At 50.9% G+C, this 235994-nt stretch overlaps 12 protein-coding genes across 22 annotated transcripts; 5 read left to right on the forward strand and 7 right to left on the reverse strand.

The window, feature by feature from the left end:
• Window positions 1-3806: 3806 nt before the first annotated feature.
• On the reverse strand, window positions 3807-5301 carry LOC128898502 (laforin-like). Its single transcript, XM_054172851.1, has 2 exons — window positions 4600-5301; window positions 3807-3842 (listed from the first exon to the last, which is right to left on the reverse strand). The coding sequence occupies exons 1-2, from the start codon at window positions 5299-5301 to the stop codon at window positions 3807-3809; spliced, it is 738 nt and encodes a 245-aa protein (XP_054028826.1).
• On the forward strand, window positions 5211-23618 carry PATZ1 (POZ/BTB and AT hook containing zinc finger 1). Of its 4 annotated transcripts, XM_054173204.1 has the most exons (6): window positions 5211-6561; window positions 8983-9046; window positions 12196-12267; window positions 14597-14768; window positions 20385-20522; window positions 22345-23618. In XM_054173204.1, exons 1-6 carry the CDS (start codon window positions 5300-5302, stop codon window positions 22761-22763), a joined length of 2127 nt encoding a protein of 708 aa, XP_054029179.1. In that variant the 5' UTR covers window positions 5211-5299; the 3' UTR covers window positions 22764-23618. The 4 variants fall into 4 exon arrangements, with proteins under 4 accessions (XP_054029179.1, XP_054029176.1, XP_054029178.1 ...); XM_054173201.1 differs by lacking the exon at window positions 12196-12267; XM_054173203.1 differs by lacking the exon at window positions 12196-12267 and having other exon boundaries at window positions 20450-20522; window positions 22345-22489.
• Window positions 23619-35422: 11804 nt separating this feature from the next.
• Window positions 35423-54940, forward strand: PIK3IP1 (phosphoinositide-3-kinase interacting protein 1). 4 transcript variants are annotated; one of them, XM_054173316.1, is made up of 7 exons: window positions 35423-35666; window positions 35818-35934; window positions 36063-36182; window positions 38196-38381; window positions 38509-38587; window positions 40605-40795; window positions 54833-54940. In XM_054173316.1, exons 1-7 carry the CDS (start codon window positions 35579-35581, stop codon window positions 54907-54909), a joined length of 858 nt encoding a protein of 285 aa, XP_054029291.1. In that variant the 5' UTR covers window positions 35423-35578; the 3' UTR covers window positions 54910-54940. The 4 variants fall into 4 exon arrangements, with proteins under 4 accessions (XP_054029291.1, XP_054029290.1, XP_054029292.1 ...); XM_054173315.1 differs by having other exon boundaries at window positions 35425-35666; window positions 38193-38381; XM_054173317.1 differs by lacking the exon at window positions 54833-54940 and having other exon boundaries at window positions 35427-35666; window positions 40605-42170.
• Window positions 43515-76289, reverse strand: LIMK2 (LIM domain kinase 2). 3 transcript variants are annotated; one of them, XM_054173313.1, is made up of 16 exons: window positions 76139-76289; window positions 73306-73405; window positions 61649-61784; window positions 60332-60441; window positions 59951-60139; window positions 59464-59569; window positions 58047-58243; window positions 57163-57349; window positions 54924-55010; window positions 54064-54195; window positions 53756-53812; window positions 53512-53577; window positions 52402-52576; window positions 51031-51086; window positions 49096-49253; window positions 43515-44906 (listed from the first exon to the last, which is right to left on the reverse strand). In XM_054173313.1, the coding sequence occupies exons 1-16, from the start codon at window positions 76152-76154 to the stop codon at window positions 44750-44752; spliced, it is 1929 nt and encodes a 642-aa protein (XP_054029288.1). In that variant the 5' UTR covers window positions 76155-76289; the 3' UTR covers window positions 43515-44749. The 3 variants fall into 3 exon arrangements, with proteins under 3 accessions (XP_054029288.1, XP_054029289.1, XP_009909259.2); XM_054173314.1 differs by lacking the exons at window positions 73306-73405; window positions 76139-76289 and adding an exon at window positions 66461-66771; XM_009910957.2 differs by lacking the exons at window positions 43515-44906; window positions 49096-49253; window positions 51031-51086; window positions 73306-73405; window positions 76139-76289 and adding an exon at window positions 66461-66770 and having other exon boundaries at window positions 52199-52576.
• Window positions 76290-76693: 404 nt separating this feature from the next.
• RNF185 (ring finger protein 185) lies at window positions 76694-91338 on the reverse strand. Of its 2 annotated transcripts, XM_054172873.1 has the most exons (8): window positions 91257-91338; window positions 89557-89670; window positions 85946-86172; window positions 83909-83927; window positions 83186-83298; window positions 82599-82653; window positions 80564-80681; window positions 76694-79138 (listed from the first exon to the last, which is right to left on the reverse strand). In XM_054172873.1, exons 3-8 carry the CDS (start codon window positions 86119-86121, stop codon window positions 79041-79043), a joined length of 579 nt encoding a protein of 192 aa, XP_054028848.1. In that variant the 5' UTR covers window positions 86122-86172; window positions 89557-89670; window positions 91257-91338; the 3' UTR covers window positions 76694-79040. The 2 variants fall into 2 exon arrangements, with proteins under 2 accessions (XP_054028848.1, XP_054028849.1); XM_054172874.1 differs by lacking the exon at window positions 89557-89670 and having other exon boundaries at window positions 91257-91335.
• A 4261-nt stretch (window positions 91339-95599) lies between these two features.
• On the forward strand, window positions 95600-115181 carry C25H12orf43 (chromosome 25 C12orf43 homolog). Its single transcript, XM_054173237.1, has 7 exons — window positions 95600-95739; window positions 96168-96213; window positions 97027-97125; window positions 97893-97963; window positions 98278-98365; window positions 98727-99462; window positions 112574-115181. Exons 1-6 carry the CDS (start codon window positions 95607-95609, stop codon window positions 99076-99078), a joined length of 789 nt encoding a protein of 262 aa, XP_054029212.1. The 5' UTR covers window positions 95600-95606; the 3' UTR covers window positions 99079-99462; window positions 112574-115181.
• Window positions 100871-118380, reverse strand: HNF1A (HNF1 homeobox A). The gene is given in 10 exon segments (XM_054173236.1): window positions 100871-101867; window positions 102454-102603; window positions 102864-102998; window positions 103254-103445; window positions 104739-104940; window positions 106946-107103; window positions 107793-108031; window positions 108437-108623; window positions 109356-109555; window positions 116194-118380. Coding segments are annotated over 10 exon segments (1926 nt in total). The 5' UTR covers window positions 116529-118380; the 3' UTR covers window positions 100871-101739.
• Window positions 118381-124380: 6000 nt separating this feature from the next.
• Window positions 124381-184218, forward strand: SPPL3 (signal peptide peptidase like 3). Of its 2 annotated transcripts, none has more exons than XM_054173229.1 (11): window positions 124381-124768; window positions 160926-161003; window positions 166123-166217; window positions 168590-168709; window positions 172630-172708; window positions 173437-173549; window positions 179095-179201; window positions 180213-180376; window positions 181595-181794; window positions 182901-183010; window positions 183631-184218. In XM_054173229.1, the coding sequence occupies exons 1-11, from the start codon at window positions 124746-124748 to the stop codon at window positions 183700-183702; spliced, it is 1161 nt and encodes a 386-aa protein (XP_054029204.1). In that variant the 5' UTR covers window positions 124381-124745; the 3' UTR covers window positions 183703-184218. The 2 variants fall into 2 exon arrangements, with proteins under 2 accessions (XP_054029204.1, XP_054029206.1); XM_054173231.1 differs by having other exon boundaries at window positions 166123-166211.
• A 6869-nt stretch (window positions 184219-191087) lies between these two features.
• GSC2 (goosecoid homeobox 2) lies at window positions 191088-193139 on the reverse strand. Its single transcript, XM_054173234.1, has 3 exons — window positions 192833-193139; window positions 191687-191934; window positions 191088-191192 (listed from the first exon to the last, which is right to left on the reverse strand). The coding sequence occupies exons 1-3, from the start codon at window positions 193137-193139 to the stop codon at window positions 191088-191090; spliced, it is 660 nt and encodes a 219-aa protein (XP_054029209.1).
• Window positions 193140-197086: 3947 nt separating this feature from the next.
• On the forward strand, window positions 197087-214362 carry LOC128898534 (thyroid adenoma-associated protein homolog). Its single transcript, XM_054173235.1, has 31 exons — window positions 197087-197195; window positions 197872-198049; window positions 198273-198359; window positions 198644-198671; window positions 198955-199103; window positions 199296-199418; window positions 199649-199769; window positions 200040-200191; window positions 200676-200760; window positions 203326-203462; window positions 203865-204062; window positions 204425-205121; window positions 205214-205366; window positions 205459-205568; window positions 205669-205829; window positions 206065-206231; window positions 206519-206704; window positions 207258-207412; window positions 207976-208119; window positions 208438-208542; window positions 208758-208958; window positions 209751-209901; window positions 210004-210238; window positions 210369-210608; window positions 210710-210935; window positions 211052-211258; window positions 211445-211683; window positions 212572-212754; window positions 213198-213464; window positions 213553-213758; window positions 213851-214362. Exons 1-31 carry the CDS (start codon window positions 197092-197094, stop codon window positions 214117-214119), a joined length of 5664 nt encoding a protein of 1887 aa, XP_054029210.1. The 5' UTR covers window positions 197087-197091; the 3' UTR covers window positions 214120-214362.
• Window positions 214363-214564: 202 nt separating this feature from the next.
• LOC104309682 (somatomedin-B and thrombospondin type-1 domain-containing protein-like) lies at window positions 214565-218260 on the reverse strand. Its single transcript, XM_054172852.1, has 5 exons — window positions 218053-218260; window positions 217088-217270; window positions 216882-216972; window positions 216260-216393; window positions 214565-214764 (listed from the first exon to the last, which is right to left on the reverse strand). Exons 1-5 carry the CDS (start codon window positions 218258-218260, stop codon window positions 214565-214567), a joined length of 816 nt encoding a protein of 271 aa, XP_054028827.1.
• Window positions 218261-219776: 1516 nt separating this feature from the next.
• Window positions 219777-233655, reverse strand: SLC25A1 (solute carrier family 25 member 1). Its single transcript, XM_054173233.1, has 9 exons — window positions 233511-233655; window positions 222508-222615; window positions 222239-222338; window positions 221882-222020; window positions 221332-221416; window positions 221072-221176; window positions 220556-220671; window positions 220176-220249; window positions 219777-220070 (listed from the first exon to the last, which is right to left on the reverse strand). The coding sequence occupies exons 1-9, from the start codon at window positions 233599-233601 to the stop codon at window positions 219956-219958; spliced, it is 933 nt and encodes a 310-aa protein (XP_054029208.1). The 5' UTR covers window positions 233602-233655; the 3' UTR covers window positions 219777-219955.
• Window positions 233656-235994: the final 2339 nt, after the last annotated feature.

Here is a 235994-nt window from a genome sequence, read left to right on the forward strand (position 1 = left end):
GTTTGGGTTTTTTTTCTGTTGCAATTTTTACAAATTTACTTTTTTCCCCCTCTTTCTTATTTTTTTATTTTCTTTTTGTTTTCCCCACGATGAATTGCACTTTGATTTGAGAACTGGCTGCTAATTAACCCTATTATTGTACTTCAGGGAAGAATGGCTCATGCTGAAGAGGAGACACACCTTTTTAAGGTGGTTATCATGAGCTGACTCAGGGCCAGCCTCATACACACTTGGAGGAAGAAGATTTTGAGAACTCCCCATCAAAAGGTAAGATTTTTGAGATCTGTAGTACTGAAATTTCAGTGGGACCATGATACTCATTGCCTGAGGTGAAGTGACTCAGGAAGTTGTCACAATTAACATCTTAATTGACTCTTGAGGCAATACAAAGTTGTGCCTTTTGAGTGTTGTAAGAAATACAGATGAATCCATTCTTAGTTGTCTTCCTGGATTAACGTTTTAATGCCAGTTTACTTGGCATATCTGAAGTTGTCCTCAGGCCAGCACAGTAGTTTAGCTATTAATCTGTAAACAGCAACTATTCACTACTTGCATTGCATATTTAGGATTGTATTGTAAATGTATGTTTTACATAAGAAAGTTGTCTGTCAGGTTTGCTTAGCTAGGCATGGATGCCTAATTAATTAATTTCGATTAGATGGAATCCTAGGCTGTATTCCCATTTTGACCAGATTCTTAATGTGGCAATCTTGTTTTGAATGGCTCAGGTTGCTTTGGTTCCAGGCAGTCTAGAATTAAGTTAAACTGGGCAGAGTGAAGAAATGAAGGGAACAAAAGGGAGATTAAGTATCAAAGGTTGGCTTCCGAGACTCTGTTAAATTAGTTTAACAACAAAAAGTTCTGTAGTTTAGCATCAGCTCCCCAGAGTTTGTGCTGGACTGCCATGGAACAGAATGACTATACAGCACTGAAGAAAAGCAAACAGTGCAGTTTTTCCTTTCTAAAATCATTCTGTGCGCACTTTTTATAGCACGATATGTCGGGTTTGGGAGACTGCTAAGTAGTTTTAACCAAGAGTGCCGTTTGCCCGCTTCTGGAGGAGAAAGCTGCTAAATCACCCAACTCACACCTAGATTACAGAGGAAACTTCAGGTCTGAGAGTCCTTGTTGCTAGGGTTAGAATGCTCATGGGACGAATCCCAGTTAAAAAAAAAAAAAAAGAGCAAGCCTTTCAAAACTAAATTTAAGTAATAATCAACCTAACAAGTAATGAATGCTGAATTAATTGCTTGTTGGATCAGTCGCAGTTAATTAAAATTCCAGTGAAAGCTCAGAAGAACTGACAGCTACTCATGGAAACAGCAAGCGTGCCACGAAACGCAGCGTTACATACTTCTGTGGAACGCATGGAAAGGAAGCGGTTCATATGACTGAATTAGCTGGCACAAGCGCGATGCAGAAACCTCGCTGCTAATATTATAATCCCTCTGAAATAGTGACTGACCTGCTTAAAGGGTAGCCGAAAAAATTCAGTAGCCTCCCAACTTACACAGGCTCGTGAGCTGAGGAAGTCCAACAAATGAGTGTGACTCAAGTCTCGGAAACACGCGCCCAAATATACCTCTGAACAGATAGGGCTGCGATGCAGTCCTTTGTTACCTCCTGTATTTGCAGACCAGTGTAAGGTCTGCCCTTCTGAGTAAGGCCAGTAGCGACTGATCTGCAGTGAAGTGAGCAATGCAATCCCAAATGGTGCACACATGTTCAGAGCAAAAGAGGATTTTTAATACTATTGAAATACAATCAAAGTGCTTCAGCAGACACCAGGCAGCTGCAAAGCATTTAGGGACAGCTCAGGAATTCCCATGAGCAGAAGTGAGACAGGAAATAGTGAGAACCTGAATAAAATAGCCAAGGAAAATGTGTTTATTTAAAAGAGAGGTGAATTCAGAAGAGCTTCAGCAAATCCCAGGGCAGAAGATGTCAGAAAACATAAATTAAGGTCATCTGGAAAGGCGAGGAAATTATGTGTACTGAAAGTGTACAATGTAAAATTAAAATTTTAAACTCTCTTTCATATCATGGGGGACTTGCTTTCAAGACAGAAACTAGCCAGTTGTGATGATGCATGAGTTCACAGGTAACCACACCTGTGCATATACATAGTTAAGTACAGGGAAATGACATTTCGTGATCACATTACATTTAGGGAACTTCTTCCAAGCCAAATTTTGTCTCAGTATGGTACAAACTGCTTATTGCAAGGGGAAGGAATTTGTATGCGTTGTGGCAAACAGAAACTGAACAACTACTCTGATAGTCTCATTCTCTGAGACACGGTAGATTTGAGACCAGAAGAAGTTATAAGAAGAGATCCTTTAAGTATGTTGGTGAAGCCACAAGGTGGGGGAGGCCAGTATACTTAGAGTGGAAGTACTGAAAAGGAGAGATACAGTCCTTCCCACTTCAGAGCGCTGGGAAACTAAGGCACATGGCTGTGTTGGTCTCCTTGTGATTTCCTTGGGAGTGCAAGATACTGCTGGTCATCTTGACCGGTATCCAGCAATCGTTCAGAACATCAGCTCCCAGCATGCTGCTCTGGTATCCTCATGGCAAGGCTGAATGGATCACTTGCCAAGAAACATCCATGATTTGGGGTAAATACTTAGCTTTTACCTAAAGAAGCAGGCAGGGTGTGTTGGATGGTGCCTTTTAAACAGGAGGGCTGGAAGCTGAAACCAGAACATTCCATAGCAACTGGAGAAAGTTCTGAGGAAAGTGCAGTGGGAGCGGCAGGACCCCCCCTCCCCCTGCCTAGAGGAGAGACAAAGGCAAGGAGGGAACTGAAATGGGAAGCAGGAACCATGTCAGGAGGCTGAGGGATAAAGAAGCAAATTAATAAACCACCGAGGGGAAAGGTGCAGAACTGACCCAAGCCACTAGGAAAGATAATCAAATTCCAGATTCTTTAACTGCTCTGTGTGTGCGTGTGTGTGCGCAGCCTAGCTAGTGTGTTTAAGTTGAATCCTTTTACCTCACTGCAGCAAGTACAACTCCTGTGTCTGTGGCATACAGACCTACAGAATGTGAGTGCTGTATTATCTGTACAGTACAGTGTGTTTGAGCAGGGTTCATCAGCATTGCCACCACTCAACCAACTTCATATTGCTAAAAATACACATTCCTATCAGGGTGTGTGCATACACAACACAGCAACACAAAGTTGCTGCTGCTACTCTTCTGCCTGCAGTATAGACAAACAATTCCTACCCATAGCAGGAGAAATCTGATGTACGGGCTGAGGGCACTGCATGGCCTTAAGGGACAGTGTAACTTTGCGTTTTGGAAGCTGGAAGCTTGGTGCACTCATTTGCACACCAGTACCCAGCAAGTTTTTTCAGTTCCACCACTCTTCAATTCAAGTGCTGAGTTGGAGCTCTTGGAAGGCTTCTGTAGCTGGTGATGCCCTCCCATGTGCTGAGTTCAGTGTTTCCCACAGAATAGTTGAAGTGAGATATTGGATGGTGAATAGGTCATCCAAGGATTCTTAATTAGGCTTGATGTTACAAATCAAAAAAGTGCCCTCGAACACTTTGGAAAGTGTTGTCTTTCACAAAACAAAGACCCCTTTGGGGAGTGTGCCTGTGTATCAGGCATGGAGGGGGAATATTTCTTCAACAGTGGAGAAAAAAAAACCTTATCTGAGACAGAAAGCAAATTTCATCTGAAAGTGAGTAATGATGCTGCTGAAATAGAACCTCTTCATACAGAGATCTTGAGCACTCCGGGAAGATTCAGCACTAGGACAGTCCAAGCAGCCCTGCCAGCGTGTTGGAGCGGTGCAGTTAGGAGCGTTGAAACGAGGGCCTGGGGAAGGCTGACTGCGGGGAGCGGGAACCCGGCAGCGCTGGAGCAGGGGGTGCGCTGCGTGCCGTGGGAAAGCCCGGGCAGCGCGGGGATCAGCGGGGCAAAGTTTCCCCAACATGGAGGCTGGCAGTGGGGGTTGTGCAATTGCCCATGCCTCCCGCAGCCCCCGGCCCGCGGGCATCGTTTCTCTCAACTGCTCCCGCGGGGCGGGCGTTTTTGCACGGGAAGAATCCCGGCTGTACCCCTTCCCTCCCCCACAATGCCTGCGCCTCGCTCTTTCAGGCAGGCTGAGAGTTGATCCTAGTACGGCGGGGGGGGTGGGGGTGGGGGTGAGAAATGCAATGAAAGACCGGGGGGAGGCCGGTTTACTCTGCAGACCCTGGCCCCTCTGGGATGGGCTCTCCTCAGGCGAGGCGGAGAGGTGGGGGCCACTCTACTCCTCTGCAGCTCCGGGAGGGCTTTGCATTGGACAATTTGTGCCTGGGAAGGGGGGGGGTAGAAGGCCTGCAGCCCACCCCCACCCCCCCTCCGTCTCCCCCCCCGGCCCCTCCCCCTCTCTCCGACGGGAGGGGGACCTGGGGGGCGAGCTGCAGCCCGGATATTTGGGGGAGGGGGCAAGCACAGCCCGGCCACCCCCGTGTGCCGCGGGCGGGGGCCTTCGCTGCCGGCTCGGCATTGGAGGATCGGTGCTGGGGAAGGGGGAGACTGCAGCCCCCAGCCCCCGCGGGCGGGCGGGGTGGGGGCCGGCCTGCTGGCTCTGGCTGCTCTTGCATTGGCGGATGCGGGGAGGGAGGGGGGCAGGAAGCGGGGGGGCAGGGGGGAGCCCGAGTGGCTGAAGGGGGGGTCTCTATGAATAGGGTGGGGGTCTTCTCGCCCAAAGAAGAGAGGAAAGTTTGCGGTGCCGGTGGTGCGGGGTGCGGCGAAGCGGGCGGGGCTCGGACGGGAGCCGGCGGCGACGGCGGCGGCGCTTGGTCGGGGAGCAGCAGCCGGGGGGCCCCCGCTGGATTTTTGTAGGGGGGGTGGTATCGCCCCCCTCCTTCTCCTCCCCCCAGGGGTGAAAGTGCAAGAGGAAGTGCAGCCGCTGCCATCTTTCCTCCGCTCCAAACACACAGGGACGGACGGAGCCGGCAGCCCGGAGCCGCAGCCGCCGGAGCCGCCCCCTCTCCCTCCCGGCTCGCTGCAGCCGCGCCGCGCACGCCCCTGGCCTCCGGCGGCCGCAGCGCCTCGTGGCGGCCGGGCCCGGGCCGAGCTCGCGCGCCGGCGGCCGCGGCGGCCCCGCGCGGCGCGCGCCCCTCCGCCGCCCGAGCCTTTTGTCTCGCCCCCCCCCGCAATCCCCTCGCGCTGTGCAGGGAGCGCAGCGCGCGCCGCCGCCGTCGGCCCGGACAGGGGCGGGGAGGAGGAGGCGGCGCGCGCCGCCGGGCGGCCTGAGAGCGCGCGCCCCCTGCGGGCGCCAGCGGGGCGGCGCAGCCCCATGGAGCGGGTGAGCGAAGCCGCCGCCTGCGGCCCCTCGGCGGGCTGCTACACGTACCAGGTGAGCCGGCACAGCGCCGACATGCTGCACAGCCTCAACCAGCAGCGCAAGAACGGCGGCCGCTTCTGCGACGTACTCCTGCGCGTGGGCGACGAGAGCTTCCCGGCGCACCGGGCGGTGCTGGCCGCTTGCAGCGAGTACTTCGAGTCGGTGTTCAGCGCGCAGTTGGGCGACGGGGCAGGTGGCGGCGGCGGCGCGGAGGGGGGCGCGACGGAGGGGGCGGCCGGCGGTGCCCCCGGGGGCGGGCGGGAGCTGGAGATGCACACCATCAGCTCCAAGGTGTTCGGAGACATCCTGGACTTCGCCTACACGTCGCGCATCGTGGTGCGGCTGGAGAGCTTCCCGGAGCTCATGACGGCCGCCAAGTTCCTGCTGATGCGCTCCGTGATTGACATCTGCCAGGAGGTCATCAAGCAGTCCAACGTGCAGATCCTCGTGCCCCCTGCGCGCCCCGACATTATGCTCTTCCGTCCGGGGGCTGCTGACCTCGGCTTCCCTCTTGACATGACCAACGGTGCCACTTTGGCACCCAATGGCAATGGCATTGCTGGCATGCCTGAAGACGAGGCCACGCGGGCTGCGCTCACTGCTGCACAGTCCTCCCTGCCTGTGCTGCAGGGTGTGGACCGCCTACCTATGGTGGCAGGACCTCTGTCCCCACCACTGCTGGCCTCACCCTTCCAAAATGTCACTGCTAGTGCGCCTACTTTAAGCACCAAGAGGGGCAGAGGACGTCCACGTAAAGCCAATCTCTTGGACTCCATGATGTTTGGTGCCCCAGGAGGCCTCCGAGAGGCTGGTATCCTGCCTTGTGGCCTCTGCGGGAAAGTGTTTACAGATGCCAATCGTCTTCGTCAACATGAGGCTCAACATGGGGTGACGAGCCTACAGCTGGGCTACATAGACATCCCTCCCCCAAGACTGGGTGAAAATGGTATCCCTGGTCCGGATGACCCCGATGCACCCCGGAAAAGAAGCAGGACGAGGAAACAGGTGGCCTGTGAAATCTGTGGCAAGATTTTTCGGGATGTGTACCACCTGAATCGGCACAAGCTGTCGCACTCTGGCGAGAAGCCTTACTCTTGTCCAGTGTGTGGCTTACGGTTCAAGCGGAAGGACAGGATGTCCTATCATGTTCGATCTCACGACGGCTCTGTGGGAAAGCCCTACATCTGCCAGAGCTGTGGAAAAGGCTTTTCCAGGTAAGAGAATACCTGTAAGGACTGTAGGCACAAATGTAAACCTGGGAAGTTGTACTTCCTATCCCTTGGGAAATGTGCAATTTGTACTTGGGACAGTTTGACTGTTCCACTTAGAAATGTCCCGAGAAATGATACTTCCAGCATTTCCTCTGGGATGCTATTCTACAGTCTCTTGAAAGGGTTTAAAAGTAATTAAGGCACAGAACTGGGAGTCAGTTAGCTTCTGGGTAACATTCCTAGCTTTGTCCCAGGCTTGGTGTATGCGTGTCCTTATGCGAATCAGTTGGTCTCTCCCTCAAATGACTACTCTGTGAAATGGGTGCTGAAATAGTTACCTGCCTCACGTAGGTGTCTTGAGACTACTGATTTGTAGGTAGTTTGAAGGTGCTGTTGAAGTGCAAAATATTAATACATCTCAAGATTATTACTTTTTTGGTATCCATTTTAAATTTTCTTTTTCTTAACTTCCCTTCATTTCTCTTAGTTCGTAATGTTTTTTATCACCCAAATGTGAAGGAAGAGGTGAGATTTCAAAGGCTGCATCATCAAGTATCTTTTAATACATGATCTTTGTGTCCTTTGGGTTTACATCCTTCTGAAGGGGATCCTGTTTCTGCCCTGCAACATACGTAAGATCTGTGCATTTAATGTTGCTGATTTCTTGTTGTCACTGTTTGTGGGAGTTAATAAGTAGCTTGATACACGTAGTCGTGTTAGTGGTATCTTGCAGTCCCAGTTAATGCGTTTGAAGCGCCTTTGGAAGTTTGATGCTCGCTTTGAGACTAGAAGTAGTGGGGGGAGGGGGATGCGGACGCTCTGTGTTCGTTTTGTAGCAGCAGTCGGTTTTCTACCGCGGTTCATTTGCGCTAGCAGGAGGGAAGGAATTGGGGTCCAAAACCAAATCAAACCGCTGCGAGGGCTAGAAATGACACAGTTACATCGATGTAGAAATTGTGCCCCGCTGGCTCTCCTTTTGATAGAGGAACTTTCGGTTACTGACGTGAATCGCAAAATTCTAGACTCCTTTTTTTTTGTTGTTCCCTTCACTTCGTTTTGGTTTTGTTTAAATCGACATTAGGGGTGCACCTTCATAAGGACTGCACATTTAGTGATGGAAAGTCACAAAATGAAACATTTATCTGTAGCTAGCAGTGAAAGCGCTACCTAGGATCATCTGCCAGCTTTTATTATTTTCACTTACACTTACAAGATTCTCACTGTTGCTGTGTGAAAGGATTTTGTCATCAAGGGAAACTGGAAGGCAGATGTGGAGTTCTCCCTTTTTCCAGTTAGGCGGTGTGAACAGGCAGGAGTGCTGTTGCAAAAGTAAACACCACAAATGTCTGTCTGTCTTTGTAAACCCAAGTATGAATGGAGAGTGGAGACTCATTCGTGAAGTTTCAGTATTCAGCCCTAGGAGCAGCCAGAGGAGGTTGGAAACATGATGGCTAATTTTAGTATCCTTTCCTTCATTCAGTAGCACTGCACGTGAGGTTGCTAGGCTTGAGGTACCTAGAAGGACCACCCCCCCAACCAGTCTTTCCGGTTACACCGCTCCAGCCCATTTGCTGGAGCATCAGGTTTAACAGCCTGGCTGCAAAGTTCAGTCTATTTTCTTTCTTCAGTGCGTGAATTCCATCCCCAGCCCTCTCATTGGTGCAGCTGGAAAGTTGGGGGAGGAGAGGGAGGAGAACTTGTTTCCAAGCAGTTTTGGCTTAATACAATGAAAAGCTTTCTTCCCACTAGGAGAAACTCCCACCAGGAAAATCTGCAGCTATTCAGTCCTCACTTCTTCAAAATAGGCTTTACTGGTTTTGAAGAATTGTCTAACTTTCTCCAGTAATAATTTGCTCTTCCATTGCACCTTCTAGTGGGGACCTTCGGAGCTCTTTGTTTGTAGTAATGCAGTCTCCCCACCAAGTTGTGTTAGCACAGGATTTTTTCATCTTGCTGGTGGAAAATATGTCCCAGCAACAGAGTTTAGAGTCCTTCTATTTGCGCAGAGGTGCTTAAAGTTGGCTTCTTACATCTGTGTTCGGGACATGAACCAAAAGGGTCTGATTTTTCAAATATTCAGCAATTGTAAATCGAAGTGCCCTGACTGTCAGATCTAAATAGGATTTTGGAAGGGGATGTGCAGGCTTGAAAATTGTAGCTTGTGTTTCCTGTTTTCTCTGATCTTTGAGTTGCAGATTTTTTTCCAGAGAAAATGATGCCTTTTTAGCGAGTTGGAGAGGGTGCTTACCAAGGTAGAGTCCCAGCTGGTGACCTGGTTCCTAGAAAGTTAATTATCACTACTACTGTAGCAGATCCACCACTGGGTTCATACCTGAACTTTTTTGTTTGGTTGGTTTTTTGTTAAAGCGGTAAGTTTGTTTTGAGTATTTGTTTTAAGCGTGCTTACCTGTATTTTCTTTTAAGGCCGGACCACTTGAATGGACACATCAAACAGGTGCATACCTCAGAGAGACCTCACAAGTGTCAGGTAAGAGCTGGAGGGGTTTAGAATGATGTTTGGGTAATCTTTGCATTGCATTCGTGTGTGAAGACAGTTGTGAAGTGTCAGTGTGTGAACTGGGATGACTGTTGGTAAACAAGTGTTCAGTGTTCAGCTGCATTACATCCCTCCTGTCCCCCAGCCCCTTTTGTCAGCTACAGCTTTGGTCCTCCTGCCTCCCTCCCCTTTTACCAGATGTTATTCCCTGCTGCTCTATCCCAGTCTTACCCTGGATCTCATAAGCAGCCACCTTGTCCCTAGGCAAGTCAGTGGCATCAGTGATTCCCTCCACCCCATCCCATTCCCCCCGCTTTTTTTATTGCAGTTGTTTGTTGCCAACAGGAAGCTCTAATGCTGACTTCTTTTTTTTTTAGAGAATAATTTCAAATGGAATTGGTGAATTGTCATAACTTGCCAAGATACTTTTAATCACATAACTTTCAGAACATTGCACTGTGCAAAGTTGGAAGTTTGTTGTTTTTTTTTAATCTGGGGGAATATATAAATAACATCATTACAGTAGTCTTTGTAATACAATGTCTTGATGTTATATGTGGGGTTTACAGTTAATACATTATTCTTTAGGGTTTAAAGATCAAATCAAGAAAGATACTTTGTAATTCATTTGTAGAGAGACTTAAAAGGGGCCTCAAAGTTTTAATTAAAACCAAAGTTGAGAATTAGCTTCCACTATCACCCACTGCCTTCACCTAGTTGCTGGGCAAAGTTCTGAGCCATTTGTTAGGCTCACAGTGTCCATGCTTGGTCTCTGGAAAAAGATTTATTTAACTAGTTCTTTTCAAAAAGTTACTGTGAGGTAATTTTTGTTCTCGTTGAAGGCAGTGAAGGTTTGAGGGTTTTCTTTCTTCTAGATTTTTTAGCCACATTTTATAAACCTGGTCCATCCTGTGTCAGTGCTGCCTTCTGCTCTGCATTTGTTTCTTCTCTCCTGTGTGTCCTCCAAATAATGGGAGTTTTGAACTATTTTGCAACTTGACTAATCCAGTGAACATTTTTTTCAGAAACCATCTAAAAGTTTCTGTTGACCCCCATGTGGAAGCCCAGCACCTTTGAAAATCAGGCCATAGAGCCCTCACATTGATTTAACTGGATAGCCTATATGAAGCAGTAAATTGGTTTAAGCTTCTTAAGATGATTTAGGGGTTATAGATTTATATAAATGGAAAATTCTCTCTCAAAAAGACTTCACACTTTGGGGATAGCAAGGTGTCTGGGTGGATGAACTGAACATGACTACAATTTTTTTCCATAAGCAGGTATTTGTGTGCAACTGTGGAAATGAATGTTTAGGTCCTGACAAGAGCAGAAACTCCTCAGGCTTTTGCCAATTGATGTCAAAGTTACCCAACTAACACAGCTTATGAATAAGGTTCATAGAGGTGAATTGTCCTTTGCCAGCTAATGCCTGATAATTTCTTCCATATTTTTCTGACTGATTTAAGAATGTTAAATATAAACTCTGTAAGTGTGAATTAGAGGATACACTAAGAGCTAGAAAGTAAAGGACTACAGAAGCTTAAGATTGTAGAGCCAAGCTCTACTCTGTTTCCTTGCACACTTGTATTTTATGATAGCAGTTTCTAAGAATAGCCTCTCTCCTTGTGAGAATAATACTGTATGCATGGTGCTTTTCAGTAAAAAGGCATGGGGCTGTATATAACAAAGATCAGGGCAGAGTAGAGGTTGTCATTCAGGCTTGGTTTGTTCTTGATTTTTGACTGCTTAACCCTGCAAAGTTAATTTTTCATGACTCTTCAAGGTGTAGAACATCTGTTCAAGAAGCTGTTGTGTGTCTTTGCAACACTTGATAATACCCTGTCAGACTTCCAAAGTCTGTTTAAGTGTGCCCAGGTCTGGTGTAGATGGTACAAACCACAGAAGGGGTGCTGTCACACTGAAAATTTGTTTCAAAGCCGATGTATGAGCTGATGGAGTTCTCTTTGTGATTATCTCATAACCAGTGACACTTCTTTTCCGTTACATGTATCTAAACACAGAATCTGGCCACTGAGAAGGAAAATAGCTTAATATTGGTATGGTGTTTCTTCATTTTCCATTCTCTTTTCACTGATTTTGTTTGGCAGATTAGCTCCCCCATGAGAGTAGCCCGAACAGCTTTGAGTATCCTCTTTGAATCCATTCCTGCTGAAAACTCCCATTGTTTTCATGCTTTGATTATGTTTACTGCAAAAGAGAAATCCTGTCAGTTAAAAATCATTTAACCAAATCCGCTGGCTTTTTACTGGAGCTCTTGTATATCTTTGCAGACCAGTGGCTATCTAATGTGCATTTTGTACTACCAAAACAAAAGCATGAAGGTGTCAAACCAACTTCAGTATAAATATAAAGTGACACTGTGAGAAGCACGACATGTGTAAGCTGGACATTACAGTAATAGCTATAGTTTTCAGTGCTCAACATTGCATTCACCCCCCTAAAATAACAACTGTGCTTCACAGATCTGTGAACTACCCCTAAGTTCCAGCACCTGTAGCACCTGATGCCAGACAAAGACCTGAGCTTTTTCATTACTGCTGAGATAGACTCAGCATAGGAAAGGCCTCCACAGAGCCAAGGCAGCTGAGAAATCAAATCCAAGAAGCTGCTTTGGTATCCAGTCAAAACACAAAAAGGCTACTGGATTGTTGCACCGTGATTTATGTGTGTGTTTGTTTTTATTGATCTGACAGTGAGTTGAGGATGTAGGAGAAGGGGTAAGTCAGTTTTCTAGCCAGTTTGGGATATCTCAGTTTGCTGACTTGTTGTGGGAAGGGGTGAAGTTAGATTGTTGGCTTTGAGGGAAGGGTGTGAGAGTTAGGCTGCAGTTTGGGAAGAAACAGTGATCTGAATACATGTGGATCTGAAAGCACATGGGGAGAAAAAAGAAGTTTGCTCCTTCTCAGAAGCAAGAGACAGGTTACTCCTCTGGCAATTTAAATATAACTAAAAAACCAAAAACAAAGAGGTTGAATTAAAGTGTAACTTTTAACAGAGAAAAAGGTCTATTTGTTTAAGTAAACCTAAAATTGGCATTCCAAGTCCAGTGCTTTTCCCATTGATTTCAATGCAGAATGAGTTTCTTTCTGTCCTAATTTCTCTTACTTCCTGCCTATTAGCAGGAAAATGGCAGCCACCATGGAATAAGCTCAGAGACATCCACATCCATAGAAAAGTTGAACCTTCAAGAGGTATTTCTTAAACAATGTTTTTTAAACTTTATTATTCTTTTTGATCTATTTATATACCTGTGCAATGTTTGATAGGAAAGCACTGGAGAGTTTTCTTCTATGATTAACAATTAATTATAAATACTTAGCACTCATTTAGCACTTCACATCTTTTGTAAAGTAAAACTTTTTTTTTCTCTATACCTTTTATATATATTAACTATTGGAATATTAACTTTGGGGTTTTCTTTAAAGCTAGTCCTGTCTCCCATTGTTACAATTCAGCTAAAGTGGTTTTTGCTTTCTCCACTGGACTTAATTTTATCATTATTATTTTTAAGCTTCTTTGCAGATACATTTGCTATATAATTTATGCAAAGTTGAGCTTTGCACAACTCAGCAGCAAGAGTGAGAAACACAGAAATGATTATATTGCCTTTCCCAAAGCTTTCAACCTGATAAATTCAGTTTGGGACAGATAGAGTTTTTCCTTCTGGCATTCCTGTGTTTGTGATTTGTCTCTGATCTGCTTCATCAACTGATGCACTCCCAGTGCTTTGTGTGGACGCTTACTGGGGCTCAGTGTTTTTTAGACCCATTGATGAAAGATCTCTTGGCTGTCATCCTTGATTGCCTAGTTATACATCTTTAGCTGATAGCCAACAGATTGCTTAGTATCAGTGCTGGAATCCTGCCTTAAATAGGTGTTTACCTCTAAGGACATTTCAGTAAGTGAAAGCTGCACCTGTTTTGCTCAGCGCTGTGTACAGAAATTTCAAAGGAGGAGAAACGTTCACATTCAAGGATTTGCCTCCTTACTGCTTGTAATTTACAAATCTTTGTCTTGTGAGCTTAGTTAAACTCTGTGTGTCGCAGAAATCTAGATCATTTGACTGTTGTCTTTCTAAGTTCCTTAAGTCCTGATCCTCTGAGGTGCTAAGTCTCGTGCTTGCTGCAGAGTAGCCTCAGCTCTGCGGGAGTTTGCTGTACTTAAGCATCTCATAGGATTGGATGAGTGTAAAGCCTGCTGAAATTGATAGGTACTTTTCAGCTGCCTTCAATGTTTTGTTTTTATTCAGCTGTTGACTGACTAAATTATGTAAAATGACATAGTTTATCCTCCTCTGTATTATCAATTTCATTTATTTGAAGCTACAGTTTTAGAATTGTACTAGGACTGTTACTTAACAAGTCTGTCTTTGTTAAAGCAGTTGTTGAATTGCACACTGATACCTGAAAAGACAGAATATACCCAGTTCCCAGGTCTCATCACAGCCTAACATTATCTCCTGGGGGGTTCTGGTTATACAGCTTAAAACTGCCTCATTTTCTCTCAAGGTGGTATAAACAAAACACTGGTACATCCTGAATGCCACTGTTGCCTGCTTGCTCTGGTCAGTTCTAATGTGTGTATTCTTGGTTTTCCTCTTGCACTTGTGAGCAGTGGTTTCAGACTATATCTTTTAATACCTTGTACAGTGTATTGCTGGTGATTTATTTCCCTTCACCTGTTGGAGACAGAGCAAGCCTTTCAGAACTGGCAGGCTGTTGTAATGGGCTGCACACATAGCCTGTGTGCCTGCCAACTGCTGTGCTTGTAATAATGGGAGGGAGCCTTCCCTCATCATGTGGATTACGTATGGGAAGGGGGCAAGTAGCATCAATATTACCTATGCCACATCAAGCTTGTTGCCTGGTATGCCTTGGTCAGGGGTAAGTTGTAAGGCGATTACAATGTCATGCCATTATTTTGATACCTGCTCAGTTCTGAGGCTTCACTTCTATAATTTGTCTGCACTGCTAATGTGGATACCAGGATGGCTCTTCTACTGTCTGTCATCATGTTTTCAACCCAGCCAATTCTCTGATGCTTTGTTTGTATGTCTTCACACTCAAAGAGATTCTGTGTACCAGTTAGACTGATCAGAGAGAGAATAAAATTTAAGAAGAGGACAGGGAGGGCATTTTATGTGGTCTAAAGTGACTGTAATGGCTCAGTGAAATGGCAGAACTTACTGTAAAGGCAATGGTTTATGCTATTTCTTTTGTTAAATATTGCTTAAAGTTTTAGTACCTTCATTCTCAAATAGGAGCAAAGGCCTTACAATTCTATCCTGATTTAAGTTTTACTGCCTGTAGTATGTTAGAGCTGTTTTCTTGCCTTTTTAATTCTTTTGAGTTAGTAGCACATTTTGTGCACTGTGCTGGGCACCTGATTTTTTTTGTGGGAAAATGGCTTGTGCATCATGTCATCTGTGTGTTTGCACAGGATCTGAGGTATTTAAAGAATACTAAGCAGCAGTGCTTTCAGCAGAGTTGATCAGTCACATGGTTCTCATTATACCTGCAGACCTGTAACGCTTCCTTTGCCACTCGTGACCGACTGCGCTCACACCTAGCATGTCATGAAGACAAAGTTCCGTGCCAGGTGTGTGGGAAGTACTTGAGAGCAGCATACATGGCAGATCATTTGAAGAAGCATAGTGAAGGACCAAGCAATTTCTGCACTATCTGTAATCGAGGTAATGAAGAAACTCTTTTGTTGTTTCAGTAGGGTGGGACAATGCTTGAGGGAAGCTGTGAGGCTCTGGGGCTGTCTGCAGCAGGAGGTTACACCATATGCTTTGTTTTTCTTACTGAATGGTTAAAAATTTGAAACTGGTGGAGCTGCAGATCTGGCCTTTTTACATGGCTGAGAGTTCCTGAAGAAACTCAGCTTAGATCTGAACCAAATTGTTCCTAGACGGTTTTCAGAATTTGATTTGCTTAATAGCTGGAGCTCTATGCAGTAGCCATAGTACATTGCCTTGCTGTTGTTCACTGTACACCTCTTTTTCTTTCTGTAGCTGGTTAGATTTGAGTCCTTGTGATCCATTTGGAAGATGAATCTTTGAAATACACACCAAGCTGCAAATTCTACCCTGTACATTAAAAAAATAATCTACGTGATCAGTTTTGCTTAACCTCCTGGTGCAGCAGTAGAGTCAAGCCATTTCTCCCTCTAAACACAAGAAATTGCTTCCCATCAACATGTGTTTCTAAACCAGGGTCTGTAAAGAGCACTAGAAATGTGCTTTACCTGGATTTGTACCAAAGACAGCTTCTCATAGCTGCCTAGAGTATCTCAAGTGGGCATTGAGGCCAACTCCCTGCTCCTCACAGGGCTACCTAAAACTGAACGATATGACTAAGAGCTTTTGAGGCTTTCCCATCTGTTTATGGTACTCTTCAGGTGAAGAGAGATGTAAATTTAGGCTTTGTGGCATGTACAGCAAACTGGAAAAATAATTTGTACTTACTGGTGTCCTTTTTTTTGAATGATGAATACCCAAGTTCAAAGTATGTTGTTGGCTTACACACATGTAACCATAAGAGGCTGCTGTGGTGTTTTGGGACTTTTCTTTTTCTGATGAGTCATTCTTTTTATGATGTATGTTCCCTTTTGTAATTTAAGAGAGGTTAAATCTGAGAATGAAGCTGTTCTGCATTTAATGTGAGGACTTGCAGGACTTGGCCAGGAGTTGATGAGTAATGAGACATTAAATTACAAGGGTGATATTTCCACTAGTTGAACAGTCCCTTAGGTCCTGAAAGTGATGTTGATAGTTTGAGTTGAAAAGGCTGAAAATCTTCAGGTTCTGAAGATGCAGGTAGATGGTATGGAGTGAAGCTTGGCCTCATTTTCAGCTGAAGGCCTGTCTGCTGCAAAAATTGCTTAAGTTATCCCAGTTCATTTTGTGTAACAATATGGAAGACGTTGTCCAAGATCCAGGTGCTCTCCTGCGTTCCTTCAGTTGAACACGGTGCCAAACAGAAACTCCTGTGGGTGGGTTGGAATCATCTTGCTGCCAAGATTTTGCAGGCTCGAGTTTCAGCTTGGCTACCACTGGATGTCACTGCAGTTCTTTCGGCACTGAGCCGGCATGACAAAGGCAGGTCTGGCATTCAAACAATGAAAAGACTGAATGGTTTAAATGTGCAGGGAAATTGGAATAAAATACACCCTTCTCTGTAGAGGGGTAGGGAGCCTGTTGTACAGCAAACTTTAGGTGACTGCTTTCTTCTCACAGTTTGTATATTTCATGTCTATTGTCAGAATTTAGCCTGCTGTGAATTTCAGTTTACCTCAGTGCTTAGAAAATGTAATTAAATCTGGTGAATTATTGCTACATATAGCTACCCATCCTTAAAAGTCGTTGGAAAGGGAAGATGCACACTGGATTTGTCAACACACTGGCTTGTGAACTCGTTGTATACCATGAATTTTGATTATACATTTATGACCCATGACAGCAGAACTGTTAACCTAAAGTGTTCTAGAATCAAATTGTGGTGTTCATTGTTTTAAAAGAGTAACTTTTAAAATTGAAAAGCCTGATGAGGTGAATTACAGAGGAAATTTCTGGATTAGAAACATGGCTTTGATAGGCATTGGTGCAGTCAGAAGCTACTCACTGTTCCCCATGAGTATGGCTGTGAAGTGGCTGTGGTGCTTGTGCAATGGCATGATGTTTCATTCTGACCTCAGCTAACCTGCTGGTGTGCTTTTTTAATTGGGACTTAGCTAGTTCTGGGTATAGTAATTGTCAGGTTCTGGGTGCAGTTGTTATCAAGCTCTGGATATAGTAACTGTCATCAAGAATGCTCAAACAGGTTGTAGAAAGAATTTTGTATGTTGGCCCACCAAAGAGAAAAAAGAACCCAACAGGATGAAAAAGTGCCTCTTAGAGCTGAACATATCCTAATGTTAAAAAGATACCTTTGAGTCCCTCAATTGAGCCCATCAGACTGAAGGCTTTTCCGTGGAAACCCGTGGGTTTCACGTTCTCTTAAAGGTTTAATGGACTTAGGAGATGACTGAAAGCAGGAGCTACTGGTTTGCCATGGCAGGCATGCACCCATTAGCTGATTTTATTTATTTACCTGTTTTAGAAAGTGGCAGTAGAATGCCTGAAGACAACCATCTCTGATTTACTCTTATTCCAGGTTATTTTCTTACTTAGGGTCTTTGTGCTTAAAATAATGATGAAAGCAATTAAATCTTGTTAAATCAGGGAAGCTGTGCAGTGTTTGGTTTGGTTTTTTTTCTGGGATTTTCTGTTTGTTTTTCCTTTAAGAATTCATCTAAATTCTAAATGAATGATGAAAACTAATCCTCACTATTTAAGGCAAATTCTCTTTAATCAGTTTAAATAAAGAAGACCTGCTCCTGCTTTTTTGTTACATAATCTTCTGTTGCCATCCTTAGGAACTTGATTTGCCTGCGGGGGCTTTTTCAGAATGGATGAATGACTTTGGCAAGCGTAGAACTGATACTTTGTAATGATGTGCAACTCAGGAGATCCCTTTTCTGTTTCAGACACTTACAAATTGTTTGTTTCACAGAACTCAGCTGAGATAGGAGATGGGTGAATATTCCAGTCACAAGTTAGATGGGTCTTTTTTAACGTTTTTTTTTTTTTCATAATAAGCTGGATTCTCATGTATTTCATGGTGAATAGAGAGTTGATTAAAGCAGGACACGTTGTCTGGATGTTCCAGATAAATCCAAATGAGAATTTTGGACAAAGGAGCCATCCTGCAATTACTTCTATATTCTATCTCCTTATAGATGTTCTCTAAGAGATCAAGGGATAGGTCCCATTTATATAAAGCAGATAATTTATTCTCTATGCATTAAAAATGTTGGTTCCTGTGAAATGAAGAAATGATCTGTTCTGCAAAGCTGAGAAATGTCTATGGGTAAAGCAGTAAATACATTCCTGCTTTGAAAACTACTGCCACTTTGTCCTTTGGACTTTGATTCTAAGGGATTGTTGTCCATGAATCACTCATCTTCCTAGGACAGGCACTCATAATTAAGGTCTGGTGGAAAAAAAATAAAAGGCCAGTGCCAGTGCTTCAGAAAAAAAAAAAGGAAGATGAAGGCAAATGAACAAACAAATCTCCCTTTCCTGTGAAGCAGTTGGCATTCTTACTGCTGTGGTGGAAGCTGATGACTCACATGTTCATCTGCCAAGTGCACACAGGGAAGCTAGCACTCTTTGCGGGCACTTTGCAGTAGGTGAAACAATGTGCTCTGCAAATAGAACTGCAGAGTTCAGAAAGAGTCTTGTGTGGCAGAGATTACAACTCCAGATTTGCCTGTGTCAAGCGTTATATAGAGTAAGAGGGAGTAGCTGTATTGGTTTTTGTATTGGTTGGCAGTGAGATTTTAATGCATTGCTACATAAAGACCCTCATCTCAGCAAGCATTTGGTGGTTAAGACACCTGTATGGAATAGGAGAAGTACATTGCAGCTGAAGCATACATCTGTATATCCTGGCCTTTTCTCTCTGAGTCAAACACTGGTTCTTTCCATGGCTGCAGTGAATCTTGGTATTTGGACCACATGCATTCTTTTGTGGCCCAGTGTGATTTTTAGCACAGAATTTGTGTCTGAGAGTAAGTCTGGCATTATTTCAGAGGACATTAATTCATTGGATGACTTGGCTTGGGTGATTCTGCTCCATTGTACTTTGAGAGTTCTGTGTGCTTGGTTTCTTCATTTGTCATGTGTCTGCTTTTCTGTACTTTTATCTTCAACTCAGGCATCTGCAGCACCTCCCTCTTGTTCATTCTCAGCAACCTGCCCTTTTTTTGCCTTCAGCAGGTTGCTGTGGGGTTGTGTTTTGCTTTGCAGGTCCTGTATGTGTTATTCTCAACCTCTGAATGCTCTTCAATCCCAGCTTTGAAGAAAAGCATGGGCAGAGCGATTCTGTTGGGTAGGCACAGGGAATTCTATATTAAAGCCACATTCAATGTTAAATTCAGCACCTGAAACTAACAGCTGCTGTCAGAATATCCACCCCAGAGAGGTGCCAATGCTGGTTTTGCAGCTTTCCTAACACAGCATTATGTATCACCAAATGTAAATGCAGTTATAGCATTGTAAGAATGGTTTCCCAGCAGCAGATCTGTTCTTACTTGAGCATTGCTGTGGAAGTTCTCTTGCAAGCGCTTGTGCTGTAGAAGCTGTATTGGCTTGACCTTGGGCTTTCTCTATTCAGAAAGGGAACCTGGACTCTGTGTCTGTGATGGTGAAACTTGTGTTGTGTTCTCAGTTGTTGAAGGAAAATGTTTGTAATACAAAAGTGCCATAGTGCTCTGTTACAAATATCATAGAAAATGAAGACACTTATTAACAGGCTTACCTGTGCAGGAAGTCTTCCTCACTGTGTCCTCCTTATGCCTTGTACACCGTGCAAACGTCCTAGTGCTAATTGCAAATCTTACTAAAACTGAATTTAAAGCCACTCCACACTACACCTGAGATAACTTGTTGCATTAAAGCAAAAGACCATATTTGTGAGACTTAAAAAAGAAGCCAACTCATGTTAACCCTTGACATGCACAAATGTAAAAATCTGTCTGGTTCAGAAATCAGTTTTTAATTTCATTGGTTTGGGCTTACAGATCAGAGCTAAGAGTATAATTTTATAGTTTTGTTGTTGTTGTTATTATTAACTGCAGACAAAACATTAGTGTTAGGATGGTTTTTAAAACTCAGGGTGAGCTGAATGGAATAAATTAGAGGACTAGATTTTATTCCTCAGAAGCTCAACAGTTTTAGCTTTTTGCTGGTATTCACTATCAGTGCTAGCAACCTAAAGGGGAAACACACTTTACCAAGGAGAGGTGTTACTCAATAGCATTCCTTAAAGGGTTAACAGCACAAAATAAACTGATTTGAACCATCTCCCAAAGTATTATCAGGTTGTGATTATGTTTTGAAATCAAATGAATAAACCAGCACAAAAGCTGGAGACATGGGTGCCTTTTTGTGTTGTGTCTCTGATGCCTTTTTTTGAGAGAGTTTGATGTCATCTGCTAGGTTTGCTTATGTAGGGTTTGTTTCTGAAGGAGGCTGTTCTTTCATCATGACTTCCAGAATGCAGCTGAAGTCTAATGAAGGGCATGCCCTGCATTCACTGCCTGCCTGTGTCTAGGAGCGCTAGGTGAGCATGTTGTAGGTAAGCAGAAGCCAAGCCAGTACAATGTGATAGGGAGTGGGAGCAAGAGAATGGTTAAAGGAAGAGGGAAGGCAGATGTGTGTCTTTGCTGATGGCAGGATCTCATCTCCTTTTATCTTGTTTAGGTTTCTCCTCTGCCTCCTACTTAAAGGTCCATGTTAAAACCCACCACGGTGTTCCCCTTCCCCAGGTCTCCAGGCACCAGGAGTCCATCCCGAATGGGGGAGCAGCGTTCCACTGCGTCAGGACCTATGGCATCAAAGGCAAGAGACTCGCTGCTCTGCACCTTGCTGCTCTGTGTAGAACGTTGTGTTGTGGGATGTTGGGCTGGGCATGAGAAGGGGGAGGGAGGAAGGACAGGGAAAATACTGGAGAGAAGCTTAGGGAGATGCAGAGAAGTGACATAGCATCACACAGTGTGTAACATCTGTCCTTGGTTAGGCAGTTTCACAAGTCTGGGGGAAGAAGGTGGACACATAAGGGTATGTGAATGTTTGGCAGCCTCTTTGATTTTAGGGACTGAAAAAGTCTTGTTAGTTCATCTTCACCATCTTCCTAGGAGCAGTCAACATTTGAATGTGCAGATCCTTGATAGTTCCTTAGTCTCACGATACTTGAATCTCATGTCAGTCAAACCATGTCTCTGATTTCTGGTGAAGCAAGAGGAAGCTGCAGAATGCAGTTCAGAAAGAGTCTTAAGTGGTGAAAGCAATATTCATCCTCAGGTGGATGAGGAGTCGTACAGCGGTCTGTAACTGCACTATAATACTTTTGAGTGCTGTTGTTGAGAAGGACAGGTAGAAGGTGATAATAGTACTGTTACTTCCTTTGTTTTTAAACCTGTGGTTAACTTCTGGGAGGAAAAAAAATACATATTATCAGAAGACTAGCCAGAGTGTTTAACTTCTGAATATGTAAAGCTGTGTGTTAATCTGTATAGAGCAGTTTGTTTTGCTTCTTGGTTTGAGCTGTCAGTATTCCTGGTGTAGCTGAAACAGCAGAAAATTCTTCAAAGCCATGGCTGTCCTGAAGAGTTCTGTTTGTCTTGCCCAGGAGAGCACAGTAGGCTGGGTTAAACAAGGTCTGTGCCAGCAGAAAGTTACAGTTGTGTAATTTATCTCTGTTGAAGTCCTGATTGAGTTACTCCAGGAGCCCTTTGGTTTTGGGTGGTGTGCTGGCTTAACAAGAGATTTACTCCAGCTCAGTGGTGTGTTGATTTCATGCATATCCTGTTAGGTTTGTAATGCCTAGTCCAGAGCCAGTCTGCCTTTTGGGTTGTGCCAACTGGTTCTTTGGTCTTTCAGAGGTAACAGTAGCTACAGCTCATTTGTATGCAGAGACTTGTGTGGGGACTAGGGCTGGGTTTCCCACGCTCATTCAGATGTGCTGAGCAAAAAAGTGTGGACAGACTTCATTGGCACAATGCCAGAGGAGAACAGGGAACACTCTAAACGTTCCAGTGGCTTTGCCAGGATATGTATCCAAATGACTTAAAGTAGTGTCCCCAGCCTCTCTCCTGGTTCACACTGCAGTATGTAAAGATGGAACAATTTTAGATTATGAAGGTGACTTCTACCAGTGTTGTGCTTACCTTGTAGAAAAGAGGTCCTCAAGACTAACTGGCTTTGCACTTCTTACATTGCAGTAGCTCCCTGATGCTTTGCTGACTCTTTCCCGGTTTCTTCACAGCTTCCTGCAGCCTGATGTACTTTATTAGGTTTATAGGCTCTCCCCAAAGTGTCAACAATACTTCAGAAGTGTGGGGGTGAATTGTACAGCTAAAAACTCATCATTAGGTCCATCCTTCTGCAGTGTTTGAGCTATAAGCATTGTGAGACATCTCTGGGATTCAAAAAAGAGATCCATAAACCAGAGACCTGTTACGGTTGCATCCAGTATCATGCCAGCTTGCTCTGATAGCAGCCCAGTGGTTTACAAAAAGGACCTATAGTCAAGGGCTTTAGAAGCTGTTGAATGTGTTCCATTCCATCATGCTGCTAACAGTGTCCTCTGTTTGAATGCATGCTAAATACTGCTTTGGAGACACAAGGTTCTGATAACTGCTCTCTTCTCTTTCTCCCGTAGAAGGCCAGAAATGTTCACATTCGGACCCGATTGAGAGTTCTGATTCATACGGAGACCTCTCTGACACCAGTGACCTCAAGACTCCTGAGAAACAGAGCACCAATGGGTCCTTCTCGTGTGACATGGCAGTCAGCAAAAACAAAATGGAGACAGAAGGAGAGAAGAAGTACCCTTGCCCTGAGTGTGGCAGCTTTTTCAGATCAAAGTCTTATCTGAACAAACACATACAGAAAGTTCACGTCAGGGCCCTCGGTGGGCCACTGGGGGACCTTGGTCCTGCTCTAGGATCCCCCTTTTCACCCCAACAGAACATGTCTCTCCTGGAGTCATTTGGGTTTCAGATCGTCCAGTCAGCATTTGCATCATCCTTAGTGGATCCAGAGGTCGACCAGCAACCAATGGGGCCAGAGGGGAAATGAGATCCGTTTGATCCTAACAAAGCAAAGCAGCAGTCTGGCTATAATGATAAGATGCTGTGAATGAAAGAGGAAATAATGAAATGTGGTTCTATAGCTGAGAATTTTGTATTCATTTTAGCTTCCCTCCTTCTCTCATGCCCTACCCCACCTTTAAACCATTACTGGGGAGAGGGAGAAAATGCTTCGTAGCTGATAAATTACAGAAGATGGTGACCTTGAGTAAAGATATGACCCAAAACACCCAGTGGAGCTGTAGAGGCTGCTGCTGGTGTTTTGTCGTGGTCTAGAATAAACAGAAGTTGCCAGCACTGAGCTGAGAATCAGACAGTCCTAGAGAGCGAGGCACCCGGGGAGCTACAGCTACAGGGAGCTATGCTTTTGTTCTCTCCCCAGTCCCCACCCTCCCTAACCTACCCCAGAGAAAACAGTAAGTTTGAAAAGCAGCCCCCTTGTTGAATCCTTCTTGAAGTGGAGTGCCCCTGGTACCTAGCAGGTACAGTGCAGCTGTCCTTTTAAACCCAGAAACGCTGAAACAATTTGAACCCCTTCTGCGATTTGTGAGGCTGTGAGTGCTGCAGCAGGACTGAGCTGCTGACAAAAATCACTATTCAGAAGAGGTTGTTTTTGTTACTTCTAACTATTAAACTTGCTGTCAAGTTTTTGATTCTCTATTATTATTATTTTAGGACCTGTTGTAGTGAATGGCTACTGAAAAGCCGGCCTGAGGCGATACACAGAGCACTCTTAAAGCAGCAGTCACATTAGGGTTAGTATTTTTAATTATTTTTTTTTTTAGATGTACCATAATTAATATCTTGGCTAGTTGATTGTTTTAAGTCTATGAAAGAAATAGTTTTATGGGGGAAAAAAAAAAAAAAAAGAAAAAGAAAAAAAGAAACAGGGAAAAAAACAAAAAGGAAGGAAAAATACCATTGCAGTCTCCCTGACTGGTGCTCATTTGGCATGTGGGGACCTAGGGTGTGAAGACGATCAGCTCTCGGGTTAACACTATGTACCACTGACTTGTTTAGTGTGAATGAACCCAGGGGTTCACAGAGTGCTTTTGGCTGAATTGGACTGGACTCTATTAAAGAAGTTAGTATGTTGCTTTACATCCCCTCGTTTGGTCTGGTTTTTGAGCAGTTTAGCCACCTGCCCAAAAGGTGTGCAAATGAGAACCAGGAGCTAAGGCGTTGGTCCCACTGCACACTGCTGTATTCTTGGGGTGCTGGCCTTTTTGGATACAGTTGTGCTTTCCTGATCTGCCTCTGGTCAGGTTTGCAAAAGCCAGTCTTACTCCTTTCTTTTCCAAGGATATTTCTGTAGAATAATTGATGACAAAATGCAAAGAAGCTGGGCTCTAGGCTGTTGGAGGTTCCAAATAATCTGAAAATACCACTTGTGCATAACTAATGTCCCTTCTTGACCCTCCCTTTCTTCCCATGTAACTTGTCATGGTCTTATGTACCAAATCCAGGTATAAATGTTGTTTAACACAGGGTTAGGAGTTAGGAAGACTCTGAGTTATAATTATGGTTCTGCTGTTGATGCTCAAGGTCACATAGGACAGCTCCCAACATTTATTCCTTCATTTTCTGTGTGCAAAGAGTTTCCTGTGCATCACAATTGTGAGCAAATGAGCCAAGGTTTGAGCAGTGAGCTGGTAAAATAAGTTGCTGTCTGTACTGAACGTTTCTAGAAAGGCCACTCTCAAGAGCCCAAGTCCCACACCAAACTTGCATTCTATGAAAAAAATAGCTGCCTCCATCATCACTGCAGTGCTGGAGCAGGACTGACCACCTCAGCCCAGGACCTACACCCTCGGCAGGAGCTCCGTCTGTAGTAAATGTGAATGTAGCCACAAACTGCTGCTGTGCAACAACTCGCCTTGCCCCGATGCTCCCAGTCCAGACCCTGCAGCTGGTGCATCACTGAAATATGGCACATTCCTGTTGTGGTTCTCTGTAGAATTACAGAGCCTTTTGTAAGTACATGGATTTTGGAGTGTTGTTCTAAATCCTACAGACTTAGAAGCCCCAGCTTCTCTCCTGTAAGAAGCGACTTTTTTGTACTTGCTCTCAAGTATTCCAAACCAGGGATGAATAATCAATGGCTTTCTCTTTATAGCACCAGCACTTTCTAAACTGAGAGCATGTTGCCATGGACTTGATGTTTTGCTATTAATCTGTGTTAGGAGACTGAAGGACTTGTTCTTCTCCATTCGTGTTCCCCCAGAATCCCTGGAATTAGGTATGAGTCTCATTTAAAAGGGAAAAACATCAAAACCCAAACCAACCCACCTTCAAAGTAAGACTTCATGGAATTGCTGTTGCTGTACTGGTAAGCTTAGGGGACAAGTAGAAACAGGACATTTCAGAAAGGTAACAGAACATTTTAAAATACTGAAATCTAGACCATGCTGAGACAACCTTGTAAGCTGCCAGGAAAGCCAGGTAGAGCAGGCATTCCAGTCAGTCTAATGACTCACCGGGATTGCCAAATGCAGCTGCAGTCACTGATTAACTAATAGCTCGTGGTCAAGCCCCCAGGAAAGTGTCTGTTGAACCGAGGCTTTCTTCTTTATGTCCTCATCATTCTATATGCACCTGTGCCAAGGTGCACTGGTCATAACATCTAACTCCAAAAGCCAAGTCCAGAACACAGTATATTTCCATCCTACTTTTAGCTCCACTCTCCTTCAGTGTTACAAGCAGGCTGAATTTTGACCATGTGTATTTAATTCTGAACACTACAAGATTTGACCTGATAAAAGAAAAGCCTTGCACTAAAAAGCAAACCTAAAACACTAACTGTGCATTTTGCTTGTCAAAAGAAGTGCTTACTAAGTTGTCATTAATACGCTGAATGAAAGGTACTCACTTGTCAGTCTAGTGGTCAGGGAGACAATTGGGCAGGAAGTTAACAATCCTGACGTGATGGTTAACAATCCTGCACATTGACTGGTGCAGACTAGTGCCAGCAGGAGGCTGGGCAGATTTCTAGCAGTGTTGTGTTTTCAGAGCATTTTGCTTCTTTAGAGGCATGTTGTTTTGCTCTGGGTAGCAATTTAAACTACATGCAAGTACTTTCTGTTCTCTACTTTGGGAAACGTCTGCTTTTCGTGCAGCCGAAGACAGACTCCAGCTGAAAACTCAGGGCCCTGAGCTGCAGCCTCACTTGTTTCTGTGGCATTGCTGTTCTCATTTTGGGCCAGCATTCCTTTCCTTCTTGTCTCGGTGGGACTGCAATCCAGAGTTTGAGTCAGCGCACTTCTCAGCTAGGAAGGGAACTTTAGTTCATACAGGCTTAGATAATCAGAGCTGCAGTATTGCTTTGTAATAATAGCCCCTAAACTCCTCAGCTGAGGCTCAGACCCTTGTGTCTTAGGTATGATGAAAGTATCTAAACCATTTATAATCTAAACATTAAAGATAGACAAAAAAAGGTGCTTATAGGTGAATGAGTGAAAGAAATATGAAGGACTAGAAACTGCTTGCATGCATGCTTAAGTGTTGTTGGCTATAGGGGCGCAGACTTGTCCTCAGGCTTCTTTTGTTGCCTGAATTTTATCTTTATGTACTGTTAATCCATGACAAGTGCAAGGTAAAGTAGTTTAATGTGAACTTACTGAGTTGAATTAAGTGACATTACCTTGCATTTGTCACGTGTTAGATGTGTGCAAACATCCCAGTGTGGCTCACCTGACGCACAGTCACGTGGTGCGTGTGAGCACTCAGGCTGAAGTGATGATGTGGGAAATTAATAGCAGAACCAGAAATTGAACACAGATTTTTCCTTCTCTCAATCCAGTGCCTTAATTATAGTAGGGCAAAGTATTATATGTGGGGGTTGATTGTTTTGTTTTTTAAAGCCTAGAACTATAAGATTGTGTGGAATTGGTCTTCCTACCAATCTTTTGAATAACTGCGAATGCCCAGTCACAGTTTTAGAGCTGTTTGAGTGCCAGTGACTTAGGGAATATTTGTTATTTCCCATGTATTCCCTGAAATTATTGTTCCTCCCTCAGCTGCTGTCAGCAGTAAGGAATGACTTGAATAGAAGAGCTGTGTAACTGAATGTCTATCTAACTCAACTAATTGATAGTATGAAAGCTAACCTAGATTTTGTAGGCTCTGTTGTAACTTTAGTGTCTTGTTTTTTCACTAAATCTTTGTTCCTTGCAATCAGTATCCGAACTCGTGTCTTTGAGTCTGGAGTGGGATACCACTTTCAGCTTTAATGTTTTTTTTAAGGTGCTTGCTTGAGGAAGTAGATGCCAAAGTAAACTTCAAAGGAACTCCAGACTTCAGTGTTGGAAGAATGAATGGAGAGCAAGAGCTCTCTTTGGGTTTCATGAGAGATAAATGGACAAAGTAAAAACCAGCTACCAAAATTCTAAGCAGTGAAACAGGAAAGGCTTTTCTTTGTCACCCACAAAAACAATCTGATACTTTCAATTGTTCAGCGTGGCAGAACCTCTGAGAGCAAGTGCCAAACAAAATCACCACATGTGTTGGCTTTTTCAGCATAATGAGTACAGCTTAACAGCACTATGAATATTGGAATGAAAGTTAAATCAGCTTGGTACCATTCACCTTTTGCAGGGCACAGTACCCAAGTGTAACTGACTAGAACATCAGCTCACAGTGAGTCTCTGAGCTGATGCTCTCGGCTCCACCCCGAGACAAAACAAATGAGCAAAGATGAGGAAAATCCAATAGGAAAACAGATTCTGGAATATTCTCATGTCTCCTGAGAGAGTCCTGGTTTTTATCCTGAATGTCATTTTAGAACAAGATCCTTCAGCTGTGGTGAATGAGCCTTTGGGAACAGATTTGGCTTTCAGCCCAATCTGCTGCTCTGTGTCCTCTGTCCCTGTCAGAAGGCGGCAGGTCCTGGAGCACTCCCCGAGCCTGAGCCTGGCTCCTGGGCTGCAGCCTGAGGCCATGCTTACTGTTGCAGGGTCATAAGCAGCAACATGGGCCTAATGTCTTCTGGCCTGCTCCCTTGAAGCCCTCACTCTCCTCACATTCCTACACCAGTATGGTACCTACTCAGATGTGTAGAGCTCTGCAGATAGCTGTGTTAGCAGCTGTAAAGCAAAACAGAGAACTATTTGGCTAAAACACCAACAATTTAAAAATAGCATTGGGATATAACTGCAGAGTGGTGCAGAGCCCTGGCTGGAAGGGGTTGTGCTAATGGCTGGAATGATTGAAGCAGGTTAGTGAAAAACCACAGCTGTTTGCTCTGTGGTTGCAGATAATGACTTCCTTATTGTAAAGAATCAACACCTTGTGTCCTCCACAGCCTCTTCCTGTGTTTTGTTCCCAGCTATGAAATGAGGTGATGAAAAGCACTGGGTAAGAATGTTCCAAGATCTGATTGACCTGCCAAATTGTGCTACACAATGTTTGGCCTCGCTGACTTCAGGGGTAATGCAAAGTGCAACATTTGGCCATGATTGTTCCTGAAAGGTGAAATACTTACATTAATTTAAAGGCTGCCTGGCAGATCTGCTCTCAGGGTTTATGTGAATGAAGTTTTTCCTGTGTGGCCTCTCTACCTGCACTGCAGTTTTGGAGACCTAGAAGTTCTCTGAGCTGAGAAGTGCTAAAGGAAGCAGGTAGCTGGTGTCTCACTGAAGTTCCAGTGACTCACTTCTAGCTCCTGGGTTCCATTTGGACCATGGGGTCACCTCATACAACCACTGGCAGCCATAAATACTCTTGAGCTTCCTGCAGTCACACAGCGAGCCTGGGTAAGTGCTTTTGTAATAAATCAGTCTCATGCTTGCTAATAGCTCTTTGACTGCTGTGTCTACAAACCAGTGCCTTCTCCAGGCAATTTTTACATGCCCTCTGCAAAGTTGTCAGACTGACTGCCAGCTCTTAAAGAATCAACCAAGACTTGCTCTTGGCCTCTTGGGCTCAGAATTTGTCTTCGGTACTGCTGTGATCTGGAAGTTTGCTTCGCTTACTGCAAATACCGAGTGTAAGAGAGAAAACAAAAAGCTGTTCTCAGATGTCCTGTAGAGTGAACAACTGAAACACGAGTGTGGGATGAGCCAGGAAAACTGGCATTTTTCCCTGGCTGCATGCCATATGGAAGAGACAGTGCCTTGGAAGGGAAGGAGCAGAAAAGTTTGCCATTGGCTCTGATGAATCCCAATCCTGCTCCTGCTGAAGTTGTCGGGAATCCTCCCATTGTCTTCAGTGTGAGCAAGAAAGGATCTTAGGTGAGGATGAATGACTCTTTCCCTACTTGAATGAAGTCTCTTGCCTATTTATGGGCCTGCTTCTGTTGAAACCGAGCCTGTTTTAGCCTTTTTGGGTTCTTAGGGACCTGTTTGTATAAAGCAACTTACCTACCTATCTTTTTTTTTTCCAATTTTTTTTCTATTGTGTGTATTTTTTGTATGTTCTGTTGGAAGGTGAAGCCTCTGTAGAAGGGGATACAAAAACTGATTTTCAAATAGTAATAAACCAAAAGAGAATTAAACTCTGCAGGCTGCATGCATTCATTTCCTGGAGATGGAGAGACACAGAGAGCCTGTATTTCTTGGTACCTCCAAATCTTCCTCTTTTCAGAGACAGTTCCTGCCTTTGCCCATCCCCACAGCTCTGTGTGAAGACCCATAGTGTGGTGGGCAGGTTGTGACACTGTATCAGGATGGCCTCACTGACTAGAAAACCATTTTCCTGGTGTGATGACATTGCCTGCATTCTTCTAGCATACAAGGATGGAGTAACAAGTACCTGCATGAAATTGGGTATTGTTTTCACTGAATACCTGGAAGGCAGTGAAAATAAAAATGTGACAGGGTATATAAATACATTTTTTGCTTCTGGGCCTTCCTCCCTCAGGTGCTGGGGCATTAGTCACTGTGTTCTAACTCAACACCATTCTACTCCAAAGAAAGAAGTGAAGTATGAGGTAAAACTTCACTATACCTTTCTTCCTTCCTGTCTTTGCCTCTTTTTGTGGTGTTAGCAGCTTGAGCCCACACTTTCTAAAAGAGTGGCAAAAACAACAGAGGGTTTCCCAATTTCCCTGTAAACATATTTAAGGAACAAAGTCTTTGCTTTCATAAATAGTTGTATAAAAGTCCAGGTGCATACAGCAGAGCTGTGAAAAGGGCTCTCTGCATGCCTATGGCACGTGTGCAACCCAAAGAGACAAAAAAGAGGTATGCCTTTCTGCACAGGAAGCATGGGGCAACTTCCAAACCAAACTACTCCTCCCACAGCCTTCAGGCAAACACCTGTGGAGAGAGGCCTTTCACAGGCCCTCGGTGCCGATGGTGTTATCTGCTTGCAGGGCAGCTAAGAGCATCAGGCCCAGAGGTGAGCGCTATGCATTGTAAATTGCCCTGCATCCTGCTTTTTCTGAGGAGGTGCTGCTGAAAGGTTTGCTCTCTGCTTCTCTGTTCACTTGTTGAATTACAAAGAGACATTGCAGAATGTTGATGACTCCAATCTTAGTCCCCAAGCCCTAGACAGATAAGTAATGGGGTTTTTTATGTGTGCAAGTTCATGACCTTAATGCCTTCTGTCGGCATGGGATATGGGTTGCTCGCTGCTGCTGAATGGTTGTGCTGTTTGGATGTGGTGCATTTTCCACAGGAACTGGAAACTTTGCATATTTAAGTGCAACTCTGTAACCTCATGCTTTTCACACTGGAATCTAACTCTTGCTTTGATAACATTCCATGACTATTGAAGTTGGAACAGCAGAGTTTTGGGCTATCACTTCTGTATGACTGTGAAATCAGCTTCCAGGGTGAGTGAAGGATGTTCAGTAATCCAGTCCAATTCACTGGAAGTGAATTTGAACAGGCAGTAGATCAGAAATGTTTATTCCCTTTGACCCAAATCTCGAGATGTTTTGGTGCTGCCTTTTTCATGTGTCTGCTGTGCAGATATATTAATTACTTCTAGGCTGGCGCTTTCAAGAAGGAACGTTGGTTCCTCTGACTGCTCAGCTTCGCTACTTACTGCTGTACACAACAGTGAATTAAACCCAAGAAAACTGCACAAGTATTTTTATACCTTCAACCAACCAACACAACACATCCTCCTGCTTTTCTTCCTGCATTAATGCTTACTTGTACTTCTCATCTAAGTCAGCACTACACACATACAACTAGAGAACATCTGAAGACATATCCTTTTCCATGGTTCCTTCCCCTTGAGCACCATTTCATTAAGGTATGCACTGCACTGGACAGATTAAATAATCCTTTCTGCCTTTGTGACATGAGTATTGCCGTGGGAAACTGAGGCAGAAGCTTGCCTCAGAACAACAACCCAGTAGGACTTTAGAGTAAGGCTTCTCTTCTTGACTCCAAGACCTACATGTTCTGTGAGTACATCACAGTATCTTTCCAAATAGCTTCCCTTCCTCCACCTTTACAAATGCATGCTCTGTTTTTTGTCATTAGCAGCCTGCCTCTGTAGAAAACCACCACCACCACCACCAAACGCCAACCATTCCAAACTAATGGTGCAGCTGAGGGCTGAAACACCTTTGGACCGCTGTACCTTATTGCTAGGGGTGTCGCTACAGTTCAGTGGTACCTTGCTAGGAGACAGGACTGTTGGGTGGCAGGTAAAACAGGAAGAGATCAGATACCAGTTTCAGAGTGCTCCAGCAGCAGACCGAGCTAAGGGCCATGAGCCAGGCTGTCTTTTACAACAGCCCCATGGGCCAGTGTGAGCTGGGCAGTTGGGCCCATGGAAACTACTGAGGGAACTGTGAAAAGGGTTGTGACAAAATGGACAGTGTTGCTGTTAGAGGGGACTCAGTGTGTGAAATTGCTTGTCAGTGACTGCCGAGAGTATTTAGTGCTAATCTCTTAATGCTAGAGAAGCCTAGCTGCAGTACTTCTCCCCAGTAAACAATAGGACCCAGATTGGCCTCCTGAGGCCTCTATCCTTTTATTACAGCCCACACAGAAAGCTCATCTGAGAAGGCTCTTTGAGTTAGTCGAGCAAACTCTCTGAACCAGTCTGAACCAGTTCAAATATCACATATGGTTGTTTTGCTTCTGCAGACTTCCTTGTTAGTCCTTGGAGGCTGTGGCTGGCATTTACTTAGCAATAGTTCACGCTGTCAGATGGGAGGGGGAGGGGAAGCCTCTCCTTGAAGATGTCAGCAGGGGGATGCAACAGCGCAAGCAGATATTTGTCGCTCCACACTGCCTCCTTTGTAGTGACTGTCTCTGTCTTGGGTTTTGGTTATACTTGGCTCAGTTTCATCAGCTCAACATCTGATCCCTTTGAAGCAGCTCTGATGATTTACACTTCTATTAATATTGTTTCTAGGTTAGGAATAAAACTCGCTCCATCCTTGCTTACAGGTGAGACCCAGGGTTATTTTTGTGGTCCTGACAGAGGCAACAAAGGAGTGAAAACCCTGCTTTTGTTGGAGTTGCAAGTACCTCGTCCTGCTCGGTAACATCTGATGCTTCCAGCTTAAGCTTTAAGCACAAATTGCTCCAATGCTCTTGTGCATGGTGGGTGAGGCCTCAGGGTGCACTAGCTTCATTTGCAGGCATCACAGTTTATGAAGGAAGAAAATGGTTTAGAAAAACTAGTTTTGAGGGGAAAAGAGGGGAGAATTATTTTGGTTTGCCTAGAAAGAAGAAAGAGGAAGTTCTGGGAACATGACACATGCCCTGTTACAAGGAGGGCAATGGTCAGCTTTTTCCATTTCAAGCAATCCATGTTCATTTGGCTAGGGAAGAATGCTTAGATTAGAACATTGATTTTGCTTGCTCCCCCCAGTATCTTATTTAGTCAGATGAATTGATACAGCATGTCAGTTCTTTCATGGGAGGCTGGGTGAACATTTGCATTGGAAGATCTGAACATAGTGGGTTGTGGCCACAGAAGGAGGGTGGGTTCAGTGGCTCCTTGCAGAGTCCTTACAGATCTCTGCACATCTGTGGTTGCCTCCCTTTCCACAGCATGCTGTCCAGTAGGTTAGCTCCCTGTTATTTCTTCAAGAAAACTCTCCATACACTCTGAATTTTTTCCACAGGTAAAAAAGTAGAACAAGCAAGCAAGAAAGAGCAGTTGACAGACAGGAGAGAGACAAAGCAGACGTGCCTGATGCATTATGGAGCCTGCATAAAGTAAACAGTGGCAAGGTACCAGCTAACAGCTGAAACTGGTTCACAGAGCTTGGGAAGGAGGATGCTTAATGTCCCTCATCCCAAACCCCAGTGTTTTATTGTCCTGTGAAGGTTTTGTGGCTCTGTCTGGTACGCATGTACAGTGCACACACACTTAGACTTGTCTATTATGTGAGGATGGAGCTGCAGAGCTACTGGCTTACTGATAGCTTGGGTAGTTACTTTAAAAGCAAGTCCTAGGAAGTAATGTCAGGTTGAAGCTCTAGAGGTGTATCAAGAGAGCAAACCTTTTCCCAAAGCACAGAAAGAGCAATTGAGTCTGTCTCTGACAGCTGCCACCTGGCATCCTGTTAAACTTTGTGAAACTGCCAGGCATAAATCCTTCCTCATCCCGGAGAGGGCTGCAGATAAAAGAGAAAAAAAAGATGCTTAGAAGTCAGTCGCAGAAAAGCCTTTGATCTTTACCATTAATGTGAACGTTTTTGCTTTTCTCCCATTGTCCTTCTGTGGACTAGAAACTCAGATTGTTTGCTGGAGCTTGGCTGGGTGTAATGAGAACTGCAAATTTATCTTGTTACATAACAGGAGAGAGAGCTGGGAAGGTCTGAGATTTGTTTCCAGAGATTACTGCCCCGCCTGCAGTTCTTGGATCAGCATGTACAGGAGGAGCTGCTTTCTGTGCAAGATGGCATGGAAGCATTAGTTAGTCTCATGACTAAAATGAGCAAAAAGAAAGTAATTGTACGGGTTGGCAGTCCTCTGCAAACTGTTTTGGGCAGGCTGTGCCTCTGGCTGCAGGCGTGTCCCATAAAGTCTCTTAGGAAAAGCTACTACAGAGAAGGCCTGATCCAATAGCCCTTATTAACAGCTCTTGCTTACTGCAGTTAGCCTTGCCCTCAGAGGGAGTGACTGGAGAGCACAGGGAATGCAGCAGCTGAGCGTCTGTGCAGACAATGAGCACAATGCCACAAAGCAGACATCTTAGCTGGTGATGTCCGTCAGCACTGGCACACAGCTGGGGTTTCTTGTACAGCCTGGCTGCAGTTTTGTGATCTGACATTATTAATCTGCCTTTGCAGTAGTGTCAGATCATAGCTAAAGCATGAATCACACACAAGTGCTGAGGCTAATGCTTTCATGTGCACTGGTAGTGCTGCTTAATTAGCCTGTTTTCCTCATTACCCCTCTCTCATGCTGGTACATCTGTGCTTTTTGTGGCTCTATTGTGGACCAGATGCAGGAGGAGACCTTGCTGCAAAGGGTTGAAGTGTACATGACCTGGTTAAAAAAAGGGCAAAAGCTGGGTTGGATCAGCACCTTAAGCTGGCTTGTCACACAAGTGCCGGTAGCAGCCAGACAGAGCACTGCCAGGATGGAAGCATCTGGGAGTGTGGAAGGGAAGGATCTCTGCTCCAACCAGCACTGCCCCAAGAGGCGTTTCATCAAATGCTGGATACAACATGCAGCTTCCAGGCATAGAAATGCTCCTTATGTGTTCAATGGCTTCCATGTGGTTTCAAAGCGCTTTAAAAGAAAGGAACAGCCCTGTCCTCTTCTGGGAAGGAAGTTTTGATTGTACCTCAGGTAACAGAAATGAAGGGAAAGCATGACAAAGTGAGCCAGGCACATGGGCCAAGGTCAGAAGGAGCTCTGTGGGGAAGCCAGAAATAGCACCTTGTGCTGCAGGCCTGTACCTTGGCTACAAACCCATTCTTTGGCCCAGGCCACTGCCAAACAGGGACAAGAACTCAGCCGCTTGTTTCACTGGTGTAAGACAGAAACGTTGCTGGAGACTCCAGATGCTGTTGTGCAGCCACTGGCCGTGCAGTGTCTGGATAGTGCTGCCTGCTCAGAAACAGAAGTGGTTGTTGCAGCCCTTTTGAGATGTCTGCAGAGAGGCTTTGCCACTGTGGCTGGACACCTGCAGGATAATGACTCAAAAGCATTTTCAGGCTGTTGACCTTGTTTTTCTATAAGCAGGCACAGCTCTTAAGTGTCTATGGAGTCAGAGGAAAGCAATTAGCAAGAATGTAAACGTTTGACGTGGAGATGCACAACTTCCACGGCAGTAGGTACCACTCGCCCATAGCCTCTCTCTAGAGCTAAGGGAACCCAAAGGGAGATCGGGGCAGGAGAATTCAGTCTCCCGTGGTAGTTCTCTAGGGGAAAGAGCAATTTTAGATCCCTGAAGCCAAATGCTTTCTCTGCCAGTTCAAGCCTAGTTCCGTGTCGGGATTCTCCTCTCCTGGCCCAAGACGGCTGTAGGGGACAGGTCTGGGACGCGGAGCTGTGCTTCGGAGACGTTTCCCTGTGTTTTTCTCGAGCCAAACGGCCCCCGAGACGTACTTGCGGTACCGAGCACCTATCGCTGCGCTCGGTCCCGGGGCTCCGGAGTAGGAGACGCAGAGGAGCAGCGGTAGATTCCGGCTGCCCCCAGCCCTGCCCCACTGCGGCCCCCGCTTCCCCTCCCGGGGCTCCCCGACGGGCCCGGGAGGCGCCCGGGGGCGGGCAGCGGCAGCGTTAGGACCCGGCGGCGGCGCGGGAGGGGGAAGAGCGCAGCCCGGCGGTTGTTTACCGGGGAGGGAAGAGCCGGGGCAGGTCTCGCCGCGGCGCCGAGCTGAGCTGCGCTGCGCCGCGCGGCCGGGCTGGCGGCGGCTGCTCGCCCTCCGCTCCGAGGATGCTGCGCGGGGCCCCGCGGCGGGCGGCGGCGCTGGGCGCCGTGCTGCTGGGCTCGCTGCTGCTGGCGGCCGCCCGGGGCGCCGAGGGTGAGTGTGCCGCCCGGGGGGACCCGGCCCGCCTTTGTTGTGAGGGACAAAGGCCAAGCTGGAGGGGGCCACACGGGACCCCCTAGGGAGGGCGGGGGACGAGCTGGGGATGCCCGGCCCTCCCGCATGGCTCGGCCTCGTCTCTCCGCAGAGTGCCTCCGCGGCAACGGCTCGTCTTACCGCGGTGGCCGGCGAGTGGCCGCCGGCGGCGCCCCGTGCCTCAACTGGCTGGCGGTGCGGAGCGGCCCCGGTGCCGCGCTCCCGGCAGGTGGGTCCGGGGACCGGGGCGGGAGAGAGTGGCCAGGGGAGCCGGCGGCGGGGTGATACGGGGGGAACGGGGCGCTGAGGGCGCCGGGGCCGCGCCAGTGCCCGCGCTGATGGCCCGCTGCCCACCAGCAGTTGCGGAGGACCACAACAGCTGCAGGAACCCGGACGGCGATGCCGCGCCCTGGTGCTACGTCCAAGGAGCCGCTGGGGTTCCCGAGCGGAGACCCTGCGACATCGCCCAGTGCCCAGGTAGGACCCCGACACCTTTCCCCCCCCCCGCCCCCTTCTCCAGCCAACCGCGGGTCATTGCCCTCCGCAGCCCGCCTCCTGCCGCGGAGGCTTTGTCACCAGGGCGGGGGCCCCCTGCGCACAAACAACTGCGGGCTGTGGCAGCATCACTGCCCTCCCCCGGGAACGGCGCGTACCCGGGGCTCCCCTCCAGCCCTCGCCTGCGTGTGCACATCTGCCTCCCAGCTGTGCCGTGCTCCGCCCCTAGAGTCTTCTATTAGTGCCAGCAAAGGCTTGTGCAGAGCCCCATCGTGTCCCCCCATTTCACTAGTCACTATAGGGCTCATTAACTGTGTTGCAAAAGGCTGAGGTTTGGACGTCCAGCAACAGCAGAGATGTTGGTAAACCACTACCGGGGGTATGTTACTGCAGTCTAAACAAATGTCCTGCTGCCAAACAAGTGCCAGGGTGAATTTCGGTAAAGGTGGGGGGAAAGAACTTGGACAAACCAAGAACCAAAGGGAGTATCCTAAGAAATGGAAAATCTCAAACACTGGGTTCTTCCTGGATAGGGTGGGAAACAGTTTGCCGAGAGATCTGTAACTGAAGCCTGTTTCAGGGAGAGGAGATGTCAGTATTGACTGAAGCCAAAGTAACCACTTGGGGTTTTTGAACTGTTTACTTATTTCTGAGCCTCTCAAGATCTATGCACTCTGCCGTCCCTTGGGATTGCTATCCTTGCATGTAAACACTTTCCTCTATGCATGCACCTGCCCCTTTTCTTCACTTTGATTATTTTCTGCCTGCTTTTCCCTAAAGATGAAGCGAAACAAATATTCTGCTGCCAAGACCCTTACTCAAACAGTCATCAGCTTTGTCATCAGGAGAGCTCCCTGTCCTTTCAGCCAATACACTATTTGCATGTTTAAGTTGTTTGCCGTTCTGGTTTTATGTTTTCAAGCGAGCACCTTGTTGTTGTGTGTGTGTGCTGTAACTCCCCTTGGTACAGCTTCTCTGGCTGACCCTATGTAAGGCCTCTGTGCAGCACAGGGACCCTGATTTCCTGTGTCTGACTACCCTCCTGTGCTTCCATTTCACATTTCACGGAGGACTCAAAATGGCTACAGATAGGAAATCCCCATGGGGTTATTGCCAGCTGTGGGATGAGATCCAAGTGGATAGAGTGTTGAGGTGTGGATGCATACTGTGCACGGCATTTCCACAAGGCAGGGCTGTTGTGTTTAGGACAGGAAATAGATACCAGCATTCCACTGTCACATCTTTTACTATGCCATGAAAAAAGCTGCCTTGAAAAATCTTTCAATGCTGTTGATAGAAAATCCACAGCGCTGGGAAGGACTCCAGGCCATGAGCATGCATCCTTAAGCACCTTTGGTTGGGCCCTGGCTGATAAGGATCTTGCTGTTCTTACACTAGTCAGTGGCTGTGCTGCTTTCAGTGTTGCTCTGACTTTAGCAAGTCCATCATGCTGAAGGAGTTTGCTACATGGCTGCTGAGAGGGGCTGGGTGCGAAGAATGTCCCCAGGTTGTTTTCACACCAGCTGGACTCTCCTTCTATCAGACTTTCTTGTGTCATGAAGATGATAGAAAGAGATCAATAGGCTCCTGGGAGATTTGGGGTGGGGATTCTCATCATCCTGTGCATGTCTGTTGAGCACAGTTGAAGCTGCAGCCTGTAGATCGATCTGTGCAGTAAGGAAAGTCATTGTGCATTCCCTGGACTCATGCCCTGAAGCTGGCTTTCCTTCTGCTGCCTGACTTTGTCTCATCTGTGGTGGTGCCTTGCACTCTTTGTTAAATATGCTCAAGAAGGGAAACTGTGGGGAGGAGAATATTTCTGCTCTGCCTTGGTAGGAGTTCTGCTGACAGCTGAAGGAAAGCCGTGTTCCTCAGTGTACCTGGGAGGTGGTTCAGTGATGCCAGTCTAACTCTATCACACTGACAAGGCACATCTTGTTCTGGAGTACTCATCAGTGCTTGGTGTTTTGTATGTCTCCTTTTCCCCCTCAGAAGATGCTACAGCTGCCACAGCCCCTGTCCCTACAGCAGGAGTTGGTACTTCTCAGGAGGCCAGCCAGGTGTTTGAACCAGACGATACCTTGCCCTCTCGGAGCGAGGCAGCCGCGGTGCAGCCTGTCATTGGCATCAGTCAGAGAGTGCAGATGAACTCCAAAGAGAAGAAGGACCTGGGCACACTAGGTACAAACCCAGGGTTGTGTGATGGATCTCTTCCTCTAATTCAGACAGGGTGGATTTGTTTTGAAGCTCTCAAAGTAGTAGTGTAACTGTCTGCTGCCTCTCACTTTGGGCTTCCCTTTCTTCACAGGCTATGTGCTGGGGCTGATCATGATGGTGATCATCATTGCCATTGGAGCTGGCATTGTCCTGGGATACATCTATAAGAGGTCAGTGGCTATTCTCCTTTGTCCAACAGCTGCTGCAGAGTTAATCCCATCAGTGTGGTGTTCTGTGCCATCTAAAGTTTCAAACTGCCCTCTTTATTCTTGGTTCATATGTGTACATAGGCAGCTTGACATGGGTTTCTCAGGTGCTTCCAGGGGAGGTGAATTTTTGTAAGAGCTGGAAAGGTGCTCTCACAGGAGGTCTCTCATGTGAACAGAAAAAGACCAGTCCTAGCAGGCCACCCATTCCCCTGGGTTCTCTAGTCCAGCTAGTTTTAGAAGAAAACAGCTGGCAAATTCTTTGCTAGTCCTGTGTTGTATCTCATGAAGCTGAGTATCAAACAGCGGGTTTCTTTTGGTCACAGTGCGTTTCACCAGAGCTCTCATGTGCTGCCTGGATTCACACTGAAGTTATGCTTTGTCCAGCCACTTCACTCTGGTGGCCAGAATGCTTCTGTAGCTCAGCAGTGTTTGAGCTCTGTGGTAAGAGCAGGAAGCTTAGTTCCAAGAGACAGGGCAGGATTAACAAACAGCAGTGAGTGATTCTGCTGCAAGCAAAGGCTCAGGCTCCCTCCTCTGGGAGGGCTTGTTCTGTATTTTGGCTGTTTGACAGCAGTCTGACACATCCAAGCAGAAGGAGCCCTTTCCCAAGCTGGGACATGTCCTTATGTAAGTGTTGATAATAAATGTCGATGGAAGGGACCACAGAGGGAGGAGTGTTACATAAGGGGCAAAACACAGAGCACTGCTTGTCGAGGAACCAGGCTTGAGGTGCCACTTCAGAGAGCACTGCCTCTTGTGCTGGCAGGAGCAGCAACCACTGCTGCACGCCTGTAGGCAGCTTTGGAAAGCAGCCCAAATGCTTATGTGCTGACAGGAAACCCCAGCAGCTCTGCTTGGCTGGCATCTCAGGCCCCAGGGGGAGGCAGTGCTGCCTGTCCCACCTTGCTTCTCTTCTCCTGGGGAAGAAGCAACAGGCCAATGTAGAACTTTGTCCAAATGCTGCTTTGCTTCTTCAGTGCCAGAGAGCTCAGAGCAGGGTTCCAGGTTTACTGTTTGTTCTTGCCTCTCAAAACTGCATGTGCAAGCTGGCCCGTGTGGGTAGGTGTGGTGAGAAGCCTTTTGTGGGTTTAGTGCCTTTGGTATGGCTGGCTCTTCTGCAGCCAACGTGCTATTGATGCCACCTGTGTTAAAGCAAAGCAGCTCTTTCTCAGTGCAGATTACAGAGGTGTTGCCTCCCTTAGCAACAGGCTGAAGGCTGAGATGGGTTTGAGGAGCTGGTTGTGGTACTGAGCTGTTAGCTGCAGAGGGCAGGGCCAGCTCTGAAGTAAGCTTTAATACTTTCAGGAACAGCCTAACTTGCTGCACAGGTTGGTTTGCTGCAGCAGAAGGCAGAATCTGACACCACCTTCAGCATTTGTTTCTCTCAGCCAAAGCAGGTTAGAGGAGCTCTTCCCCACAGCACTGGGCTCTGCTCTGGCTCTCTGCTTCCTTGGGTCTGCCCCAGGCAGTGCTGTGGGACTGTCAGGATGTGTTTGTCATCTATGTGGTGTGAAGGAGAACCCTGGCTTTACAGCCCTCATTCAGCAGTAGCAAGGGCAGTGAGCATCAGCCTAAAACTGCCATTCCTGAGGGAGGGACAGGCCTCACTGGGCTGCTTGTTTGTTCAAGATCATAGAATCACAGAATGGGCTGGGTTGGAAGGAACCTCCGAAGGTCATCTAGTCCAACCCCCCTGCAGTGAGCAGGGACATCCTCAACTGTATCAGGTTGCTCAGCGCTTCATTGACCCTCACCTTGAATACCTCCAGGGAAGGGGCCTCACCTACCTCCCTGGGCAACCTGTTCCAGTGTTTCACTGCTCAGGTAGGGAATGTTCCTGGCTCTTTGTAGGTAGCCGAAACATACTTCCTAAAGAGCAGAGTCCTTTCTCTTCTGCTGCATTACCTCTGCTGAGACTCTGCCTGCAAGCAGTGGCACTCAGCCATGCACACAGGTCCTGGTTCTGTTTCTGCCCTAGGGGGAAGGACCTGAAGGAGAAGCAGGAGCAGAAGGCGTACGAGCGCGAGATGCAGCGCATCACACTGCCCCTCTCTGCCTTCAGCAACCCTGCCTGCGAGCTGGTGGACGAGAGCACCATCGTGGTGCACACCAACCAGACGCCTGTGGAGGACATGCAGGATGGTGGTGGCCCTCTGATGGGGCAGGCAGGTACTCCTGGGGCCTGAGCAGCTCAGGCGGGAGCGACACAGGCGGAGCAAAGCCTGCAGCCTCCTGCTGCTGGCGCGGGGTTTGCCGTGTTCATTTCTGTTTCGTTTTCTTTTTGATGAGAGCCAGGTGAAGGTGATGCAGAGGGACAGGACAAGGGCTGTTCATCACCATCTCTTCGAAGGGCACCATTCAGTGCATGAGCAGCTGGGGACTGGTGTGGTGGACCCTGCTGCTTCCTCCCACCTATCTCCATGGTGTGCCAGGGAGCTGGGGGGGATGACAGGCCAGGCTCACCACAGATCCCATAGCCTGGGGTGTGGTCTTGGCTTCCTCTTTTTCTGTTCCTATTTAATGGTGTGCACTGTTACTTAAGTTTCAGCGTGGAACCCCAAGAGGGAGCAGTACTGCAGGGACTGATGGGAGCTTCATATCAGACTTAGCTAGGTAATTACACTCTGATTATAGTTCCTGCCTTTTTGCTTCAGTGGCTGAGAGCTGGAGACACTGTCCAGAGCCCTACTGCTGGATCAGTTCTGGTTTTTTTTCCAAGGAAGGGTCTCAAAGGTGGCTTTGGTCAGGAGCAGTATCAAAGTAGCCCCAGTGTCAAACTTGGAAAAGCTCTTCTCAAGCTCTTGACAAATCCAGGTCTTCCAGGGCTGAGGCCACATCTCCGTGCCCCTGTGGTGCTGCTTGCACAGCCACAGCTGTAGGTGTCCAGGTGGTCTCTGCCTCCTGCTCACCTACACAGACAGGAGACCGAAGGTCAGCAGTAGAGAGTTGTGAAGAAAACAAACTGCCCTCCAGTTCCCTACAGCAGGTTGAGCACTGTGGGCAGGGGACATCCTCTTCCGAATCCCCTGGGCTTTCTACAGAGCCAGCTGTGGAGGTTGCCCTGAGCATGAGGCAGCAGCTCTGAAGGGCAGGACAGGGCTGCCCCTGCCTGGGGCATGGCTCATGGCCCAGTCTCCTTCACATACGCTCAGCTAGTGCAGCAAGACCACTTGCTTAGAGCCTGGCCCTGGCAGAGAGATTTTGTAACAACTTCTATCAGCATTTCAGGGGGTTTAGAAGGGATGGTTGCTGCAGAGGCTCCCAAACAGCACCGAGGCAAGGCCAGTTCAGGGAAACATCTTACCCCACCTGAGGGGATTCAAGCCATTCAAGTCAGTTTTCTAGCCATCTGCGTCATAGCTGTGGGCCTAACAGGGAGCAGCACTTGGCAGCAGGGGTTTTAGTGTTAATGTTTGATTCAGAAAAGGGAAAGGTTTTATTTTTAAATGCCTTTGAATACCATTTCTTTGTAAAGTGTTTTAAATACCTCATTCTGAGAAGGTGCAGATTGTGCTACCTTGTATTAAAGCTTAAAAGCAAAAGGCCTGTGGTTCCTCTGTACTTTCCTCCTGCCAGAGCAGCATCCATTTGCTTGTTGCAGATTTTGAACCCAGAAGGGAAGATGGCACCTCAGCTTGCCAGGCCCGAAGGTAAACCCGTGTAGGCCAGTGCCTCCAGGCACCAGCACTGACAAGGGGCACGGAGCTATCTCCTTGCTGTCACTAGCTTGACTGGGCCTGGGCCTGGGCCTGTTCCTGGAAAGCAGCTGTGGGTGTGAGCTGTGCTGACTAAGCAGGCTGGTCTCTGGGAGTTCTCCGTTACAGCCCCTTCCTGCGGGTCACTTCTGCTTTGGTGCCACTCAGCAGCACTCCAGCCCTCGGGGCCTGGCCTGACAGAGCACAGCAGCTTACAGGAGGGACTGAAGCAGCAGTTTTGTTCAGCTCTTGCCTTAAATACCCCTTCAACCACTTCAGAATAAGAGTTTTCCAACAAGAGGCTGTGCTTTTAGCTGGGGGTTGGGAAAGAAAGATGGAGAGAGGCTTCAAGTTCTGCTGAGTCTTGTCCACCCTTAAACCCACCAACCAACACACGACAGCCTCATGCACTTCCAGCACTCCAGGTACCCAGAGTGTCAAAGACTGGCACTGCCTCTGTAGCTCTGTACATGTGGCAGATCCCTTTGGCCGACTCCAGAGAGTTCCAGATGCTACTGGGTCTGTGGTTGTGCTGTTGCCATTTGGTGACAAGAACAGATACCCAAGAACGTCCCAGCTTCCTGCTCCATTAACAGCGACAACCAGCTCTTGTTTTCATGGCATACACTTACTGCTCTTTAATTTAGTTAGAACGTGGAGCTGTGCAAATCACAGTTCATAAACCCCACCCACATATCACCCAGGACTCTCCCCTTCAGGGGTCCCCTCATAAACCAGCCTAGGAAAGGGAAAGAAAAGGCAAGTCCTATGAATCCTGAATCCACTGGACCCAGTTTTGAGGCTCCTCCCCTGACTCACAGCACAGGGACGCCCTAGTGTTTCTACACCACCACTACACAGACTGAAAACATCCTCCCCCTACACCCCCCTGGTGTCAGCTGCTGGCTGGCCCTCTTCTCTTACAGAGCCATTTAAACTCGGGTAGGGGAAGGAAATCAAAGTAAGAGCAAAGACAAACCCTCATTCCCCAGCAGGCAGTGCCATGGGGAGCACACCAAAATCCAGTTAAACCAAGATGTTTGTGACTGAAGAGCAGGGCTAGAGCCAGCTTTTGTTCCGGTCTGCCAGCCACCTGAGCCACTGCAGTAGTAGCTTTCCTCCTTCTCTCACTGAGGGAGGAAGAAGGGAAGTGCTGGAAGAAAATGAACCTCCCCCCTCCCCCCACCCCGTGCCTCCAAGCTCTGTTTTTTCTCCCCAAAAGCAGGGAACAACCCTGAGGAAGGTTTCTGCTTGGAGAATCAGCTCAGGTGCTGCATCAGCAGCTGCAAGAAGGACCTTCAAAGGAAGCAACTTGCACAGTCTGCAGGGAAGGATGAGGTAATGGCAGCTGAATGATTAGTTCTCTAGCTGCCACTCCTGGGAGGCTGGGACCTTCTCCAGCACTTTTCTGATCATGCCAAGTCCATCCTTTAAGTAGGAGCCTTGGGCATGTCCCCTTGTGCCATTGTCCACACTCAAAATCTGAGCCACTTCAGGCCCCCAGCATTGAGGAGCACCTTCTGCCACTTTGCCACTCATGTCCACAGGCTGAGAGCTCCAGTAGCACTCCTGGACTGTCCCCAGCCAGTGCCCAGTGCAGTTCTACACATTCAGGTTCAGATCATTTCAGCTAGGTTAAGGTTCTTAGGCAGGCAAATTCACTGTGCAGGCTCAGGGGCTGGAGGTGCTCGAGGGGCTCATTTGATGCCTGCCTTGCTCACCAGCAGGTGGGACAAGCAGAGCTCTGTCTTAGTGTTTCTAGGCAGGCTTTTGGAGGTATTCAGACAGGAGGAAAAAAATCCACAGAACCAAACCAACAATTCCTACACGCTTCCCCACAGATAAGGTGTATCAGGAGAGCTGCTCAGTTCCTGGGGCTTTTCACTCCCTCCCCTGATGCACACTGGAGGCCAAAATCTCCGTGGGTTGTTGTGTTAAACGTGCACAAACACACCGACACACACTGTCCTCCTGGGGCTTGTTGCTGGACGTCCAGTGGCCCCATTCAGAGCAGGCAGTGGGAGAAGCAGTTCCAGAAGTGCTGGTCCTTGCCCAGGAGTCTTCTCTAGCAGTTCCCTCCCTGGCAAACAGGCCAGCGTGGCTTCACAGCTTGCAGCCAAGTTCTAAGGCACCACAATAAAGAAGCCTGAAAAGGCCAGATAAAACATTTCTCAAGCCAGAAAAATAGTGTTGAGCAGCTTTCCTAGGTGCAGCTGGCAAGAAGCAGCCCTTGTTGCTTCGGAAACATGCCAGAAATCCACAGTGAACCAGGATGTCCAAGAGGAGGGGTGCTGGGTGGGGAGAGAGAGGCAATGCAGCAGCGCATAGCGTGGTGCCCCATTAATGCCCTGAAGTGGCTGAAGTGCATCTCCCTCCCCATCACTCATCTCAGCTCCAGTGGAGTGGTGCTGGCAGCAGGGTGAGCTGCCTAGGTCGTGCTCTCAGGCAGCTTGTCACGGGTCAGGCCGTACTGCACACTCACGTTGTGGTCCAGCTCCTCCAGCTCGGAGGGCAGGGGAATGGCAAGCTCTCCCAGGTACAGGGAGAGTGCTTCAAAGGAATCTTCCAGCTTGGAAAAGGGAGGCCTAGAAGCAATAGTGAGAGAACATGAGTGGGAAAGGGGAAGCAGAACAGCATCCTATTCTATTCTATCTGGAAAGCTGTGCCTCCAGACCTCCGTCCCTTGCACAGAGGTGTGAGCAGGGACATGATCCCTCCCCGTTCAGCCTCTAAGGCTGCTAAGTTCCCACCTGTCTGGGCTGCTCATTTTTACAGCTGGTGACCAGGGAGGTCTGGTTCTGTTGGAATCCACTTGGCATCAGCACTGTACTGTACTGAAGTTCCACAAATTAAGTATTCACCTTCTGCAGCTGCTGCCAAGGCTTGCCCCTGCTTTCTGCACCTGAGCAGCTCTGAACAATCCTTTACCCCATCAGTCTCAGGAAACTGTTTCAGAAACCTCCACCATTTGCAGGGGTGTCTCTCCCAAGCTGGTGAGCCTGAGTCTCTCCTCATGTGGAAGCCTCTGAGCATTCCCACAGAAGGCTGGCATACAGCCCTCTCCCACCTTCTGTGCAGAGCAATCCGTCCACTAAGAGGACACAGACATATCCTCCAGGCTCACAAAGGAGACAGTCTGCTGGCCCCAAACAGGGGCTCACAAAGGCCAGAGGTACCACCAAGGGCAGCCTGCCTCAGGCCAGCCATAAAAACTGACCCTGAAAAGAAAAATGGAGGGGTCATTGTTGTAGGTGACTCCCTGCTGAGGGGAGCAGAGGGCCCAATATGCAGACCAGACCCACTCCATAGAGAGCTCTGCTGTGTCCCTGGGTAAAGGATGCTGGAGGTAAACTTCCCACCCTTGTGAGTCCTTCAGAGTATTACCCACTGATGGTTTTTCAGTTGGGTAATGATGATGCAGCAGTGAGAGGCTCACAATCAATTAAAAGGGACTTCAGGACCTTGGGGCAACTGCTAAAGGGATCAGGAGCTGAAGTTGTGTTCTCCTCCATCCCTCTGACATTGATGATGGACGAGGAAACATTTAGGAAGAGCCAACAGGTCAACTCATGGCCCTGGGACTGGGGTCATCGACAGGGGGTTGGATTTTATGATCACAGCTCAGTTTACAGGGAACCAGAGCTGCAAGCAACCAATGGGATGCACCTGTCCCAGAGGGGCAAAAGGATTCTAGGGCAGAAGCTGGCAGGACTCATTGATAGGGCTTTAAACTAGATTTGAAGGGGGAAGGGGTCGTTAATTTCATGCTTGCCTGTGACAAACATTGGGGCAGCTCATCAGAGGCAGAGGGATGGATGCTAGCAAGGGCTCTCCACTTGTTGTCCTGAGGCAAGCCAAGGACAAAGCACTGGGACACCCCAAGGGAATCAAGGGGGATTCACCCCAGAGGGTGGCAGGGCCAGCACAGCTGAAGTGCCTCTGTGCAAATGCATGCAGCTTGGGCAACAAAGAGGATGAATTAAGGCCACTGCGCTGCTGGGATGCTATGACATAGTGGCTATCACTGGAACTTGGTGGAATGATTTCTGTAACTGGAATGTAGGGATAAATGGGTATAAGCTCTTTAGGAAGGACAGGCAGGGGAGGAGGTGTTGCTCTCTGTATCAGTGACCAGCTGGAATCAGTGGAGCTCCACCTGGGCAAGGATGATGAGCTGGTTGAGACCATATAGGTGAAGATTAAGGGGAAGACAGGGGAAGGAGATGTTACTGTAGGGGTCTGCTACAGGCCACCTGACCAGCAGAACCAAGCAGATGAAGCACTCCACAGGCAAACAGAGGTGGCTTCATGTTCACAGGCCCTGGTCCTCATGGGGGATTTCAACCACCCTGACTTCTGCTGGAGGGACAGCACAGCTAGGCACCAGCATTCCAGTATGTTCCTGGAATGCACAGATGACAACTTCCTCCTCCAAATGGTAGAGGAACCAACGAGAAAAGGTGCTATGCTGGACCTTGTTCTCACCAATAGGGAAGGGCTGGTCACCAATGTGAGAGTCAGGGATAACCTTGGCTGCAGTGACCACAAAGCAATAGAATTTCAGATCCTCAAGGCAACTGGGAGTATGTATCTCAGGCTTTCAACCCTGGATTTTAGGCATGCAGACTTTGATCGCTTCAGGGATCTGCTGGCCAAAGTGTCAGGGGACAAAGCCCTAGAAGGAAGAGGAGCCCAGGACAGCTGGTCAGTATTCAAGGACCACCTCCTCTGTGTCCAGGAGCAAAGTATACCCACAAGGAGGAAAGCAGGAAAGAATGGTAGGAGACCTGCCTGGATGAGCAAGGAGCTCCTGGACACACTGGCACACAAAGAAACTCTACAAGGAGTGGAAGAAAGGACAGCTGGAATGGGGGGCATGTAAGGAAGCTGCCTGAGCAGCAAGATACCTGGTTAGAAAAGCTAAAGCTCAGTTAGAATTAAATCTAGCCAGGGAGATCAAGGGGAACAGTAAAAATATTCTACAGGTATATTAATGGTAAAAAGAAGAGCAGGGAAGGTGTGGGCCCCCTTAGAAAGGAAACAGGTGAGGTGGTGACAAGGGACATGGAAAAGGCTGAGGTTCTCAATGACTTCTTTACCTCAGTCTTCACTGGCAAGGGCTCCAGCCACACTCCCAGAATAATGGAAGATAATGGCAGGGACTGGAAGAAGGAACTGCCCACAGTGAGTGAAGATCAGGTTTGAGACCATCTGAAGAACCTGAAAGTGTTCAAGTCCATGGGACCTGATGGGATACACTCATGGGTGCTGAGGGAACTGGCAGACAAGGTTGCTAGGCTGCTCTCCATCATATTCCAAAAGTCATGGCAGTCTGGGGAGGTCCCCACTGACTGGAAAAGGGGAAACATAGCTCCCATTTTCAAGAAGGGAAAGAGGGATGACCCAGGGAATTGTAGGCCAGACAGTCTCACCTCTGTGCCTAGTAAGAGCATGGAGCAGATCCTCCTGGAGGTATTGCTGAGGCAGAAGAATAACAAAGAGGTGACTGGGCACAATCAGCACAGCTTCACCAAGGGCAAATCCTGCCTGACAAACCTGGTGGCCTTCTATGACAAGGTCACAACATTAATAGATGAAGGCTGAGCAACTGACCTCATTTACCTGGACCTCAGCAAAGCCTTTGACACTGTCCTGCACCACATCCTGGTCTCCAGGCTGGTGCAGTATGGGTTTGATGGATGGACCATTCAGTGGATACAGAACTGGCTTGATGGCTGCACCCAAAGGGTGGCTGTCAATGGCTCCATGTCCAAGTGGAGGCCAGTGGCACGTGGAGTCCCTCAGGGATCAGTACTGGGACCAGTTTTGTTTAACATCTTTGTTGGCAACATGGACAGTGGCATTGAGTGCACCCTCAGCAAGTTTGCTGACGACACCAAGCTGTGTGGTGCAGCAGGCACGCTGGAGGGAAGGGAGGCCATCCAGAGGGACCTGGACAGGCTGCAGAGCTGGGCCCATGACAGCCTCATGAGGTTCAACAAGACCAAGTGCAAGGTCCTGCATCTGAGTCGGGGCAATCCCAGGCATCAATATAGGCTGAGCAGAGACTGGCTTGAGAGCAGCCCTGAAGAAAAGGCACTGGGGGTGCTGGTGGATGAGAAGCTCAACATGAGCCAGCAGTGTGCACTTGCAGCCCAGCAAGCTGACCACCTCCTGGGCTGCATCAAGAGAAGCATAGCCAGCAGGTGGAGGGAGGTGATTCTCCCCCTCTACTCTGGTGAGACCCCACCTGGAGTACTGTGTCCAGTTCTGGAGCCCCAATTACAGGAAGGATCTGGAGTTGCTGGAACATGTCCAGAGAAGGGCCACAAGGATGATCAGAGGGCTGGAGCACCTCTCCTATGAGCACAGACTGAGGGAGGTGGGGCTGTTCAGTCTGGAGAAGAGAAGGCTCTGAGGAGACCTAATTGTGGCCTCCCAGTGCCTGAAGGGGGCCTACAAGAAAGCTGGGGAGGGACTTTTTAGGGTGTCAGGGAGTGATAGGACTGGGGGGAATGGAGCAAAAATAGAAATGGGTAGCTTCAGATTGGATGTTAGGAAGAAGTTCTTCCCCATGAGGGTGATGAGACACTGGCACAGGTTGCCCAGGGAGGTGGTAGAAGCCTCATCCCCAGAGGTTTTTAAGGCCAGGCTGGATGAGGCTCTGGCCAGCCTGATGTAGTGTGAGGTGTCCCTGCCCATGGCAGGGGGGTTGGAACCGGATGATCCCTGAGGTCCCTTCCAACCCTGACAATTCTATGATTCTAAACCTACCTGCTCTCTGGTTCCAGTCTGCAGCAAATAGCAGCCAGAGGGAAAAAGGCTGGAGGGCAGTCAGCAGGAACAAACTTCTCCCAAAACAGTTTGACATTCAGGCCAAAATCCAGCGTGCGCGGCAGGCAGTCGGGGTCAGCATAGACCTGGCCGATTATCTGAGGAGAGACGAGAACAACACTGCCAGAGTGCTAACAAGGAACAAGCTTCCACCAGCCAGGTGGAAGTGCTTCAAAGTGCTAGGGTGAAAGGGAAGGAGCAGAAACGCTGTTCCTGCCTTCCAACAGCACCAGCTGCACAAGGTAATGAGCAAGGCCCTGCATACACCCTTCAGGTGACACCTTCTCAACACCTGGCCATGCGGCCACTGCTGCTGAGGAGGGCCCAGACACCCTCTCTTTATCTCAGGGTCTTTGCTGGAAGATACAGGATGATGTGCACTTCTCAGAGAGCTCAACAGTGTCTGACTGCTGGGTTGACTCCTGTGCTGCACGCTGCTGCAGATGATGCAGCCTCTTCTGATGGCAGGTAATCGACACAGTATGCACCACCATCCCACCTCTCCTCTCTCACTCAGCCTTACCATACCCCCAGCAAAGCTCCTGTCTACAGAGCCTGGCCTAAACCATGCTGTGAGGTAAACAGCTCAACCGAGGTTGAGTTGCTGTGTTACCCAGCTGGAGGGCTGGGGCAAAGGGAAGGACAACCCCAAGCAATGCACAGGAGGCTGCAGGCCAGGGCAGAGGAAAGGGCTGGGTGAAGCAGACAGAAGCCCTGCCCCAGCACTCAAGTCCCAGTGTTCTCCCACCTGCCATGGGGCACTCCCCACCTCCAACACTGGGGGACTCAAAGGAAGCCACAGCAGAGAGCTGCGAGGGAATCTGGCTTCAGACAAGGGCCACGTCAATACCAAGTCACACGGGGAAGAGGCCTGGGTTCAAAGCCTCCTCGGGTATCACAAGAAGGGTGTTATTTATAACCACCCAGGCTCTGCTGTGCCAGTAGCTCAGCAGGACAACCACATCCTGTAACTAGACAGCAGAACGCCCGCTGTGTGTTTTGGCAGGGTGAGCTCCTTATCTCTTTTGAGTCTGTAACTTCTTTTTTTAGCATCTTTATTTTGGAGACAAGGAAAATGTTCTCATGCTACCCACCCCTTTGTCTTGCTAGAGGAAGCAATTGTTTGAGCCCCATATAGAGATTCTTCAAGTTCCTAAATCTATTGCTCACAACCACAAGATTCTCCGAGAGGAGGGCCCAGTGTAAGCAGAGCTCCAGACGAGGCCACAAAGATTTCTGCACAGACATTTTCTTTGTCCCCTTAACCCAAACACCAAAGATGAAACGGTGCTGATGACCTTGTAACTGCTTTGTTACCCACTCACCTAAAACCCTGCCTTTCACCTGCATTTCCACTCTCTTACACATCTTGCAGCTTTTGGGTGGTGCTCTCTGCAGACAAAAGAGCTGATGGAACAGTAAGGCTGCACCTCGTTTACAAGATAAGCCACCAGCCTTCGGGCTGCAAGCTTCATTAATTCACCTGCAAAGGGGTTTCATTTTCTCAGTCTTTGCTGTGAAGCACCACCCCTGGGGAGGGCCTGGATGTGCTGAGGTGATGCAGCTGATCTAATGAGGCAGTGGCAAAAGGGAAGAGGTCTACTTTCAAATGGATAGCAGGGCTCAGACAGAACTTGAGGGACTTCTTTTATAGCTTCCCTCAGTCCAGGAGAAACCTCTGTACTACTTCCAGTCCAGGAAGAAGCTCTCTCAAGGCAGTTACCTTCCTTGAGGGAACAGAGGTGAGGGAAGGTTGTGCTGCCAGCCCCATTCCCTGTGCTGTCAGGTCACAGACTTCATGCTCAGAAGTGGCTGGTGCCTGTGTGTGCAAGGAGGTGGCAATGGGGAAGAAGCCCATTAACACCCTGCTCTTACCTCACAGAGGACAATCCCAAATGAAAAGATGTCCACTGTCTCATCATAGCTCTGTCCTGCAGAAAACATAGGACATTCAGCTCTGTGACAGGCAGTTCCCCATCCAGCTCTTGCAGGAACTGCCAGTCCAAAGCTTAACCAGGCCCATTCCCTGAAGGGCTCTAAAACAGGAGAGAAAGCAAAGCTTAAACCCGAGCAGGCTCGGGTGCCCCAAGGTGTGCACCAACTGCATCTTCCTGTCCACCTCCATCACCTATTATAGCCCTGCTGCTGTTGTCTCCTGGGGATGGCACAGAAAAGCTTTGTGTACCAGGATGCTAAAAGAATAGCTGTGGAAAGCTCTGCCCTTTCCTAGGGACTGCATCTCAGCAGTGCACAGTGTTCAGCCTCCCCAGCAGGCAGCAAGTGCCCAGGCCCTGCTGCAGCCACTGCAGAGGTAATAAATTACAGCCAGCAGCAGCAGCCCTTTGGGAAGCAGGCTGGCTGCAGCGTCATTCCCTGCACACAGGCATCCCCTGCCAAGCCAGTGTCTGGTGTCCAGCCTGGCTTTCAGAGGTGATGTCACACTGTGCTGCCCTCCTGACCAATGCCAGCGCTGACACAGGCTCTGAGGAGCCTCGGACTCCTGCAGGGGCTGCAGGTCTTGGGAGGAGGAAAACTGAATGGCACACAAGGAAGCAACATGAGGAGCTGGGGGAAGAGAAGCCCAGTCCTCCCTTCCCTGGTGGAGCATGTTGGCCAGCACTGGTATGACAGCCAAGCAAACTGCCCCACCTGGGCAGACAGACCTGCTCAGTAGCAGGAAATTGTTCCTTGTGCTTCACTCCTGCAGGGGCATTTTTCCCCTATGGATCAGGATTTGTCCTTAATGCAGCTGAGGGCTGCATGCCAAGAACCAGATTTCCCTGCACTTGGACAACCCCCACCCCAGTCCTGAGGCTTCAGCAAACCTGGCAGCAGATGGCTCCTCCCTGGGCCTACACAACAGCACACACAGGCTTCACCCTGGAGTCTAACAACTCCTTGTCTCAAGGGACAGCTCCAAAGCATGAGGCTGTAACTGATCTCAGGTCTTATTTCAGGCCTTTTTTGTCTTTGCTGCTATCTGGATCACAGCAAGTTCAGGTCTGCTACCCTCCTGAGGAATCCTGCTGTGAAGCCAGAAATGTTACCTGGGCTGGGACAGAGGCTTCTCAGGTCAGGTCCTGTGAGAGCAGTGCAGCTAAGGCCCCTGTGTGTATAAATAAGCTTGGCTCCTAGCACGTCTGACCCACAGGCTCTAATAGGTTTGCCTGCTGCTCGGGCCCCAGAGCGCTCAGTAATCCCAGCATCCCTGGCATGGGGCACCCTGCCCCCCACCCTGCCCCTCACCATTGAGCATCTCAGGGGCCATCCAGTAGGGGTTGCCCACCACGGTGTAGCGCTTCCTCCGGTCGCTCTTGCGCAGGCTCCGCTTCTTGGCAGAGGGCTTCTCCAGACTGGGCTTCTTCCTCTCCTCCACGATCAGCCGAGACAGCCCAAAGTCAGCCACCACCACTGTCCTGTCCTGCACCAGGGGTTCAGGGCAAGCCACTGACTCCTCTCAGCTCCCATCAGAGCGAAGAGGCTGCAGCTCCTGTTCACTGCCCTTTACACAGGGGTAGAAGTGCCAAGCTTTCCTGCAGCCAGATGAGTGTAGCAAACTGTCTAGGCATAGACACCCACCTTGTGATCCCAACTCATCATTGCCTCTCTTTGTTGTCTTGTTTCCTATGTGGTTGCTAACACTAATCCCACCAACCTGGCTACACTTGCCAGCACAAAACTGGGCCTTTTCCTTCAACCTGTTCCACCTGGCCAGGCATTCAATCAGACTTTCATCCTGTGCTAATCATGGAATTGTCAGGGTTGGAAGGGACCTCAAGGATCATCTAGATCCAACCCTGCTGCCATGGGCAGGGACACCCCACGCTAGGTCAGGTTGCTCAGGGTCACATTCAGCCTGGCCATAAAAACTTCCAGGACTGAGACCTCCACCACCTCCTTGGGCAACCTGTTCCAGGTTCCTAATCGTGGGTTCCAGCCAAGCAGACAAGGGCAAGGCCTGAGGGAATGAGGCTACACAAAAATCTTGCAAAAAGGGAGCACACAACAGATGTGCACACCCCCCACACCTGTCTGAATTCTTAGTGCCAATAAAAAAGTCATCAAAGGGTTAAAAGAACAGAAGCAGCAGTAAAGAACATTTCACAGCTGAGACAAGGACCAGGCACCACCTCCTGTAACGTGACTGCTCACAGGAAATGCTGCCACAGGAAACATAAGAGAGCAGAAGGAAGGAACAGTGAAAGCTACATCAGCCTGGAAAATCCTGTGTGCAGATGAAGCTCTCTTGTTTAAGGCACTAGAAGGCTCTCTGAAATCAGTTCCACCTTGACAAAAGAGGGAATATCAGGGGAAGGAGGGGAGAAGCATACTGTGAGAAACAGGGCTGTGGCTCACCAGCTTGATTAGGCAGTTGTGGGAATTCAGGTCTCTGTGAATGATGCACATGGAGTGCAGGTAAGCCTGGCAAAGAGGGAGAAGACTTGGTGTTAGGGGTTCCCAGTGAGTCAGTCCCTGCATGCTTGCAGAGCTCAACACCAGACACTAGCAGTCTGGCAGCCCCCACAGGCCCTCAGACACCGCCTCAGCTAACCCTGGGCCCATAGGTTTGCTCTGCAACAAAGGGACAGCCAGAACTCACCATTCCCGAGGCAATTCCTTTGGCAAAGCTGACCTTCTGCTGCCAGGGAAACGGGTCCTGAAAGACAAGTCCTCAGTGGTCAGGGACCGTCTCAGCAGCCAGCTACAGGGCCTCTCACAGCAGTCAGAGTACAATGGGACAGCCCCAGGAAAAAGGGGCTTAGCTGCCTCAGGCCAGCTACACCCAAGAAGCAGCTCTTCCACAGCTCCACAGGAGAAGACTCAACAGCCTACTCCACAAGGGCTGGTGCGACCAACACCGTACTGTCAGTCTCGCTGAGCGGAGGTCTGCTAGGCTCCCATACTCACTGCACTGCGGAGGAAGTCCTTCAGAGTGCCCCCCTCGATGTACTCAGTGAGCAGATTCAGCTTCTTGTCTTTGTACAGCACCCCAATGAACTTCAGCACGTTAGGGTGATCCAGGCTGCGCATCACCTTCACCTGGCAAGCAGAGAGCCCACCCCAAAGCTCAGCCTGGAACAAGGCCTGACAGATCTGCTCTGTGGTGACAAGCACTGCAGTGCTGGAGGTGCCCTCCAGGGATCACAGTGAACACCAAATCCCCAGCCTCAAAGCAGTCAGTTAACTGTTGCATCTTTGTTTTCACGCTGTGCAATTAATCCAATCTTAGTCTCTAAGGAGAGCACCCTTGAGCTTGGCTGGCTCAGGAGACAGGAGCTGGCTGGGCAGCTCTCTGGTCTGTGCTGCATGTGGCAGGGCTGGAGCAGCAGCATAAGGTGTTCAGAGAGCAGCCTTTAAGCTGAATCTGACTTCAAAAATCACAGTAGGCAGCCAGCAAGAAAACTGTTTAGCAGGAGTATTGAATATCTGACAGAACCCAGCCCTCATCATTCGTTTTTATGCACAAGGCTCAAGGGATGAATCCTTCATGCACTGCACAGCTCAGTTTGCCTCCGACTCAGCCTGCTTCTTATCACTGAAAAATTAATGAACTGGGAGCTGAAGCTCCAACTATTGCTCAGTGTGAGTGAGTCACACTTCACTGCAGCAAACACTCAGCTCATGTCAGCTTTTCCCTGTGTGATGTCTCCCTCTTCAGTGCCTTGATTCTTGCCAGGTTGCTGGCATGATCACTCTCTCTCTGGAGAAGATGGAAGAGAGTTCCAGCACGCTCTTGGCTCAGACACTCTGTGAAATCTTGCTCCTACCTCTGTCAAGAAAGTCTTCTGTGTCTCCTCATCACAGCGAATCAGTTCCTTCATCACCATCACCTTTCCTGTTGCTTTGTGAGTCACCTGGTGGAAATAGAAACCACAACTACAGGCAAGGTTCAAGGACACGTAGCTCCACTGCTTTTGCAGCTCCTCTGAAGGAGAGGATTACATTCCCTTCCATCCGGAGAGGAATATAGAGGAAAGTTCAGAGCCCAGGCATTTGCAGAAAACTGCATAAAATGCACTGAAACAAACTACCTAAAACTCACACCAGATCAGCAAGAACCAGAGCTGAAGTCTCCATCTTAGTCTAGGGCTGAGCATGTACACAGGCTGTCAGAGCCTCTGGAGGCACTAGTTCCACTCCTGTGCATGCCTCAAGTTCCCTTGCAGGAAGCTCCTGCCCAGCAGGGATCCAGTCAGAAACTAAAGCAAACAAGCCCAAACTCCATTACTGCATGCTTTGGTTTCTTGGAGGTTCTGAAGTCTGGTGATTTCTGATGAGCTTATCAAACTTGCACGCAAGTGGAAGTGAGATGTCAAGGCAGGAAGCAGTTCTGTTCCAACTGCTCCCGTGCTCGTTGTGAGCAGTGTGTTGTGACCTGCAAGGAACGTCCCAGGATGGTGGCAAACAGACAGAAATCCGCCATAAACACCAGGAGTGCCATAAACATCGTGGAAGCATTTCCAGTTCCTCAAGAGCTGTTTGCCTGTATCCAACTAGTTCCTGGTATTTTGCTGTATTCTAGGGGCATCTTTTAACCAGCTCTGCCTTGCTTGCATGGGGTGCATGAGTAGAAGAGGTCCACATTCTGACAAGCAGGTTTTCCTGGAAATCCTCTCTCCTGCAGCTGCTTAACTTGCACTGCTCGGTTTCCCCGGGCTCTCCAGGTAACTAAGCAATCACCATCTCTCTAGAAACACCCAGAACAGTCAATGCAAAGCTGAAGAAAGGTGTCACTTTTAGCCTTCTTAACCTTTAAAATCCACAGCCTTTGAGAAAACCTCCAGAACACAAGAGCTGGTTCCTGCATTTAGGAAGCTCCTAAGCTCTTGCAAACACTGTGGCATGCCAGTACTCTTTGCAACCATGGAACACAGCAAGGCTGCTAGAGGTGGAATGCAGATGCATGGGACAACACAGCAGGAGCAAGAGTACAACATCCTTCTGCTCCTGTCTGGAATCAAGCACCCAGGTATGAGTAGTGAGCCAGGAACACTACACATTTCAGCCAGGGACACGAAAGCCAGGGACATCTGATACCCAAAGATAAAGGGAAGTGAAGAGACAAAGACAAAGCTAAGTGGAATTCTGAAGCTGACATACCAGCAGAACTGAAACAAGTGTCATCATGAAACTCCAAGGGGGCAATCTGAGCTCCCAGAGCATGCACCAGAACAGGAGAACTAATGGGTAACTCGAGCAGAAACAAAATGCCTTTGTGCCAGTAACTGTGGGGACGCAGATGACGAAAGCATGCGACAGAGGAAAGGTTCTGCTTACCTGGACCTGTTATTTCTCTATGAGCAGAGGAGAAGAGAAATATGCCCATTAGTGTGGATCAAAACCATTGGCTTTGTAGCACTGGCTCACCACCTCCCATGGAAGCACCAGATAAATATGGTGGCTGGACACCTGAGTCTATATAGGTGCAAGGAGAGAAGTCCCATAGCGTGTGAACAGCAACCTGAGTGCCGAGGAGCTCTCAGCACCTAAGCAAGGCAGAGGAACTTGCCCCTGATGCCGTCAGGGATGCTAAGACAGGAGCTGCTGAAGCTCCCCAGTCACAACCAAGCTTAAATACAAGAGCACTGCTATTAATGGAGACTTCAGCTGGGAGAGTCATGCAAGACCTGACTGCTGCCACCACAAAGACAAGCCACTGAGGCTCTGCAAGGGGGTCCTGGGGAGATGACTGCACCTTTCCAGAGCAAAGATGCTCGTAGGAGGAAGTGGAGCTTGTTCCACATTCTCCTCAGCTCACCCAGGTGGCTGCTGTGACACAGGCACTCTAGAGCTCGAAATCTAACTTGAGAGCTATCTATGGCCAACGTTGACATTCAAAAGGGACAAAGTCCTGGCACCTAGAGACACTGATGGTCAGGGAATGAAACAGAGAAATGGATTCATTAAGCTAATCAGGCGAGTTCCAAGAGCAGGGCAGAGGATCCCAAGGTAGGCAGACATTGCTGTAGTCAAAGTAAACGATGCATGCCTGGGGACCTCCCTCACCTTGATTGCTTGTCCAAAAAATCCCTTTCCTAGGACTTCGCCGTGGATCAGGTCACAGGGCCGGAAGATTTGCTGGGAGCAGCTGGAAGAGGAGCGCAGGGACTCGGAGCGGCTGATGTCCCGGCTCAGGAGCAGCGGCTCCTTGGGGGAGCTGGGGCCTGGGGACTTGGAGATGCTGTTGCTGCGTCTGGGAAACAAAAGGGGACAGGGAGATCAAGGAAGCTTCTAGGAAAGTTTTGGTCCAACATATCCTATCCTTATAGCTCCTCAGAGACCAGTTTCTAGCCATTCTTCAGCCCTCTTCACACCTCACAAGCCAGGCGCTTCCCAGCACTGCAGCAGCTCTGTACAAACCTGCAGCAGCTTCCAAGTCAGAGCTGCCTAAGTACAACACACCTCCTGCATGCTCAGTCAGAGGTGGGGCTCTATGAACAGGAGGAGGAAGCTGAAGATGCAGCATCTGCTATCTCTAACTAAGGATGACAAATGACTAAGTGAGCAGCTGAGTGGCCCAGCTGGGGGAGACAAGGTTTGTCCCCAGTGCCAGGTGTCAGGCACATTTTCTTTAAGGACACCTTCTTCCCCAGACACTTAAGGCTGGGGGAAATCTGACCTTTACATTTCTAACTGTAACACTTCATAGCTTTTCTATGTTAAAAGCAGAGCCCCTTATTTTTATTAAGGAATGTTTCTCATCCTGAGAGGCAACAGAGAGACCATGTGTCAGTAGCAGGACCTCAAGCTCTCCAGGGCTTCCCTAACAGTTTCTACCAAGGTTCCCCCCAGGGACCAGCCATCTCTGCAGCCCTAGGCACAAAGCAGCCCAGCCAGGCAGCACAGGCCAAAGCCAAGCTGGGCCAGAGGCAGTGCTGCCCAGACTGTACCTGAGGGAGCGCCGTCGTAGCGTTCCCTCCAGGTTCTCCTTGATGTCCAGTGGCGAGAGGGAGCGTGGGGAAAGGGGTGGCTTGATGTGGGTGGGCAGCCGGGAGTCCAGCCGCAGCTTGTCCAGGCGCTGCGAGACAGGGTCGTGCTCGATCAGCAGCTGCAGCGTCTGGCTGGTCTTGCGAATCAGCTCCTCCACCTGCAGCCAGAGCACAGGACAGCAGATAGCAGCCAGGGGGCACAGGGTGACAGGAGACAGCAGAACGCCCCCAGGCGTCGGAGCAGAGTTCAGCCAGACCGCAGCTGCCTCGGCTGGGCACACCTCAGCTGGCTACCAGGCAAACCCAGCTAGCGACAGAGGTTCCTTATGCTAGCCAAGTCCTCTGCTGCCTGCTCACCTACAAGTGACCTATACAAAAGTGATGTGGACGGGCTGGAGGGTCCAGAGGAGGGCCACGAAGATGATCCAAGGAGTGGGAAACCTGCCACAGGAGGAGAGGCTGAGAGAACTGTCTTTGTTTAGCCTGGAGTAAAGGGGGCTAAGGGAGACTTCATCACCATGTTCAGTATTTAAAGGTGGCTATAAAGAAATGGAGACTCCCTTTTTACAAGGAGTCACATGGAGAGGTGTAATGGGAGAGTCCCATTGGACACCAGAGGACAATTATTCACAATGAGAACAATCAGCCACTGGAATGATCTCCCCAGGGCAGTGGTGGAGTCCTCAACACTAGACAGTCCTAAGATTCAGTTGACAGGGGCTGGTTCATTTATCCAGACTGTGCTTTTGCCAAGGAAGGTTGGATGGAGGAGCCCTCCCAACCTGGTGTTCTCTAGCTCTGTGAAATGCATTTCCTTTTCTTTTCCTGAGAAGCATCCAAAAACTACACAAGATTCCACCCTAAACTGCTGCAAAAGAGCTTTGCAAAAGCTGCATGTTCCTGTGTTCTCAGAGAAGAGAAAGAGAAGCCTTGCACAGTGCAGGGAGTGGTGGTCTCACTGCCCTCTTGCAGCATCACCTACATACAGCTATCTGTGCGAAACATTTACTCTTAAATACAGATATCAAATGCTTTTTTTTCTTGCAATGGGAAGCTCATCCCCTGGGACCAGCTGAGCTTCTCCTAGCAGTTGCCTCTACGAGGTTCAGAACAGTGGACTTCCCAGCAATACATGGTAAGCCTTCACAGCCTCTCTGTCCTCTGAGATGTCACAACATCAGAACTGCCTCTCACATTTCCATCTGTTCCATTTACCACTCCAAAGGCTGCAAGGTGTAGCACAGCACAGCTCATCCTCATGTTCACTGCTACTGCCAGCACAAGTGCTACAGGTGTGCACAGGCTGAGAGCACAGTGCTGAGAAGCAGACAGTGAAGGAGGCAGGTAAGGAGGAGGCTGCAGGGAGAGCTTGACCCACCTCCTCCACCTGCAGTGTGCGGATGGGAGCTCCGTTGATCTCCAGGATGCGGTCGGCAGGGTGGATGGCGTTCCGGACGTCTGGGCTGATGTGCATCCTGTTAACTCTAAACGTGGGAATGACAGGCTGGCTCAGGAGTCAGGTTAGCCAAAGTGATCCAAAACATTTGCTAGCTGATGCTTCGCTTCATGTTGGGATTCTGAAACAGAGCAATGCTGCTCTGCCAGCACTGGGAGCTACCATCAGACCGAATGCTTAGGGCTGAGCTCCTCATCTGCCTCACGACAAGAGTGGTGTTCCTTACAAATGAGCCCATATGTTTTCTGTTCAGTGAAGGAACTGAGCAATGAAGCTGTCAGTCAAGGTTGATCACAACAGACCACGTCCCTGTTGTGCTGAGAGATCCCCTCAGCAGCCCTCTGGCAGGACAGCAGCATCTCTGCCAGCTCCCAGACACGTACCTCGCACACAACCTGGGCATACTCACTCTTTCACCTGGACACCGGTGGCATAGCTGGAGCAGCCACCTTCAACTGACACAGAGAACCCCCTCTTGCCATCAGTAGCTGCTGGCATGGAGATGAGGGTGAGGGTGTAAGGTAGCTGCTCACGCAGGGACTCCGTGGAGTGCTTTTCTATCATGGGCGTCAGCACAATCTGGTTGTGGCATTTGCCACTGGAAGAAGAGAAGAAGTCATTATGGCAGTGTCCTGTCCCACACAGCTGCAGCTCCTGCACTGGCCAGAAGCTACAGTTTGCAGTGCTCACACCGTTCCTCCCTCCCTTCCAAGGCAGCCTCCTGGTCTTCCTTGGTGCAGCACTTGGCTGAGGGTGGCTGCCACAGAAGCAGGGAGCAGCTGGGGCTTACCAGTAGAGACTGGAGTGCTGCACCAGCGCGTAAGTGTCCCCATCCTCGATGATCACCTTGCAGCTCATGCAAGCAAAGCATTCGGGGTGGTACTTGTACTCGCCAGCCACCTGCAGGCAGAGGAGCTCACTCAGGGGGACCACAGCCACCAGCAGGGGCAGCTGCTCCTCTCTTCATTGTGACTTCAGGAGCAAGCAGCAGACTTCTCCTGGAGCTCTGTTAGCCCCTTCCACCTTTTCTGCACCCCATCTCTGGCCCCTTGCTTACAGAAGTGCTCTGAAACAAACCTGTCAACATGCAAAGCAAAGCTGGTGTCCCAGGAACCTCTGCTGCACTTGGCAGCTGCTCAGCTCTCACAAACAGTGGACAGTCTGGTGCAGACTAGTAAACAAGATATTAAACCTTCCTGTTCAGTTGCTCTTGGCAAGATAACCAAGGCTATGCCTCAATTAATGAAGCTGAAAAGGCTTTTTTTTTTTCTTTGGCAGCCAGGCAATGCACAAATTCAGATGCTTTACCAGCCAGCTGACAGAAAAAAGAGCAAGCCAAGGCTGAGACAACAAAACACGCTGTAAAAATACTTTTATTGGCTGATCTGTTTTCCTTAGGAGGACTTCCCCCATCGAGAGGCTTTTGCAAAGGCTTCTGCAGGCAGCCACAAACTGTCTGCACTTCTCCCACTGCTTCCCTGGGAGGCAGCAGTTGCCTTGCTGGGCACCACCCTGCTCTGCTCTAGGCCCTGCAAGGAGGGTAAGTATCTTTCACTCCTGACAGCTGTGAAGGGCAAGTATTTGCCAGGCTGTGCCAAGGAAGGGAACGGTGAGGTGAGCCCCATAGTTTCCTGGCAGAGTTCAATGCTTCAAAGCAATGAGTGCTAGTGCTACTTCAAGACACCACCAACCACTATGGACATCTGACCATGGTCCAGGTGAGAGACCTGGATGGCAACCTTCCTTAAAGCCAGAACCTACTGCTTTGTCCTGAGCTGAGAAGTTTGACTCTGCACTGCAGTGGAAAACTACCCCATGGAGACATGGAGGTAATGTGCTACAGCAATTGAACAGATGTCCCCTTAATCACCTTTCCACTTCTGCCTGTGCATTTCAGCACCATACTTTGTGAATATGCTCCAGATCCTAACAGCTCCCTCTTTTAAGAGCTCCCCCAACCCAAATTAATGTAGAAGGTGCACACACAAGCCCCATTTCTGACTTCTAATTTGAGTAGCAAGGAGAATATTACCTTCAGCTTCCCTGGCTATCTGAACAGCTACTGCCAATGTCCTGCCCCCAGGCAGGAGTCCTGCAGAGTCCTTACCATCACAGGCCCAGTCATCAGCAGAGAGCAGCCGTGGCAAGATTCCCCAAACTTGCCCCAGTAGTCTTTGTGGCAGTACAGCTTCCCATCTTTCTCATAGTACCAGTTAGTGAGGGGATCCTGGCATTCAGAGCACCTTGAAGGAAACAAAGGAACAAAGTTCCAGTTGGCAACACACCATAATCAATGAAATGGGTCCTCTCCTGCATGGAGAAAACAAACATTCAGCAGCAGCTCACCACCAACTCTGCTAGTTACCAATGTCCCAAACCTCTCCATTTCCCAATGCTGTTTTAGCTGAAAATTAGCACCAAAGCCAAGGTTTGTAAGGAGAGGTGGTACCAACCAATACAAAGGAACAGACAAGCTTCCAAAGTTTAAAACAAACCCCAGCTCTTTCTTAAAACCCATCAACAGGGTTTTAAAATTCTGCCTTACAGACTTGTCTCCTCCACTTTCTCCTGCCTCCTGGGAAGGAAGCTTCCAGCTGCAGCACTGCCTGGCCCACAGGCAGCTCTGCCACGGCTCCACTCTGTGCATGTACAGCATCGCTGTATCTGTGCCAGAGCACCTGGCTCCTCAGCCAGGTTAGGCAGGGGGCAGGGGGGCAGGATCCACTTCCCTGTGCATCACAAAGCCAGCTGTGCACCAGCCGTTGTGGGCAGCCTTCCTGTTCTTCTAAGTGCAGCTCTCCCAAAGGTCAGCTGCAGCACTCTCCATCGAGGGAGAGTTTCCAAAGCAGTTAATCCTTTGAGCTCCAAATACTTACTGCATCTACCAATTAACTGTGATGAAAGTCCTCCACCTCTCCCCACCAGCTGCTCTCCCTTTCCTTCTGCAGATGACAGTGCATGGCAAAAGAACACCCCACAAAAAAAACAACCAAAAAAACCCCAGAAACAAAACCATTTCTCCAATTTCACAGTCATCCTTCAGCAATCAGTGTCAGCTCCCACTGAAACACCAAACCATTACTGAGCCTCTATCTGCACCTCCCCAGCAATCAAAAAACCCCAACCCCAGTAACTGCAACCCCTCACAAACAGAAAAGCAAACCAAGGAGAAAGCTGCAGCAATTCTCTCCCAGATGTCACAAGCAAAATCCAGATCTTCAGGCTTCCTTAACACAACCTAACCCTGCCTCAGCAGGGTGCATAGGGCAAGGGAGCTTAACTGATGCAGTGTGGAGGTGTGACTTCATGGGGAGATAAGACACAGACAGCAGTTGCATCACTAAAGATGATTCCATTTGCCCTGGGCAGCAGGTTCTCAGACTTTAACAAGAGAATCAGTCTGGTGCTGGCCATTTCTTAGCACAGAATCCAAGGTCAATCCAAGGTCAATCACCAATGCCTGGGGCAAAGAAACACCTCGGGGATCAATGAAGTGTTCCCAAAGGTGAAGAGCTGCTTCTTTCTGTCTCAGTTGCTGCATTGCAGGGAAACCCATTGCACTGGGGTGGGGGTTTCAGTGGGTGTGTACCCCCTGGACAGCAGCCCCCCTCTACAGCACCAAATGCACTGAGCTCAGCTAGTGGAAGTGCACTTTTGACATGCTTCCAGGCCTAGAATGAGAGCTGCTGTTGACTTCACCTTTCACAAGCTTCCTGAAAGCTTCTTTGTTCCAAAGACACTCTTTGTAAACCTCACCAGCTTGTAAGGAGGATGATGATAGGTGGAACTGTTCATGCTCCAGCACGGAGAGCTCTTTGTCTCAAGAGACTGCAAGGCAACAAGGTAAAACTGCTTGTAAGCAGCCTTTGGGTTTAGGGGAAGATACACCTCACCAGGTACTTAGTGCCATACCCTACCCTCAGGACAGTTGCTCCTTCTAATGTATCTGGCCTTTACAAGGTTTGTTCTCCCAGCTGAGGAGCTCCAAATCCTGCCCCCTCCCCACTGACAGGAAAGAACTCCAGCAAGAGGCCTTGCCAATTTTGTCTGAGGCAGGGGGACAGCAGCTTAACCTTGCTGTTGGTGGTACCTGCAGCACTCGGGTACTGTCATGGTTACACCCTGCTCATGGTATGCAGGAGTCCTAGAGGGCATTGCAGTGCCTCTTCCCTGTAACCACTAGCCGTGGGCTTTCATCTGCAGTAAATACCCCATGCTGAATGATCAAGTAGGTGAGTGGGAGGGAGAAAAGAGCAAGCGGAGACTAACAGCAGAGATTTCTATCACCTTGTGGCAGGAACATCTGGCTCTGCATGGGCAAATTGGATCCCTTAGACTTATCCAACTTCTGCATGCATGCCTGTACCAGTGGGTGCTCCAGGAGTGATTACATCTTCAAACAGGGAGCTGTGACCAGACCTGTAGTTGGGATGCAGACAGCAGTACTGGAGACTGCTCCAACAGGACTTCAAGACCCAGCTTTCTGTCTAAGTTTTCTCCCAGCAGGTGGGTTGTTTATTTTTGAGGTCAACACCATCCTCTCCTCACTCCTCTTAAACTTCACCTTCCATCACTCTTTCTTTTTTTCTTTCCCTCCCTAAGAAAACTCTAAAATTGCTGCAAGAGCAGCACAAGGGCAAAGCTGTTCAGCTAGGCTGCAGAGGACGAGGTGCACTTGGCTGCCTTTCCCCTACTTCTGCATGACTAGGTTCCAACCTTAGAGCACTTTTGATCGGTTTGCTTCCATCCAGAAGCAAAGTGTTGGTATCTACTTTGCAACACACCCCTGGCAAAATGAAGGTGGAGGGGAGGGGGGGGGTGGAGCCAGCAAGCAGTCAGTTCTTTGCTATGCAATTAAACAAATCTGGGCAGGACAAGTTTGCAACTTAAGGCTGGGAACCCCACCCAGGGCAATGAGGCAACAGGAACAAAGCAAGCAGTCCCAGAGAGACTAGATGTTGGTAATGGGCTAACTGGCCTCTTCCTTAATCACTGCCAGCGAGAGGCCATGGCCCATGCTGCCAACCACCCACTCTGCAATGTGGCAAAGGCCTGGTATCTGCCAGGTGTGGGGAGCTGGCTGGCAGCACGCAGGGAGACTTTCAGACCTGCCCCTCACCCAAATGATAAAGGCAGCACACCACTGTTCCTTGTCACCCTCACTGAAGAGCTATGCCAGAGTTTTACCACAGAAGACACCAGAGGTACCTCTCCTTCCTCCTCCTCCTCACTGGAGCACGTGGCACTGCAGGGCTCACACCAGCTGAGACAGGCAGGCAGCTACTTCTACAGCTATTAAGCAAGCTAATCTCAGCCAGCCACTGCAACCAAAACAAAGGGAGATTTCTTTCTCCTCTGGCTTTTTTAGATTCTCCTCCCTGCTTTGCTGTTCTTGTTACAGAGTGACAAAGCATGGCAAGCAAGACTGGTAACAGCCACACTTGACCTGTTTCCTCTCGCTGCCCAGGCACCATTCTCAGAGCTACAGAGCTCTGCTCTAATGACACGGTCCCATACATTAGGACTCTTCTCAGTCTTGGCTATAAAGGAAAAAAAGTGATCTGCCTGCCATAGCCAGCCTCCAGAAACCCCAGGCAGCCTCTGGGTGCAGCGTTCAGCCCTGATGCTCAGTGCAGAAGAGTTCACAAATGGCTGCTGGATAGCTGCTGGGTTTGGTGGGGGGTGGTGGAAGGATCAGGTCACAACAGGTAACCAGCCTGGTTTTCAGTGAGATGGGAGATTCAATTGATGTGTCATCTCTTTTACATCTAAATGAAACCCAATCCCCTCACGGAAGCAAAGCCTTCCCTGGCACTGAGGGGACAGTTAACCAAGAGCACCCCTCGCACACACTGTCAGGCTGGATCAGTTAACGCTGGGCAAGAGCTTCCAGCTCTGCAGGCAGAGTGGGGGAGGCACACAGAATGTCACACAGAGAGCTGCAGCACACAAACACAGCCCCAGCTCGTAGCTAACCCAGAGGCTTCTCACCTCAGCTTGGCAGAAGTGTACACAGTGGCTGCACAGCAGACACTGCACGAGGAAGAAGAGATGCCAGAAAATGAAGTATTAGAAATTAGTGTGAAAGCTCTGCTTCCACTGAGCCGTTTCACAGGCTGGGGAGAAGGCTTAGCGTGGTGTCCTACTCTTGCTGCAAATAACGAGTGGCTGCTCCCTTCCCTTCTGAAAGCAGAGGCTGCCTACAGGAGTTTAGTAATTGCACAGCAGTATCCACTGCTGTCCCAGACTGCTTCAGCCAAATCAGCGCCAAAGTGTTTTCAGGAACAGGATCAATAACGAGCAAATCCGAGAGGAGGGGACAGGAGGGAGACAATGAAACTGCAAGCTGTGCCTTTCCCCACCAACCACCTCATCAGCACATCAGCGGCAGCCACCCTCCTGGCATGCCCGGCCTCACTAGCAGCCTTCACTACGGAGATGGAATGTAGTCAAAGCCTTATCCTGTAGCTATCATCTTCCTCAAGCCTCCTTTGTTCAACTGGGCCAAGAATGGTTGGTAATGTAGCCCAAAATATCACGGCAGAAGAATCCTTTGCACCTAAAAGAAGCCCTGCACAGGACCCGATTCCTGTTCTCAGATGAGATCATGCACTGCAGATAGCATCACCTTCTCGAACCGCAGCAGCACCTCACCTCTCCCTGCACCGTGCCCAACACAAGCAGCCTTGGCAGAGCAGGGGCACAGCTCCCCAGTGCCGCACAGACACTGCCCCGTGGCACAGGTGCCCTTCCCTCGCAGCAGAGAGCTGCAGAGCCTGGTGGCAGGAATCCCCCCAGGGGCTCCTCCTGCCCGAGCCGGCTGTTCCCGGACAGCAGCACTGTGCCTCCCCCCAGCCGCGGCGGGGAGCGCTCCAGGGGAGGACACTGAGGCCCACGGCTACCCCTGCACAGGACTCACCGAAAGGGCTCCTTGGGAGCGAAGTAAGCTGGGGCCGACAGGTAACTTCCCATCCTGGGCACTGGATGAACCGGCTCAGCCACGAACCCGTCCAACTGCCTCTGCACGGCTCGGCTCTGCCCGCATGGCAGCGGCCCCTGCTCATTTGATCCTGCGCTGATTCAGACGCTTCACCTCTCTTTGAAGCTGCCCAGGGAACGCCAGATCTCTCGGCTGCTCATTCCCTTTCAGACTGCTGGCTCCCATGGTTATAACCCTCTCCTCCCGGACTCAGCAGCAGCAGCCTCGGGAAGGGCAGGACGGCTGTTAACCGAGCTAGCTGGACATGCTTCTACAAGAGATCCTGCGAGCTCTGCTGCCTGCTAACTATTGTCAACTTTTCCCTTCTCTGGTTCCACCCAAGGGTGGGAGGGGAGGAGGAGCCATTGCTGGAGGCCAGCGTGTAGCTCCAGAGGCTGAATAAGCTCTGCCTCTGCACAAGGTGTGTGGGGGGGCTCTGACTCAAAGAGGGCCTGAGCCAGTGCTGAAAAGTAGCAGCTTTTGCTAGAGAGCCTGGCGTGTAAATGTGCAAGCCCTCCCTGCAGCAGTGGCAGTTTGACAAGACAGCTCAGCACATCTCCAAACACCAAGTTAATGTTTACTACCTACCCTCCTAAACCCCTCACAGCACCTACAGTCTGCTCACCCTCTTGCAGGAGGCTACTCAGCATGCTTCAGGCCAAGGAAAAAGAACCTTCTTCCCATGACTGCTGTAACAGAGATCACTGCAATCATTTAACCTGATCTTCAGCTCCTGAATGGAAGTTGAGAGGGATAAATCTGCAGATAAGAAGTCTGGCTGCTTGCATCCCATGTAGTTATAGCATTTTGCTTGCTCTGAAGCCAAGTGTGATCTCTAGTGGCCTAATCAGCTAACGCTGTTTGCAAGCCACTCAGAAATGCAACAAACACATGCTGCTGCATGGAAGCTCTCCCATCTCTGTTCAGCTAGCAAAGCCTGGCATGCCTGAACACAGCCTGAAATCATGCTATGCTATGCTCTGTTCCAGAGGCTTTTACTGGAGATGCTGCTCTCAGCTGGCATATTGTTCCCAGCATGGGGCTGGGATAAGGCAGTCTTGGCTGTTCACTGCTGACCTAAGCTGAAAGCCAGGCAGCTTTTGGGGCTGGGTGTTTTCTGGGTTATGCTTGCTTGTTTGGTTTACTTTTAATAAGCAGCCACCTTTATTTATTTTTTTTCTCCCATCTCTTCAGAGCAGTTTCTAAGCCTGGCTGTGCAGTGAAGCCTGGTGCTGCAGAGCCCGATGTGGCTGTCGGTGCCAGCACGGGTCTAATTCCTCCTGACATTTCACACAGCTCCACTGGAAGCAGCAACACGGTGAGTCTGTGTCTAGGAATGCACTCTGGGCTCTCACATTCCCTATACGTTGCGTGCTGAACGGGGGCCAGCGCTCCCCGGCCGCGGCTTTCCCGGCTCTCGGCACCACCCCACGGCACAGACAGCTCCGGTGCAGTCCCCTCCTGCCCACCCTCACCGAAGACAAAAGCTCTGCTGCCGTGGGCTCAGCTCCCTCCAAGAGGCATTCCACGTGACCCCATAAATCCCAGCTCCTCAGCCAAGACCTTTGAAGGTTTGATTCGCAGCTGTGATAAGCAGCCAGCTAGTCTGTGAATGAAGCCAGCAGATAAAGCCCAACTTCAAAGTCATAAAAACCACCCAGACAGCCAAGCGACTGGGAAGGAATTCTGCTTGAGACTTCCTTAAAGCCGAAGGACACATAGTCAAACGCTTATTTAAACAGGAAACATCCTATCAAAACGATTTTGCTTTTGCAGCAAGCCCCGGCAGCAGCCACTAAGTTACTGTTCCCTACTCTCTTGTTCCTTCTTGCCGTTTTGATTGTCTCTACGAGCCACTGGAGAGCACAACTGCTCTGACAAAAGGCCTCTGGAAAAGGTGTTAATGTCTGCATACATTGCAGGTCTGAATTCCTGCCAGAATGACTGTGCTTCAGAAATGCTGATCAACAGGTGCGTGTGGGGGGCCCTTTTCCGAGTAATTTCATTGATACCATCTCCTAGGGCCAGGCTGCACTCAAGCAAATTTCTTCTTCACCAACTGAAATAAGGTATCAGCACCTTCGTTCTTGCAAATGCTGACAGCTTTTCCACTACTAACAGGCAGCCATCACAGGGGGGTTGCCTTCCTTGTTATGGTTTAGAACTGTACAGTAAGTGTTGCCAGAAAGAAGTCTGCAAAATACAACCAACAAGGAAAAAGGACTCAATGAAAACCCTCAGCACTGACTTAAGATGAAATGTATTGCAAAGGGGGCTGCGGCCATTCCGGTTGGATCCCCACGGAAATGCACCACACAGCTACTGGGATGTTCCAGTGAACAACACCTTAGAAGAGCTAGAGGCAGGCTGCACACAGGGTTCATGCAGTCCAACAGCACATCTAAGAAGCGCTCTCAGCACACCTGCCACCCATCCTGGCACAGTGGGACATGTGGCACTGGTAGAACTGGGGCAGAGTCTGCAGCAAGTCTGCTCCTGCACAGGTGCAGGTTGGAGGCATACCCTCAGTATCACTCCAATACCTTCTTGTATTCCCAAGGCACTTACACATGACACCTGCTTTGCTGCTGGTGAAAGACATCAGCTCCAGCAACTAAGCCCCCAGTGATATGCAGGTGCCTTGGGATGAAAGCTCCTGCTCTTAAGCAAACTAAGCCAAAGAGAAGCCAGACTCATTTCCATTACCGCAACTTACTTCCAAGCAGCAGCAGAACTTCAGACCAGCACAGTGCTGCCTTCTTGGTAGCCAGCATCACTAAGCACAAGATGAGGATGGAGACAGAATTTTTATCTCCACCCTACTTGCTTGCTGGCTGCAGGCATCTGAACAGGTGTAGGCTGAGAAGCAAACCAAAGAGATTCAAGCTACTGAAACCTGACAGATCAGATACGGTTCTGGAAGCGAGAGATTTTTGCTCCATAAGTGCAGCACGGCTGGCAAGAACACTGGCACTCACACCTCTGCACCTTCACTCTCTTCCTCACCTGCTGCCTCACTCCTGTAGCAAGCTTAGCACACCCCGGGCCGTGGGAGTGCCTCTAATTGCCTCGAGGGAGTAATGATAGCCAGGCCCTAAAGGGCAAGCTGCACAAGTCAACTAGAAAATGTTTAGATTGGAATGCCCAGCTCCTCCTTAAATATAAAGGTCCTCACTGATGTCCTGCAGCTGGTAGATTCCCCCGAGGAATGTGGCATTCCTCAGGGGAATTTCCACCTGCAGAGTGCCTCATTGTTCCTTTGGACAGTCACAGTGATCTTTGCACAAAGAAGCACTTAGCAACTATTTCCCCTTAAATCTGAGAGTGACCTGGCGAGAGTCAGTGTTGAGGGAGGCCCCACCAAGAAGACATTCCCAGGAGTCTGCCGAACCAGTGGAGATGAGCTCTCATCTCTGAGGCCCTGTCATTAGCTTTCTGTAACTGCCAGAAACCGGAGAAGACAGGGAGAGAAGAGACTGGTCCTCCTGCTGCTGCCATAATTCAGTGCCTTTTGTTACTACTGATCTTTCCCCTGCTTTGATGTTTTGAATTCAGCTGCTGCATACATAAACCTGTGCTCACAGCTGAATAGCTAAAGGAAGAGTCAAACCATCAAATATCCCCACATTTCAAACTCACCTTAGCACACACCTTTGCTTACAGGAAAGATATAGAGAGACTGTTTACAAAGGCCTGCAGTGAGAGAACCAGGGGCAATGGCTTCAAACTAGAGAAGGGCAGATTTAGATGGGATATCTGGAAGCAGTTCTTCACTATGAGGGTAGTGGAGCACTGGAACAGGTTGCCCAGGGAGGTGGTTGAGGCTTCTTCCCTGGAGATATGCAAGGTAAGGCTCGATGGGCAGCCTGATCTAGTTGGGGATATCCCTGCTGACTGCAGGGGGGTTGAACTGGATGACCTTCGGAGGTCCCTTCCGGCCTGGACCATTCTATGATTCTATTAGTGTTGCTTAGGTACCTACATTTGGTTTATTTTATAGACCACAGTAATGCACATCCTCTGTTATTGCATGGTTAGGAAGGAACTGAACATCAGCTGTCTTCCTTCCTATAAAGGACTTAAACACCCCAGTACAGCAGGAATTCCCTTCACCATTCCCAGTCATTCCCTTCACATGGATCCAAAAGCATTTTCCACCCAGGTGTATTCAACAGGCTTGACCTGAGACCACGGTTTTCAAGTAATCAAAACTAGATTTTAACACATACCATGCCTTTAAGATTAAATCACAGAGCTACATCCAAGTTTTTTCAGCCCAAGTAGCTAATATCCCTACAGAAAGAGGGAGTTGTCTTTACCTGTGGGGGGAAAAAAATCACAACAAAATACAAAACCCCAACGAAGGACATAAAAATACCAGGTGTCAATGCTTTATTCCAAGGGCTCATTCAAGGCAGGTACCTTCTGTTTCATAGTGTAAAAAAACAGCTGGACTCAAAGCAGTAAGAACAGCATGCTTCGGGCCCAAAAAGCAGCTTTCCAGTAACCCCTCCAGGCAACAGTGATCTAGAGCCAGCAAAAAGACACCTTGCCACTTCTTTCTTTCCCTTTCTTGGGGTGATGTTTGAAGTTCTGTGCATCTGTAAGCCCCACATCCAGTGGAGCTGTGCAGCAGCGAAAGGACCTTTGCAAGGGTCTGCAATCTGAACAGAATGCAGAGGCACCAGAGGCCATTCAGAGTTAATTCGCAGCAGACACTGTGCAAGAAACTTCCTCAGACAGATCCAGCCCATCAGATCCAAGCCTAAGGACCAGGGGCCAGTTTTCAATACCCAAGATACATGACTAGGAATTTGGTTGCCCCTCTGGTCACACCAGAGAAAACAGAGGTTTCAGAGACAAAGCTCCTGTACATACAGCTTGAGGAAGGAGGGAAGTGACAAAAACCTGAACCCCTCAGAGACACGCATGTACGTCAGCCACTGCCAGTGCCAAGCATGATCAGCAGCCCAGCCTGACCAAGAATAAACAGAGCTAACGAGCCTGGAGTGGTGCCAAGCAGCATTAGAGAAATGATGTGCCAGGCCAGGGAGTCTGCTAATCCACAGGAAGACTGAAAAACACAAGAGCTGCCGGAACTCACAGCTATCCACTGCCAAAGGCTCCTACCCTCACAGCCTGTTTCAAGTTTGGCTTTGGGGTATCAAGCACAAGACTGCTGCTCATCGTGGCTTGGGACAGCAGAAGAAAAGTGGGAGCAGAGTGCAAGCTGAAAACGTGTTTCCATGTACAGGCCTACCCTGGAACTAGGAAGAAGGGAAGGGCAGCTTCCTTTACTGCAGGTTCCAATTGCCTGTTCAGCGTGGCAGCTTAGCTGGGCGCTAGAGCTAGCCAAAAGCACAGGGCAGGAGAGAAGCACATCAGCAAATGCTGAGAGTTACTGCACAGCTCAGGATAAAAGCTGGCTCCTGCACTTGCACAGCACAAAGAAACCCAGAACACTGGTAAGCTGCTGTGTTACAGTGCAAGCTACAATATGAGACTCTGCACCACCACAAGGGCAGCTCTCATCCACCTCAACAGCACCAACAGCAAAAGAAACACCAAGGCATTTGCAAATCAAGACCCACAACAAAAATACCTTCAAAGGCAAGAAAGAAAGACTTAGTAGGCCAGATAGGCTTGCAATTGGCTACTGATGGAATCTAGGGAAGCTCAACAAGAGGATACCAGCTCTTTGAGACCAGAAAACCACGATGAAGAGAAGCTGACTCAATGTAGCTAAACATGAATACTCAAAGCAACAGAAACCCAAAGCTGTAACTGTGATTATGGACAAGTCCTTATCAGCTGCAGCATATTTCAACAGCTAGTACTGCTTTGGCAGCATGCTGTGTTTGGGGCTTTTTTTGATCCACCATTAACCATAATCCTCACTTCAACAAAGCTGAGGTATTTGTTGGGTTTGTTATGGTGGTTTGCTTTTTTTTCCAGTCAGGACAGTAGATGCCTATCTCTGCATTGCAAACACTCCTCCAAAGCCACACTTTGTCTTCCTTTATACCTATTTGCTTCAACACCATCCAAGTATTACCCTCTCCAGATTCAAGCCAACACTGAAGCCAACAGAAGCTGCAGGTACTTGAACCCCCTCAAAAATACAGGTTCCCTTGACAAATGTGATTCTGGAGCATGAAAACAGGGCTGATTATTCATGAAACACCAACAAGAGGCATTACTCCCTCTGCCAGGACAAGGAGCATGTCAGAGATCCCTTTTTGTCCTTGCTGCCAGTAACATGAACCAACAGATTTTCTAGGTTTGTATGTCTTAACAGCCTGAAAGGAAGAGGAAGTAAAAGGCAGCTCTTCCTCTGCCATGTCAGCACTGTTCCCCACCACCCTGTCGTCCCCCTTGTATCTACCACACGTGGAAAACGCGACAGGCTCAGCAAATCACCTGGGCACTGCTTTGGAATGCAGCTGAAGACAAACATGCAACCCCTGGCTTCTGCCAGCAGCACTCAGTCCCAGCTTTCACTTGCCCTTTATCTGTATGCCTGGACACGCCTGCATCAGCATGGCCACACTTGGCCAGGCAGTGCCAGCCTGCTGGGGGGGACTCAAAGTCAGCTCCAGAGTGCTGCTGCAAGCACTGAAGCAGGGCTGCGAACAAGGGCACGGGGTTGCTCTGCAAGAGGCCCCGACACAGGCCAGGCACAGAGATGGCAGCAAGAACTCTCTGTTAATAGCTGTGCTTATCCACCAGGTTCTGAGGCAGCTGAACAGCACCAGCAGAGTTTAGGGGACTAAAATTTTACCTACCGGAAGCAGGAAACATGCCAAGCTTCGTTGACAGTCTTGTAGAGGCGCTGGCCAGCAGCAATGCTGTCCCCACATCCTAAGCATCTCCAGACTTCTTCACCTGCATGCAGGAAAGAAGTGACATAAAGCAAGTATTTTACATCAGAGCCAACAAGTATTGCTGCATTCATTAAATCAGGGAGCTATCAGGAAAGGCTGCACACAGAGTTAAGCCAGGTCTGTAGTGCCACAGAGTGGAGTTCCCAACTCAAATTCCAACATCTTCTAGATATCTTTTTCCTCCAGACATAACATCACCCTCTGCTCCTCTGCATGCTGCAGAAGAAAGCAATTGTGACTTTTCAGAGAGGGCAGCCCAGCTACAGCTCTGCTGATCTTCACAGCAGAGATTTCAGGAAGGCAGAGATCTAGGGCAACAATTCCCACAGAGAACCATGCTCAGCCAGGCAGCCACGCTGCTGTTTCCCCTGCACCACTGACTCAGCACATAACGTTTGCACTCACTTGTATAATTAACTGGATTTCCCAGAACTGAAAGAAAAGAAAGGCAAACTTCATTCAGCAGAGAACACTTGACTACCAGGAAGGAATTACACACTTGAATGAATATTCCTGTAGAGACTGTTCAGCCAACACCGGACTACCCTCAGCCTTAGCAAGGGGGGTATTTCCTACTGGCCCAGTGCCCTTGCAGAGAACACTGGCAATGGCTTCTGCTAGAGCTGCCATACAGCCCCAAGGACAGCCAGTTATTTAGGAGTATGTGAGCCAGGTGAAACAGGATGAAAACTGATGCACAAAGAGTGTTTGGTACACAGAGAAATTCCATCCAACCCTCCAAGAACTGTGTGGGTACATCAAAGGAAAAGTCAAGGAGCAAGGTGAGCACAGCACTGTGCAAGGGGCAGATGTCAAACCGGCTTCTTCCTTCTACCGAACGTGTACTTGCCACGAGGTCGCAGAAGGAAAGAAGTGCCCTTGGAGATGAAAACCACTAACCATGGACTTCCATTTTCCAGTGAATGCTAAAACTTGTTAATTGCTCAGCCAAGCTGATTCCAAGGTCAAGTTCCTTGAAGTTCCACAAAAGAGAAGCCAACAGCATTCTGTGCACTTTTAGTCCCCTGTCTACGTTAACGTCAACGTTTATAAGTAAGCAAAGTGCAGATCTCCTTGACCATCTTACACAAATACCTATTTCAGAGGAAAAAAACATGTTGCTTAGCTTCAAGCAAGAACTGCCCTCACAGCAGGTAAGCAGCATCCACGAGAGTCTTCATACAGACTCCAGGGCTAGATCAGATTCATTCAAATGTGACTTCCGGTGTGAGTTGCTGCTTCAATTCCCAACTGCATCAGCTCTACACCTGGGAGTGCATCTGCACCCTCTTGCTCTCTGGAACACTGAGAACTGCACAACAACATTCAGATCTGCACAACAGAGCAAGGGTGAGGAGAAACTTGACAAAAGCTGACACTACAGACACTCTTCTCCAAAGCCAATTGCACTGCAAGCAGGCTTGGGATTGAAAGACAGAGCCACGTGTGCCCGAGCCTCAACGCCCAGGCAGCCAGCACTCTCCTCTCAACAGCACCAGCCCTCAGAAGTGGGTGAACCCCTGGAACCACTGCCGTGCTACCAACACCCTGCCAAACAGCCATCCTGCAGCTCTTCCTGGTCAGTGACCCCGCACAAATGTGAATACAGCCAGCAGAGCCTCTTTAAGGGAATTCAAAGTCTAATCAACTGAGCACAGCAGACCAAGCGCATGGATGTGCCTTCACAGGGCTCACACGGCGCCATTAGCTTCTGAACTCCAGGTAGCTGTCACCTTACTCCTAGCTGTTACAGTTGCTTAACTAGGGGGCACAGTCTCAAGCTGTGCCAGGGGAGGTTTGGACTCGAGGTGAGGAGAAAGTTCTTCACTAAGCGAGTCGTTGGAATGGGCTGCCCAGGGAGGTGGTGGAGTCACCGTCCCTGGAGGTGTTCAAGAGGAGATTGGACGTGGCACTTGGTGCCATGGTCTAGTCGTGAGGTCTGTTGAGACAGGTTGGACTTGATGATCCTTGGGGTCTCTTCCAACCTTAGTTATAGTGTGATACTGTGAACTACATCCAGCAAGGCCGACTGCTCACAAACGGAGCAGTACAGGACTCGACCGAAATTGTTTCAGTGTCCAGGAAAGGGGACGGAAATGCGGGGGGTGGGTAAAGGGCAGGAAATAGTGTGAAAGAAGAGCAAACGGACATAATCAATGCAGCAGGTCTGTTAAGTCCCCCGGGACACCAGGACTGTTACAGAGACGGACAGCAAGGAAAGGCAGCGGCTCCTCCAGCTGCGGCAGCCCCCGCGGCCGGGCGAGCGACAGAGCTTCGGTGGGACGGGCAGGACCCGGCGCAGGGCAGGACAGAGACAGGACGGGAGCGATCGGCCAGCCCCAGCAGGCAGTGGCGCTAACGGATCCGGCAGCTGGCGCCCTGAGGGCGGGAAGCTGACCCCACCCCCGCACCTTTCCGCGGAGCTCGCCGCACCGGAGCCCGGGCAGGCTCCCCCCGAACCGCGCGTGTGGCCGCAGAGCGGCGGAGGCTGGCCGCCCGCCGGCCGGCTCCCAGGCACGGGACACGGGCTGATGTTTAGCCAAGGTGCAGGTTCCGAGACCCGCGGGTAAGGCCTCTCGAGCCCCCGATCTGCCGCCCCACTGATGGAAGGGCTCCCACATAACAGCCGCCCGGCCGGAGGAGAGCTGCGGCCTCGCGTACGCGCTCCCGCCCCGCTGTCACCGAGGGCGGCCCTAGCCGCCGGCTCCGCGGAGGCGCGGCCCGGCGGCCTCACCTGGCAGCTTCTCCATTCCGCGCCGGCCTCGCCACCGCCCCGGGGCTCGCTTGCGCCTGACGTCAGCGCTACAGAGCGCGCGGCAGGGTCACCCCGCACCTGGAGCGGGACTGCGTTCCGCCTCTCTTCCTTTCGCCGCTATAGCGGCACCGCGCCCCACCCCGAGGGCCGCTCAGCGCCCCGCCCCCTTCCTCGCCGCAGGCCAATCGGCACCCCGCCCCCTCACTGCCACCAGCCACTTCCCGCGCTGTTCGGCGAGGGCCGTCCCGCCCCTTCCGCGGCAAGCACCAATGGCAGTGCGACCGCGCCCCTGGTTCCTCCCCGCACGTGCCGTGGCTGGGCTAGGCCTGCGCTGGGGCGGCCCGGCCGCTCCCGTACCGCTACCGCGGAGAGGGACAAGTAAGGGCCGCCACTCCCCTTTCCTGAGGCTCCGCCGCTCCTCGTCCTCGAGGTAAGGCTGGGGCAGGTGCCTCGTTTTAGTCCATCCGCCAAGCAGAAAGTAACGGCGGCGCACTCCGGTCAATGTAAAACCATTTTTTAATTCTAAATCACTTTCACAACAGTGAAAATTAGTGAACAGTAATGGTAATGCACTAGAAGAGCCATGACGGGCTGTGTGCAGTCCAAGTACAAGGAGAGGAAGTGTTACGATACAAAACATAGAGAAAAAGGTAGGGACAGAAGCGTTAACACTTTCAGACTATTTCATTCTTGGATTGCCAGAAAATAAGAGCTCTCGGTCGCGTTTCTGCAGCCACCTCCACCTAAATCCAGTAGATGGAAAAAAGCCCAAGCCATTAACATTCAGTATTTTCAAATATGCTAGTTAAGTCACTTTAAATACTTCTTGAAACTCTCAGTCACTTTTCTGTCCTCTTTATCGGAAAGAAAAGTTCAAAGGGAGATCCTGATCCTCCCCGGACCAGCCCTGCTCTTAGCAGCGAGCTTTTCAAACACGTCCCTTTCAGTGCCACACCAGCTTCGCCCTTCCAGCAGCAGGTGGTGCTGCCTGCCTGCTCACGCAGGGAAGCCGAAGCTGGCGGCACGCTGCTATAGCTCACAAAGTAACTGCCACAAGCAGCCTTTCCCCTGGAAAGGGTCCTGGTTACCAAGTCACGCACTTGAGATGAACCACAAACAGAAAAAGTTAAGCTTCTTAAATGTGCCACACAACCGAAGCTGAAGCACCGCTTTTGTCATTTACAGCTGAGCAATATATTCTGCCAGATTACCCTTGGGTCTGGTATAAATTTGACCATATGTGGCAAAACACTGCAGAAGCTTTCCAACATTTTACTTGCCAGAGGAATTTTGGAGGTAGGCAAGTTAAACTTCAGTCATCCTCTGTCTTGATACTAAAAGTGAACAGTTTATAATTACATAAATAAGCTTCTACAACAAGTAATTAAGGTGTCCCACCCAGGACCCTTATCCACACACTAGCAAACCCCTAGCTAGTGAAACAAAGCTTCTATGACTTGTCAGCTATCTGTCTACTGCCAGGGAAGTCACAACATCAATCTTGCAGGAAATCATTATGACTGTCAGCAATCAGAGTAAAAATAACCTAAAAACTGTAAGAAAAAAGAAATGGAATTGCCTAGTCAGAGAAACACACTAACTGCTCATCTTGGCAGGGAATCTCTCCCATCTGCTGCTCTGAAGGAATCTATACAAAGACTCTTTAAAGATGTATCCCCAACAGGATTCCAACCTCAGATATTCTCCCCTCAGTACAGAAATGGCTGTGATCTCCTCCAGCACTTTAAGTATTATCTTTGGTAGCCACTGCAGAGACTCTTGCACTGCAGCCATTCTGCTGCACACACCTGTAGAGTGCAGCTCCTCCAAATGTTCCCTACCGTGGCACGTGCTAGCAAAGGCAGGATCTCAGTTTTCCTCCTGTATAACTTTACAGCATGACAGGTTTAATGTCAACACTCAGGTAAAGATGCCTTTTGTTTCTCTTCCCAAACAAGCTGATCTCAGATCTGTAATAGGATTTTATTTGGAGTACATCACCGTGTGTAGAGTTTCAGAGCCTTGGGCAGAATAAATGTAGCTACAGTGACAAGGTGGTGAGGGGATTTTTCCAGGAGTGCAGCCTTGGGCTGCTGCATGGAACCAAGGAAGAAAACACTGTTTGTTCAGGGAGGGCTGAGCCGGGTGAGGCCGGCAGCTGTGTGCTGCTCTTCAGCAGCCCTGCCCGGCTCCACAGCAAGAGAGGCTCCCACGGTCTGGCTCCAGCAAATTCAGGCTTTATGAAATTGCAGCATAGATTTGTATCCCTTCTTCTGAGAGCTACTGGAATCGCTTCAGGAGGGGCTTTCCACCGTGCCAGGCAACAGCCACAAGGAAAGAAACCAGTCTACAAACCTGGTTCCATTTGCACCACCTGCTGTGCCCAGAGTCTCAGCAGTGCTGCAGAGCATCTCCTGAAGGAGGCTGGGTGTTGACGTGAAGACTCTGAACAACATCCACAGCTCTGGCAGATCCATCGTGGCTGCCAAGCCCGAGACAGTGATCCCACTCCAGGGGTTGCCTTACCTGCCCAGCTCACCTTGGGGCAACTGTCTTTCACATAAATCTGGTGTCACTGATTGGCACAGGGTTTCACAGCAGCACTCCCTTCAGGAGTGGGGCTCAAAGCTCAGCCCACCGTTTGTGGCAGGAACCTGTTGCACAAGACAGCTGAGCTGCAATACGCTTTTTAACCAACGTTTAATTTCCAACTCTGGTGCAAAACGCGAGACTCCTCGTGGCGTTGTGGTACCACCAAGTCCTGAAGCCCACAGTTAGCTATGGAACCAGACACCAAGAAGTTTAAAATGGGATGGAGATGCAGTTTGTAACTGTTTCGGTGACCTCGTTGGCCATGAATATACAGAATAATGGGAAAGATTTATGCAATCAACAGCCAGAACATTATCACCAGAGCCACAAACAGGAAGAGGCGGGAGAGGAACTGCTCGTCCACATATTGAGGAGTCCCTGGAACAGCTGGAAAACAAAGTACAAAAACCAGTTCAGCTCCTTCTCCAGAACTGTGTATATTCTGAACAACATGCATTGATAAATGGAAAGATATGGAAGGAATCAACTCCGTGAGAAATTATTCCCATCTGCTACCCTCAGACTGGCTAGCTATGCTGGAAAATCAGAAGGAAGACAGGCATTAAGTCCCCAAAGCAGGACTCTGCTAAACCTGTTCATGACTCATAGCAGCAGGCAGCTCCAAGTGCTAGAGCACAGAGGAGCTCCAGGGACAGTGCTGAACCACCTTCACTGCTTGGTTCACTGCTGACTGCTGAGCGTAGTTCTCAGTTTCCATCCTGAGGAACTTGCACCACCTTTGCCTGCATGCTCCTCCCCATCAAGGTGAAACACCTCTGAGTAAGGAAATGGTAAAACAGCCAAGACCAAGAGAACCAGGAAAAGCACAGGAGCTCTAAAGCTCAAACTGAGCCTTTCTGGAACTGCTCTACTGAACCATAGACGGAGAGCAGACAAATGAGTTGGTCCAATTATGGCTGTTCCCATACCACCTATTTACATACTCCTCAGCTCAGTCACATCTCCACACACATCCTCAGTGGACACTGAAGCATAGTTACCAGGCAAGTTAATTTGACCCAAGGATAGCAGAGTTCTGGGCAACACCAGTGTGCCATGAAGAAGGTGCTTCTGTTTCTCACAATCCCTACACTACAGGACATGTTGGAGAACATCTGTCAGGCACAGCCTGTCACAGAGGAAGTTCAGAAACTCCTGGGCAGTAGGTTTTCATCAGTGCAGATGGGGCGAGGTTTTCTGGGGATTACTTCATTTTCAGCGAGCAAGGCCAGTACTTGGAGTAACCCAAATATTTTTTTCTTAATTAAAACCAAGTTAAATCATTTCACCAGAAAGCCACTGCCTGTAGAACAGCTTGTCTCCTGCACTTCTGAAAAAGGAGCACTCTCTGCTGTCATTATCTTGTGGTACACAGCACCATATTCAATTTTTCCTTCTCATCTTTCAGGCAATGGTCTTTTCCTGTTGTTTCCAAGATAAGAGTCTCCACACACCCCTACTGATTCCTCTTTATAAACTTTAGCCCAATTTGCCTCAGTTTTCAAAGGGAACCTGCTGGAGTGCCAGAGACATTTGAATTAAAAGGGAGAAGACTCCTGGGCCACTGTCCCTCTCCAGCTCTGCTGTCCTCTCAGGAGGGCCTTCAGTAAATCACATGGAAGGGACAAAGTCGCTTCTCATACAGGCACACGTGCGGAACGTGTATGCCAAGCAGTGTGCCCTTCCTCTGGGTGTTGTCCCTCATTTGCTGTGTATAGCACTGCCGTGCTTCTCTGCTCAGACAGTTTTGGCATGTAGCAGGGTGAAAGGAGCTCGTGCCAGGCCCTCAGGAGGGGATGGGATGCGTGGTACCTGGAGGAGGCCGCCCGTCGTTTATGTTGAATGCCGTCGCGAATATACCGAAGGGAAAGGCCCCGATCCCAAACGACATCTGGAACCCACCATCGCCAAACCCAAAGCCCTGGAAGCCCTGCAGAGAACAAAGCCACAGAGGAGGAACAAGGTACCAACCATGTAAAGCCTGTGTCAGCTATTTGCTAGAAGTGCAGGCATGCCCTCTCACTGACATCCCTAGAGCTAAACGGGTATCACGCTGCCTGGCAGCGCTCGGTGTGCCACACTACTCTTAAATACCTCTTTGTTCTCCTGGTTTGAAAGTGTTTTACACAGTGACAAACTTACCAGAGCCACCCAAAACTCTTGACAAAATGCAGAGTAGGAACCATAGGTCTTCCTTGAAGGCAGTCAGCAAAAGCACTTTGGTTTCTCAATTTCCAGTGGCACACACTGCTAACACAGCCAGGCTGACAGCACCAGTTCTATCTAGTGTCTTAACAACGCACTAACAGCTATTAGCTATGTGAGAAAGGCATTGTAAAAAAATCCCCCTGCACTGATTTTCATGACACATCAGTTAAACATTCAGTAAAGTGACAAACTGCCAGTGGGATGCAGAGAGCATTCTAGGAAAGAACAGTACCAAAAAAAGAATTAATTTACCAGGGGGACTCTGGTTAAGGTGTCAGATAAAGTCATCTAGGGCAGGAATGCAAGGCATAAGGAAAGGAGGAAAGAAGGAAGAGTTACAATGCAACAACATTAACCCTTACAGGTTCCAGACTAAAACACCACATCAAGTCAAAAGATCAGGCTTCTCAACCAAGCTGACTGCTACCATGTCAAGGCAGGGCACCAGCTGAGACCCAGCCACACACCAGTCTAAGCACTGCATCATGTCTGAGCCCACCTGAGGGCTGGCAGCTGCCCTGTTGTGTAATCCTGCAAACTGGCCTCTTGTCTTGAAACCAATTCTGAGCAACTCTGATCTATCATCTCCCAACAGTGGGAGGACAGGGACTGTTTTGCTCATATAGTAAATGGTAGACATTTTTTTGGTTGATCCTTGATTTGAGGAGTTAGTCTCTTGATTATGAGTCTTCACAAGCTCTTAAGTCTTGGGGACAGCAAAGCCCTCTGCATGGCAGGCCCTGCACCCCCATCAGAAAACAGGGCAGCATCACTACTGCTGTGTCTTCATACCAGATTCCTCTGACTTAGAGCAGCACCAGCTAAAAGGTTCAAACAAGGTATAGCAGCTTATTAAATAAGGCAAATCCCTAGTGAGAGAGAACTGAGCTTCCAGTACAGAAAGGTTCCTTAATCACAGCTAGCAGAGTTGTTTGCTTGAAGCATGAGGTACAGCAATGCTCTCCAAGGAGCCCAGGCTGAGTTACAGGGCAATATGCAGTTGTTTCATCAGGCCATGCTCACTGCCACAGTGCTAAAGAACGTCATGGTGTGGCCTGCCAGCTACTCCCACAGCTGTTCAACCTGTGCCAGCTGACATTTAGAGTCACTCAGTGTATTCTCCTCAGCAGAACCACAGGGCCCTTCACATTAATACACATCCAATAGGTATCTCCCTTCTTCAGCTGCTAATGCCATGGTCCAAGCATGTCCCATAGAAATGCCAGAAGCAGGAGTCAGTGCCAAGAAGCAGGTTCACACATAGATTAACTATCTTCACAACAGGTATAGTTTGACAGAAATGTCCTTCCACAAAGAATCCTCAAAGCAAAGTGTTCACTGTACTTACACATGGGGAATGATAAGTAGGAAGAGCATCATTTCCAGTGATGCCACACAGGGCTGCTTACACACAGCACAACTCAAATCAGCCCACTCTTTGGGATGCTAAAGAGTACTGTAGGGATGGAGTTTTCTTCCACACCACAGCTATCAATTATTCACAAAAGCCTACTGAGGACCAGCAAGAAATGTAAGCTGAAGGCTCCTCACCCAAGCCCTCATGCATGCATCATGTCCTCCAGGGTTAACAAAAGCCACCACCAATAAAGACAACTTGTCTGCTTGAGCATGCACTTACCCCTCTGTTCTCTGGCTCAGGTCTCTGTCCTTGAGGTCTTGGAGGAGTTTTCTCTCTGCAGGAAGTTGTGAAATTAGGTCAAGTACAAGGATACGCATGACAAGGGTATCTGCAACAGCCTAGCTAATAAGACAGAACAAATACAGAGCAGTTCTCACAGGGCCATGCTGCAGCAGAGCTGGAGGTTTGAGCAAGTAGCCCACCTGGCTTAGGAAACTTCAGCATTGCTGAAGTAAATTCCTGCATTCTGCAATAACAAAATCCCACTGCAATGCTAGCAACTGAAGACATCAACAGTTTATATAAGCTTCTCCAGTCAGGTAACACTCATTACAACCTGCCACTTGGAAGTGGTAGTTAACATCCACAGCAAATTAAAATAAATTGCCAGCTGAACAAGAAGTAAGATGTGCAAACCCAGGCCCTGAAAAAGCCAGAAATATTGGGCAGAAATGTCAGCTCTAGCTGTCTTCTCACAAAGTATTTCCAAGTGTGAATGTAGCACTCTGATAGATTCATCTTAAGACCTTAAACTTAAGTTTCATCTTTAGTATTCCCACAGTAACAGCTGTATTTAGGTTTCTTACCTGGGGTCCTGCTGCCCAGTGCTCCCCCTTCCATACAGAGGAATAACTTTATCTCGGCTGATTCCTGCTTTGCACACAGGGCACACCTGTCTGTTTGGCCTGGTCTCTAGCCACTAAAAGAAAGGAAATTATAAGGAAACTGTAAAAGTCCACAATAACAGCACCATGCAAACCTCATTTGCAGGCAGAGAGAGTTAAAGATTTCTTAGACAACCATGGAGCAAAACATTTTCATAAGCGCTAAGTCTGCTCGGAAGCAGAGCTGGCACTGGGGCTGTTCTGGTACACCCCACTGGCTGACCTCCACACAACTGCACTGCAGTAAAACAGGAAGAAATAACCAGTACCAACAATCCTGCACAGGCCTCCTTTTTATCTGTCTCTTCAATGATGGTACCACAATGTAGAACACTAGCTATGCAAAGAGGAGCACACTCAGCACTCCAACCTGCACACTAAACCACTGGGAACTGCCTACAGTCATCCTGCTGACAAAACTGGGAATCCTCAGCGTTTAAGAAACTCAAAAGCAGGAGGCAAGTGGAACAGAATCTCAGTTTCCTTTTGGTGATTGCAAGGTGTTGCACATGGGGTTGCATGAGCAGGCTGCCACTGCCCTGGAGAGAAAGCAGCATTGAAAAGAGGGGGATACTCCAGAGAACCAAGGGCTTTATTGAGTAACATGAACTGATGAAAGACAAAGTAAAACAAAACCTGCCTTACCTGGTGTAAACAAGGCCAGCTGTGAGTATTCCCAGGACAATTTGTTCACAGAGCAGAAAAAGAAGAGAAAAGAGAATTAGTCACTGACAACTGATTCTGACAAACACATAAAGTGTAGCACAGAGAACGCAGCTTGGAGACAACAGAATCCTGGAATCCAGCTGGGCCAGTTCCATAACCATCCATTAAAACCACTTCTGAAAGCACAGCCCCAACCCAACCTGCACTGGTCTTGTCAGGTTGTGCAAGCTAAGTGTAATGTGGTGGGTTGAGATTTCACCCCCCCAACATTAACTTTGCCAGACCAACTCAGCTGGAAGCAAATGGAAGTTGTATTTACAAGCAAAACTACAATCTACAATGGAATGCAATGAATGCATACAAAATACACAGCAGTTACAGTATTTACAATTAGCAAACAACACAACCCCCCACCCGGGTCAGAGACCATGGAAATTGTCCCTCTGTCCCCTCCACCATCCAAAAGGAAGAAAGGAGCAGAGAGAAAGTAGTTGTTAGACTTAACCAAAATAATGCAGCCAAGGTCAGCAGAAGCAGATTAACCTCTCCCGAGCGAAGCGAGCAGAGAAGAGAAGCCCCCAGAAGAAGAAAGATTGTTTTGGTACAGCCAGATATTTCCCCAATGAAATAGTTTAGAATTATCTTTAGTTTTCCTTTTTGCACCCAATAGTGATTCATTTATATTTTTCTACTTTTCTGCTCAAAATCTGTAACAAAATTTTAAAGGCATAGCCTAAAACTACCACACTATGTTACTAAGGTGATTCTCTGCCTATCACCTTTGACTCCTGGGTCCTCATCCACACCAAAGGGCCATAGAGAGGTTTCATTCACCTCAGTGTTTACTATACGGTCTTTTCTCTTGTGATACCATGAAAGGATATCCCTGAGCTAAGACACAAATGAGGACGATGTCAGTAATACCCTTTCAGGACCTTGGAAGTAGTCATATGAGGAACATTCAGCTAAAACATCATCCACATGAACAGAAACACAGTAACTCAAGCTGGACTGTACCTCGGGTGACCTCTAGCCCAATTTGAGGCTCAGAGCAGTCAGCTACTTAGATCAGACCCAGCTGCTCAGGGCAGAGAAATTCCCATTACACAGAACTACTCTTAAGTTAATACAGCAACTTCAAAAAGGTCAAAGACAAAGCAAGCTATGAGATAAAACTGCTAAGCAGCCATCTGCTTTCACAGTGGTTTTGATGACACTATTCAGACAAGATGCATGCTGGTGTTTTTTTTAAGGTTCCCTTCTTCCAAATCCTTTTGTGCCATAATTTAATCTAATTTTATTTTACCATGCCATCAGCGATTTTCCATCGCATCCCAAAAGAAACCCCTGCATTTTCAGACGTTACATACATATACACAAGAAAGAAATGCTCTTTCAGGCCTCTGTAAAATAAACAAAAGACCCCCAAACATTTGGCCATGTCAATCCTTAACAGCTTCTTAACATTCTAGAAAGAGCAACTAAGAAATGCTGCATTCCCAACTCAGATCACACAACTGCAAAGTTAGGACTACACCTGCGACACCACAGGAAAAGAGAAACAGCCCAGGTGTGACATCATCTTAGCTAACTGTTTTCATGGTTTCAAAGGGAAAAAGAGCAAGCTTTAGAAAGTGTGAAAACTACAGTCTGGCCTCCAGAACCTAGTTCCAGGTGCAGGTTTAGGCGTGGACAGGTTAGAGAGGAATTTAGATCTGAACAAGGTATCTATGCTAGACCAAGCAGCACATAACCAAGCAGTGCTGGCAGGCACTGGCCTATGTGGAGCTGCTTGTTTGTTTGCTTTTACAGAATAATCCAGAAGAATGGGAAGCTGAAGATGCAGGAAGCCCACCACCTGGAACACAAGCAATGAAAAATGGCTGAGGAGCAAACCCAAATTGCTCCTGAACCAAACCCATTGCCCTGACTCCTTTTATACCAAGACATTTTATTTGCCACCTAGTACTACAGAAGCCAAAGGCTGTTCTGGTTTATGGGGGGCTGAGTCCTCACCAGAAGAGATGTCCACACAAGCTGATAACTGCATCCTTGGCAGTGTCTAAACAGATGTTACATTCAAAAGTGTTGTCCTGATTAGCGCTTTCCCCAGCACCGTTACTGCTGCCACTGGTCCCTCCAGTACTGGAGCTCTTTGTGGATGCAGACGTCGTGGGTCCTTTGCTTGCCATCCTCAAGAACCACTCAGGCACAAAGGTCAAGAATATTTCCCCACTGGAATCCTGGCAGTGAGAAAGAGGGAGAAAAAAAAGAAAAGATATTTCAAACAACTTCTTGGCATTCTAACACTCCATTCTTGTCCTGCTCCACACTGGTAGTGGTTTATCTGAGAAGCACTTAAATCCTGTTGTTGATGGGTTTAGTTTAACACAGCCAAGAGAGAGCTTTTTTTAGAAACTAAGCTACTTTAGAGTCCTGCAGTATGCCCTGGCTGATATGTGACCTATATTTTCATGTTCCTGATAAGCAGCTGAGATTCACAGCCAAAACACACCCACAGCATCTTCTCCTAAACGAGCTCACCTGTCACACATGCTCCTCCAAAAATTCCATGTACAGTCTGAAACAGGATTTAATCATGAAGCAAATCACAGTTTGGACAGACTGGCTTAGTGTATGTTCTTAAGTGCAGCGTTGGTGAGTTTGGGATGTTAATGACAGTAATGGCAAGCCAAGGTAGCTCAGTACTCAGCCTGTCACTGCAGCAGTAGGTTGCTGCTGTCACAGCAGTGTTGACAGGACCATCAAGCACTCTGAGGGCTTCCAAACCATCAAATATTTCTCATCTAGCAGTAATGCAGAAGTACTAACAATTTCACTTTAAAGTGCTTTAATTCTACTGACATGCTTTCACCCCTCATTAAGGTAATAAATTATGTTCTTTAATAACTCTCCTGTTAGTAGCAATAACCTCTACAGTCTAACTCCTTGATATGCAAGTTCCACAGGAGCCAAACCTTTGGGACTCAGCACAAGGCATTTCCATCTCCAGAAGCCCTTTGACCAGTACAAGAGTCTCAATTCCAAGAACAAAGAGTTTCATCAATTACAGAAATTAACTGACCAAACCAAAAATCTTTAAAATATCGCACTCTGCTTTTCATGAAATTCTGCCCTCATATTGCTGCTGCAGGGACAGGAATCCTAAGATAAGGTGGTGAGAGAGAACCAGGTCATTACCTGAACTCTTCTCAAGTGTAGAAACAGTTAAGCATTTTAAAAGGGCAGCCTGACTTTTTCAGAAGCTAATTTTTCAGCAAACTTACCACACAAGCATTAAAGGCTTTCCTCAGTGCTCCCTCTTTGTGGCAGCGCTGAAGCCCAGGCACAGAGCAGTAAAATAATCCCCCAATATCTCTAGCTGTCATTGACAACAGCTTGTTTTCATGCAATGCAAGCCCACTGAAGACACCTCCTGAAAACACTGCTGGGAAGACACCCAGTTGCAGCCAGGCAAATGTTCTTTTGAAGAGCATTTTCGCTCAGTTACATCATTTTGCACAGTGCCCCAGGAGGGCAGCTTCGTATTTGCAGATGCTTCACCATACATTGCTCTCAGCACTGCTGACTCCCAGCATTTCACACCATGACTTCATTTACACTCAGTAGCACCACACTTCATCATATAAAATTAAGATTCCTGTTAGTTCAAGGCAGGTGGAAATGCTGCCAGCCCACAAACTACACACAGCAGAGGCTTGGCTTTTCACACATCCTCACTAACAATCTTCAGCTCAGTACTTTAATGTTTGAAAACTTACCAGTTTGGACCTAGAGAGATTTGCTGGGAATTAACATCAAGTACACCTCCTTAAAACCAAGGAATACAGCAGGTTGTGAAAAACACCAGCATCATTTTATAGAGCAAGCACAGGAAATGCCTGCCTCACGTCTTGGCAGGTAACACAGGGGAAATAGCTAGCAGACACCGATAAATTCATTTTTGTGTCCCTAAAACCAATACGGGCAAATAAGGTCCTTTTACCCAAACTACATTCCAGACATGTAACACCACAAATCTGGAGACTCAAAGAGGTCAAATCTGTACTTTCACAAACACCTACTTAAAACCCCTTAGCTTTCAGTAACTGTGAAAAAACAAAGAGATCCTTGAGTAATTAAGAAGGATGATAGAGATGTCCCCAGGGATATCAGTAATGGAATGGCATCAAGATGACTGGAGCAGAACCAAGATCAAAATGATGTAACCCAAGAGGCACTGGATCTGCTCTCCTAGGTGATCATTCCTTGATCTGTACTGGGATCCTCTCCTTATTACTTTTCCAGAGGCTGATTGAGCCTGATGACCCACTAGATACAACCAATTTACAACATCCATAGTATGTCTCAAACCACAGCAATGAAAACACTCTCACTTTGAAGAGCCTTCTCAAACATTGGCTCTTGCCCATGGAGCAGTGTTTAACACAGCCAGGGCTGTGAGAGGTGCTGCTGGGGTGTGTGCATCTGCCAGCCATGCTGCACACAGAGAAGCCAGCGTGAAACTGCACCTAGTGACTAACCTGCAATTGATACCAGAGCAGCTGTCACTGGTGAGCCTCCTCTGTGAATCCCAACAGAAAAGTGCAAATGCAAATTCAGCTTCTTCTGAGTGGAGAACAAGATCAGAATTGTTGAAATGTCCCTTGGACCACTTAGGTTGAGAGAAAACTTTTAAGGGGAAGAAAAAAAACAACCCACCACCAAACCACAAGGAAACCACAAACTAAAAACAACCACCAACACATCAGACCAAACCAGCCCATTTTCACTCCAAGGTCAGAGGGGAGACAGAGTACACTGGGATGTAACATGGCTTTTGAGATTATGTGAACAGAACTGAGAGATGCCAGTCCAGGTTTGCTAAATGCCTGTCCCTGTCTCCAAACCAATCCTAGACATCCCTAGACACATGAGAAGCAGCAAACAAAACAAGTGAAAGGATATTTAAAAAATCAGTTGTGATCTAACTGCAAGCATTCAGAGATATGTTTTTCTTTCTGGATTCTTTGCTCTCCAGATATTTACAGGAAAACAGTATTTTTGTTGCTTAAAAGCCATCTATATTACCTGTCTTCTTTAATGATGAGCCCTATGTTATCCCCACAGGTTGTATGGAGAATGACTGAATCACTGACATTTAATACATCCAAGAGTGGCAACAGATGAATGGTTAAGATACGAAGAGCCCATTTTCAAGTAGTCTTCCCAAATAAAAGAGTCTGAAGGAGCATGAAAGAGACAGGGAAGTGAAGATGCATGTTGAGGGATCCAGCACAAGTGCCACTGAGCTGCAGGAAGAATCAGCATGGCTGGAAAGAGCAGGTGTAAGCAGATCTCTGAGGAGCAGATGGCACACTGGGACCCCAAAGCTGCACGACAACTGCAGGCACAGGAGGTCCACGAAGGAAACTGGTAAGGTCTGTGTATAAATGCTGTGTACAAATCTCACCACCAGGAATTAAGAAAGAAATTTCACTCATGTACTCAAAAACTACATTTATAAATGCACAGCAGGCAAACACAAGCCCAGGGGTGACTGTCAAGAGCTCACACCTCTGAGCTCAGCATGTGAAAAGTGACTGTGTTTGCCAAAGCACACTAACCTGGCTCTAAAAATACAAGAGAAACACTTCAGGACAGCCTGGGAGACTTCCCACCACAAGTTAAAGAATACAAAAAAATCCATTGGAAGCACAGCAGGTGAACAATAATTCAACCTGAGAAAGACAGAGAGGGAACACAGATTAGAGGCTAGTATCACCTGTAGGAAACACTTGTGGAAGACACGTTCATAGCACTACAACATGAGGCTGCTTGAAGTGCTGACTTCTGAATTTTCAGGGACATCTGATGAATTTTATAAACATTACAAATTCTATTTAAACCTAAAAATATTACTCAGGCTTTATATAAATGCCCACTCATAAGTTTAAGGATGATCTCATTCTTAACCTGATAGAGTTGCCTGGACTTCAGCACAACTGCCAGGGAAGCCTAGCTGGCAATTGCTGACAGCCTAGAAGAAAGGACATTTGCTTCTCGACAGTCACTTACTAGGTGTTCTTAGACACAGGACTGAAGTCTGACTGTTAATCATTAAATACACCTTTATCTCTCACTACCCTTTCACTCTGTCTCCCCAGCATGTTACATTTTAACACCTCAGAAACATCTTCCCAGTCCACCTTTTAGTTTCCTGTACCCTGCACAGCAGCAGGGAGCCGCTTTGCAGCGTTCCCACCAAGGGGTCCCCAGACAGGAGCCCATGGGAGCACCTGGCCTTGCAGTCAGCTGCTTGCCTCGCAGACCTGCGTGCCCTTGCTTGGCCTCATTTCATTAATTGGGATTCTGCAACCTACGTGCTGCTTACAGTCGCTGCTTCCAGGAGGAGAGCCCGGCTGAAAGGCTCTGCTGGCAGCTCTAAGGATTCAATCCACCTCACAAATTCAAGACGTTGGTATAAACGATCAAAAAAAAACCCCCCATGCAATTAAAGTAGTTGTTGTTTTGGGTGGGTTTTAACCATTCCATAAAAGTGTAACACAGATGCCAAGAAAACGTTGCACAAAACTTCAGAGAAAGGTTTTATCCTCTTACCTCATAAATTCCAAAGGACAGAAAAAAAAAAAGAAAGAAAGAAAGAAAGAAAATGGACCTAGGCAGTTGGGTAACACTGCCTGAGCGTTTTCCTGGTTCAGAGTGTTATGTAAAATATTAAATGCCCTTGAATTGGGCTAACCAGGTTAGCAGCAAAATGCCAACACAGCATACAGCGAATAAGGTGGTTACGGTGGGCGTTAGGCAGTAACAGGCAATTCCCAACAGAAAAAAATGAAGGAAGAATAATGGCATGTAGCAGAAGCCACCAGACCTAGAGCCGGACATTAACCTAATGCCACACAGGCGCTTCACCTCGCAGAGCTGTCGGCTGAAGGTACCCGGCCGCTACCAAGGGGGATTTCGGAGGAAAACCCTGGCGGGCAGCGCCGGGCCCTGCGCGCCGCGGCGGCGAACCCCGGCCGGAGCTCTGTCAGCGAGGGCGGCACACCCTGGGCCTGCCAGGGCGCCGGCACCGGGGCTGCGGGACCAGGCCGGGAACAGGGCTGGCCGAGACCGGGGCTCCGCGGCGCCCCCGCCCCTCTGCGATCCCCTCCCGCCTCGCTCGGTTCAGACGGGCGGCAGCGGCTCCGGCCTGCCAGCCGCCCTCGGGCGCGGCCTCGGCCCGCTCCCCCCGCGCTCACGGCCGCCGTCCGGCCCCGACTCCCCCAGCCCTCCGTCACTAGTCTGGACCCGCTCGGCTCACCCGCGGGTCTCGCCGCTCCCCCGCGGCAGCCCCGAGCCGCGGAGCCGCCGCACTGCCAGCGGGCGCCGTCACCTGACCGCCCGGAAGCCCGGCCCTGGCGGAAGGGACCTGCCTCCTGCCTGCCGCCCGCCGCCGCGCCGGGCCGCGGGGCCGCGTTCCGCCTGCGTGGCGCTGCCGCCGCGGGGCTCCCGCTGCTTCCCCCCGGCCCTCGGTCCAGACCCTCCGGCCTGTTGTTACCACAGCCGGGGAACCCGTTCGCTGCGAACCGCTGGGGTTGGAGGTGCGTTCGGTCACCACCGAAACCGCGGCTCGGGTCCTGCGTGGAATTCTTAGCTCCGTTTCCATTGCAGACTTGCTGCCTGCTCACCGTGAGGTGCTGTGAGGGCCGCGTCCAAACGTCTGCCTCTGGAAAGAGCAGAAACTTCATATTGCCAGCGGCAGCAAATGTTGAGCCCAGGCAGGGAAGGCAAAGAGGTGACAGCGGTAAGGGGGAAAGCATCGCTCGAGTGTATGTACAGAGACCAGGATCTGAGCAGGAGCACCTCTGGGATGGGCACAGGGAGCTTTATGAGGGTATTCACACGACTGTAAGAAACCACAGAGACAGAGAGGGGCAAAAGGCAGGGAGAGGAGTTGACTTGGTCAACTGGGTCAGAGCTCAGGAAGGTGACTGAACAAGGTACCTCTGAAGAAGGGCTTTGCCCCAACTCTGAGAGCACCCCACTAGTCCTGAGGACACAGAGGCACAAAATTGCTTGTTGATTTATACAGTGGAGGATGGGTGAATCCTGAGGTCCCTAAGCCTTATGAGGGAACAGCTCTGTTAAGAAACAGAGGGAGGTTAATGCCAAGGGACCCTAGCAGAAAGAAACCAAAGAGATCTGGGTACTGACAAATGGCCTGAGGCTGCATGGCTCTAGTGTGGAGGTTGGAACAGGCAAGTCACAAAGTGCTCAGTCTCTGCCCAGAGAGGTTGTGGCATCCCCTTCTCTGGAGACTTTCCAACCCCAGCTGGATGTGTTCTTGTGTGACCTGCCCTGGGTGATCCTGCTTTGGTAGGAGTTGGACTTGATCTTTGGAGGTCCCTTCCTACCATTCTGTGATAAAAAGCTGTACTGAGCCTTCCTACTGCTTTCAATAGCGTGCAGGCTTGGCAAAACCCACATCAAAGTAGTCATCATCCAGCAGCCTTGCTGGAATTGCCACATGCACTGATGTGTCACACTGATGAAGATGGTACCTGAAAATGCTAGTGGCTGTGTCACTAGGACACACATTGTGAAGCTGTCCTACCCCACACTGCAGTGTACCTGCTTCCACAAAGCAGGCTATCTTTTTGCAGCAAGATGCAAAAGCAGCAGGGTTTGGCACAGCTTCAGATTCAGGCAGAAATTTGCCATGCAGTATCGGATGAATGAGAGGTTAACAAGCCCCAGAGGTACAAATGGTATCCTCCAGATGCTGATTAAAAACAAGGATAAGCCTGTGAAATTTGGACTGGCTTAGGTTACCATCTAGGTCTACAGGCAAAAGAATTTCAGTATAAAAACTAGAAAAGGGTTGATTTCTGGTAGCAGAATCATGAGAGTAAGTAATGCTCAGAACAGTCTCTTTTTGTTCTGGTATCACCTAACTAAAGCAACCTGAACAGCAATACAGCATAGCCAGGGACTATTTTTTTTGCTGCCCAGTGATAATTGTAACGTTTTCAATTCTAAAAATGGAATTTCATTCCTATGCATTTCTAGAACAATTTATTTACTGTTCTGCACATAGAAAGTGGTTTCTTTTTAAAATGGAAAAGATCCAGAGAAAGGCAATGAGTAAGATTGGATGAATGGAAAGGGTGAGATGCAAGATAAGGATGAAAATGCTAATCTTGTTTACAACTAAGGTTAACAGGATGGGAAGAGAGTTTAAAACAGTAGGTCAGCTGGAGAATTCACATAAGGCTCTGAGGAGACCTTATTGTGACCTTCCAGTATCTGAAGTGGGCTACAAGAAAGCTGGGGAGAGACTTGCTAGGGTGTCAGGTAATGAAAGATAATGAATGGAGCAAAATGAGAAGTGGGGAGATTCAGATTGGGTGTTAGGAAGAAGTTCTTCCCCATGAGGGTGGTGAGAGACTGGCACAGGTTGCCCAGGGAGGTGGTGGAAGCCTCACTCCTGGAAGTTTTTAAGGCTGGATGTGGCTCTGAGCAACCTGATGTAGTGAGAGGTGTCCCTGCCTATGGCAGGGGGGTTGGAACTGGATGATCCTTGAGGTCCTTTCCAAACCTGACAGTTCTATGATTCAGATTTACTGCCCTTGGCAAATAATAATGACACTGAATGGCAATAGCATGTGATGCCAGCGAATGCTTTTGTTGCTGAAGCTAAGAAATCAGCTTTCAAAAGGCCATATATCAAAAGCATAGTGGGAGCAGAAATGCCTTTTCTATCCTTGGGTATTCTAATATTGCTGTGCAAGTCATTCTTTGGTGTAGCTGGCAACTGGGTAGAGAGAAGTCTTGTGCCCTGGTTTCCAGTCCATTCTCATGGTATGCATAAGAACAAACTATTGTGATTGAGCCACTTTTTTGTGATCTAAGTCACATAATGTTGGTATTTGTGGTACACACAAACTCCCTCCTAAAATTCTTGATTATGGAAGACATACACCTATGAGGAATCCAAACTCTTGAACTTACTAGTATTTTTTCTCATCAGTTCTCCCCAGTTTACTTGTATTTTCAACTCAATTGTTGAAAACCCAATCACTGTGTGATTCCGTTTCAGAATACTCTTTCTTCCTTGAAATTTCCATGCCTGATTTCCTGTCTGTGGCCTTTTGGCTTTGTTCAGTGAGAGCCCTTTCCAAGGGCTTCTGCTCGTTTCACTTTTGTTTTCAGTACCACACCAGCAAGGTGGGAGACCATATTTCTGGGGTGTGACAGGAGTTCCTCAGAGATCTTTTCTCTAGAAACTGATATATTTCAAGGAGCAGGCCCAGGAGAACACTGAACTTTGCCTGATCTGTTTGAGTGAAGCAGGCTTTGAAGCATCTGGCACTTGACATCTGTGAAAGCAAGTAACTGAGCTGAAACACGGCTGCAGTCTGTCACAGGAATCCCCATGCCTCTTAACAGTCAGGTCAGAACAGTGTCATTAAGCCACGATGAAAGATCCACCGAGGCAAGCTGAGTAAGAGCACTAAGCAAAACATCTCCCATGGGGGGGAGCTGAGGTAAAATATTGTGTCTTTCTGGAAGTCAATTTGTTATTCTTGGAACTTGCCATTCCATATTCATGGACAGAACAGTTTCATGGGCCAAGGACATGTGTTTTCTTTCCCTTGCCAGAAGCAGGGGAATTAGATGCTTAGCCCAAGATATGTTGTAGGTATCTTAATGAATCTTCTCTTTTCTCGCCTTCTTTTGAGAAATAACTTTCTGCAGCAGATGGATCCCATTGTGTCTTATGTTTTCATGGTAGATTTCTGTGCTGTCTCCAACATCAGAATGCCTGACTCTCCACAGCAGCAGTGCAGTCAGGGACACTGCCATCTCAGAGACATCACCAGATGTGGGAAAGCACTCAGGATTTTATTCCAGGTGCTCACAGTTCCTCTAGCTTTATCCTTTAATGATAAGCATTCTCTTTCTCTATGAACACTGCAGAGGAGGTTATTCAGCAACAAACACAAAACCAAGCCATGTTTGTTTTCAGTAATTTCCCATCCGTGGGCACTGCCCTTCCCAGCAGCACAAACCATGAGAATGAGTGGTGGGAAACAGCAGTTGGGCCACACAGGTCCCCTGGTTGCCCTTCGGGGGTTTCTCAGCAGGGCTAGCACTGGCAGCACTGTCTGCCCTGCTCCACTCTGGTACAGATGCCCAGTGCAAACTTTCCCTTTGCGTGGTATCTCATAGGTCTGCATACGACGCCCAGCTCCTCGCAGCTGCTTCCATTCGTGTCCTGAGGCTTCCTCGGGTTTGGGGAAGGCCTGGCCTGCAGCCCGCAGCGCACCGTCGCTGCTCTGCTTTTCCCGAGGGCGCAGCCTTCACCTGGCCCCTTTCGCGGAGAAGCGAAGCAGCTGCGCCTGGAGAGCCCCGGAGATGCCCGTGGTAGCCGTGAGCGGCTGCCGCGTTTCCCGCGTAAGGCCGCCGCCCCAGCACGGCCGGGCCGCGCCGCAGCCCTCAGCGCCGGGCACCGAGCCCCGGCGCGGCCGCGCCGCTGCCCTCAGCGCCGGGCACCGAGCCCCGGCGCAGGCCGCGCCGCAGCCCTCAGCGCCGGGCACCGAGCCCCGGCGCGGCCGCTCAGCGCCGGACTGCCGCTCCCGGCGCGCCCCGCGCCTGCCCTCCCCTCAAGATGGCGGCGCCCAGAGGCAGCTCCGGCTCGGACACCGATTCGGACAGCAGCGGCGAGGCGGCAGCACGGCTCCGGGAGGCCGCCTGGGACTGCGCTGCGCAGGCAGCGGCGGTGCGGACGGAGCGGCGGTGCGGTGAGGCTCGGCTCGGCGGCGAGGCTCGGCGGCGTGCCCTACCCTTCCTTGCGCTCTGAGCTCGGCTCCTTCGCAGCTCCTCCTGCCCCGCCACTGTCCCAGCGCAGCGGTGGTCGGGCGGGCCCAGCTCTCGGTCGCGGGGCTGTTTCGGGAGTCCGGGTTGGCTCTGGGAGAGGAGCTCGGCCTGGCCCTGCTGGCGGCCGGTTGTGCCGCGGCGCTGCGCGACCTCTTGCCAGGGCCAGAGCCCTTTCCCGGGCAGGGCGTCTGCTGGGGCCTGGCCGGTGGGAAGCTGCCCCTCAACTCTTTTCCTCGGCAGGCTGGCGCGGATTGCCTTCCAGGCCCGATCCGTTATGCTGCTGAAGCACGTATGCCCGAAGTGAGGCTAAGGAGGGCTCTTTTAAACTTGCCTTTGCTTCTTCCTTTGTCAGGTGGCTCAACAAAGGACCGGTTACAGTCTGCTCAGCCCAGCCTAAGGTATTTTTACTTCTGGTTTCACATACAGGTTTCACTGAAGGGGAAAGATAACGTCTGTTGTGTTTGTGCTCCTTACAGTTAATACTTACTACTAGCAGGGCCTGTTGGGTTTTAGAAATTAGCCCAACCCTAATCTGAAGTGATGCTGAAATCTGGAAAAGGAAATGTGTTAAAGTACATTTCTCATCCCTTGAGCAGTGGGGGGAGATAGAAGTTGAAAACCTATCACTGCTGTCAGTTCCAGCATTAGTTCAGCTGTCAGGAATGTCCCAACTCTGCAAGTGTCCTTATGGAGGGATTAGTACAGCTACATGTTAAAATATATACTTTTCTTCAAAAAATGTTAGAGTTGCAAAGGCAAGCACTCCTAAGCTGGAAAGCAGCAGCTGAGTTAGGAGCCTTGCAGTGCAGCTGCTGCTGTCCTAAGTTTGCAGCTTTTCTCTAGGCTCAGCTTTGAAAGCTGTCAGCCAGGCAAATGAATCAAAGTCACTCTCCTGAAACAGATTTTGCATGAATTGTGGCAGCATACACAGGGACTGTGTCTAAGAGAAGGAGCATCCAGGCACCATGCAGCTATTTCAGTGAGAAAAAGCATTCAGTTACTGTGATGGAAAGGGCTTAATAACATTTACCTGGCTCTTGGGAATGGAACTGTTGCTACTGAGCTGTTTTTCCCTCTTAGCAGTCTTCCATATCAAGTGTGAGCTGATTACTAGAGGCTAGGAGATTTTACAATCCCTTGGCTCCTGTTGGGGTAAGAGCACCAGATGATATCAGCCTTGAAAGAGATAATCATATTCTTACTTTAAACAGGCGTGAGGTGAATGGTCATGGTGATGATGGAAACGAGCTACAGACAACACCAGAGTTCAGAGCACATGTTGCAAAGAAACTGGGAGCAATGCTAGACAGGTATTGGCACACAATCCTAAAGGAGTTTGTTCTGGGGATGTAATGGGTTGGGGCAGATCCCCTCCCCACCACAGGCAGAAATAACGACTCAGACAAACGGATTGCAAAAGTGATGAAAGTTTAAATAGAAAGCAGTGAATGTTACAGAAAACCCAAAGCGCAGTGACAAAGAAAGATCCCATCCCCACCTGAGGGTGCATCCAAAACCCCCAGGGCTCCTTCTTCCCCCTCCCTCTGCTGGGCTAGTCTCAGCTGGCCAGGCCTGAGACTGCCCATCTCCCTGTGGCCTTGGGCCCAATCAGGCCCATGGCCGGGAGATCTCTCCCCCAGTTACCAAGTCTCGGAGAGGGAAGGAAAAAGAAGGAGCCCATGCTTTTGTGTGCTGAAAATGGGAAATTCAGGATCATTTAAAGGCTGTCATGAGAATCTTTCATTTATGCTTATGACCTAAACCAGTGTCTGGTTCAGGCAGTACGCTTCTGGGCTGCCACTGTCTGCCTTTTTTGTGTAAATGTGGCCCTGGGGAGATGGAATTCCTGGTGTTCAGAGCTGGCTTCAGAAATGTTGCCTGTAAGTCATTCCTGTGGCATGTGTTAGTAAGGACACAAGGCATGGTCTGCTTTGGAAATCAGGGAGGTGAGGCAGCCTCACTAACAAAAAGTACCAAGCCATGTGGCATCTCCCTCCAGTCTTGTTTCCTGGGAACACCCAGCCTGGGTTCAGTTTGTGCCACCCTCTCTAAGCTCTGCCTGGGCTCTTCTGTTTAGCTTCATCACCGTCATGAAGGACTCGTCAGAATCTTCCCAAACTGTGCAGCAGTCTGACTCTGCAGATGATGGTGAGTGCCAGCCACAGCCACTCTGGCTGCTTGGTGAGGTTATTCAGTGGTGAGGAGTGGGATGGATCCTGGCTGGTGCCAGCTGCACACCCAGGTAAGCATTTGCAGCAGAAGAATTTCTCTTGGTAACCCTGAAGGCTGTTCCTGGGAAGCTGTTATCTTTGTGCCCTAAGTCCTCCCAGACAATCCCAAATAATTACTGCCAAGCACTGTGGCAAGGCATTGACAACAGTGAGGCTTCCCAGGGAAGGGCTGTTGGTTTGCTTTCACCTCTGGGTTACTTTGTGGCTAAAATCCTCCTTTGCCTCTTTCAGGCTTTCGCCTCTTCTCCTCTTCTGTCCCCGGAGACTCTGGGGCATCACCACCTCGCCCCGCAGCAAGGAGACAGCCCTCCAGCTCCAGGTGAGTAGGCTCAGTTGCTCTGTTCCCCAGGCACTCCTGCACCCCACACTGCAGAGGCAGCTGGGACTCTGGCAAGGGAGGCAGGTGAGAAGTGTGTGTTTGTGACTTCAACACTGACTGGGGCAGATTTTGTGTTTGTTTCTGTTAGTGCTGGGGAACTAGAAATATTAGTATGAGTTCTTCCCTCCTAGTGTGTGTGAAGAATGCTTTGGCCTTCAGCCTGGGTAAATGCTAAGTGCAGGCTAACTCTGCAGGCCCAGGGCCTCTGGAGTGTTTCCCAGGTGTTCTCTCAGGTTATTCTGCTATCTGTGCTGAATCCAGGGCAAACATGTAACAGTGCTTCCTTTTGTTACCTTTCCAGTGACACAGACAGTGACCTAGAGTGGCAAAGGTACCAAGAGGCTGCTGTATCAGCCACAGACATTCTGAAGCAAAGTGCTTTTCCTGCACTGTCCCAGAATTCCAGACAGGATCACAGTCAGTGTGATGTGGAGCACAGCCAGAAAATAAAGAAGAAAAAGAAGATCAAAGGAGAAAACAATGTTCAGGGGAAAATAATAGACCCAGCAGAGGGTGATCAGATCGGCAGAGGTTTGCCACAGCTAGTGTCTGGAAATGATCAGCCTGAGAGAGAGGACAGCAGATATGCAGAGAGCTCAGTACTGGCAGGTGGTGTGAAGAAGAAAAAGAAGAAGAAGAAGAAAAGAGAATGAAGATTTCTCTTTGCAAAGTGCAGGCAATGGTGAGGGGTGAAGGAGACTGAAACACCCCTTAACAACCAGAGCTGCAGATGAGGGAAAATTAATTGGCAAAGCTGCTGTTCTGAAAGCTCAGTGGCCTGAAAGTCTGATGAAGTGACCTCCTGTGTTGTTGGCATCCCTGGGGGAAGCAGCATTGTTCTCCCAGCACAGCAGCTCTCTGCACTGCTGCTTGTGTAGGCCCAATGTAAGAGGACTGAACCCTGAGCACAGCCTTGCGTGGCAGAGGGATGTAATCAGAGCTACATCTCTCCCAGCCTGTTCCTTCACACCATGAAACCAAACCTTGTATCCTGGAGAAAATATATGATGATTGGAATTTGGTTTACATGGCAACAGGTGATCAACTCCTTTATCTCTTTATCTTCTAGATGCCTACTAAGAATATCTCCAGCCTGTGGGAGACTCATTTACCAAAAGCATCCTGCCAGACAGCAGGGCTGCCTTGGGTTTTTTCCCTATGATCATCATAACAATCTGTTGTTGAAACCCCCCTGTTACTAATCTCTCTGTAATCTGCACCTCTCCAGGGCCTCTGAATATAAGCAGAGAGGGCAGTGAGCTTATTTCAGCACTGTTAGAAGTAGGCAGTGCTGTTCACTGCCTGTTGAAATTTCTTTTGTGTATGTTGAAATTTCTTTTCATATTTAGGTTTTTCAAGGCATTTGTTGTTATTAAATTCTGCTACACTACCAGCCTAACCTGGTAGGTTTTGTACCACGTTGGCTTTCTTGCTGTATTCAGATGGCTCCCCTGGCAGAAAGATGGCTGAAGATGGCTCTTGAGTTGCTTGGTGATCAGTGCTGGATTACTACAGGAAGGATTTAAGCCTGACTTAAAAGTTACTGTGTTTCAGTTGTGATTTCAGCTAACTGTGACTTTGCCCCTGTGAACTGCAGGGGTTTGGGAGGGTTCAGTGTGGCTCTTACCCTTTCATATTTCAGTTCCAGTATTTCAGGAAAGTGCCTGTTACTGGGTGTTGGAAGCATAAAGACTGGAACTGGAAACCATAACTTGCTGGTAAGCATCTAGGTCTGAGCCAGACACTGCTGCTGGGTGAAGGCCCAGCTGTCTGTGTCCTGGGTTATCACAGCCTGGTCTCACAAGCCCTTGCCCCCAGAGAAGGTCTGATATGGACTGTCCTGGGTTAACCCAGCCTGCTCTCACACACCTGTGTGTGTATTTGCAACTGGGAGATAGGAACCAATGCTAGGAGAACATTCCCAGAGAATATAGGTATTTGAGTTAGGCTCTGATGTTTGATGGTATCTGTAGAAAGCTCTTGTCACTAAAAACTGTAATGGACATCTGCAGTTCTGAAATGTCCAGATACGGTAACTAAAGAGTTCCCTCTTGAGCTCCCTTGTGTCTCAACCTTGCAAGAGTCTTGAACTTGTTCTAATTTCAAGGCTTTTCAGCCATTTCACAGCTGAAAGAAGAGTCACAAAGCCTAAACTGGGGCTTTGTTCGTGTCAGTTACAATCATTTATGTGAATGTTGAGAGTAAATAGAGAAGAGAGGAATAATTAGGAGCTATGAAAGTAGATCCTTAGGACTAAGCCCCTTCACTTCGTGCAAGCTAGACTCTTAAGTCCCAGGGGAATTCTTTGCATGTCAAGAGCTGCAGTATCTAGCCTGCAAGGGAGCTAGGAGTGAACCGTGTTCTGTCAGGTGAATGCAAAGGGACACCCTTGCACGGAGCAGCTGCAGTCTGGGGGGGCATGGAAACCTCCCAGCTGCTCTGCAGAGTCAGGGAGTGGTGAGTGCCATCCCCTGACTCCTGGAATCCCCATGGTTCATGGTAGAAAACTGGAGTCTCCTTGCTGCTGTTGAACTTTAATTTGTTATCTGCATTTAAAACAAAGCAGAGCTATATCAAAAATAACCAAGCCATTTCCACTGGGACAGCATGATTTTAGAGCAGGTCATTTGGGACTGGGACTGCTTGGGATTTCTGTGTTTAAAAGATTTGTAGCTTGTAGTCAGTGATCCCATACTGGCAGGTTTGTGCCAAGCTGTTCCTGAATCTGTTTCTGGATTTCATTGAAAAATCAGGAACCAAATTCTCTCCTCTTCCCCTTGCCTCCAAGGAGTACTCAGTGGAGCTTCATTACAGCAAAGGAGGCGAGTACTGGAGAGGTGGTGTCCCTTCTTTGGCAGCTCAGCCTTGCTCTGTCCTGCATGGCTTGGTCTGCTGTTGGCAGGCTTGTACAGGCCCAGCTTGATGAGGAGCTAAGCAAAGTCCAAGTCCCAGTCACACCCTGGCATTTTTTACCACATAGCATTCAGGTCCCTGTCTTGGTGGGACTCCTTGGCCAGCCACAGAAGGACATCTGGTCGTTCTGAGCTGGCTTGTGAGGTTTGCTTGGGTTTTTTAGGGGGCAGTGGATTGTAGCAGTGCCAGCATCATCTTTCCTTGGCTTCTGTCTTGAGCCAGGGACATCTCCCACGGAGGAAGCTGAGGAAGGGATTTGTGCAAGGCGGCAGGGGCTGGAGGTCAGCTGGGCACAGCAGCCTCTCCCTCCTGTGAGGCAGTGGTGACAGTGATGGCAAACACAGCTGGAGCTGCACCTGACAGGTTGGTCATGGCAGTCGCCCTGGAGCCAGCTGTCTTGGTTACTGAGTGGAGGATGCCATCTGGGTGGAGATGAAGGTCTCGATGACATTGTGAGTGGATGGCAGCAGCTGGCTGTGGCTGTTGGTGGAGTCAGAGTTTTGGTACAGCACCAGGCTGCTGGAGGACACTGTCAAAGGCACAAGCAGAAGTTAAGTACACATTGTCACTGCAGTCCCCTTACGTGTGCACGTTTCCAGCACGACTGAGCTCTCCTGGCACAGGGGCACAGCATCTTTTCCTCTCTTGTGTGCCATTATATACCTCGCTGAGGTCCACAGCTAATCTTGAAAACCTTGAGGGTGACAACCTTCAGAGCTCAGTTGTGAGGATTCCAGACAGTTGTTGATGTCCTAGCTCATCCTTAAAACCAGTAAAATCCAACTGGACTCTTTTAATGAGGGGCTTGTGGGCTTTTGAGACCTAAAAAGTGCCCACAGGGCTGGACACTCCTGCACACTGATTTTTGTCAATATTTTTAAGGTTATTTTCCTCTCTAGATTCTGAAGAAGGGTCCCCTTTCCACTGCCTGGCTTCACACAGACTGTGCTCTGAATCTTCTCCCTGTACCAGCTGTTCCACACCCCTGAGACACTGGTGGAGCCCTCTCAGAGAACCGTGAGCCCCAGTGACCATTTTCTACCTGGATCTTACAGCGCTGGCGAGAGAAACTTAGGTAATAAGCGGTTTAAGATCATAGTGGCTGCTGCTCTTACCAGCAGGGCTGGAGGTGAGGCGAGGGCCTGGCTGAAGGTGCTGGATGGTTGTGTCCTGGCTCTGTAGATGTATCGTGGGTGCCTGTGACACTGGCGTGTGCATCCCAGACTCTGTGTGGGTCTCCGAGTCGGGTGTGAATGCCTATGGAAAAGAAAGTCAACAGTGCCTGGTTTCTGCATCCCTCCTAACGGGCACAAGAGAAGAGTGAGCAGGTGCAGTTTCCAAGGAGATGAAACCTCCTTGACAGTGCAGTGCAGAGCCTTCAGTATTGCAGCTGGTACCAGCAGGGTGAGGAGATAAGAAAGGTCATCCTGCTGGGATGCCATCGACCCCACCCCCCAAAGCTCTGATAAGCAAGGAGCTGCCTGCAGACTGGTGCAGCTGAAGGTGGGGGAACAAAGGCTTGTGCTGAAGGCTGTTACCTGTTTAGTTGGTGTCAGGTTGGTCAGGGTGCTGAGGTTGGCTGTGTCTGTGATCACCATGGTCTGTGGCAAGAGGCCTGTGTGTGTGTACTGGGCCACCTCAGACTTGGGGCCATAGAGAGCTGGGCAGAGAGAAAACAAGATCAGGTGGGTGCTGAAGCTCTGCAGAGACTGCTCTGCCTGATTGGTTCTCATGCCTGGGCACCTGCTGTCTGCCTCCAGAACTTGGGGGTGGAGGCATGGAGAGATGAAAGCAACAGGAAAGGAATTTCATAATTGGAGCAGCAATGACAGAAGGAAGGCAGAGTGCTGCTAGGCCAGGGAGCCAGCAGGGGCTTTTGTGCTGCTCACCTGAGCAAGTGGGGCCATGCTCTTACCGTGAGGGTTCTGTATCTGGGCCATGGTAGCCATGAAGGGGCTCTGGTTGATGTGGCTCTGGACTTGCTGCATGAGGGGCTGCTGGTAGGATGGGTGCAGTTGCTGGGAGAACTGGACAGGCTGCAGGGTAGTGAGGCTGCTCCCCATGCTGTTTATTACAGGTACGCTCTGTGGCTGGGTTGAGGCCAGGCCTGAAAAACAGGGACTGATGACAGCAATGTCACACACTATAGGAGGAGTGTGGCTGCTCTGCAACAGAGGTGTCTGAAACAGGCATTGTGGCAGGCCTGTCACTGCAGGGTAAACATGGATCCTGCTTTTCAGGTGTTCTGTTTGTTATCTGTGATTTAGAATAGATTTCATGCATGTGAAAACAATGAGGGAGTGAGCAAAATGCATAAGGCAGCCAGGTACCAGAAAGCCACCTCTGATTTCCAGTGTTCTTCTGTGTGTCTCTGTATACCAGTATAGCTCATTTCCCAGTTTAGTGGTAGCCTAGGGTTCCACTGGGGAGGCCATGCTCAGAGGTGAACTCAAAGCATCATCTCAGTGTCCAGTTCATTTTGTTCTTTTTTTCACCCACCCCTTGGCAGCAGAGAGAGTCATGCTGCAGCTGTCCAGCCACACGGAGAGGAATCTAAGCTCGTTTTGCTTGGGCTGACAACGATGGAATTTGGACCAGTGAGAAAGAGGTAGAAAGTTTCACACGTTGCTCCCCATTTCCTACAACTGTCCAGAGTCTGTTCCTGTAAAGCAGCACTGAAAGATTTCCACCACGTGGAAGTCTCTCTCTATTTGTTGTTTGGACAGCATTAGAATCCATATCATAATCCTAGGTACCAAGGAGGAAGTGGAAATTAGCTCACAGCTGTCACCAGGGAACAAAGCAAGGTCTCTTTCTTCCTGGGAAGGAAGCATGAGAGGAGAGTGCAGGCTTTATTTTTCCTTATCTAGTGAGATGCACTTTGGCAGTAGATTAGCCCTTGGAATGAAAGCTCATGCTAGTCCAGAAAAGCTGTCCAAGGGAAACAGATAAACCCCAGGAACTACTGCAGTGCCTTCCAAAGGATCTCTGCTGCTCTTGGCAGCAAGGAGAATAGGATGTTTTGTCTTTCAGGCACTCTGAACATGCTTCAGTTTTCATGGCTTTAAGGAAGCACTACATTTATGTTTGGGAAGATGCAGAACAGCAAAGAGAGACCAAAACATTAGCACAGGAATACATTGCACAAGTGCCTTGCTTTTAGGATGTGTGTGGGGGTGTAACTTAATTCCAAAGTGAATAAGGAATATCTGTCCCTAATTCCCTTGGTGCTTGGAGGAGTGCTGCTGAAGATCCTTGGTGTTTGTGACAGTCTCCCAAGGGGTGTATCACTGCCAGCTTAGTGCCTTTGTCTCTGGAAATGAGTCAGGGAACTCCCAGATGCACAGGGAGCTCCTTATCTGAATCCCCATAAGCTGAGTCAGTGCAGGAGGCTACTCACCTATCACCAGGGTGGAGGCTCCTGTGTTGGTGAATGCTGGTGCTAGGGAGGAGGTCTCACCCGCTCCAATTGCCATTACCCCTGGCAGTGATGCCATGATAAGGTTTTGAGTTTGCTGGCTCAGTGTGTGTGGATTTTGCTCTATGCTGTGCAGGGCAGTCAAGGTGCTGACAGGAGGGAGAGTTCCTCCAGGAGCTGAGACCTGTGTGAGAGGAGGATGGTGAAAATGCCATCTGCAGCACACTGAGTATGGCAAGTCTCAAAGCTGTGACAAATGTCCTCTGCCTTCTTCCTGCCTGCTCTCTTCCCTTGTGAACTGGAAAGACCCCCACATTTGCTGGCTTGCAGTTTCCCTCTGCTCATCAGTTACCTGGCAGAGGTCAGCTGGTGAATGCTAAGAGTGAGTCTTTGCTGATTTAATTCTCCTGAGAGTCCTAGGGGTTTTACAGACAGGAATGAGATCAGTCACCTTATGTTCTCTACAGGGAAAGTTCATCATCTGCTTTACAACTGGGGAGGAGGAGGAGGGTGCTCTGAGAAGTGAAGAGCCTCAGGTAATTTGATACAGCAGTTTTAGCTGCAGACTTCAGCACAGAATCCAGGAGCTGCACTTCTCCATCTTTTCCTCTGACAAATGCCTGCAATTTCCCTTGCTCTTAGCACTGCCTTTAAATGGCCAGTGAGTTTTTGGACTGGGATGTTGAAAAGGATTGCTGGAAAATTCCCTTAGACCTTTCCTCTCACACTATGTGTTTTTCAGGCCACCATGCTTGGCAGTTGTTCCCTGATGTTTCAGAGGAATGGTACCTGGCAGAACAGGACTGTTCTGTGCTTCTGTGCCTTGGCTGATTCAGCCTGTCCCTGAGAAATTTAATAACTCAACTGTTTCCTTAACCTCTAGAATGAACCAGGGAACTTGTGCCTGTGCTCTGATGGGATTTTGAGTCTGCAAAGCCCTGGAAAGACCTGCAGTGGAACAGCAAAATGCATTCTAATGGTTCAGAGGCTCATAGGATGTTAGGGGTTGGAAGGGACCCCTGAAGATCATAGAGTCCAAGCCCCCTGCCAGAGCAGGACCATAGAATCCGGCACAGGCCACACAGGAATGAATCCAGATGGGGATGGAAAGTCTCCAGAGAAGGAGACTCCACAACCTCTCTGGGCAGCCTGTTCCTGGGATCTGTGACCCTCACAGTGAAGAAGTTCCTCCTCTTGTTGAGGTGGAACCTCCTGTGCTGTAGTTTCTATCCATTGCCCCTTGTCCTGTCACAGGGTGCAACTGAGCAGAGCCTGGCCCCTCCCTCGTGACCCCCAGCCCTCAGATATTTATAGGCATTTATTAAATCCCCTCTCAGTCTTCTCATCTCTTCTCTGGTTGGGCTGAGAAAGTTCATTGCTTTGTGTTAGGCCCTTTTCTCCTCCCCCTCAGATGAAAGGCTCTAAGGAATCTTTAGTAAGCACTGACAGGTTAAGCAGTGGGACCAATCACCTTGGTACCAATTTTAGGAACAGCCACAGAAGATTTTCAGCACCTCATGAAAGACTTTTTCTCTTCAGGAAGAGAGCAGCAAGCCAATAAAGTGAGTGACTGACAATAGTCAAATCATACTTCTGCATAGTGAGCTTTGCCTCTGGCCAGTGAGCACCAATGCAAACTTCTGGTAGCTGTTTCCCTGCAAGGGACCATGTGTGAGCTGAGCACTGCTGATTGTGGGAGAAGGTGTAGCCAAATCTCCAAAGGAGATGTGCTTTGAGAAGGCAGATTGCTGCAGTCTGGGTACCCGGTGCACGTCTCAGGGGTACTTGCTACATGCAGGCTGCTGGGCTCAGCCTTCAGAGCTGTACGTGTGGGTCACTGCTCTGCTCATCCCACTGGGGGCTGAGTTCAAATGAGAGGTGGAGAGAATGGTTTCCAGGGAAGAAGGAAATCATCCCTTGAGCTCAGCTGTTTTCACAAGAGGCTGCTGTGATCATGAGAAATGGCTCCACTTGCTTTTATGCTCATCCTGCCCCCCAGCAGCAGTCTGGAGGGCGCCTGTGTCCCAGGACTGCTCGTGTTCCGTGCTCAGTGCAAAGTGGCTGTGCAATATCTCTGTGAGAAGGTGGCTTGAAGAGTTTTCTAGGAAAATCTAATTCTGAATAGTCCATGTTGTAACCATGGGCAGAGGATCTGACATACTCCACTCACCAGAACTGAAAGTACTTACCAGCTTAGTGTCTGTGCTCAGTAGGTTCTGGCTGGGCTCCAGTCCAGGGGGAGAAACCTGATGCAGGATGGTTTGGGTGGTCACCATGGAACTGTTCCCGTGGTGGCTGCTGCTGGGGGATTCTGCCTCACTGGCTGGCTGCTGGTTGTACCTCACCCCTGCATCACAACAGGAAGGAAACTGGTTGTCAAAAACAAGAAACTGAGAAGCTTTGGCAAGTGCTAAGTTCAGTTCCCTGTGCAGGTGCTTGGGTGTTTGAGGCAGAGACAAGGGAGCCAGAACAGGCATTCTCAGCCCTCTGCAACTTGGTGCAGTTGCTCCCTCAGGTACTAAGGCATGGCTGTGTGTGCTGCAGAGAGTAAACTGGGCTCACGGGGAGCCACCCTTCGGGATGTGGGTTTCGAGTGGAGAGAATCTCAGCAAGATCCTTCCAGGGTGAGAGCCATTACCAGCTCTCTTTGGGTGGAGAATGAGCTTTCCTGATGCCTGGGGACTGGCCCACAGGGTCAGCTGGTGCTGGTGTGGATTGCAAAGGGTAGGAGGTGCCACGAATGGACACGCAATGGCAGCTGGGGGATGACCCCTTGAGAAGGGATTCCTGCCTGCCAACTTTGAGCGAGTGCAGGATGTCAAAGAGTGAGGGAGGAGATGTAGCTGAAGGTGTTATGCTGAGCTTTGTCCCCCTGCAGTTCTGGCTGCTTTCCTCAGTCGGGGGCAGCCTCTCGCTGTGGCCCGTGCTCTGCCCTCCCACCAAGTCTGCTTTTTCTACCTGTGGGTTCCCCTTCCTAAAGGGGTGGGCTTAGGGTCACCCGCAGCTTTGCCGGTGCTCCCCGAGGTTGTTTCTTACCGTGAACTTTGCTGGGTGAGAGCGCGGGCGGCGGCTGGAGGGAGGAGGAGCTGTGCGGGGTCAGCGCGGGAGCTGGGGCGGGTTGCGGGGCGCTGAAGGTATCCATGGCCAGCTTGTGCCGGAACGCCTCCTCCTTCCGACGGTTCGCAAACCAGTTGTAAACCCGCACCTCCGTCACCAGGTTGGAGCCCAGGCCCTGGGCCTGCGATGGGGAAACGCCTCTCTGAATGCACTCCGCTCTGCCGGGGGAAGCAGAAGAGCCTTGCAGAGCTGGGCTTGGGGCGCAGCGAGTGCACGGCCCCGGCGGGGCTCTGCTCTGGCACGCTGTGGCAGGACCTGCCGGCTGCAGCAGGCAGGAGACGTGGCTGGGCCTCTGTGGGCAGCGAGTGCTCCTCTGTGGCATGTCACTCAAACGTGGGTAGTCTTAGTGGTGACCTCTGCTGCTGTACTGCTGGCTGGCCTCAGTGCTAGCAAACACCGGAGAGCACAGAGGCCTTGCCGTGCCCCCGCTGCCCGCCGTGCCCCCGCTGCCCGCCGTGCCCCCGCTGCCCGCCGTGCCCCCGCTGCCCGCCGTGCCCCCGCTGCCCGCCGTGCCCCCGCTGCCCGCCGTGCCCCCGCTGCCCCAAGCCACACACCAGTTTTACCTGTTGCACTCTTCCACCAGTGCCTCTCGCTCTTCTTTGCTGGGGTTTTTTTGTCTCTCGTAGGCTTGGAACAGGATCTGTTGTGAGGCAGGACCCCACTTAAAGCGATTTCTTCTTCCTTTCTTGGTGGGCAGGTCATCTCCCATGGGCTCCTCTGTCAGGATACCCTGGCCAGCATGTGTGAATTCTGCAGGCACAAAGGGGTGAGGGAGTTTGCTTTCTGGAAGCAGGCCCAGTGCAGCTTACCCTTGGAGAACATCTTGTACAAGACAAGAGGGCTGAATCTAAATGGAGTGGGAAGGAAGTTCCCTAATCTGATGGACCTGTGCTTTCTCCTGCATGCGTTGCATCTCTGCTCCTCCCTTGCAGTAGTGAAAGCAAGGGCAGCTAAGTTTAAAGTAGGCAGGGCTGGAATCCTGCTTTCCAAAACCCAACTGTCCCCTTTTACTTGCAACCAACCAGTACAAAATGAAGTGAGGCCTGTTCCAGTCAGGCTCCTGGATGCAGGACTGCAAGCTGCAGGGGTGATTCCTATTGCCTGTGACAAAGGGGCTTAGAGGGCCAGAGGTGAAAGTCCACAGTGGATTTCTGCACAGTGCTTTTATGGCAGCCTGCTGCTTTCTGTAGCTTGAGCAACTGTTCAGCTGAAACTGCTGAGTCTGGGGATGGGTGCAGAGCTAACTGCACACAGAGAGCATTAGTTGCTTCTCTTTAGCCAGAGTGTGGGGTGGGTGACTGCAGGTGCTTCACAAGGAAGTGTTTTCCCATGTGCTCTTCGGTTCACCTCGCCACTGAATGCTGGCCTAGACTTCCCTGCCACAAGTGGCTTTTCCTTCCAGTTTTTGTTGGCTGGGATTAGCAGGGGAGAGCAGAGGGCTTTATGTAAATGAGATGGGAGAGCAGTCGCTGCCATACTTACGCTGCGCCACCTCTCGCTGCTTGCGGACATACCAGGTGTAGAGGGCTGCCCTTTTCTGGGTCTTCATGGGAGTGCCCTTGTTGAGGTGTTGTGAGAGGTGAGATTGGTTCAGACCAGTAGTGTCCACCACCTCACGCTGAGGGATGTTGTGCTGCTGGAGGTAGGATTTCACCATCTTTGCTACTCGCCAGGGGTCCTCTCTGGAAGGAGCAGAAAACACTTCTCAGCATAGAGAGATACAAGACCTGCACACAGCAGAGCTGGGTTCCAAGGAAGTGCATCAATACCTTCTGAGGTGCACCCTGCAACCACCACTGCATGTGGTGGGGCTGGGCTGTTAACTGGTTGCATCAGGGAAGGCTGTTTCCCAGTGTGGTACCTTGTTTGGTTCTGACTCTGCACTCAGGGGAAAACAACAGCTGCAGTGCTGGCTTCCTTAGGACTGTTCTCTGTAGGCACCTGGATCTGTCCTTAGAAGGGGACTGGTTCTGAAGGGAACTTCCCAATGCATGGACATGGTCTCTGCTACCTGTACTCATTTGATTATAAGGCTCTGGGCTGTTCTGTCTACACAGCAATCATCTGTAAATGACACAAGTGCTGACCAGGGGTGTGAGCAAGGATGAAGCTTTCTGCTGGGAGGGAACATGAGTGGGAAGCATACGTGGCTGCTGGTGAGAAGTGGTATGAGGAGGGAAGTGACACTGCATTTCAGTGTTCAGGTGGATGGTTTATGACTACAGATCTCCTTCTCACAGTTGACATCTCTTTTTCCATTCCCTGCTTAGCTTTTCTTCTCTCTTTCTCCCTCCCTTTCTTTAAGGCAGAGGTGCTTGGTATTCTAGGAAGTACTTCTATGACATTCATCGTGGTATTAGGCTGAACCTGGCTCATGCCCTGATTCCAGCCCAGGCTGGGTTGCCTTGCAGTGATTCAAGAACTGAAAACAGGCTTTCATCACACTGTTGCATGGGAGCTATGTGTGCACAGGTACACACCAAGCTATCCAGGATGATGTTGTTGCACCTCTGCCGGACAAGCCACTCAAGCTTCTAAATGCAATACAGACCAACAGGCAAACCACTCATTCCTCTGGGGCAGCAGCTGAGGGAACTGACCTGTTTGAGACCCACTCAGTATTTGAGAAGCTAATCTGATTTCATAAGAGATGTGAATCTCTGACATTTAGGGTCTCCAGATAGAATATTGATGAGGGCTCCTAAGGAAAATAGAACACATGACTGTGGCTTCTTTGAGTGTATTGATTTCATCAGAGCTCAGCATGACGGTGGAAACAGAAAGGTGTGAGACCAGGCAGTCTACATCCCAACAGTGCAGGAGCCTCTCTGCAGAAAAAGCTTAGGTTCAGTTTCACCAGAGAGCATCCTTCTGTATTCTGTGTGTGAAATGCCTGCTGGAAGTGGCTGCATGCTGCAGGTGTGGCATCACCGCCAGCACCAGCATCCACGGAGCAACCCAGGGGAAAAGGGATCTAGGATTGCTTGGAAACTGTCACAAGAGCACACAGGGCTGAGCAACAGGCAACAGCTCATTGCTTTGTTGACTCAGGAGGTTGCCAGAGGCTGCACAGTGATAAGGAGGACGAAGTCCACACCTGTTCTCTCAGAACAAACACCCTTATCTCTGCTCCCCTGCATCCCCTCTCTCAGTGGCTGGGTAGTCCAAGGAGCAAGCTCTGCTGCAGTTAAAGTGTGACAGGGACACTGTCTGTTACAGCTTGCTGAAGAACCTGCTCTCTTAAAATAGGAACATTTGCTTATCTTTCTGATGGGACACTTGCTAGACAGGCTGCTGTTTTCTAGCTTCTTTCCTTAGCCATCTTGGTCTTTCAGAAGCTTCAAACCAGGCTGAACTTACAAAAGCTTTTCTTCCCTTGGTGTGGTGGGTTTGGTTGTTTGGTTTTTTTTTCTTCTACTGCTGTCAGAACCAGGGCCCAGGCTCAAACCTTTGTACTCTTGATAGTCTGTCCAGCACCTGCACCTTGAGTTCATTACACAAGGAGAAAAGACTCAGACTTGGAAAGTCTGGTCTCTTAGATTCAAGCTGTGGCTCAGATGGAAAGAGGAAGGACTGTGATATCTCTGATGGAAACCTCTGTTATGTCTCCATTTCCTCCCTGCACCACAGTCAGTCCCTTTGGTCTCCCCTGTGGAGACCCTCACTTCTTTATGGCAGGAATAAAGCAGGAAGTATCTGTGAGTCTGTTCTCACAGTGACTAAACCCCTGTGTTTTTTCTTTCCTTTGAGACAAAGCAGGGAGCTTTGTGAGGCACAGCAGTGCAGGGGACTCCTGACACAGTGTGACTTCACAGGGCAGTTGCATGAGCTCCTAGCTAATCTGGAGGTTGGCAGAGGCCAGGCTGTAACACCAGGGCAGCAACTCCTCCTGGCCTCAGGCTGCCCCACAGCACAGATAGCAGCTGGCCAGCTGAACCCTCACATGAACCACTGCCCAGGTGCAGGTTCCACCTGCAGAGCCTTCACCCTTGACTAGGACAACAGAAATTGCAGCCTTCACTCTGCCACTGGTAATAAGACTGTCATTGACTAACAGAGGGTAGTATTTCACCCTGAACAAGTTCTCCTGGTTGTAGCTGCACTAAAATCTCAGTGCTTCAGTGAGTCAGAACTGTGGAAATGGCTCTGCCTTGCCCAGGCTCTCCTTCTCTACCTCCCACCTGGTTTTTCTGTTTTTCACCTCCCTTGTCTCCCCAGATGCAAGCTGTGTCACTCTCTTGTCCTCCAAGGACTAATCTCTTTCTCCAACTTCTCACACAGTTTTAGTTCCTTCTTCCTAAGTCTTGCTCTCTGCTGCTTCTTGCCCCCTCTCCTTGGCTCATCTCAGCCACAGGGGCCTGGGTCCCCTTTCCATGCCAGCTTCCCATTTTCTTAGTTCTGAGGTCACTTTTTAAGGGCGTTTTCACCTCCCTTTTGTTACCTGAACAATAAGTAACCCAGGTAGTTAGTTATAAACTCAAAGGGAACAAGAGGCTGGTTGATAATTTATAGCAACATCTCAAATTTAAATGGAAAGTAAATATCAAGTTGTTAGCATTAAAGAAAACCCATTCCAGAGAGCTGGAGATGCAACATTCAGGGGACCTTCTCCCTCCTTCACTCTTCCTGACTTTCCTTTTGTTCCTTTCTCTCGCCTCCTCTTCCTCATTCTCTCTGTCTCTCCTTTTCTTCTTTCTCAGGCAAAAGAAGCCTTCATTTCCTTGAGGTGGGTTCTGAATTGCTGCTTTGGACCAGACCTTGCTTAAACAGAGGTTCAGAGCTGTGAAGTACTCAGGACCATCCTCTGGCCCTTTCCTCTGGAGCCTGCTAGACAACCCTGACCGGTGTCAGTGCACAGCCTGGAGCTGGGCTAAGCAGAGAGCAGGGAAGGTAAGACCACAGGGCTCCTTTCTGCTGAACTTGGCCTGTTTTATATGTGAAATGAAAGGGGTGTGGCAGCTTCATCTCCAGATTCCCCATCCAGAGCCATTCTTGCATGGGGGAAAGCCTGGACCTGTGTCGTTACAGCTTTGTTTTTCCCTCATGGAAAACATGCTTTTATCCCTGCCTCCAGGGAAAATCTGCAGCTCATCTCCATTTCTCTCTTTCCTAATGGAACTTCCACCTCTTGCCCAGCAGGTGAAATGTCCTTGTACCCCTCTCCATTTGCTGTACCTGTGCTGCTGTGATCTGCCCCTTCACCCAGGAAAGCCTCTCTGCCTTCTGCTCTGGGGAAGTGACTGCACACAGCTCAGTTCTATATTCCTTATCATGACACAGTCTGCTTTCTGCAGGAGTGATCTGGAAAGAGTGTTACTAAACCTGTAGATGCATGGAAGATCAGTGGACAGCTGAGGGGACAGAATGAAACTGTGCTGGTTCTTTACCAGAGAAACCTTTGGCTGAACTGCCTTTAGCATCTTTTTTTGTGCTGTGGGCACAAAATCTAATCAATGCCCACAGGTGCCCCTGGTTGTGTGGGTGTATCTTCTCCACACCCTGTTTCACTCAGCTTTGACTGGTGCTTTCCAAACTGTAGCTTTGCCTTTAGTGGTGCTATAAGGACACACTTGGTCTCTTGGTGCTGTCATTTCTATCCTTTCCAGCTCCTGGAAAGCCCAGCAAGGGACAGTTTTCCGAGTCTGCTTCACAAGCAGTGGCTGCAGTTACCACACAGCCTTTCTTGTATCACTAAAGCTGCCCATGAGTCAAGCTCTTTTAAAATGTGGTCTGCAGTCTCAGACCAGGAGTTGCTGAGTGCCAAAGAGGTTCCTGCCTGATGGCATGAGTGCCTCCATTGGGTTCTGAGTCTGAAATCCTCCTGCAGGTGCCCAGGTGGATTTGCAAGCATTGAGGTTCTGCAGGGAATCCCTGGGCATGGAGGTTCTTGCCTGCCTTCCTTTTACTAATTGCTAGGAGTAATTTCTCAGCCTGCTCTGCCCTGTCTGACAGTATTTAATACTAGTTTAAGGATTTAAGGCATCTATTAATGGAAAGGTAAGTTCTTAAAGTGAAAAACTTTCTGCTTACCTATTACCAAGCCTTGCCACTGGTTCAGAGTTTGGAACAGACTCTCAGACATACAGGGTTTTTTTTCCCAGTCTTTGACCAGAAATTTGAACCATGTCAACACAGACTTCCTACTGTTTCCATTTTACCTTGACTGGTTTTGATCTGTTCTTCCCTAAGCATACTCCTGGTTTGTTTGTGAAACAAAGGCTCCTGGCTCCCTCATCCTGTCCTCAGCGGCAGAAGTGAACTGCTCTGTCCTGTGGTACAGGGGACTGGTGTTTCAGAGCAAAGCTTTGCAATTAAGACTCAGTATGAGGCTTAGGAAATCCTTGTTCTTGCTTAGTCCCCTCTGTGCTATCTTAGGGCTTTGGGGACGTCATAGAATGTCCCTGTACCTCAGTGCCATTTGGAAATGGGAATGCTGCTTGGATGGATGCATGGAGAGATGGAAGGCATTGATATCACAGGCTTGCAAAAGAGGTGAGACTTGTGCTGAGGCTGGCAGTGAGCACAGGGAAGGCTGGAAGCAAGCTCCTAGAAAGTCAGGGAGGGTCAGAAGGAAGAATTCATGCCGAAGTGAGGGTGGCAGGAAAGAATTCCCTGCATCCATGTGTCCTTAGATCACAGCAGGTGGCATTCATTAGAGAATGGGATAGAGCCAGGTGCTCTTCTTCAGCTTCCATGGCTTCCCTTGTGCAGAGATACCTGATCAGAAGTTAATGATCAAAAAGCATATCAGGGTCTTTTAATCTATAAATTTATAAGACAAAAGAGAAATAATAAAGCCATTGGATAATTAGTAACTAGCCAGGGCCCGCCCGGTGCCACTGGGCTCAAACTACCCCAAGACCTGTACGCAGACTCAGGAAGATGAGAAGGAGACAAAGATGAGGGGGAGAAAAAGAGTGGAAGAGAGGAAGAATTAGCCAGGACAACAACAAAATGGGAGTAATAGCAGAGACAGAAGTGAAGAGAGAAGGGAAACGAGCTAAAGGGAGCAGAGGAGACTGAAAGTCGTGACAGAGCTGGAAGTGGGAGACAGACTGGGCCAGACTGCATTGCTGGGGATGTTTCCCCACCCAGGTAAGAGCTGATCCTGTGGATTTTCCTCTGTTGGGTACTGCAGAGTCATCAACTCCCATTCTGCATGGGAGCTTTCTTCTAAGTAGTCAGAGTGAATGCTAACTCTTGTCCTGCTGCTTCTCAAGCTGTAGCCTTTGGTAGGGGTATTTGATGTTTGCTTGTTGTGACTCTTGATGTTCATTTCCTTGGCACACAAAGGCAGCAATCAGCTGGCCTGAGTTCTCTAGGTGTGTTTTAGTTCTAGTGAAGATTATAAACACAGGATGTTGCTGCTGCATCTTTTTGTCTTTGATCACCTCGTCATTGCAAAATGCCACCAGAGCAGATGCACAGGATCTGGTTCTCTTGCAATAGACAGGTTGGATGGGGATGGTCCTCACCTGGACAGACCTCTTAGGTCTCTTGTGGGAATTGTGTCCCAGCAAGAATCCCAACTGGAAATCCTGGTGAATGCTTCTCAAGCCTATTGTGAGGCTTACTGGTTCAGGGAACTTTTCCTGGCTTTTGATCTCCAAAATGCTTGCATGCAAAGGCAAATCGGTGTGGCAGTAAAACCTGTAAACAATTACAGGTGCTGCATGTGGGCTTCCTACTTGTGTCAAGCAGTGGGTGGGAGAAGCAGAGTGTTTTAACCTCCATGTGTATTTGGTGTGTGCTCTTTCTACAAGAAAAATACCTTCTGCAGTCAGGAGACTTTAGCACTCGTGAGAACGACAAAAACAAGCCCTCTTGGTTTGTCTTTGGCCAATAATCTTTAGCAAACCCCAGTGAAATTAAGAGTATTACTCTCCTTAAATACAGTGGGGAAGCATTGCAGCTTCACTTCACCATAGATCCTCACTGGAAAAGAGTGACCAGATTTTGTTTTCCTTTATTTATGTTGGGTTTTTGGTTTTTTCCCTTATGACTGAAATTGTGAATCACATGGAAACTTCCAAGCCTAAATCCTGACATTCAGAGAGAAGCTGTGGCCGTATGAGCACATCATGTAGGTGATGAGGCTCCATGGCTGCCTTCATGCATTTTAAGTGAGAGGAAAGGAAAGTCTGAGCCTTTATCAATAATTTGGGGATGTTTTGGGGCTTCTAGTCATGGCATGGATGGAGACTGTGAGCAGCTAGATCAGCTGTGAATACCAGGGACACTAATCAGAAGGAGAAAGGAAAAGAGAATTAGAGGGAGAGCACAGGAAAGCAGCAAAGAGGAGCAGCAAATCTGTCCTTACTGTAATAGTCTTTCCACCACAGCCTTCTGGTGAGCAGCCTCCTCAGGGCTCAAGTTTTCCAGCTCCTTCATGATTGGAGGGGTAAATTCCTCCCCGTCGTCAGAGGTTTCATCCTCGGAGAGCCGGGAGTCGGCGGCTCCGTTGGGCAGGGTGTGGATGTCAGGACAGGGCTCCCCTTTCTCGCCCTGCAGGGCGCTGATGGCGCGCTGGCTCTCGCTCTGCAGCGCGTAGGGTTCCGCCTCGCTCAGCGCCTTGATCAGGGTCTCCTTGGTTAGCCCTGACTCCAGCAGCGCTCCCAGCAGCTCCACTTGAAGATGACTCAGCTTCGAGACCATGGTCTTCAGGCTGGTGTCTCTTGGCGCTGGATTTCAGGTGGCTCTGCCTCCAGCCTTCCCTACACCATGTTCCCGAGGTAACGGCGCCCGACTGTCAGCGGAGCGGGCGCCGCGCAGCCTCCCGCCTTCACACCCCCCAAAAAAAGCAAAATACAAAATTGAGCCACTTCAGACCCCCCACGACTGTCCTGAGCCAGTGCTGATAAAGGGACCCTTGGCTATCTGTTTACATTGGAGCAATGTAAATTCTCCAAGGTTCATATTTATCTGTGTGCTTAGTAAGTTACTGAACTTTGGACTTCAGCACTGCAGCAGCAGTTCACAAAGTACAGAGGGAGAGAAGGCAGGGGGAGGGGGAAAGGGAGGGAAGCAGAGGAGAGAAGGAGAGCAGAATGAAGGGGTAGATGGTTTGCAGCATGTAAAAGTAAGCTGTGGACAGAAAACCAGGAAAAGGAGGACAGAGGTGTGGCTGAGTGCTGGCCCCGCTAGCTCTCGAGCAAGGAGCAGGTATGGTACCCAAAGGAAGAGCTGTGCCAGGCCACAAGTGGCTCCAGAGCGGCTGCTGCCCGTGGGGAGATTGCAGAGCTCCAGCAGTGGCGAGACTCAGCTGGGCTCAGCCCTTGCCAAAGACTCTGGGCTGAGAGAAAGCCACCCTGGCAGCTCTGCTAGCCCTTGTGCAACCCCTCAGCTGGGCAGTACAGGCTTATGCCAAGGTAGCAGAGTCATAGGATGTTCTGGAGCTCCAGCTGACTTCTGTGGCACAGCATCAAGTGTTCCACAATGGTTTTCAGTCTGGCTGTGGCTTGCTGGGTACCTTGACATGCAAATGCTAGCACCTCCACTATAGCTTGCTGCAGTCATTGCATAACTGATGATCAGGAGCATTGTATCCACATAGCCTGGGGGGGATTACAGGACTTGCCCCTCTCAGTTTGTGATTCAAGCACATGATAAAGAACAGCCCAGGGGATTGGTTCACACTGAAGTCCCTGCCCTGGCATCAGTTGCCCTGCTTCTTCTGGAGAGTGCTCTGGGCAGGCTTGTGGTTACCATTTACCACCTACCTCCAGTCCCTCTTGATACCAGCCCTGCTCTGAGGTTCTGCTCCCTCCTGTTGGGTGACTTCCTCAAACCTGCTCAGTAGCTCAGCTGGAGTCACGTAGTGTAGTTCTCAGGGAGTCCTTATGACTGAATTGTCTTTTCTGGTCTTGATATGAATGCATCTATCTACTTTGAGTGACTAAATGAGGGAGTACCTTGATGCACACATGTGGAGCATCTCATGCAGACAATCCCTTCTGTGTGATCACCAGGTGCAGGATGTAAGCCTGCTGTCTCCAAGGGGGTTCCCTAGGGGCAGCTGTTGGTCTCTTCATTTGCTCCCATTAAGCCTAAGCTAAGAGGAGCCTGAGTAATGTCCCAAGACAATGCTGCAGTGACCTTGGCCCCTGCTTTCCCTGTATGGGCACCATTAGCCATGCTCTCCAGGCTCCTGCCACAACCTGCTAAGTCAGCAACTGAAGGGCAGAGCTCCTCTGCAGCTTGGACCCCCTCCTCCCTGCACTAGGGCTGCTGCTTTCAGCCAGGGTAGCTGTTAACTGTTAGCTTTGGCTTCTGGTAGCCTCTGCACTCCCAGTACCAGGTCCCCTCGCTGCAGTGAGTGAACAAAGCTCAGACTGGCTTTGTGTGGTTAAACAGAAGTAACAATTTACATTTCACTTATGACATTCTCATGTGAACATCAATGGAAAAAAGATGTCTTTAGTTTCTGATTTCACCCCCACTCAGGTTATGTAAAGACTGGTGAGCTTTTTTGGCATTCTTCTACCAATGTTTGATACAATTTCTGTGCATTTTATTTTAATACAGTTTTAATACAGTTTTCCTTACTCCTCACCCCCCCAGGTAGGGACGCCAACAGTACTGGCTGGTAACTGCCAACTGGGATGACAGCATCCACTCAGGACTTTGTAGTTTCTGCAGGACATCTCTTTCTAATTCAAAGGCTTTGCAGGTTGTGGGCCTCCTGCAAAAGGTGACAAGCTTCTGTCATTCTTTGGCGTTGTGGTTTCTGTTACCTGAAGTAAGATGGGAAAGCGACCGCTGTTGTTGTTTGTGTCCAGTCTGGTCTGCAAGTATACAGCACCTGCTGAAGGCTGGAGCAGGGGTGAGGACCCCAGCCACTAAGTTTAGACAAAGAACGTCAATATTTGTCAAGGGGAACTCTAAAGAGAAGGAAATCAGGGGATTCCTTCTGCACCCAGACGTCCTCTTGCTTCTGCCTGCCTTAAAGACCCTCAGCTACAGGGGCTTTTGAAACAGCCTGTCTTGAAACCTGTGAGCTCTGAAGTCCAGGAGCCCAGACATGAAAATCTGATGGTGTGTTAGGACCTCTCTGAACGCTACAACTGGATGCCACATGGAAAAATGCTTAGCCCATTATGGAAACCTTGCAAATGATGAGAAAGAGGTAAATATTCTCTCTGACTCTGTCCTGAGGGGGTAAGGGGAAAGGAATTATTGTCTGTTGGCCAGAATTGTCCATTTCAAGCTGCAGGAGGCTGGACAAGTAAGCAAAGGGGAGGTCAGTTTCTACACTGTCAGCTTTCCCTGTAACCTGCCAGACTGTGCTAGTGAATGGCTCAGCACCCATCAAGTGTTTCAGGTTCCTCAGTGCAGGAAAACCAGCAAGTTCATTGGTGTCTCCTAAATGCTGGAAATTGAACTCTTGGGAAGCAGGAAGCAGCCTCCTGCTGCACATTAGACACCACTCCTCCTTATACCCTGGCACCCAGCTCTGCAGACTTTTGGAGTCTCAGTTAAACTGAATCTGAAGTGTACCAAACATTAAGGACTGGCCTGGGTGCAGAGCTAGCAGGCATGGTGTGCTAACAGGTTTAAATCACTGTCTGTCTCTCTCACCACAGTCCCCTTCCTGGCTAGGAAACAAGCTTGTGTCCTTCTGACCCATGACTTCCCCCTGCACTTACTCACTGCTCCTACCATCAGGGTAGGGATGAAAGCCGAGAGCAGGAGCAGCTCTGGTGTTAATGAAGGAACTTCCCACTAGGTGGTAGTGAAGAGAACAGTGTCCCAGCGCACAGCTCCGCTCTTTCTACCGAGGAGAATTCCACAGGGATCCCCTAAACAACAACCTAGCCTGGCCCCGAGCGTGGCTCTGAGTCAAAACTCGATGTTTTTTGTCTTCTCTTTCTGTACCTGTTGATGCTGTTTGTTCCTCCCAAACCAGTCAGCACTGTCATGTCCTTTGCTGAAAGGTGAAGCGTCTACATGGAGCTGCCCTTGTTCTCTGTGCACCTCCATTGCAGCAGAATCAAGATGTGGTTGGCTGAATGTCATCTCATGCCATTTAAGCACTTTGGAGGTGAGGACTCTCTCTAGCAAGCACTTTCAAGTTGATTTTTCTCCACCATGTTTGCTTTTGGGAGCTCCCCTGGTTTTGAAATAGCTTGACAGGTCTAAGTCATGTATCAGTCTGCAGCAAAGGCTCCAGACAGGGCAGGCAGTTTGGAAGGACTGTGTAATGCTAGTGTGAACTGCCACTGGAATTCAGAGTAAAGCTCTCTTGTATGTCCAGAGAAAGACAAAAGAGATGCTGAGAGAATTACATGGGGAATACCAGGAATGCTCCAGCTTACCATAAAAGCAGGCACTGGCTCTGTAAGGAGGAACAAACTTCTCCTGTGAATTCATCCCACTGCTACCCTGCAGAGACAGAGCAATCCCACAGCAGCATTTGGCAGTCTAGTTACAAAGCTGAGATGCTGAAAGAGATTACAGTTTAATTGCTCATCAACTATAAATCATTTGTGCCAAATTAATGTGCTGGCAATTTTGCAAGACTGAGGATTGGAAGCAATTTCAGTAAGGACATGGAGCAGGGATATTGTTTCATAGATACCAGTATCAATTTTACACCCTGTTCTCAGGGAGAATTAAGCAAAGCCCTTCAGTACCAAACCAAGGCTGAAGCACTGATTTATCCTGACTCCAGAGGATGGAGAGGGGTTTTTGGCTCTTGCATTCACTCTGCCATAACCACTGATAAGGGTTAACAGGCAGCCCAGAGACAGTGGGGTTGCACCACAGCAGTGAGGATTCCAACTGATCTGTTTTCTAATGATCACTGTAGATACACGAGGAACATCTCCATTATGCAAGCCCTGCACAGAGCCTGAGCCTGTTTGTAACAGGAGGGTGCTGGAACAGCAGGATTCCCACCCAAACTTCTCACCTAGGCTGTGTACACCACAGCCCCACAAGCTGAGTGACTCATTCCTCTCTCCTTGCATCACAAGCCTGTTTTTCTGTACTTCCTGAGATGGGCACAAGTTCTATGTTGGAGGGCAAAGAGCTGTATGGGCAAGGAGAGGAGAAAGCCTTTCAAGGTAGCCTGAGCTGGATGAGAAATGTGGGAATTACCACTTAAGCCCAGCAGCAGAACAAGCTGCCATGGCTGACCCCAGCAGGGATCCCAGCAAGCTAGTCATGGTGCTTGGAATATTTCTACCTAGGAGCTGATAAGTCTGATTCTAAATCAGATCTTAGTAAGAGGGTAGAGTGCTGATTGTGTCAACAGCTCTAAGGTCATTCCTGCCCACAAGGCCAAAGAAGGGCTGTGAAAGGCACAGAGGATTTGGATGCTGAAGTGTGACAGAACCCTGTATCACCTGTTTTTGATGCACTGGGGCATACAGGGGGAGAGCCCTTTGAAGTCCAGCACCACCCCACTAAAATCTGTTTAACTGGAGCACAGAACCCCAGGAGTTCCCCTGGATTCCAGCACCAAGCCAGGCTGTGCTGTACATGCAGCTGCCTTCTACACTGCCCCAGAACTTCAGATGGCTGCAATGTGCTGCAGCTTCCCCTTTGTTGAAGGAACTGATTTGGCAGAGGTGGAATGAGCCACCCAAGATTACACAGGCAACCACTAACAGACCTGAGAAGAACTGAGCTGTTCCTCACCACGCTTGCATTTAAGAGAATAACTGAGATGGACAAGATAGAAACTGTTTATTCAATCCACTAATAGATATAAACTAGGGTGGGCTCCAAAAGCCCTTTCAGAGGCATCTGGCACCTCTGTAGATGCAATGAGAACGTCCTTGTGTCCCAATAACTTTCTGAGAATTAGCAAAATTATAGGAAGGCACAGAATTCTTTTCCAGACCTTTGGAGGTTTTGTTTGTTTTAATAAATACCTATTTTTACCAGCCCTGGGCATTGTTCTTCTGTTTGATGCAGTTACATCACTTCCAACTGTGGGTTCAAACTGGCTCTCACACCAAAGGAACAATGAAGGAGGCTGCACAGCTGGGCTGCAACAATTGCTGCGAACCCCCAAAGCACACACTGCTGCCAGTGAGGAAAGAGCAGGGCAGGGCTACTCAAGTGAGCAGACCTAAGGCAGGGCACTGGTTCTGCAATTGGGGCAAACATAACCAAGGACTGAAGATCTATCAGCAAAGAAACCAGTGAGGAGTGTCACTGTGCCAGCGTCACTAGGCCAGTTCCTCTGCCTGGGACTTGCTGTTTCAATAGAGGGCTGGTGAGAACGTGAAGAGGAGGTTGGTTTGGTCAGAGTATCTTGGCTGTTCCCTTTTCCCTTATAGAGTAGTTGGAGCATGTGACCCTGTTCTTTCACTGGCTTTGTTTGGAAGACCCCAAAGATGCAGCAGTGTCCAGAAACACACTGTGCATGCCAGCTGAGCCCTCCAGCTTCTGACACACCTCACCTGAGCTCTGCATTTGCCACCTACAGAAGCAAGCCCACCACAGCAGGGCAGTCATAGAATCTTCAAGACTGGAGAAGACCTTTCAGATCATCAATTCCAACCATAACCCAACTACCATGACCACTAAACTAGACCCTGAAGCACCGCATCTACAGGTTCTTGAATGCCTCCAGGGATGGCTACTCTACCACCTCCCTGGGCAGCCTCTGCCAACCCCTCACCACTCTTTCAGTAAATAATTTTTTCCTAATGTCCAACCTAACCCTCCCCTGGCACAACTCAAACCCATTTCCTCTTGTCCTATTGCTGGTTGCTTGGAGGAAGTGACCAACACCAGCCTCACTCTAACCTCCTTTCAGGGAGCTGTAAAGAGCAAGATCTCCCCTCAGCCTCCTCCAGATTAACCACCCCATCTCCTTCAGCTGCTGCTCTTATGATGTCCTCCAAACCTCTCCCCAGCCTCACTGCTCTTCTCTGAACACCTTTCACCACCTCAGTGTCTTTCCTATCCTGTGATGCCCAGAACTGAACCCAGTGCTCAAGCTGTGGCCTCACCAGGGCTGAGTACAGGGGCACCATTGCTGCCCTACTCTTGGTTTTGGTGCAGGCCCAGGATGCTGGTGGCTTTGGCCACTCAGGCACACTGCTGGCTCATGTTCAGTCATTCATCAGCACCCCCAGACCCTTTTCCACCGGGCTGCTTTCCAGCCACCCTGCCCCAAGCCTGCAGAGTTGCTTGGGGCTGCTGTGACTGAAGTGCAGGACCCAGCACTCGGCCTTGTTAAACCTCACTGCACTGACCTCAGCCCATGGATTTAACCTGTCCAGGTCTCTCTGCAGAGCCCTCCTACCCTAGAACAGATCCACAGTGACACTCAGCTTAGTATTGTCTGATAATGCCCTCGAGCCTCTCATCCAAATAGTTGATAAAGATATGAAACAGGCCTGGCTCCAATACCAAGCCCCAGGCACACCGCCTGTGACCGGCCACCAGCTGGCTTGAAGCCTGATGATCACAACTCTCCGGGGTCATCCAGCCTGTTCTGGATCTAGCCATGAGTCCATCTGGCTATGCCATGGGCCACAAGGAGTTCCCCAGATGCCTCTTTCAGCCCTTTTTGTAGATGGGTGTCAGGCTGGAAAGCCTCCAACCGCCTGCATCTCCCCTGTTAAGCAGGGGTGGCAGCGGTTTCACTGATCGCCTCCTTACCTCACCAAAAAGAGAGAATTCTGACATTTCATGGGCACTAAGCCCACGCTGGCCTCCGACCACCACCTCACCCACCCGTCCTTCCCCGTTTGCAAACAGTAGGTCCAGCGAGGCACCTCTCCTGTGTCAGGCAGTTCTCTTCCACACCAGGAACCTCTTAGACTGCTTCTTCTCTGCCGAGTTGTGTTTCTAGCAGCTGTCCGGTAAATAAATTAAAGACCCCAGGAGGACAAGGGCTGGCGATATGGAGACTCGGGGTCACGCACTGTGCGAGACGGCGGAGGCCGGCAGCGCTGCCCGAGGAGCACGACAAGCAGCCGGGCTTCCCCAGCAGGCCCCGCTCGCTCTCCCCGGCACCCCACCAGCCCCTGCCAGCCGTGTCCGCAGCACCGGACGATTCACTCGTGCGGGTTACTTAATACCGAAGTGCCTCCGACCACGCGGGCAGCGGCGGGTCAAGCCCCGGCCGTGCCTGCCCCGCTGCCCCACTCGGCGCTTCCCCGGATCGGGCGGGCCGTGAGAAAGTCGGCGACAGTCCGGGACTCGCCGAGTCCCCCTGCAGCTCAGCGAGGTCTCCAGGCCCAAAGCCCACGCAAATAAAGGGCTCTGGCGCTCCCTCCTGCAGGCGCAACGCTGCGAGGGGCGGCAGGAATGCCGCCCGCGGAGCTAGGGCTGAACCGCGGCGCCAGGCGCGGCCGGGCCCCATCACCGACACCCTCCGCCGCCGCCTTCCCCGGCCACGGCGCCTGCGCGCGGCCGGCGGCGGCACGTGAGGGTGTTGTGGGCACGTGACCCCGGGGCCGCCCGGCCCCGCCCCCGCCCCGGTCCCGCCCCCTCCGTGCGCGAGCGCGGGGACGCGGCGCGGCCTGGCCTGGCCGCCCGGTGCCCGCCGCCTGCCCGCCCCCGCCCCGCCCCTCGCCGCTGCCGCCTCGCCGGCCATGAGGCCTAGCTGCCGCCGGCGCCCCAGCGCGGCCTTGCGTTGCGATTGCTGAGCCTCCGCCCTTCCCGCCACCACCATCGCCCTCTTCGCCATCCCCTCCCCGCCCGGGCGGGGACCCCCCCTTCGTTCCCCTCCCTCCCCTCCCTCCTCACAGCCGTCGCCATGTTGGGCCGGGAGCCGCAGCGGGGCCGCCACTGAGCCCCGGAGCCTGCGAGGCGGAGGAGGAGGTGGCGGAGGAGGAGGAGGTGGAGGAGGAGCCCGGGGCCTGGCCGCCCCGCACAGCCCAGCCGGCCGGCCGCCCAGCCGCAGCCATGGCGGAACAGACCTACTCCTGGTGAGCCGCGGGGCCGAGGCCGGGCGCCGGCGCTGCGGGCCGCGGGGGTTGGCGGCGAAGGGGGTGGGGAGCAGCCCCAGTGAGGGCCGAGCCGAGCCGAGTCGGCCGCAGGGGGTGTTCCGAGCCGGCCTCCTTCCGGCCGGCCCGAGGACGAGGGTTCCCCGCCGCGGGGATGGGGTCCTGAGCGGGGACGGGGGCGCAGGTGCGGGCGGTGTGCGGGAAGACGGTGCCGCGCCTCTTGCCGCGGGACTGCCGGTCGCGGGCTGCGGTGGGGGCTGGGGCATAAAGGGAGCTGCCGGCCGAGGGGCTGGGGCCTGAGGTTTAAGCGCCGCTGAGTAGGAGGGATTAGGGGGGAGGAGGGACGTCGTGCGAGCCAGGGCATCGGGCAGCTGGGCTGTGAGGATCCCCCTCCTGCTGACATCTGAGGTGTGGGAGAGGATCGCAGTGAGCATTAGTGTGGCTGTCATCCTTCCCTGTCCCGAAGGGCTCCCTAGGTGAGCTGGATCTCCGCATGGCTCGGGCAGGTACGCCGGAGTCGGGCCGGTTCCTGCTCTCACGTTTGTGGGCTGCAGGTAATCTCTGCCTAAGACGGGGATTTCTGCCGGTGCAGGCTGGTGGGCAGTGGCATGTGTGTGTGTTTTCACCTGGTGACAATAGACTTGTTCCGCGTACAGGAAATAGAATGAGGAGGAAGAGACCAGTTCCTGTGGGAAGACATGAAGTGTAGCAAATGAGAGGGCATTTTTTTCTGTGTCCTGACACTGTGTCGGGCCTAGCGGGCAGTGGATCAAAGAGACAGGGTTTGGTTTCTAAATATAATTCTGGAGCTTTTGTATTGTCACGTTTCACGACCAAAACATCTCACATAATTTACCTGTGCACCAGCTCCGTTGACCTGACCACGGCAATGATTTTATTGTGATACTCTTCCTCCATTTGAAACCCTTTCCGGTGCTCTAGAACAGAGTTGTTTCTTAGATGTTTGGAAAGAAGTTACAATATCCTCCTTTTTTGTAAAGGGGTTAAATCTCAGCTTTTGACCTTGGTGCATTTGCTGATATGTGGAGAAGGGACTGAATATGCAAGGAGCAGTCCAACTCTGAATGGCTCTGGAAATCTTTCCCATTACTTTTTCAAAACTTGAAGCCTAGGAGACTTCTCCTCTGCCACATGTTGGGACGTTGGCAGTCCCTTCACCAATCTCAGTCACTCCTTTGTCAAGACCCAGTGTGCATGTCAGCCCTTTTGGCTTTCTCACCTTCTTACTTTGTTCCATGAGCTCAGCGCGGGCAGCAATCTGCTCTGCTTTAAAACAACAGCGAAAAAAGAGAACTTCTGTGACTTGAAGGGTTAACTCCATGTTATTGTTACAATGAGTGAATGTTGGGACAGGTTGAGGCAGCTTAATGTATGTCTGTGAGATGTGTCTGGTGAAATACTGTCTTGGTGTGTTTAACTGCAGAAGGAAGTGAGGAGTCTGTAAACTGCTCTGAGATGTGTCAGCTTGCTTTGCAAAAGTCAACAAAATGCCAATTTACATAATTTTGGTCTTTAACTCCAGAGAGTCCAACAGAGAGCTACCAGGATGATTGAGGGACTGGAGCATGTGCTCTGGGAGGAGAGGCTGAGAGCCCTGGGGCTTTTTAGTCTGGAGCAGAGAAGACTGAGAGGAGACTTAATAAATGATTATAAATATCTGAGGGCTGGGGGTCAAGAGGGAGGGGACAGAGTCTGCTCATTTGCACCCTGTGATAGGACAAGGGGCAGTGATTATAAACTACAGCTCAGGAGGCTCCACCTCAGCATGGGGAAGAACTTCACTGTGAGGGTTACAGAGCACTGGAACAGGCTGCCCAGAGAGGTTGTGGAGTCTCCTTCTTTGGGGACTTTCCAGCCCCATCTGGATTCATTCCTGTATGGTGGAATATCCTGTGGTGGATTCTGTGGTCCTGCTCTGGCAGGGGGGTTGGACTCGGAACTCCCCTCCTCTTTTGTGGATGAGAGCCTTTTCCGTCGCAGTATGTTCTGCAGTCTGAAGGGAAGGTTCTGAGCACAGGCTGGGAGATGGATTGATTCTCCTTAAGGCCCTGTGTGTTAGGGAAGTAAACTTGGGATTTAAGTTGCTCTCGATGAGTGCTTGGTAGCCTGTATCATGTGGTAATTCTTCCTTGTGATGTTGGGTTTATCCCAGGACAAGGGTCCGAGGCTGATGTCACAGAAGGCTGTAGGTGGTGTCTTTGTTCACTAAGGTGTCCTGAGGCATCTCTCACCTTGCGTGATCGGCACTGTCTGGAGCTGTGCAAAGAGCAAAGATCCTGACCTGGGAGAAGGAGTCCTGCTCTGTAATTTGTGCCCTCCTCTCAGGATCCGTGTTGGGTTACTTGCACTTCTAGCAACAATCTTGCATTTGATTATTTTTAATCATGGTAATGCAGCTCAGCATGAAGTTGGCTGGTGCTTTAGTGCTTTTTAGGACAAACACAGCTTGTCAGCTGAGGGAGGGCTCTTGTGAGCAGAAGGCTGTGCAGAGTTGCGTCCAGGGATCCTGGAAGCAGGCAGATCGCACCCTGGCCTTTGCTGGACCCCCATCCTTTTCCTGTATTGCAAAAGCTGCTTTCACAGAAGGAGTGCTTTCCCTGTTGCTTGCTGTGGGGTCTAGCTGCTGTGCAGATCCCTTCTGTCACATCTGAAAATGCAGAACTGAGAGTTAAGAGAAGTCCTTTCACATCCCTGTCTTTGTGTGGCCAGGAGCTGGCTGCTGGCTGCAGTAGTGCTGCCTCCTGTCCGGCAGCGTAAGGCTCCATTCTGCTGCTTCTTGTGCACAGCTAGCAGCACACATCCTACAGTTCCTGGAGCTTCACAAGATAAGATCAAGGCTTCTTTGGGGTTTGGTTAGTTTCTAGAATTGTCTCAGATGTGTTAGAAATACCTTGAAAAAATCTATTAGCAAACTGTGACTACTGGACATGAGTATTGGCAAACACTTAGGCAAAAGAGATTGATTTTTTTTTTTCCAGTGGTGGACACCTCTGTTGAGGGGTGGGTTTGATGAGATCAGAACTGATTTCTCTTTCTGCTGTGTTTACTGCTTTGTAACATAAACCTGACATTTTAAAGTAGGTTGATCCTTTTTACGACCAAATGAAACTGGTTGCAATTACTTTGGTTGCAATGACTTGCCTCTGTTAGGATGTTGTAAGAAGGAGGTACAAGAAGGTGGTACATGCACTTCTTCCCCATCCCTTTCATAACTTTAGATGCACGAGTTGTCTTTTGTCACTATTCTTGTGAGTTATTTCTTGCAGCAGCTCTTGGTTTATTTATGTTTTCTTTAGTAATGCTCACACCTAAACCAATCTGTACTTTGATTTAGCTCTTTTTAAATGTCTTCAGTACCCTTGCTGACCCAGTATTGCAGACATGGGAGTGTTATCCCTGAAAGGAGAGTTTTGATGGTGAAATTGCATCCTGGAAGAATGGATTTCAGTGTGAAATGTTGGAGAAGTACCCAGCTGGAAATGCTCTGTCAAAGGATATGCACTTTTTATTCAAACACCCCCTTTTGAAAACGCTTGTTGGTGGTGAGTGTAGAAACTCTCTTTGTCAGGTACCTGCAACAGTAGAGGGAAGTTGTGGGAGCTCAGCGTGCTGCTGCTGTTACTCAACTCCACAAGCCTCAGTGGAGCACAACTGCTGCCTTGCAAGCTTGCTTCTCGTGTTCTAGATTAAAAGAGAGCTGAAATTAATTTCCTGTGAGTGGGAATGGATTGGGAGACCAAAGGGATGGTGGAATACCCCTTTTCCCTGTGCTTCCTGTCTGTATTCCAGCAAGGAAACGGGGCTGGGTCGTGACAAAAGTTCCTGCTACAACAGAGGAGGGAATAAATACGGGAAGAGCTTTTGTCCCTCACCAGTGTGTACATGTGTGGGTAAAAGGTTAGTAAAAGCCAAGGATTTCATCTTCAGGCCAGCAAGCTGTTGGAAGTATTGCACCAGATGAGTGTGGAAGCAGCAGGCCCTTCATGGAATCCTTAATTTCCAGCACCTCGTGTGCAGTGTTTTCACTGGGCCCTGTCTGGAGGGCACAGCAGCCTGCCTGTCTTGTTTATCTTCGGTTAGTAGGTGGTTAGTGTTTTTCAAGGCCTGATGTAACACCCCCTCCCTTTTTACTGTTGCCCAGTCTCGCAATAGAGATTGCTTTGTTCTTTTTTTTCCCCCCTTTGAATGCACAAAAGATTTTCACAGCTTCCCTCATATGTGAAGAGAGAAAGAGATTTCTGCTTCAAATCCATGTTTAATGTCTTCTATCCCAGAGCACTGTGTAAGAGTAACGTGGACTGCAGTTTGTGTGTGTCCTGTCAGGGCGATGGTGAGGGGGCAGACTGGGAGGGCAAGGTGAGAACCAAAAATAGGAGATGCTGTATTGAGCCACTGATCTTCATACCAACAGAACTCCCTCTGAAATGTTTTAATCAGGGGAATGATTGTGGTGTTAGCCCTCAACTCTTTGGAGAGGGAAACGGTGATTATATTTAGAAGCTTCTCTACGTAATGCCAGGGGCGTGGAAATGAAGTCTGCTGATGTGCCCCAGTGATCAATAAAACACCAGGGCTTTGGAGTACTCTGCAGTGCCATCTTTGCTTCTGGGAGAGTTCAGGGTGCCTGCTCTTTAAAGTCCAGGTTCAGAGGGCTGAGGATTCGCTTTCATTGCATTTAAGCATTTCACATGCTACTGCCATGAATTAACATAGTCACTTCTAGAGGACTGAGGCAGTGCTTCAAAGTCTTAACTGGCTGGATTAGATGTGTATGCATGGGGGGAGGGAGTAAGAGGAGCTACAGCTTGTTGACAGAACTCATCAAGCACTAGTAAAATCCTTTTTGCATTCCATATTTTTTCCTTCCTTTACTCAGCTTAGGTTGAGACCTCCCCAGACTAATTAAGGTGTTTGGAGGTTTACAAAACAAGCCACTCGCCTGCAATGTTCAAGTGTTGCACGTTGCAGAGGCCTGATTGCAGAGCACACAAATGACATTCTGTTGTGCACACTGTCTAAAATCTGCTGAGAGAGCAGGGGGCTGGCCTCTAGCCTCACCTCTTTCAGCCTCCCTTCTTTCAGCCACATTCCATTTGGACCATTGTTAGAAGCCTTCTGAGGACAGAGGTGTCCTTGTAGGAGTGTCTGTGAGTGTCTGGCGTCAGGGAAGTGACTTAAACCTTAGTAAATAAGAGAATCTCAGATTGCACTGTGTCTTTCAGTGCCAGTCTTCCTTCACTTCTTACCCTCCCTCTAGCTTTTGCTATCTCAGGCTGTCTGTCCTGTAGGCAGGGACTGTCTGCAGCAGTGCACCTGGAGACAAATAAGGTAAAGAGCATGGGAACGGAGGAAGTTTGCAGTCACCTGGGTGTGCACGTACCTCATGACTGATCAGCAGAGGGGAAGTGCAGTGCCCACCTCCACACAAAGGCTGTTTGCTGATGCAGTAAGGATTCTCTAAGCAAAATGGTGAAGGGAAGAGCTTCCATCAGTGCTTGCTCAGTGCTGTCCTGCAGTACCTGTTTGAAAGAGGATTTCGGTCAGTTCTGCCTTCAGCTTTTTCAGGATGTCGTGGCAGCAGAAGTTAATGGTTCCTTGCTTCCTACCCAGTGATTAGAGAACTTGTCCAGGATGTAGAGCAGTTCCACCCCCAGGGTCTCTGACCTTGCATCTCACCTTCCAAGGGAAGTGCTCTCATCACCAAAGTGTGTGTTGTTGAGGAGCTGAGCTTTGTGTGTCCATTTCTGTCTGTTTCAGCTCCTACACAGCACTGTCAATATTTGCAGGAGCAGGAAGCAGGCATTGCCTCTCTGCCCTCATGATCAAAATGCTAATTTGAGATTGGCAGGACCGAGCTCCACTGCCTGCCTTGATAAAGCTGCAGGTTGGGAGATGAAGGGGCTGCAGTCCATGGGGCAGTGCAGCCTGCTCTCCTACAGGTGAGACTTGGAGCGAACACAAGCAGGAGGTGACCTGAATAGAATTTGTTCTGCCGTGGGTAAGTGAGCTGTTAGTGTGCACATCTGCCAGCATCGCTCCCTTTTCTCGTGGGCCCTTCCAACCAGATGGATTCTGTGGGTCTGTGATTCTGGTCTTGTTCTCATATCTCAGCTCTTTCTGTTCATTCTTTGGTAATGTGGTGTATCAGCCTCTCTGGCATATGTGCCACCATCTTCATTGCCCTTTGACATTTTATACTGACTTGGGGCATTGTAAGGTACTGTAAAAGTAAACAACTGATAGAAACTGTTTAGTCAGACAGTCTATTTTAATTCTGATGATATCTGGGTAAGGTTTCCAGGAAGAAGCAAGGCTGAAAACGGTAGAAAAAAATCATTGTGCACATTTTTGGTGCTCTGTTGCTTTAGTGTAAGTGGTTAAGGTGAAAATTGGAAATGATTCCCCCAGCTCTGTGGGGCGAAACACAAGCTAGCATGCTAGCTGGCCTGGATCCAGGCACTCAAACTGATTTTGAAAAGTGATGATTTAATAAGATTAATGGAGCATATGTGTCATTGCAGCACTTCCTGATCTCTGTTCTCCCTCTTAAATTCTTCCAAGGATGCTAACGTTGATGGTCTTTTCTCCTGCATCTTTCACAAGTGGTGTCTGAGCTTGAAATACTCTGGCCTGCCAGACCAGCTCCTGCTCTCATATGCCATCACTACAGAAACTCATGAAGTGTCTGTCCACCAGGACCACCGTCATGTTCTCCTGGCAGTGGCTGCTCATGTAGCTGTTGTGCTGTCATCTTCATGATTAGGTCCTGTTGAGTGTTTCTTTTCTGGACGAGCTCTAAGCCTCAGGCCCCAGATGTCCTTGGATAGCCTCTGTGTCTGTGTGTCACATTAAGTGGTGTGGTACAGACAGAAGTGTTAATAAGTCAGAGTGTTCTGCTGACTTCTTGGAAAGGCGCTCTGTAACCAATAACTAATCAATTAAACCAGGGCATTTTTACTGTCCTACAATAGCAAGAAGTGGAAAATAATGACTAGATTGGATGAGACTGTCCTGGCCTTGTGTGTGGACAGGTTTCAAGGATGGAGGGGCTTTTATTAGGGTGTTCTGAAAATCATCATAGCTGGTGTCCTGAAGTGGAGGAGAACACACAAAGAAATGATTCTGTGTTGCACAGTCTTGTGCTCAAGCTGCCTTCCTTATTGCTGAGGTTGTGTGCAGAGAAGCTGGAGAGATGTGATCACATCTTACCGTTTGTGTGGTAGCATTTTCCCTAACCAGTGGAATCCAAAAGGAAAATGATGGTGTTTGACTCTCACTTCTTATCTCTTTCCTTCTGAACCAGGATTTCCTTCTGTCTGTCAGGTTTGGATGTTCTCCCTTTACTTCCTGGAGCTAATTCCCAGGCTTTTGACTCCAAGGCTTTCCCACGCAGCACAGGCGTGCAGCTGAGCACTGTCAAAGGATTCTCCTCGATTTTTACACCGTGGCCATGTTTCTGCAGGCGTCTCCACAGCACAGCTCGTGTGGGGGAAGCATGAAGAGACCCAGGGGGTTCCACCCTCTGTTCACACACACACACAGAGGCTGTAACTTCAGACGGGAGCTGGCAGAGTTACCTGCAGGATAGGCTTCAGTCTCCATTATTCTTAAGTCCAGCTGCTAAGCGACGAGAGAAGTGCCGTGTGGTGTGAACTGCTGGCTGGGAAAGCTGAGCACCCTCAGTTCTTTGCTATTATCCCTTAGTTCTGCACAGTCAGTGCTTTTCTGCTTACCACTTTCTGTCAAAAAAACCCACCAAATTTACTTCTTCCTATGGACTCTGCTGTTGCTGCACAGAGGTATCTTTAAAAAATCTTTTTGTTCATCTGCTAGCAGCCAGAAGTTAACTTCTAGTAAACTTGCAGTGAGATCTAATTTTAAACAGTTTGGCAGAAGATTACAGAGATCAGTAGAGATGTCAAGAGTTGATAGTGTCCCACAGAATAGCAGAAGTCTGGGAACTCTTTGCTTACACCATTCCCTTATGTCAGTAGTACCACAAATAGCAACTTCATGCTGGAGCAGCAAAGTTGCTGCACAGTGGTCTGAGCTTGTAGACGTGGTGCATTTGTCTCTGCAGCAGTGGTGCACAGGCACTGTTGTAGGAGGGGCTTCCACCCAAGTGAAGCCAGTAGCAAGCATATAACCTCAGGGTTTGTCTTGATTTCAGTAGTTGCTTGGATTAATAAATTCTGTTTACTCCACTGGAGCTGCTGTAGCTTGAGTAAGATCTGGCATTACAAAATGTTTGAGCTCTGCGGTGCTGTGATTAGCAGGGCAGAGGTGAACACAGCAGCTGGGACACGGCTCTGGTGTCTGTGGCACTCAGCAGCCTGCCATCCCTTCTGCTGGACAGCTAAACCCAATTTAAAACCTGTTTTACAGCTCTTTGGAAGCTGCTGCAGTTCAGCAGAGAGTTTGGTAGTGAGGACAGCTGTTGGTACAGGGACATTGGGCATCTGAGGGCAAAGCCCCGTGCTCTGTTGTTACACAAAGAACTGTTTTTATTGGTATGATTTTTCCCCTCTCAAGGCTACAGTTGTGACTTATCTCCCCACCATCTGTGTCAGACCCATTTGGCAAGATAAAACAGGTGTAGCATGACTTTGACCTATTTAGTCAATGGGAAGTCCGTTCTCCAGGTGACTGTTAGCTAAAGGTGAGGTTGGTGACATAGCAGGAGGCAAAGAGCAAACAGAGCTGGCCTGTGTGGGTTTCTGTAGCCTGCATTGCAGGCTGGGGAGATGTGTCTGTGTCTGGCTCTCTGGCTTTGGTGGCACAAGGTTGTTTCGGTCCTTTTTCGCCGTTCAGGTTGAAGGCTGTTTGCTGGAGGAAAGATGATCTGCTCAGTGAACTGCTTCCCTGAGGTGGCTGACCCCATACCTTCACCTGAGTAGCTGCTTTGAGAAGCTACTGCAAAGGGCTGAAAGCTCTTGTGGGGAGTATTGTGGTCTCTGCAGGGTTTTGAAGATGAAGAGCAGCCTCTAATTAAGCTTCCTGTTGAAAATAGTACAGAGAGAGCTTTTTTTTTTTCCCTCGGAAAAAAGGGAAACTTTAAAGCTAAACAGTGAAGAGCTGAACCTTTTATTTTTTTCCATTTTCTGCTAACTTGACTGCTTCTAAAGCAGATGCAGCTGTAAGCAGTTACAGATGGTACAGAACAGAGAGAACCATACTCAAATGCCTTACAAGAACCCCAGTGTTAGTTTTCCAAGCCAGTTATCTTTCTCTGTGGTTTTCTTTTTAATCTCTTTGCAGATGGAACGTTTTAAAAAAAAAAAATAAAAGGGAAAGAAAAAGAGCTACCTTAAAGCTCATTCAAAGGAGGAAAAAAGTCTGCTGGAAAACACAAACACTGCTCAGCAGGGTGCTTCACTGGAGGAAGGTCCATAAGATTCCCAGGGCACCCTCTCTAGAGAAGGCTCCTGCTCCTTGTTGTTGTCACAAACAAAAGTTTGTCGATGCTTAGGCTAGAAATGGTTGAAAACAGCCTGGGTCTGCTCTGCTGCTGTCTGTGCTTTGCACCTCCAACTGAAAGTGCTCCCTGAAGCCTGGAGTTGGAGTGTTGTTAATGCACAGGCCCTGCCTGCCCTGTCACAGGCCAGCTCCTCTCAGCTCTGTGCTGTGTTTAGCTGTGAATTGATCACCTTTCCTACTCTCAGAACAGGCTTTTAAAGTTTGCTTCTCTCTTCACTGGAGGCAGCAAAACCAGGGTGCCTGTTTTGATGGGCTGTACTCTGTATTTCTGTGGCAGCTGAATCTCCTCTCTTCACTCTGTGCAGCCCTGACCAGCAGTGTTTGCTTCAGGATCCCAGCAGCTGTCCTCTGACAGCATTGATTGGTCTTGATCCAGCTGTGGTGTGCTGAGGGCTGCTGCAGGCTGCCTGCCCAGGCCCACACCGTGCACCTTCAGCAGGGGCACTGCAGGCTTTGCTGCTGATGGGGTGAACCCATTCTTGGGTGGAATTCTTAGGGAAATACTGAGATGATGCTGTGCTGTGTGGGCAGGTGAGTTGAGCAGCAGCACCCCAAGCTGCTCAGCCTGTGTGGCCACCGTCGCATCGATCGGCTCGGCGTGGGGCAGGCCTGGCTCTTAAATGCTTTGATTAAACGATTAGTCCTCAGTTTTACTTTTCCATCTGACTTCTGAATGCATTGCTAAAAAGGCTTTGGATTTCCAAACACATAATCAATGCAGTGCTGGCCTAAGTGTCAAAGGTATGCCGTGTGGTTGTGTTTTGATTTCTAAGTCAACAGTAGAGTCAATACAGATGAGATAACATCCTCTTTTCTGGCTGTAGTGATAAAAACAAACAGGCTTTTTTTCCCATTAGAGAGACTCTGGCATTGTGATAGCTTAAAAAAAACCCAGTACAATCAGGCATTCTGTGCATGTGTAACTTAAGTGTGGAGTTGCTGTGGAAGTTAAGGTTTGCAATAAGAGAACACAATCTGGTGCCGGGGTGGAGAGAGCACTTCAGAGCCTCTTTGGACATCAAGTCTTAGGAGAGTGTTCTTCTATCAGCTTGGCCAGCTGCATTTTCAATCTCTGTGAACTGCAAAGTGATGACATCCAGTTGTTAAAGACTGAGACCTGGGCTCTGTGCTCTGATCTTTTCCTGAGACCTGTGCTAGAATTTGTTTCAAGTCATTCTTCCCAGCAGTGCCTGCACATGCACATGTGAAGGTCTGCTGTAGCAGCCATTGTGCCATTAGTCATGCAGGGGATTTATCTTCAGCAAGCTCACTCAGAAAAGTGGCCTTGGCTGGCTGACAGTGCCTAGGGTGAGGCTGGGTCGCACTGGAGAGGACAGGCTGTGTTGTCTTGGGTCAAAGGCTCACTTGTCTGGAGCCTTGTTCAGCTAACACCCTGCTGCAGCTCTGGAAAGCACTGCTGTAGTTTCCTTTCCTAGTGGTAACATGGGGACCTTTGGTATCCTTGATGCTATTAATAGCCTGGAATTTACTGTTTGTGTTTTGACAATTGGGATTTATTTATTTTTTGTAATGGAATTTTTCTGTGCTTTTGGGAAACTTGCTGTTGAATATCCTTATCCTGGCACTTCATGGGAAGTGGATAGCTTGGGATGAGCAGAACGCCGAGCTCTGTGGCGCTTTATTAGTAGGATCCTCTGGAAAGGCTGCAGTGCCACGGTCTGTTTGTTGAAGTGAGATAACAGAATCTCCTGACCCCTCTGGACACTGAGTAATGCCCCAAATCATCTGAAAAGATCCAACTCATCCTCCAGCTCTGTGGCTTATTAATTCTTTTGCTGGCAATTTGTGCGAGAGAGAGGAACAAAGGAAGTAATTTGGAAGTGGTTGCAGGAATGGTAGGAATTCATGATTCTCAGAGAGCTTGGTGCCTTTTTAGGGGACCCATGTCCCACACTTTCCCCCTGCAAGCTACTCAGCACTGTGAAATCAAGCTTTTGGGGTTTCTGAAGGTTGCGAACACCTGAGGACTGCAAACCACCCAGTGACTGGAAATTTACAGTGCTCTTGCTTTGCAAACAAAGGTTGCTTTGAGCAGCTGGTGTTTGATAACTCAAAGTGTCTTGGCTATATAAAGTGTTGAGCTATTTTGTCAGAGGAGGTTGTAGCCAGGAGGTTTTGTCAGGGGAGGTTGTAGCCAGGTGGGGGTTGGTCTCTTTTCCCAGGCAAGCAGCACCAGAACAAGAGGACACAGCCTCAAGCTGCACCAGGAGGTTTAGGCTGGATGTTAGGGAGAAGTTCTTCACAGAAAGAGTGATTTGCCTTTGAATGGGCTGCCCAGGGAGGTGGTGGAGTCACCATCACTGGAGATGTTTAGGAAGAGACTGGATGGAGTGCTTGGTGCCATGGTTTAGTTGATTAGATGGTGCTGGGTGATAGGTTGGACTTGATGATCTCGAAGGTCTTTTCCAACCTGGTCTGGTCTGGTATATAATAGAAATAGAATAGAATAGAATATATAATATATCAATGTTAAATCACTGTTTTCTTGTTAATGGGGGAGCTCCTCACTTCAATTTTTTAGCATATTTGTAACTAAGTTGTTGTGCAGGTTGTGGTTGGTTGGGTTTTAAAATAAAACCCTGTATTGCTGAATGCAGGACACACCAGCACCCCCATCTCTGATGCAAGGCAAGTGGGGAACATAAGGCCAAGTCATAATAAAAATCCTGCACAAGTCTGTAACCCCATTTTCAGTTTTCATCACAAAAGTAATTTTTTTTCAACTCTTGTTCTGATACAAGTGTGCCAGACGTGTACCAGCACTTGCTTTTGACCTTGCAGTCAGGGAGGTGGCTGACCTGTGCTGAGTTCCTCTGTTCCCCAAAGGAAAGAGCAGGTGAGTGTGAAGGTGGGCTGGGCCAGGCTCAAGGAGCATGTTCTCTTTCTGCTGCCATGCCATTAGCTGTGTGGCTCCTGATTTCTCTTACACTGTTGCTCTGTTTGTGATCAGCCTCAAAACCTCCTTGCTACCTTGCCAGGCTGTGCCTTCCCCATTGGGAAGTTAGAAATGCTCTCTTAAGTAGCAAAGGGGGAGAGAGCAGCTCAGGAGCACTTTCTGTGACTGTGCTGGCCAGGGCTGTCAGCTGTGGTGCTGTTTCCATGACTTGGACAGAGCTTGAAGTCCGTGATCTCAGCAGAGTTCAGTGGCAAGGTAACGGACTCCCTGTTTTACTTATGAATAAGCCATTGTGTTCTGTCCCAAGTACAATTTTCACACTTAGACATATTTCCTCTTGACCCCAGTTGGGAGGCAGTGTGTGCTCCTGTGGGTCTGTTCAGTGTGGGGTGCAGCCATTCTCCTGGCATCTGTCTAGAGAGCAGCTTTGCTCTGCATGCACACAGTGAAAGCGTTCCTGTGGCATCGCCGTGGGACTCCTTCCTGTGAAGTGCTTGTCTCTCAGGAGACACAAGCAGTGTCACAGGTCAGTGGCATTAGCAAAAGAAATCCCAGCTTTGACTGTTACAGGACTCTCCCAAAGAAGAAATTCCATGTAACAGGTCACTGAACTTGTTTGTGTGGACAGTTGGCTCTGGGCAATTCCACGATGCCTTTGCTGCCTCACTTGTTTATTCTGACACTTCAGACTGTGTGGGTTTTTGCTACTCACAAAGAGAAATATTTCTGCTGTTCTAGAACATCCTCTGCTTTAAGATGCCAGAAACTTGAGCTGTCTTTTGTAGTGTCACTTGGCTGCTCTGAAGTGTTCTGGAGAAAGAATGAGTGGCTCTGGAAGCACTAAATTTCAGTGTGTTCTAAAGGAAATAACCTGGTTACAGGGTTTAGGAAGAGCTTTGGGACATACACTTGGACTGATTTTGGTTGTTTGTCTGTTTCAGGAATTCATGGTTGTTTAACTTCTTGAAAGGAAATAATTTCTATCGACTGGCTTATGCTGTGGCATCAGGGATCTGTGGCAGGTACTGCAGGCACTGCTCTGCTGCAGCTTGCCTGTGACAGCTTTCAGAACATTGTCAGGTAGCTGTCAGGGATGTGCCAGGACACTGCCAGGCTCAGCTGCTCAGATTGCTCGTGGCTCACTGTGAGGAGCACCACAGCATTCATGCAGCTGTGTTGTGTTTGGTAAAGCATTTTTCTTGCGTGCCATAGTGTGGGCTTGGACGTGGCAGAGATGATTGTGTGGGGTTTTGCTTGCTTGCTTGTTTGTTTTTGTCTTAGGTGGTTCATCTCTGGCCACTGCCTTCCCTTTGAACTTCCAGGGAAATCATTCTGTGCTTTGGTTATTTCCCTGTTACCATGGCAAATAATCCATGCTGCTAATTAAGACACTGTTAGAATTGCAGAGAATGATGGGCAGGGAGGGTCTGTGTCCTACTTATAAAATGTGAGCATATGCCATAAATTTTTACAGCAGCCATTGCTAAAGTAGCTCACAGTTAACAAATGAAAACAACTTCCTGGTTCCTGGCATCTGTCTGCTGGGGGTAGAAGGAAAGAGCTTTTGAAGAGCCCTCCTTCTGTCAGGTCAATTTGGAGGGGTGTGCTCAGCAGAAACACTGTGCCCTGAACTAGAGTTTTGCTACTGGAGGGAAACAGAGACCCCTTACTGTGCAATGTCTTCAACTTTGTGCTGGTTTGATTCTTACACTGCTTAACCCTGTGCTTTGCCTCCTCAGAAGGGTTGGAGCAGCTCATGCTTTGTCAGCCTCTGCTGCTTTCCAGTGGTACAAGGAGAAGCCTCAAGGGAAAGCCTCTGTGTGTGTGTGCTTGTGTGCTTCCTTCCAGATATAGTGACATGAGACTGCAGCCGTGGCTGTGCCTGCACTTGAGGAAGCTGCTCTGGGCACTTCAGTCCATGCCTGGAACAGTGCTCCAGCCTTCATTGCTGGCTTTGGCAAAAATCTGGTCTGGACAATCTGGGATCTCTGATCTAAGTCTCTGGTAGTCATTTGGATTTTCACTGTTGGAATTTAATAGAGATAAATTCCAAAGCTCCTTCCTGCTTCTCATCCAGAGGTGTTTGATCTTTTCATGGCCAGCAGCTGTGCAGAAGTGGCAGTCAGATGGTTGTGTAGTCGCTCGATATAGACCCAAGTCACACTTCCCAGAGTGCTCAGAGGGTTTGCTGGCTTGGGATGCATTTGAGCAGAGCTGAGTTTTATTTGCTTTTCTTAATACTCTAGCACAGAGAGCACGAGCTTGTTCCAGCTAGATGTTACTGATCACCTTCAGCTGCTAAAGCCACCTTTTGAGTGTTCAGGAGCAGCAGCAGCAGGTTTCTTCTGCTGCATTCTGTGTCTCTGTGTCTGTAAACTTCTGGAATCAATGTCTGTGAATGAAATGGATGTGATTTACTCCTCTGTCTCTGATGGTAGTGTTTGATTTGCAGCATTATGCATGGCTGATGAAAGTTAATCACTTACACATTGATTAAGGTAATTTACTCTTTCTGTATTTCAAGCCCACAAGATGCAGTTGCTCATGCATGAAATCTCAACTTCAGAAGTTCCCTGCACAACCAGCAGTGATGAGATGGTGTTTCAGAAACAGTTCAGAATTTCTGGTAGCTACAGCCTGGCTGTGCTTTACTTCTTACACAGAAGTTGTTTTCCAGTGACACTTTTAAATAGAATAGAATAGAATTAACCAGGTTAGAAGAGACTTTTGAGATCATCGAGTCCAACCTATCACCCAACACCATCTAATCAGCTAAACCATGGCACCAAGCACCCCATCCAGTCTCTTCCTAAACACCTCCAGTGATGGTGACTCCACCACCTCCTTGGGCAGCACATTCCAATGGCCAGTCTCTCTCTCTATGAAGAACTTCTTCCTAACATCCAACCTAAACCTCCCCTGACACAGCTTGAGACTGTGTCCTCTTGTTCTGGTGCTGGTTGTGTGGGAGAAGTCACCCTGGGTTTGCTTTGTTCCTTCCTCTGTACATCCAAATCTGAATAATACTGTGGAAGTGGAATAGCATTTTCATATTGGTATGGCCTCAGCACATCAAAGTGACCAACTGAATCCGAGTTGTGTCTGAATTAGGGGGTGACTTCTGTATGATGCTGGACCTGGCATCCGGAATTGCCAGGGTGTTGGGGGCAGCTCTGTCACCTTGCTTTCACTTCTGCTGGTTCTGATGGGAGTGCTCTGGGATTGCAAGAGTGCTCCAAGGGTGAAGCTGGGTATTCTTAGGAAGGTTAAACATCTGGATGTTCACTGCAAAACCTCTTGCAGGAAAGCATCTTCTTCCTGGGCAGGAAACACCATCAGAACTCTAAATGCAGCCAAACAGTTGGTAATCTCTGTCTGCCCCTTTTCACACTGGTCTGTTGCTTAAAGTAACTGAGGATTACAGAAGGATATCAGGAGGATTTACCTCTCTAGTATTTCTGTAGGTGGCTTTGAGACATGAGAATCCAGAACAGGGATGAAATCAGGCAGGGGTGTCAAATCAGCAAGGAAGGAATGGTTACAGGGGACACAAGAAGTACATTTGTGGTGTTTCTGAGCCTCCAGGTGTTTTCATTCTCACTGAAAAAAAAGGTTATTGATAGGTTGGTTACCAGAAATTCTTTCTCTATCAGTGTTCAGCAGTTTTCTGGATTCAGAAAATGCAGGAATGTAACAGGTACAAGATGGGATCTGGGGAAGAAAACGTAGGTTGTTTGTGGTGGGTGTAAGGCATTCCCAGGTACAGTGTGTGAAAATGAAGTGAATTAAATGTGTTGAACTGAAATGACTTTGTAGAGAGCTAGGCTTGGGTGTTAGATGAACTGTCTTGCACCCTTGATCATGCAGAATACTGCTTTGAAAATGTATCTTGGCTGCCCAGCTTGCTGTTGGCAGGGCAAAAGTCTCCTGCAAAATCTTCACACCTGGAGTACTGTGTCCAGTTTTGGGCTCCCCGGTTCAAGAGAGACAGAGACCTGCTGGAGAGAATGCAACAGAGAGCCGTGAGGATGATTAGGGGACTTGAGCACCTCGCCTATGAAGAGGGACTGAGAGCCCTGGGGCAGTTAAGTCTTGAGAAGACTGAGAGGGGATCTGATAAATGTCTATCAGTATTTGAGGGGTTGGTGTCAAGTGGAGGGGGCCAGGTTCTTTTCAGGGGTGCACAATACTAAGACAAGGAGCAACAGGTACAAACTGGAACATAGAAGATTTCCCCCCAACATGAGGAGAAACTTCTTTACAGTGCGAGTGACAGAGCACTGGAGCAGGCTGCCCAGAGAGGCTGTGAAGTCTCCTTCTCTGGAGACTTTCAAAACCCACTTGGATGCATATCTGTGTGACCTGCCCTGAGTGATCCTGCTCTGGCAGGGGGTTGGACTGGGTGATTTCTGGAGGTCCCTTCCAACCTCTAACCTACTGTGACACTGTGAAATGTGCTAATGATGCGTTCTGAAATCCCAAGTTTCAGCAGTACTGGTGGCTGCTTAGGCAACTGGGACATGCCCTTTTCATTCATGAAGATATTCTGAGTATCTTTAGCTCTATGCTTTTTATTGTTTTCCTAATGCAGGAGAGCTTCAGCTTGTCACATTTCAGCTGCTTACTGATTTCCTAATGTTGATGTGATGGCAAATGTATTTGTGGTGAGAGGCAGTCGTTTTAAGTAACTGCTGTGTGGGTGTTTTATGTACCCCTGGAGGGTTTCAAACCCTCTCATGTTTACATACTGCAAAGCTCCTGTCTCTGCAGTTGTACTTCAGCTGGTCCCACAGACTGCTCCTCTCCACAAACGCTGCTTGGTTTTTGCTTGCAGTGGTCGTGGCGGCAGGAGGCTGCTGCTGAGCTCAAAGAGGTTTGATCTGAAACGCTTACATCTGCTCCCTCCGGTCTGTGTGATTTACTGCACAGATGACATGAACATGGGTGCTGAAGGGTGGGCATTCAGAGTTCCAGCACCCAGCGTTTCCTGGACAGCAGAATTCTCTGCTCTAGCACCAGCAGCATATCTCCAGAACCACAGCGAGTTTGACTTAGAGCAGCTCCTCGGTGCCAGGCTGTTACAGTTTGAAGAAGGAACTTTAGCCTAGATCCTGACTGCAGAGACTGAAAGGAAAATAAACTACCGTTGGATACAAAAGGAAAAACATTAAGGTCTATATAATTCATTGGCTTGCTAATGGGAGATACAGAGAAGGAGCATGGGCAATTCTTTTTCTCTCCTTTTCTTCTTCTGTGGCTTCTGCTTGCAACTACTCTCTCTCTCTTCTCGTGGCCTTGCCAGGGGTATCTCTCTTTTGACTACAGTGTGAGGTAGCAGGAAGGAGGGGAGGGAGGGAGAGAGGCAGGAGGTGAACAGGTCCTTTGATCCGTCCAGGGGGTCTGAGGAGTTTCTGTGTTGTTCATAAATTGTAAATACCTATTGTAGATGTATTGTACATTTTGTACATATTCATTGCATCTCATATTTCTAGGTTTTAGTTTGCTTGTAAATAGAGCTTCATTTGCTTCCAAAATGTTCTGAGCTAGTCTGGTGCTTTTACTTTGGGGGGGTAATTCTTTCAAATTAGTTTGGGGGTAATTTCAACCCACCACCCAGGTGTCTGTGAAGTCATCCTGAGCCTGCTGGCACATGGGCATCCCTGTTGAGCTCAGCAGTTCTCTGTTTGTCCTCAAGTATTGAGCTATTAATTCCCTAATCCTTAGGGAAATGATTTTGAATTAATAGAAGAATTAGAGACCATTTCAGCATCAGGATTCCTGCAGGCTGATGGCACTTTTCAAAGCAATTCTGTTGAAGATGGGGAAAGCAGAAGTTAAGCTGCCTCGTGTTTGTGAGTTCTCCTTGCTGTCTGGGTGCTTAAGGGTTAGGGTTTTTAGTAACAGCTGAGAAATCTGATGTGGCTGTGCCTGGTAGTGCCTGGGCTGGACTCCTGTCTGGGTTAGACTTCTGTTGCTGGAGATTTAATCTGACTCTGCTGCAACATTTAATGAATACCTAAGCGGAGACACTTTTGTATAGGCGGATCAGTGCTCTGATGTGTTCCAGTTTGTCCAGTCTGCAACACCCATTAAATGAGTACAGCTTGAACTGCTGACACACAGTGAGTGCAGCACCAAGAGGGAACTGTGGACAGAAGCTATCATCTGGGGCCCTCCTGCTGCAGTGCCAGTTGTGTGTTTAAGATGAGCACTGCAGATCAGTGGGTGCCCTGTGAATAGGGGAGAACTTACTTGCCATGGAATGTTACCTGGGTACCTTCAACTAGAATTTTGCTTTTTAAAAGGCAAACTTTTTGTCCATTTGAAAAGAATCTTTTTTGATTTCTCATAGCTTTGAGCCTCCCAACTCCTGAGCTTGCAGAAATGATCCAGACCTGCTTCTATGTTGTCTGCCCCTGGATTTCTGTACCTTGCATTCTGCTTGGAGCAGGAGAATGGGGCAGAGGGAAATGAGAATAGCTCTGATAAAGCCAGTTACGTTTTCAAGTGGCTGTAATTTCTTACTGGTCAAACATAAGTTTCACTTGGTCCTGCACATGGAGCCTCATGCTCTGCAGTTTGTGTGGGAGGCTTCTGTGGTGCAATCTTGGAGAGGTGAGGGTTGCTGTGAGGGAATTTTGCTGTTAGGCAAGGCAGTGTTCAGATGCTCAGCGTGTGAGATGCCTCTAATAATGTGTCTGAATGTTATTGTTCCCTTAAAGCTCTGCTGCTTACCATGAGTGAGTACAAACAGCAGCAGGACACCATCTCCCTCTCATTTCTCAGGGCTGGAAATACTGAATACTGTCTTTGGAACAGGCCTGGCTGGGTTTTGTGGTGTTGGGGTTTTGGTTCCTCCTCCCAAAAGCACAATGCAGGAACACAGAGGAACTGCCACCTCTGGTGTTGTTGCTGGTGTTTGTGTGACTGGAGATGGTAAACTGAGAATGGGGATGGGAAACAGTTAAGCTGGATCAGTTTAGTCTTTAGTGTTGGGAAAGAATGGGAGTTCTCCTGTTGCTAGTAACACAATTTTAGGTGATTTTAATTTCCTAGTTACCCCATTTGATGTTTCCTTCTGCCTGTGTGCCGGCTTCTCCCATGCGGTGGGTTTAGGCTGTGCCTTCAAAATTCAGTTACAGATTTCAAGCAGAAAAGTACTGGGTGTGAAAAGGAAAACAAAAGATTATTCTAAACAAATTCATTGGGTAAAGATCTAGAAGAAGAGGAGCTGTAGCATAACAATTTTCCCCTTTTTCTCTTCTGATCTCTGGCTGGTTTTGCTTTGCTCGTGCTTCTAGCTGGCCTTGCTTAAGTCTAATTTCTCTGCTCCTTTCTCTTGTCCCTTTTGTACAGGGTGGTAAGGGAGAGAGAAGCTAGTAACTTCCCCTGGTCCTTGGCCAGGGGGGTCCTTGTGCTGTTTATTAATTGTAAGTATCTGTAAATGTTGTAACTCCTGTCTATTTTGTACATATTCATTGCTTTCCTTGTAGAGTGTAGGTTTTGCTTGTAAATACAGCTTCATTTGCTTCTAACTGAGTTGGTCTGGCAAAGTTAATGTTGGGAGGGAAACTTCAACCCACCACATCCCATTACTGTGTTTTTTTCCTAGCCTAAATAAACTCAGTTCCTATCTCTTCTAGTCATCTTAGAAACTCTTTCTTTGCACTCCTACCACTGACAGGCTGATCATTCTGCTCCAGTAAAGCTAAAGTCACGTAGCCTACCTGCCTTCCCCCTTAACAGGATGGGATTCCAAGGAAGACAAAGGAAGAGGAGAGAACACCTCAGGAAAACTGCAGAAGTGTCTGTCCTAAACACTAGGAGTAGGCTCAGTAGTACTGGAAAATCATGATGCACATGATGTAAAACCTGCATTGCCTTCTGCAGTAAATCCTCTGCAGCTTTAGCAAGCTAATTGCACTGGAGCCTGTTTACATGCATCCAGTGCCATAGGAACAATGTCAGGTGAAGTTCTGTTTCCTAGCTTCCTGCTGCCCTGGGTCACCCAGCCCTTGGCACAGGTACCTTGGAAACATGCTGCACTGATTGTCTGTGGTTCTTTCCAGGGTGTCATTTGGTGCTCATGCTCAGAAATCTTCTCCCTGTAATCGATACCCCTGGCTCTGTCCAGGTCACTTCTTTCTGTTTTCTTCTACCAAGTCAAATACCCAAGGGACTGTGGAGTGTTCTGTGCTTGTGGGGCTGTGACCTTTAACAGGAGTTAACAGGGAATCAATGGCTTGCATCAGGACAGGGGCAAACTCCTAGTTTTAAGCTTAATTTCTCCCCTTCTGATAGAGAGAAACCCTTACACCTCAGTGGTAACTGAGCTACTGATGGAGATGTTGTGTGCTCAAATACAGCTTTGTGCCTTCCCTCTGGGTGGGATCCATTCAGCAGGCAAAGCTGCCGTTTGACACACTGGTGCTGGAGGTCCTAACTGTGCCTGAATTGTTTTGCCCCTTTAAAGGAGTTTATCAGGCTGCCTTGCATTTACTTTTCAGAATACAACATGTGTTGCTGTGTGGGGTGGGGTTTTTTGGTGGTACTTTAAAGAATGACCCTTCTGGGTTTGTGAACCCTTGTCCCTCTGCAAGTGCAGTGCTGGAACAGTGCAGTGCTGTCATCACAGGAGTGTAGAAAAGCTGCTGTGAGACTGGGCTGTAAGCTTTTGATTCTAACTGCATGTGAGCTTTGGGGCTTTACTGGTGCTTTTCTGTTTTCAACTCTTTGCTTTTCCCTTCTGTTGGAAAACAAGAGGTGTTATTTCAAGTCACTGCTTTTGCTTCAATAAAGAAATTAAGCACACCTTGAATTTTCTGGACTCAGTTGCTGGCTGACCCACTTGAAGCTCATCTTTTCCCCCACTGGCACATTTTCTTGGTATTATCAGGCACTTTTTGCTTCTGTCAGTGTGCCTTTTGAACAGATTTGTATGTTTGGAGAATGAATTGGTTCATCTTAGGGGTCTGACTTCACGTGTGGCTGCCAAAGAAGTCTGATACTGTTGTAGAGCAGACCTGAGAAGCCTTTTTGTTGTTGTTCTTGGGATGAACAAGGGTGCAGCTGAAGTCTAAAGGTCTTAAGCTAGGAAATCTTAAAACTCTGAGTGACAGAGTTTTAAAGTACTCAAAAGTAAGCCTAGTCCAGTGTAACCAATGACATGAGATTGTTCTGGTGCTCTGGGAGGGTGTGGGAGAGATGGTTGGGGGTTTGGGGGTTGTTGGGTTTTTTGGGTGCCTTTTCTAACTTGTAGTGAAAACATGTTTGTGTGTGCAAGCCAGTGTTACAGGTCATGCTGCTTTCAGATGTGGTGCATTAACTGCTTGGCAATACCTTCTGAAGTCCACTAGGAGCCTCTTAATTGTGAGACAGAGGAGACAAAGATGAGATACTTGCTCTGTCTTCCTCCTCCAGATGTACCAGCAGTGATTGATTTGGGCAAATATTGAATTCCAAGTATTGAAAACTCCCACGTTTTATCAGCTCAGACAACTCCTAGTTATGGTTTAGAGCACTCAGAGCTGCTCTTGCCTGACAGCACTGGCTTGTGCTGTGGTGGCTTTTTTCAACCTGACTCATGGCATACGTTGCTTGTCAGCAGTTTCACTGAGGTGGCTCCTAGCCCTGCTCAGAACAGGTCTTCCTGCTCCTCTGAGAACAGAGTGCTCACCCTGGGCCTGTTCTGGCTGCAGACACCTCACCAGGTACCTTGGATGAATCTTGGTTAGTGAGCAGCAGGGACTTGTTCTTCCAGCAGTGAATGTTTTTTATTGTGAACTGGCAGCAGGCACCATCCTCGTGTTTTTAGTGATTACAGTCCTTGTTAATGAGCTTTTCTCTTCATCAGGGAAAGGCTTGCAGAGATCAAAATATGAATGGAAGCCTCAGGTGAAAACTTGGGGAGATTTTGATCTTCTCCCTTTAGCTAGAGTGAATGCCAGGGAGTGAAACCTAGCACTAAGCATTCTTCTGCTAATGCAGAGCTCTGCTATCAGGTGGTTGGAAACTCTGGATTGCCTATGTGAACATGGCACAAATTGCTACCTTTCTAACCCAAAAGGGTCCTAGCTGTGAAAATTGCAGCAAAACCTCCCTGTGCCAGGGATAGCCTCTCACAGCTCCAGACAGCCCTTCCTGAAAGCATGGTGTTATTTGGAGCATGGGAAAGCTGTCTATCAGAAAACTGTGGAGAGCCTGCACAGTGGTACTCAGGAGATGTGAATTACAGTAACCACCCCCTTGGTTTGCTCATTTTTCTGATGTAAAAAGGGCTGTTTTGGGGAAATTGCATGCAGTTGAAGGTGGCAGTTGAGGCAGAAGAGCTGTTTCAGCAAAGCTTTGGTGTAGGCTGAGTATTGGAACGACCTTTACAGAGTTCACTGGTCTGTTGGAATCTGAACATTTGCATAAAGGAATGTGTTTGTGGTGCTGTTGAGAGGATTGTGCCTAACAGATCCTGGTCTGAGCTCCTTTCGTCTGCAGCCAGTCCTTCTTTAGATTACTTGTGGAAGATGGAAGTGATATCTTCATCGATGATCTGGATGAGGGGATTGAGTCAGTCATCAGCAAGTTTGCAGATGACACCAAGCTGGGAGCAGATGTTGGTCAGTTAGAGGGCAGAAGGGCTCTGCAGAGGGACCTCGACCGACTGGACAGATGGGCAGAGGCCAATGGGATGGCATTTAACAAGGCCAAGTGCCAGGGGCTGCACTTTGGCCACAGCAACCCCATGCAGAGCTACAGGCTGGGGTCAGAGTGGCTGGAGAGCTCCCAAACAGAGAGGGACCTGGGGGTGCTGATTGACAGCTGCCTAAACATGAGCCAGCAGTGTGCCCAGGTGGCCAAGAAGGCCAATGGCATCCTGGCCTGCATTAGGAATAGTGTGGCCAGCAGGAGCAGGGAGGTCATTGTGCCCCTGGACTCTGCATTGGTTAGGCCGCACCTTGAGTCCTGTGTCCAGTTCTGGGCCCCTCAGTTTAGGAAGGACACCGAGACACTTGAATGTGTCCAGAGAAGGGCAACAAGGCTGGGGAGAGGCCTTGAGCACAGCCCTGTGAGGAGAGGCTGAGGGAGCTGGGATTGTTTAGCCTGGAGAAAAGAAGGTTCAGGGGAGACCTTATTGCTGTCTACAACTACTTGAAGTGTGGTTGTAGCCAGGAGGGAGTTGGTCTCTTCTGTCTAGCAACCAGCACCAGAACAAGAGGACACAGTCTCAAGCTGTGCCAGGGGAAGTTTAGGCTCACAGTGAGGAGAAAGTTCTTCACTGAGAGAGTCATTGGAATGTGCTGCCCATCTCCAGGGAGTCACCATCCCTGGAGATGTTCAAGAGGGGTTTGGACATGGCACTTGGTGCCATGGTTTAGTCATGAGGTCTGTGGAGACAGGTTGGACTTGATGATCTTTGAGGTCTCTTCCAACCTTGGTGATTCGGTGATTTTCCAGATGAGCAAAGTCTGGGTTTGTTTTTGCAGCTAAGCCCCAACCTTCTTGCTTGGTCAGATGTCTGGTACAGGTATTTCTGTATATTTTTCATAGCTCCACATTTCCATCTTGTTCTGATGCTTTCTGATCTGGGTTATGCCACAGCAGCATTCTATCAGTATTTTTGCTGTGCAGTTTGTATGGCTTGGATATAACAAAGCTTGGATCTGTCCTCTGCACCTAAGTCTTCTAGAAACTGTACTTGCAGATGAGACAGGGACTCTTCCTCAGTCTTACTTCTTTTTCCCATTCCCACAAAACATGTTTTTTACCATACTGATAGCCTGGGCCTTGCCAATGCAGGATGGCTGCTGCTTGTACCTGGCCTGTTAACGTGCTGGGGTTTACCTGACAGTCCCATTGATGGGGGCTGGTGCCCCAGCACCTTGTGCTGAGGTAGGTCCCTGCAGCTCTAGCAGAGGTACCAGAGGAGCTGGGGGTTATAGAAGCTAGAGGTGCTGAAAGGGCTTGTGGGGACAGTGTGCTTAATCAGACTGAACCGTAAGCTGCTCCTGGAAGGGTTTTAGTACTGCCTTGGCCCTGGCCACATGATAACTCCTTTCGCCCTTGCGTCAGTAGCTGTGCAGCTGCTGACCTGCATGAAAACTTGCTTCACAAAGATGAGAGTTTGCCAGCTCAGCTTGCTGCTTTGCTGGGGTTATTTTTCCACCTTTCTTCTTTTCTTGCTCACGAATAACAGTTTTAGTGGCAACCCCTGAGCTGGTTATAATGGCAAATGTTGAGGAGGTTTTGTTAAGTAGAGCTTTATTGGTGCTGAAGTCAGAGGTGAGCTAGCTTAAGGTGAGTAGAATTCGCAGTGTGAGGCTGGCATGTTAAATCTTTCTTGCCCCAGAATTTTCAGGCTAACACAGGCAGATCCTGTCTTAAGATGGAGTCCTTTAAATGTAATTGTCAAGAAGGAATAAAAGTGATACTTGTTTTAAAAAGGAACCCCAGGGCTGTGCCTTAGCTCAGCAGCTTGCTGGAGCTGGGCTGCAGTAGGATGCCAGTGGTCTGAAACAAGTTAGCTGACCTGAAAGAGCTCAGTTAAAGTAAACATGACACAATTCAAATACAAAATTGGGCAAAATCTTTGGTATCAACAGGCTCCATGTTTTGATATCAGATGTGGGGTTCCATATATTCCTGTTCAGCTCATTGAAGTGGTACCTGCTAATCTTGCCTCCATGGGGCTCCATTGTTGCAGACATTGTTGCATCTTCAGGGAACATTTGCAGTTTTGCAGGCTTGTGATGGTTTCCAAATCTGCTTCTGGAGAGGATTCCTTGGCTGCTGTGACATACATTTGGCAGTAAAAGCATGCTCTGTTTTTCATGACCTTTTGTTTTTAATTTCTCTCTTTCTTTGAGGAAGAAAGAGAAAAGGGGATGTTCCCAGGGTTGGTTTGGGTGGTTTGTTTGTTTGTTTTTTAATCTGTTTTAGAGCAAATATCTCAATCCAAGCCAAATCCACCAACCCACCCTCCTCAGTAAAACAGTGAAGCTTGAAAAAAGTGAATTTACTTATGTGTATAAGGGGTGAAAATTATGCATCCAGGCTCCCATTCGGGCTACAGCTGGATGTGGCATGAAGTAAAAAGGCTGTGTCAGCTGTTGCAGCAGTGGAAAAGATTCAGTGTGTTTTGGGGATGTTTATTTTGATTTGGCTGCTTAACACTCAAACACATGCATGTGCCCAGTACAACTTACTGAAGATGGAATTTGTCTCTGTTAGCCGTCCACGGTAGATTTTGCTCCCAAGTACCCTGCTCAGTGTGGTTGCAGCGGAGCAGAGGGGAGGTCAGGAGCTGAGGATGCTTTTGAGGGACGCTGCTGTGCGGTGGTTGGAAGTGCCTGAGGCGGTGGTAGGCTGCCAGGCAGGGACTGCAGGTTACATAGAATACATAGAATACATACATAGAATAAACCAGGTTGGAAGAGACCTTCAAGATCATCGCATCCAACCCATCAACCAATCCAACACCACCCAAACAACTAACCCACGGCACCAAGCACCCCATCAAGTCTTCTCCTGAAAACCTCCAGTGATGGCAACTCCACCACCTCCCCAGGCAGCCCATTCCAATGGGCAATCACTCTTTCTGTATAGAACTTTTTCCTAACATCTAGCCTGAACCTCCCCTGGCACAGCCTGAGACTGTGTCCTCTTGTTCTGGTACTGGCCGCCTGGGAGAAGAGACCAACATCTGTCTGTCTACAACCTCCCTTCAGGTAGTTGTAGAGAGTAATAAGGTCACCCCTCAGTCTCCTCTTCTCCAGGCTAAGCAACCCCAGCTCCCTCAGCCTCTCCTCATAGGGCTTATGTTCCAAACCCCTCACCAACTTTGTTGCTCTTCTCTGGACTCGTTCCAGCAAGTCAACCTCCTTCCTAAACTGAGGGGCCCAGAACTGGACACAGGACTCGAGGTGCGGCCTAAGCAGTGCAGGTTGTGCTCCCATTCCTGCAGGGAGCTGAGTGCTGCAAGCTGGAAGGTGAAATCTGGACCTCTTCCAGTCACTGTAGTTCTTAAACCCTGTGAAACGTGTAGTCCTTCGTCTGCTGGCAAGCAGTGGGCTGCCCCGAAAGGGTAGCTCCCCCGAGCTCCGCGTTCTGCACAGAAAATGTGGGCTTGGACAATCGTCTCTCCTGGAGCCTTACTGGCTGTAACCTGCAGTCTCCAAAGATGACCTCAGAGTGTTCTCTTAGCACTTCAGTGGGGGCTTGGTTTTAGGGTGAGAGGTTTAGAAAAGCAGCTTTGTGGAAAAGGTAGGAGAGGAACTGGGGTTTTTCGGTTGGATGTGTAAAATAACTGCCTACCTACTTGGTATTGGACAGTGAGGAAACATTCTGAGCCCTGTGTTTGCTAAACGCCAGAATTATTCCTGTAACCACTCAGAAACTTGCCTGAGCCCTGACCCAGGCTGCACAGGAAGATCTGGTTTTAATGGGACGTCTCAAATTACTCTTCCCTTCCTCCCCCTACCCCCCCCCCCCCTCCTTCAGACTTGCTTTTAAGTCCTTGTTGGTTGATGTGTGATCCATGTTGCCATAAATCACCGGGACTTAGCAGACCTTATCCACAGGTGAAAAGGAGATGAAGTTGTAAACTTGCTTCAAAAAGCAAGCTGTTGCTTCAGCGTGAGGGAAGCTGTAGCAGTGTGCTTGCTTTGTCCCGTGAATCACACTGAAGAATGGTGTAGTGTTGAGAGATGTTTGCAGCTGTGGATGCTCTGATTTCATGCTGCATGTTATACCTTAAGCTGCTACACTCGGGTTTGACTTGGGCTTGGCAGCAAGCCTAATGGAGCCTCTTAAATATGGATGTATCTTGCACGTTTAAGGCAATTGAAAGAGACTTTTTACTTCTGCCCTTGACCTGAAATCCAGGAAAGGAAAAAAAGTAGCATTGGTTTTAGCTAGGGAGTTAGCCTGCCCCCAGCCCGAGTGAACGTTCGTGAAGTTAGCTGTAAGGAGTACCTGGTGCTGCTCTTCCTTCCTGTGCCCTAGGGCAGGACTCTGCAGTCCTTCAGTGTGATTTGCTCCTCTTCACAAAGGATGCTACAAAAGCTCACAAATGGCTTGCACGGGTAGCACCAAACCCGAGCTGCTCTCAGCAGTAAATGTTCTCTCGTACGTCTGTTAAGCCACAAAATAATTAGGAGATTGCCAAGTATCAGAGAGGAGTAGATGTAAGAAAACCTCCTAAGTGCCCTGTTCTTGCACCAGCAAAAGGAGAGAGATGCACAGATTCATTGCAGCAGGGTGAAGTGAACCTTGCTGTCCGCCTGCAGCTGATAGCTCCAAAAAAACAGGCAGGGCAGGGAAGCGAGATGCAAAACATTCTTCAGCTTGTCTTGAGCTGATCAGCTACTGCTGGCTGGCCTCGCCGTCTACTGCTGTAGCAGGCACTGAGGTAATGAACACATTAAACAGCCTTTGAAATGCGTAGAGGAAGGGCGGCCGGAGCTTCCTCCCTGCTTGATGTGCCATTTAACAGCAGATTGTCAGCAAAAGTCACCCTCAAATGAATATTTGAACTCAGGAAGCTCGGCTGAGCAATAGGGCAGTGAAGAAGATGGTTCAGTGTCACCTTTGCAAACCTGCTACCTACTTAATGGAAGTTGGGAAAGCAGGATACATGTTTTGGTGGGCACGGAGTGTTGTCAGCTGGTGAGGAGTGGACAGCTGATAATAAACCAGATATTTCAAGTGTTGCTGAAGAGGACTGTAATGACTGAAATACATAGCTGTGGCTTTCAGTGCAGACTGAAGAGTATTTGAAGTTGTGTGTGGTCACCTCTCAAGCAGCCACATCTTTCAGAAACTGAAACATGCAAGGGAGTTTGTGTCTGGATCCAGTTTGCCCAAGCTGTGTCTGCTGTGAGAAGCTTCCTGTGAGTCTCGTAGGACTTTTTGTATAGGAAAAAGAAGTAGGCACTAAAATTGTAGTCAGAAGGAGCTGGAAGTCTTTTTGCCAGTGAGTGTTTTAAACAGCATGTGAGGCAAACATCTGTCAGAACTGGCTGACAGTAAGATCCAGTTTTAAGCTCAGCGAGTTAAATGCTCTCTTCACATTCCATCACGGTCAGTTTCTGTGATAGAAGTCTGCAAGTTGCAGAACTGATCCCCTTGAACATAGTCTTGTTTCTTCTGTTTTAATCCATCTTTACTCTAGCCTGTCCAGTGTGCATAGCTTCCTTCTCTAGTTTTGTTTTTCCTGAATCTTGAGAGTGCTTGGATGTTGTGGTCGGTGGCAGAGCAAAGCGCCTGCTGAGATGCAGCCTCCTCTCGTCGTCTGAGCTGTGGTGCTTCCTTCATTTACTGCACTTCTCCAGCTGCTGGCATGCATTTATTGCTCTGTTGTTTGCATTCTCATCTCTAAGTCCAGTAAATGCAGGGCAAGTTTCTCTTGCTGGTGTGAGAACAGCTTCTGTGTGAGAGTGATTGATGCCCAAGGCCTTTAGCATGTAGCTGTGGAAGCTTCAGTGCACAGGCTGCTCCTTTGCCCTTCAGCAGGGCTTGCCACTGTCCTTTCTCTTGCGCCTAGAAGTCAGGAGAGGGGCTGAGTTTCTTCAGTCATATGTTCAGTTGTCATCTGGTGCAAACAGAAAGAGGTTTTTATTTCAAGTATCTAAAACTTCCTGGTCTCTGGGGTGATAGTTTTGGGGTGCTTAAGTCTAGGCTGCCACTGCAAAGCCTTTCCTCTTAGATTCTGTGTCCAGAAACATGTCAGGTCAGGGATCCTAATGGCTCGAGGAGCATTCCCATTTGCTCTCCAGTATTACTCAAGCAGAGAAGTCTCCTGATCTGGTTTTCCCTGTGGTTTTGCAAGGGACTGTGCTGGCACAGGGTGAAGAAGGAGAATAGGTGACTGATAAAAGATGAGAAGTTGCTTTAGCAATGGCAGTGCTGGCTTGTGGTCACGTTAAGCTGTGGACAGTCATGCCCCATGCTGCCATCAGCAGACACTTTTGTTTCCTAGTTGTGTCTTTCCCTGGGTCTCTGTGGAGCACAGTGAGTTACAGACACTGCTCAGCACAGGGGGCTTTACCTAAGGCACTCCTGCTGAGACTCTGAGGAGACTCTTCCAAAGAAACTGCTTGTTTTTTGGTGATGAGGAGGAGCTGAAAGGTGAAGGCTGGCTCCTGCCTTGACTGGGTGGTTTTCTGGAGTCAGACGTGCAAAAGAATTACCAAACCCAGAGGAAGTAAGAAGTACCTGATAGGAGGGCAGTAGGGCTAAAAGAGGCAGGGGGGCTATGGGGAATTTCTAAGCAGTCAGATGGCAGAGACCCTTTAGGGTGAAGGTTCACAGTTAGACAGGAGAGCTTGGCTGTGGGGCCACAGGGGAAGAGAGGCTGACCTGCAGTTACTGATAGGGAGGAAAGAGCTTGCAAGGGTCTCTGCTCTAGGGCTGTGACTCTTGCAGTTGCAGCTTTTATTAGCTGGGTACCATCTTCTCTAGTTGGGAATGAAGTGGGTCTCTGTTCCCTTGGGAATACAGAAGTGATTCATTTTTCCCAGAAGAGGGGAGAGTGCTGCTGGGAACGCCAGCTGTAGCTGCTGGGTCTGTTTCATGTGGTGCCTGTCTGGGATGTGTGGATGTGGTGCTGTGTGGCAATGGCTGGGCACCCCTGCAACTGCTCTGTAGGTAAAGGTCCATGGAGCAGGCTGTGCCAGGCTGGGGAGCTCGCTGCTGAGATTGTTGTTGGGACAAAGCTGTCACTGTATAGCCCTCGGGCTGACACACAAAGTATGCTATAGAACAGTGCTGGCTGTGTCCCTGGCTTGGCATGCCTTAGCAGGCTCTGTCTTGTGAGCACTTGCCAATGGAGCTGCCAGAAATAGATGGCTGATGGCAGAGAATTTGCTAAAATTGGTCTGAGCCCTCTAGGGGTGCAGGTTCAGGGTGAGATCTTGAGTTGTGGAGAAGGCATTTGGGAAGCCACCTCTCAGCTGGCGAGAAAAGGACCTTAGAGAGCAAAGCAAGCCCTTGCTGTGTTTGGCTTTATATGATACTTGGGTCTAATAATTAGTTACTTGTTACTTGACTAAATTAGCAAAAGCCTGTGTGATAGCCTGATTGTTTAGCTTGCTTCTAAACTTCCTTCCTTATGTGGATGCTGAATTTCAGGTGTGGTAGTGTAAGAATCCTAAAAAACTGTCCTTCTCTGGGAAAACCAATGGTGGCTTTGTGTTTTGAGTAGTGTTGACCCTTCAGTGATGGGTCAGGGGTTGGACTGGATGATCTTTGAGGTCTCTTCCAGCCAGGTGTTTGCTGTGATTCTGGGTTCTGCATGTAGTCTGGAGTTTAATGTGGCATGCAGCTGAATTGCTCTGAAATCCTTCCAAATAACAGCAGTCTGTAGCATGGCCTAATCCAGTATCAGTTTTCACCATTGCTTGGTGGATTGTTGCTTCTGGAAATCAGCATTTCATCAAAGGACAGCTGTGCACATGCTTGTTACAGGCATTTGCCATGCATGAGTCTCCACTCCTTGTGGTGATACAAACCACTGGGTTTTACAGGAGTAACTTGAGGGGGGAAGCTGGGCTTGTTGTATGTGCACTGGAAGGCTGGTTAGATGTGGCTTCATAAAGTCTGCTCCAGCTAAGTGGGGAGGGTTCTGGATGATTCCATTTGAGAAGAGTGTGGCACTGCAGCCTTGTTTGGTTGTGGGACTGTGTGAGCTTGCACACTGCAAATACGCTTGTAGGAGAATCCAGCTCTGTCAAGGAGGCCTCTTGGGCTTGGAGGAGGTCCTTGAAATCTCAGCTTAAAAGATCCTAATGGGTTTGCAGATCCCTGCCTTGCATTTTGACTAACATTCAAAAGTTTGAAGCCGTCTCCCTTCTGGATTCTTGGATGTGATGCTGCCATGTGCTTATTCTCCCTGCTCTAGGTGAATGCATTGGGAGGTGTCTGCTTGGGACGAAGAGGCTGCGTCCTCTCGGTGCTCGGTGGTTGGGAAGGTCAGGATTTTAGGGAGCAGTTCTGATCTCAGGTTTTGTGCTCAACCCAGGGAGGTTAGCCATTAAAAAGATGCAGGGGTGGTTAGGATGAGATTCACTTCAGCATTATACAATTATTCTTGGAGCCTGCATGTGGGCCGCTTGCGCTGGAAACTTTGAATGGAATCTGGGCATCCTGAGCTGCTCGCTCTATGCCCTTACTCTTGGGCTTGTCACACCCTCTGTGTTTGCGCAAGGGCTTTTTCCAGCTGCCTCAGGAAGAAGGAAAATGTGACTCTATCTCCCTGGCCCTGTTTGCTGGAGTATCATTCAACATGAGCCTTCCCAGACTGTAATCCTGATACCAGTGTGGAGCATTTAGGAAAGTCCTGCTGGAAAATCTCTGTGCAGAGAAGTCAGGAAATATCTCTGCTCTGCAATGAGCTTGTAATCATAGAATCAATAAGGTTGGAAGAGACCTCAAAGATCATCAAGTCCAACCTATCACCCAAGACCTCATGACTACTAAACCATGGCACCAAGTGCCACATCCAGTCCCCTCTTAAACACCTCCAGGGACGGTGAGTCCACCACCTTCCTGCGCAGCCCACCCCGACATCTTAACAGCTCTCTCTGTGAAGAACTTTCTCCTCACCTCGAGCCTAAACTTCCCCTGGCACAGCTTGAGACTGTGTCTTCTTGTTCTGGTGCTGGTTGCCTGGGAGAAGAGACCAACCCCCTCCTCACTACCACCACCTTTCAGGTGCACTTCTTGTGCAGAATGGAAGGACTTTGAATTCTCCTTTCTCCTCGACATAGAATCAGCAGATGGCTGTCCTCATCCTCCTCACTGGGCTGTCCTCATCCTCCTCACTGGGCTGTCCTCATCCTCCTCACTGGGCTGTCCTCATCCTCCTCACTGGGCTGTCCTCATCCTCCTCACTGGGCTGTCCTCATCCTCCTCACTGGGCTGTCCTCATCCTCACTGTGCTCTGTCACTAGGGCACAGTAGATCAGGCAGTCACAGGAGCCTTAAGGTTGGCAGAGACCAGGACTGAGTGCAGCCATGGGCTCATTGTTTAGAGGAGGTCTGCCTGCGTTTGGTTTCCTTCATGGTGACAAAGGCTCCCAGTTTTTAATACAAAACTTGCTGGATTGTGCCCAGGGCTAATCCATGATCCATGGACCAGCCTTAATTATCTATTTTCTAAGTCTTTCTAACATTTACAGCCTTGTTTTGACTAATGTTTAGCAGTGATGATGAAATGGCATTTTAATTATCACAGCTGTCAAAGTTGCCACTGAAAGATTAATTACACAGCAGACACTGTTCATCTCTAAAGTGTTCTCCAGTTTATGAAGATACAGTTTTATGGACATCAGTTAATACTCAGTGCCTCACCCGGGATGTGTTTCATCCCAGTTGAAATTCCATTCAATTATTTTGCTTTGCTTACAAATTTGGAGTTCCTGAATATTCTTTTCATAGATGAATTCCACTGTTTATTCTCAAATAAAATCTAAACAGGATATGAAATCTAAACAGGATGTGGGCAGCATCAAAAGCAGCATTGCCAGCAGATCCAGAGGGGTGATTCTGCCACTTCGCTCTGCTCTGGTGAGCCCTTACCTGGAGTACTGTGTACCGGTCTGGAGCCCTCAAGATAGGAAGGATATGGACCTGATGGAGAGGGTCCAGAGGAGGGACATGAGAATGATCAGGGGGTTGGAGCACATCAGCTATGAGGACAGGCTGAGGGAGCTGGGGGTGTTCAGCCTGGAGAAGAGGAGGCTTTGGGGAGACCTAATAGCAGCCTGCCAGTTCCTGAAGGGGGCTACAAGAAGGATGGAGAGAGACTGTTTGCAAAGACCCGCAGGACAAGGGCAATGGCTTCAAACTAGAGAAAGACAGATTTAGATTGGATATCAGGAAGAAGTTCTTTCCTATGATGGTGATGGAGCACTGGAACAGGTTGCCCAGGGAGGTGGTTGAGGCTCCTTCCCTGGGGGATATTCAAGGTGAGGCTTGATGAGGCCCTGGGCAGCCTGATCTAGTTGGGGATGTCCCTGCAGGAAGGTCAGACTGAGTGACCTTTGGAGGTCCCTTCCGGCCTGGACCATCCTATGACGTTCCCTTTCCCCTCACCCAGGGTTGTGTGAGAGAGTTCTCTTTGAAGCAAGGAACAGGACATGAAATCAGCATGCTCATCCTTCGGCCCTGTGTGCTTGGCTAAAGATAAAAAGCTGTGAGCTGTGCTGTGTATGGCCTGAGCAGTGTTCATGCATGCACTAAGTGCCTGGGTGGGTGCACATTGCCTGTGCTTGCAGGTATGGATGCTTTTAAGACCTCTTTTCCACAACTGGGAAACTAAAGGTCAAACATGACCCCCCCAAAAAAATGTGGAGAGCTCTTTTACAAAAAGCTTTGCATTGTCTCTGTGTGTTAGCTAGCTAGGAGCAAACGAGACAGCTGGCTCTCGCTTTCTGTGGGGTAATGTGGAAGTTGTTTATGATCATTAATGAAAGCAGTTTCTCATTTCTTCAAAGCTCATTCCACAAGTGTCTCATTTAATCTAAAAGAGGCAGTCTGGTTTTCAGTGATGTTTAATTGTGAATTTCTAGAGGGGAGGGCTCATATTTGTGATTATGTGTTAAAAATAAAAGTAGTTTAAGTAATGTGTGGTGGTTTGGTGCTTTTCTCTCAATTGCTTTTAGATTGGCAATGGTATGAGTGATTCTTCCAGTGCCTTGTATCTTTCCTTTTTATTTGCTTAGTGATATTTAAGTTGGAACCATCTTGCAGTTCAATTATCTTTGTTCCATATCCATAGTATTGCTGCCATTAGGGTTTTTGGTTGGCTTTCAGCAATGTTTATCTCATTTGTAGGACAAGGCTAATTCATTTAACACTGGGTGCTGTTTTCCTTTACTTCAGAACTGTTGGGAGTTGTACTGTAAGTGCCAGAGCTCGGTAGCCCTTAAAGTCCCCCTCAAAGGTTTTCTGTCTTCCACTCTATCACCTCACTCTCCCCAGCTGGCTGTCAGCTGAAGGTGCTGAGGCTGCCTTTTGTCCCCAGGGCTGTATCAGAAGAATAATCACAGTATCACAGTATCACCAAGGTTGGAAGAGACCTCAAAGATCATCAAGTCCAACCTGTCACCACAGACCTCATGACTAGACCATGGCCCCAAGTGCCACATCCAATCCCCTCTTGAACACCTCCAGGGACGGTGACTCCACCACCTCCCTGGGCAGCACAGCCCAATGACGAACGACTCTCTCGGTGAAGAACTTTCTCCTCACCTCCAGCCTAAACTTCCCCTGGTGCAGCTTGAGACTGTGTCCTCTTGTTCTGGTGCTGGTTGCTAGAGAGAAGAGACCAACCCCTTCCTGGCTACCACCACCTTTCAGGTAGTTGTAGAGGGCAATGAGGTCATCCCTGAGCCTCCTCTTCTCCAGGCTAAACAATCCCAGCTCCCTCAGCCTCTCCTCACAGGGCTGTGCTCAAGGCCTCTCCCCAGCCTTGTTGCCCTTCTCTGGATACCTTCAAGTGTCTCGATGTCCTTCCTAAACTGAGGGGCCCAGAACTGGACACAGGACTCAAGATGTGGCCTAACCAGTGCAGAGTCCAGGGGCACAATGTCCTCCCTGCTCCTGCTGGCCACACTATTCCTAATGCAGGCCAGGATGCCATTGGCCTTCTTGGCCACCTGGGCACACTGCTGGCTCATGTTTAGGCAGCTGTCAATCAGCACCCTCAGGTCCCTCTCTGGCAGCTCTCCAGCCACTCTGACCCCAGCCTGTAGCTCTGCATGGGGTTGTTGTGGCCAAAGTGCAGCCCCTGGCACTTGGCCTTGTTAAATGCCATCCCATTGGCCTCTGCCCATCTGTCCAGTCGGTCGAGGTCCCTCTGCAGAGCCCTTCTGCCCTCTAACTGACCAACATCTGCTCCCAACTTGGTGTCATCTGCAAATTTGCTGATGACTGTCTCAACCCCCTCACCCAGATCATCAATGAAGATGTTAAAGAGGATGGGGCCCAGCACTGATCCCTGGGGGACGCCACTGGCCTCCAGCTGGATGTGGCACCATTCACCAGCGTGAGCTTCAGCATAAGCTCTGGAGCAGTTTGCTCTGCCAAGGACAGGACAAAACGTCAGCCACGGTTACTGTTGCAGGTTCTGTGCTCTGTGCACCAAGGTGTTTTGGAGCAGGAAATGCTCTAAATAAAGCTGAGTGCTAAGCTTCCTGCTGAAATGCCTATCAGGAATCCTGTATCAAGTGGGTGTTATAGGGGGGGTTCATAAACACATAGTGCAGCTTGTTGTGAGGTTTGGGCTGCTTTGTTCTGGTTTTCCTGGTCCGAGTGACCCTTTACTGCCCCTCTGCAGCGTAGCTAACACACAGTGCTTACAGAAAACAGGGTGGTGTTATGTGCAAGGTTGCTTTGGTTGCACTTGAAGCAATTTTAATGTGTTGTTTGTTTGTTTGTTTGTTTTAAAGAAATCTGGTTGCAGTGGGTTTGCAACAAATTGCCACCAGACTTTGGAATTGTCCTTTGGTTGCTCTGGAGATTTTGCATGCTGTGGTCCTGAATATTTGAAAGGGAATTTACAGGCTTCAGCTTTTGTGTTCCTAGATGGTGCAAAAGCCTCAGAGAGAGCTGCCACAAAGATTTGTCATCCAGCTCTCTATTTGTATTTTATGAAGAAAAAGAATTAGCAAATGGCACTGGGGAGATGGACAGTGGTAGTGACATACCTGCCTTCTTTTTTCTTAATTCCAGGGCATATTCCCTTGTGGATTCCAGTCAAGTGTCTACCTTCTTGATTTCTATTCTCCTCATAGTCTACGGCAGTTTCAGGTAAGAGTTTTCTGTAAGGCTCTGCAGAATTTGTGTGTTTCAAATGCAGATGTGGGAAGTGCTTGAGTACAGTTTATGCCTTTTGTTTCACTGTATCTCTGTCAGACTGGTGGCCAAGGCAAATGAACTGTTTCTTGCTTCTGAAAAGGAAATGGAAAAGGAAGAAAAAGTAGCTAGCTGGGGTTTCTGACAGACAGAATTGTGTTACAAGCATGCCTGAGATAACTTTAGGAGCTAGTCCTCGAAGACAGCTCTGTGAAATTGTCTTTTGGAGAGGATAAAAGGGTTGTTGAGGGAGGGAGAAACACAATGTCATGGATGGTAGAATTCTATAGATGCTGTTTCAGTGCTGGCTGGTTCAGCACATCCTTGTGATTGCAAACAAGCCTTGTAAACCAGAGATCCCCAGTCCCACTCCTGTTGACTGGAGTGTAACAGCTTAATAGAGATGTGGGAAACACCATCAGTTTGAAAATGTTCTCAGACAAAGTATCTGGGAACTGCTGCAGGATACATTTGAATCTTCAAAAAATCCAATTTCCCCAATTTTAGGAGGCTTGAGTGCAGTTTAGAAAAAACATAGCTGTCCCTTTAGACTTGCATCTTGGGCTACAGTTTGTTTCCTGTAGTGGCAAATAAGGACTGAAGTTCCTACTGACACACTGAAAAAAAATCAATCACAAGATGGAAATCTTTGGTGGTTTTTTTTTTCAGACTGAAATGCAGCATGTTTCTCTTCCTGTTTCTTGAAGACCAGTGCTTCATGTAGTAAATCTGTGACAAAAGGCTATGCTTTCACTGGGAAGTCACAGCTGTCAGGGCAGGGAGTTTCAAATCACCCCCAGAAGTTAGTAAAATCTTAGAATGAGAGTGCCAGGTTTTGCTTAGAGCTGCCTGTTGTTGCTAGCAAAGTATTAGGTAACAGTGCTGCTGCTGGAATTAAAATAGAAGGCTTGAGGGAAACAGAAATAAAATGCTTGTTTGATTTTTTTTTTTCCTTCCAATTTTGAGTAGTTGAGGGAATAATTCAGTTTTCAGCTACTGGAATTTCTGCAGTTGTGTACCACAGAGCTGTGCCTCTGGCTGCAGGAGGCCAGAGCACCTCTTACGATTCAATGATGAGCACATCATGCAATGCAAACCAGCAGGAGTGCCTCAGCTGCAGCTGCCTGCACTTCTCACAGCTTCTTGTTCTTAAAAACTGTCCCCAGCTGTTAGCCATCCTGTTCTTCTGTACTTTTGCTCTTTTATCACCTTCTCCTGTGCTTTACATTTAAAGTTGCTCACCTAACAGGGAGTGCAAACATCAGAATGGATGGAAAGGTGGTGGACACATGTCAGCTGAAGAGATGCCATGTTGTGGTCCACTTCTGTATCTGAAGACCCCAAGATGCAAGCAATTGCAGACCAAGAGAGGGTCTTACAGCTTTAAGAGTACTTTAGCAATTAATTTCCTATTTGTCATTCCTCTGCCAGATGTCTGAGCTGAAATCCACAGTTGTGATGGTGCTGTTGACAGATTCCCATTGTTTGGTCAGCAAGTGAGGTCAAAAGCACTTTTTTAATCAGAAAATTGTCCAGTACTGTTAACAAAGGGATCCAGGATACAGTTAAATTATCTAAGACATTCATGTGTGGTAGCAAGTTGCAAAATGATCCTCATCTGGAAGTTCCTGAAGCAGCAAAATGAAAGCTTGTGGCAGTCAGTGGATCTTCTGAGAAGCATGACTTGCTGGGAAGACAAAGGTTATGGCTTAGGGTGCTCGTGCTCAAGGAACAGCAATGATGTCTTCATCCAGATCTCAGGCATAAGACACAGAACAGCACTTCTCAGTTAACCTTCATGTTGCAGAAAGTGAGTTTTGTTTCTGGTTTTCAGTCTGCAGTGCCCCAAGCTGAATTGCTGTGGTGTTGCTGGCAAGCCACCTGAACAGAGCTGCAGTAATAGGATCAGAAAGAATTGGGTGGGTGAGTCACTAGGATAAACCCCATGTGTGTGGTGGATCTAATCTAATGCAGGAGGTTTCAAGGGAACAAAGGAGAGCCTTGCTCCACTTCTCTTATTCATGTGAGCAGCATTTGTCCAAACCCAAAAGAAACCAAGAGCCCCTTGAGGGTTTACCTCAGGATACTCAGAGGAATGTCTGGGAGATGTCTAAGAGGGTAAAGTCTGCATCCAGAATGAAATGCAGGCTGTGCAGTGGAGTTCCAGCTTTTCTTACTGTAGATGAATATTTCCTCCTACCATTTGTGCTGGGTCAGGAGTTTTAGCTTCAAGCCCTCCTGAACATCTCCCCCACACACATTCTGACTGTTTCTCAGCCCTTGAACTTGATGTGCTTTCTGACTGTCTGCCAAAGGGGCAAGTGTAATCCTTTAAACCCTTATGAGCTGGGAACTGGAGCATGCAAGTGCATCTGCTAGTTCTGGGTCTTTAAAGAGGTGAGTTTAGCTTGAGACAGGTTGGTTGCTCTGGGTTCTTGCAAGACAGCCACCTGTTCTTGTGCAGGAGCTTCTCTGTGGTTCAGGTGGTGCAGCTGCTCTGCAGGCAGGTAACAGCTAAATACTATTGTCCTACCATGTTGCCAGACATGGTGTCTCAGCTTATGTAAAGCCAGATTTAACCCAGGTTCTGCCTGCTCAGGTATCTGCTTTTGAACTGGAACAAGGAGCAGGGACTGAAGCTGGTGTCTCTTGTCTCCAGGCTTGTAGAAATAGAAAGCAACTGAAGCAGCATCCTTATGGTTGGCTTTAGGATTTGGCCTTTATGAATGTTAGGACACAGCAAAACACCCAAAGGCTGTGCTTGGAGCTCAGAAGCACCTGCAGCTGCAGCAATGGCAGGGTGGAAGCAGGGCTTTGGACAGACCTTCCCACCAGAGGCTGTCTGCATGTGCATGTACAAGTGTTGGAGGAGAGCTGTTCTTAGCAGAAAGGCAGCACTCGGTGCATTCCTGCATGCGCTTCCTGCTGGTGCTTCGCCTGCTCTTGCTCCCACTCCTGATCTTGCCCTGGGACCTTTAATGTCACAGGAAGGTTGTACAAGCAACTGGTTGTACAAGCTGGAGCACACAGGATATTTTAGGCTCTCTGTCTGGCTGATTCTGGTTGTAGCCCCTTTTTGTTTTATTTAGAGCAATTGAAATGTGGCAATTCTGTGGCAGCCCGCAGTTCTCCTGGCCCCACAGCTCTTGGGATGGGTGACTGTCTTCACTAAGCAGGGCAAGAAGGATCACCTTGATGTGTTGCACCTGCAAGTGATGCTCTAATCCTTGCTTTCATGTTTCTTCCCTTGTTTCATGGGAATATTCCCTGCAGGGTTTCCCTCAAGCATTCCTGCAGTGGAACTGATCCATGGCTGAAGCCGAACTTTCAAGACACTAATGTGCCAGCAGCTTTCTCATTGCTTTGGCCACAGTGTAACCCTACTCATGGCTCCCTGTGGGAGACTGAGCCCAGCTGCTTTGAAGCACTGCCCTAGCAATCTACCAACTTGAACTGTAAGGACCCAAGGATAAACAACTGTGCAGTTTGTGGCCAGATGGGAGGTGCTGGCTAGATGTTGCCTTTGGAAGCCCAGCAGAAACTTGGAACCAAGAAGCAAATGTTTCTCAGTTTGCCCTTTCTTTACAGTCCAGTGGCTGTCAGTATATATTTTACAGGAGGAGGATGTTCTGGTGGTCACTTCTCCATTTTTGTATTGGGTTAGTGATAATTTGTGGCAAAGGGAAGAACCAAATCTTTAAACAGTTGGAGATGATTCAGAAGTCGTCTTGGATCGGCAGCTGTGTCGCTAAGTGAAAGTAATTCCCTAATTTATGCTTACTTTGGAGGTAGGGATGCTGATAGGTAACCATGTAATTATTGCTGACACTTGAAATGAGAGGAGAGGGGCTGAAACTGTTTCTGGGCAGTAGATCTAGGAGTTAGTTTCCAGTTTTCTTTGCTGTTAGCAAACCCTGAAATGATGAGTTGCCTGACGCTGGCAGAATGATGGTGTGAAGGTCTTGCTGAACTGAGCTAGTTCAGAGGAGAATGGAACACTGCACTGAGAGGAGAATTATCTTGTTTGGCTGAATCCTGGATCAAGTCCTGCAGGATTGTCAGCCTCCTCCCAGATTTTTACAGCTTGAAGAGGAAATTATGGAGCTAGAATGCATGAATGGGGAACAGGGAGGTGTGGATGAAGGGGAAAGTGCCCCAAACAAGATGCAGAGCAGAGAGATCTTTAGGAGACTTTTAGTGCTCTCTGTTGCCTCTCTGCATTTTGGATCACTTTTACATGATGATCCACAGGCTGTGCACAAGGGCTGTATGTCTTAGCCTGAACCTTCCTCATCTTTTGCCTGAGCCCAGCAGCTGCTTTACTTTCATACCAATTTGGGAGCCCTTGCATAATAGAAGCAAAGGAATGGCCCAGGTTGATACTGGAAGGGCCTTTCTCTTGGTTTTGTTTTATACAACAAAGTGCTCATCTTCTGTCTTTGGCACCCCAGGCCTGCCCTGCTGCTGTAGAGCTGTAGGTTCAGGCTGTGTGGCAGCAGCAAAAACTGTGGCAGAAGGATGGAGCACTCTATTGATTCTGTATATGAAAATGCAGAAATGGCTCAGAGCAGAGCTTGGTACATAGGGGAATGCCATTAACTCCTATGGACTCGTTGCACTGCATCCCTTCAGCCCCTTTGTGCAGAGCTTCCTCTAGTCACCTGTGCTGTATGTAAGATGCATCTGCTTACTTTCAAGGCCCTGCTGAAACTCTTTCAAGGAAGACCTTGTTCAGCAGACAAGCTAGCTTTGGTCATCGCTCCTAACACAATTTAGAGGAAGGAAATAATGTTGTTTTAAAAGTGAAAGCTGATAGCTAAATCTGAAGGAAAAGGATCAAAATGAGAGTTTGGCAAGAGTTCACATTCATCAGAGAATTGAAACGTTTGTTGTTGCACTTGCATCATGTTCTGCAGATGGGTATGCCTGCGGGTCAGGCACTGGTGCCAAGTCTCACCCTCAGACCCTATATGATTTGGTGCCCCCTCTGTAACTAGAAGGTGATGGTGCAGAATGGTAATGAGCCTGAACAGGAGTTTGAAACGTGTCTGTAAGTTTGCTTTATTTCCTGCAGGTCTCTTAACATGGACTTTGAGAATCAAGACAAAGAGAAAGACAACAGCAGCGCAGCTGGGTCCTTCAATGGCAACAGCACCAATAACAGTAAGGGTTAGCTGTGCTTCTTCTCTTACCTTGGTCACTTCACTGTGCTGCATCTTCAGCTTCACCTGTCCCCATGGTTTAGCTGCATGGAACTGTCTTGTCTAGGCACTTGCTGTCTTGCTGTGCACTCCTGCTGATGCCTACTTTGTGCCCGTGGAAGCTAAATGTAAAACATTGTGTGTATGGAAACTAAATGTAAAACTTTTTGCCCATGGAAGCTAAAGGTAAAACTTCAAGAGGACATTTCCATGGTGCATAAAAATGGCAGAGGTGGTCAGGTTTTACTGGAAGTGAAAGCAGCTTTGCTTGTGAAAATCAGCAGAGAGCTGTGAGAAGGGGAAGCCTCTGCTGCCGGCCTGGAGTTGCTTGCTCTGACGTACGAGCCGGTCCGTGAGGCACCAGAGATCTGCTCTCCATAGCTCATCCACAGGGCTGATTCAACTTTATCAATAGAGATATCAAAGTGTGGAACTCACATGGCTTGGGGCAACTCCTTTATAATAGACAGCCAAATCTGTGTCCACACAATCTGTTCAGAGTGGAGATTAATGTGCCAGCTCACACACAGCGCCTGTCCCCTCTGTGGTCTGTAAACAGGCTGCAGGCAGCTTGGCCGTTTGAGATGCATGGGTTTGCAGGTAAAAATAAGATGGAAACAGAGTGCAACACATGCACAACGTGCTGCAAAATCCCACCTGAGGTTCACTTGCAGCAGCTGATGTGGCCATATCCTGAGAAGAGGCTCTGGAATTGTTTCCCTAAGTTTAGAAGAGAGGAGTGAGAAATGAGCAGCCCTGTGCACAGCCCCCCTGAACGCTAAGGTTGCTGTGTTTAGAGTCAGCAGTGGAGCTCAAGATTCCCAAGCACGTCCGTGCTGCTGCATGTGGCTGGGGCTTTTTCCCCCTGCCTTTAAATACTGACCCTTGGAACTTAATGTCAGTTGTCAAACCACTGCTTCTGTTGTCAACACAAAGGTAACAACACAGAGCTCAACACAGAGCAAAGATGTTGCTGTGCTTGGTGATTCAGCAATGAGCAGTTGAGGCTTCTGGCATCTGGGATGTAAGAGAAGCCAGGCTGGGGCTGGGGAGTGAGCATATTAAGGGGATTAGCTGTCAAAATGATCAGGACTGAAAGGAAGAACTTTGACATTTAACATTACAGGCACTGACTTCCATGTGCCAGAGTGGCCTGTAAGATGGAATTTCTGGGGGGCTGTTTTGTTTATTTTCCCTTGGGAGGCTGAAGGACATATGAATAAATGCTCTTGAAGCAGGAGGAACTAGATCTAAGTCACAGACAGAAGAGAGGAATTTCTGTCTTTACCTCCTTGTCACTGGGCCATGTTGTCCTTTACCCTCTGTGCCAGACCCCGGGTGCAGAAATCCCAGGGACAGCAGTTCTGCCCTTCATTGTTAAAACTGATTGTGCTGCTTATGCTTAATCAGTTATGGGTAAGAGATCTGGCAGCTGAGCTAAGTATTAGAATTTGCAGGGCTAGGTGGGCTGTTCAGAGCCTGATCTTCTCAGTTTTGTTAGTCATTCTAAGGACTGGTGGTACAATGCAACTTCTAATGGCCTGTCCCATTATGGATGCCCCTGGTAGTCACACAGCAGAGCTGAGGTGGGGCAAGAACAAAATCCTTCAGTGTCTCTGCACTGTTTGAAATAGCTTCCAACTCCAAAATATGAGATGGAGCTTTGGTTTGTAGCATAAAAGGTGATTGTGGTGCAGGCTGCACTTAGGGGCTAGTTTCATAAACAGGTAAATGACTTGGGTGGTTTAGAGAAACTGCCCTTTGTTGTTAGCACTGATGTTATCTGAGGACTGCAATCAATGATACAATTTAAGTGCACGGTGGCCTTCACCCAGGTGGAATTTGAAGCTGTGGCACCCTTTGCATGAGCTGGGTTAGCCTGACACTGTCTGCAGCTTGCTCTTGGTCAGGCTCCTTGCCTCATGCTGAGAGGTTAATAACACAAAACCTTCACCCGCTCTGTTCAAGACGTTTATGTTGCTCAGTGTAAAATGAAGCAAATAGATCTTTGCTGCGTGATTCCTGGTGCCTAAGTAATGTTAATTGTTGTAACTCATTACTCATTGTAGTGATGGCACAGGACAAAATCCAGACCTTTCCTGTCAGCTTGCAGCTCTTGGGCTGTGGCTGCACAGCTGCAGCACGGCTGGCCTGGTCTTGCACAGCTGCTGTGCTTGCTTGTGGCAGTGCACAAGGATCTCTGAGGAAATGTCTGTTGCACCAGCACTGAAGTGGAGTGGAGTGTCTTGGGAGTCCTCAGCTGTGTGGTGAGGACAGGCTGTTGGTGCTTATGTGGTAAGAAGCAGCCCAAGCTAAAGATCTCTTCCTTTTCTCCTGCAGGTATTCAAACCATCGATTCTACCCAGGCGCTGTTCCTGCCCATCGGAGCCTCTGTGTCTCTCCTGGTCATGTTCTTCTTCTTTGACTCAGTTCAAGTTGTCTTTACAATATGTACAGCAGGTGACCACCTTTCCTTCTTTCTGAGAACTGGAATGAAACAGAAAGCATTGCCACAGTTAAGGATTGGTGATCAGAATTGTTATCACAGGCTCACAGGATCTTAGGGTTGGAAGGGACCTCTGGAGATCATCAAGTCCAAGCCCCTGCCAGAGCAGGACCATAGAATCCAGCAGAGGTCACAGGAATGGTTCCAGACAGGGCTGGAAAGTCTCCAGAGAAGGAGGCTTCACAGCCTCTCTGAGCAGCCTGTTGCAGGGCTCTGTGACCCTCACAGTGAAGAAGTTCTTCCTCCTGTTGAGGTGGAACCTCCTGTGCTGGAGTTTCCATTCATTGCCCCTTGTCCTATCACAGGGTGATCAGAGCCTGGCCCCTCCCTCTTGACCCCCAGCCCTCAGATATTTATAATCTTTGATTAAATCCCCTCTCAGTCTTCTGAGACTAAAAAGCCCCAGGTCATATACATGTCACAGTGTATTTTGAAAGCCCTTCTCAGGCCTCACAGTTGTATTTCCTGTCTCTGGAGCTATTCATAAAGTACCAGGTATGATTCCAGAGGTGTTTTCCACTGGGAGGTTTTACTAAACCTCCTGCACTAGAAATTGCCAGAGTTGGGCAAGATGCTGGCTGCATTACTGCAGGTGCAGTTCACTTGGTTATGAATTGGTGCTCAGTACTGTACATTCAGGTCCTGATGGTCCCAGCCATAGGTGTCATTTCAGGGCTTCACTTTGGCTTTTACACCATTTTTCTTGTCTCAAAGCTGTTTCTGGTCATTCTTTCATGCTGCTTGAATTTAGAACAAAAATGAGACTCTTGTTGGCAGGTAACTTACAAGTCCTCTGGTTCTGTTTAGAATTATTTACACTCTGTCATTGTAAGTAAATAGCAGGCCTTTGATTTTGGGAACATTTTGGCCTTTTGGTCTTTCTGCAGTTCTTCGGGAGCCCAGCTGCTCTTCAGGGTAGCAAGCTTCTTCCTGCTGCTCCAAATATACAGCAGCTTTAACAGCTGTGCTCCTCAGTCTGTCACGATTTTTAAACCCCTAAATACCTCTCATCCTCTCCTGTTTCATGTGTGTGCAACACAGGCTTTTCCCTCATGATTTAACTCCTGAGCTATGTGTCTTCTCCAGCCTCTTCCACGGGGCTGATGTTGATGGGGGAAATCTAAATCCAGAGATTTTGACCTGAGCCTTGAGACTCCTCTTGCTAATTCTGAGTTCTGTAGAGCTGTGTTGAATGCTGGTTTTCTAGTTTTGCCCTCTGGCACACACATTCTTTCCTGCTGAAAAGAAGTGACTGCTTCACACAACTCTTGCTGTATGCTGGATGTTAGGGGAGTGCTGTACACACACGGAGAAGATACTACAAGGGAGCACTTCTGACAAAAGCCAGCTTATAATTTGCCAGCTTTGTTGGCCCACTGATTCCAGCATGATGTTGACATTTGTAACTCTATTTGTCCCATTTTGGCTGTGCAGTTAGGTGATAATCTGTCAGCTGGGGCTTGTTGCAAGTTTAAGAGGATGGAGTCTGTTGGGGTCAGTGCACTTGAGTATCTTTATTGTTGGCCCTGGGTTTATGATACCGCTGTGCCTTGCCTCAGTGAGTGTCACTCAGCGCAGGGGACTCTGGCCTCAGAACCTCTGAAATGCAAGCCTGCCTTAGAGATGATACAGGAGGATGTGGACCCTGCTGGGCTAGGACTTTGGGAGCTGTGAGACTTGGTCCCTCTGCCCCCTGAAGCTCTAGCAGTGCTATTTTATATCCTCTTTTTGTAGATTTTGGAGGCTGATGCAAGGGCTGATGCAAGGCTGATGTCAGTTATAGCTGATACCCGTTTCTTAAATCACTCTGAAATCTCCCTCTCCCAAAGACTGCCTTGCAGGGGAGAGTCAGGAGCAAGGGTGCAGCACATGGCCAAAGGCCAGGACCAGCTGCTAAGCAGAAGGCAGAGATGAAGAGTTGGCACGTTGCAGACAGGAGTTAAGCTGACAGAACTGAGATGAGGGAAGAGAAAAAAGGTGTCTGGAAGCCCGGACAGTCACTGTATGACTGACTGCTTCTGAATTCTGGCACTGTCTGTGCGAGCCCAGCTTTGCGGTGCTAGCTGTCAGGGATGACAGGACAGGAGGTGCATGATTCCCTGCTGAGAAGTGCTGGGGGGAGGAAGGGGGAAGGAGAGATTGCAAGGGCAAGGAGGTTTGGTTTGGGGTGAGGAAGGGCCAGTCTGCTGAGGGTGGGGGTGGGTAGGCAGACAGGGGTAGGGCAAGCAGGCAGGAGGCCTGCAGGACTCAGTGCAGCAGGAACACAGCCTTTGCTGTGCAGTGTTCCTTGCCAGGCACCTCTGAAAAGCTGCCTATTTGGCATGGAGTTGCCACACTTCATTCTTTCCCTACCCATTCTGCTTTTTTTCCCTCCTCTCCTAAACACTGCTGGAGCAGTTGCCATGGTGCTGTTGCACAGGGACACTTGGTAACATTTTATTTTGAAATGGACTGATGTCTTTAAAAAAAAAAAAAAGAATCTTCCTCCCACAAGAGTGGGCAGAATTGAGGGGTGGAAAGTTGAGGTTTGACCAAGTCTATGTCTTCCTTTGAGAAGAGGAAAAATCTTCCCTTTCAGATCCAGTAACAACCACCCCGGTTTTGTGAGGACTGAGCAGAACACAGCACGGACTCTTCCATTTTAATTTGAGTCTGTTCTTGCTGCAGCAGGTTTGGATGTGTGCTGCTGACACCAGGGTGTCCCCACACCCTCACTCCTCAGCCTTTGGAACAGGCCTTGGTACAAATTTGGCGCTGTTATGTTGGAAAAAAAAGAAGGAGGGAAAATGCTTAGAATCTCCCAGCAGCTACTAAATGTTTTTACAACTGTGTGGGTGGGATGAGTATGCTTCTGAAAAAGAAAATGCTTCTGGAAATAGGCTGCTGGGATATTTGTGTGGTTTGCTCATCCTGTGTTCAAAAACTTTAAAGCACCTTGTATTTAAAAACCATAACTTGCCAGCTGCTGGCTGCAGCTTACCTGAGGCTGCGCTGTGTTGGGTAACGAGTGAAGAGTTTGAGAGGGACAAGGGCAAACCCCCACCCCGAGTTTCACAGTATCACAGTATAACTAAGGTTGGAAGAGACCCCAAGGATCATCAAGTCCAACCTGTCCCAACAGACCTCACAACTAGACCATGGCACCAAGTGCCACGTCCAATCTCCCCTTGAACACCTCCAGGGACGGCAACTCCACCACCTCCCTGGGCAGCCCATTCCAATGACGAATGACTTGCTCAGTGAAGAACTTTTTCCTCACTTTGAGTCTAAACCTCCCCTGGCACAGCTTGAGACTGTGTCCCCTTGTTCTGGTGCTGGTTGCCTGGGAGAAGAGACCAACCCCTTCCTGTCTACAACCACCTTTCAGGTAGTTGTAGAGGGCAATGAGGTCACCTCTGCTCCTTCTCTTCTCCAGGCTAAACAATCCCAGCTCCCTCAGCCGCTCCTCATAGGGCTTGTGCTCAAGGCCTCTCACCAGCCTTGTTGCCCTTAGTTTGCAAGTGGGAAAGCCTGCATTGTGCTGTCTGTGACACGTGGAGAAGGATGGTCAGAGTCACAGCCACTTTGCAATGAGTCCTTTCATTTGGTGTGACTCAGTATTTGGAAGCTTGAAGAGCTGGGGGTCTGTAAGGTGTGGGGTTGGGGCATTGCATTCCTTTGAGAGCTGTTCCTGTGCCTGAAGCTGGAAAGCCTCCCGACAAGGGAAGTCCTGCAGAAAACCTTGGGGCCTGCAGCTGCTCTTGCTTTAATGGTGCTGCAGTCTGTGGTAATAGGACATTGTTGCAGGAGGGTTTTCAAGTTGGAAAAGCTTGTTTGTGTACTGCAGAAATCGGGCCTGAATGTGCTGATGTTGCCTTTTCTTCTTTTTTTCTAGTCCTTGCAACAATAGCTTTTGCTTTCCTGCTGCTCCCGATGTGCCAGTACTTAACACGGCCTTGCTCACCTCAAAACAAGTAAGGACTTGAGAACCCCTTTGCTCCTCCCCTTGTGTGTTGCAATTATTTCTTTTAATGAGAATCCTTTACTGGAGTCTTTGGTTACCAGCATTAACCTCGGGGGCTCAGGGCTGGTGTTGGTGCATGGGTTTTGTGCCAACACCAAGCGTCCAGGTTGGGAGCAGGAAGCACAAGGACTGCAAGTCATGCAGCTCGCTGGCCAGGACTTCATTTCCCAGCAGTGCTTCCTAATGGGGTGGGATTTACTTAATTTTGTTGTTGCTGATGTTTCACAGTTTGGGAGTTGTGCTGGATTTCAGTGTTTGTTGATGTTTGCCTCGGGATTTTGATGCTGTCTGTTTCAGAGGCTGGGGTTACACTGGGGAGAACTGCAGTTGATAATGACCTGTTTGGAAACTGATCATTTTCTTTACTTTGTGACTGGAGCTGCTGTTCAGAAAGCACTCTGAGAGGGGGCTGGGAGCTAGCAGAGGTGGTGACAGACTGAAGAGAGGTGCCAGCATCCACAGCGTTTTTCCCACCTCTGTAGTTCAGGCTACATTCTTTGAATGAGGAAAGCTTTTATTTCCTTGCTGTTTTGGTGCCTATTTGCGGCAAAGGAACTTCCCTTCGGTTGTTCTTGGCACCTCTCATTGGCACTTGAGCCTTGTTCCAAGAGCATCCCTTTTCTGTTCTGTAAATGGAAACACCAAGTCTGCTGCCTAATGTTTGTGTGTTGCTCCTAGGATTTCCTTCGGCTGCTGTGGGCGTTTCACTGCTGCTGAGCTGCTCTCATTTTCTCTCTCTGTGATGCTTGTCCTCATCTGGGTCCTAACTGGCCACTGGCTCCTTATGGATGGTGAGTATGGGAATGAAGGGATTGTGTTCCTGGTTTGTGCCTGTTCTGACACATCCAGCCCCGGGGGAGGGTTGGTGACGTCCGCTGATCTTGCTGGGTTTGAGATGCTGTGTGGCAGACTCCCTGAATGCCAGCGCTGTGGGCAACGTGTCAGGGTGGTGCCTGGGACACGTTTTTCAGGTTTGTGAAAGCTTCCAAGGAAGTGCCAGAAGACTGAGGAGAGATGTTCTGCACCTGTGTGGCACAGGGTGAATCGCCAGTGTTAGTTAAAGACATCTGCAGACAGTGGTTGTTATGAATCATAACTTGATCTTAGCAGCCTCATTAGTGTTTGCTGTGCATCTTGTTGTGTTTTTTTGGTTCAGATGATCAAATAATTTGTTGCAAGACAGTTCACAGTAGCTGGTTGTCTTTGATCTCTTTGATGCTTGCCAGTTAGGATGGTGAGATGGGTGAAGCTGGCAGGCATCCAGCTGGCTTGAAGGTGTGATTTATTCATTTTTTTTCTGTGCTAGTTGAACTGAATTCTCACAGCTCAGCGTCCCAGAAAGAAGCTTTCCTCCTCTCTCCTCCCTTCCAAATCTCTTGTGCCTGCTCTGGTGCTTGTTTAATCACATGCTGAAGTGATTCAGCTCACTTAGAATGGCAGTGTCCTGTGTTTCTGCCAGGCTGTTTGCTGCTGCACTGAGCTGAATTGGATCATTGTGCAGCCAGGTATGTGCCAAACTTAGCAAAAGGTACCTGGCAGCATAGTGGGATTCGAGAGGACAGAGCGAAGAGGGTAGCAAAGGGATGAAGAGGTAGCCAAGAGCAGGACCCCTCCTTCTCAGCAGTGTCGAGGCAGCTAAATTGGCTTAGAACATCTCGTGAAGTGGCACCCTGAGGTTGTGATTGCTTGAGGAAAAAAGGCTGGGACAACATAACCTGCCCTTAAAAGTGCTTGTTGCAACAGGAGGCACGCATGCCATCAGCTTTCCTGCGCCTCCCAAATGGGATGGCAGCAGCAGGGAAGGCCCTGGACACCTCTGGTGGCTCCTTGCTTATTTCCTGCGTCTGTTGGTGTCACCTTTCATTCGTGCTTTCTGCTGCATTGAAAGTTCCACCTGTTGCTACTTAAAGCACTCAGGTACTGCATGAAAAAATGCAGGTGCAGTTTGGTGTGTGTTCAGAGCAGCCCACCCCATGGGTGATTCTTCATCTGCACAAAGCTCAGTGCTGAGTGTCAGCTGTGGATTTTTGGCAACATTTGGCAAGAGCTCTGCTCTGAGGTATTGGCAGAAGCATTGCCCTTGAAAAATTTGTGAGCTTCTCAGTCTGGAAGAGTAGGCTTGAGGTGATCCATCTACAGAGTCCTGGCCTGCTGCTCAGGGGGGTCTCAGGGGGTTGTTTCCTGTGCTGGTGGTTTATGATTTACTAAATTTTCTTGCCAGTGTCTAGTTTTGCAGTATTTGATGTAGTTTGTGTTAAGGGAGTTTGTTCTGTACAGGTACAGTCTCCTGTCCTTTGTTCAGATCCAATTAAATCAGCATTTGTCTGTGACACTGAACAGGGAACAGCCTTCACTGGCCTTTGTCATGGAAGGACTCTGCAGGTTTAGTCCTTGTTCTAAACCTCTGCAAGTGGGATCACATCATCTGCCTTTGCTTCTCTGTAACTGCATGCTTGAGACCCCACAGAGTGTTGTCTGGAGGGTGGCGTGGGCGTAGGTGCAGAGTGTTGCCAGTGGAGCTCTTGCTGGTCTGTAAGGCTGCACTGGGACTTGGCTGCTCCCTGCTGGCACGGGAGGAGCTTGTTTGGCTGGGGGCAGAAAATGAAATGGATGTTGAGAAGGTGCTGGAGGGAGGAGTGGGGCAGTGCACCTCGGTTCTTGTGTGTGGTTTGTAATTGTGCAGCTGACTGTGAGAGCGTATTTCTGCTTCAGAGATGGGGAAAGACATCACAGGATCACAGATGTTAGGGGTTGGAAGGCACATCCAGAGATCATTGAGTGCAATGTCCCTGCCAGAGCAGATTCAGTCTGTCGAGGCTAGAGGTGTGGCAGTGCTGCCAGAACAGTTCTCACTGCTCAGATGCTACAGTTCCCCCATCTGCACGGGAGCTGGTTGAGCTGTTTCTAAAGCCAGGGACATTTTACAGGGCAGAGTGATCATATCCTGCTTCTGGGGTCTTGATCTGGGTCCTGAAATACTTATTTCTCAAGAAATAAGTATTCTCAGTGATGATTACTGTCCCCTCCAAGCCTGGTTAAAGCTTCTCTAAACATTGGGCATAGCTGGATGTGTGCAGTGGGAGTGCTGTGGGTGTGCAGTGTCTGTATAGCTCCAGAGTGACAGGAACGGCCACAGGTACCCTGGGGACTGCTGTGGCAGTCGGGCAGAGGCTGTTTCATGACACATGTTCTGATTCCCTCTCTGTAAAAGACTCTTGGAGAGCTGTGCAGGAATGTGATTAGGTCAGAACTTCAGTACCTGTTTCTTTAGAAGGTCATCTGGTGGCCTGTGGGGAAGCTTGATCTTTGCCAGCTTGCATAACGCTTTGTAAAGCAGACACCGCACCACCAGCACCTCGGTGGTTCCATCTGCTCCAGACGCAGCAGTGCAGTAAAGCTGCAAAGCAGGCTGATCACACATGCAGGAATATTCCTAATCCTTAGAATATCCTTATTCCACAAGGGCATTGCTTGCAGGCACTGCAAAGTTAATTCTTTCTGTTGGCTGAAGGTTAACTCTTTCAGTTAGCTCTTTCTCATTCAGCTCTGTTAAGGCATTGTCCAGAGCTGTTTGGCCTCTCTCTCCTCCTCTCGTTCTTCCTCTTTTTATAAAGAGATGCTTTGGGGTGTGCTTGAGTGGAGAGATGCCACCTGATACAGCTTGTCAGCACCAGCCCTGAGCTTGCATAGGAGGACATTGTTTCTCATGTACTTCTGGACTTGTTCACTGGAAAAGAACCTGGCTTGCATTTAGAGAAGCCCGTTGGTGCTGTGGCTGCAGTCTGCCCTGTGTTACTCACACCAGCCCTCGGGCATTCTTGCTTCCCTTCTGGTTTTGGGCTTTATTTTTTAATTTATCAATATTTCTTAAGGAGTTGCAAAACTCTGTAACTATTAGCATGTGTGTTTCACTGTCATCTGGAGGGGTTTCTTTCCATCTCCTCCTCTCCCTGGTGTTTGCATTGATGGAAGTGTCTCCTGTATGTGCCTGCGTTCGTTTCAGCCACGGGGAAATGGAGTGTGTGAAGAGCAGATAAAACTTCAGGCTGCTTAAAACATTTCCACTTGTAGCTCATAATAACATGGAAAACCTCTCCTAAATGAAGGCTTGCTTGAGCTATTATTAACACTGGCTTTAGAGAGACCTCTTTGATTTAAGACAGACTGTTCCCTTCTGTTTGCTCTTCTACCAGAGGAGGTCTGCAAATGAGTGCTACTCTGAATTACCAGGCACAGTTCTCTTTCCTGCTGCTTTGAAAAATACTTGTGGTGGGTTGAAATTACCCCCCAACAAATTTGGAGGACTAACCCCCAAAATAAAATTGCCAGACAGCTCAGAAGGTTTTGGAAGCAATTGAAGCTCTATTTACAAGCAAACTAAAATCTGGAGATACGGAATGCAGTGAATATGTACAAAACATACAATATATATGTTTACAATTTATAAACAACACAGAAACTCCTCAGACCCCCTGGACACATGCAGGGGACCTGTTTGCCTCTTCCTCCACTCCCTCCCTCTAGTAGTCCAAGGGGAGATTGGATGTGGCACTTGGTGCCATGGTCTAGTTGTGAGGTCTGTTGGGACAGGTTGGACTTGATGATACTTGGGGTCTCTTCCAACCTTAGTTATACTGTGATACTGTGATAGTCAAAACACAGATACCCTGTCAAGGCCACAGGAGAGAGAAAGTTGCAGGCAGAAGCAACAGAATAAAAGGGAAAGAACTGTGTATGCCTCTGCTCTATATCCCATTAGCAAGCCAATGAATTCTACAGACCTTATCATTATTCTCCTTTTACATCCAATGGTTATTTAACTTTCAGTCTTTGCAGTCAGGACCTAGGCTGAAGTTCCCCATTCAAACTGTAACAATTCTCTATACCTTAACAATTTTCTTACCTTTTATAGCTAGCTGCAGTTCTGCAATATGATGTAGGGCTTGTTTTCTTCTGAGTAGTCCACTGTGCTGCTGTAACTGGCAGCCCTGACCCATGCTGTCGTACCACGTTTGTCAGCTCTCAGAGGACCCAGGTGGGCTTGGCAAAGCCACTGCTGGCATACAGCTCCCAGGCACTGCCATGGCTGGCAGGCATTGGTGGTGCTGTTTTACCCCTTGGCTCTGTATGGAAACATTTCCTTAGTGTCTGGGAGAAAGAGCTCCACATCACTCAGGTGAAACAAGTGCGGGGCAGTTTCACAGCTGCATGATTCCAGCAGGAGAACCCAAAGGCTGGCCTGCATAAGCTGCCACATCCTGAGTGCATGGCCCCTGCAGTGGGAGTTGCTCAGGACAGGATTGTCAGGTGTGCTTTTTGTGCAGCTGTCTGCATCCTTCGGTGCAGCCTGGGCCCAGCAAGGCTCTGTTACCCCTGCAAATACACACTGCTGTCACAGGTGGAACGGCATTTACTTGTAAAGGTCTGTTGGGTCTTTAGTGTCTCCTTAGGGATTTATTTGTAACCAGATGAAATGTGGAATATGCTTGAGAGTCAGGTGAGTGTGGTAGTGAAGAGTGGGACTTACTGGGTTTGATGGAACATCTTAGTTTTCTGCCCTGACAAAATTCCCCTTGGAACAGAACTAATACGAGAGCTGCGGCATGGTCTGGAGCCTGGGGGCCTGGCTGAAAACTCACCCTTGTAGAGGGATTAGGACAAGACTGGCCCCCATGTTTTTTCCCCCTGTGGTGGGCAGGTTTTCACTCAGCTCTCTGTAGTGAGCAAATCCCTGTCTCCCTAAACAATGCTGCCTCAGAGCTGGTGTCTGGGCAGCCTTGCACAGCCTCGCCCGAGTGGAAGGTCGGAGTGAGCAGGGTTCTGTTGGAAGGTGTGGTGTAACCAGGCTGCCTCTGGACAGGGAGTCAGCAGTGGGGTTTGTGCTACACACTTACTAGAAACCCTCCTAATGCTTCTGTCAAAGCAGAAGTTTGTGTTTGGGGCGCAAGGAGTTCAAAGCTGTTTTGCTGCTGCTGTTTCTAAGCGGGTAGTCAGTGGGAGGTCGAGTCTCTCTAGTACACAGACATGAAAACATTTCTTCGTGGTGGGTGGAGGAAGCTGAGCGGAATGGGCAGCTGTGCCTGCAGAGGCATTTCTGCTTCCATGGCAGCATGTTCACAGTTGGCTGCTGAATGTGTTTTGACTTTTCTTGACTCTGGTGAGAAGAATTTCACTCTCTGGAAACAGGAGACGGTCATCTAAGAGCATGCAGTGCTGTACAGGTGCAAAGAGAGGCTCTTTGGGGGGAAGGGTGGTTTGGGGGGAAGGTTTTGACAAGAAGGTATTTGTTTTGTTTTGCTATTTTTAATGAACTAACCATGTGCTTGCATTTTGTAGCTCTGGCTATGGGCCTGTGTGTTGCAATGATAGCCTTTGTTCGGCTGCCCAGCCTGAAGGTTTCCTGCTTGCTGCTCTCTGGGTTACTAATTTATGATGTCTTTTGGGTAAGTGTTTTGTTTGGGTTTGCTAAAATTGTTTTTATCCTTTGGATTTGTAATTGGCCTTGGGCCATTTTGACATGAATTGATGAAGCCTGGCAAAGGCAGAGATGTTCTGAGATGTTAAGGTCTGCAAGCAGGATACAGAGGTGTTTCCTCTCTAATTAGTTGACAGAAGCAGAAACGTGGTCAGGATATTTCAGCTTTGGCATGTGCTTTAAAAAAGGAACTCTGAACTCAAATCTGGAAAGCCTGGCTGAAGACCAGAACAAGCATTTACCAGTAAGCCCAAAGCTTTCTCCACGCCTGCACAGCACGTGGATGGCAGCTCCTGATCAGCAGTGAAATCTGCAGGACAGGAATGCAGCCCCATGCAGAGCCAGTAAGGCTGGCAGCCAATCTTCCTGCACTTCTGCTGGGAACCTGACAGAGCATCATTTGTAACACTGGCAGGATTTTGTTTTACCTTTGCATTACACCCAGCCCCGATCCAGGAAAGTGCTTGCTGACAGCTCTGGCAGCCGCTCTGTTCGGTGGTGTGATGAGCTGGAGTGCAGGAGCCTGTCTGGAGCCAGTATTGCATCACTCCCTTTACAACTCAGTTCCACAGCTTGTCTGCTTTCAAGCTTTCTCATACTGGCAGCATCCTGTTACCTGTAGACTAGGCTGGACAGATGCTTTGTCAAAGGATCTCAAGATACCGGTCAATATCATGAGCCTGGGCTGTTTCCCAGTTACTATTGCTAGGTGTAAAAATCTCTGGGTTGCTGGGAAACGTTTTCACAGGCTCACAGGATGTTAGGGGTTGGAAGGGACCTCCAAAGATCATCAAGTCCACCCCCCCTGCCAGAGCAGGACCGTAGAATCTTGCACAGGTCCCGCAGGAACACATCCAGATGGGTCTTGAAAGTCTCCAGAGAAGGAGACTTCTGTCATCAGAGCAAAAGCACAGGCAGCTCTGAGAGTTCAATTTGGAATTCCAGTTTCTGATGGCTGGATGATTTCCTTGCTCCCTAGGTGTTTTTCTCTGCCTACATCTTCAACAGCAATGTCATGGTGAAAGTGGCCACCCAGCCAGCTGATAACCCCCTGGATGTTCTATCCCGGAAGCTTCACCTGGGACCAAATGTGGGCAGAGACGTTCCCCGCCTGTCACTGCCGGGCAAGCTTGTCTTCCCCAGGTAAGACTGCAGCTCCCTCCCTCTGCTCTGCAGCAGCACTAATGCTACTGGAAATTAGCAGCTCAGTTCCCTGCTAGTCACTCCCTCTTCACCATCAAAAGGTCCAGAAGGAGTAGTGAGGCTCGGGCACTGTGGGCTGACTCACAGCGCACAGAGATGACCCCAATTTGGTTAAAAGGTGGCCTGTTAGAACTGGATCTTCAACACCTGTGGGAGTTCTGCTGCTGTTGGAAGGCTTAAGACCCAATGCTTAAAAGCAAAAGCCCTGAAGTTTATTATCACAGCAGAATCAATTACTGCACAGTGCAAGTGACTGGTAAGGGAGTTGGAAGCTGACCCTAGGCAAGGGCAGCTTGCAGGGGAAGCACTGTGCTGGGAGCTGGTGTTCCAGGTCCCTCTGGTCTGGGGTTTCCTCCTTGTCTCTGTTTTTAACCAGGGTGTGCACAGGCCTGACTGGGCAGCAAGCTTCAGCACCTCAGCAGATGTGCAGTAGAGATGTTTAGTGTGGCTTCTTTAGGTGTTGGGGTGCTGAAATCACAGAGATTAGGATCTGAAATCACAGAGATTAGGAGCTGACCGTCTGCAGTGACAAAACCAAAGTGGTTCATTTTGTCAGCTTTACAACATCAAGTGATTTGGCTTTGTTTGCATGAAGAGTATGCTGGCCTTCAGATAATGGGCAGCTTTAGTTCATCACCTACCTCACAGCTGGCTCTTTCCTGGAAACCTAGAGGGATTTTGGTTTCCTTCCTGTTTTGTCTGAAGGAGGCCAAAGATCTGAGAAGTCCATAAATAGACTTCTTGTATTGGAGGTGATCTTTGCAGGGAGGGAAGGTGCAGTCAGTGTCTGTCAGACCTAACTGAACACTTTGATCAGCCAGATGGTGCCTCCCCTCAACACTCAGAGATGGCTGAAATGCTGTGTTGATGGATCTCTGTCACTGGGTGAGTTAAGAGCAAAGGCAGCTTAAAGGCTGCTGGCAGCAATAAACCAGTTTGCAGTGACATGGCATCACAGTGAGGCTCTAAAACCGAGCTGGGCTGGTGGTGAAATCACACAGGAAAAGCTCTTCAGGAGCCAGCATTTTGCTTCCGCCCCATAAAAGTGCGTGGGTAGGAAGAAGGGAATGTGCAAGATGAAGCTGAAAACCAAAGCGGAGGGGCCTAGAGCTTGTCACCTTGTGTCTGAGCGTGAAACCAAGGGCAGCTGCTCTCCAGTTCCACAGGCAGCCACTTCTCCATGCTGGGCATCGGGGACATTGTGATGCCAGGCCTCCTGCTCTGCTTCGTGCTGCGCTACGACAACTACAAGAAACAGGCCAGCGGCGACTCCTGTGGCGCCCCGGGGCCGGCCAACATCTCCGGACGGATGCAGAAGGTCTCCTACTTCCACTGCACACTCATTGGGTATTTTGTAGGTGAGTGACCAGTGTGCTCTGGAGAGCTGCTTAGTGAGCAGAGCAGGGTTAGGAGATGATGGAAGCAAGGGTAAAGAAGTGTTGAGTGAACCCTTGGCTGTGGTCTTCTAAATCCTCCTCTCCTTGGGTTTCGTTGACGTGCTCTGGGGAGGAAGCCCTTCTACAGTCCTCTGAGATTTTTGGGGTGGTGTATTTTGAAGAGATTATCAGTGTGGGGGTGTTTAGCAATTGTTTATACTTTGCTTTAATAGCAAAGGTAGCACACAGGTGGTGTATTACAGTATCTCACAGTACATTAGAGGTTGGAAGGGACCTCAAGAGATTTGAGTCCAACCCCCCTGTCAAAGCGGAGTAGCTCGTACCTGGCTGATGGTAGGTGGCTTAGCCTGTGCAAGAGTACCTCAAGGTGACTCATCCAGACAATTAATTCCTGCACTTTTGTGTTCCACTGTTAATGCTCATGACCCTGGGACGTCTTAGTGCATGCAGGAAATGGTAAATGGTCACACCTGGCATGCTGTTCATGGTTTGCTGTAGCCATCCCTCTCCTCCCTAACATAAACCACATTTTTCCCGAAGGTCAGGCCACAAATGTGCATATCCTGACCCCCTGCAGTCCTTCCAAGGATGAAGAGGAAAGATGATTTCCTACCCATATCCTTCCTCCTCCCCTTGACATTCCCTTCCAGCAGGTATCCAGGAAAATCATTCCTGGTGTGTGCAGCCCTTCCTCTCAGCCCATGTTTCTCAGGCTGGGGGCCCCAGAGCAATAGTCTCAAGAGGTTCCAGCCCTGGAGTAGCTCTTCAGTGTGGTGCATCCAGCGTCTTCCCCTTGTCTCTTCTCGTGTTTTGTGTCAGTTATTATTAGCTTAGTCTATGAGATTCCAAACTGGAGCAAGTGACTCAACACAGCCTAATGATAAAACAGAGTAATTTTAACTGCTTTGTTTTGTTTCAGCTGCATTCAGGGAAAGGAGAGCACAGATAGGGAACTTTTCCACAGCCTGCCTCTTGCAGTGCTAGGGAAAAGAGCCAGGTGTGGGTGTGGTGGTGAGAGCAGCCCCATGCAGCCAGCAGATACTGAGAGTCCCTTGTCTCTGTCACAGGTCTATTAACTGCCACCGTGGCATCCCGCATCCACCGGGCAGCCCAGCCTGCCCTCCTCTACCTGGTACCCTTCACTTTATTGCCGCTGCTCACCATGGCCTATTTAAAGGTAAGGCAGGGCTGAGGCTCTGGGGGCAGCTGCAGGCAGGGGCAGTTCTTGCCCTGGCCAGCAGCTCTCGTGAGGATGCTGCACACTCGCAGCAGCCCCAGCCCAGAACCAGGTGGGGTGAATGTGAGGGACTGAGCAGCCGGGAGGTGAGCTCCTGGGAGAAAGACGATTTGTGTACACGGGGCACCAGTAAGGATCGAGTGACTCCCTTCTGTTCTGAAGTGTAGAACACTTCTTTAATGACATCAAGGATCTGGGCCTCCCCCAGCTGGTCACTCCAGAGCATGCACAAAGGTCAGACAGAGGGCTGGCAGTTGCCTGCTCTGAGGGGGGATTTTACCGTTCAGTGGGAGGGCTGCAGAGCACAGGGAAGGGCAGAGTTCTCCTGCCGTGCACATTCCCTGCTCAGCACAACTGCCCTGTGGGCAGATCTGCCAACAGCGAAAGAGGGTCTGGCCTGGCAGGGAAAGGAATTGTTGTTACTGTCTCGATTTAGTTTGCAGCACAGGGGGAGCCCAGCTTTGCTCTGAGTCATGCTGGTGGTTATGGATGCATTTTAAACTAAGAGTTCTGAGTGGCCTTTGAAGGTTCTGAGGTCCTTCGGCTGTTTCCCTGCCTAGGGTGATCTACGTCGCATGTGGTCTGAGCCTTTCCACTCCAAGTCCAGCAGCTCCCGTTTCCTGGAAGTATGATGGAACAGGTAGAAAGTGACCTGAACTTCTGCCTTGGTCCTTTAACTAACTTGTGGCTTTGTCGACTCCTCAAGCTGGACTGGCTGGTACTCGGGAAGGTACCAATTACAGGACTCGTGCGAAAGGACTTGGTGTTAAAAGGAGGAAAAGAGAGCAAAGCTAAGATCTGGAGCTCCCAAGTGGCTCCGTGGCTCCCTGCAGATGTGGAATTGGGGACCCTTAGTGCAACTGCAGCCACTTTCCTCCTTTCTTCACTGGGATGGATTAGCACCAGACTTGGTGAGGGAGGAAGAGACAGACTCGAGACTGAGAACGGCTTGGAGTCGTTCCACACCTTGTGAACACTAAAAGAAACAACAGTTGAGCAGACTGAAGCTTCTTCAGAGAACCCCTTGTGGACACTGGGACCAGTTTCCTGCTGGACTTCGGTTCTGAACTGAGACAGAAATTCTTCTGTCACCATCCTGGTTTTTTTGTTTTGTTTTGGTTTAGGTTTTGTTTGTTTGTTTGTTTGTTTGTTTGTTTGGGGTTGTTTTGGTTTTCTTTCTTTCTTTCTTTCTTTTTTTTTTCTTCTTTTTTTTTTTTGGTGGCTTTTTGTTTTTTGGGTTGTTTTTTTTTTTTTTAGCTATTAAATATTTCCTGTGGTGTGAGGTTACTTATTAAATCCACAGACATTGAGTGACTTCTTGCAGTATACATATGAAGATTTGTTGTACCAAGTTGCATTTCCACCCAGGTGTCATGTGGCAGTGAAGAAAAAAAAAAGGGCACGGTTTTTATACAGCTATATATCCCCTATAGATATATCTATGAATACATGCAAAGGAGGCCTGCTAAGATCATGCTGTGTAGCAGACAGGGGCTTGCTGTAATTTCTAGCATGTAGAGCAGTTTACTCTGGCTTTCTTGTATATGGATCTACAATGAGCTGCTGTTTCCCCCCACCCCGGCCCCCGAACCTTCAGTTTAAACCCCAGTGTAGTGTTCGTACCGGTTGTACTCATGGACCTTAGGGGATACTTGATTTTGATCAATGTAGCAAACTAGGGAGGGAAAAAAAAAAAAAACCAACCCATCCAACTTTCAAAGTCAGCCCTGTGGGTCTGGGGAGGGGAGGGGAAGGGGTTGTCCTTTTTTTGTTTGTTTTTCTTTTCTTTTGTTCCTTTTCTTTCTCCAAACGGCTCCCTCGCAGGTTTTCTGTAGTCCCTGCCCCGTGCATGTATTATAGCAGCAGTTGTCTTTGTGCTTTCTGATCATAGTAATGTATCACTTGTAAATACATTTTTTTTTCTATTTTCTATTTTTTGTATTATTATTATTTCTTTTTATTTTTTTTTTGGCATTTTGTTTCAGTAGTGTGCTGTATCCTCCATGCCCCCTGCCCCTTAAAGACTAAAGAAAGAAAGAAAAAAAAGAACAAGAAAAAAAAAACAAACTCCTTTCCTGTCTGCCTGGCTGGAGTCTCTGTGTTGACTGCTTTGTGTAAGCCTGTTACAATGTGGATTTTAGCCTTCTTTTAAACCAGCAGCTGCTGTTCTGTTCTGTTTTTAACCCAAAGGCTTCCCCAAGCTGCTCAGACCTTTTATTTATTTATTGTTTTCCCCCCGCTCCTTTTAAAGTGCTCTCCCAGACTGGGTCTGGGGAACTCTCCCAAAAGCTTGCAGTTCTTGTCTGGTGGGGTTGCTGCTGGTCCCCCTTAGCTGACTGGAAGGAAAACAGGAATGCACCGGACTGAGCAGGAACATCCCTGTGTGGCAGAGCAGGTGAGGAGCTCTGGTCCTATCCTTCCTGCTCCATCAGGTGGTGCCAGAGGAGGACGTTGTGCCAGGCCACAGCTGAGTACTGTCAGTAGCAGCTTCCTCTGTTCACAGGCAGAGGGGCTGAGGGGGCCCCTGCGCTGGCTGTGACACATCTCTGAGGCAGGTGGAGCCTCAGAGGAAGCAGTAAAGGAGCAGCACAGCCCTGCAGGGGCTCTGGGATTTACCGAGTTGGGGTGAATGTGTGTGGCAGGGGGATGTGCTGCCTTTGTGTTTGAATGGTTTTGCCCCAGTTCATCTCTCTCACTTAGCTGAAAGCATTTCCTCTGGCATGTGCCTGCTATGCTCATTGTTAGGTAACTGTCACTTTTCAATGCAGTAAATAGGTTTTAATTAACAATCTGCATTTCCTGTTGGTAGCAGGTGTTAGGTCCCAGACTTGCAGTCAGCTTGGGACAAAAGAGGGGCATCAGTTTTCAGCTACAAACCTCAAACTCCAGGTGAATGTTGATGAAGGTATTCAGAGAGAGCAAGAAAAGGCACTTTTGGTATGGTTTGGTTTTTTTCCAGAGGTTCCAAACAGTGGATGCAGTTTGCTACTGCTTCATCTCCCCAGCCCTTCTGCCCACCTGTCAGTAATGCAGCTCTCAGCTGCTCTCAGCCTCTCGGGAGGTCCCTCCTGCCTCTGGAATGAACAGGAAAGGTCTTGCTCTGTTTTGCAGTGGCATTTCTTAGTCCCTGCCTGTGAATGATTTTCTACACTTCTGGATCTTCCACCAGAATGCTTCTTAAGTGCTAATTGACAAATGCTTAATGAGAATTAATCTAGCTTTCCAGAAAAACTGTCCCTTCCTTGTTGAGCTGCATTGGCCTCCTGCACGTTGTGACCTTCTGACTTGCACCAAGGTAAAAGAGAGGAGCTGCCTGCAGTGACAAGCTGACTGTCTGGCTTCCCCTGAGGAGGCTCACACCTGCCAGGGTGCCAGCTCCAGGCCCAGAGCTGTCAGTGCCCCTCCAGCGTGGGACAGCAGGCACCACCTGTGGGAAAAGCATTGTGGTGCTTTGCAGAGGTTAAGCAAAGTATAACTCTCACACAGCCAAAGCTCTTGGTTTGCAGAGGGAAAAGCATCCTCCTAGGGTTTTTAGGTAAGGGAAAGCTTTGTGCCACAGCTCTCCCATCTGGCATGCCCTCAGCTTGCAGGGGGATTAGAAGCAGATTCCTGCCTTGCCTACTCAGCTGCTGAGCCCTCCTCTGTGCACACCCTTTGTCCTTCCTTCTGTCTGGCCAGCTACGTATCCGCTTGATGAAGCTGTGCAAGCTGGCTTGGGTCCCTCAGCTTTCCAGAGGCCATGGTGGGCCCTGGGTTCCCTGTCCCTGGGGGTCTGGCATTCCTGCATCTGGTTTAACATTTTGTTGAACTCCTTCGTAAACTACTTGGCACAGTCCTGCAGTGAGGTGGCCAAACCACCTGCCCTGCTGTCTGAAGAACTGTCAGGAAAAAAATGACTAAGGTAAGTCCTGGAGGAAGGTAAAAGTGATAGACCAGGACAGGTTCTAGCAAGGTGGTCAGGACATAGACACCACCCTGTGACAGACAAACCTGGGACCAGTTCTGGGCTCCTTTGCTGCTGCATTTTTTGGCAACAGTCAGCTTAGAAATTTTGCTGTCTGTGTTTTGAAATTTCCCTGAGGTCACACTTGATCTTGCAGACAGTTCAGGGATGACCTGGGGTGGTCTGGCCAGCCAGTAAGGGTACAGCATGCAGCTGGTTGTTCTCTTGTCTGTTCTGGCCTGTGGGAGCAATCTGGAAGCTGTCAGAGCCATGCTCAGGCTGTGCTACGCTGCCCACAGAGACTCAGGAGCACACCAGGGTGCCCAGTGCTGTGATTCCAGTTGGGTGATGTGGGGAAGCCTTTCGCTGACACAAACATTTCCTGTTGTGAGCCTGGAACAGTTTTTGTTCTGAGAGAGAGAAGGGGAAGAAGATGTTGAGGCCATTAGGAAATCCATACTGACTGTCACATTTTCTTCTCTCTGTTCCATTTCTTCCTCCTTTTCCAGGCAGGGTCCTTTTTCACTTCAGGATGTCTTTCACATCTGGTGTTTTTCATTCTTTCCAGGAGCCCAAACATAACCTGAATGTGTGGCTGTTGCCAGGGCTGTGGCTCTCAACTTAAGCAAAGCAAGACCACTGTGATGTTCCATTAGAGAGAACACTATTGGAAGAGACTGGCAGAGGCTCTTCTGGTGTAAAGCAACCTTACAGCACTTTCAGCTGAGTCCTGTAAAACATTTCATCCAGTGCTTAACCTTGGCAGGCTGAGATGGTGCTTGGGTGCCGTCGTGGGGTGAGCCTTGTCTTGCTGTGCTCCAAGGCAGGCAGATGCTTCAGAAGGGGATCCAGGCTCCAGAGCTCCTCATTTTTGCTGAGGGACAGGCCAAGAAGGATGTGGCTCATCTCTGTGCCCCCCAGGAGGAGTCAAGTGTTTGTCACCTGTGTATTTGTGACAGCCCAGAACAGCTGGGCTCTTATTTAGTCAGTTGGGAGCTCACATGAAGAGCTCTGTGTGATAAAAAAATACACCAGAACTGAGGCAGGGTGGAAGGAGGTAACTTCTCATTACTCATTTCCTTGGTTAGGGCTCCACCTGCTTCATTCCCAGTACCTTGTCCTTGAAGAATGTAGCTGTGGCTCATCTCCTTCCCCACCTCTTCTGATGTATGGTGATCTAATTTTCCTCTCTCAGTGCCCCTGCTTTGCAGTGTTGGCTGAGTTTTTAAATGGATAAAAACTTCTGGTTCCACTTGCAACAAGTCCCTGTGTCAGAGGAAGGCCCAGCCCTGGCTGTGCCTGGCCAGGCTGCTGCAGTCTGGGGGTGGCTTTCAGCAGGAGCTCCCCAGTTTAATGCTGCAAGACTTGTTTGTGTTTTGCATTCTCAGCAGTTCTGCAGCAGCCCTGAGGAGCAGAGGCACTGGCGTCACGGCCAGCAGCAGCCAGCAGCAGGCTGTCATGATTTAAAGAGCAGACAGAAATTCTTCCCCTTGAGGGTGGTGAGACACTGGCACAGGTTGCCCAGGGAGGTGGTGGAAGCCTCATCCCTGGAGGTTTTGAAGGCCAGGCTGGATGTAGCTGTGAGCAACCTGATCTGGTGTGAGGTGTCCCTGCCCATGGCACGGGGGTTGGAGCTGGATGATCCTTGAGGTCCCTTCAAACCCTAACAATTCCATGATTTTGGAGCACAGCCCTGTGAGGAGAGGCTGAGGGAGCTGGGGTTGCTTAGCCTGGAGAAGAGGAGGCTCAGGGGAGACATTACTGCTGTCTACAACTACCTGAAGGGAGGTTGTAGCCAGGTGGGGGTTGGTCTCTTCTCCGAGGTAACCACCAAGAGAACAAGAGGACACAGTCTGAAGCTGTGCCAGAGGAGGTTTAGGCTGCATGTTAGGAAGAAGTTCTTCCCAGAAAGAGAGATTGGCCATTGGAATGTGCTGCCCAGGGAGGTAGTGGAGTCACCATCACTGGAGGTATTCAAGAGGAGACTGGATGAGGCACTTGGTGCCATGGTTTAGTTGATTAGATGGTGTTGGGTGATAGGTTGGACTCGATGATTTAGAAGGTCTTTTCCAACCTGGTTTATTCTATTCTATTCTACTCCCAAAGGAAGCTCTGTCAGCTGAGGTGGCCTTCACAGAATGTTAGGGGCTGGAAGGGACCTTGAGAGATCATCCAGTCCAGCCCCCCTGCCAGAGCAGGGTCACCTAGAGCAGGTCACACAGGAACACATCCAGGCAGGTCTTGAATATCTCCAGAGAGGGAGACTCCACACCCCTCTGGGCAGCCTGTTCCAGGGCTCTGTCACCCTCACAGGGAAAGAATTCCTCCTCCTGTTTCCATGGAACTTCCTATGCCTCAGCTTCCACCATTGCCCCTTGTGCTGGCATTGGGCATCACCCAGCAGAGCCTGGCTCCATCCTCTGGGCACTCACCCTTTATGTATTTATAAGTATGAATGAGATCACCCTTAGTCTCCTCCAAGCTGAAGAGCCCTCAGCTCCCTCAGTCTGTCCTTGTAATGTGAGGCAGAACCCAGGAAGACTCAATTAAGAGTTTCTCAAGCAGGTTTTCTCTTTATTATTACAGCATGCATGCAGGTGGATCAGGATTCTTCCAGAAAGCATCCACACTCCGACTGCAGACTGCTGCTTCATGTAAGCAAAGCACAGAACATCTGCAGAGGCTTTTGGGAAAGGGGTTGGGGATTCCAAGGAATCATTTACAGGAGTCCTGCCTTATATGCACATGCCTTGTTAGGTGTGGTAGGGGTCTTCACAGGGTGTCAGGGGTTGGAAGGGACCTTTGAAGATCATCATGTCCAACCCCCTGCCAGAGCAGGACCATAGAATCCAGCACAGGTCCCACAGGAACACATCCAGACGGGTCTTGAAAGTCTCCAGAGCAGGAGACTCCACAACCTCTCTGGGCAGCCTGTTCCAGTGCTCTGTGGCCATGTCTTCAGAAGGCCTTCTTGATGAAGGCTTGACTCTTCCTCATGTTAAACTTGATCTGAGCTGGATGTAGCCCCCACCCCCCACCCCCACTTAAGTGAATTAATTCAGGTCTTCTAACAGCTTTTTGGAGTGATGCAGCACAGGGGCCTCATGTTTATTATCTCCAAGGAGAGTCAAGACCCTCCTGTCTTCCCTGTGTCAAGGACATACAGGAGCCTTCTCCCTCCCTCTGTCCTTCAGGGCTGTTCTGCTCCCTGCCTTCAGGAATGGACCTTTGGTCTTATGGGGAGGTAGGGATTGCTAGAAGCTTTCAGGCACACTTTCTTTACATTTATAAACTTCCCCTTCATCAGAGCCAACGAAAAATCTCAGTAATGGACTGGAGCAGAGGGAACATGGGAGGGAAAAAGAGAGGGAGAGAGTGAAGAAGTCAGAGAAAAAGAAAGATATTAGCACTGCTTGGATCCAGTGATCTTGCAGCTCTCTACAGCTCCCTGAAAGGAAGCTGCAGTGAGGCTGGAGTTGGTCTCTTCTCCCAAGTCACCAGCAACAGGACAAGAGCAAACAAGCTGAAGCTGTGCCAGGGGAAGGTTAGGTTGGACATGAGGGAAAACTTTACTAGGAGAACGCTGAGGCGTTGGCACAGGCCGCCCAGAGAGGTGGTGGCGTCCCCATCCCTGCAGGTGTTGAAGATGCTGCAATGTGGTGCTTCAGGACAGCGTTTAGTGGACATTGTAGCCAGGTTATGGTAGGACTTGATGATTTTAAAGGTCTTTTCCAACCTTAATGATTTTGTGTGTCTAAGGGGAGATTGCCCTTCCCTTGGTGCACACACATTTAACACTGCTACAGCTCTGTCCCCTGCGCAGGCTCCTGGCAGGGATTTCTGCTTAAGCATCTGGAGTGAGTTGCTCCTGGTGAGTTGCTGTGTGAACTAAGTTTGGAAGAAAAAGCTGGGATGTGAAAGTGCTGTCTCCTTTTGCCTGTCCTCCTCCTCTGGGAGTTGCAGGGATTCCCTTTTGCTTCATTAGTGCCCCTTGGGTTACTGCCCTACAGAACCTGCCAGCTATGGGAAAGGGATGCTCTTGGTTTTCATCTGTGGGGATGCAGCTTGCAAGCACTAACAGCTCTCCTGAGAGGGCCTCTTGCTGCCTTGGAGGATCAGTGCTGAAGCAGATGCCCTCTTCTGGTGCCGCCACTTGGCCCGACGGTTTTTAAACCAAACCTTTAAAGTGCAAAACAAGAAAAGAACTTTTGCATTTCGTCTGTTCCTTGGAGTGAGGCAGGCAGGTACCCTCTTGGGCTGTACAGCCTGAGCTTTAGGATACTCTAACACATTTCCCAGTATCAATATTTGACACAGCGTGTAATCGGTCCCCCCCAGCCCCGCAGACCTGCTCAGATACGTGGAAGGGGCAGAAGGGAGGTGGGAGACCCCGGTGGCAGATCACATAAATAGGGGAAGTACACTTGGGTGCAGGGAGGGGCAGCACAGGGCATGTCTGTGTGTTTATACAGGTGGGGAGGGGGAGCGTTCATAGGACACCTGAACACATCAGCCCAGCAGAACCGTTCTGCACTCTTCCATTGCTTGCCAAATCTCGACTGTGTTTTGTCAGTCTCTAAAGTAAGCCCCTGGTTCTCTGCAGCTCCCCAAAAAGGCAGCACAATGCCCCAGAGGCCACAGCAAACAGCACCTCACTGGTGCCAGGAGCTCACCTCCACCCTCTCCTCCTTCAGGTGAATGCGGCTGGCCAGGTGCTCGCGGGTGATGACGTCTGGGTACTGGTTCTGGTGGAAAAGCGTCTCCAAGGCCTGCAGCTGCTCCTCAGTGAAGATGGTGCGGTGCCGGCGTGTCCGGCGCTGCATCTGCTGCAACGTCTGCAGCTGGCCGGAGCTCCCCTGGGCACTCCTACAGACCCTGACTGCCGAGCGGAGGAGCTGCACGGGCCAGGGCAGCCCAGCGTCTGCAAGGGGAGAGGTACAGCAGCAGTGCTAGGGGCAGGGGGGCTCAAACACTGCCCTGGCTTGCTGCAGTTCAGGTGTCAGCTGCTCGGAAGCAGGCAGCTGCCCAGCTGGCGATGGGTGATGAGCTGTGTGATCACCATGCAAGAGAGGGAAGGGCTTAGGGCATTGCTTTGGCCAAAGCATGCAGGTGAGGAGCACTGGTTGGGTTTTCCTTGTTCAGTATGCCCAGCTCCAGAAAATAGTAGGAAACTCACAGGCTAGTGAGGAGCTGTACTTCAGTCCTGACACTGGGGTTTTCTGAACTTTCAGGGTGCTCTTGATCTCCATTTTTAAGCCTTTGCTACTTCCCCCCCTACACCCCTCCCCAAATGCTAGATGAAGCCAAACCCTCTTTTCCTTAAAGGATAAGGGAGGTTTCCCAGAGGCAGTGCTGCCAGGAAGCACAGGCACAGCTCTGCACAGCAGCAGCATGACCATGGGGCCCCACATTCCACAGAGAATTCAGAGAATCATGGAATGGTCCAGGCTGGAAGGAACCTCCACACTCTGACTTCCCTGCAGTCAGCAGGGACATCCCCAACTAGATGAGGCTGCCCAGGGCGTCCTCGAGGTCCCTAGAAGCATCAGCCTCTCAAGTATCTTACACTAACCCAGCAATCTCCAGTAATAAACAGCACCTGCTGCTTTGAGACCCCCAGCAGCACTGCAGGTTGAATTGCCTGCTCTTGAGAGCCAGGCTGAGAGCAGAGCTGAGCTCGCTGGAACTGGAGCCTGAGACCACCGTGATGGCAGACCAGAGGCTATATTGTCACTCAACACCCAGGTTTTCCCCTCCACCCAGCACTGGAACCAGCCCCTCCACGAGCCCTACCCTGTGAAGCAAACCCAAGCACTCACCCAGCCAGCTCGGTGAGTCCCGCAGGGAGCAGGCACTCGTGTGAGAGCAGCAGCAGCATCTGCAGCCTGCCCCTTCCAGCTCTTCCTCCTCCTCCTCCTCCTCTTCCTGCAGGGAGCTGGTGGGGATGGTCTCTAGCTCGTACAACCCTTTGGGTGTGCAGTCCAAGATGCTCCGCAGGCATAGTGGGACCAGGACCTGGGGCCTCCTCTCTGCTGGGCTGGAGAGGATGTCCTCGATGCGGAATGAGCAGGGTTTCTTCAGGCCTCCTCTGCTGGCATCGGCGTCTGGGGCTGGCTCTGAAGACATCCTGTGCCAGCAGCAGCCGCCACGGGAGTGGGCAGCTGAAGCTGAGCTGGCTTTGCTTTCTGGGCACTAACTCCAGAGTGAGGTCTTGCAAGGAAAAGGACAGCTTAGGTGGCTTTTGAAGTGGACTGGCAAAGCCATCCAGAGTGGCTGCTTTGTCTCGGCATTTCAAGTGACTGTCATTCTCCCAGCCAAGTTTTTATTTTAGACACAGATGCACTTTTTCTCCTAACCTAGCTGCTCTATGACTGAAGCCACCCTAAATATATATATATATATAGAGAGAGAGAGAGAGATAATCCCTTTGGAAAGAGAACCATAAACCCCCCTGTGAATAAAAGAAATTCTAACTAATCTTGGCAGCTTTGTGAAGGGTTAGTGTGGATCTAAGATTTAGCTAATCCCACAAAAATGACTGGAGAAGGAAATCTGATTTCTCCATCTCGAGTGTAGATTTGAGGTGGTTATGATCTCCATTGTGCTGCAGCCTCCAATCCAAGGAAGGGGGAGGATAGCTGTTCCCAGACTGGAAATGGACCAGAGGATTAACTCCTTAAAAGAAGCAAATTATCCCTTTCTCTGGCCAAATGAAAGCTTTCCCATCAAAAGAGAGCTGTCATATCATACAATATGAGAGAGGAGAGAGTTCAGCTTGATAAAAAATAATTTTTAATGGTAGCACAGCCTTTGGCTGTGGCAGAACTCTGCAAAAGTTGATTTATTTTCTGATGAAAGCAGAGAAGTCGTATTTTTCATTCCTTCCCCTCTCCCCCACCTCTGCTGCCCTAATCACAGTGATAATGCAGATGCTTTGCCTGTATCTAACACACTCTTTGTGAGGATTCAGAGCTGTTAATAAATTAGATTACTGGCAGCTCTGTGGCACAGCTTAGTGGCATGTAGCTACCTCCTGCACAGCTGAGCTGTACCTCTGCTTGGCATCGGGAAGGGCAGGGCAGGATTGCTGCCCCTATGTGCAGGCAGGCAGTGAGATCTGGCAGCAGCAGAGTCTTGGTGCCTGAGCTAACAGGAGGCTCAGTGAGCCCAGAGCAGCCCAGATGGCTGCCTGCAGCCTCTGGGCTTCTGCAAAGCTTTGTCAGTTAAGTTCCCAACTCTTTCTGTTCTGCAAGAGAAACTGGAGTGAGGCTACAGCCATGAGCAGTGACTCGGGACAGGGCTATTGGCCCTGACCCTCCCCAGGGCAAGCAGCAAGGCCTTGCAGATGTGATCCAGGAGAGGAATGATGACTCCTTCCCTCTTGAGTTTATAACTGAAATGAGTAGCTGGAGTTAAAATAGTGAAGGCTGAGCTCAGGCTGCTTACAAAAGTTTAAACCCAAGCGCTCTTGCCCTCAGTGTTTTTCAGCCAAGGTGAGCAGCAAGGCTTCAGGAGCTGCTGTGGGGAACGCCCCTCCTGCTTGGTGTTTGTCTGCAGCATAGAGAAGATACCTCTCCCACTCCTGGGACCTACCAGGAGACACACAGACGAGCACTGTGAAACCACTGCACGCCCAAGGTCCTTGTGGATCCTTGTGACTTCCCATTGAACAGCCCAGCAACCCCACCAGTGTCGCACAAAGATGTGAGCCAGGCTCCAAGACAGTCCCTTCTCAGCCCCCACTCTTCTCCCCTTGGCCCTGCCTTCTGCCTGCCATTCCCCACCCTGCTGCTTTCCAGTGCTGGTGAGAGATGCCCCACAGCCACTCTACCTGTGACCCCCAAACCTCTGTAAAATCTCCCTTCAAACCAAATCACAGTTTGTCTTTCCATCCCTTTATTTGCCTCTCCTTTTGCTATTCTGATGCTGTAACATCCACTCTTGGTGTGTTTGCTGTAGGTCTGAGAGGAAGAGGCCTTTGTGGTGCCTGGGCATGTCCACTGCTGCCCTGCCCAGGTGCCAGCGCACCAGAGAGGCACTGGAGCTGCAGTTGTGCCTGGGGTCATGGCAAACTGCTCCCAGCTTTTATGCACATACCCAAATGGTGAGGCAGCAGATGGATGTGGGGCTGGGTTATGCTCCCCATACCCTGCTGGTCCAGAGGGATGGCAGGGCAGGTGAGCTGCGACATGCCATGGGCAGGTGCAGGATCTGACCCTTTCTGCTCTCAGCTGTAATAATCATACACCCACAGCAGATTCATTTTCCTTCCCCATCCATAACAAAGGATCCTTCCCCTGCCCTCCCCTGCCCAGCCCTGCCTGCCCACTGCACAGGCACTTAGCCTATTAGGATCTCCACTGATTGCTTTCTTTCATTCCTCCCCATACCTTTCACTTCAGAAAATGGACTGGTAATACTTCTTTTATCAAAGAATTATGGGATTTAGCACCCAGATCTTACAAAGAGACTTTTGATAGTTGCTGCTAATCAAATCCCGATCGGCAGACGCTTCTCTGCACCCTGTTACTGGAGAGGAATAAAGGAAAGGGATTATTAATGTTCTGTTTACTGAGCCTCCAGGAGATAGGATCTCTGGGCTATTTCATGTTAGAAAAGGAAAAGGAAAATAAAACAAGAAGGGAAAAAATGCAGACAAGGGAGGACAATATAGATATAGATAAAAAGAAAGGAAACAGGCTCTTATCATTTTCTTATTGGTTAAGGAGATTCCAAAGCCATTATAGAGGATTAGCAAAAAAAAGGTTAATCTGCTTTAGCTGTTCACTTGTCTAAAGTGAATTTATAGGGTTTGAAAATCCTTCCTGTGGTGAAACCAGAAGAAATCCTCCCCCTCCCTCTCCTTCCCCTCCCTTCCATAGGCAGTACAAGGAGATGGAAAGAGGAGCTTTGGAAACCCTAAAACTTGGGAGCATCCTCCCCTGCCTTGCCCTGCCTGGCTGCTAGCACTCATGCAAGCTCTACTTTGGTAGTACTTCCCCAGGCTCCCCTATCACCTGTGTGAGGTGGCTGTGGTGTTCAGGGAATGGAGGAGCAGGTCCAAGGGATGTGACCACGCTGCAGTTCTATGCCTTAACTGAGGTAACTCTTGGGCTGTTTCCCTGGCTGAGATTGGCAGCAGACAGGGCAGACTTGCCCCCCCTGGCTGAATTTTATCTTCCAGGCTGATCTCTAAAGCAGAGCAGAGATGGATGCTGCTGGCAAATGTTGCCAAAAGTTCCAGGCTGGGGCTGCTGTCCCCAAGCACAGCGCTCTCCCAGGGAGCCGCATCTTAATGTCCTGCTGGTCACTTAGCATGAACTCTGGTCCATCCCAGCTGTGCTCTCCTGGGCTGCCTGTGCCACTCTGTCACTTGAGCAGCCAATGCCCATTGGTCACCCCAGTGCCACTGTGAGAAAGAACCAGGGACAAAACAACCTTCAGAGGTCAAAACCAGCCAGGAGCAATTTCTTGATAGCTGCTGGGTAAAGCTCAGTGAGATGCACTAGTCAGGAGTAATAACTGTGTCTCATAAAAGCACAGACATCACAGAAACATAGAATAGTTTGGGCTGGGAAGGACCTTTAAAGGTCATCTTAAAACCTTGCCTGTTAAAATACTTCAGGCCTATGCCAGCTGACAAAAAGAACCCAAATAAAACCATTTGGATTTGACAACAACGAACACCAAGCGTTATAATAAAGCTGTTTCTCTCTTCAAAAGCCATTTCACCCTGTAGGAAGAAGCAGACTCTCCACTGGCTACTAGGCTAACAGGAACGCTGGCGATAGGGATGCTGGCTAATAGGGATATTTTCAGCCTTTCTGGCAGGGTTCTCGCTCTCTTCCAGCTCTGGAAGCAGCTTCGGATGATGTTTCTGTGATTTGCAGCCTGCGATGGATGCAGCGCCGTGCTGGAGGCTGCGGGAGCAGGGGACGCTCCCCAGCCGGTCTCCTCTCCGCCCGCCCTCAGCCAGGACCGCGCTGCCCGGAGCTGCCGCCGGCCGGGGGCCAGCGCTAGAGGGCGCCGCTGAGCTGGGAGGAGCCCGCCCGAGCTCTATGGTACGGCGGCGCCGGCCATGGGAGCCGAGCGGGAGGCGCAGGCCTGCGCTGCCTTCTACGAGGCGCTGGGCATGGGCCCGGCCGTGCTCCCCTGCCTGCGCTGCCTGAGGCAGTTCGCTGGGTAAGAGAACGGAACCCGAGGCGGGGGACCCCCGCACCATGTTCCCCTGCGCGAGAGGTTCCCCCCGGGAATCCCCCGGCGTGGATCGCGGCACCCTCCGAGCGCGGGAGTCCGGGGCGGCTCTCCCGGGCATCCCCCTGGGTCCCCAGGGCATCCCCTGGGTCCCCAGGGCATCCCCCTGGGCCCCCAGGGCATCCCTCCGGGCGCGGGGAGGGAAGGAGGCTCTGCCCGGTTCTCGGCATGGGGACAGAGCCACCCCCGCTTGCCCACATGCTCTTCCAGCCTGCCCTGCAGCAGCAAGTTTTGGGGATACTCCTGCTCCCCTCGCCCCAGAACAGGCTGAGTGATGACAGAGCTCTTGGGAGCTCTCCCCTGACCTGTGCCATCCTGAGTGCAGCTGGGAGGGACGAGCATGGCCAGGTGGGGCACTCCACCTGTAACCCCTCTCAACGTGGGGCACTCTTACCCCAATCCAAGGCAATCTGGGGTACTCTAACCCTAATGCCCACCAAGCTGAGATGTCCCCACCCAAAGTGAAATCGAGTTGGGGTATTCCCACTCCGACCCATGTTCAGCTGGGGCATCCCAATACTAATAAGCTGCACCAAAGGGGTATCCCCCATCCCAAACCCCACCGAGCTGGGGTATCCTCACTGCCGCCCCCATCCCCTTGCAGGAGTACTACCAAGAGATGCAAGGACAAGCACCTGGAGGAGGCTCTCCTGCTGTCGCGGGCGCTGAGCAAGGCTCTGCAGGTGCTGAGTGAGGCAGAGGCAAGGCCCCTGCTCCGCTGCATCCTGGCTTTCCAGATGGAGGCCACCAGCAGCTCCAGCTCCTTCCAGAAACTGGAACAGGTCTGTAGCACAACAGGCTGGGCTGTGGCTCTAGAGCTCTACTAGCCCCAAGTGTAAGTGATGGTCTTGCCTAGCTCTGTGTGCCCCTGGCACAGCCCTGGTGTGGTGCATCCTTACCAGCAAAGGGGCCATGGTGATACCATAGAACTCCCCTTGAAGTACTCTGCAGCTGGTATCTCTGGGGCTCCAGGCAGAGCAGCTGACTTGGGTCACCTCTCTGCAGATCGTGACCCAGCTGGCGGTGGGGAAGGAAGCCATGCTGGCCCAGGAGGTGGGCACGCTGCTGGCTGGCCTGGCACCACAGGGAGAGGTGAGAACACCCCAGTTCTTCAGTGGCACTGGTGTTTGTGGGAGCTTGGCTGGAGCACATTTTCACCAGGGTCCTCCTGGTTTGAGCTGCCCATAGTCCTCTGCTTCTTTTCCCGCTGTACTGGGGGCTTGCCCTTGCTTGCAGTTGGCAGCATGTGGCTGCCTGTCACACCAGCCCTTTACGCATCTCTGGAACAGCTTCTGGTGCCAGCAAGACCCTCCTGGCCAAGGTACCAAGCCCCAGCCTGTTGTCATGTGGGACAAACTCTGCTTCTGTCCCTGCAGGTGCTGTCTCCTGAGAACCTTCAATCAGGTCAGTCTGCCCCTTCTGCTTGGAGGGCTTTTCCCAACTTAATGCACCTCACACCTGCCCAGGCTTGGAGGGGCAGCATGGATCAGGCAGATCTGTGGGATCTGCAGGGGTCCCAGCAGCACCCAGTGGCTCTGCCCACCCACCCTGGGTGGGTGGAAAGCAGACAAGCCAAAGCACCCCTGCATCCCAGCCCTGTCTCCCCACTGTTACCAGTAGTGCAGCCCTTGGTTTAACCAGGCTGCTGGCACCATGCCAGGAGCTGATGCCATGCCCCTGCCCACAGTGTGCATGTTCCTGGAGGAGAGCAGCCTGGGCCGGAAGCACTGGCAGCAGAACCTGGCCCTCCTGCTGCAGCGCCTGGCCACCACCTTGGGCTGGGTGCTGCAGAGCCAGCCTGCACCCAGCAGCACTTGGGGCTACTTGGTCATCAAGGTAAGAGCCACATTCGGGAGGTGGGGAAGGATCAGTCCCTGTAAGGACTGGCCCAGGCACTGGCAAGAAAGTCCAGGAGGGATGTGGTCCAGGAGGGATGTGGTCCAGGAGGGATGTGGTCCAGGAGGGATGCTTCTTGAGAGGTGAGAGGTGCTGACAGCCATCACCGCGGTCTCCCTTCTCCTCCTCCAGGCCTGCCTCCAGCTCTTCCAGACACTGCCGATGGACATGGCCCCGCTGGTGTGGACTGCAGCAGGGAAGAGTGAAGCCCTGCAGAGCCTTTTGGGACTGCTGCTGGAGGTGGCGTGGGGGAAGGTGTGTATGGTGCCAGGGAGGGATGGGGTTGCCTGTCCCAAGGAGCAGGGTGGTTCCATCCCTCCTGGGCGGTTTCCCCTCCCTGCGGAAAGCCTGCAGAAGCAGCCCCAGTGTCTGGGGTGTCCAAGGGAGCCTGCAGAGTTGCCTGCATGGATGTGGGGCCGTGGTTAAATGGGGATTTGTTTTAAATGGTGTTTTGAGCTGTGCCTTTACCTCCCCTGTGAGTCCAGGCCCTGAGCAAGGACACACGGCTGCTGGCGGGCACGGCCCTGAGCATGCTGGTGAACACTGCCCCACAGCCTGAGCGTGGAGCCAGTGCCATGCTGGCCCTCTTCCAGCTCCCTGACCAAGGTGTGTGCTCCATCCCGAGCTGGGCTCGGCCTCTGGTGAGGAGGATGTATGGGTGTGAGGGAACAGAGGCCAGCGCTGCTTACCACCAGTGCAAGCCACACTCTGCTGCAGTGTTCTCGTCTCAGGGCCTGGGAGCCCCAGCTGCCACTAGCCACTTCCCACCACTAGCCACCTCCTGTGGTCACTCTGGGATGAGCCAGGGCAATCTGCTCTCAGAGCAGCATTTGGTTTCCCATCTTTCTGCCATCCAATGCAGTCATTCCCTACCAGGCACAGGAGAACTGACGTTTGGGGAGCTGGTGGTGGACGTGCCCCTGGTCCTGGAGCCAGATGGGCTGCAGAAGTTGGTGTTCACCAGGGGTTTGCTGACCTGCTGCAAGATCGACATCCTCAGCTGCCAGCTGGAGAGTTTCACCCACCAGGTAGGAGAGCTCAAAAGCAGCAGGCAGGGGTTTGGAGAGTGCCTTATGTGGGGCTGGCAGCTGCTTGGGGGCTGTGGATCCCCAGGGCCCACAGCCAGGCTGCCCCACTCCACAACAGTGGTTCCATGCATCCTACTGTATTACCTGGGAGCCTGCTTTTTCCAAAGACATCTGAGCAGGGCTTTTCTTCTCCTGAGGGGCTAAGAAGCCAGGTGGTGCCAAAAGTATCTCTTACACAAGCAAAGTGGCAGCAATGCTCTTGCAAGACGAACCCAGGGCTGCCCAGGCCCAGCGTAGCCTCCAGGTCTGCCCATCTCCAGCATTTCTCAAGTCCTCGAGACCTGAGGACTTCCAAACAGAAAAAGCTAGCTACAAGTTGCTGTGAGAGCAGCAGCAGCAGGCAGTGTTCTTCAGCTGCCTCAGGGCAGGGTTTTCTTACCCTGGAAAGCCCACACCTGCCTGCTCATGATCTGTGCTCCCACAGGCCTGCCTGCTGCTCGACGTGGTCTTCCCTGCCGTGTGTGCCCTGAGCAAGGAGCAGAAGGACTGCCACTACTACTGCTTCCAAGGTAGGAGATGATGACCCTGCCACCACCATGGGCTGCTTTGAAAGGGCCACTCTGCTCCTGATGCACAGGACCCCCGCGGTACTTCATCGCCTCCCAGGGAAGATGCTGCTCTAGATCCTGACACCAGTTTGGAAACTGGTGTCAGGGACTGAACCCTCCCAAGCTCTTCTGTACCTAATGTGGAAACTGCTGCCCTTGCACCTGGGGTCTTCAGGGCCAGCAGCCTGCAGTGGGTGTGCTGCCAGTGGGTCTGGGGGAGAGGGCAGCAGGGCTCTCTGCCATTGCAGCCTGTGCCCCGGGGCTGCAGCAGGGCTCTCCCCGGGGCTGCAGCAGGGCTCTGTGCCCTTGCAGCCTGTGTCCTGTGGATGCAGCAGGGCTCTCTGCCCTTGCAGCCTGTGCCCCGGGTCTGCAGCAGGGCTCTCTGCCCTTGCAGCCTGTGCCCTGGGGCTGCAGCAGGGCTCTCTGCTCTTGCAGCCTGTGCCCCGGGGCTGCAGCAGGGCTCTCTGCCCTTGCAGCCTGTGCCCTGGGTCTGCAGCAGGGCTCTGTGCCCTTGCAGCCTGTGCCCCGGGGCTGCAGCAGGGCTCTCTGCCCTTGCAGCCTGTGCCCCGGGGCTGCAGCAGGGCTCTCTGCTCTTGCAGCCTGTGCCCTGGGGCTGCAGCAGGGCTCTCTGCCCTTGCAGCCTGTGCCCCGGGGCTGCAGCAGGGCTCTCTGCCCTTGCAGCCTGTGCCCCGGGGCTGCAGCAGGGCTCTCTGCCCTTGCAGCCTGTGCCCTGGGGCTGCAGCAGGGCTCTCTGCCCTTGCAGCCTGTGCCCCGGGGCTGCAGCAGGGCTCTGTGCCCTTGCAGCCTGTGTCCTGTGGCTGCAGCAGGGCTCTCTGCCCTTGCAGCCTGTGTCCTGTGACTGCAGCAGGGCTCTCTGCCCTTGCAGCCTGTGCCCCGGGGCTGCAGCAGGGCTCTCTGCCCTTGCAGCCTGTGCCCCGGGGCTGCAGCAGGGCTCTCTGCCCTTGCAGCCTGTGCCCTGGGGCTGCAGCAGGGCTCTGTGCCCTTGCAGCCTGTGCCCCGGGGCTGCAGCAGGGCTCTCTGCCCTTGCAGCCTGTGCCCTGGGGCTGCAGCAGGGCTCTCTGCCCTTGCAGCCTGTGCCCCGGGGCTGCAGCAGGGCTCTCTGCCCTTGCAGCCTGTGCCCTGGGGCTGCAGCAGGGCTCTCTGCCCTTGCAGCCTGTGCCCTGGGGCTGCAGCAGGGCTCTCTGCCCTTGCAGCCTGTGCCCCGGGGCTGCAGCAGGGCTCTCTGCCCTTGCAGCCTGTGTCCTGTGGATGCAGCAGGGCTCTCTGCCCTTGCAGCCTGTGCCCCGGGGCTGCAGCAGGGCTCTCTGCCCTTGCAGCCTGTGCCCTGGGGCTGCAGCAGGGCTCTCTGCTCTTGCAGCCTGTGCCCCGGGGCTGCAGCAGGGCTCTCTGCTCTTGCAGCCTGTGCCCCGGGGCTGCAGCAGGGCTCTGTGCCCTTGCAGCCTGTGTCCTGGGTCTGCAGCAGGGCTCTCTGCCCTTGCAGCCTGTGCCCTGGGGCTGCAGCAGGGCTCTGTGCCCTTGCAGCCTGTGCCCCGGGGCTGCAGCAGGGCTCTGTGCCCTTGCAGCCTGTGCCCCGGGGCTGCAGCAGGGCTCTGTGCCCTTGCAGCCTGTGCCCCGGGGCTGCAGCAGGGCTCTCTGCCCTTGCAGCCTGTGCCCCGGGGCTGCAGCAGGGCTCTCTGCCCTTGCAGCCTGTGCCCCGGGGCTGCAGCAGGGCTCTGTGCCCTTGCAGCCTGTGCCCCGGGGCTGCAGCAGGGCTCTGTGCCCTTGCAGCCTGTGCCCCGGGGCTGCAGCAGGGCTCTGTGCCCTTGCAGCCTGTGCCCCGGGGCTGCAGCAGGGCTCTGTGCCCTTGCAGCCTGTGCCCCGGGGCTGCAGCAGGGCTCTCTGCCCTTGCAGCCTGTGCCCCGGGGCTGCAGCAGGGCTCTCTGCCCTTGCAGCCTGTGCCCCGGGGCTGCAGCAGGGCTCTGTGCCCTTGCAGCCTGTGCCCCGGGGCTGCAGCAGGGCTCTCTGCCCTTGCAGCCTGTGCCCCGGGGCTGCAGCAGGGCTCTGTGCCCTTGCAGCCTGTGCCCCGGGGCTGCAGCAGGGCTCTGTGCCCTTGCAGCCTGTGCCCCGGGGCTGCAGCAGGGCTCTCTGCCCTTGCAGCCTGTGCCCCGGGGCTGCAGCAGGGCTCTGTGCCCTTGCAGCCTGTGCCCCGGGGCTGCAGCAGGGCTCTCTGCTCTTGCAGCCTGTGCCCCGGGGCTGCAGCAGGGCTCTCTGCTCTTGCAGCCTGTGCCCCGGGGCTGCAGCAGGGCTCTCTGCTCTTGCAGCCTGTGCCCCGGGGCTGCAGCAGGGCTCTCTGCTCTTGCAGCCTGTGCCCCGGGGCTGCAGCAGGGCTCTCTGCTCTTGCAGCCTGTGCCCTGGGGCTGCAGCAGGGCTCTCTGCTCTTGCAGCCTGTGCCCCGGGGCTGCAGCAGGGCTCTCTGCTCTTGCAGCCTGTGCCCTGGGGCTGCAGCAGGGCTCTCTGCTCTTGCAGCCTGTGTCCTGTGGCTGCAGCGCCTGCGGGAGAGCCTGCCTGCTGTCTGGCACCTGAGGGGCGCCCGTGTCCTGGCCCCACATGCCAAGCTGCTCCAGCAGCTCACCCAGCTGGTGTGGGACAACGCTGAGACCCTGGTAAGGCCAGAGAGCCCAAGGCAGAAACTGTGGCCCCAGCTGCTGCTCCCCTGCTCCTAACACACCCCTCCCTGTTCCAGCTCCCTCAGCTGGATACAACCCCCTTGCCTCAGCTGCCCTCTGGCAGGGCAGGGGCACTCACACTGCTGAGGCCAGGGCCTCTGCAGGGCCACATCCCAGTGCTTTGCCCTCCCCAGGCAGCACCCACTGGTGCAGTTCCAGCCTACCCACATCTGTTGGCTTACTGCCTTCCATCCCCACAACCCCAGCTCCTAACCCGGTGGTTACCAGCCAGCACTGAAGTCCATGGCTGTGGGAAAGCAAAGGATCATTCTTGAGGCATCAAGACAGGAGAAGGAATCCACCTGAACTGCTTCTGCCTGCTGTCCTTCTCCCCCCCAGGTGGAAGGGGTGTCTGAGTTCATCCACAGCTCCTTCCGAGTGCTCCTGGAGATCTACCACCTCGAGTGCCAGCACTTCCAGGACCAGGAGAGAGCCCTCTACCAGCAGATGCTGCACAGGGTGGTCTCAATGCCGTGGCAAATCAAGGCCAGATATGTGCCCCTGTGTGCCATCATCCCCTATGTGGGCAGCCAGCAGGTAGGGAAGGCAGGAGCATGGAGAGGCTCCGTCCTGGCTGGCACTGCTGCCTGTCACCTTCCCCTGCCTAGCTCAGCCATGGGGGCAGGCAGCCTTCCCAGCCAGGGGAACTGTTTTTGCATCCCCCAAGTGATAGTATTCAGGGTGGAGTGGTGAGCTGTAGCAACAGTGGTGCATCCCTGGGGACTGCCAGCAGCTAGGGAAGCTTTGCCCATTGATGCCCATCAAAAGCAGGTTGGGGTAGCAGAGCTGCTCAGTGCCATGGGTGACTGCAGTGTAGTCTGTACCCAGATCTGTGTGTCCCCTCCCATATGCAGCCTTCAGCCTGGCAGGGAGGTGAGGGTCATCTGCCTTTCTCGCAGGTGCTGGACACTTACCCAGACCTACCACAGCACCTCCTGAGCTGCCTCTCCACCAACCATCTGTGCCCTGCAGCCACCGAGGTCTACAAGGCGCTGGTGCAGCAGCAGTGTGCCGAGTGGCAGGAGGGGCAGCAGGGCACAGGGGCAGCACTGGCAGAGCAGTGGGCACTGTGCTGGCTGCCCCTGCTCTCCCAGGCGCTCCGCTCCCCTCTGCCCATCCTGCACAGCAATGCTGCCAACCACCTCCTCACCTGGACCCTGCGGCAGATCCCAGCCGCCCAGGCACTGCTGGCTGCCCAGTTCGGCAGCCGGGACACGGCGTCGCTCCGGGCTTGGGTCTCGCTGCTGAAGGTGCAGAAGAGCTTGGCGGGAGCCCTGCCCCTGCAGGGGGAGGCACTGGAACGGCTCTCCTGCTGCCTGGGTGCCCGAGAGGAGGGCGTCCGGCTGGCAGCGCTGAGCCTCCTCTGCTGCAGCCCCAGCACCAACCGGCCCCTGTCGGGCACCGAGGTGCAGCTGCTGCGGAGGTTCCTGCCCCTCAACCTCAGCTGCGACTCCTCCTCCTTCCGGCAGCTGCTGCAGGCAGCTGTGAGGAAGGCGCTGGTGCGGCTGCGGGACAGCTCCCTGGCCCTGCTGCGGGGGAGGGCACCCCGTGGCACGGAGCCGGCAGAGGGAGAGGAGCAGCTCACCCAGGCAGTAGGTGAGGCGGCCCCCCCAGCACCTCCATCGCAGCCCTGCGGGATCGGGTGCCCAGCCTAGCGTCACCTAGCTTGCTGTGCTCTCTGCCCACAGGCTTTGTGGAGTGGCTGCTGCAGCTCAGCATCACCTCGCTCGGCCCCGGCTCCAACTACCAGAGGAAGAAGACAGCTGTGCTTCTCCTGGCCGCTGTTCTGGAGACCTGCACAGACACCTGGAGCCCTGACAGGAAGAAAGGCCAGCCCCCACGTGAGCATGGGCAGCCTGCGCAGGGCACCAGCCCTCAGCTACCGGGGTGTTCCCGACCGACCCCATCCCCCCACCCTTCATCCCCCCTGCAGGGACCATGGCCACACTGCTGAACTATGCCAGGCAGAAGGGCTGCTGGGACTTCTTTTCCCAGCCCAATTTGTTGGTGCTGCTGAGCTGCTTGCAGGACAGCACTAATGAGGTGAACCTCCTGAAGACCTCTGTGCTCCCCCCCGGGCCCTACTCTGGGCACTTTCTTTCTTCCCACATCCCAATTCTCCCCACCTCTCCTGTCTTGGCAGATCAGAGACCTGGCCTCAGACCTTCTTGTCCGCTACTTCCCTGCCACGTTCCCTGAACCCATCGCCCTGGCTCTCTTCCAGCTGGCCCAGGATGCCCTGGGCAGCCCCCGAGTGCAGGAGGCTGAAGCTGGAGCCATGCTGATGAAGACCATCCTGCAGAAGTATGAGCTCCTGGCTTCCCCCTGCCTGCAGTGTCATGGCAACCCCTGCCCCAGCATGTCAGTGTCACTGGGGTCTTGCTGCAGTCTGTGTTAACAGCCTAGGGAGCTATGGATTAGGTTTGAAATAGCCTCACATTGGGCAGGGTTGGGGTGCAGGGGCCTGTGCTGGGGAAGGAAGGAGACAGCACAGGACGGGCAGAAAAGTCCTCACAGCCGCACCTGCCTCTTCCCTCAGGGCAGACAGCAGCACCATGAAGAGCCTGGCCCTGGAGGCTGCAGCAGCCCCAGCACTGCCCAGCCAAGGCCTGTGCTTTGCCCAGCACCTTCTCCACATGCTGCAAGCTCAGTACTCTGTGGCACGCCAGGACCTGCTGCGGGCAGCAGCCACCGCACCAATGCATGGTGAGGCCTTGGCTTGGCAGGGCAGCAAGCAGCTCCTGCAGCCCATCCCCTCCCTGCCTATTTGAAGTGGGCTTGAGTCGTACAGGCAGGACTGAGGCCACAACTCAGTGCCAGTGCCATGTCCTTGCCTCAGTTTCCCTGTCCTGCTGCTCCAGCTGCCCAGCGTGCCCTCACCTTGGGGCCCTGCCTGCTCTCCTGCCCATGAAGCCATTTCAGCTGCAGACTCAGGCAGGAGAGCAGGGGCTGTGCCAGCCACCGCTGTGACCAGAGGTGGGTGGTTTGTACAGGAGCCATCACAGCTCTGCGGAGATGCCTGCTCCAGGTGCCAAAGGTGGCCACCTCCATGCGTGCAGCAGAGCTGGCAGAGAGCTGGCAGGAGCTCCTCACCGGCCTTGTGACCACAGTGAGAGATATCACCTCCTTCCTTCTGGGTGCTCTGCAGAGCCAGCAAGGCCCCGGCACTGCTGAGCAAGGTGAGCATGTCCCCAGGGTGGGGGATCGGGCCCCGGAACCAGTGGCACCTCCTGCACAACCCTCCTTGACCCAGCAGCCCTGCAGCTGCTGGGGAGGGACTGGCTTGGCTTCACTGCCTCCAGCAGGGGGCAGCAGTGGGGCAGAGCAAGGAAGGTTGGCCCAAGAGCAAGGTCCAAAGCGGAACACTCAGGCAAGGATGGTCCAGGTATTGGGCAGGGGATCCAGGAAATGGCGAGAGCAGGGTGGCTAGTGCCCGGGTTTGGGTCCCTTTCTCAACTGCACATGAGAACAGCAGCAGAAGCTGAGGCAAAAGCCTCAGAGAAGCAGTGAGATGACTTGGGAGCAGCTGGGGTGAGCACTGGGGCTGGCAGAACCCACAGCAAGGGCTCAGGAGGAGCAGTGGGGCAAAGGGCAGCTGTGATCCTGAGCAGGACACATTGCAGGATGGGAGCCATTGCTGATGTTATGCACACGAAGAGGGGACTCCCCAGCAGCATCTCCCTCCCTCAGCTCCATGCAGCCCCACTCAGCCCAGGCCTCTTCCCTTGGCAGCTGCTGCCCCATCGTTTGCAGACATGGGGAATGCCATCGGCTCCCTCATCATGCTGGGCAAAGGCCGAGGGCAGGAGGAAGAGGAGGAGGAGGACTCAGTCCTGCTGTCAGAGGAGCACAGCCTGATCCTGACTTGCTGCTGGGTGTCAGTGAAGGTAGGAACTCCTCCCCATGGCACTGGTAAGAAGAGCTCAGCGCAGCACCCACTGCCGGTCCAGCCCTGCACCTGGGTTCTGAGTCTGTCCTTGCCTAGGAGCTGCCACAGACCATCCTCACTGCCAGGGAGAATGCAACCACCACTGTGCCCAAAAGCAGCCACCTCCCTTCCTGCCCTTATGTAGCCTAGCTGGTTCCCAAGCACTGACAGACCCCAGGTGCAGCAGAGCTGGGTCTCTGCCTTGCAGCCCTGTGGCCCCCATCCCAGCTCCTTTCCAGCAGCCACACATGCCAGCTTCTTCTCCCTAACTTCTTTGGTGGCTGCCTGGAAAAATGCCTTGTCCACCACAGATGCCTCACAGCTGGCTGGGAAACCCCTGTGCAGTGGCATGCATGTGGCCATGCCAGTGGCTGTGCTGCCTGATGCTGCCAGCAACCGAGAGCAGCCGTGCTGGGGGGTGCCAGCAGCACCCACTCTGCTTCCCAGTGGCACTGATGATGGGGCAGGACAGGAATGGGGCAGCCCTGCTGCTGGTCCTGATGACCTTCCACTTCTTCCCAGGAAATAGGGCTGCTCTTGGGGGGCCTGGCAGAGGTGCTGCTGGCCCAACCAGTGGCTGCTGGATCAGGGCCCCTCCTGCCACTGCCCACCCTGCAGGTGGCCACGAAGGTGTTCCAGGAGATCCTGCTGCGGTGCCGGCACTGGGTAAGAGTTTGTCCCACCCGGGGTGGCTCGCCCCCTTGCCCCCCCTTCCAGCCCTGTCCTTGCCCCAAGCCAGTAGCTAGTGGCTCTCACTGGTGTGCAGGGAGGGCAAGCACAGCGGGGCAGGGTCTGCTCTGGGGCAGGACGTGAGGCATGGCTGGAAGCCCCTAGCTGGAATCCAAGTGGCAAAGGCCATCGTGCCCCCACACCATTGTGTCTTCTCACTTTCTCCTTCCCCCATGCAAAGAGGTTTCTGGGGGCTATGGGACAATGGCAGGTACAGGCTTTAGGGCTTGGGTGCCTGATGCTGCTGTGCCCTAGGGAGCAGTGGAGGGCTGCAGCGTGGGCTTCACCAAGTTCTGTGCTGCCTTGCTGAACCACCCAGATGCAGAGCTGCGGGCCATCCCACAGAGTGTGCTGGAGCAGGTACCGTGCTCCTTCTGCCCTGCATTCTCCCAGGGCTCTAGGGAGCCCCAGAGCCATCTCCCTGTATCCTCCCAACTGTGGGGCAAGCACCCACCTGGCAGCTGCGATGCCGCAGTGCAGGGCTGGTGGGGCCAGTGCCCTCCCTCCCCTGTGGAGCAGCTGCAGGCTGCGGCAGGCAGGTCTCCAGCGTACCTCGGGTGGGTTTTGTTCCTCAGGGCCTGGAAGCACTGAGTGGGCCCCGGAGCAGCTCCATCACACGTCGTGCTGCTGGCTTCCCCATGCTCTTCCTCTGCATCGTCAGCGGGGAGGCTGCTGCACAGGCACGGCCGCTGCTCACCCGCTGCATCCAGACCCTGCTAGCCTTGGCCACCACAGCCCTGCCACAGCACTGGGACCAGACCCTTGACCTGCCTCAGGTGAGCATGGGGGGCACTGAGCTCCAGGCTGCTCTCTGTGGATAGGGTGATCTGTGTGAGGTCCCCTACAGGGAGCTGTGCTGGGTGCTCTACTCTGTCCTGGTGAGACCTCACCTGCAATATTGCATTCAGTTCTGGGCTCCCCAGGAGGAACAGGGATCTGCTACAGAGTCCAAGGGAGGGCTGCAAGGATGATGAAGGGACTGGAGCATGTGCCCTATGAGGAGAGGTTGAGAGCCCTGGGGCTTTCTAGACTGGAGAGAAAAAGACTGAGAGGAGATTTAATCAATGTTTATCAATATCTGAGGGCTGGGGGTCAAGAGGGAGGGGCCAGGCTCTGCTCACCTGCACCCTGGGATAGGACAAGGGGCAGTGGATAGAAACTCCAGCACAGGAGGTTCCACCTCAACAGGAGGAGGAACTTCTTCACTGTGAGGGTTGTAGAGCACTGGAACAGGCTGCCCAGAGAGGTTGTGGAGTCTCCTTCCCTGGAGACTTTCCAGACCTGTCTGGATGCATTCCTGTGTGACCTGTGCTGGATTCTATGGTCCTGCTCTGGCAGGGGGTTGGACTTGATGATCTCTGGAGGTCCCTTCCAACCTCTAACATCCTGTGAGCCTGTGAGACCTTGGGGTCAGCAGAACGCTGCAGCTGTGGCCACGCTGCCTGTCCCTGCAGCCCAAGAGCTGGCAGCTCCTTGGCTGCCCTGTCTCTTGCCACCATCTTCCCCTGGGATGGAGGTGTGAGGCCTCTGCCCAGGCAGTGCTGCTGAGCCCCAGGTGCTCTCCCCAGGTGTGTGCCCTCCACGTGCTGCAGACACTGGTGCGTGGCGCGGGGCTGGGCACTGCGCTGCTGCGGCACACCGTGCCCATGGTGGCCCTGGCACTGCGGGGCCTGGGCTCGCCCTGCTGGGCCATGAGGAACGCAGCCATCCAGCTCTTCAGTGAGTAGCGGGGAGAGCCCTGCAGAACCAGGGCAGCCTCTTGGGGGGAAGCAGAGTGGGGGTGAAGGGGACCTGACCCTGCTCTCTGCCCTACCCCTGCAGGTGCCCTCACAGCCCGGCTGATGGGCCCGCAGCGCAGCCGTGGGGAGGGCTGCCCAGCAGAGGGGGTGAGCCTGCAAGCCTTCCTCGGGCAGCATCCCCAGCTGAGCACTGTGCTACTGGCAGAGCTGGAGGCTGCCACGGGGCCCACAGCAGGGGGGCATCGCCTGCACCCTGCGCTCCACGCCGTCCTCACCCTCCTGGCCCAGCTGCAGCCTGGTACCGATGACCCTGGCAGGTAGGGGGGCAGTGGGGATACTCTGCCCTGGCCAAGGGAGGTGGTCTCATGGCGCCAGGGCTGGCTGTGGCTTTCTAATGGGTTTTGCTTCAGCAGGAGCATCACATGTGGTGCCCTTATTACTCCACAGCCCCTCTGCTCACTTCCTGGAGCCACTGCTGGGGCTGGCAGGGAGCCCCTTCTATGCTGTGCGAGCGATGGCTGCCAAGGCGCTGGTGCCTGTTGTGCCCCCGCCCCAGCGCCTTGGGCTCCTCCTGCAGCTGGCCCAGCAGCTCCCCACTGCACCTGAATGTGTCTGCTCACACAACACCCTCCATGGGCACCTGCTGCAGATGCAAGCACTGCTGGTCCCTGCTGTGGGCACTAAGAGGTGAGTGGTCCTGTGCCATCCCTCTGCAGCTGCTGTGGTCTGTCTGATGCAGCCCTTTGGCCACCAAAGGGCCCCCTGGTGAGCACTGTGTCTTCCCACAGGCTGTTGGCTGAGGCACTGCGCCCCCTGGCTCTGCAGCTGGAGGCCCGGGGCTGGCTGCTCACTCCTGCCCAGCGCTGCCCACTCATCCGTGCCGCCTTCCTCCAGGTCCTTGCCCTCATTCCCACATCTCTCAGCCCTGGCTTCACCCAGAGCATCCATGATGCCATCAGTGCTGAGCTGGGCAGCCTCCCACCGGCGGCAAAGCCAGGATGTGCCGAGCAGCAGGTACTGCTGCCTGCCAGGAGAACCACAGCCCTGCCTGGCAGCGAGCCCAGAGGTGGGAGGTGAAGACCCCTCCCTGGAGGCTGAGCATTGGCAGGGGGATCCTGTTTTTCCTGCAGGTGGGCTTGGCTGTCCTGCACCAAAGCATGGCCCGCTTTGTGTGCAGCGAGGCAGCACGGCTGGCAGCCGGCGAGTGGATCGGTGCCGCCTGCTCGCTTCTCCGGCAGCCCAACCCCGACGTTCGGCTTGCCATCCTCAGTTGGGTGCTTGCCAGGGAAGGAGGAACACCTGAGGAGCTGGAGAAGGCTCTTGGGCTGACATTGCTGGTACGATGAGGCTTAAAAGTCACTGAGTAAAGCAGTGTCTCCAGCATGCTGCACAGGTGTGATGCTGGGTGCTCACTTTCTCCCTGGGCTGGGGATGCGCTGGGGGCACTTGCCTGCTTGGTGGAGGTTGCCACCCCGGAGTGCCAGGGACACTAACTGTGTACCTTCTTTCCCCTTGTCAACTAGGAGAGCTTGCAGTCGGTGCTGCGAGAGAGAAGGGACAAAGAGTTCCTGAGATTGTACCTTGAGGCTTTGCTGCATCTTTGCAGAGACCCTTTGGCGTGGTCCCAGGAAGCTTCCTGCAGGCTCCGGGGCTCCTCGGCAGCCTGCCTGGAGATGCTGCTGCACATGGTGGAGGCTGAGTGTCCTGGCCCTGACCTCCTCTTCCAGGCACTGTGTGCTGCCAGCCTGCTGCTTGCTCACTGGTAGGTCCCTGCCGCTGCCAGGGGAATTCTGCCTGACACTTCCAGGAGATTCCTCCTTAGTCCTTGCTGGAAACAGAACCACAGCTTCCTGCCTATGAATCACATCCAGTTTCACACCTGGGTCCTGTGGCCTCCTTGCAGCTGGTGGCCTTTGGAGCCCTGGATGGATCTAGAAAGGCAGAAAGGGACCTGGGGGTACTGGTTGACAGTAGGCTGAACATGAGCCACCAGTGTACCCAGGTGGCCAAGAAAGCCAAGGGCATCCTGGCCTGGATCAGGAACAGTGTGGCCAGCAGGAGCAGGGAGGTCATTCTGCCCCTGTACACTGCACTGGTTAGGCCACACCTTGAGTCCTGTGTCCAGTTCTGTGCCCCTCAGTTTAGGAAGGATGTTGAGATGCTGGAACATGTCCAGAGAAGGGCAACAAAGCTGGGGAGGGGTTTGGAGCACAGTCCTGTGAGGAGAGGCTGAGGGAGCTGGGGTTGCTTAGCCTGGAGAAGAGGAGGCTCAGGGGAGACCTTACTGCTGTCTACAACTACCTGAGGGGTGGTTGTAGCCAGGTGGGGGTTGGTCTCTTCTTCCAGGCAACCAGCAACAGAATGGGAGGACACAGTCTGAAGCTGTGCAAGGGAAAGATTAGGTTTGATCTTAGAAGTTCTTCACAGAAAGAAAGATTAGAATGGGCTGCCCAGAGAGGTTGTGGGGTTGGTGTCCCTGGAGGTGTTTAAGGAAAGCCTGGATGAGGCACTTAGTGCCATGGTTTGGTTGATTAGATAGGGCTGGGTGACAGGTTGGACTTGATGATCTTGGAGGTCTCTTCCAATCTGGTTAACTCTGTGATTCTGGAAGGCTTGCCTCAATTCCCTCTCCTTCCCTGGACTCTGGCAGGTTTGGGGATGAGGACAGCCTGCTGGTGGAGCGATGGTGCACAGCACTGGAGGAGTGCAGCCAGTCAGCTTCGTCCGAGCTGCTGCGGCTGGCAGCTGCCCGCTCCCTGCAGACAGCAGGTGCCAGCGTGGTGCAGCAATCCCTGCGTGCTGCCTGTCCCTCGCTTGCCCCCCTGGCTCTGCGGTAGGTCCCTGAGCCCATCCTCGGGCACAGCCATGCTTTCCAGCAGCAGCCACCCCTTGGGGCCCCAGCATCAGCGTTCTGCAGGTTAACTGCTTCTGGGAAAGGTGTCCTCTGTAAAAACTCCCAGGGTGTTAGAGAGCTTCCATTAGGACCCAAGAACCTGGAGCCTACAAAGGCTGTGTGGATAGGATTTTAACAGAAGCAGATGGTCCCTTATGAGCAGCACACAGCACTGCTGGGGCCCTGAAGCCCTGGTGCAGTCCCTGTTCCCACAAGCCACAAGCTCTTAGGCCGTGGCTGTGCCTTTCATAACCCAGGAGAAAGGTTGCTCAGGGAAGCATTGCCCTGGGGATGAGGTCTCATGCTTCCCTCCCCTTGAGGCAGGCTAAGGATGCTCTGGGGAGCATTGTGGCCTTCTCTTCCCTGCTCTTTCCTTTGCCCAGGCTGATCAACGTGGGCATTCACCTCCTGCAAGATGAGGAGCGGGAGGTGCGGCACGAGGCCTCGGTTTTCGCCAGCCTCCTGCAGCATCACCCCAGGGAGCTGCTCCAAGGCAGCTGCATCTTTGTGCAGGACACCATGGGGCTCCAAGTACTCCTGCAGCTCCTCCTGGAGGAGTTTGGGGAGCTCCCAGAAACCTTCGACTTGCTGCTGCGACACCTCCCTATCCTGGACCTCAGGGGTATCGTGGAGGGGCTGGAGGCAAGCAAGTGAGTCACCAGACCTACAGACTGAGTACGAGGGAGTGTGGGGTACCATGGCTCTGTCCCTTGGCTTCACACATGCCTTCCCCCTCAGAGCTGTCAGCCTGTACAAAGAGGATGAACCCAACGTTTTTGCAGAGCCAGCCATCCTGGCCTGGCAGCTGCTCCCTGTCATGCTGCAGGTCCTGGAGAAGATGCCTGCTGGTGGCCCACTCCATGCCTCAGCTCTGCGGTGGCTGCTGGCCATGGGTCCTAGCGTTCTGCGTGACCTGCAGTACTGCAAGCACTGCTGGAGCCAAGGTACAGCACAGCCTGAAGCTCCCAGGCTGCTGTCCTTGTCCCTCAGGCCGGCTCTGCCACATTCAAGGTTCCTTCTCTTGCTCTCTCTGCAGGGGCCACTGCCTCGTGGGGGATGAAGGCGCTGGGCTGTGCCAAGCTGCACACGGCCGTGGCTGTGCTGCTGGTGAGGGCCCGGCTGGTGGTACAGTTGCTGCAGGTGCTGGGAGGTGTCACCACCGTGCCAGAGCTGGGCTGTAGCGCTCAGGAGCTGGAGCAGGAGCTCGTGTTGGTGCAGAAGCTGCTGCAGCAGCATGGGCTGGCCCCTGGGCCAAGCCAGGGCAATGCACTGGGGAAGTTGGCATCACTGTCTGGGGCTGCTTGACAGCTCTAGGTGTGGACCAGTGTCAGACCACAGCCAGGAGACTCCTGGTTCACATCCCTCTATTTGCTGAACACTCTCTGGTCACCCACCAGGACTGTGGGTTTAGTGGTGTAACTCAGGGGAGTCCCACTCATGCTGTGGGACACACTCACTTCATTCCTAGTGTTTTCTGCTCCTCCAGCCCAAGGACACCAGTGCAGCATCACGCTGGCCTGTGGCATCCCTGCCCTTGGGTTTAGGTGGGAGGAGACTTGTGCCAGAGCCCTTGCACCCCCTCAACTCCCATCTCCTTTGGTTTTTTAATCAACCTTCTAGCTCAGGGGTGATGTGGGCTTGTACCCCAAATAAAGAAGCCATGGATACCCCCAGCGTTGAAGCCTTCATATTCCCCAAAGCGACTGGACCCCCCGCCCCCCCGCCCCCAGCCCTGGCATGCTGCTGGGGCTCATGGCTGCAGCAGCAGGGCCGAGCCCCAGCGCCTGGCTGAGCTGTCCGTGCCACGCCCGTTTCCCCCGGGGCCGCCTGCTGGGCCCGGTACCGGCCCCGCCCGGCCGCGGAGCAGGATGCGGCCACATCCGCTCCCCGCTGCCATCTGCCCGGCCCGGCGGTACTGGGGACCCCGCCGGCAGGCGCCAGTCCTGCGCTCTGCTTTTGGCAGCAGCAACTCAAGCCGGCAATTAGGCTCCCTGCGCAGAACCGCTGGCCTCGGGTGGGGGTGGGGGGGTGTCACACAGGAATGGCAGCGGCGGGGAGGGAGAAAATGTGCCGGAACTCCAGGGGCTGTGCCCGCCGGGGGGAGGGGGTGGATCACCCTGTCTGACGCTGTTATCCCAGAGGGGGCTGCCAAGCCCCATAGCTGAACCCAAACCTCCAACGGTGTCACCGCTCCCAGGCAGACTTGGGTGCCTACGTTTAATTTCTCTCTGCAAACCACAGCATGCAGCTGAGCCACCCTTGACGGCTCCCCCACAGCAGTTCACTGCAGCGAGGCCAGCCCCCAGCATGCAGAGGCCAGATGCCCTCTCCATCCTCACAGTGCTCAGCCGACAGCAGCACATTGCACTGCACGATGTCAGGGCTGAGCATTTGGCTTTCCGTGTCACCGTTGCATCATTGTCTCACATTTAACCTCAGAATGATGTCCTTCTGCCACATTCTAGCAACTTCCTTTAAAACAAAAAATCCTTCTCAGCAGAGTTGTTGTTTTCCCCATTCTTGAACAAAACCTAAAATGCAGGGGAGTCAGCTCCCAGTGCAAGCCAGGAGCCTGCACAGGCAGTGACATTACAAAAGACACCGTAGTTTTAGTTCATTTCTTTCATCCCCAGCAAGGAGCAGCAGCATGTTTAGCCTGGAGAAGAGGAGGCTCAGGGGAGACCTCATTGCTGTCTACAGCTACCCTGAAGGGAGGCTGTCACCAGGTGGGGATTGGTCTCTTCTCCCAGGCACCCAGCACCAGAACAAGAGGACACAGTCTCAAGCTGCACCAGGGGAAGTTTAGGCTGGAGGTGAGGAGAAAGTTCTTCCCAGAGAGAGTTGTTAGCCATTGGAATGTGCTGCCCAGGGAAGTGATGGAGTCACCATCCCTGGAGGTGTTCAAGAGGGGATTGGACGTGGCACTTGGTGCCATGGTTTAGTAGCCATGAGGTGTTGGGTGACAGGTTGGACTTGATCTTCGAGGTCTTTTCCAACCTTACTGATTGTATGGGGAGGCTCAGCTCACCTTCCTGGGGTGTGGGGGGAATGGTACACAAAGATGAGAGCCAGCAGAGGGGCAAACACAACCCTTCTGTACCCATGAGCCCTGGCACCCCACCAGGGAGGTGGCCACCTAAAATGGCCTGGAAGGGGAAAGCTGGTGGGAGCTGGGGTGTGCCATGAACATGCCAACTCGTTAAAATTATATCTAGTTACTGATTCAGGGTACAGGCTATGGTAACCTATGGTAGTGTAGCATATTAGTGTTTTTATATAAAAATACTATACTTATAATGAAGATGATCAAGGGAAGATGCCCTAGGGGCATGGAGAGATGTTTTTCCATGGGAGGGGTGGGGAATGTCCCTTCTGAGATGCCTCAGAGCAAATTGTACCTCAGAAGGAACATACTTCCCTTCCCCCCACCCAGATTCCCACCTACCTGGCTCCTTACAGCCCATGTCCAGTGCAATGGGGATGGTGGTGGGATGTGTCCCTCCCCAGCACACCCACTTGTCCCAGTGCAGCCAGTGGCTCAGAGACCCTACCTGCGTCAGGTGGAAATAGCAGCAGTAGCTGGGGAGGGGAGATCCAGGGGGAGAAATGAGGGGGAAAGAGGGAAGAGAAGGGGGTTGGAGGGGAGGGTAAAGGTTGTGGTGTTTCCTTGATGGGGTGGTGGGTTGTAAAGAGGCTGTGGTTATGGATGGGGTGAGAAGTCTGAGAAGGGTTGCAGAGGGATCAGCATTTGCGGGGGGGAAAGGGGAGGCTAATGGCTCATGGAGGGGAGATGCAATGGGACTACAGATCTGGGGTGGGGGACAAAGGGGCCATAGTTTTAGGGAGATGGGAATGGGAATGGCTTGGGGGGGGGGACTGCAAAGGGGCCATGGTGCTGGGGTGTGAGAGAGGGGTAATAGCTCTAGAGGGGTGCAAATGGGTCACAGGTCTAGGGAGGGGTGCAAAGGGGTCAAATTTGAGAAAGGGAGAGAAGGGGCCACAGTTACAGGGGGTTGTGCAGATCAGTCACAAATTTGGAGGGGGGGTGTATGTGCAGAGAAGCCTACCCAGATGGCTCCTCTGGGGGCACCAGCCTGGCTCTCCGACAGGGCTCTCTGAAGTCCCGGCTGAAGGAACTGGGCGATATCTTAGCCACTTCTGACAGAAGAGCAACCAGAATGAGGGACATGGGTGTCTAAAGACATGCTGGAACAGGCAGCGGGAATGGTCATGCATGGGGGACGGGGGGGCATCCCCACAGGACCCACATTACCTTTCGCTGTCCTGCAGGCTGGGTGCTCCCCCAAGCAGCCACGACGCTGCTTGAGGTCAGGACAGGGCTCCCCTCCGTGCCGGGGTGGGATGGTGACCTGGCGGCTGCGGGTCTTGCTGCCAACTCCACAGAGGGAGCTGCACCCACTCCACGGCCCCCAAGGCCCCACCACACAGCCCACTGCTGCCAGCGGGATGGAGAATAGGGAAATGAGAACTTCAGCGGCATGGGAGATGGATGGAGGAGAGCTGGGAAGATACAGCAGAGAGGAAGGGAAAGGGGAGGGAGGAAAAGAGCCCGGGGGACCCAGCCCCTCTCCCCAGCTCCCGGACAGGGAGCGCTCTGGCAGCGCATTGTGCGCTGCTTCCGCAGGCCTTTATCCCCGCGCCGCTGCCGCGGCTCTGCATCGCGCTGAGCTGGGACCCCGCTAATCTCCCGGGAGATTAGGCAGGGCTGACTGCTGCAGTTGTGCAGGGGGCCGCAGCCCCCGCCCGCTAGCCCTGGGTCCCCAGGGTGGGCCGGCTCTGCATCTCCCAAGCCCCCACTCCCTGTTTGCCACCCGCAGTACAGCGCCCAGTTCCCACGTCCCCGTGCAAGGCACTGCCCGCAGCAGTGGCAGGGGTGACGCCAGGGCTTGTCCCGCTCAGGTCCCACGTTGTCGATTCTGAAGCTTGCAACAACAGCACTACCAGCAGCTGCAGCCCAGGGGCCATCCCTGTGGGCTCTCTTCTTGCACTGGCAGCAGCCAGACATTCAGTGTGGAAAAAAAAGTGGAAACTGGGGATCTCACTCCAAGTCCAGCCCAGCCAGCAGCCCCGGACACATCCCACTGCTGCTCAAATCACGGAGCCGACAGATAACAGCAAGTACATGCCACCCCAAAAGCAGCGGCCCGGGCTGACATTCCCAGCCTGGGGCTCCCCGCCGACACGGGGTGCAGCCGGTGCCACCCCTCCGGCACTCACCGGCGCGGCGGCAGGTGGCGAGGAAGTCCCGGCAGCAGTCGCCCGTCCTCTCGCAGTACGAGTCGCAGTAGCAGCGAGCCCGGCGGGCACCGGGGGCCCAGCAGGCATTGTTCCTGCCCGGGCAGCACCGGTGCCGGCAGCTGCCTGTGGCACCCACCAGGTAGCCAGCGGCCAGCAGCCAGCCCCCGCAGAGCAGCAGGGCCCGCATGGCACAGGGACTCCGCAAGTCCCCGAGTGCTTGCGAACGCCGGGCCAGGAGTGAGGGCTGCGGTGGTGGCGGTGGAGGCGGCATTGGAACCCTGGCTGCACCGCCCCTGGGTTGGGCGGGGGGACAAAGCCTGTTGCCTTCTGCTCCACCGCCCCTCACCCGGCTCTTTGCTCCGCAGGAGGGGGGAGGACTTCGTAAAATTAACCAGAACGGTTAATAAAACGTCGTGCAGGGGACAGCACAAACGCGGATCTGCCAGGGAGCATCTGTGAAGGGCAAGGCGGGGCTGAAGCCAGTGCTCCCCCCAGCTTGACGTGATGGGGAACCCTCTCCCCAGTCCGTGCCTGCAGCTTGCTGCTTACCCAGCACAGCCTGGACACCGAGGCAGCTGCTAAAGCCAGATTGATTTTATTCAAATTGCGAACGTAAAACAGAATAACAATTAAAAAAAACCCAAACAAAACCAAAAACCGACTCAACCCTCACTGGCTTCAGAGCAGAAAGCCGCAGGTAAACCGCGCCCAGGGCTCTCCTCCTCCTTCCCCCTCCTGCTGCGTTAAGGCTTTGTTTGTCACTGGCGACAGGAGGGAGGAGAGACAGGTCGAGCCCCAGCTCCCGCCCGCCCCTCGGCTTCGCGGCGAGGTTTGGCACGAATCTGGCAAGGCCAAGGCCGAGCCCAGCACAGGGCAGCACGGGGCTGTGGCCCCACAGCCACGGGTGTTAGTGGATCAGCGTGAAGCTGGGAAAGCTGCGGGGTTATCAACAGGGCCGCGGGGTGGCAGCGGGAGGGCAGAGGGGGGAATGTGGCAGAAGAAGGGGTCTGCACCCCTGGCCCAGGGGCCGGGTCCGTGGCGTGGGGCTGCCCCTCCCCTCGGCTCACACACATGCCCCGACTGTAAACGGCAAGGGATGTGGGCACCCAGCTCACCCCAACCCCGGCCCCACAGCCAGGAGAGAGGCAGGCCTGGCTCTGTGTGCAATTTTGGGCAGCACCTGCTCAGCAGCCTGGGGTTGAGAGGGACTCAGGGGCCAGGATGCTGCACCCCAGCAGGGTTTGGTGCTGGCAAGGAGGAGGGAGCATGGGGCTGCACTAGTGGGTCACTGCCTTCCCATCCTGGGGGGTGTAGGGCTGATGGGTCCCCTCAGAGTCGCTGTGAGACCTGGTGCATTGCTCCCAGCTGGTGGTGCCAGCCCCAAGAGACTCCACCAGCTGCAGTGCCTGCTGCACCACTGGGACATTGCACCCACATGGCTCTGGGAGGGCCCTCAGCACCCCCAAAAAGAGCTGGCCTCTAAACATCCAGCAGCTCCAGGCTGCTGGGGGACCCCAGGGGCACAGGGCCCCCATCCCAGAGGACACTTCCCCCTGGATAAGTGGCACTCACAGGTGATGTGGGACCAGGGGGAAGTATCACCAGGGGACTGGGGCAGGCACAACAAAGACGCTGGGGGGTGTGGCTGCTGGGGTGCTGCTCCCTCCCTCCTCCTTTTAGCACACAACTAATAACTGAACCTGCTCCAGCGCCTGTTCCTAAAGGTTAAGGTGGCTGGGTTGGGGGAGAGGGCGTGCACAGTGGGCAGGCTTGGCCCCGGGCAGTGCCCGCAGGCAGCTGCGGGCTTGGTCATGGCTCTCCAGCTGCAGCCCCGCGGGGCGAGGGAGGTGGGGGGAGGGGCGGCCACCTCGGCCCGGCCCCCTCAGTCCGTTTTCCACACCTTGTTGAGGAACTTGACCACCTCATCATAGATGATGAAGACGATGGCCACATCGAGGCAGACACGGCCCAGGCGAGGCACTGTGCCCTTGTAAAACCTGCCAGGGATAGAGGGGGAGCCATGGGGCTGGGTGCCCTCACAGCCCCCTCCCCACTTATCCTTTCCTTCCACCCCCACTGCCCAACGCCACCGCAGAACTTACGCCAGGGGCCCTTCATGTTTCATGATCTGGTAGGTGCAGTCCCAGGTGTTCTTGTACTTGTGTGCTTCCAGCCCCTGTAGCATGGGAAAAGCAGGGTCAGAGGCTGGAGCCAGGAGGATTTCGTGGGGGATGTAGAGAACTAGGAGCATGCCAGGAGGAACCAATCCCCTTTTGCTGCTGGGAGCCAGCAAATCTGGCAGGGATGTCCCAGCCTCCATGCACATTGCCCAGCACCCCTCACAGCCTGGCTGCAAAGGGGCAGCATCCCCAGGCATCTCCCAAACCTCACTGCATCGGGCTGCACTAAGTGGCTCTAAAGCAGCAGGTGAGCCCAGCCCACCGCAGGCAGAGCAGTCCCACACCATGGCCCAGTGCCATACCTGCATCCTGGTCTTCACCACATCCAAGGGGGTGTTGCCAAAGACACTTGCAGCTCCGGCAAGGGCTCCAAACACCCCCGTGACAAAGGGATTGATGACCTTGTTGGGATCGTCCCCTGAGAAGGAGAAGAGATTGAGGGCAGAGCAGTGGTGCAGGGATGAACCACGGCACCCCTGACAAAGTCTACAAGGAAGGTGCCAGGTTTGGCTGCTTGCAGTCAGGGCTTGTGCTGAGCTGGGAACCGGGGTGTTTGGAGGGGACCATCCTGCAATGCTAGCCCTGCAGAGCTCATACAGCACTGAGGGGCTCACGGTTGGGGTGAAGGTGATGCTTCAGCACCAAGACTTCAGCCTCACAGGCCGGGACCACCCTGCCCCGGCTTTCACATTCCTCCCAAGAGGCTGAGATGCAAGAAGCAGAGGATATGCTAGTAGAAAGCCCAAGCCCAGCTCCCAGGGATGGGCTGGGGGAGCAATGGCATAGCTGGGGTGACAGGGGGGCTGGGGCCACTATACCTTTGTACCAGTTCTTGAGGGAGGTCATGACGAAGAAGCGGATGGCCTGATTTGACCCTTGCTTGAGGACCGTTGCAGTTAAGCCCTGGTAGGTCCCCTTCAGTCCTGCAGCAAGAGAAGGTGTTGGAGGGAGCACCAGCCTCACCCAGGCAAAGAGAAACCTCCTCACTCTACTGGTGCCAAGCTTGAACTTGTCCCTCACCTCCTGCCCCACCCCTGCAGTGTGGGGGTGCTCAGGGGGTCAGGTCCTTGGGACTCACCCTGCTCCCGAACGATCTCCCGCACGCCGTGGAAGAAGCCACGATACTTGGGATTGGGGGAGGTCTGGTCATGGATAAACTTCACCTGTGGGGAGATGATGTGCAAGGTGCAATGGTCCCGAAGGGCTGCTGGCCACCTCTCGCCTTGCTCTGGGCTCAATCCTGAGATCAGAGCCAGCCCACATGGCCAGGGCATGCCAGGTGAGACCACAGGGCAAGTCTGTGCCCACGGCCTTTTCCTTTTGCAGAGGAAAACCTGGGAAACCACCTCTGCAAGCGACTGCATGGGGGATATAGAGCAAAAATGGGTGACAGGGAAGCTCCTAGGTGCAGGACTCCTCCCTGAGGCAGGGAAGAAACTGTAGCTGCTAGACTTGGCCTGTCCACTGAGCTTTCCAGCATCCATTCCTCCCTTACACCACCGGCCTGAACAAATCCATGAGGTCTTCATGTCCCAGAAAGCCGGGCATCGGTGAGCCTTGCCCCCTCCTAAACTGGCCTGGGCAGGGGGATTACAGCAGGAGGACACTGACAGCTACTTCCCACCCACCTTTACAGTCTCCATGGGGCAGACCACCACCACAGCCTCGGCAACACCGGCTCCCAGCCCACAGAGGAGGCCCCGCGTGCTGTCCAGTCGTCCCTGCTCATCTCTCATGTGGTTGCTGAGGAACTCGAACATGCCGAACCTGCGAAGGAGCCACCATGCCAACCCCAGGGCACTTGGCTGGGGGGCTGCACCCCCTGCTCTGGGTCTGTCTCCAGGAGCACCTGCACCGCTCACGAGGGAACCCTCCCCATCTGGGAAAGCTCTGGCAAAGTGCTGCTGGGCACTCAAAGGGCAAACCCACCCCATCATTTCTGCTGCCCAGGGATGCCCCCACCCCATGCCAGAGAGGACACCTACCTGACAGCAGCCTTGGGGATGGAGCCATACACCAGCGAGCTGAGCCCCCGGTACAGCCCCCGGATGCCATGGTCACGGACAGTCTGCTTCACGCAGTCCCCTGCGGCAGAGCACAGCGGCGCCGCAGTCACCCGCCATGCCCATGCTGCCACCCCCATTTCCCACTCCCCCACATCCCGCTCACCCCCCTACCCCCAGCTCCACCAGGATCCCTAGAAGTCTCCAAACCCAGCTGGCAGGCTGGGGCCAGGCCCCAGGTGTGTGCTCACCGATGCCCTTGTAGCGAGGAGGGTTTGCCTTCTCGTCCAGCTGCAGCTGCGTCTTCACATATTCGGTGGGGAATGTGATGCAGATCTCGATCCCTCCAGCCAGGCCACCTGAAGAGCAGAGGAGGGGATGCTGGGGCTGGGAGCAGCACCGTGCCTGTCCAGCTCCACAGCGTCTGAGCCTGGGATCTCTGACAGCCCGGTCTGGGCTGGGACGCAGTGTCCCTATCCTCACCGAACCTCAGACTTCACAGGGCAACAGGGACCTGTGCCAACCTGGCACTCTGCACAGGTCATGGCAAGAGCTGGCAGGGAGATTTGGCCGTTTTCCCCACCCCTTTGGCCAAACACCACACTCGTGGCCATGGTTTCAGCGTTGTTTCCCTCTTCAACAGCACCTCTCCCTGCCTGGAGCCCTGCATTCCGCAGGTGAGCTGCCAGCACGGGGACTTACAGACCCAGCGGAGCCCAACAGCACTGCAGGAGGCCCAGCACCGCTTGCCCAGCTGCAGCAGGAGCTCATTTGCAGACCCAGCTGTGCCAGCGTGGAAGCACAATTATCATCAGGGCCGTCTGGCTGCTCAGAGCTCATGCGGTGCCGGCTGCTGGGCTCTGATTACAGTGGCTGAAGCCTTGCCTGCCACGGCCCGGGGGCACGCCGGCATCCCAGCAGCGGGCGGCGCTGGGCTCGCATGGGCTCCCCTGGAGCACCTGCGGCCAGCCCTTGGTCTTGGACAGCTACAGCAGCTCAGTTCACACCCCCGCAGCTCAGTCCACGCCCCCCCAGTTCCGCGACATGCATCAAAGCGCAGCTGGACCCTGCCGTGCCACAGCAGCTCTTTGTGCCAGTGCAGTGCCCTGTGGGGCAGAGCCTTGCAGGGACAAGCCACGCTGCACGCCAGGCCAGGGCCTGAGCTGGCACTGGGGCAAAGCCCCTGCTGGGTGCACACCGTGCAATGCTGGGGAGCCCCAGGGTGCCGCTGCTGGGGCTGGGCACCCACGGGAGCTGCCCCTGAGGGCCTCCCGGCTGCCTGCCCAGACAGGGCGAGACTTGGGCCGCAGCTCACAGGATAGAGCCTGGCGTGGGGTCCGGTTGGCAGCTTCCAGCCCCCACAGCACTGTCTCTGCAGCCCAGCCACGGCCTCAGCGTGACTCAGCAGTGCTCCCGGCACAGCCACCCCAAGACGGCCCCAGCACCGCCCGCGGGGAAGGCACTGCCATGGCAGCGGAGCTCACCCTGCCCTGCGGCCGAGCACAGGCCTGGTGCTGCACAGCACAGCTCTGCTTATCAACAAGCAGCTTGCCAAACACCCTGCCAGGGGGCACACTGCTCCCCACAAGAACAGGCAGCCCCTCGGCCTTGGGCCAGGGGAGGCTCTCACACAGCCTTGCTCTTTTCTGTGGCCTCCGCATTTACAAGAGAGACTTTAATCGCTCTGTGGCTGCCTCTAGCTTCAGCCCAGAGAGTCACAGATCACAGGATGTTAGGGGTTGGAAGGGATCTCCAGAGATCATCGAGTCCAACCCCCCTGCCAGGGCAGGACCATAGAATCCAGCACAGGTCACACAGGAATGCATCAGATGGGTCTGGAAAGTCTCCAGAGAAGGAGACTCCACAACCCTGCTTGCCTAGGGCACAGACCTAGTGGTGGCCATGCTAGCACTCCCCTGAGGCACCACTGCCTTCTCTCAGCCCCCTCCTTCTAGAGGGAGCTGAGAAGCGTCTGTATTCCCTCTGGTAGCTGAGCAGAGCCCATCCTAAACCAGCCTTATCCTGTTCCTTCCCCCCAGGCAAAAGCAGCAGCGAGTTGTGCTCTCCCTGAGGTAGCCAAGAAGCTGTGCCAGTGCTTACCACTGCCAAGATAACAGAAAAGCACCAACCCCACACTCCAAGAGTATCTCCCTCCTCCCCCAGGCACAGCAGGGATGGGGACACCAAGGCACCGGTCCCCCCACCCTAGAGCAGGACCCAGCAGCCCAGCCTGGCAGCACCCTGGCCCGTGGGTCACTGGGGTCAGGGCATGAAGCCAGCCAGGCTGCACTGCAGCAGACAAAGCCCCCTTGTTCCCCTCTGTGTTCCCAGGGGTGGACGGAGCTGCCTAGCCCGGGCCAAGCAGGCACCGCCCAGGAGGCAGCGATGGGCAACCACTGCCGGCCACTACGCCTCCACAGCAGCCTGTGCTCTGCTGGCGTGGGAGAAAGCTGTGGCAGCCACAGCCAGCATAGCTCACACCATGCCTGGGGTGCCACCGTCCCCAGGCTCCCCAGAGCTCTCCTGCTCCCCCCTCAACCCTCTCATGTCCTTGGCACACCCATCAGAGGTGGCAGATGCTGCCGGTGCTTGCAAAGCACTGTTACTTCCCCTGCAAAGCCCAATAGCTCCTGTGGGAATGGCTGTGGGGCTCTGGGGAGCTGTACTAGGAGCAGCATCCTCCAGCTGGGCACAATGGTCCCTGAAAAGCTGAGCACTGGCTGGCACCTCTCCATGCCACTAGGCACCCCTGTGCCACCAGCCTCGCTGCCACTGCTGCCACACAAACACTCCAGGTGCTGCCAAGGCCACTGCCCTCTCTCCTACCCTGCAGGTCAGAAATGTTCGACGTTTTAAGAGCTGTAAATGTTTATTCCCTCTTAGTCCTCCAGCACCAGCTGCCTTCCCTAGCACCTTTGACAGCTAAGCAGCAGGGAAACACTTGGGCTAAGCACCCGGCCAGGGGCAATTAGCACCTTGTCTCATGGCAGGCCTAGCAAAAGGCACAGGGAGGATTGCCACACCTCCTGCAACTGCCCACAGCCCCGGGAGCCACTGGGATTAAGGGCATTTGTCTGTGCAGGTAAGGCAGAGGGGTTCTGCCTGGCATCCCATTGGCAAGGCTGCAACCCCAGGAGCCTGTGAAGTGCTCTGGCACAGGGCCAGCATGCTGCTTCTGGGAACTGGCAGCCTCTGGGGCACTGGCACTGCCTGAGCTGAGGAAGGAGGAATGAGGGGCCCACAGCAAACCAGGGAGTGGAAACTGACAGTGCCTCCATCCCAGAGCCACAGAGCCTGGCTTCCTCCTTGGCACGCTGCAGGGCACAGCAGCAGACACCTCATCCCTTGCAGATTGGCAGAGGCAGTGCTGGATGCTGGCACCCTGGCTGCATCTGCCACCTCTTGCTGGGGACAGACAAGGAGAGGGGAGCCTGCCCCAGCTAGGGCAGCCTCCAACACCCTCTAAGTGGCTGTGCACAGGCAAGCTACAGGGCAGGCCAATCCAGGTCTTCCCAGGGAAATGCACCCAGAGGAGGATCTTCTCCCGGGCCCTGCTTGGGAACATGTGCTGCCAGGTCCCCTCCCTGCCACCCAGAGCTGCTCTGGCCCCAAATCCCACAGGAAGGTGCACCCAGCAGAAACTCCAGCTGCACTCTGACTTGGGACAGTGTTATCCTGTGTTGTCTCTGTCTGCAGAGACAGAGCAGCACAAAGCCCCCACCCTGCAGCCCCTTCCCTCCCTGGAAGCGAGATCCATCAGAGGTCCCACTCTGCTCTCAAGTGTCCCTTCCCTACTCCATTTTATTCCAACGGAAACCTTACTCTATGCAAATACATCACCCCACTGCTCACCACCAGCAGCTTCTTCCAACCCTCCTCCCCTACACCAGGGCTGCCTGGGGCTTTGCAACCTGTTTACCCGGACTTTAACCAGCAGCTTCAGCTCTTGCAACACCACAGAGTCAGCAGGAACAGCTGGCAGTGAGCACTCAGGAGGTGAAAGTGCACGCAGGGCAGCCCAGATGCTGAGCCAGGGCTCCAGGCTGTCAGCTGGAGGAGAGAGGACACTGTTTGGGAAGGGTTGCTCTGCCCAGCCCCAGAGACAATTCCTCTGGCAGAAGGATCTCACTGCTGTCACTGCAGCAAGCCTGTGAGTACCCCAGCTGCCAGCAAAGGCAGCCCTGCAGACCCAGCAGGGAAGGAAGGATGAACACCTGTTGGTCAGGCCCTGGGCACAGTTTTTCCAGGAAAAGTTCAGCTCTGCCCTGCAGAGGGGCCCCTGGGCACAGCTGGGGAGACCTAGCAGGAAGAGGGTTTTGGGGGACAGCAGGAGGGTGCTGCCCCTGTAGTGCCTGCACAGCACATGGCATCAACACTCAGCACACGTGGGTGCAGCTAATGACCTCAAACCCCATGAATGAGAAGCTTCTGGGGATACCACTGGCCACCTCCTAGACAGTCTGTTCCAGGGACACCAGCTCTAGCCCCAGGGCAAGAGCTGAGGGCAGGAGGATAAAGCCTCAATAGGGAAGAGGAGCAGAGTCCCAGGGGCCATTGCAAGCCAAGGCTGCACAGTCGGGGCTGGCCCCACTGCCCTCTGCAAACCCCTACCCTGAAGCAAGGGTCCTAGCCAGCACCCAGGGCTCTGTTCAGGAACTACAGAGGAGGCACTTGGCCTCTGCCACTCCTGCAAGTGACTGCCTGGGCCTGCAAAAGCATCCTGCTCCTGTGGACAGAGCAGCAGGTCTGCAGGCAGCTCTGATGAGAAGTGAGCACCTGGAGAGCCATTTCAGCCTCTCCATTTTAAGGGTAATTTCACATGGAGAAACACAAGCACCTGATTTCCATACAAAATGCTCCTTTAAACTCCAGATTTAGCAGGATCCTTCCAGGCCAGAGAAAAATATTCCTGAGGACCTGGAGGCAAAGCAGCAGAGCTCTTACAGGACCCAGGCCTGAAGCCTGCCTCTCCAGGGCACCTTGCAGGGGTCAGGTGGTGAGAAGGCACAAAGAGGCTTCCAGCTCCTCTCCGGAGCACCAGGGATGGCTGTCTCCTGCTTTCCCAGCCTGTTCAGAGGGCAGAAGGATGCAGGGTGTAGGGGGCAGGCTGAGCAGCCAGGACTTGTGACATGGACCACAGGGTGCTGTGCTTATGGTTCCTACCCTCACCAGGGGACTTGGTACCCTTTCCCTATCAGCCAAGATAGCTTTTCAGAGCTGGGAGAGTAAGAAACAAAACATGAAAAGAATCAAAGACCAGCAGGGTGCTGCAAATGCAGGAGGCAGGAATGCTCACCACCAGCTCGGGGCAGGCCTCTGCAGCCCCATCAAAAATCTTCTGCCTGCTCCCTGCCTCCAAGGGACACAGACCCCATCTTGGCAGCCCTCCCCACTGCTCTTGAGCCATGCTATTAGCAGAATCCAGCAGTGGTGCAGAAATCTGCCCTGCCCGTGGTGGTGAAACAGGTTTTACAGGCCCCACCCTCCCCACACATCCCACCACCAGCCAGCTTGTGAAATGGGCTCATGGGCAGAGCCTGGCTCAGCAGCAGGCAGCCAGGCACCTCACTGGGGACAGTGCCCCCTAAAGAGGTGCCCGTCAGCCGGGCTGGCAGACCGGTCCTCACCTGGACACTTCCTCCTGCCATGCACAGCCTTCCACCACCCATCCTTGGGGACAACCACCACGGGGGTTGCTCTCTGCAGGGAGAGGTCTTGCATGGCACTGGGATCGTGGCCCTCCACCACTTACCCACAGCCTCATCCTTGGGGACAACCACCACGGGGGCTGCTCTCTGCAGGGAAAGGTCTTACTTGGCACTGAGACCAGGGAGGGCTGCTTCCCCTGGGCGCTGCTGGATTGCTGCTGGCACTTTGGTTGGAAGGTAAAAACGTGACCTGCAGCAGGTCAGCTCATCTCAGAGGGTGTCCCTGCCCCACACTGGGGCTAGGTCTCCTATCTGAAAGGGGCAGGAGGGTTCAGTGTGCCCATCAGCAAACAGGGATGCAGCTGGCACGGGAGCCTGCCCCGGCCGGGCTGGTGCAGCGAGGCTCCACGGAGCAAACATGTGCCAGCAGGTGGGCAAACAGCCCTGTGCAAACAGCACTGCAGGCCCTCCTGGGGGTGGGATGTAGCCACAGTCCTGTTTCAACAGGCTGCCCTTTCACAGCCTGATCATCCATCCCTAGTTTTGGGCTCCCCAGTTCAAGAGAGACAGAGACCTGCTGGAGAGAGTCCAACAGAGAACTACGAGGATGATTAGAGGATTTGAGCATCTCCCCTGTGAAGAGAGACTGAGAGCCCTGGGGCTGTTTAGTCTTGAGAAGAGAAGACTGAGAGGGGAGCTCATCAATGTATATAAATATCTGAGGGGTGGGTGTCAAGTGGAGGGGGCCAAGCTCTTTTCAGTGGTGCACAGTAATAAGCCAAGGAACAACAGGTACAAGCTTGAACATAGAAGATTTCACCTCAATGTGAGGAGAAACTTCTTTACAGTGAGGGTGACAGAGCCCTGGAACAGGCTGCCCAGAGAGGCTGTGGACTCTGGAGACTTTCAAAACCCACCTGGATGTATTTCTGTGCAAACTACCCTATTTTGACCTTGCTTTGGCAGGGGGGTCGGACTTGATGATTTCTGGAGGTCCCTTCCAAGCTCTGATGTCCTGTGACACTGTGATGCTGTGATCACCTCCTTGCACTGACTTCTCCGATGCTGCACTCTGTCACTGTCAGCATCTAACCCTCTTGGGCTGTATGATGGCAGAAGCCATTTCCCTCTGCTTGCAGTGGCAGCATCTGCTGTCTTTGGTGCTGACTGCACCTTTGGGGACTACCAAGCTTCTTATCCTGGTTCAGTTCACCTCCAACCCACTGCCCTTTGCACCCCAAGGCCACAACTCCATGGCTGCAAGCTGGTTCCTGGCCAGCTCACCATGCCACTTCAGACACCTGCTTTTTAAATGTCAAAAAAATCCTTCTAAAGGCAGGCAACAGGGAGCCAGTGTCACAGCCTGGGGCTGCTGGGCATCTTCCCCAGCACAGCCCTGTTGCCGGATGAAGGAGCCACTGCTGGGACTGCGGCTGCCTTGGGGACAGACAGGCTGTAGTCCCCCAGGCACCAGAGCACAGGGGAATGGCTGCTGCACCAGAGCATAGGGGAAGGAATGGCTGCTGCACCAGGCACCAGAGCACAGGGAGAAAAGACATGTAAAAACCAAAATCAACTCCTGCTGTCAGGAGGTGACCGGAGACCTCAGCACACAAGCAAAAGGTCGCAGGGAGGCTGCATTGGCATGCACCACACAAGGCCATCAAGAGATGAGAGATGCTACAACATCCCTGAACTGTCAGCTCCTGGTACTCGTTGCCCAGAGGAAGATGGATGGCTCCTTCCCTCCATTTACATCAACTCAGAGAACATGGGTGCCCTGCAGAATGTCAAGCAGAGCATCAGGCACCTGGAAAGCTCAGGAGCTGGCATTTCAAAGCACGGGATTAACCCCAGCTCACTCAGAGCTTATTCACACCAAAGAAGCTGGGCACCTCCATGTCCTGGGGCTAACAACCTCCTCCCACCAGAAGCCTTGGGGCTGCCCTAGGTTTCTGTAGCAGCTGCAGACCATGAGGGCTCACAGGCAGGCAAGGACATGCTCAAGGCCACTGGGATCCTTCTGCCCTACTCCCTACAACAGTTGATAGCCAAGGAGGCTTCTTACCAGACATGAGGCACCAAGGGCAAGCAGACCTGGCAAGAGTGGTTCCCTCTGTGCTCATCAACTCTCTTCCACTGCCATGCTAACCCACCACCCAGCTCAGCATCAAGGGGACAGCATTCCCTGCTCTGCTGTGAGCACCAGGCATCCATGTAAAAGCCAGGGAGCATGCTGACTCATGGCCATTCCCAGCAGGACAACCTCCCTCCCATCCTGCCAGGAGTGCCCTGGATGTTCAGGTGGACTTGGGCCTTCTGGGACAGGAGTCCTACTCTGCAAGAAGCAGGTCTCAGCTTTCACACCCAGGTCCTGCCTGCTCCCCTCTCCAGGTATGGCATTTCCTAAGAGAGATCCTATCACCAGATTAACAAAGAGGAGGAAACTGAAGCTCTAATTACTGCTTTGTTTCTCATATGATCCTGGGCTCTCAGATTCAAGTCCTGCCCTGCAGGTCCTTCTCCTTCTCCCTGCCCAGTCTCTCTGCCCCTTGCCCATGCCCCTCCTGGGACCTTGACACACATCACTGCTGTTTCCTGGTGGCACTTGGTGTTTGCAGCAAACAGCAGAGCAGCAGCCACAGCCCTGGTGAGCTCCATGCAGGAGCAGCCAGGCACCCTGCCTCTCTGACCAGGCAAGGCTTAGGTGTAGGCAGGAGTAACAACTGAGCACCAGCCCCCACACAAGCTCAGGTCCCATGCAAAGAGCAGGGCTCTGTGGGAGGGAGCAGACCCCAAGCTTCAAAGCTGGCTAAAAACAGAGTCAGCCTGTGCTTAACTCTGAAAAGGGCAGCATCAAACAGCTGCTGTTAACCAAGAGCAAAATTCTCAGGAGGAGGGCAGGGGTTTGCCTACGAAACTGAGAACCATTGGTGCTGGGCCCTAAACAGTCCACCACAGGCTGGCCCCACAGCACCAGGGTGCTTGAAAACCCAGTGAGGAGCCCTGCATGCCAACACAGAGGTGGCCACCCCTGCCAGCTCTGCAGCTCTTGCCTCCCCATTGGCTGCCTTCACTTCCACCTCCCTGCTTCCCCACCGCAGTGTGGTGGAGCAGCAGCTCCCAGCCCTGTAGCAGGAGGAAGAGGAGCTGAAGGTTTATTGGGAAGAGGCTGTATGAGCACAGCAAGGTGAAGCACTGCCTTGGCATACAGCCACTGCTTGGACAAACAAGGACCCATTAGCAAATTAATTTTAAACTTTTGAGTTTGTCTCTTGTGACAACTGAAGGAGAAGAGCTCTTGGCAGCCAGTGCTTCACTTGGGTCTCTTCAGAGGAGCCAGCCCCAGCATGCTCAGCTCCAGCATGGGGAGGGAGCCGTGCCTCCTTGGCAGAGGATCTCAGTGACAGACAGGGGCTGGGAGCAGAGGTGCATCCAGGGTGGGATGATTTGGTGCTTGTTTAGCTCTACCAGCACAGGGCAGATGATGTGCAGCACAGTCACTTTGTCTTGAATGTCTCCAGCTCTCCAGAAGGTTGAGCTTCAGAGCACACACTCCCCTGGTGTGCAGACAGATGTTAGATGAGGAACCCTGAGACTCTCAGCAAAATCTTTAGTCAGCAGAGACAGCCACAAACGACACTGTGTGCCCACAGCAAGGGGCTGGAGGGCTGGGCAGGCTGGGACCCAGGGGGTTAACAGCAGCATTCTCCCTTCTCTGCGGTTGTCTAATACAATTAGATGCCACAGAGGCTTGGCTGGACTCCTGCCCATTAACCAATTACTCTGATTTGCTGCATGCAAGGAGAGGACCAGCATCTCAAAAAGGTCGTTCTTCCACCTCTGCAGCCTCACAGGGACCTCGACAAGCTCCTCCAAGCGGGAGCATATGCAGCTTTATGCTCCATTGCCCAACTTGACACCTGGCAGAGGCCACAAAACATCCATGCTCCTTCCTTCACATCCAAACAGCTTCCAGGCACACCCACAACATCTCTCCTGGATGGGGAAGGCAGAGCAAGGCTGCTGCAGCCTCTTTCAGGGTATGTCAATGAGCTGTCCACAGCTGGTGATCCCTCATTCCAAACCTACACAAGGACTATGAAAGTCTCCTGATGCACTGGCCCAGGCAGTAGCAACCTGACAGACCACACACACACAGTGAGTTGGGACAGCCTAGGAAGGCTGGGTGGGGAGCAAGCAGCCGGTCTTCCCATCCTAACCTAGGATTAAATCCCACTTGGAAATCCTCTAAACAGGCCTGAATGAACAACTCCCTTCAAGGGGATGGCATCACAAAGCTTGAGAGCTCTGAGGAGCAGAGAGCTCTGGAGCCTTCCTCACTGAAGAGTCCATCTGAACGAGGTGACACGTTCTTGTTTGACAGCACAGACCCCTCCAGGTGATGTGCCCCCAGGAGTCCTGGTCACCCTTTGCAGGCTCCAGTGCTCACATCATCCTCCCCCAGCACTGCCATCTCAGGCAGCTCTGGGCGAGGGGCAGTTGACTACCGAGGCAGGGACCAGGGCCAGAGCTGGAACAGCAAGGGCTTGGCTCCCCACACCCAGCCCAGGCGGGCAGAGCTTGCTCCTCCGGGTCCCCCCCAACAGGAGGCTGGAGCTCTGCCCTTGGAGAGGAGCAGAGAATTGGACAGAGGAACAAAGGCGCAATCGTAGGAGGAGGAATTGGCTGGAAAACACAAAAGCTCTGAACGCGTCAATCACGTTGAGACTGCAATGGCTTATTTCAGAGGGAAAACAGCAATCTCCACTCTGGGAATTGTCCTGCGAGTGGCAGGAGAAAGCAGGGAGCTAATGAACGGCTACAAAGGAGTTTAACAAGCCTGTGACTGTCTTGGACTACACTCAGCTCGCAACTCAAACTAGCTACAAGCAGAAGGAGGAGCATTAACTCTGCAATTACTGCTGTGCTCAGAGCTTGTTCAGATCCCATGGAAATGGTCAGGACTCGTTGGGAAAACACGCCCTGATCCACAGCGACCGATGCTGAGACACAAAGGAGGGACCCAGAAGCTGCATTAGAGCAGCATGCAACATCAGTTATTCCTGCTCCTGCCCTAAGCTGCCACTTCAGCTTCTCCCTTAACATCTCCTGGGCGTGCATAAGGAGGTCCCCCACTCCCTCCTGCTGATACAAGGACCTGCCCCGCCGGCCACCGCAGCCCCGCGTTCACCCCGCGCTGCCGCGGTGGGAAAAGGGACACGTCCCCAGCAAGGCCACAGGTTGCAGGAAACATCCTCACTGCGACTCCCGGGCCAGCAGCAGCAGGAGCCCGGCGAGCTGAGCCAGCTCGGGGCGCATCTGCCGAGGCTCTACCGCTGCCGAAGGGAAGCTCCGCTCGCCGCGGGGCACCGGCTGCCGGGATGCGGCGGAGACGGGCGCGGGAGGAGCACCCGGGAGGGACGAGCAGCGGGCGATGCCCAGCAGTGATGGGGCAACCGGGACGCGGCACCTGCAGGAAGCTCCCCCGGCGGTAGCCGCCGCCCAGCACAGGATGCCCACGCTGGCAGCGGCGGCCGGGCAGACCCCGCGGTGGTGGTGGTGGGGGAGAGCCCCAGGAACGGGGCGGGGTGGGGGACACCTACCTGCCAGGATGGCCTTGCCGGGGTGGGTGAGCTTGGCCTTGCCGGCGGGGGCGGCAGCTGCCAGGCGGCGGGGCGCGGTGGGGGCGGGCATGGCCGCGCTGCGCCGCGGCTCCTGCGCTGCCCGGCGGCAGCGGCGGCGGCGGCCGGGGCCCTATTTCAGGGCCGCGCCCCGCGGAGGGCGGCCCCGGCGGCGTCACATCCTCGCGGGGCGGGGCGCGGCGAGGCGGCGGCAGCGTCCCGGGGCTCGGCCTGCGGCGGAGGCACCGGCGGGAGCGGTGAGGGGCCGCTGCCCGCTCCGCCGGTGCGGCGCGGGGGGCACAAAGGGGCTGGGCTGTCGCCGCCGCCTGCTCCCCTAGGAACGGCTTTTGAGGGCCTCCCGAGAAGGAGTTCCAGCACCCTCCCAGGAAAGAAGCTTCTGCTTAAGTTCAAGGGAAGCCTCATGTGTTGCCGCTCGTAGCTGGTGGCCCGTGTCCGATGAAGGGGCCCAGGCCCAGCCCTCGTGTTTCTGTGCATTGATAAGATCCACTTCTCAGCACGTTTCCAGGCTAAAGCTCTGCCCCCGCCCAGGTCTCTCGACCTCTCCTTTTAGGAGAGATGCTCCAGTCCTCTCATCATCATCACAGGCCTTTGTTGGACTCTTCAGTCGTTCCCCATCCTCCAGAACCAGACACAACACTCCAAGGTGCAGCCTCAGCAGAGAGGGTTCTTAATGCACCCCAGGATCCCACTGGCCTTCGCATTCCTCTGCATCCTGCCCCAGGCAGCCCTGTGTTAGCAGAGGGGTTGGGCTAGATGTCCAGAGGTCCCTTCCAATCCCTACCATTCTATGAAGAGCAGCAAGCAACCAGCACAGCCAGCAACAGCCCCAGAGCGGGCTGTAAACCCCAGCCCTGAAGCACACTCTTGCATAAGAGTTGCACAACATAACACTTGCAGGGCTCAGACCAAAGCAGGTTTGGCCTTCATTGGTCCTAGTGCACTTAAACTGCGTGGGTTTGCTCCTCCCACACCCTTTGCTTCAATCATCTCCTTTAGTTGGTGAGGAGGAAGGAAGACCGGGAACTCCCGAGGCAGTGACCACATGCAAACAGCCAGCAGTAATAGGAAGAGAAACCAAAACATTCTGGAAGTTGAGGAGAAGCTGTCAGTGCAGCACACACGGTGGGGCTCAGATAACACTCAGCAGTTGAGAGGAATTTACTATCTGTTGCTCCTAGATAATTAGGACGTGCAATTGCACCACTACACGTTCCTGCTTCACCTGCAGGAAGCCAGGCCTTCACTCACTCATGGCTGAAAGCTGTATTTACAGGAATGATGGGGGCAGAAACCAACCCTGTTTGCCTTTCTGCCTGGAATTTCACAGGAAGCAGGGAACACTGGAGCTGGACTTGGGAGCTGCGTTCTCCCTCACACCTGGCACAGCCACCCTCTTGCAAAGAAGGAATATCTTGTGTAAGAAATGTCCCCAGGCCACGTGTAGAGCATGCTCCTGTCAAGGCTTGCTATCTGTGTGCTTTGTGACATGACTCTTGCTTAACGAGACTCAGCAATCAGGCAGCTGGAGAGCAGCATGATACAGCTATGGCTTTGGCTAAACTGACTGCAGAAAAAACATTTGGGAAACTGAAGCACCTTTATCCTGCCAAGATTAAGCAAAAGGACATGTGCTGGCATTGTAGAACTCATCCCTGGATGATGCCAGAGCTAGACATGGCTTCAGAACAGGCTTGAGACAGTCACAGAGGCAAGTCTAGTGAGGTGGCTCCATGGCAAGCCTAAGGCAACCCCCCCCCCAGCACTGGGAAAAACAAACCAAGCACAAACAAAACCCAACCAAGCCAACCAACCACAACCAAATCAACCAACCACAAACAAAACCCAAAGCAAAAAACAAAACCAAACCATGAAGGATACACAGAAGGAACAAACATTCACAGTGCCAGTTCCAGGTACAAAGCAGCCACTCAGTGCTCAGGTTAGCAGTACTGGAGTGGTAAAAATGATGGCAACCAGCTGGAAATGCACTTGGGATTTCTGGTTAATCTCTGCAGCTCCTCACCACCTTTCCATCAATTTGCACCCCATTCATGCATGTTGGTGGACACACAGCTGCTGCTGCTGCGAGGCCATGAAGGGCAACAAGGCTGGTGAGAGGCATTGAGCACAAGCCCTATGAGGAGAGGCTGAGGGAGCTGGGATTGTTTAGCCTGGAGAAGAGAAGGATCAGGGGTGACCTCATTGCCCTCTACAACTACCTAAAAGGTGGTTGTAGACAGGAGGGGGTTGGTCTCTTCTCCCAGGCAACCAGCACCAGAACAAAGGGACACAGTCTCAAGTTGTGCCAGGGGAGGTTTAGACTCGAGGTGAGGAGAAAGTTCTTCACTGAGCGAGTCATTCATCATTGGAATGGGCTGCCCAGGGAGGTGGTGAAGTCGCCGTCCCTGGAGGTGTTCAAGGGGAGATTGGACGTGGCACTTGGTG

The sequence above is a fragment of the Dryobates pubescens genome, chromosome 25 (assembly GCF_014839835.1).
Source record: "Dryobates pubescens isolate bDryPub1 chromosome 25, bDryPub1.pri, whole genome shotgun sequence".
Classification (NCBI taxonomy): domain Eukaryota; kingdom Metazoa; phylum Chordata; class Aves; order Piciformes; family Picidae; genus Dryobates; species Dryobates pubescens.

Bases quoted from the DNA above. Each gene is read 5' to 3' on its own strand.
- SLC25A1 (XM_054173233.1), bottom strand. From the start codon at position 233,601: ATGCCCGCCCCCACCGCGCCCCGCCGCCTGGCAGCTGCCGCCCCCGCC. The intron at 222,339-222,507 runs GTGAGCACACAC...GCTCTGCCGCAG, and splicing joins TCCTCGCTACAAGGGCATCG to GGGACTGCGTGAAGCAGACT. The intron at 221,417-221,881 runs GTGGGTGGGAAG...ATCTCCCCACAG, and splicing joins GCCCCATGGAGACTGTAAAG to GTGAAGTTTATCCATGACCA.
- PIK3IP1 (XM_054173315.1), top strand. From the start codon at position 35,579: ATGCTGCGCGGGGCCCCGCGGCGGGCGGCGGCGCTGGGCGCCGTGCTG. The intron at 38,588-40,604 runs GTCAGTGGCTAT...TTTCTGCCCTAG, and splicing joins CTGGGATACATCTATAAGAG to GGGGAAGGACCTGAAGGAGA. The intron at 40,796-54,832 runs GTACTCCTGGGG...GATTCTTGCCAG, and splicing joins CCCTCTGATGGGGCAGGCAG to GTTGCTGGCATGATCACTCT.
- RNF185 (XM_054172873.1), bottom strand. From the start codon at position 86,121: ATGGCAAGCAAAGGACCCACGACGTCTGCATCCACAAAGAGCTCCAGT. The intron at 82,654-83,185 runs GTAAGAAACCTA...AACTTCCTGCAG, and splicing joins ACTGGGCAGCAGGACCCCAG to AGAGAAAACTCCTCCAAGAC. The intron at 80,682-82,598 runs GTAAGTGCATGC...TGTTCTCTGCAG, and splicing joins CTGAGCCAGAGAACAGAGGG to GGCTTCCAGGGCTTTGGGTT.
- PATZ1 (XM_054173204.1), top strand. From the start codon at position 5,300: ATGGAGCGGGTGAGCGAAGCCGCCGCCTGCGGCCCCTCGGCGGGCTGC. The intron at 6,562-8,982 runs GTAAGAGAATAC...TTTTCTTTTAAG, and splicing joins TGTGGAAAAGGCTTTTCCAG to GCCGGACCACTTGAATGGAC. The intron at 9,047-12,195 runs GTAAGAGCTGGA...CCTGCCTATTAG, and splicing joins AGAGACCTCACAAGTGTCAG to CAGGAAAATGGCAGCCACCA.
- GSC2 (XM_054173234.1), bottom strand. From the start codon at position 193,139: ATGTCTTCAGAGCCAGCCCCAGACGCCGATGCCAGCAGAGGAGGCCTG. The intron at 191,935-192,832 runs GTGAGTGCTTGG...CTCCCCTTGCAG, and splicing joins GGACTCACCGAGCTGGCTGG to ACGCTGGGCTGCCCTGGCCC. The intron at 191,193-191,686 runs GTGAGCTCCTGG...TGCACTTTAAAG, and splicing joins TGAAGGAGGAGAGGGTGGAG to GTTTGGTTTAAAAACCGTCG.
- LIMK2 (XM_054173313.1), bottom strand. The intron at 59,570-59,950 runs GTGAGTATGCCC...TCCCACGTTTAG, and splicing joins ACCGGTGTCCAGGTGAAAGA to AGTTAACAGGATGCACATCA. The intron at 55,011-57,162 runs GTGAGGGAGGTC...TATTTCCACCAG, and splicing joins TTTTTGGACAAGCAATCAAG to GTGACTCACAAAGCAACAGG.
- C25H12orf43 (XM_054173237.1), top strand. From the start codon at position 95,607: ATGGCGGCGCCCAGAGGCAGCTCCGGCTCGGACACCGATTCGGACAGC. The intron at 96,214-97,026 runs GTATTTTTACTT...TACTTTAAACAG, and splicing joins TCTGCTCAGCCCAGCCTAAG to GCGTGAGGTGAATGGTCATG. The intron at 98,366-98,726 runs GTGAGTAGGCTC...TTACCTTTCCAG, and splicing joins AGACAGCCCTCCAGCTCCAG to TGACACAGACAGTGACCTAG.
- LOC128898502 (XM_054172851.1), bottom strand. From the start codon at position 5,301: ATGGGGCTGCGCCGCCCCGCTGGCGCCCGCAGGGGGCGCGCGCTCTCA. The intron at 3,843-4,599 runs GCAAGAGCAGCC...CGCTCCCCGCAG, and splicing joins CCCTCCCCGCATCCGCCAAT to TCAGCCTTCCCCAGGCCCTC.
- SPPL3 (XM_054173229.1), top strand. From the start codon at position 124,746: ATGGCGGAACAGACCTACTCCTG. The intron at 168,710-172,629 runs GTGACCACCTTT...CTTTTTTTCTAG, and splicing joins CTTTACAATATGTACAGCAG to TCCTTGCAACAATAGCTTTT. The intron at 172,709-173,436 runs GTAAGGACTTGA...TGTTGCTCCTAG, and splicing joins CCTTGCTCACCTCAAAACAA to GATTTCCTTCGGCTGCTGTG.
- LOC128898534 (XM_054173235.1), top strand. From the start codon at position 197,092: ATGGGAGCCGAGCGGGAGGCGCAGGCCTGCGCTGCCTTCTACGAGGCG. The intron at 198,672-198,954 runs GTCAGTCTGCCC...CCCTGCCCACAG, and splicing joins TCCTGAGAACCTTCAATCAG to TGTGCATGTTCCTGGAGGAG. The intron at 199,104-199,295 runs GTAAGAGCCACA...CTCCTCCTCCAG, and splicing joins GGGGCTACTTGGTCATCAAG to GCCTGCCTCCAGCTCTTCCA.
- LOC104309682 (XM_054172852.1), bottom strand. From the start codon at position 218,260: ATGCGGGCCCTGCTGCTCTGCGGGGGCTGGCTGCTGGCCGCTGGCTAC. The intron at 217,271-218,052 runs GTGAGTGCCGGA...TCCCGCTGGCAG, and splicing joins CGCCACCTGCCGCCGCGCCG to CAGTGGGCTGTGTGGTGGGG. The intron at 214,765-216,259 runs GTAGGTGGGAAT...TGCCAAAAGCAG, and splicing joins CATGGGCTGTAAGGAGCCAG to AGCGCAGGACTGGCGCCTGC.